The following is a 288,358-nucleotide window of genomic DNA, read 5'->3' on the forward strand; positions in this document are numbered from 1 at the left end:
AGAATAATTGAAGAGAAATCAAATTCTATGATAATATTTGATTGAATTAAAGATTAAGACTGTTAGAAGTAAAAGAAAGGAATATAAAGTTGGTTTATTTGATCCAGGTTAAAATAAGGCATTTTTTGCAATGTTCTGACAACCCTTTATGGAGTTTTTGCTGATGTTCGGACTGAAAAGTTGACTATAGATAAGGGATGGGATATGGGATGAAGAGATGTGTTTGTATCCTTATAGGGGGTGAAGAGTTATTAAATTTGTTTATACTTGTTGTGATGAAGGTTAGAAGTCACTCCTTTATATATTTATTTTATTTTTTATTTTATTTTTATCCCACCTTTATTATTTTTATAAATAACTCAAGGCAGCGAACATACCTAATACTCCTTCCTCCTCCTTTTTTCCCCACAACAACAGCCCTGTGAGGTGAGCTGGGCTGAGAGAGAGGGACTGGCCCAAGGTCTGTCTGTCTTCCTTCCTTCCATCTTTCCTCCCTCCCTTCCTTCCTTTTTCTTTCTTTTCTTTTCCTGCACTTTTTATTCTTTTTTCCCCCATTCTCCTCTCTCTCTAAGTTTAGTTTGTATTCGTTTTTACTACTGTAATTAAAATTCTTAATAAAATATTTTTTTAAAAAGAAAGATGTTGAATTTCCTTCCTTTAGGGAATAGCAGGGCTGTACAGAGCAGACCAAGAAGTCAGTATAACACCCTGGAAGAAGAAAGTGGCCAAACACTTCATACTTTTGCTAAGAAAACAACATGGAGGCATCCATATGGCCACCAGGAGTCATGCTCATCTTGAGGGAGATCTTAAGTGCAACTCTGCTGAAATAGACATTACAGAGCAAAAATGCTTGCCTCCTATTCTCAACCTAGCTACTGCATTTTGCACCTCCTGCAATTTCCGGAAGGCCTTTGATACCGACCCACACAAGTGTGCTCTAAGTAGTCTAATGAGAGCAAAGTCTTCCCTTATTAGGAGCAGTTGGGAGTGGCAAACCAGGCCAAACTAGAAAAAGAGGCTGCTTGCGACTCACACCTGTGACATTTTAAGGACTGATCGGCAGCACAAGTAGTAAACCTGATCTTCCTGAGAGGCTGCAATTGCATTTCAAGTCAGGTAATGTAATCCATCTAGCACAAAACTCTGGTCTTATCAGCATTACTTCTCTTTGTTTTGCCCTTTCTGTCCCTGGACATGTGCCAGGCAAGGCTGGGAGTCAAGGGGACTGAAGTCTGGCACATCTAGAAGACTGCAAAGCGGGGAAGTCTGCTCTGAAACCATCTCCTCTTCTCCTGTAATCCCCACTTAAGGCCAGAAAGATCAGCTGGAAATCCAGTGGCCATGAAACAGGACCCGAATCTGGTTGGTGGAAGGCTTCACTAGCTTCAAACATATCTAATCAAGGCTAGCTTGGGGACATGGTGGGTTGGGACCACACAACTGGAGCATCTGCTGGCCCAGCATCACCCTGTTTCCTTGTCATCCACTTTGTGTCCTTTACAAGTGTTCTGCATTCAAAATGAATGTTCAGTATGGGGTGTGTCTTGGTCCAAAACTTCTAGACCTTTTTGGTCAATTTTTCTGGCAAATAACATCAGTGAGGAAAGATCAATGTGACTAAAAATAAAACATTGAGGTTGAAAAAGATTTGTTAAGTAAGACTTTCAGCATTTTGAAAATGAATTCAAAAATTGTGCCTTGCACATTTTATGCCCTTTGTCCAATGTATCCAGGTATGTATGATCTCTAATTTTTCTGCTCTTTCAAATTCTTATTAAATGTATATCCAGCACTGGAGTTGGGTTAGGTGACTATAATATTACGGTTTATATTTTTGTCAGGTCCTTGAGCATGTTAGTGAAACAGAATAATTTTTAAATAAACCAGCCAGTATTAATAAAGCACCAAAACAATACCTAAGCCTGAATACTCTGCTGTACACGCGTTTGAAACAGATTCTGAACTATGCTACGGTTGAATGAACGCTACAATTAATTTCACTCGGAATGCCGAAGGGAAATCCAGCGTACTTCGTCCTCAACATATTTAAAGTAGGAAAAAAATCATGTTCAGTCGCTGTAAGAAAAAAAAACAATTCCAGATCTCTAACGACTGTTGATTCAGTTTACTTTCCAGACTTGGACCACCATGTTCAACTTACTCGTTAGCTACTTGACAACTGCACTCAATTAGTCTCGCGCTATCTCGGAATCTCTACCTCTCGCCTCTTGCTCGAGGCGTTCAAAGGGGGCGGTCTGTGAAGGCGGGGCCTCCAGAAGCCCCGCCCCAACGCCGTCGTGCGCTTCTGCCTCGTTTAGCCCAGCCCGGCCGGGTTACGGAGCGCGTGATTGACACGGACCAAAGTTATCCCGGAATAAAGGAAGCACGCATGTGCCATCACACCGGATGTGAACATGCTTACTTGCGCACGCTTCCCAGCCTGCGTTACCCGGGAACTCGCTTTGTAAAAAAAAAGAAAAAGCTAGAACCCGTGCCGAGCCGTGCCGTGCCAACTTGTCCGATCCGTTCTGCGGCTTCCAGAGCTGCAGAAAGGGGAAGGGGGAAAGGCCGTCTTTCTCCCCGCTTCCCCTTCCAATGAAGTAAAGCGTTAGGCTTCCCAGCTCCAGTAAATCGAACCAAGCCAAGCCCGTTCCAGTCCCAGAAGGGCTTCTCCGCGAGGGTCGAGCAATAGTTGCCTTGCGCGCCGCTTCATGGCTTTTCGGGTCTCCCCTCGTGCGCCTTTTTTCTTCTGGGCTTTGAGTTTATCCTTCGATCCTTAACGGGGAGGTGGGCGCGGCGGAGAAATTAAGAGCCGAGGAAGCATGGATTTTCGAGGGAAGAAGTACGAGCGGGGCACTAACTGGTCAGATCCTGAGGTGGTGGAGCTTTTGCACCTGTGGGCTGACGAATCGGTGCAGGCGGAGCTGGAGAGCTGCCTGCGGAACCAGCACGTCTTCAACCGGATCGCCGAAGTGCTGCGCGAGAAGGGCATCCACCGCACCGGCGATCAGTGCCGGGAGAAGATCAAGAAAATGAAACTCGAGTACCGTCGCATCAAGGACAACAACAAGGCTCCGCGTGGGGGCAGGACGTGGAAGTTCTACGAGGTGATGGACCGCGTCCTGGCCAGCCGGCCTTCGCTCGCCTACAGCGCCACCGGCAACAGCAACGGCGGTTACGTGTTGGCGCCGCAAGGGCTCCCTGGCGGGGGGGCAGAGAGCTACCATCCTCACTTGGGCCCCTCTTCGGCGCTGACCTTCCCACCCTCTCAGCCTCCGGAGCTGATGGAGATCAAATGCGAGGAGGTGGATTCAGAGGGCCAGTGCTTGACGCCGGAGCCTCTGCCTTCTCTCACTTACCAGCCGGGGGGCTCTGCTGAGGAGCGCGAGATAGACAGGGCCTTCGTGGAGAGGTCCCAGAATGACTCTCCCATCTCCAGGGGGGAGATCCCCATTGAGACCACTGTCTCCCTGTCAGGTAGGAATGCCAGATCAAATCAGGCCAACCAGGAGAGCCTCTCCCCTGCTCCTGAAAGAGACTGAGCAGAGGCCAGATCCTGGGCACTTTATAAGCACATCTGAAGGACCAGAAGGAAGGCGCAGTGGTGGGAACCATACAGCTCCTGGATGGGTTGCACTGCCCACAGAGATGCTTGCCATTATGAAAGGTTTCCCCAAGATTCCCACCTTCTTGCAACCTGAAATGCAGTGAAGAGAATGGCTGCACCTTTTTGCAGGACCTAATGCATGTCCCCTCAAATGGGCGTCTGCCAGAATGGCTTGGGTGATGGGAAGCAGTCAAGCAGCACATCTTAAATTGTAACCCTCTTTTCCAGGGTCCTGCATAGAGCCTGAAAAAAACAAGGGAGGGACACTTCTGTCCCCTCCATTAATCCTTCTTCTCTCCCCAGTACTTCCTCCTTAGAGTTCTGTCCTTTGGGGGGACCGGTTCTCTACTTCCTTTCTTCCCTTCAATTGAACACTGGGGAAAGAGAAATGGGATCACCGTGCAAGAAGTGATGTTGGGTTGCTAACTTGTCCTCACTGAGCAGTGCCATGCAGAGAATTGGTTGTGGAAGCCATTTCACCTTTCCTGTGCTCAGAGAATTTGGGGCCCTGGGGGAATTCTCACTATCCTGCTGTCCAGAGGGTAGTCAAGTGGTGGACTCCTTCTGTTGCCAATCCACTTTGATATTCTGTGGGTAAAGAGTAGAATCTGATCCTTCCTGCACAGCTATCCAGAGTGGGTGAAACAGGAAGAGTCACTACTTTCCCTTGTTAAAGTGGCACTGACAACACTCAGAAGTGGAACCCAGTGGATGGAGAGCGGGTGGAGGCTGGGAGGCCCCCACTCCAGTGCTGTCCAAGCCTTTCCCAAATTAGCCTGTTTTGGGGAGTGAAATGATGAAATAACAAATGTGACCTTCAAAATACTCCATAGTAATGCGTTTTGTGGATGAGTGACTTTTGCTACCAGAAATATTTTTAAGTCTATCCAAATACTTTAGGTCACACAATTGAAACATGCTTGGAAACTGGCCTTTGCTGTGTGTCCCCTTTGATATGCAAACAGTGGTTGTAAACCATGACCAACAGTATTTAAAACTGAGGTTTAAGTGAATTCAGGACAGTAGTAATTTAAGTGAATTCAGGACAGTTTGGATCTCATAAAGACCAATTAATTCTGATTACAAGTCAGAAATACTGTGGAGGTTTAAACTCCACCAAGCAAATGTACTTAGTTACTTAAACCCCTTCACGTCTACATAAGCAGTCACAAGGTGAGTTTCTTGTACTCTTCTCTTCATTCGTTTTTCCCAAGAGAACCTGAACAGAGTGAGCAGAAGAGACTTAAAGTAGTATCATTGACTATGGATTGATGAAGCTCTTTTATTATTTTTAGACCAAGAGGGAACTGTGTTCTTTGGAACTTTCTTTTAGCAGATGATTGGTTGGTGCTGGAACCATTTAGAAAACGAGCTATTTTTGGTTGGGAGCAAAGCCCTGGGATTTATAAAAGAAGACGGTTACTTGGCACATAATTTCTTATGCATCAGGTTTGGTCACTTGGAAATCACTGGGTCTTAGAATCTGTAGAGATGACATGTATGTTGCAGACAGAACTACCCATTTAACAGTGTTTTAGGAAATCATCTTCATCCTTCTGAGGCCTCAAAATGATGTGCTACATTTACCCAGGGCTTAATATGGGCCAGGATCCTCCATGTTTCTATAGTAGCTCATGATTCCAAAGTTTGGAATGGAGAAAGCAGATAAGTCTCAGTATTTTTCCAAGCACCTTTTCCTGTTGTGGTCACTTCTATTCAGTAGGTACTTTTTGAAATACAGATTCAGCCTGTCATATTAGCTTGTTTAAAGGTAAAGGTTTCCCTTGACGTAAAGTCCAGTCGAGTCCGACTCTAGGGGGCGGTGCTCATCTCCGTTTCAAAGCCTTGGAGCCGGCGTTGTCCCTAGGGACACTTCCGGGTCATGTGGCCAGCATGACTCACGGAACGCCGTTACCTTCCCGCCGAAGCGGTACCAATTAATCTACTCACATTTGCATGTTTTCGAACTGCTTGGTGTGCAGGAGCTGGGACGAGCAACGGGAGCTCACCCCGCCGCGCGGTTTCGAACCGCCGACCTTCCGATCGACAGCTCAGCGGTTTAACCCGCAGCGCCACCGCGTCCCTTAATTAGCTTGTTTAGCAGCTAACAAACTGGCAGATTTTTAAAACTGATCAGCTTTATTAAAATGCTTAAAGCCTGAACTACATTGATATAGTATATCACAGGGTGGGATCTCTAACCCAAGAGATTAAGCACAAAATGCAGATGGAGTGCTGTCACTGAGACCCCTCAAACTGGACTGTACCCAATACACTGCAAAATGAATGTTGACAGCAGCTTGGTCCCCCTTGCCTTACGTAATATATTATTCCTAAAATTCAGCCAGGTGTATAGAGAGAATGTTGGTCCCAAATGGTCTTAAATGATGGGCAGTGCATTTCTGTGCAGTATACCCAGGGTAATGCGATCAGGCATAAAATGGATTCTACCCTCCATTTCAGCAGAAAATGTAAATGAAGCTGGAAAAGAAACTTTCTTGAAGTAATCTTCTACAGGATGAGCTTCACACAGTGATGGAAGTACTTTAGCTGAAGCAGATGAATTCACTTAGATGCCTATTTTTAATTATGCCTTGTGAGTATTAGAATCGGTTACAGGGCCCTAATCCTTTACCTGGCACCATTTATAATCATGACTGGAAGCTTGGTAAGACTGGGATATCATTAAACCTTTTGGTACTTTGGAGAGAGAGAGAGAGAGATATCTGTTAGCCTGTATATAGAATTCAAGAGTAGCGAGTCCTCCATTTTGCGTATTGAATTAGTGTAGAGCTCTACAATATTCTTGGTCTGAGTAGAAATGCTGGATGGGATGGCGGCTCGATTTGCATGACCCACTAAGCCAAAATGGCTTTGCTCATTGATAGTGTATTCAGCAAAGCTAGCCACTGTAATTTGTCACTATACTTTATGATATAGTGTGCTGTGGGAATCCAGCTGCATTCTTGTCCCTGTGCAACATATGTTAACTATTATATAAAGAAAAATGCACATTTCTCAATATTCATTAGTGAAGTAACTCATTTACTCTGAAAGTCTGCTAAGGGCTTGGATGATTAAAGGAGGGCAGCAGATAATCATTCAAGCAGGTTTGACCTTTGCCAAAAAGAAATTGGTAGGGCTGATTATCTTTAACCTGTTTATTCTTAGGTTTCAGTGAACCCAACGCAGCTTCCTCCTCTCGGATCCAAAGTCTAGGGCCGTGGCCTGGTTTTTCTACTTTGCACCGCTTGCGGAAGAAAAGGAAAGGCCAGCGGCTGAAGGACCCTGTGGATGCCCTGCTGTTGAAGACTTTAAGTGCACAGCGGGAAATGGAGGAGCGCTTTCTGCAGATGGAGGAACGCCGACTCCAGCGAGACTCGGAGGCGGAGGAGCGCCGAGTCCAACTGGAGCAGCGACGCTTTGAATTGGAACGGGATCATGATTTCCGCATGTTCAACATCTTCGCCCAAATGCTGAACATCTTGAAGCAGGGCAATCAGGGCTCTTCAGCAACTGGAGTGGCTCCGAATGTGGACCTTAACCAAGCCTTTTCCAGTACCACAGAAATAGGAGAACGGCTGTCGGAAGAAGCCAAGGCCCTCCAGTTAGGGCAAACCAGACTGGACAGGATAGACAGTGTGTACACTTCCTGCTACCGTGCTGATTTTCAAAGCAGCCCTTACCTCTCTGTCCGAGGCAATATGGTTAATATTGTTGAGACCTCAGAAGAGGGGTACGAGGTCTACCATGCTGACAAGTATGATGAGGATAAAAACCCCAGCGTGAGTAAAAGTCTTCCGGTTACTTGTTTCTAAATAAGCACACTGATTTTTCAATGGCTTTTTATTATTTTAAAATAATAAATTTCGCATAATAAAGCTTTTCTTAAGAAAGAAAAGCTTTAACGAAGCTGTAACCAAGATGTTGGGTCTTAGTTCCTTAGTGTGGAATTTTAATGACTTAATTAGGCTTATTTGAGATGTTGAGAACATTTTATGGATTCTGTGCCCAAAGTGGAAGGAAACGCTTGTTTGTTCATGGACTATCACAGTGGGTATGTCATGCAGGACAGAAGGGAAGATCACCGCTATTCCCCAACTCTACCAAGGCATTTATTTACTGAGTTAACTAAACTTTTGAAAAACTTAACAGAAAGGTGAGTTTTCCTTAGGCAGTAGACACACTAGGGAGGGAATGGTTTAATAGTTTCCTCAATTTCCATGAACCCACCTTGCCTCACCAGGCAGACATGAGCATTAGAAGAAAAGGTCTTGTTTTATTTATTTTAAATTGGCATGTTTTTAGAGTTTATTCTCCTAAACATGGCATATAAGAATATTTTAAACCATAAGGACTATTATTATTTTTTAATGCCAGGAAAGATTGCCAATTAAACAAAGTCATTGTGACTGAGTCCTATTTTTAAGAGATAGAATGGTCCTGATACATACTTAACTTGACACATGCTTCTAAATTTGTTACGCAGATGACTTAGCTTTGCGACTAAATATGTGGTCTCAAAGCAGGGCAATTATGTCCCATTTTACTTCCATCAGTGGATTCAAGATAGCTTTTCAGATAGTTTCTTATCCAGACACTGGCCAGACCCTGACCTTTTAGCTTAAGCAGGTTGAAAGAAGAGGCACTTATTGGCACCAGAGATTTCTAAACTATAGCTCCCAGCATCTCTCAATATGGCTATGCTTTCTGAGATGCTGAGAATTTTAGTATAGCAACATTTGCAGGACCATAGATGACCCATCTGTAAGCGAAATCTTATGCCACAAACATCTGTTTTTATGATGGTTTAGAATTTTTTGTTCCATTTTACCCTTCATTGCTGATATTACGTTCTTAACACTGATTAAAGTGAACGTTTTCCTCCTGCCATATAAACAATCTAGTATCAGTGAATATTCTATAGTGACTTTCACAGTAGCTCTTAGCTTTTTCTCCAGAGCAACACTTAGTAGCATTTTCTGCAAGTTAACTTTTATTTTACATGTTTAATACTTCACTCTTCTGTCTCTGAAGGACTTCCAGAGCTGCTTACAGTAAAAAGAAACACACTCTGTCCCCATGATAAACAGTAAAACAGCAGGGCATCCAAATTATTATAACAGCATTAACACTACTATCCATCAATAAAACCAGCTATGCTAGCTCTAATCAGTGTAAGCTTTTTATATTACATAACCTCAAATTTTCTTTTAAAAAAATTCAGCCTAATTACATTTTTCTTGCCTAAGAAACCCATTATTACAACACTAATCTTTCAGTTCATTCTTCCCTAGCAATCAGTGTAGGCAGTGTAGTATAGCTGAACTGTTGAACTGATTCGGTTTGGATTCAAATCCTCTCTTAGCCATTAATTTTAGTTGGAGTCTTTTTGTTTATACTTACTGTTGCTCAGTTAGAGTTAGCTTACTGGACTTTTCTGCAAATACAATGGCATAAACGCATGTATCTCTCCATAGCAAAGAGTAGTATTTAAATTTAAAACATACATTTTACCCATTTAAAAATTATCTGGGTAAAATAGTGACTTGGCTAAGGTTTTTTTTTTTTGCATGGGGAATGAATGACTCTCTGTGTGTGTGTGCTGCTAACCTGCAGTTTCTTTGAGTCCTATATGAAAAATGAAGCTTCCAAACGTAAGCAGTAGTATAGAATATACAGTGGCATGGACAGTATAAATATGGGCGAATTGCAATTGAAATCTTTAAAGGTTTCTCACAACAAAAAGTGAAATGAAACATAAATTATGTCCTCTTGACTTACATGTACAGTATCTTCTATCGCAGTCCCCTTTCAGATTCTTTATTGGCTCTAGAAATGCTAAAGTTTTATGGCTAGCTGATAGGACACCAAGTAATATTCTTAATGGAACACTTATCTGTATCCCCAGGGCATTATTAATTTGGGTACCAGTGAGAACAAACTCTGCTTTGATCTAATGTCCAAAAAGGTAAGAATATTGTAAACACATTTCATTCTTAAGTAACAGTGATTGCCGCTGGGGGCTGATGGCATTTCATCATGATTTCACAAAGTAAATAATTTCCCAGATGAGTCACCTAAGGCTTATACTGATTTTCTGTTTTATTATCTGTTTATGTTGATACTAGTTGGCTTTGTTCTCCTCTTCATAAATAACTGTATGCTTCTTCCTTTGGCGTGGACCATGGACCTTTGGTAGGGAGCTTTACAGGGTCACTAATACATGAATGACACTCACCACTCTATTTTTCACCCATTAATCTCGGACAAACGGTTTCATGGTAAATGGATACATTTCCTTTAGTCCAGGGTTTCTCAACCAGCGTTCTGTGGAACCCTTGGGTTCCGTGAAGGTCACTAGGGGTTCCCTGGGAGATCACAATTTATTTAAAAAATGCTTTCAAATTTGGGCAACTTCACATTAAAGAGATAAGTTTCATTCTTGCTTTTTAGTTTAAAACCAAAAATTTAAAACTATTAATGCATATATAGAGGCGTACACATGAAACAAATACAATAATGTTGTAACTTCTGGCCTGTATTTGGGCCTGAATGTGCAGGGGTTCCTCGAGGCCTGAAAAATAATTCAAGGGTTCCTCCAGGGTCAAAGAGATGAGAAAGGCTGCTTTAGTCCCTTACCAGCCCCCACCCAAGTTTTCCATGGAGTAAGACGTGGGGCGGGGGGAAGCCGTAGGCAAAAAAACTGGTATATTATGACAGGAAGTAAAGCTACTGCTCTCTTTAAATGAGTGGCAATGCTCTTTAAGCATTATGTATGTATGTATGTGTGTATGTTAAGCTTGCATTTTATATATATATTGTGCAATTACAAAATAATAGTGATCTAGATCACTAAATAAAATCATAGACCTATTTCATATATTATTCCAAACCATGGTTTGTACAAATGTAGTTTCTTGAACAAACTACTCTTGATTGGGTTCACCCAACATACTAAACCAAAATCAGATGAATCACAATGTGCAAACCCGGCCTCTGGGTGTGTAGTTCATTTGCAAGAATGCCTTCCAAGTGAAGGAGGAAATTATGGAATCTTCATAGCTTTTACTTGCTACTTTCCAGACCAGTTTCTGGCAATGTGCCTAATAATTCTCATTGCTTATAGCTGACACAGAGTTCCATGAACCTCATAGAACCTTGCCTGCTGCAGTATCCTGACTGGAAGGGCCATTTGTTGTAAGTAGCTGTTGCCATGCACCTCCTCCCTCTTTTGTCAGAAAGCCTGAATCTGTGTTTTCTACAATAAAGCCTAGAGAGGAGTGAAGATTTCCCTTGGAAAACTCTGACTGCTTTTGTATCTCCTTCAGTGTGCGAGAGGAAGTGGCTTGGTTTTTGACCTATTACAGCAAAGCACCCGCACCTCTCAGAGCAGAAAATGTAAGTCAACCTACTTTCTGGTTTGTCTGCTTGTTTTCAGCAAGTGACAACCATTCTGTGTCAGACAAATATATCTAGACATTAGAGGGGTGTAGAGGGCAAGTGTGTGGTGTGGGGAAGAAATGCAGCTTTAAGAAGTTGCAGACTGATGCAGACAGCGGAGATGGCACTTCTGCATCACAAGTTGTCTAACCTCTCATCCCTGCCCCCCAGTTTCTCAACACGTGTATCCACTGCCATAGCAAAGCTAAAAGAAAACAAACCTTGCTCCATCAGGCTACTTATCTGAGATCTCATCCATGGTTACAGCAGATAATCTGCTCTTTCAGTCTCTCCAAGGAACATCTGTGGAACACCGTGAGCTGCCGCCCCTACTAGATACTGAAGTCATGATAAGATGGCCAGCAGGTCTGTTCCGGCCTCTTGCATTTCTTTTGTTTGCTTCCTGAAAAATGGAATGGAGTGTTTGCTTCAGTTTTAGAGCCACTACAGCATGGAGAGCTGCTTGTTACAAGTTAGAATACTGATAACTAGTAAAATTCTTCCTGTTGGCAAAGCTGGTCGGAACAAAGGCTTCATAGGCATTCTTATCTCATGAAGTGTTCGGAAGAGGAGTGTTCATCTGATTGGCAGAGCATCAAATGCTGCAGAATCTTGACCCAGTTTTAAATTGTAGAGCAGCAATTCAAACGTTTGCTTTGAAATAATAAGGTATCTGGGAGCCCCTGACCTCTGCTTTGCAGTCTCATCCGAAGTTCTATCCCATAAGGATTCCCCTTCTTCGTTCGCATTCCTAGCTGAACAACCCTCATATCCTGCACTAAAAGTGCTGGCAGCTGTTTGTTTCACAGTAACAGTACAGGACCCAGACCACAAAGTCAACCCGGCAGGACCACTCTTCCGTTTTCTTATTGATAACCTTTCCATAGAGATACCAAGTAGTCCTCATTTAGTGACTGCCTCATTTAGTGACTATTCACAGCTGTGGCAGTGATGAGAAAGTAACTTGGTGACCAGTCCTCATATTTACAACCTTCTCAGGTCTGTAAAGTAAAGGAAAGCTGTAGTAAGATCATAAGCACAGTCGCAGTTTCATTTAGCAACCGCTTTGCTTAACGACTGAGTTTCTGGTCCCAATTGTGGTAGCTAAACAAGGACTACCTGTAGAAAGACTAGTTTCTGCCAAATACAAGTTGACCAGGCCAGGCCAGATTAGATCAGGCTACCATTTGATGAAAAGGGGCAGACAGAGCAGAGCAACAGCAACAGAAAAGCAGGAAAGAGAGGCAGATACCAGCCCTTCTCTCTCTCTATCTCTCTGTTGCTACCTGGGAGTGTGGCTGCTTCTGACTACATCTTGTTTGGGTTAGAAGGGGGCAAGCAGTAGGAGTTCCAGTAGCCGCAGGAATCTGAGCTGCAGGAGGTGTTTTCCTTTCTTGGGGGTCACTGCTTTCTTATGTGTGGGAGCTGGGTGGTACCAGTTCACTTGGTAACTCAGCCCAGAATGAGGGTTCAGCCTGAGGGGAATATGCTCTGTAGTTCCTATCCATGGATATACTCCTAAGTGAATCACAAATTCATGGTAGAAAGCTTTTCAGAAGGTACAGTATCGCCACACAGAAGGACCATCCTTCAGTTTATTTATTTAACATATTTACAGTATATTGCTGCCCATCTACCAAAATAACCTCAAGAGGGCACTCTGTGGTTCTCAGCACACACTGGAAAACCTGCTAAGGTGGTCCTAATGATTAACCCAGTTTGTAATGTTAATCTGTTAACAATCCTGGTCTCAAGTTGTTCAGTATTCCTCTGCCAAGAATGCAGCTGGAACATGGATCCACAGCTAGTGGCAGAGAGTGTGAGCATGACCAGTGCTCACTCAGCAATGTGACCACCTCATTCTGCACCAGCTGCAGCTTCCAGATCAAGTGCAAGGGCAGACCCACATAGAGTCCATTATAGTAATCTAAATGTGAGATTTCGACTACTGTTCCTATCTAGCTGGTTATTTATTTGTTTTTATTTATTTATTTATTTAAATTTATTGGCTGCTCAGCTCCAATTGATTGTCACCACAATGACAGTGATGACTCTGCGATTACTGGTAGACTGTGTACCTGTTCTTTCTGAGGGAGTGTGGCTCCATCCAGAACTGAGAAATCACCTCACTGAAAATCACCCTGTTGTCAGGGTTCTCTCTTTGTTGACTCTCATCCATACCTCATCCATCCTATCACTGCATCGACATACTAGTTCAGATTATGAATCTGTTTTGATTCAGGTAGTATAGACTGAGGGTCATCAGCTTATGAATGACTCCTAGACCCAATACATCTTTGACTGTCCCAAGGAGCTTCATATACATATTTAACAGCACTGGACATAAAATAGTGCCTTTTGTTGATAGCATAGGTGATAGGATCTAAAGGCATAGTCACCCGGTATCATTTTCTGAGGCTTTAGAAGTAAAACCTTGGTAATACAATTTTCCCAATCCCAACTCACAGAAGTGGTCAAGGAAGATATCCTGGTCTGTCTATTAAAAGCCACTGAAAGATCAAGCAAGTCGCACTCTCTCTGCCTTCTGCAGTAGGTCATCTATCAAGATGACCATGGCTGATTCTGTCCCAAAACCAAGGTGAACCTAGTTGGAAAAGGATCAAGATAATTACTCTCCTCTAAGAATGTCTGTCTTCAGCAAAGGATCGTTACCTTGTCGTGGTGCTGGAGCTTGAGCACCTCAATGATGCCATGAGCTAAACCGTGAAGGGCCACCCAAGACGGGAAGGTCATGACAGAGAGGTCAGACTAAATGCGATCCCTGGGGAAGGTAATGGCAACCCACCCCAGTATTCTTGCCGTGAAAACTAAATGGATCAGTACAACCAGAGATATGTCGGTATACCATCGGAAGGTGAGACCCCCAGGTCGGAAGATGGTCAAAATGCTACTGGGGAGGAACAGAGGATGAGCTCAACTAGCCCCAGACGTGATGACGCAGCTAGCTCAAAGCCGAAAGGACGGCTAGCGGCCGACGGTGCTGGTAGTGAACGGCGAATCCGATGTTCTAAGGATCAACACACCATTGGAACCTGGAATGTAAGATCTATGAGCCAGGGCAAATTGGATGTGGTTATTGGTGAGATGTCAAGATTAAAGATAGACATTTTGGGCGTCAGTGAACTGAAATGGACTGGAATGGGCCACTTCACATCAAATGACCACCAGATCTACTACTGTGGACAAGAGGACCACAGAAGAAATGGAGTAGCCTTCATAATTAATAGTAAAGTGGCTAAAGCAGTGCTTGGATACAACCCAAAAAACGACAGAATGATCTCAATTCGAATTCAGGGCAAGCCATCTAACATCACAGTGATCCAAATATACGCCCCAACCACAAATGCTGAAGAAGCTGAAGTAGAGCAGTTCTATGAGGATCTGCAGCACCTACTGGACAACACGCCTAAAAGAGATGTTATTTTCATCACAGGAGACTGGAATGCTAAGGTGGGCAGTCAAATGACACCTCGAATTACAGGTAAGTATGGCCTGGGAGAACAAAATGAAGCAGGACATAGGCTGATAGAATTTTGCCAAGACAATTCACTCTGCATAACAAACACTCTCTTCCAACAACCTAAGAGACGGCTTTATACATGGACTTCACCAGATGGACAACACCGAAATCAGATTGATTACATCCTTTGCAGCCAAAGGTGGCGGACATCTGTACAGTCGGTAAAAACAAGGCCTGGAGCTGACTGTAGTTCAGATCACGAACTTCTTCTTGCACAATTTAGGATCAGACTAAAGAGATTAGGGAAGACCCACAGATCAGCTAGATATGAGCTCACTAATATTCCTAAGGAATATGCAGTGGAGGTGAAGAATAGATTTAAGGGACTGGACTTAGTAGATAGGGTCCCGGAAGAACTCTGGACAGAAGTTGGCAGCATTGTTCAGGAGGCGGCAACAAAATACATCCCAAAGAAAGAGAAAACCAAGAAGGCAAAATGGCTGTCTGCTGAGACACTAGAAGTAGCCCAAGAAAGAAGGAAAGCAAAAGGCAACAGTGATAGGGGGACATATGCCCAATTAAATGCAAAATTCCAGAGGTTAGCCAGAAGAGATAAGGAATTATTTTTAAACAAGAAATGCGCGGAAGTGGAAGAAGACAATAGAATAGGAAGGACAAGAGACCTCTTCCAGAAAATTAGAAACATTGGAGGTAAATTCCAAGCAAAAATGGGTATGATCAAAAACAAAGATGGCAAGGACCTAACAGAAGAAGAAGAGATCAAGAAAAGGTGGCAAGAATATACAGAAGACCTGTATAGGAAGGATAACAATATCGGGGATAGCTTTGACGGTGTGGTCAGTGAGCTAGAGCCAGACATCCTGAAGAGTGAGGTTGAGTGGGCCTTAAGAAGCATTGCTAATAACAAGGCAACAGGAGACGACGGCATCCCAGCTAAACTGTTCAAAATCTTGCAAGATGATGCTGTCAAGGTAATGCATGCTATATGCCAGCAAATTTGGAAAACACAAGAATGGCCATCAGACTGGAAAAAATCAACTTATATCCCCATACCAAAAAAGGGAAACACTAAAGAATGTTCAAACTATCGAACAGTGGCACTCATTTCACATGCCAGTAAGGTAATGCTCAAGATCCTGCAAGGTAGACTTCAGCAGTTCATGGAGCGAGAATTGCCAGACGTACAAGCTGGGTTTAGAAAAGGCAGAGGAACTAGAGACCAAATTGCCAATATCCGCTGGATAATGGAAAAAGCCAGGGAGTTTCAGAAAAACATCTATTTCTGTTTTATTGACTATTCTAAAGCCTTTGACTGTGTGGACCATAACAAATTGTGGCAAGTTCTTAGTGGTATGGGGATACCAAGTCATCTTGTATGCCTCCTGAAGAATCTGTATAACGACCAAGTAGCAACAGTAAGAACAGATCACGGAACAACAGACTGGTTTACGATCGGGAAAGGAGTACGGCAGGGCTGTATCCTCTCACCCTACCTATTCAACTTGTATGCAGAACACATCATGCGACAAGCTGGCCTTGAGGAATCCAAGGCTGGAGTTAAAATCTCTGGAAGAAACATTAACAATCTCAGATATGCAGATGATACCACTTTGATGGCTGAAAGCGAAGAGGAACTGAGGAGCCTTATGATGAAGGTGAAAGAAGAAAGTGCAAAAGCTGGTTTGCAGCTAAACCTCAAAAAAACCAAGATTATGGCAACCAGCTTGATTGATAACTGGCAAATAGAGGGAGAAAATGTAGAAGCAGTGAAAGACTTTGTATTCCTAGGTGCGAAGATTACTGCAGATGCTGACTGCAGTCAGGAAATCAGAAGACCCTTAATCCTTGGAAGAAGAGCAATGACAAATCTCGATAAAATAGTTAAGAGCAGAGACATCACACTGACAACAAAGGCCCGCATAGTTAAAGCAATGGTGTTCCCCGTAGTAACATATGGCTGCGAGAGCTGGACCATAAGGAAGGCTGAGCGAAGGAAGATCGATGCTTTTGAACTGTGGTGTTGGAGGAAAATTCTGAGAGTGCCTTGGACTGCACGAAGATCAAACCAGTCCATCCTCCAGGAAATAAAGCCAGACTGCTCACTTGAGGGAATGATATTAAAGGCCAAACTGAAATACTTTGGCCACATAATGAGAAGACAGGACACCCTGGAGAAGATGCTGATGCTCGGGAGAGTGGAGGGCAAAAGGAAGAGGGGCCAACCAAGGGCAAGGTGGATGGATGATATTCTAGAGGTGATGGACTCGTCCCTGAGGGAGCTGGGGGTGTTGACGACCGACAGGAAGCTCTGGCGTGGGCTGGTCCATGAAGTCACGAAGAGTCGGAAGCGACTAAACGAATAAACAACAAGAATGTCTGTAGATGCATAGATAATATCGTTTCAAGTATCTTGCCCCAGAGGGAGCACTTGTGCAGTTTGGTGATAGTTGGCAAAAACTTCCAGATCCAAGGAGGGCTGTCAGCACTATCACAGAAGGGTGCGGTCATCACTACCTGGGTTCACCTAGTCGGTGCTCCTCAACCAAATCAAATAAGCCAAGGTAAGTAGGGGTCATGAGAGCAGGTTTCCTTCTGCAAAGACTCAGAAATGGAACTATAGTAGTATGTTTATTTACGTGCTAGAGATAGAAGAGAATGGATAATCCTTGGTGCTAGCAATCTTACTGGAAGAATAGTCTCTCCAGAAAGAAAGTAATGTCTGTCTGAATGTCCTTTTTGTAGGTGATTCTGCTGAATGGCTGTGGATCTTTGTTTTCTACTTTGGCTATGGTTCTGTGTGATCCAGGAGGTAAGTGAGCTGGAGCAATTTAACGTACAGGTTTGTTAGAAGGCAGCAAAGTAGGACTTTTGCAGAAAAGGAGTGAAATTGCTTGTGTTTTTCTAAGTATTGTGTCTAATGTAGCACAGGATGCCTGTACTAAATAACTCTCATTAATCAGGGCATATCTGGAGAAGACCTTTGATAATTAGTTGCCATGGTTGGTATATACACGTTTTTTTTTTAATTTGCTTGTTTATGACAGTATACTCCATAGACACTGCCATGTGATGATACCACAAATTACATGGATATTTATTTCTTTACCGTATTTGTATACTGCTAATGATTTATGAGACAAAAGGACACGAACTCTGTGGAAAAAGAGTATCTGTGCAGGAATATATAGAATTATGTAATGGAACTCATTTCTTTTTTTTTCTCAGTAAATTCTGCTTTACTTCATTATTATTATTATTTAATTTATTTAAATTTACATCACTGCCCATCTCCCCCCAACGGTGATAGTGCACAACATTCATACTTTTGACTCAATACGTTCACTCATCCCAAGCATACAGTGGAAGATAGAAAAAATGTTCATGTAGATATTCCCATCTTAAATCTGAGTACAGGGCTTCAGAGAATTTAATTATTTTCATCTTTATAAATTCATTTTTCCTTTCAGTATGAGTTCTGTTCTGCTTTCAATGTCCTCTAGAAGTGACAAGCTAGGAAATCACAAGGTGTTTGTTTGTTTTTAAGTCCAAAAGGAGAAAGGTGTGTATTTTGATGGACTCAACACTGAGTGCTCATCAGCTCCTCAGGAAGAGGTTCTTGGGGATACACCCATCTTTCTCTCTGCTGACACTGCAAGAAATCAGTGATGGGAGATGAATGAATTGTGTTCCCTTTTTCACCAGAATGGATGTTTGAGGCTGTTCTTTCAGTCCTTTTTCTCATGTACTGCTGCTTGAACTACCCTAGCGTAGCTTTTCATAAGCTAATGCCCATGATGATAGAGTGTGATGGGAGTTACAGTCAACACAAGTGTACTCAGCAAGCTGGGTAAGGCTCCATCTCACATGGGTGGGCAAACTATGCATCTTTGCACCATCTCCAAAGCTTCCCCAATAAAACTGCTCTTTTGCAGCAGTGCAATTTTCCAACTTTTCTTCTTGAAAAGAGAGAAAGTAAGTCTATTAAATTTTTGCAAGGGGTAAGACACCTAATTTGTACTTTTCCAGCTGAAGATAAAGTTGCCTGCCTCTGCCTTAGCTCTTTTTTAAAAAATTAACTTCTTGGTTGATAATTTGACTGAATTCTTTAAGTACAGATTTTTTTTAAAAAAATCCTCCTTTCCATTCCACTGAGGAATGTGTATTTTGTCTCTGAAGTGTGGAAATGACATTAAAACCACCAGGACTGCAGACTTCAGTTCTTAACCCTGAAATTAACATATAGACCAAATTAACCCTGAAATTAATGTATAGACTAAAGCTTATAAAAAATTGACCTGATCCTCAGTGAATATAAGGAACACCAACAGCAGCAGTGGGTTACTGGCTTTGTTCTTCTGATTTCAGAGGCATTCCTGATTGCTACTCCTTTCTATGGAGGAATCACCAGAAATGTGTACCTGTGTGGCAATGTCAAGTTGGTTTATGCCTATTTAGATAGCCAGGTAAGGAAGTGTATGGATGACCACCACACTCTGGAATCTCATGGTGCTCCATTCAGCTTTCTGGCTATAGCACTTGATAGTTCATAGGAACAGTAAGTTTTTCAACAGTTGGGTTGGCCCCCCATAGACTAAATGTTTTCTGTTGAGTTGGACCAGCAGAATGTTAATGGTAATGCTGTGTGATGTAGATGTAGCTAGGTTTGAGAGTAACTGTTTGTGGAATTTAAAATGGATCATAGGGACACGGAGATATAAACAATTTGTGATATAGATAAAGGGTATCTGCCTGTGCTTGGATTAACATTCCAAGATTCTTTGTGTTCTGCTGAAATATCCATCCTGAAGTACAGGGTAGACTCCAAGTTCTGTGAATGTCTGTGAATGATACCACCTTGAAGTGGGTTAATTATGTTCCTCATTACTGTTATATGCAGTGGGTCTGAAAGCCACCATTCACTCTCTTGTCTGGTATGTTTCAGGTCACTGGCAGTTGCACTCGTCCATTCCAGCTTACGGTGGATAAGCTAAACAAGGCCTTGCAGGATGCGCAGTCAGAGGTGAACTTTGCTGATTCAATTCTTGCTAGATATACTGGCCCAGGACTGGATAGGGGGATATGGCAGAAGGATATTATGGAGCAAACTACAAATGTTTTAGATGTGGCTTCAAATTATTTCAGCAGCCAAGCTAGTCTTATCAGCCTGAACTATTTTTGTAAACATTGCCTGCCAAGTTCATTATCCCTTCTGCATTTTGTGTCTGGGGGGTTTACCAATTAAACATATTTTCTTTTAATATTCTATTTTTAATAATTATTAAAGGAATTTTTAATATTCTGGAGTGAAATAGAAGCAGTCTGCAGCTCTAAAATACTCATGACTTGATTTTATTAATTCAGATAGGGCAGGCACCAGAGACATTGGAAAGATGTAGTTTCTAGAAGAGTGAAATCTCTGATCTAATCTTATAGAACACTTTCTTGCATTATTTCTCCAAGCATTCCTAAGGGAAGGGTGCAGTTACTTGTCTTTGAGATTAATTCTTTGAGGGGTGAGAGTGGGACTTAAATCCAGCAGGAATGTACATAAAAGGAAATTTGCCACACTGTAGAATGCACTGATTTAAAGAGGGAAATCAAGCTGCATGCTTCAGTCACTTAATAATAAAAAGAGTCAGTTTTTTAAAATCAAATTCCTGCATAATAACCAGGTTTCTTGTTTAGTTCCCATGGGCACATATATGTGCACTTTTAAACACTCTTTGTTTATTTTATAGGGTATCAAAGTAAGGGGTTTAATTCTCCTGAATCCACAAAATCCCTTGGGGGATATCTATTCTCTCTCAGAGTTACAAGACTACTTGGAATTTGCAAAAAGGTATGATAGTCTTAAAAGTTTTAGAGAATCTGATGGTCCAAAAGTTGAAATATGGTATGCTGCCTAGTTAGCATTGAACATTTCTGCATATTACGATCAGTTGTTACATTATGGACTTCGAAAGTATTTAGAGACCTTTCTGTTACTTGCTGGCCAGCACCTGGAATGCAAATATCATAACTCATAACTTTCAAGTGGGAGCAGATTTGTATGAGAGGAGGTGATCCTAAAATAATAGCATCCTAAGCTCTCCAGGATTTTCTGGGTTTGGGTCCTGAAATTCACTGGCCCTTACTGTAGATTTTGGATGCTAATTTAGACTATGACCAGCTTTACCTGAACTTGATGAAAAGGAAGAATAGAATTAATTATTCTAACACTGCATTCCCAGATGATCTCAAGAATTTTATGTGGATTTTGAACAGTGTGGAAAAGGAAACTGGCCTGGCCTATTTAATTATTATACTGCAGTTGCCATGAAATGAGAAATTTGGCACCATCTTGAAATATCCACTTGAGTAGGACTAGAACCACTGAAGAGCAATACCCCCATTTGGAAGAGCCTCTTCAAAAGGAATTTTTATCTGATAGGACTGACTCCTGCTAAGAGGTCCAGGAGTTTTACCAGAGTGGCTTTCTTGGCTGATTTCCCCAAAAACATGTCATCTGTGCCTAAGTTTTTATATGTATAAAACCTAAATTCCACTGGACCCTTAGGCTAAAGATTAAAGCCAAAAAATGTCATGGAAAAGGGGAACAAATAAGAATTTAAGGAAGTAGGAGATACTCAGTTGCCAGACAATGATAAAGCTGAAGGAGCAAAAATCATGGGGACTGGGATTTCTAATTTTCATTCCATTTCATTAATTTCATTATATTACTTCCTCTGTATGCTTTTATTGGGAGAGTTAAGCCAGTCGAACTCTTACCAGTGAGCTGCTTATCCAAGCATTTATAGGGAGACTGTAATATCTGTTGAGGTTTGCTGTAATCCCTAGCAATGAGTGTGGCCTTGAGTTGCTGATGCTTGAACTCCATTCTTATTCTCAAACTTTCTCAGAGCCATTTATGTTCTTTTCTAGTCAGTCATTCTCGTGACTATCCATGATAGCATGAAGAGCAAGTCATTTTCCTTCCAATTGCTGAAGTCCTCTCTGTTTTTATTTTCCTCCATTCTAGACATGAGTTGCATGTGATTGTTGATGAGATCTATATGCTGTCAGTTTTTGATGACTCTGCCACATTTCACAGCGTGCTGGAAATGGACAGGTAAGGTCTGCTTTATAGTTTCGGTCATCTAGTAGCAAAGGTCACCAATGCTAGCAAACCCTTAAAGAGTGGGAAGCCTTATAAATTTAATAAAATAAATAAATAATACAATCTGTGAATAATAATGGTACCCTTCAAGCTCAGAAGTGACAATCGTTATTGGAAGTAAAATATTCTATATTCCCTAAATGAGAACAATTTTTTTTTGTGCTTCTGCACCAGCTTTTCATGTGGCTTCAGAAGGTTTCTTTGTAACCTATTTTTTTCCTCACTTTAGAAAGCACCACTGAGAGAGTGGCTCTTGCTAAGCATGGTCAGCCCTGATTAATACTTTGATGAGGGACACCTGATTGCCTGGGAAGTTGAAAACTATCCCAGAAGAAGGCAATGGCAAACCATTTCCATAATGCTGTTAAGAAAATTGGATGGATGCATCCATACAGGCAAAGGAGTTGAGCTCAACTCAAGGGCATTTTTCCCCTTTACTTTCCTAGAACACATTTGGGGAATATGTAGCCTTCAGGAAGAAAGGAGAGAGCCAGTCTGGTCTAGTGGCTAAGGTGCTGGGCTAGAAACAGGAGTCTGTGAGTTCTAGTCCCACCTTAGGCACGAAAGCCGGCTGGGTGACCTTGGGTCAGTCACTTTCTCTCAGCTCAACTTGGTGCAATGTAGACTAGCCTCCTCGTGGTGCGCCCTGGGGAACGTGACTTGTCACGGCTAAATAGTCTACACATCTGGCTGCTGGACCTCACAAGGACACCAAACTGCTATGCCATACGATTAAAAAAAAAAAGGAAGAAAGGATACCTTAGGCACTTTTTTGTGTGCTTTTGGACTGCTAGGCTAGATGTGACTTAGGAATTGCTGTTGATCAAGGGATCAAGGGATGGGAAAATTTAATCATTTGTATCCTGCCATAGTCCTGACAGAAGCCTCCTCTCTGAAGCTTTTGTTTTTACGTCTAGTGATCACTTCCTGGAAATGCAAAGAGAAGCTTAGGGGGAAGGGAATATTGTTGGCGTTTGAATAGGGAGAATGTTCAGCTTCTCCACTTTTTCCACATTCACAAAATTAACAGGTCATTAATTTGGCCCTATGGAACAAAGTTTCCATTAACAATATTGATAGTTATTAATTATGTTCTTTGTTGTTTTGGAACTCTGGGTTGATGATCAAGAACAACCTTTCCTAACTTAATGCCTTGAGATGTGCTTTACTATAACTCCCATAACTCCAAAGTAACATGCCCTTCTGTCTGGATATTCTGGGAGTTGTAGTCTAATACGTTTAGAAAGCACCAGAGTGGAAAAGGTTGATCAAGAAGCCTCCATTATTTATTGCAAATATTCATGTATGTGTTCTCCTTACATACAGATTACCTGATCCACAACGTACCCATGTGATCTGGGGGGTTAGTAAGGTAAGTACTGTTCTACTAATATTCAGGTGATGCTCCTTCAAATATCTGGACTATGAATGTTGGTTAAATCAAAATATTTATTTATATTATGGAAGCTGGACTGGTAATTCTTCTCTCCCTTTACAGGATTTTGCTGTCTCTGGAATCCGATTTGGTGCCTTGCACACACTAAACCAAGATGTTATCAAGGCTGTGGCTTCGTTTGGTTACCTTCATGGTATCTGTGGGCCTATGCAATATAAAATTGCCCAGCTACTCAGAGACAGAGGTGAGGCAAAGAGTAACCTAGGAGCACCTATGTGCATTGCTCCTCTTGAGGAGAGACTTTTGCTACAGGTGCTCCTATTGTTTTATTTATAAAATGAATATCCGACATATAATTCTATCTTTTGTCCTAGGATTTCAGGAAGTATATTGAAGGTGATTGCCAATTTGACAAATCTGGGAATTAAAAAAAATCTCACATTGCACCAAGATCATGTTCATATTGTCCCCCTTCACTTAAACACATATGTGTTCACACACACAGTTACATCAGATATATAGCCTTGGAAATTCTTGACCACTTTTTTTTCTCTATGGCCTGCTTCACATATACAAGTTCTTTGCTTGGTAAAGTGTCAGTGACAAATAAATTATCACAGGTCAAATGCAGCAGGCAGAATATGAATGTTGCCTTACTTTACCTAAAGGACAGTATTTTTCAGTGGAGTCAATGCATCGGTTGACCTACAAGGCTTTTAGAAATTAAGTAGTAATACATACATATTTGTGTCTTTGCTAAATGTTTTGTACTCTTGGCTAGATTGGATCAACCAAGTATACTTACGGGCCAACCATGAGAGACTGAAAGCTGCGCACACTTTTGTGACAGATGAACTCAAGACCCTTGGAGTTCCCTTCCTCAACCGCAGTGCAGGTTTTTTTATATGGATTGACTTCCGAAAGGTCAGTGGTCTTTAGAGGCCCTATATCTGTTCACCAGTGGAGAAACAGATGGTTCTTTGTACAAGTAGGGTGTGAAGGCAACTGGTCTTCTCTGTTGTTCATATCTAGCATCTGTTTTCAGATTCCACGTAGTTTATCATGACTCAAAAACAGTAATTGCCTTTTATAATCCAGTTTGTTTGGCCTTTGTGGGAAACAGAATGGTGAATTGGATAGGCCAGAAATTCCCTTCCTTGTCTCAGGAAAGGGCTGACAAAAATCAAGTCAATATCTAGAATTACAAAGTTTGGAAAAATGGTTGTGGTTCAAATATACAATTTGCCAGGTCATTTAAAATTGTGGGACTTAGGTTTCTGACACATTTGGAGAGCACCAAGTTTGGGAGGGTTGAAATATACCTATCATTGTGAGTGTGTGTTTGTGTGTACATGCACTGCATACACATTTGCATCCTCACATACACACACATCATAAATGCCAGTCTTTTTCTGTTTGGAGCAGATCTTTCACCTTTTTGCTAGGTTCTCAGTCTACCTGTATCCTCTAGGGCAGAGATGGGGAATCTGTGGTCTCCAAAATTGGCTGGGTTGGCTGGGGCTGAGGTCCTGGGAGTTGTAATTGTACGACATCTGAAAAGCCACAGGTTTTCTACCCATCCTTGGCATGTTAAATTTTCTGCAGTTCAAGAGAGAATGATAGAATTCCTTATGGGTGTAAGAGATTATGTTTCCTTATTCTTTTACTCTCTTGTTAACTGATTCCAGTATTTAAAAAAAGGAACATTTGAAGAGGAAATGCTACTCTGGAGGCGCTTCCTGGAAAAAAAGGTCTTGCTCTCTCCTGGTAACTCATTTGAGTGCAATGAGCCTGGCTGGTTCCGCATCATCTTTGCTGACAAGATACATCGGCTGCGGCTTGGTTAGTGTTGTCCTCTCCTGTATTGTATCCAAGATTAGCCTAATAGGTGATCCAACTAATCCACAGCACATCTGCCACATCAGATAGGATGTTTTATTCTGACTGACAGTAGTTCTGGAGCTTTCCCAGCTCACTCTGAAGATTCAGGGACCTCTTTATTGCTATTGATTGCTGCTCCTCTGTTTTGCAGTCCTGGGCAAATGGCATTGTCAACCAAATGCTAGATAGGATGGATTTACACATGATTGATGGACTGTATTCAACTTGGTTTGCCAAAAGTTATGCATATCATACTTTCTTCCTTCCTTTTACCATCCTAGCTCTTCTTTGGATTCTGGTTTTATTGTCTTTATTTGTTTAAAACACTTGGAAGACAGATGGACATTCTACAATGAGAGAAGGTGGAGTATGTACTATTAATGATCGTGAAGTTTATTAGATCAGCCCTCATGTCATAAACACTTCTTTGAACCCTAAGTCCTATTTTATTCAACTGATCTGAACACTACTTGAAACACAGAAGTGGATTGAAAAGTCCTGGAATGGTTCATTTGTAGGTATGTACTGGAAGAGAAACAGTTGGTGTCACGTGTAGATTATCATGGAAACCAGCTTAGGTTCATTTTCTGGGATATTCATCTAGCTCAAAGGAAAAGTCTAATGGTAGCTGTGCTTTCAACTCTTAGTAAAATATGCTCAAAAATATTTTATGAAGTATGTGAGCAAGAGCAAGTTCAAAAACACTGCCAGAAATTGGAAGAATAACTGATATGCAGGTTTTCATGGGAGTTTATTGTCCTTCATCTGCTTTTTAGACAATGTTCCCTGTCTAAAAGAAAGAATCTCATTCCATTTTTTCTCCCCGATCTTGGTCAGAGCTGCAGTTTGGATTACTTGTGTGACCGTCTCTTCTCTCTAGTCTGCTGTTTGCGGCCATTTACAGAGTAGGGCTATATAGTCCAAATCTCTTGGATTTATATCCCCCATAATATGGCCATGGCGCTGGAGGACTATGGGAGGTTGAAGTCCAACATCTTAAGTGCACCAGTTTGGGGACATTTGTTTTAAGGAAGCTGCTCAGAGGATGCTGTTGTAAGCGTGGAGCAGTCCAAAGGCAATAGTTAAGTGCATCTGGATGCACCACCTTCGCATAGGTTAGGTATGAGAGGGGATTAGGAGACAGACACAGGCAGCAGGAAGTGACAGGCAAACCAGAGCAACAGAGAACAAAGAGAAAGGAGAGACGTGCAGCTCTGCAGCAGTTCGCACCTAGGGAAAGGAATGTGGGTGATCCCTTCAAAGATGAGCTGCCGGCGCCGACCGCTACAAAGCCAGAACGAGGCAGGCACATGATAGAGTAAAGACTCTCAATAGGCGGAAACTAAAGCAGAGGGAGCCGCAAGACTGGTGAAAGCTGAGACGTTTTAAAAATCAAAACCTTTGCTGTGGGAAGCCATTTGTGGCTTAAGTGGAGAACAGTGCTTATCCTAAATAAAGAACTCCATATACAGTATCTTTCGTAGCTTGTATTGAAAGTTACTTAACTAGGATTTAAAAGACCAGAACCTCACAGATGCACTATTGTTCAGTGTATTCAGTGGTCCTATCTCAGAAAAAGCCTAAGCTACCAATCAACTAAAGCCTGAATTCTAAAATATGGAAGGTTTTAAAAGTATTCTAATGCCTTTTATAATGTTATACTGCAGATGTATTTGCAATAGTGCATGGGTTTTGTCACCTCATCTAAAAAGCTGGAGAAAGAACACAAAGATGGAGGAATACAGAAATACCCACAATGGAGGAATGGATTGTGAAGATGGCAGAGTGTGTAGAAATGGCTAGATTGACTTGTTTGATTAAGGAGGGAACAATAATTACTTTTATACAAGATTGGAAACCCTTTATGGACTTTTAGCTGAAAATGGATAAAGATGAACTGGTGATTTCTGGATTTACTGATTAAAAAGGGGTTGTTTATGGGAAGATACGTTATTTGGGACAGTGGAGATGGTAACTGTAATGCCTGTAATTGCTGCCAATTCTCTTTCAATAAAAATTATATTAAAATAAAAAGCTGGAGAGAGAAATAATCCAAATTAATCTGTGAGGAAAAAAGAAAGCATTTGAAGGAATGTTTTCCATCTCAAAATAAATTTGAATTCTTCTTTCAGCGTTTTCATTAAGACCTGACACAATCTTTTTGGGCTACTATACTGCCTTCCTCTTGCCTGATAGTTTCAAGGCAGCTTAATGATATAAAAACAAACTAAAACAAATATGAAATACATGTATTTGAAGCCCCAGTGAAGATCTGTTAAAAAGCAATGGAAAGGTGTCTGATTCTAGTAAGAATGAGGGTCCCTCTCTTGGTGCCTATAAATAATGAAGAAAAAAAGTCACCAGGTAAAATATTCCTTGGGAGACAGTTCCATAACATGGGCAGCAATGCTGAAAAGATCCTCTCATGTTCCTCTAGCTGCCTGTATCTCGTAAGCTAAGGATACCAGGAGAAAGTTCGCTGAAGAACCTATGAATAGCAATTTATGTCTGTGAAAGATTCCCCTTTCATAACCTGATGTCATGTCAAAAAACAGAAATTCAACTGAGCCCTGGAACTAATTAGAAGCCACTAATTTCTTTTTTCTTTTTTAACCAAAGAGCACTATGTTCATATTAGTCAGCTCCAGGATAGCATGGCTAGTCTATTCTGCATATCATTTGAGCTTTCTGGACATATTTTCTTTTCAGCAGCAGCCCTGTGTACAATGTATCACAATAGTCAGAATATGGTACTGTCCCAGAATGGTTTGGATCATGTGATGATCAACTTTTTAATTTGAAGTGAACCAGGAAGTGGTGAGATGCAGGTTCTTTTTTTGACTGTGATGTTAGTAGATTTCTAGCATTGCCACGACTTGGAAGCTTTATCATCATAGTTCTGTATCTGCATCTGACTTTTATTTCATCCTATCTATTCCTTTTACTCTCCACCCCCCACCCTTTCTTCCAGGGATGCAGAGGATCTGTGAAGTACTAGAAGAACAGGAGTGTGAAATCCTGAATGAAGATAAAGATCAGTTGTGTCAGTCTGAATCAGAAGGCACAGTAGACAGCACAGATGAAGTCATCTTTGTGTCTCACCACCAGGAACCAACCTCCTCGGGGAGTTCCACCCTTGGTGATCTGATTGGTCTCCTTCAGCAACAAATGCGCTCATCTGATTGGTTGCAGAAGAATACAGTAGAGCAATTTGCACAAGAGAAACCAGAAGTCTATGATGTTTTCAGCAAGTTAGTGGGAAAACAATAGAGAGCATTGGTGTGTTCCTGCAGGGGCTATCAATCAAGGTTCTGTTTTTTAAATTACTTACTGCTATTTCTTCCTATCTAGTAGGAAACCATTTATTTCTTTTTAGCCTTCTTCTCATTATTATGATGGATAGGGCCCAACTAGCAAGGGTTGGGTTTTCTGCAGTCTGTAACCTCTGTCTTATATTTTTGTTTTTAATGAGTAGCCTTGTGCTCTCTTAAGCAGAAAGCAATGGTGCCCTTCTGGTTTCATCTTTTTCTGAGGGAAAGGGTTTTTCCACTGAATAGATCATTTTAAAAGAATTGCTGTGTCTTCAGCTGAAACCCAAAATACAGCTAACTTGGATCTAAATTCAGCATTTTGTAAACCACTTTAAGAAAAAAAATAGAGGCAGATTTGAATGTATTTTTACACAGGTAAAGGAAGTCATGTATGCATCTCATCTGTTCCATTGTGAGTACATTTATTAATGAAGTTCAGGATTCTCAAGACCAGAAGAGATGTCACATTTCCTATCTCATCACTCTATTGAAGGGATCAGGAGGAGATCCTCTACTCACAAACTCCCCATAGCTGTTGTTCTGCCAAGTGCCCAAGCAGTGATCAGGTGCTCAGACAATTGGTTCTTTTAGATCCAGAGACAATAAGATCAGTGGATAAAGATCCAGATAAAGATTTAGATCCAGAGACACCAGTGGGTAAAGAGAGTTTAAACTTTATTATAAACTTAAGCAAGCAGATTTAAACAGAAACACAGTTTAACCATAAACAGTTTAGGCAGATTAAACAAAAGCATAAAAACATAGCATAAAGGAAGAAATCATAACATACCTAAGCAAATTGACCCTATCCCCTTTTGCTGCCTGGAGCCTCCTGACCAAGGCAGCAAGAATACTCCTTAGGATGGCTTAATTCCACAGCACCCAGTGCGCAGAGTCTGTGCAGAAGCTCCCAAAACTCAAAAGACAATCCTAAGGGTTTTATCAAAGTCTGGCCCAAAACCTGTGACTCTGTTTCCACAGTACCGAGGCTGCATGGCCCGAACTTGACTAGGATACTTCCCAGGGTCTAGAGCACCTGTTTCCAAGAGCTTGGGAAACTATACAGATAAGCTAGTGCTTAACAAAAACTATCTCTCATCTCTACCACCACCACCACTTCCAAACCAAAATATTTTCTGGAGGGCTGTTGGAGGAGTGGACTTATTCTTAAACTAACAATCTGGGGGTTTTCTCTTATCTCCCCCTCCCTCCCAAACAGAAATAAAAACAAGCCAGTTAAACATCAGTATAACTCAAAATAAACTCTAATCTTCATGTGAGAAAATAAAAATATGTCACATAACTCCTTGAAATAACAATGGTCTTCCATGTTGCCACTACAGTTGTTTTCCTCTCAAACATGAATGGTGATTATATCCCAAATGGCTAATTGTTATGTCTAACATTAACTACAGTTATCTGTACTAAATGCTGACTTTTAACTATAAATCCTGAGTTAAGCATATTTTTCAATTAGGGGGTATGCATACTTTGTCTTCATTTTTAAAAGGTCTTTGGGACCACAGAAAACATGGAAGTGATGTAGTAGTATCACCAGAAGGGGTAGGGCAAAAAATGTTTGTTTTAATTTAAAAATAGGCACATTAAGTTCATCATAAGTTTAACATATCTATTTTTGGAGGTCAGTTTGCTTTAAAAAAAAAGCAAAAAAAATCACATCACCAAAAATTTGCTGCTGAACTTGTGGCACAATATTGCCAGACTCTAAAAGCTGCAGAAATGGGTCTCAGGACACACATGTGGGCTACAAGTTGCCACATCTGATTTAAAGCAAGTATGTAGAAGCTGTGCCCTCCCAAGGCCTTGGGTGCACCTTCCAAAGTTGTAATTTTCAATGGTACAATTAAAGCATTCACACACAAAAATGGGACATGAAGTTCTGAAATCAATTCAGGTTTTTTTAGCAGACTGGTACTGTTACATCTGCATTGATCTGGAAACCTTCAGAGTCAACACAAAACCTGAGATTTTGTGATAGTTTGAAGAATTCAACATTGGGATTAATCAAAGATGGCCAGTCCGTTTCTATTTATAGCTTGGATCTGTCTCTAAAATAAAATAATCCATTGGTCTCTCATCAGTCCTGAAACAAAAGAACATCCATTCACAGCACAGAGAGAAATGTGGATCTATAACAAGCTTTGCTGTAAGATGACCTTTTAAAAGTTCTGTGGTAGGATTGTCACATTATGGACAAGGACCTAATTTAACTGGCTGCGTTGTAGATAAGTGGAAAACGCACCATCACGTGAAAAGAAATGGACCTTAAACAAGGGTTTGCTAATTAACACATTCTGAAGAATACTGGTTGTTTCTTAAATTGTTTTTCAGCATAAGTTAAGATGATTTTTATTCAGCAGGAGGAAGAGAAAGAGGAAATAACCTCTCTAAGATTCAGTTGTTTGAGTTAGCCTTTGGTAGTAAATGAAAATGATGGTGGGTCAGTGTGCCTTATCTTGATTGTTCCATAATTTTTTAAAATTTCTTTCCCCAAAATAATAATAAAAAAAGTTACTCTGTTTTGCAAAGTGCAGTTGAGCTCACTTTATGAAAGCTGAAGATTCTGTAAATTGTAGGTTTCACGTGAAGGTCATTTTTAAAGCTGAAGCAGAATATTGCTGTCAGATCTTAACATGGAGGGCTATTAGAAATTCTTATAGAATTATAAATAACTATGTAACTGGATAGCCTTATAAATTATGGTACATGCTGTGGGAAATAAGTGTATTTTGGGTCTGAATGGAGAACTACAGGGCAAACTGATATAACTGCAGATTGATATATGCTTATACCTTGAGGGTTGTGGGAAAAGTCCAGAAGGATTTTCATATATTTGATTGCAAGCAATTAAAGTATCCTAAATGCTGTTTTAGCTGGAACCATGAATCTAAGAGAATCCCCAGATTGCATACTGCTCCTTCAGGGGAGTGCAATCTCATCAAGAGCAGTAAGTGCACGTCCATGGAACCAGGGGACTTCTGTACAAATAACTCTGTCTTGCTTGAATTCAGTCTGAATCTGTCATACTTAATCTAGTTCCTCACAGCTTCCAGACACAGCTGTTATCAGACTCAAAACCCACAGATAATTTTCCCCAGCAGTTTCATGTGGGGGAGAGGGCTAAGTCCAGGATTTAAGAGCCACAAAGGAAAATGCCCAAGGACTCAATTTCTTTTTCCCCCATCAACACCAGTTGGAACGGCCCACTCAGGAAGGAGTGAAATCACTGCAACACAATACCCTTGATCCCCACAGTTAGCCCAAAGGGATATCTTGGTGGATGGTACTGAATGCCAGTGAGAGATCTAACAGCACTAGGAACAATGCACCATCACCATCCAGGTCTTCTGCAGGAGTGACCACTGCAATTTCCACCCCATGCCAAGACCTGAACCTGAGTGAAAGAGATCCAGATAAGCCACTTCATTCAGGGCCCTCTGTAGTTGTAGAAGAGCCATGTTAGAGGCAACCTGCCCCCTGGAACAGTTTCCATCATGCAAGGATTCTGCAAGTCTTTAAAAACACGGCTTTGCTCCCAGGCCTGGGGTTAGGTTGGTTGTTGAGCCTCTAGCAGTTTTTGTGCAATAGTGTCTGGTTTGGGGTGATTTTTTTATCTGGGTATATATGTTCTCTTTTTAAATTGTTTTTTCTTCTCTTTTTATTTATGTAAGCCACCCAGAGTCATTTTGGAGTTGGGCAGTCTTCTAAATCAATCAATCAAACAAACAAACCTTCCCAAAAAGAATCCAGGTTGATAATTGTCTAAGATAATTGAGTTGAGTAAGAGTTTCTCAAGAGGGTGCATCACCCTTCCATTAGGAACATGTTCATCATCTCCTGTCCCCATGCTGCCATTCCTTCTCTGCCCACATGAATTGGCCCGGTGTGGCACAGATCTAATTTACAGGGCAGCTGGACTCATTCCAGAGAGGGTCCTGTCTATTCCTCTAGCGACAGAATCCTCTATGCCCCCTCCCAATGTGGGCTACTCCAACCTTCATTCTTAATACTTTCCAAGGGATGTCTCTGGGAATCACCTATTGTTCAGCTAGGTCTACTCCAAACTGGGTTGGAGCCAGTCTCTAGCCTACCTCCATTCTTCCTGCCTCAGCCAACCAGGCATTCTCAACTCCCTCCTCCATAGCTTTCTAAGGGATTTGGCAACTCACTCGGCTCAGCCTCCTGTACAGTATATCTTGCCTTGGTGAGGATACACCGAAGAGCAGAATTTCACACTTCTCCCTGCCTCTTATCAGGGAGATGAATGCCTACCTGAGCCACAAATTCTTTTCCTTCCTCCAGTTGTGCTCCTCTACTCCCCACACTCAAGCTCCTTCCAACCAGACAGAGTCCTTTCTTCTCAGACATACTCTTATTTGTCAGTGACCATGCCTCTTCTTCTTCAGCAAAGGATCGTTACCTTGTCGTGGTGCTGGAGCTTGAGCACCTCAATGATGCCATGAGCTAAACCGTGAAGGGCCACCCAAGACGGGAAGGTCATGACAGAGAGGTCAGACTAAATGCGATCCCTGGGGAAGGTAATGGCAACCCACCTCAGTATTCTTGCCGTGAAAACTAAATGGATCAATACAACCAGAGATATGTCGGTATACCATCGGAAGATGAGACCCCCAGGTCGGAAGATGGTCAAAATGCTACTGGGGAGGAACAGAGGATGAGCTCAACTAGCCCCAGACGTGATGACGCAGCTAGCTCAAAGCCGAAAGGACGGCTAGCGGCCGACGGTGCTGGTGGTGAACGGCGAATCCGATGTTCTAAGGATCAACACACCATCGGAACCTGGAATGTAAGATCTATGAGCCAGGGCAAATTGGATGTGGTTATTGGTGAGATGTCAAGATTAAAGATAGACATTCTGGGCGTCAGTGAACTGAAATGGACTGGAATGGGCCACTTCACATCAAATGACCACCAGATCTACTACTGCGGACAAGAGGACCACAGAAGAAATGGAGTAGCCTTCATAATTAATAGTCAAGTGGCTAAAGCAGTGCTTGGATACAACCCAAAAAATGATAGAATGATCTCAATTCGAATTCAGGGCAAGCCATCTAACATCACAGTGATCCAAATATACGCCCCAACCACAAATGCTGAAGAAGCTGAAGTAGAGCAGTTCTATGAGGATCTGCAGCACCTACTGGACAACACGCCTAAAAGAGATGTTATTTTCATCACAGGAGACTGGAATGCTAAGGTGGGCAGTCAAATGACACCTCGAATTACAGGTAAGTATGGCCTGGGAGAACAAAACGAAGCAGGACACAGGCTGATAGAATTTTGCCAAGACAATTCACTCTGCATAACAAACACTCTCTTCCAGCAACCTAAGAGACAGCTTTATACATGGACTTCACCAGATGGACAACACCGAAATCAGATTGATTACATCCTTTGCAGCCAAAGGTGGCGGACATCTGTACAGTCGGTAAAAACAAGGCCTGGAGCTGACTGTAGTTCAGATCACGAACTTCTTCTTGCACAATTTAGGATCAGACTAAAGAGATTAGGGAAGACCCACAGATCAGCTAGATATGAGCTCACTAATATTCCTAAGGAATATGCAGTGGAGGTGAAGAATAGATTTAAGGGACTGGACTTAATAAATAGGGTCCCGGAAGAACTCTGGACAGAAGTTGGCAGCATTGTTCAGGAGGCGGCAACAAAATACATCCCAAAGAAAGAGAAAACCAAGAAGGCAAAATGGCTGTCTGCTGAGACACTAGAAGTAGCCCAAGAAAGAAGGAAAGCAAAAGGCAACAGTGATAGGGGGAGATATGCCCAATTAAATGCAAAATTCCAGAGGTTAGCCAGAAGAGATAAGGAATTATTTTTAAACAAGCAATGCGCGGAAGTGGAAGAAGACAATAGAATAGGAAGGACAAGAGACCTCTTCCAGAAAATTAGAAACATTGGAGGTAAATTCCAGGCCAAAATGGGTATGATCAAAAACAAAGATGGCAAGGACCTAACAGAAGAAGAAGAGATCAAGAAAAGGTGGCAAGAATATACAGAAAACCTGTATAGGAAGGATAACAATATCGGGGATAGCTTTGACAGTGTGGTCGGTGAGCTAGAGCCAGACATCCTGAAGAGTGAGGTTGAGTGGGCCTTAAGAAGCATTGCTAATAACAAGGCAACAGGAGACGACGGCATCCCAGCTGAACTGTTCAAAATCTTGCAAGATGATGCTGTCAAGGTAATGCATGCTATATGCCAGCAAATTTGGAAAACACAAGAATGGCCATCAGACTGGAAAAAATCAACTTATATCCCCATACCAAAAAAGGGAAACACTAAAGAATGTTCAAACTATCGAACAGTGGCACTCATTTCACATGCCAGTAAGGTAATGATCAAGATCCTGCAAGGTAGACTTCAGCAGTTCATGGAGCGAGAATTGCCAGACGTACAAGCTGGGTTTAGAAAAGGCAGAGGAACTAGAGACCAAATTGCCAATATCCGCTGGATAATGGAAAAAGCCAGGGAGTTTCAGAAAAACATCTATTTCTGTTTTATTGACTATTCTAAAGCCTTTGACTGTGTGGACCATAACAAATTGTGGCAAGTTCTTAGTGGTATGGGGATACCAAGTCATCTTGTATGCCTCCTGAAGAATCTGTATAACGACCAAGTAGCAACAGTAAGAACAGACCACGGAACAACAGACTGGTTTAAGATTGGGAAAGGAGTACGGCAGGGCTGTATACTCTCACCCTACCTATTCAACTTGTATGCAGAACACATCATGCGACAAGCTGGCCTTGAGGAATCCAAGGCTGGAGTTAAAATCTCTGGGAGAAACATTAACAATCTCAGATATGCAGATGATACCACTTTGATGGCTGAAAGTGAAGAGGAACTGAGGAGCCTTATGATGAAGGTGAAAGAAGAAAGTGCAAAAGCTGGTTTGCAGCTAAACCTCAAAAAAACCAAGATTATGGCAACCAGCTTGATTGATAACTGGCAAATAGAGGGAGAAAATGTAGAAGCAGTGAAAGACTTTGTATTCCTAGGTGCAAAGATTACTGCAGATGCTGACTGCAGTCAGGAAATCAGAAGACGCTTAATCCTTGGAAGAAGAGCAATGACAAATCTCGATAAAATAGTTAAGAGCAGAGACATCACACTGACAACAAAGGCCCGCATAGTTAAAGCAATGGTGTTCCCTGTAGTAACATATGGCTGCGAGAGCTGGACCATAAGGAAGGCTGAGCGAAGGAAGATCGATGCTTTTGAACTGTGGTGTTGGAGGAAAATTCTGAGAGTGCCTTGGACTGCAAGAAGATCCAACCAGTCCATCCTCCAGCAAATAAAGCCAGACTGCTCACTTGAGGGAATGATATTAAAGGCAAAACTGAAATACTTTGGCCACATAATGAGAAGACAGGACACCCTGGAGAAGATGCTGATGCTAGGGAGAGTGGAAGGCAAAAGGAAGAGGGGCCGACCAAGGGCAAGATGGATGGATGATATTCTAGAGGTGACGGACTCGTCCCTGGGGGAGCTGGGGGTGTTGACGAACGACAGGAAGCTCTGGCGTGGGCTGGTCCATGAAGTCACGAAGAGTCGGAAGCGACTAAACGAATAAACAACAAAAACGCCTCTTCTTACATAACATCCATCAATTCCAGCATGATCTCCAGGCTGCTTCCTTCTTTTCTTCCTCCTGTATCACTTCTCACCAACTCAATTCAATCAATCCCAGGGTTCTCCCCAGCCTAAACACTCTATATCTCTTTCTCTCACCACGATACAACTTTCAAGTCACTCACTTTTCATCGCTCTGCATCCTGAGTTCTCCAGAATGTTCTGACCACCATTATCAGTCCATTCTTTTATTCATCTTCATTATTACAACTCTCTTCTCCAGTGCTCTCTGCTTTCTCTTGACATCTCTCACATCCTCTTGCTTCATTCCCTTCCACCTCCCAAACTCCATCTCTTCTCTAAACTTTCCTCTGGCTTTCCAGCTGCTCATTCTCCATATCATCTGTCCACTGCTTTTCCATCCCCGACCACTCTCCATTGTGTCACCTAGGACTCCTGTCCCTCCAGCTCTCCTCACCAATGGCACCCATGCACCACCAACCTTTCTTAAAGCTAGTTCATGATCAGTCATTCTAAAACAGGACTAGGCAACTTGTGACCTATTAATTGAAGTGCAGCCTATAGGCTAAGTACCTGCTGGTTAGCAACCCCCTGTATTTTTCCTTAACAGTGAAACATGCTTTGTAGGCATGTTGAAATTTAACATGATGGGTTGCACATTTGAACAGAGAGTAATCTTTTATGGGTATGACCAAAAAAAGAGCATTGTGGGTGCAGGCTGTTTAGACAAAATAATGAAGACACAATATTCCTCTAGCTCATAACGTCCAGATTTTTCAGTAGGTTTTTTTTTTTTCCCAAAACTTCTTTTTGTCCTAAGCTGCAGGGAACATTTATTCATAGCAAAGGACATGAGCAAAACAAAGCATAACAGTCCCATGCTATATAATCATTGGAGGCAAATACTATTTTTAGTTGCTCTGTGTATTCCCTGCTGTTCTCCCATCAGATTCTGAATGTGCAGAAGGACATGCATGCACGAAGGCTTAGCTATTCTAGCTGAGTCCTCCTTGTGGCCTTTCCTTTCCCGTTCTAAACAAGATGCAGAAAATGTTTGATGGGTTCAAAATGGATACTGTGATTAGCTGTGATAAACATTTTTTCATTGATCAGTACTTAAAATATGTGATAGCATCAAGACTGAACATGTCAATCCAATTTCAAGTCCAGAGAAGTATTTGCAGGAAGAGACCCAAGGCAGACTGTTTAGACTGAAGGTGTTATTTGAGTTAAATGCAGAGAAAACAAAACATTGAGTATTTCACTCCATTAGATATTTGCTGGTACTGGATCAGTGGTACAGAACTGTTACTGTCTGTGACTCAGTGGCCCTTACAAGTAAAATACTTGCATATTATATAAAATTAGCATCTGGCTTCAGGCCAAGTATAATAGAGTTTATGTAATATGACCCCAGTGCTCCATTTTTTTTTTACTTTAATTGCACATATGTTCTGCAGCCAAATTTACAGTGTGCTATTTCTGATCCAGTACTGACGTCTCTTGGGAAATACCATTTCAGAATGTACATTAGAGAATTGTATTTGTAAGCAGTCTACAGTTAAAGGCACCCTGAATTACTCAACAGAAATAAATAACCTTTTAGAGCCAAACTATAATTAGAATGTATGTATGTATAGTTGTCTCCTCTGAGGGGACCATACCATATCAGAAACAGCATTTGCAGGTTAATTTCTCATTGAAGATATTTCTAATAATTTCCATTATTTCTAATAATTAACAATTATTTCTAATAATCATTCTTATTTCTAATAATTTCCAAAGATTTTTTTTTAAAATCGTATGGCATAGCAGTTTGGTGTTCATGCTGCTTTTTCTTGCTGTGAAATCCTTGTGAGGTCCAGCAGCCAGATGTGTAGACTATTTAGCCGTGACAAGTCACGTTGCCCGAGGTGCACCACAAGGAGGCTAGTCTACATTGCACCAAGTTGAGCTGAGACAGAGCGACTGGCCCAAGGTCACCCAGCCGGCTTTCATGCCTAAGGTGGGAGTAGAACTCACAGACTCCTGGTTTCTAGCCCAGCACCTTAACCACTAGGCCAAACTGGCTCTCATTTCCAAAGATGATAAATGATATGTCAGGGTTAGTATCTTATGGGAGATAAGCCTGGAGAGATTGGCTTTAGGATTCTTCTCCATGCTCCTGGAGATGAGCTTTTATCCCATTTTTGCAACATGGGGGAAGATATTCCTTTCCAATGCATCATACCCCACAACATTAGTCTTACTGTGCCTTAGGAACAAGCTTGGTAGAGTCGCTGCCCTTACACGGTTGTTGTTGTTGCTGCTGCTGCTGCTGCTGCTGTGGGGGACCAAGGAATAAAGAAGGGGAGACTTCTCCTTTGCTGCCTGCTTCTCTCCCCACCAGCAAGTTTTGGTCCTCATTTTCCACCAAGAAACACTGTGGGTGGCTCCAATAGCAGCAGCAAGTTACTGCTGTACCCAAGTCAAGTATGGGTCTGGGTCATTCCAAGGGTTGTGGTTGTTGGTGTGGGAAGTAGTGGCAAGCTGGAAGGTGCAATGAAGGGGAGAGCAGCAAGGAGATAAAAAGAATTGGTTTGTGAGTGGAGGTGGTAATATCAGCCTCATGGAGAGTATCCATAAGTTGATATTCCCTGACCCCACCCCCAAAATGAGTGCTGGATGAGTCTTCTGTTCCCTCAATAGCCAAAGAAAAAATGGCCATGGAGGCACAGAGCCTTGGGGCTGGGAGGGAGGGAGGGAATGATCCTGCAGCAGGCTTTAACCTTCATCTTGCTTCAGCCTGCCTTTAGGGCAGGATGGCACCAAGATGGAGACTCTGTTGTGAAGACATATCCTCAATAAACAGTAAGCAGGCCATCTCAGACCCAAGGTGAGAAGGGTGTGAGAATGATCATTAGTCAGCTTTTAAAATTTTATCCCTATTGTATATACCAAATAGTTCAATGGATACTTCAAAGGGGTAATTTGAAAATACTATTTCCCTGAACCATATGTTGTCATTGCCAATTCATCTCCACTGATAACAAGCTAGTTCTAGCTAAGCTCTGTTGTCATTTTGCTGTCCCCTCCAATATCAGCTCTGTATAATAATCATTATACAGCAACAGGAAGTGGGTGAGGTGTTGGCTGCAGAATATGAATGAACAGCAAGAGAAATTGGCTTTGAACTGAAAATTCTTTACTTGTGATCTGAAATTAATTCCCCACCTGCCTTGTACTGCATGAAAGCTCGAAGTGGGGGGAGGAAAGCCCTGCTCTGACGTATTTATACAAATAAATAGCCTGTCACCTGAAGCTGGTGAATAATTTTGGAGGATATAAATGGCAAGTCAGAATCTAAAAATAAACTGGTTTGCTGCAAACATGTCTGCCTTAGGTGTACCATCAGAATACAAACAAGATCTCTTCTGCAAAGAGCCAAGGAAAGGTACATGCTCACATTTTTAAAAGATATCCTCAGAATTCAGAACCACAGAAAGCAGTATTTACTGAATTTACATTCTGTGCTGATTTATTTGGTAGAAAATTCCTATTTTACTTGATAAGAATGCAGCTAAATGAAAAAATCTCCTTCAAACTGAGCTTGACTCCTGTGACTTCATGCAGACATCCATTTGTCATTGCTGTCTTCTCAGATTTTTTTTTTTAAAAATTCTCAGTCTAACCTACAACCCTAAGTTTTCTTGGAGATTGCACATCCCAATACTAATCAGGACCCTACTTAAGTTTTTTTCTGGATCAGTTCAGGTTGGCTAAGTACAATGATTTCTATCAATAGTTGTTGCTTTTGGAATTAACCTGATGCAGTTGATTAATTGGGGAAAAAGCACAGACACACCCTGGATTAGATCTAGTTAATACTTGGATGGGAGACCATATGAAGATGGGTTGTAGGCTGGACTGGAAAGTAAACATTAAAAGAAAAAAATCTACAAAGGTGGCAAACCACTTCTCTATTGCTGCCGAGAAAACTATTTGTATATGTGTCTATGTAGTCACCAGAAATTAAGTTCAACACAAGAGAGTCTTAATCTTCACCTTTTACAGATTCATGTGATTTATTTTTATTTATTTTATTTTATTCATTCAATTTGATGCTGCCTGACTTTGGGTGGCTCACAATACTATACACCAAACAATACAAAAACAGTGTAACAGAAACAAGCCAGCAACAAAATCAAACCAGAACAGGAGAAAAAGAAAGGAAAGCAAGATGGTGACCCTGGCAAAACATCCCATCCACATCCAACATCCAACAAAGAGAGCACCAACCACCCTAGCTCAGGGCCTAGTTGAAGAGCCAGGTCTTCACAGCTTTTCTAAACAACAGCAGAGTGGGGGCCATTGGGATCTCAGGGGTGTGATGGAATGTGTTCCTGAAGGAGGGGGTGGTGTGGTGGATTTCGGCACTGCCGCTGATTCCCAGGAAGCGGGGAGCACATTTCAGGCAGATAAGAGGATTCACAGTCCAGAGACCGTTGCTGGGAAAGTTAAGAGATTCAAGGTAGCTCCGCCCTAGAGTCTCCCAGGTTATTTACCCTTAGGTCAGTTAGAGTAGCTTTAGTCTGGCAAGATTCTGTATGGTGAAAGCAATAAAGAACTGGAGTTTGGAATACACTGACTGGACACTGTTCTTGGGCTGGCCTTGACAGGGGGAACCTCATTCCAGTGGACAGGCGCTGCTACAGAGAAGGCACATTTCCAGGATCCTGATATATGACGTTAATTGAAGGTATTCGGAGTACGCTGACCTTGTCAGCTCAAATTGGCATGGTAAATACCATGGAATACCTCTGGGCACTGAATGGTCAGCATTCAGCCCCTCTTTTTGGCAGCATGTGGAATAATCAATGGTCCAATTATATGGAAGGCTCTGTGATATTTGGTCACCATTCTCATAGATGAATGCTTTCTTTCATAGATGAATGGCTGCTCAGTTTTTAGGCAATCCTTGATTCATAATGAACCATTTTCTCCTTGATGTTAATAAAATAGTAAACTTCAGTTTTATAAATGCCCACAAGCCAATGCCCATATACTTGGCTATCCAGTGGTTGTTACAATAAAGATAAGCACAATTCCTTGTATCTGGACCATTTGTGGGGCCAGTTTAGAGTCACATGACTACAATTGTGCGTGCTTTGGTATCTTTATGAAATTATACCTCAACATTTGAAAGATACCCTTTTTCTGAAAGATGTGGAGCAAGACTTGATTGTCAAAAGTTATTTAGGGCTGACCTAAATTTCCGTAGTAAATTTTATTTCCATTTTCGAGAAGTGGGAGCTTGAGCTGGCTTGGAAGATAAGAATGTTCACACTGCATGGATGGACATAATTTGTGAAAAAATGCTCATCCAGGCACATCTCTAAAATGCAAATGATTTAGAAACCAAACAATTCTTCCAGTTACTGACAAGATTTCCCAAGAGATAGGAAGCAAAGCACCTCCAGGCTAAGAAACAATAGGTTTGCACTACATTAGTTCAATGGGTCTATTCCAAGAATGGATAATTTGCAGTCCCCAAGGACTCTTCTTTGTGGCCCTAGAGCCTGTATTTGTCAAAAGTTAGAAACATTCCTATTATTGATAAAAACCAATTAAAATTTAGAATTAAGCCCTAAAACAGGCTATTTTTTAAAAAAAGAATCTGTACAAAGAGAAAATTGCTCCAGCCATCTGTATAACATTGCTCACCCACTTCATGTTCTTGACACTTCTACTGTGGTCTTGGGCTTTACACAACAGCATCAAGTGTGGGGCTTATCCACCATAAGTTTTCCCACCTCATGTCTACTTGAACCCAGTTACATCTAGATTGAAATCAATGTTTGATTGTTTGAAGATTTGACCGTGAAGTAATTGTGCTGTTTTATTAAGAAGCAAAGGATGAAACTGTGAAACACATTTTATTTCTGATCTGAGTTTTGTCTCTATTCATCCACTATCCCACTTTGCTATGAACATTCTTCAGATAGTTTAAGCACCAGTCACTTGATCGCTGGGATGTAAAGTTATCTGATATTGGGAAGCAAGTACTAGGAAATTCTCTTGTTGCTTGATCATATAGTTTAGGACCCCAGCATCTAGAATAGGTTAATTTACTAATAAAGTGACAGCTTATAGCATTGTGTAAATGTCATAGTGATAAGCACAGTTCTGCTGTCATGACCTATATGCTGTCATGACCTATATCTCTCATAGACACTTAATATAGCTCTCTTAGCATCATTCCAGAAGTGATATGACATTGTACTAAATGCAGAGCCTGCTTCAGCTATGCAATAAGTAATATCATCTTCCACAGTGAGAGGACAGCGAGAGCATGATCCCTTAAATAGCTGGACATAAGGTTAAAATGAGCATTAGTAGGACAGCATGAACATACACGTTCCCAGAGAGGAGCCCAGGTTTCTCTGACCTGTTTGGGAAAGAACACATGGCTAGCTAGGCAAAGCACTTGGGGCATCACAGGCTTCTTTGGAAATATGTCCTATTGTGTTCAATGGAGTAAACCTAATTCAATTAAAAGTCACTACTTTAACCCCATCAACAAAATATTGGGTTAATGGATATTAATGGAGAACCTAAGAAACAGTTCAATGGCTGTGCACAATCACCGTTGTTTACAGAAGGGATAGGCAAATTTTTGAGGGTCGAAAGCCATTAACATTTTGAGGAGACTGAGGCCACAAAGGGACAGGGCTGTTTTGTGTTTGGGGGTTTTCTTTCTTCAATTATTTAAGGCTTGAGCTGAAGGTTTTGTGTGTTCCCACCTCAAAATGGTGGACATCAAAGGAATTTCAAGAGCAATGGAGACTTACATTTGGTTTAGAGCCTTCAGATAATTAAGCCATGCTAACAGTTTGATCCAATGCATACATGGCAGTATTTCCCATTTAGTTCAGTGAGGTTTATTTCAAGCAAAAAGCAAGGAAGACTGTAATCTGATGTTATATTAACTTTTTTTTTTTATCATTCAATTGTGTCTGGACAAGTCCCTGCAGTTTTCTTGGCAAGGTTTCTCAGAAGTGATTTGCCATGGTCTTCTTCCTAGGACTGAAAGAAAGTGACTGGCCCAAGGTCACCCTGCTGGCTTTTGTGCCTCAGACAGGATGGTCTCACGGTTTCTAGCCTGATGCCTTAACACCAAACTGGCTTCTGTGTAAACTTAGGTCTACCTAATTCTTCCCAGTCTGTGTATCCATGAGGAGAGATGTTCTGTGACTTGCCTAAACTGTCCAGGCTAGTCACAGATTTAAAGCAATGTTCCACTGAGATAATGGTATACTGAAAGTTTTAGGATTTCCCCAAATTTGCCATCTGCTATCTGGAATATTTGCCATAGAAAGTGATATCCCCAAAATCTTGTAAGTATGAGTATAAAGGCTATTTTAAACAGGTTTCTAGATTTCACTGATGTATGATTTGAATTTGAAAAAAAACACACATTAAAATGTGAGCAAGGTTAATAAACATACATCTTTAAAATTTATTTTCTAATGCAGCAGTATTGCAACTGAAATTCTCCCCACGACCCGAGTTTGATCCCAGTGGAAGCTGGATTCTCTCTTGGGTAGCCCGCTCAGGTCGACTCAGCCTTCCATCCTTCTGAGGTCGGTGAAATGAGCACCCAGCTTGCTGGGGAAGGCGACGACTGGGGAAGGCAATGGCAAACCACCCCGCTCTATAGTCTTCCAAGAAAACGCCGCAAAAGCGGCGTCCCCCAAAGGGTCAGACACGACTCGGTACTTGCACAGGTGTCCTTTCACCTCACATCCCTTTATTATTTTTATAAATAACTCAAGGCAGGGAACATACCTCATGGGATACATTTATTTATTAAAGTATTTATGTATCATTCATCACCAACAATCCTGAAGGATTTACTGATCAGTTTTCAGTTGATAAAGCTGGGCATAATAATTTCCCTTACTAGTCAAAAACAATAAAGACACAGATAATGTAATGCAGTATAACTAAGAAAGCCTTAGCTGGATCAACATTAAATGTTTCATTATAAACAATCTGTATTGAAGATTGTTTTACCGTGAGATTTCTCCCCTTTTCACCAACCCTCTCCAGCTGATTTGTCCATGAAGATCCTGCAGAAAATGCCCTTAAAAAAACAAAACAAAAAAGGTCCAGAAAGTTCTCCTTTCATTGATGCTGAGTCACAAATCAAATGACAAGATATTGGGATTTGCCTCAGTTCCTTCAATTTGCTTGGCCAGTTCTGCTGGGCTTCCTGATTGCTTGGAGTGCCTCTGTGTAAGTTACGGTAACCATATTTTCTTGGAAAAAATAAAGGACAAGCCTGAAAAAAGGGAAAATCTTAAAGAGGTTCATAAAGATTAAGAAGAATGTTTAACTTTATAACTTTGCTTTACAAAAGAAAATTCAAGAGGAAAACCAAGAAAAACTTTACAAAAACACATGTTCTAATAAAGGACAGCTTTCTGAAAAAAAGGACTGCCCTTTATAATAAAAGACATATGGCCACTGTAGGTACATTCTCCTTCTCTCTCTCATCCTTCCATTCATCTACCACTCACCACAGCAGAACTTAAATGCTTTCTCTTCCATTTTTCATTCTTGGAAGCAATGAGGAAAAAAACACAAAACTATTCTAATCATAAGTTAGACCCTGAGAGCGGAGAGAAATTTATGCTCTTCCTTCTGTCACCCTAGAAGGGGATGCTAATTGTTATGCTTAGCTTTGGATGGCCCACTTCAGTACCTGCAAAGCCTCACTGGTCAGGTTTCTCCTTCAACAAGCATATACTGTACATTTTTGGACTTCAGTGAAACAGCACTGCCCTCTGCTGTTGGAGCTCAGCCTTCAAAAGAGATGTCTGCAAATGTGGACAAATGATAGGCCCAAACCCTCATTTTTACTCTGAGTAGTTTATTACTGCAATGGAAAAGACCTAGAAAATACAGCTGATATGGGAGAAATTGGAAACAGTAATCAATTCTGAAAGATGAAAAGCAGAGAGACACTGTTTCTAACAATAAATGACCAAGCCTATGCCTTTTGCAAAAGTTGTATTTGTTCTTCAGCAAATTTCACTTTTACATGCATCATAATTCTGTTTTTAGTAACATTATCCATCAATTAATTGGGGAAATGATATTTGGGTATCCAAGTCATAGATTCCATCTTGGATTTCTTTTACTTATTTTCCAGTCCTTTTATACCATGCTAATCATAGGATCATAATAAAGATTTTTCTATTATCACCCTTGAGTTCTCTAAGAATTTTCAGATAGATGCTTAGGAATGCATTCATTTCTATGTGCCTATTATATATAAACTTTTATAACCATTATTTATCACATTCCCCTCAAAATCCCAGTTCAGTCCTCAGTGTATCATTTGCAAAGAAGACAAATGCAAGGGTTCCCTGTTCCTATCTTCTTTTACTTAGTTGCAACTTGAACAAAAGTATCATTAAAGAAGGGCTGCAATCTTAAGGTTCCTAACATGAAGGATTTTCTCAGTAAAAAAATAATATACACAGAACCACCTTTGTTCTCCCCTGCTGGCTTGCCAACAGTAATGCTTTAAATGCTCCAAAACTTTAAAGTCAGAACGCTCCAATACTATACTTAGGGCCATTCCTATAAAGGAATATTCAGGTTTCAACCAGGATATGTAGGGATGTTTCTGAGTTTCTTCTTTATCTCTGAGAAAGAGTAATTTTTTAGATGTGGAGCTAAAGGAATGTCTAGAATGTAAAAATAGCATATATGGAGGAAAGAAAGTACTGGAGGTGATACTTTCTGCAATAATTGCAAACAAGTATCTCAGTTTGTAAAACTAAAACATCCTGATTTTTGTCCATCCAGCACAAAAGGTATCAGTGTTAAACATTATATTTTTATCCCACCTTTAAAAAAAATTGGTCAGCTCAAAGCAGCAAGCATACCCAAGACTCCTTCCTCCTATTTTCTCCACAACAATAACCCTGTGAGGTGTTTTGGGCTGAGAGATTATGTATTATCATACCTAATATGGCTGTGCATGCTTCAAAAATTCCTTCAAAAGAATGTAGCTGTTTTAAGATTACTCTAATAAATTAACTCCTTAAATCAGCTTCATTTTTGTGCAAATTTATTTCAAGTAGCACAAAACACACAGCATATGAATCGTTGAGATTTAAGCTACATTTCTCTACAAAGGAGTATGCTTGCAGTGATCTATTGTAAGGTAAAGGTAAAGGTTTCCCTTGACGTAAAGTCCAGTCGAATCCGACTCTAGGGGGCGGTGCTCATCTCCGTTTCTAAGCCTTGGAGCCGGCGTTGTCATAGACACTTCCGGGTCATGTGGCCAGCATGACGACTCGGAACGCCGTTACCTTCCCGCCGAAGCGGTACCTATTGATCTACTCACATTTGCATGTTTTCGAACTGCTAGGTGAGCAGGAGCTGGGACGAGCAACGGGAGCTCACCCCGCCGCGCGGTTTCGAACCGCCCTTCCGATCGACAGCTCAGCAGTTTAACCCGCAGCGCCAGACTGTTATAAAATGGTAGCAACTATGTTTCTAAAATAGTAAATCAAGAGAATAATCTATTAACCTGTAAGAGATCATATGCTAAACAGACTCTTCCACCTCTTATTTTGAGTTGCTGTCCCCTCCTTTCAGGGGGTTAGGCAACTTCAGTCATACAAATGCTCTCACCTGTAATGAATGCCTTTCCCAATAAAGTACTCAGACTCATAAACAAAGTTTAAGTTCTGATTTTATTAAGGATAGAGCGCAAACATAATGAAAGCTGAGAATGAGAAAAGCGCGCCTAAAATCAAACTAAATAGCCCCATTACAAACAGAGTCCCACCCCCCTTCAAACGTCTCAAATTCACATTCCCAGGTGCTCCTAACGAGTTCTGCTGATCAACTGGCAAAAAGACCTTGAACCAAAAAGATAACCCAAACACATTCCTGCCTAACAAACAGAGATAGAGCGCTTGGTACAAGGTTTCTCAGCAGCTCCCTCCCAGCTAGGAACGCGCGTCAGTGCTCTGGCATGCAAACCGTTACGATGTACCATGCACATCGAAACGATGAACATGACATCACCTTACCTATTACAAAAAATAAAATTGTTGCCTCTATAGATGTCAATTCTTATTAGATACTGCATGATAAAAAAGGAAAGTATAATTTTACTTACATACTACAAGTTCTTCCCTGTTTAAGCTTCATATAGAAAATATTTATTCTTCTTTATGATGATGAATATACAGCTCCAATTTAATGCTTTTTTTGTTCATGCAAGTAAACATGATATATATTGCCCAGATTACAAAAACTGTTCAATCCAAATGCCATGTACCAATGTATACGTAATGCACTTTGACAACCACACCTCATAAGAGGCAATATATATAAAGCTTATATGGAAATACTGCCTCTTCTGTGACTTTAATATATGTGCTAATATTTACTGATCATACAGACTTCTTACTACTGGTTTTCACCTATAGAACACTACATGGCACAAATCCCAGGTTAGCTTAGAAACCGTCTCCACTAGGTAAGATTTTGCCTCTCTTGGGTGATTACTGGGGGAGGTGATACTTAGGGTGCCAGTCCACGAGGAGGAAGGGCCCTATAAACTCAAAGCCAGATCTTCATTTTAGTAGTCCCAACATTTGGAACATTTGCCTCCCAAAGTTCCTTTGCTGTACCTTTGCCATTAGTCTTGTACAGGCAAACATTAAGACTTTTAGTGGTGATGTTGGGCTTCCATTTTTATCTTTTGACTCAGGTTTGATAGCACAGGTGTTTCTGTGTTCTATGTTTCATGGAATTTTATCCTGTTCTATTTTGTTTTACATTCAAGAGCCAAGAATCTTGGGAGAGGAACAACATGTAGCAAATAAATGACAGATCCCTAGGGTAACATTATTCCAAGCATTAGATACATACAGTAGGCATTCTATGCTATCCAATGGTTTCAGGCTTTCTTGAAAGGCAGACTGATGAATCAAAGCTGAAATCCTGCAGATTGCACGAATCAAAGCTGAAATAGATAGCTGAGATTTGACTATCTTCGTCTAGGTAATACAATAGCAGCATTAATTTACGAGACAGAAGCCAGTTCCATGATGGATTTAATTTCATCCCTATACCAGTTTGGTGTACCCGTTAAGGTACTGGGTAGGAAGCAGGAGACTGAGTTCTAGGCCTCCCTTAGGCATGAAAGGTGGCTGAGTGACTTTGGGCCAGTCTTCTCTCTCAGGCCAACCCACCTCACAGGGTTGCTGTTGTGGGGAAAATAAGAGGCAGGAGCATTAAGTATGTTCGCTGCCTTGAGTTATATATTTGAAAAGCAGAATAAATAATAATCTGAACATCAGCATTCTGGAAAGGGTCATCCTTTCCAAAACCGATTGCACTCCATCTTCCTGAACAGCTGAGCCTCCTAATAGCTGTACTTCCATTAGGAACTAATCTTAGTGTATACACGAGCAATACTCATGCCATACGTGGTCAGGAAGCGCAAGAATGGGTAAACCAGGTTTGCGCGTTTTCTTAAAGAACAGAAACACTAGAACTCAAGATCCACCAATACACTCTGCAATTTAAAGGACTCCAAATCTAGAGTTTGTTCTTTTTCGGTAGCGACATCTGAGGGATCATGGCTGGGCCGCTGCAGAGACGGAAGAAGTCTCTAGCCAGTGGCTCCGAGAACGAGACACCACCCTCGCCCCCTGAGTCTAGAATTCTGACAAGACCTGCTGAGTTCCAGAACTAGAGATCCCGCGGCTCACGGAGAACTGAATACGCACAGGAAATAACGTCACATTCAACCGGAAGCCGGAAACGTCGGCCGTGGCTGGCGAAGACGGAGGGGCCGAGAGGGGCGTCTGCTGATCGCGGTCCCCTCCGCCGAACCGTCGGGCGGAAGGTCCGCAGGTGAGAGAAGTATCCGTGACAACTCGAGGTTGTTCTGGCGTGGCTCTTGCGGAGGGTGCTTCCAACTCGGTTTTTCAAAGGTTGGGAGAGCGGTCTCGTGTAGGCAGAGCGTGGCTTCAGGTGTTCAGAGAGGTGGGAGGTGAAACGCTCCCACTTCTTCTTTGAGACCCCGAAACCTCCCTGCGTAGCGTCGGTTTCTGCGCGGGTAGAGTGGCTGTCTTGAAATACTCCGTTTCTTCCCTTTGAATGCCTTCACCCATCTCGCAGTTTTCTTCCTCCAGCATAACTTCGTGCTTCACGGTGAAAAAGATAAAATCAGTTCATAAATACACCTCTGTGAGGTTAAGCCTCACAACCTTTAAGGTTACAAAAATTCGGACAACGGTTGATTAGCAAAGAGTATGAGAATTACACTTTTAATCCAAGGAAGTGTATGAAATTGATCAAGAAGTGTTGCTGTTAGGTAGAAAGAGTAATAAAGATGGATAAAGCTAGCCAGCCTTTGTGTGTCTGTTACCTTTTTATTGGTTTTATTTGTGTCACATGGTGATTGATAAACCATGGTTAACAAACTGATGACTGTTTAACATGCTAAGCAAAGCCAAATCACATTATGGTTTAAAGTGATAGCCTAGCTTACACAGCATGCTAAACTTTAAAGTATTTTGCTTGGTTTAGCTTAACCATTGTCATTGAAAAATTATGATTAATGGTTTAGCATGTTGTGTGAATTCAGCTATTAAATTTTAAATGGCCTAATTTTGAGTGTTTGAAGGTGAAGCTTTTGAATCATAAATACATGTTTGTGCATCATGTTTGAATCATAAATACATGTTTATGCAATCATAAATACATGAATCATAAATCCATGTGTTTATTCCAAGGAATCCCAACTGTCCCACTCTCCCCACAGATGGTTCACACCATTTTTGTCCTAAATTTCCAGATTAAGATCTGAAACCCTTAAATGTCTGTGCTTGCATGACACATTTTCCTAGCATGTTGTATGAACCAATTCCGAGTGGCTGGTAATAATGTAATGTAATATAATGTAGTCTGTTATACGAACCAGAACATTGGGTTAATTGGGTAGGCCATGGTTAAATTACTTATAGTAAAGGTAAAGGTTTCCCTTGACGTAAAGTCCAGTCGAGTCCGACTCTAGGGGGCGGTGCTCATCTCCGTTTCTAAGCCTTGGAGCCGGCGTTGTCCATAGGACACTTCCGGGTCATGTGGCGAGCATGACGACACGGAACGCCGTTACCTTCCCGCCGAAGCGGTACCTATTGATCTACTCACATTTGCATGTTTTCGAACTGCTAGGTGAGCAGGAGCTGGGATTAACAACGGGAGCTCACCCCGCCGCGCAGTTTCGAACCGCCGACCTTCCGATCGACAGCTCAGCGGTTTAACCTGCAGCGCCACCGCTGCTAGGTGCTGGAAATTGCAGAAGCAGTCACTAATCCAGATTGCATAAGGACAGTTTCTCCACTAAGTCTTTGCTGATATTAAAATGATTTGTTTAAACAGTTTTTAACATCAGTAAAATTCTTTCACAACTTCTATAACTAATTTGGCTGATGCAGAATTCAGTTTTTCCTTCTGATTTGATACCTGTGCAATCTCCCCCCCCCCACCCTCCATCATTTGTGGAATTAATGGAGAAGATGGCTGAGCATTTGATGTGGGAAAATCCTCAACTCTGCAGTTTACTTGACTTTGAAAATTATATATGGCTTCTTATTGGTTACTTCTAAGTGTTTCTTTTGTAGCAGTGAATTCACAAGTGAGTAATAATCCATATATAGGTGATTAAGTAGTTTCCATAGCAGTATACTTGGAGAAAGAAAATATTTTCCTTAGCAAATTAAGAGTTGTCTCAGATATCTGATCTTAATATGAAACCAAGTTATTCCACTGTATATGTGGATAAGCGAGTGGGGGATTAGTTTCATTACTAAGATCTTTTATTATGTTGACAGTATGTTAACCATTAAAATATCTTTGTGAAGAAAATATTATCAAGATCAAGTAGCTTTCTGGAGAAGTTCTGCACTATATTAACCAATTGATTGTTAACAGTGATTCTGTTATTAACAGTGATTCTGTTTTATGATAATTTATTTAATAGACTGCAAAAAAAAAGGCATAAAGCACATAGAAATTTGATTTGAAGTTATTTATTAACACAAGCAAGGATCCTCAGTAATAAATTCTACTTTGGATATGTTGAAGATCTTGGTGGTTTAGAGATTTCTTTAATGATATGTATTATGGAATTGTTTATTATACATAAAACAAAGTACTAGTTATTTATGGAGCTCCTTATTAATAGGTGTATATTATGTTCATCTGACAGGTTTTTAGAAAAAAAATAGAAAAGCCACTTTTAACAAAAAGTTGGAAACCAGCTTGTCTGGGAAGGTTGAGTAGCAAATTATGTGCTGTCTTTTAGGCTTTTCTTACAGTTTATTTCTCATTTATGTATAAGTTTTACATAAATCTTATGTAAAATTTATTTTGGTTGTCTTTTTGGAATTGCACACAGTTCTGATCTCTGACTGCAATAAAGATTTGATTGATGGTTGCTGTGACAATCTAAGTGGTTCTTTTTTTCTCAGCATGTGGTAAATTGAAAATTCTCTGGAGAAGAGAATAGGGTTCACCACAATTAATTACAGTGTGCTTAATTAAGTATAATTAGAGAGCCTTAATTCAAAGCATGAATGTTTTCTAATTTTAAAAAAATGACAAGACTCTCAATATTAAAAAAAACCCTAAGCTTTTATTTTACTGCAAACCATTATTGAAATCTCAGATAACTTAAATAGAAATATAACTGGGAAAATTTAGTAATGGTTTGTGAGTTAATTTTATTACTTGGATATATTTAGAGAAGACATCTGTTTCAGCCCCTGAACATGTTGTACAAAATCTTTCCCCATATGGTCTGCTTATCCAGTTCTTCTGCCTTGCCATTTTGTATTTCAAGGTCACTTTGTAATCTGGTGCCAGTTTCTAAGTACAAATTTTCAGGTATCATATTGGAAGGATTTGTACAATATAATACTTCTGTTCCCTCCTTTAGAATTCAAATGAGAATCACAAGTCAGGCTTTTGCTTATATTTTCTTCAGGAAAGCATTACATGATGTATGTTGATGTTCAACATACGTGCAGCTTATATTTGGAAAAAGTAGTTTTCAGGTAAGTGAAGCCTGGAAAATATTTGTAGGCTGGGTCTCCGTTTCTTGCCTAAAATTGAAACAATTTGTCTTTCTTACGTTAGGTAGCTAAAATTCAAAACCTTGCCAAATGCCTTTGAGCTTTCCAATTTTTATACCCAGTTCTTTAGCCTTGTACTGCACTGCAGGCAGAATCCTTAAATCTCCCTTTTCCACCTCTATACATTGAGCTTCACCAAGAGGCCAGACCAACTCCAGGACATACAGACTACCTGCATGCTGTTGATTTCAATGCTGGCTGCTACTTCAGATGCAATAATTGTGGACTCCGAGGATGTGAATAGGTACTGTGCAGTATGAGTTCTGTCATCTGTGGTCTAGATCCATATGCCTCTTGGCTGTTCCTTCACACAGTGAGCAGAGGTTGCCTGGATGGATTTCAGAGGTGATTAATACTTCTCTGAATGAAGGAGTAGTTCCTGCCACCTTGAAGAAGGCAATGATGTGCCCTCTTCTAAAAAAAAAATCATAATCTGATTGTATTGGATAGCTTTCACCTAGTGTCCAGTCAAACTGAATAAGGAAGCTAGATGATTCCCAGAGTCTTAGAACTGCTCCTTCAGAGAGAATAACAGATTTATCCTTATATTTAATAGGTTGTTTTGGATTATGAATTAATGAGTTGTGAGCTGTTTAGAGTCTCTGAATAAGAGGGATATGAATTTTGAAATAAATGTAAAGAAATAAATCATCCAGGCCATGTAGGAAGATATCTTTTGTTTTGCTTGCTTTACATTTAACTGAAGTGGCTCATATACATGTGTACATGTGCTGTTGATAATTTAGGTTTCTCTATTTTGGGTAGAAAATGGGCTATTTTGGGGATGTATAGTTGCTTTGGGGATATATTCAATATGGTCCCTGTTGTTGCATATCCTATTTGCTTTGTTGTGTGTTTTCATGAAGCTGATCCTCTATGAGACAGAGTTCGAGAAAAATAGATATATAAAGCAAAAGTCAGAAGTGCTTTTTTAAAAAAGCAGAAATTGGATAGGAGAATCGAAATTTCTATGTAATACTTATTTTTATCAGCAAACATGTTTTACTGGTTTAATAATAAAATATTCCCTTTTAATTTCTCTTCATGTGTATTCTGTTTTACAGAAGCTTGTGGGGAGGTGGCTTGTTTCATTATGTGTGCGTCAGTCAAATACAACACTCGGGGTCCAGCCCTCATCCCAAGAATGAAGACCAAACACCGCATCTACTACATTGCTCTTTTTTCTGTTGTGCTACTGGGGTTAATTGCCACTGGCATGTTCCAGTTCTGGCCTCACTCCATTGAGTCCTCAAATGACTGGACCCTTGAGAAGCGCAGTATTCATGATGTACCTGTAATCAAGATTCCTGCAGACAGTGCCATTCCAGAACGAGGAGATCTTAGCTGCCGGATGCATACATGTTTTGATGTTTATCGCTGTGGCTTCAATCCCAAAAATAAAATCAAAGTCTATATTTATTCCCTGAAGAAGTATGTGGATGAATACAACATGCCAGTCAGTCATACCATTTCCAAGGAATACAATGAACTATTAACTGCTATTTCTGATAGTGACTTCTACACTGATGACATCAATCGTGCTTGTCTATTTGTACCATCCATTGATGTTCTGAACCAGAACACACTGCGCATTAAGGAAACAGCTCAGGCTTTGGCACAATTATCCCGGTACCTACCTACAGCAACCTTGTAGTAAATCCCAGAGCTAAAATAGGAAATCAAGAATAGGGATTATGAGAAACTGTGATAGCCAGGATATGAATATCATTTTAGCTTTTGATGTTGAAGAACAGTGGATATATCAGTCTTAATTACTGAGTGCCCTTTTCTCCCAAAGATTAATAATTAAGGCTATGATCCTGTACCCATACAGTAGAAATAAGTTCAACTGGATTCTTACAATTTCTTTCTTAATAGTTTTGTATAAGATTGCAAACAGGCTAATTGTTAGTTGGTGCAGAAATCAGGAATGAAGGTAGCTGGGATATTTTAATTTTTGTTAGCTGTTTTGTCTTAGAATTGCTTTGAGTTTTTGTTTATGTCCAAAATTCAAGTACCTGTTTTGTGTGGTACTCGATTTTTCTTTCATTTCCTTTATCTTCTTAGTTGGGATCGAGGCACAAATCATCTTTTATTCAATATGCTGCCTGGAGGACCACCTGACTATAACACAGCATTGGATGTTCCAAGGGACAGGTAGGCAGTTTTCACTGTTGTTTATTTCAATCTTTTTTTAAGTGGTCCCTAAACAAGTTAGGTGAAGAAGTGGAAGACCATGTGCATATGCTTGGATTGGGGTATTCGGTAAATGAGAACACTTCTCTGTTTGACCTTTGGTATTCTAGAAGAGAAGACAGACACAGGGCCCACTGATTTATCTCTGCTCCTTTCTAAGAAATATTACTCTACACAGCTTTAAAGTATTTGCCCCAATTTACAGTTGCTCCAAAGTCATATTCTTATTGAAGATGAAAAGTACAACCTTTCAAAACATAAAGCTCCCTAGATAAAAGTCATTGGTTTGTGTCTAGCTACTCTCAATATTTCATTATATTTATGTAGATAATACATGACAACAAGTGCTGTTCTCAGTTAAAAGTGATGGAAGTTTGATGTTGACTTAAGTGATGTACATTGTCTTTAAATTCTAGTATGTATATCCAAATGTACAGGAAAGGAATATAGTATATGCATTGTTGTCTATTAAACTTATATGTGCTTTAGTATGGATAATTAAACAGGCGTTAGAAGAAAAATATTTTTGTGCAAAGAACTGAGTAATGCAGCATGTGTTTCTAGAATTTAACTGTAAATGTAAAAACTGAAGAAAAAACCTTTTAAGGAAAAAGTCAAATCTTGTGTATAGATGGAACATGGCTAGCCTGCAGAGGGCAGTCAAGTATTATTGTTTTGCAGTCTTAAGGTCTTTAAATGTTTCTTCTCAAAACCCCATTCCATTCCTCCTAAAAACAATCAACTGCATTAATAAAGAAAATGTAGGCCAAAAGTCTTTGTAATTTATTTATTCGTCTTCAGATATAGGTAGCCAAACTTTTCTAGCAAGTATGCGATCAGGGGACAATGGACTTAAATGTTCTGTATTTTTTGTCTTCTACATCTGTTAATCAGATGGCACTTACAAAATTTATATAAATAAAAGCACAGCTTTCCTCTACCTCCATCCTGCATATACTCTTTAAATCTGGTTTTTGGTTTCTCCTTGAACAAATGTTGAGGATGCATATGAGTTGGTAGGAATCTGTCTTGGTTCTGTCAGTTGAAGTGTTGCATTTGATTTCACCCATGAAAATTTACAACGAATTGTAAGTTTGCTATCCCAGAATGTGAAATTTTAAACCATCTTTTAAAATGTCATATCTAAAGCTGATGAGGTGGAAACCAGCAGTTATCAGGCTAGATAGAATTATTATATAAACATTGAGCAAATATCTCCACTGTTCAGGGCAGGAAGAAAGCAGTCAAATTACCATTTATCTGTAAAAAGCTAGTATTTCAGCTTTAGAACAGACTTATACAGTATATAAGGCAGGATCTTGGTGTATTGCAGTAGGTTGATTTTCCCCCCCCATATACATGTATTCTATCTTGCCTGCAGTGAAGCAACTTTCTATCCATGTTGTGTTTGTGAAGCTTCTGCTGTAAGGAACTTTTTGAATATGGGATTGAGTGTCTGGAGAATAGCTTGAGTAAAACCTGACATTTATAAATCTCCATGAATTTGTATAAATTTAAGATCTATGCCAAAATCCTACATTATGATAACTAGGTTTATGAATTGTGTAAGTCATTTTCCTAACAGAAAATAATGGATAATAAAAATAATAAAATTAAAAAATCTCTACTTACTAAATTCTCCATTAATCTAGCATGTATTTTGGTTCTAGATGTATCTAGTAGGGGGGATCTGATACTGTAAGAGGTTATATTATTTCTTGCTTGAAAAGGTACAATTAAAATACTTGCACAACAGAACTTTGCTGTCTTTTCATATTACTCATTTATTAAATCACTGATCTACAGCTTTTCATTTAACAACCATTCATAGCAGTTGAAAGCTAGATAGAAACTGTTTAGTTAAACGGATACCTGAATTCCTGGCTTAAGTTTTAAATACATTGACTTTAGTTGTATACTTATTATCTTTCAACCAGTATGTTTCTGTTCTAGTTTTATCTCACCTCTGATTATCTAAGTCCTTTGAATGAATGAACATTTGAAAAAACATATGTAAATCTGGTATTCTTCTGTCATCCTCAGAGCTCTGTTGGCAGGAGGTGGTTTTTCTACATGGACCTATCGACAAGGATATGATGTCAGTATTCCGGTTTACAGTCCACTGTCTGCAGAAGTACAACTACCAAATAAAGGGCAAGGGTAAGCTGAAATGGTACAGTTAATTGTGCTTTTGCTAACAGGGCTAAGAAATTTAACCAGCCAGACCAGAAATGGGCAGAAATTGGGTAAAATTCTGTTAATATCGGTGCTCCTCCAGTCGTTCAAAACAGTAGAACTGAAATATTCAATATACTCTAGACTCTTCTCAAATATTTTGTCTGAATGACTGACTGTGTAAGCTCTGGATCCTCTCCCCCCACCCTTTGGTTTGAAAGTGGGAACATTTGCTCTTCATTCATTTTCCACGATTTCTCCAGAATAATATATAAACATTTGACTGGATCATCAGCAAATTCCTATTGCAATTCATTTGCAATACGTATTTCTTGAACGTGTTTCTATCAATCTAGTGCTTCAGTTTCTGTTCCTTCATAAGAACCCAGTAGAGCACATACCCTATTACTGGAGAAAACTGAGCCAAAGTAGGAGCTGAGTAACTCTGCCTTTTTTCCCATTAACATTTTGCTGACTCCATTGAGCAGGCAGTCTCCAGATACTTTTCACTTCATTTTGTTTTGAACATAACTGAGGAAGCTCTTATTTTTAACATCCTTTGCCAAGCCTTGGGTCATTCGGAGTATTAACGTTTCTGACTATCTTTTCAATTCCAGACTCTCTGTGTTTTCTTCCTTGGAGAACTGTTCCTCTTTCCACTTCCTGCTATGTCCTTTTATGTTTTCAGATCTTCATTACTTTATTACTTAATTTATCAGTGAAGGTATCCTCACTGATTTGTTTTGGTGTTTTCTTTCTCCCCACCACTGGAATTGTTTATAACTATGTTTTAATGTCTTCTTTTTAAGAATTCCTTTCCTCATTAGCTCTTTTTGTAAGATTAAATGTCTAGAAAAAATGTATGATAACCAGACAGGCAAAAAGAAAACATATTAACTTCTGCTTCCATCTAATCCTACTTATCATTCCTTATTAAAATCCATTTTTTTCAAGTTCATATATGTCTTTGACTATACATGTCTTTTCTTTCCTTTAAAATCAAGAACTCCAGTACTACATGATCACTTTCCCGTAATGTTCCTATTACTTTCACTTCATTGACTAAGTCTTTCCTATAAGTTGATATCCTCATTTTCTCATTCATTCTTCTATTCTTTGAAGAATAGATTGTCAGTAAGACAACTCAGGAATTGAAAGGACCATACTTGGGAGCTTGTCTTCCAATGGATTTACGATCCTAAAGTTCCTCTCACTACTATTTCATGTATTTTTGAAACATCTGCCATTTGCTTTTAAAAGAATATCTGCACCTTCCTTGGTTAGTAGATGATAGAAGATACCATCAGTAGTCTTGCTTCTGTTTATTTCTTTACTTATTTTATGACCTGCTTGCATTATTAGGTTTTAGTCATTAAAAGGTATACTTCAAGACAGAAACTTCTTCTTCAAATTCCAGAACTGTTAGGAATGTTTCCTGCTTACTTTTGTATCACTTTCAGTTCCTCTCCCTTACCCCTTACATTTATATCCAAACTCTTCCCCTTGACCAAGATCTCATTGCTCATCCCAAATTCTCTATTCATCTTCTTTGTTTTTACAAATTTAACAAAAGGCTGGTTATATCTTTTAAATAACTTCCATTTTCATTTTATAAAGCAGAATAGAATTCTGTAAAATTAAATGTTATATTCATATTTATATTTTTGAGCTGTATTCATAATATCTTTGATCTTGGAAAACATTTTAAGAAACTTTTTAGAAGAGTTCTGACAATCAAAATATTCAAAAGTCTAGTTTAAGTTTAAAACCTGTTTTTATGTTGATGTTTTAAAAACATTTATTTTATCTACCGTGTAGTTTGTTTGTTTATGCCTTCGAGTCAGTGTTGACTCTTGGCGACTACCTGTACAAGTCCCTGCAGTTTTCTTGGCAAGGTTTTTCAGAAGTGGTTTGCCATTGCTGCCTTCCTAGGGCTGAGAGAGAGTGACTGGCCCAAGGTCACCCAGCTGGCTTTGTGCCTAAGGCAGAACTAGAACTCACCATCTCCCAGTTTCTAACCCGATGCCTTAACCACTACACCAAACTGGCTTTCTCAGTTCGTTTATTTTACCTATTTATTATTTCAATTTATATGGCCACCCATCTCAAATCATGACTCTGGGCAGCTTAAACAGTTAAAAGCGTCATTAAACATAAAACAATAAAAAGAACACACACATAATCAGCAGCCAAGACAAAAACAGAACAAGCAACAACAAATCAACATAACCATCCACTGACTCTGCTACCCATCCAGATCCCCATGCCAGCAGGGTAGGGGCCAATCTAATCTCTGGGAGGATGATATTCCAAATGGCAGGTGCCACCACAGAAGTTTACATCAGACTTGTTAAGATGTAAATTTTAAAATCTTAACATTTTACGTAAGATGTTTTCATTGTCATACTGCCCTGCCCAGTTTACTTATGTTTGTGGCTAGTTCAGTTATTGTTCACATTGGTGTACTAACTTCCTCAGCTATCTACCTTTGATGTAGCCCTACGAATGAGGCATAATAAATAACAAGCAGTGAGCAAGGTATTATAGCTGAAGAGTGTTGTCTGCTGGCTTATATTTCTATTTGTTTTAAGCGTAAAGATTCAGTATAGGTTTCAGTATACTTCAATGGGATTTTTTTTTCCTGAAAACTGGGCTGTGAAAGGAAGAATATCTGACTTTCGTTCTGCTTGCAATTGTATATTCTGAGTGGTTCAGCTTTTTATTGGAAACTGAGCTTCATCTCTTACTAATAGCTGGTTTGATAGATTATTTTTAAAGAGAATCATATGCTTCTTAGTTCACACTATTGGCATTATTAGCATTTCACTCTGGATTTATTGCTTCATGTTTTACCTATTATTTATTTTGGAAATTTATGAGTTTAGTTTTGTTTTTATTACAAATCTGTGACTTTATGCTTAAAAGTATGGAGTCCCAATAGTAGCTGGACTAATTTACTGATATATCTTGTATCAGTCTGAGTAACAAGGCAATGGCATTTAATAGTACAATTAAAAATATTTGCCTGTAGATGACTTATAAAGTTGTAAGTAACAGACAGCTATTAATGAAAGATAATAGAATAGGAAATACTTGATATCTTGCCCTGTTGTCATAAACAATCCACTGTTAGATGGAAAACTGATCTGGCTTAGATTAAACCAGTTTCATATGCCCAGAGGCAAGAATAGCTGTCTTTTCTAGACTGAACTGTCATTTTTTGAGAATATAAAGCAGATATCTACTAATGTGTTGGTTTGTTTATGAAATTTATAAACCACTTCAATCTGAGCTAGTTTCTCCAGATGAATCAAGATGCATACCATCAGAATGGTATGATCCCAAAATTGGCAACAAGTAAACTCCATTATAAAGCAAACATATGACTGCTGATAACACTGTCATATAGCAATGTTCTGTAAATTAAATTACATTGCTTATAAAGCTATGGGTTCCCATCTGAAAGTTGGAACTAATTTTTAACTGTATTTGTAACTTTCTGTTACTGGTGTTGGTTGAATATTAGTAACTCTCTGCATGTCTGAATTGATATGTATCAAGGGATTATAGTTGTGATGGCAAATTTTTAAATAAATTATGTTTATAGGACATGTTTGTCACCTAGATTTTAAAAAAGTTATTTATTGTTACAAAAATAAATTACCTGATTAAAAGTTAGTTCTTAAATTTTGAAATGGAAGGAATGCTAGTATTACTGAACAAAACTGCGATAGTTCAGCTAGAACCAAGAAGACAACTTCTGTCTTCTGTTGCCCATATAATATTTACAAGCTGGTATCTAACCAAATGAAAAAATATGTTAAGAGTTTAAGAGAAAGTGTTTTTCAGTATGATGCTGAGTCATAGTTTAGAATGTGTACAGTGTTTTGTTATTGCTTCAAAACCTATTTTAAATAGAATCTTTACTGTATTTATTGGAGAATGTTCTATTTATTTGAATACAGTTTGCTTTCAAATAATGGTGCAACCTTAGATTGTATTTCAGTGCATCCTTGAAAATAAGTTTAATTGAATTCATTGAGAATGACATCAGTAAATTCAGAGGGTTAGGTGGTTTGCTGGCAGTCCCACCATACTTATTCATGATTCATTGATCTTAGTGGCTCAGATTGTGTTCAGTGCATAGATCAAATGTATGATTTTTTTTTACAGTGCTATCTACTGCTTTTTGCTTATCCAACTTGTTTAATAATGTCTTCACAATGGGTTTATACATTATTTTTTCTAACTATCATACTGTTCTTAGTGCACCAGAAACCAAAGGAGGAGGACAGATATATAAGGCTACGCTTATATAGCCACCATGCTCAAGTCCTGTGGCAGCATAAAGCGAAATATATTTTCAATTGCTTAATGAAAACATTGCTGAACTTGTACAGTTTCCACTGTTGTGTGTTCTTCAGTCTCCGCAGATATTTCCTCCTATCCTCTCAAATTGCTCTTCATCCTGAATACCGTTCAGAACTGGAGGCTCTTCAAGCAGAGAATACAGAATCTATACTAATCTTGGACAAGTGTACCAACCTTTCAGAGGGAATTCCATTTATTCGTAAACGTTGCCATAAGAATCTGATCTTCGATTACCCTCAGGTCCTTCAGGTAATGCTGCGTTTTGCTCCTATCATTTCTTGCTGGTTACAAGAGAGTATGATTTATTTAAAAAATATGGTGGGTTGTGCAGATAAATATCTGAACCATATGATTTCTCATACAGCCTTTCACTGATTAGAGGCGGTGAGTTTGGTGCACTGTTATCCTTCTAGGAATGGAAAAGTTTTATTGGTGAGCAGAAGTTACTGAGATCTATTTAAGGATTTTGGTAGAAAATGGAATTGGCAGAATCCTTCCAACCTAGTTTTTGTGCCACTTCTGAGGGATATTCTTCTGAGGGATTCCAGCAATCTTCCAGAGCAGAATTTTGAGAGAAAAGGAAAAGCTACTGAAATCTTATCTTTTCCCAGCTTTCCCGCTGTGAATGAGTTATGAGAAGAGGGGTTTTTTTTATGGCGGTCCTGGATCTGACTTAAAGTAATTGAGTGTTTGCTTCTGTGCCTTTGAGTCAGTTTTTGACCCCTGGCGACTGCTTGGACAAGTCCCTGCAGTTTTCTTTGCAAATTTTTTGGAAGTGGTTTGCCATTGCCTCCTTCCTAGGGCTGAGGGAGAGTGACTGGCCCAAGGTCACCCAGCTGGCTTCATGCCTAAGGCGGGACTAGAACTCCCAGTCTACCAGTTTCTAACCTGATGCCTTAACCACTACACCAAACTGGCTCAATTGAGTATTATCTTTGCTATTTTCAGGCCAGGATCAATGAGAGGGGAGTAATGAGCACCTGGTTTCATCTCCTCCACATAGTTAAACTCTGGCCAACCCAAACAGTCAGTAAAAATAATTTTTAAAAGTGAAGCATAACCACCAGGAATGTATCGTAATACAAGCTGCGTGTAATCTGCCTAAATTCAGTAATAAACATTGGGATCGACATTCACGCTGTCTTCAGAAGTCTTTGAAACAGCAGGGTGGAGCTTGCAGCTTGATGTTGCTTTCATCATTCTGACAAAAGCGGGGAGTCCCTGTGGGTGCATCTATTCCCATCCCTACCATAGCAGTGAGTCAGATTCTGAATTTCCACAAAGGAGAGTAAAGCTGAATATTTAAAGAGAAATGTACAAGTTCTTAACATTATATACTAACACTTGGAATGCAGACTTTTTTTGAATTCAAAATTCTTTCATTTGGTCAGCTCCCCCCCCCATTTCTTTTAAGGGGTATTTATAATTAATAGGTAGAACACTTCTCTTTACAGAAGCCCATGTCTCTGTTTGGAATAATGGTAAAGGATATCTATTTTAAAATACCTTTTGTCCATACTGAAAAAAAATGACCAGTTGGTAGATAAGCATATAAATCCACATGCCACAAAACTCATTTTTTGTAGGTGAAGACTGGTATGGGAAATGATTTGAAGCTTGTAAGTAGGGAAAAACTTGGGTCAGTTTCAGTACTGAACTTCAGTGTGTCAGACAGAAGGAATTCTTCTCCTATCTCATTGGTGCCTCACTAATGTCCTGATGTCTGGCTCCCATTCATTCCTGTAGGAGAAATTAAAGTTATGGCTTGTGCCATGCTAGAAACCCTTTGTGATCAAACTGCAGAAAACAAGCTCGCTCTATTGTGTAATTTAGGATTATATTTGCTTTGGAGTTTTCTTATGTATTCTCCTTGGGTTAAGCTTTTAAATGAACAGACTATTTAAACCAAATCAAAAGCTTAAACTGGAAGTTTATTGACTGGAAAAAGTTTCAATTTTGATCCACTACAGTAATTAGGAAAAACACTGAAAGGGTGGCAGAGAACGATGTTCTTCCTCATGCTGCTGATGAGGTGTGCCCGGCCTGGCCCTTCGCGAGGCAGCTGCTGATGCGGCCTTTAAAAGGGCAGAGATAGGGAGGTGAGGGGAGTTGAAGCGCCCCTGTAGTTTAAGTGCAAGCAAGCTGCCAAGTGCTCAAATTTTGATCATGTGACCATGGTAGCGCTACAATGCCTGTAACTTCAGGGACCAGACGTAACTACCATTCCTTCAGTGATGCTGTAACTTTGAAATGGTAGTTAAGCGAGGACTACCTGTAAGTAGCTTTCTGGTGCTGAGTCCATATACGCTGCATTATAGTTTGTGCTATAGTGATATACAGTATTTGGATCTGACGCAAACAAGGATGCTTTGGTTCCAGCATGGGTACCCTTTCTCTATCTGTTGACTGCTCCTTAAAGAATCCATGGCTTAGATCTGAAGCATCTTTGCCTGCTTCATATCAGAATGTTGTACAGCACTGTGTATTGCATTAAAAATCATCAGTTTGCTTTTCTATGTAAAATAGTTCTCTTATTACATACTAAATACCTTTATACTGCCATTTCTTGGAGGAAATGTATAAGATACATATGTTACTCAGTGATAAAAATGCAAACATCTGTATGCTTGTTTGTAAAACCTAACTGGGTCACGGGTATTAGATTTTGGGTGAAAAAATATAATTGATTAGTCAGTTAATTGATTAAGCACGTAACCTTCATTTTGATCTAATAAATCTGCATATATTTGCATACTGTCATGAGTAAGGATGGCGAGCAGGGGGCTCCCATCCAGGCTGTCAAGCGCATGCGTAGCACTGAGGAATTGGTCAGCCATTCAAAGAGACACAGATCGGGCCCGCCTTAACCTTTGGGGTTTATATGTCTGGGTTTTCCCACGCTTCTTCAGTTTGTTAGGATTCCTGTTAAGTACTAGCAATAAATATTAGAGACCAGTTCCTTGTCTCAGCGTGTTTCCTGGCTGTTAGGACACATACAGATGAAAACTTTTCCTGAAAAAATGCTTCCTTTTTAGGTGTTGCATGCCTATGTAGCATCAAGACATAGAAGAGAGCACTATATGCAATGAAATGTGGGATATACATTTATTTATTTATTTAATTTATCTCCTCCCATCAGGGGACTCTGGGCGGTTTACAATAATAATAATTGATTAAAACAACAATATATAAATATAAAATTACTCTTAATAAATAATAATAAAATAAATCCTCTGTGCAGGATTGGGTGGGATGGGCTGATGTAACGGGGAAGAGGCGGTCCCTCCGGTAACCTGGCCTCATGCCATGTAGTGCTTTAAAGATGATAACCAACACCTTGAATTGGACCCGGAAGCAAACTGGTACCCAATGCAGCTTGCGCAGCAGCGGTGTTACATGTGTCCTTCTAGGGACACCAAAAACGGGCCGCACAGCTGCATTCTGGACTAGCTGGAGCTTCCGGATACTTTTCAAGGGTAGCCCCATGTAGAGTGCATTGCAATAGTCTATATGAGAGATAACAAGGGCATGAGTGACCGTTCGAAGGGCCTCCCGATCTAGGAAGAGGCATAAGTGGTGCACTGCATGTAGCCGTGCAAAGGCTCTCCTGGCCCCGGCTGCCACCTGCTCTTTGAGCAGGAGCCGTGAGCCCAGGAGGACCCCCAGATTACGCACCGGGTCTGTCTGGGGCAGTGCAACCCCATCCAGAACCAGAGATGACAACATCCCAGATACGGAAGAACCATTAACCCACAGCCACTCTGTCTTACCAGGGTTCAGCTGAAGCCTGTTGTTCCTCATCCAGACCTCCACAGCCCCCAGACACCAAGAGAAGGTAGTCACAGCATCACTTACTTCACCCGGGATGGAGATGTATAATTGGGTATCATCAGCATACTGATGATACCTCATCCCGTGGTGACAGACGATCTCACCCAGCGGTTTCATGTAGATGTTGAAAGGGAGTGGGGAGAGTACTGAACTCTGCGGCAGCCCACAAAGAAGGGGCTGTCAGATATTTTGCTCCCAATCACCACCGATTGGGACCGGCCCTGGAGGAAGGAGGTGAACCAGCGTAAAACAACGCCACCCACCTCCAACTCCCTGAGCCGCCCCAAAAGGATACCATGGTTGATGGTATCGAAAGCCGCTGAGAGATCAAGAAGAGTGAGGATGGATGCACTGCTTCCACCCTGCTCCTGCCATAGGTTATCCATAAGTGCGACCAATGCCATTTCTGTCCCATAACTGGGCCTGAAACCTGACTGAAAGGGGTCTAGATAATCTGTTTCCTTCAGGACCCTCTGGATCTGTGAAGCCACCACTTTCTCAAACACTTTCCCCAAAAAGGGCAGATGGGAGACTGGACAAAAATTGTCCAGAACAGTAGGGTCCAGCGATGGCTTCTTGAGGAGGGGGTGCATCAACACCTCCTTAAAGGCAGCTGGAAACACCCCCACTCCCAGAGATGTATTAACCATCGCCTGGACCCAACCACATGTCACCTCCCGGGCTGCTTTTACCAGCCAGGAGGGGCATGGGTCTAGATGACATGTGGTGGCATTTACTGTCCGTAGGATCCTGTCCACTTCCTCAGGTCCAACAGATCAAACTGTTCCCAGATAACTGGGTGAGCACGTTCCCCTGGTATCTCTCCAGACCACGCCTCACGCCTAGAGTCTAACTTGGAGCGGATCCGAGCGATTTTGTCCTGCAGATGCTCAGCAAATTTAATGAATAAAAATTAAGATAGTGATTCTGCCAGCTATAGGAGTTGCATTTTTTAAAACAGGTTTTAAAAGTAAAGCAACACTGCAGCCCTGACTCAGACACTAGTATTTAGGTGTTTAAAAATGCATGTTTATAGGCATGTTAGGGACGTGGTGGCGCTGCGGGTTAAACCGCTGAGCTGTCGATCAGAAGGTCGGCGGTTCGAAACCGCGCGGCGGGGTGAGCTCCCGTTGCTCGTCCCAGCTCCTGCTCACCTAGCAGTTCGAAAACATGCAAATGTGAGTAGATCAATAGGTACCGCTTCGGCGGGAAGGTAACGGCGTTCCGAGTCGTCATGCTGGCCACATGACCCGGAAGTGTCTATGACAACGCCGGCTCCAAGGCTTAGAAACGGAGATGAGCACCGCCCCCTAGAGTCGGATTCGACTGGACTTTACGTCAAGGGAAACCTTTACCTTTACTATAGGCATGTTATGTACCTCTTTAAATACAATATGTTTAATGCAGGAAACTGATGTACATGTTTGACACATAGGTGTGGGGCTTCCTTTATCTCATGGTCAAATGGGAGCATCTGAGATCCAAATAGTGCCACTTGAAGAGACTGCAGTAATGGTTTGAAAAGGATTGTTGGGCTATTAGTTTAGAATTTTAAAGTTGTAATTAACCTTTATTATAATGTAATATGAAGAAAGAAAACCTTGTTTGTATTTGATGTATGTTGTCATGAAATCCATTTTCCAAAGCATAACATTTTACAAGGCAGTGAATAAGCCATGCATTAGTTTTAATTTAATAAAATAATTGAAAAACAGTTATTACTATTTTATGGCTATTTGCCCACAGGAAGCCACATTCTGTGTTGTTCTGCGGGGAGCACGCTTAGGACAAGCTGTACTGAGTGACGTTCTTCAGGCTGGTTGCATCCCTGTTGTCATAGCTGATTCTTACATTCTTCCTTTCTCTGAAGTTCTGGACTGGAAGAGGTACATTCTGTTATCATCTCTTTGTTGCTTGTTTGGAGACTGCATGACCGTGAGAAAAACATTGAAAAAAGATATTATATAGATTGAATCCATTCTTCTAAGATGTATAAGAATAGTCAGCTGTACATGGATGAGAAAATGAGAAGTGGTCCAAGCAGCCATTTATCTCAGATGAATTTCAATATATTCTTTCTTTTCTTTGGTCTGTCTTAGAGATGTAAAATTTCCCAGAAATTTTGAAGTAATGGGGGGAAAAGTTTGGGGAAGGTGAAAATGAGCATTTGGTTAAAATAATATATACAGTACTTAATTATTTTAGCAACATTTATAGATATAAAAATTACTTTATAAGAAGTGTTATGTATTTTTTAGTTTGCTCATACCAAAAATTGTAATAAAATTGATGGACATTTGTTTTAGTCAGTGACAACTTTATTCTTGAATTTACTTTAAAGTTTTAAAGAATATTAGTTGCAAATCACAAGCCATTAAATTTTGAGGAATACGTCGTATCTTTATTTTTCTGTGGTTAAGAGATGCATGAAAGCAAAATGTAACATTAAACAGAAGGAATTCCTCCATTACATCAACCAGATACTGAAAGCTAATTTTCATCAACATTGTAGTCAAGCAAAGCAAATGTTGTATTCTAGACTTTCTCCTTCATTATATCAAGCAGGTACAAAAAACACTAGGGGTGTGCAGGAAATAGAAAATGTTTTGAACTCAAAACAAATACATTCTGTACCAGAAGTTCTGCCAAACGTCTGGAACAGTTGTGGTTCAGCAGAAACAAAACCCAAACTATGGGGTTTTAGCCAATATGAAACTCAGAAGGATGACATGTGCCAACCTTGCTCTGCTCACTCCATAAAATCAGTTTATGGATGGTCCATGACATCCCTCTCTTACCTGCTTCTCTCAGCAGCTCCCGATGTGGCATATCCCTTTGCATTCCAGCTCTTCTCAGTGATCTCATGTTCCTTTCTTATCTTAACTGCTGTTGCCGCTGATGTCCTTGGCTTTCACCTGCTCCTACCCACTCCCCAAAATACTGCCCAGAATAATCACGTTTTTGCTTGTATCTAGAACAAAACAGTCTAGCTTTGTTCAACATTCAGACTAAACTTGCATGTTTTAGCTCAGACACAAACCACCTGAAATAGCTGTTCCATGCACAAAACTGTTTTGCACATGTGTAGAAAACACTAATGTTGAGAGAAACCTGACAAAAATAGAAGGAACACAAGGCTCAGAATATATGCTTTGCCATTTTAAATATTGTCAAATCAGTCTCGTTTTCTAAATTTGAAGTACTGTCACCACGAGGATTATCATATTTATGCACCTCTGAAAACCAGTTTGTCTCTATTTAGCAATTCCTGCCCCCCCCTGCACTTTTCAGAGTTGAATTTCAAGGCCCCTTTTGTTCTGCCAGCTGTAAATCTCTACTGAATCATGCTATAAATCTCAAGCTTGGCAACTTTAAGATGGGTGGACTTCAACTCCCAGAATTACTAGCCAGCTTGCTGTAAATGGAAGGAACCCTTTCATTCAGGAGTGACAATGTCTGGATCTAGACCATTCTTTATCTGAAATTAATTATGGCCCTGGGGAGGTGGTGTAGTTTTCTAAAGTATTTCCTCTTTTTTCTTTTCCTATTTCTGCATTTAGAGCTTCTGTGGTGATACCTGAGGAGAAGATGCCTGAGCTGTACAACATTCTACAGAGCATACCCCAGCGGCAGATTGAAGAGATGCAGAGACAGGTAGAATTGATGTTCATTAATATGCAGAAATAGGTAGAATGTAAAACATTATTATTTTGCTGTGAGTTAAAACATATGTATACATGTTGGATAACTTTATATGTGATGAGTGTCATAATGATTTGCATGTTTCTAAATGTTAGCGTTTGATTTGTTCAAAAGAGGTGCACAGCATTTCCTGTTGGTAAATTATGCAATATAGATATATTGAGATTACACAGACATAATTATCTATACTGCTCTTGTGAAATGAAATTATCAGTGATGAAATGGTAAAATAGAATTAGAATAAATAAAATCATTTGATTATTTGCTTATGGGGGTTCTGAATGATTCCTGTACTGTCACTAAAGTTACGACTTTCAGTAAATGTATTTATATGGTTATTTCATTCACTCATTAAATGTATGTTCTGGCTTTCATCCAGGCACTGAAGACATTATTCATAACACTTTCATCTCCAACTGTACCCTTAGCACATATATATGCAAGTTGCTTTATTTGTCCAGGTCAGAGAATATTACAAAATTGCAATTATTCTAGGACCATTACTGTTTTTAATTTGACTATTATTTAGCTTGATGATGATGATTTGTAATGGACTTTGTTTCTTTGTTTTTGTATTTATGTGTTTTAAAGTATAGTGGCAGGACCCGACTTACCTGTTTGGACTGTCCAGTTAGTGCTCAGATGAGAGACCTCTAGGAAATATCAGGGCTGTAGGTTAGATGGAGAGTGTGAAACAAACATCCAGAAAGAAAGCAGTAGGAATTATTTTCCACATTGTTGCCAAGGAAACTACAAGGATAGGCTCATAAAGACACTAGGAGTTGAACTTGACTTGGAGACTTTGGTTGTGTAACTCCCCTCCCCTCCTATAAATTATTATTATATTTTTACCCTGCCTTTAAAAAATATATATATAAAACTGAAGGCGATGAACATACTAATACTTCTGCCTCCTATTTTCCCCACAACAACAATCCTGTGAGGTGGGCTGGACTGAGAGAGAGTGACTGGCCCAAAGTTCCCCTGGCTGGCTTTCATGCCAAAGGGAGGCCCAGAACTCCCGGTCTCCTGGTTTCTAGGCCAGTGCCTTCATCACTGCACCAAATTGGCTCTCCATAACTCAGTAACTCTGGGCTCTGGAAAGAAACACAGCACAGAAATTAAAAAAATGTTGGCCTGTATATTACATAATTTGAATTTTATCATGCTGAAGGTTATTTTACATACTTTAGATTATGTAAATCAGACTGTGGCTTTGTTAGCATATGAAATGAATGAATCAATAAAGGATTGGATAAATTGATGACATGCCCTTTGTAACACTTCACAGATGCTTTTAGGAAGGTGGCAGACACCTGATCAATATTCTACATTACAAAATGGAAGCCACACTTTCAAATACAGTATGCATTCCAGATTCTGGGAGCAGTGAGATACCTGCTTCTCTATTTATCTTACATATTTACGCAGTCGTGTTCATAAGACACTTACTATTGTCTATACCAAGTGTTAAATGATACAAGAGGAAGACAACTCTAAAAGTGTAGTTACCTAAATATGTAGATAAAAGGAAACTGACATTCAGAGTTCAGAAATAAAGTCTGTTAGAACTTTAAACACTGGTTTGATTCTTCTTAGAATGATAATCCAGCATCAATTTTAAAATATGAACCTTCTGTTTTGGAGCACAGATCAGTTGAATGTTGAAGATTTCTTTGGAAAAACAAAGCCTGTATCTTGTTTTAAAGAACTTTAATGAGGATTCAATCTATCAGCCTTGTCCATCATAAAAATAAGTGTGTCTAGGGAATGTAATCAAGGTTACAGGGATGATATTGAAGTATATGAAATCAAGCATATCAGGAAAACTCATATGAAGGGCAAATTTATGAGGGAGTAGTAGTTTTCCTATTCAAGTCACTTGACATGAGGCAGTCCTGGAAACTAATGTGGACTTGGATTATTTATGAGGTAATTAGATTACTTAAGTGTGTGAGAGAGATCACACTGAGGTTTTTCTTTTGCTGTGCGGTTTTGCCAATATGAAAATAGCCAGAAGAGGTCTCTGCTCCCTTGATTCATTCTGATTTTCATAGCCTTTTGCTAGACTCTCTATTTGGAGATAGAAGAGGTTAGTTAACGGTACAGTTATGCTAGAAATGGTTAACTTCTGATTACTATTGAGAATAGCAAAGAAGGTTGTCTTTACTGAAAGTGTAGTAATGGGATTAAGTATCCATATTATTTAGCATTCTACTTTTTCTTATTACAGTATTACATATTATACATACTCATTGTTTCTTTCTGTTAAGCAATATTATGCAAAGCGTAGATAATGAGCAAGAAATTGTAAACTGACAATACTAAAGCATGAAGCAAATATAGCTAAATAATAGTGTACACTTACACCATTCTCTACATCTATATTTTTTGTCCTTCCAAACCACCTTTGCTTGTGCCATATCCTTCATGCATTTTCTGCAAATCCCTGTTTGAGCACATCTAGGCATTTTAATTCTGTATTTGTAATAGATGCCACTATGGTCTGAATTATAACATGAAACCAGCTAGAGTAATGCACAGAACTGTAAATACATATCCTTAAATTTGTAATTATGTTTTAGATACTTCCCTTCCCTGTTTCTTTTCTTTTAGTCTATTGAGGATGCAACATCTGGCAAAAATGTAGGAATGAAATTAGAGCCACATCTGTCAGTGTTCTGAAATCACAGAATTGTAGAATTGGAAGGGCTCCAGTGGTTCATCTAATCAAACCCCATCCTGTCAATTCCAACTTAGGCTATTCCAGACCTGTGTGAATCTGTTTTTTGTGTATCCTTTATACCAGTGAGATTCCACACCTTCCACATGTAATTTATTCTTCTGCTGAACTATTCCTTCATTTAGAAACTTTTGTTCAAATCTACTAGGATTTAAAAGCATAATTTCTTCACTTGTATACTCAGAGGGTGTTATTAATGGGTACTAAGAGAAAAAAAATTGCAAATGTTGATCTTTAAATTAGTCTGTGTTGCTTTTATAACATTCTGGGAGTGCAAACATTCTGAATATTGTTCAATTAAATCTTCAGTTTAATTTTATTTTGGAAGACATATTTACTAGTTGGAGCTGCAAATAAGGGCATATTCTTGAAATCTTGTTTTGATTCTATATTATATATGGGCTTAAAAGGAAAGATTAAATATTGTCCTTCTAAAAATAAAAATTAATGCTGGGTTTTGTTAAAGTATCAATGACTTTACATCCTTTTCAGTAATTCAAACATGATATCTCTTTTGGTTGTATTTTGGTATATAATGTTTACAATTTTATTATACAGTATTTTAAAAGCAGATTATTAATCCTCTTAGTTATTTAGTCAATTAAGAACCTTATTTATTTTACTTTCTTTTTCTAAATCAGTTTGCGCGATGATTGCTGCTGCTTCTGAAAAGCCACTTTAATTATTAGGATAAATTGTAGAGTTGTGTACAGTCAGCATCAGTTGACTTGACATACATTTTTTTTAAAAAAACCTAACAAACATGACTAATTTTAGTGTAACAAAAAATCATGTAATTGTTTTAATGTTGTCTGACTTACCTGGAAATTACTATACAGAGATGTTTCCAAGATTTTGTAATAACTATCAGTATTTATATCTATGGATGTCCTCAGATGGTTACTAATACCTTTTTTTAATCCAATTCAAAATCTCCTTGTGGTATTAATTTTAAAAAAAATTAAAATCTCCATATCTTAACTGTGTTAATAATACGAAGTAGCCTGTTTAATGGAACTTGATTTAGCAGACTTGATTTAGCAGATACAACATCACTCCACTCTTACTTAATGAACTACAATTAGTTAAATCAAGTGTTGGTCTATTACTGAGTTTTTATTAAAAATGAAACCATTTGTGTCAGTTACATAATTCTGCAATTGACTAAGATGACACAAATTACTTAAATTCAGATTTAACAGATATTTGGATTTAACAGATATCCCCCTGAAGGATCTGTAAAAATCAAGGTCTTACTCTATTTGAGTCTATACCATATTTTCATTTAGATTCCCTGTAATTTGGATAGATATTTTACTTTTATTAAGATTTAGTTCAGTTAAGTGTTTTTTTTTTAAATGACAGTGCTGGAAGTAAAGAGTTGAACCATCAAAGAACAGTTGATTCTGTTATTGTGGGAAAATATAAAGGTATGAAGAAACCCAAGGTTGGAAGAAGTAGTAGTCTAGCCTGCTGGAAGTGTTGCACATTCTTCTTGAGCAAATTTATATTAGTAAGGCCAAAAGTAGACCTTTGGATGCTTGTCAGATAGAAGGTATTGTATCTTTTCTAGAATAAGTATTATTTTCTAGAATACATAACAATATATTCTATATTTTATATAACAGTAGCATACTTCGGTTTTGCTAAACATGGCTGTTACTTCTGCATGCCATGCACAGAATACACACACTTCATTTATGATCAGTCTTATTTATTAACAGATTTTTATATAAAACATCTGTGGAATCTTTAAAATGACACATGGTTATTTGATATTTGTAGGAAATACATATTCAGAAAAATTGTCTCCAGCATAGATATTGAATGGCAAAATAGTTGATGGGTGCACATTCTTAATTTGTGTGAAGACATGTGAAAACTTCCACCACCTGCTCAGCAGCTGTTCATTTTTTCTTTCTTTTTTTCTCTGTCTCTTTTGCTATGGAACTATTTCACAATGAAATGATTGGTTAAAGATGGCCCTTGACACAGAGGTTAAAAACATACTTGTTTTCTTTCTAATATGAAGGGGATGAGATAAGAAAGAAAGTGTTATGGTTCTCTAGGTTATTGATTTTGCAGAACTTCGTTGGATTCTGCTTTTCTCTTTCATAGTTGTCTTCGTAGAAGAGTTGTACTTCCCTGCTGTTCTGGAAGCATCCCTGATTAAGCAAAAGAATAGGATATAAAATTGTAGGGGCTGAGTTGAGACAATTCAAGCTTTAAGCCTGACTCTTCAGATGGGTAGGAGCAAAGTATTATTATTTGATGGGATGGAGAACCTTTAGAGAAAATTACTCCTTTCCTGTAGTTTCAGATTCTTTTCTTCCATATCGTTTATTCACTGTCTGATTTGACGTATGCTATACTTGTATCCCCGCTTTCTGAGCTACTTTCAAGATTAATATAGGGTGTTTAAAGTCCAGATGTAGCTTCAGAAGAAACATCATATGTGGTTGCAAAGTTTTGGAATTACATCGAAATTTCATTATTTTAGATTATTTCTCTGGCTCACTTGTGTAATATTTAATTTTTTATGTATTACATTATTTTCATGGATACTTGTGATTGGCTGTATCCAGGCAGTTTCTTGTTTAGAACACAAATATGTGCACAAGTTTTGTGAACAAGAGAACCACTCTGGTCTAGTGGTTAAGGCACCAGGCTAGAAATCAAGAGACCATGAGTTCTAGTCCTGCCGGCTGGTGACTCTGGGCCAGTCAGTCTCTCTGAGCCCAACTCACCTCACAGAGTTGTTGTTGTGGGGAAAATAGGAGGAGGAAGGAGTACTAAGTATGTTCGCCGCCTTGAGTTATTTATAAAATAATAATAATAATAATAATAAAAAACAAGTTTTGTGTAGTTATTTTCAGTCCCTTTGCTGCTGCTTTACTCTTCCATTTGTGCAAGAGGCAAAACAAAGCAGGAAACTACAGCTAAGCATAGCCTGTTGTTGCCTCCAGAGGAGGAACTGGTTAACTTCCTGCTTCTTGCTTTGTTTTGCTGCTCAGGTGAAGGGTAGCAAAGGGTTGCATATATGTGTATGAAACTGATGCACATTATAACTTCTTTACATTTCCATGAAACTGATGCACATTATAACTTCTTTATATTTCCATGTTCTTCTTTTTATGACTACTGATTCAACATAGAAAAATTTATACATTTTAGTCCTAACTCAAATATTATTTATATTTTAAGTCGTAGGGCTATAGGTGTGAAAACTGGCTGGCTGACTTTTGGCCAGCCACATTTTCTCAACCCAACCCACTTCACAAGGTTGTTGTTGTGGGAAAAATAGGAGATAGGAGTATTAAGTATGTTTTCCACCTTGAGTTATATATAAAAAAGGTGGGATAAAAATATAATAATATTTTATAGTAATTTTATTAAAAGTTACAATTAAAAAGATAAAAACAAACTAAAAAAAGAAAAAAAGAAAAATAGAAGGTGCAGAAATGAAACAAAATAGACAGAAAAATAGAAAAGAAAAAACAAGAGTGCAGTAAAGAAAAAAAAAGATATGTATAAGGAAATGACTTCCTCCTTCATCAAAACAAGTATAAACAATTTTATTAACTTATAACCTTCTCTTAAAATGCAGCAAATGATCTCTTCTTCCCATATCCCATCTCTTATCTGTGAACAAATCCTTAAAGCCTTGTTGTTCAGTCCTGATCAGCAAAAGTCCATTAAGCACTACCAGAGATAACTACATATCTATTTTAACCTTGACCAAATAAACCAACTTTATATTCCTTCCTTTTACTTTTAACAATCTTGATTTTTAGTTCCTTCAAATAATGTCCTAAAACTTGATTACTTTTCATTTTTATTTTGTCACTTCTTACAAAATTCTTTAAAGCTTTAACAAGTCTTGTTTGTAAATCCAACATAGGAAAATTATCCAGGTCACTGTCTTGGTTTGTTATTTGTATATCCTTTTCAGTTATTAAGACATCAGCCACTTTCTTTTGTATGGCCAGTGTAGCATCTTTTTCCTTTTTTTAATAAGAATTTTATTAAGTTTCAAGCAAAGATAAAAGCTACAGAAAAACAAAAAACTACAGAGAGAAAAAAAAAGAAAAAATTAAAGTGTAGAAACACAAGAGAAAGTTTTTCAAAATTACAAAAAGAGGTGAATTCCGACTTTTAACAAGGCTATACAACAATTTTCCATAATCAGTCCCTTATTAAACCAAAATCACATTATTTCTATAAATCATTCCATTGGCACGTTATAAAAATCACTAAATACAGTTGCTTCTTCTCCTTATATTAAAAGAAAAAATATATATAAACCTCCTAATAGACTTCACCCCAAAAGATAACATTTAATTATTTCCTTCCTACTACTATTCTATACATTCCTGTCTACTATAGTAAAGATCAAACTAAATATATATATAAATTGTCTGCCATTGTACTTGATAATGCAACAATTTTAATAATCAATCATATTAAACCCAAAGCAAAATAATATTTTTATATACTTTAGTAATCTTAATCCAAACCATTAAAGATAAATGAAATCAGCCAAACCCTAAAAACAATCCAGATAAATATTCTTAAACCTTTATCCTACTTCAAAATAAATTAGAACATTTATATATCCCCACAATGCACACAGAGCTTTTTTCTTAAACAAATTGAACAGCCCAACTGCCCCCCTCAAAAACTCCGACTTCTCTTCAGGAGACCTCCCATACACAACAACCCCTTCTTTTCCATCAGAAGATCAATTTCACTTACGGCTTGCAACTCGATCTCTTCCTTTAATTTCTTCAACTCAACTATCCAATCTTCATCCACCATTTCAACAGAAGTTGAAGAGACATTTCTGTTGCTGTTAAATTCCTCAATTTCATCCATGACATCGCCAAACAGATGACACATTTTAGACCTCACATTTTCCACAATGTCCTGACTGCCTTGCATAAAAACTTGGTAGGAATCAGAAAGAATCTGTTTAAAATCTCAGTGGAAGTCAGAGAAAGTCTGTTCAAAATCCTCCATATCTCAAGATTATGGCACCCCCTAGGAGCTTAACCAGCGACAGTCAAAGATATAAATAAACTCCAGAATGTATTTACACAAGTGAAAATGAGATAACAGACAGTTCCCCAAGGAAAGTAGAAGCAGAAAACTGAAAGTTCAAAACAGCCGATTCAACGTGTAGGAAAATGCTAATATCTTCAAATATAGAACAAAAATAGTAACAGGGAAGCAATTATTTACTCTCAATCCTCCTTAATATTTGGATGGAAAACAAAATCCAAAACTTAAAAAGAATTTTTTTAAAAAAAATTAATCTCAAAAATGACGATAAGCACCAAGAGAGCCTGCTTCTCCTTGCTGTAGAAAGCCTCTCTTAGGGTACGCATACTTAAAAGAAATATAAATTGGATGATTTAGAAATGGGGTGTCCAGTCTTAGTGTCCCTTTAAGGCTACAGCATGGCTTGGAAAATGGTGATGTCCCAGCCTCCTGGCTAGCTCTTACCAGTTGAGCAGGAATGATGTTTGCGATCTTCTGGCTGCAAGCAGCCATCCGGAGGACAAATGTGATTCCAGGTGTTTTCCTTTTTTCCAGAAAACACTCCTGGGCTTCAGGAAAAACCTGCCTGAGCCTGAAAAAACTGCCGTGTTGTCAGTTCTGCCAGCTGAGCCTGGGGGCACAGCTGTTCAGTCCACCATGTCCCCACCGAAAGTCTCTCTTTCCTTATCATTCTTGTAGCCTGTCATTTTTAAATCCACTTTCAGATCAGTTTCAATCTTGTCAGGTAAAACTTGATCCTCTTCCATGATATTTTTTAAACACAGTCAGTCTATAGAGGCAGATACTTTTAAAATTAACTTCTGGGTCCATTGTTCAAAAATATCCTTTAATATGTCCAATGTTAAAATGTTTTGCTTCATTCTGTATTAGTAAGTCAAATATAAGTGTTCTTTTCCTTTAAGTGTAATCTTTAGTTCCTTCTGGTTCCCTCTAGTGTCCAACCTTCAAAATCTTATCATGTTTTTTTAGGAGAAGGAAGGATTCTTACAATTAATTCTAAAATCTTAGTTCAAATCTATATGGACCCTTAGTCTGTTTGTAACTTTCCAAAATCAAAGTTCTAATCACCCTTTTGCTGTTGGTTTCTTTGTTTATTCAATTTATATAGCTGCCCATCTCAAACCAGTGACTCTGGGTGGCTAACAATCATAAAAAAAAAAATTCAAACAACTAAAACAATATAAAAAATTAAATATAAATACAGCCATGAGATATTAAAATCCATCATGTCAGCACAACCATGAAATGGGGCCCTTCGCACACTTGGGGCCCCAGGCCCAGGCACATAGCCAGGTCTTCAAGGCCTTCTGAAAAGTGAAAAGGGTTGAGGCCATCCTAACCTCAGGAGGGAGGATGTTCCAGAGGGCAGGCGCCACGGAAGAAAAGGCACATCTCCTGGTCCCTACCAGCCGACATTCCTTTGTTTATTCCAAAAGAAATTTTTTCCAAAGTCCTTAAACTTGTATTTAAAACTTCTTTTGCTAAGGATTCAAGGAAATTCACCCAGTGCTGTAAAACTTGTTGATCCAAGATTCTCACAGCTGAAAATCAGTTAACAAGCAATATCTAAAAGTGATTAGAGAAGGAAATACGTGAATCCAGTGCCCTTTTTTGATTGGGCTGACTGCGGTTTGAGCAAAACAATATCTATTCCCTCATCTCCCAGATCTCTAAACCCACTGGAGCTGCTGTCTTGCAGTCTCCTCGTGTGGACCAACTGTCTGGAGCACTTGCGGGGAATCTGAAGTCCTCTCCTTGTCTGGAAAGGAATTGTGAAGAGCTTGTCTACTCGCTGGCTCCCCGTTCCGCCACGGTTGTCAGCTCTGCTTTTAGTGGAGTTTGCCATTTCTTCCCTGGAAGTTGAATAATAATAACAACAACAACAACAACAACAACAACAACAATAATAATAATAATAATAGATTTGAACAGGCAGTGAGCTTTAGGAGAAAAATTCTAGTGAGTTAACATTCTTAATACTTTGTCAGTTTTGAACACCAAAATGTCCATGTTCTTTCTATACAGCTTCAGTCCCATAGACTGCCACAGGGAAAACCATTGCCTGCGGGATTCTGAGCTTTGTAGGTATAGGGACATCCTAGCATCTAAGTATCTTTTCTAAGGCCTTCATGACTATTCTATGAAGTGCTAGCCTGTGGCATATTTCTTTATTGCTGGGTCCTTTACCATTGATAGTTGGTCCTAAAAGGCAGAAGCCATCCACCATTTCAGTATCTTCATTGTCATTTCTAAGGCTTGTCATTAGTTTGGTCTTCTTTATATTTAATCTTATCCCAATTTTTCATTATGCTCCACTGTGCTTGCAGATAAATAAATAGTACTAAGTTTTGCTTACTTACTATTGCTTGGGAAAGTTGAAACGTAAGATATAATTGTATATCCCTTTGTGTTTGAAGTGTCATAATTAAAAACAATCTGATACTCTGTTTAGAAAATAGCATTTGATAATCCATATATGCGAGCCAATTGGTGTAGTGTATAAAAATTCATATACACTGAATTCAAAATAATATGATAATCCATATACTCTGTATAATCCATATTCAGAGTAGTATTAGAATACATGCCAACATATGTATGTGCATGTTTGTAATATTTGTACTGCAGTCATGTATGGTATCATAGATTTAAAGCAGCTGTTTGTGGCTATAAAATGCTTGAGAAAAGTTTGAAATTAGAAGTGAGTTATTAGTACTGAGATCTATTATAATTTAAACATTTTCTTGACTATTTGATGACTACTATAGTAGATTTCTATAGTTTCCATATTAAAACATATAATTTGTTCTAAAATTGAAGTAATTATTCGACTAATATTTTTGTTACAACCTTTTTGTTTTCTGCATTTTAAATGTTTGTAATTTAAAACTGTTCTGGAATCACTATATCTTGTATCTCATAAACAAAATTCTTTACGAAAAAGCATAAATCCTCAACAAAAACTCCTGGAAAAGTGTTTTTGTGTAGGAATATGAGTTTCTGCTGCTGAGGGAAAAATGTATTCCATACTCTATTGGAATTAATCATTGCTGTTAAGATTGTGCAGTATTTTCTCATGGGTGTACTTGAATATTTTAGAAGCAGACTTTATTCAGTGTGACCTTACTTTTGAGAGCTGCCAAGAAAACTGAGATCTATAAACCAGAGATGAGAAGCTGTGGTATTTTGTGGTTTGATACAGTGTTGGAATTTGGAGGGCGGAAGGTTTTTCCTTTCCTTTATCTCTGACTTGCACTGAGATCTTAAGCAAGTCCTACAATTTCAACTTTTCATAATTAAATAGGCTAAACGTTTTGCTATATGAGGTCCCAAACCTACCTGAAAATTTGACACATACTTGACTACTAATCCTGCAATCTGATTTGTATTCATGCTTAATCCCATGCAGTTATGCCTTTAAAAGAATAAAAATATGGTGGCCATGTGTGCTTGAAGAGTGTAAATGTCCCTCTTCTGCCCCTCACCCCCCCAAACAAAGCTCCTTCTTTTCATTTTACAGAAACCAGAGGCTTCTTCTGGCTTTATCTAACCCCAGCAGACTTGCCGCTTGGAAGAGACATGAGCCAATTGAACTTACGAAAGTTAAAGCAAACTGGCTGAACACATGGGTAGTTCAAGACCACCCCATGTCTGCTAAGAAGCTCCGTTGCCAATCTGATTTCTGAAAAAGCCCCCTAGTAAGCATTCTTCTCCATCCTTATGTTAAACCCACATGGAGCCTGAAAACTATGAGTAGTAATTTCACAAAAAACTACTGTTCATATAGACATTGTTCTCCTGTCACCTACAGAACATTTTTATCTTTGATCTGCTTTTAATTCTGTTAAGGTACTGAAGTTAATGGGAATTTGGAAAGTAGTAGGAACTGTGTAAATAGCAAAAATGATTACTTCTTCCAAGATGATGTTCTTCTAAGAAATTCAGCAGAATGTACATGAATACCCTTCTCTCAATTTGTGCCCACAGCAGTTCTGTGAAGCTATGCTTAGTGGTGATGATTGTCCCACAATCATCCTTTGACCTTTGTAAGAGTAAAAGATCAAGACTGCAGGTATGCAAGGACACAAAATAAAATCTTACACAAAAACCTTACAAATATTTTTTTCTGTTCTGATTTTTTTCTTCTTAAAGTAGCAATCCTAGCATAACTAGGTAGGAAAAGCATGCAGAACAAGGCTTCTGGAATTGTTTCCAACCCCTTTACTAGCAGTGGCCATAAGTGGCATCTGTATTTTCTGTGTAATGAAATAATTAGTGTGTGTATGAAGGTGAGGGTTTAATCAGGATGGGCACATATGTGTTTTCTGTGCAAGAAAGAAAGTCAAAGAGTGGGTGCGTATGTGGTCACTGTTTCTGCTCTTGTGTTTGTGTATACATATGCACTGGGGAGCACAGGGCAAGCTGCACATTCTCCATTTCTGAGTCATGTGACTAGGAGGAAGAAGGGAAAGGAACATATAATGGAGAAATCAACAACAACAACTATGGCTACAGGCAAGTTGTTTATAAGTTACAAATAACATCAGGTCCTCAACCACTGAGTAATTGGGGCCATAGATTTATTCTTCCATGCTGAAGGACAAATCTCTCAGCAATAAGAACTCTAACCCCAATCTTTTTTTTCCTTATTCTGTTCTGTTTAATTAAATAAAGGCAAAAATAAATTATTTTAAGATGTAGACAGATAGAAGTGGTAGTAGCATTCTGAGCTGCTGCCTAATGGCCTCTTTCATGGGGAAGCATTGGGGGATTTTTTTTTCTGGTCCCCAGTTGGATCCAGGCTATTTTTGAATTCAGTCCTGCTTTTGCCTGCTTTTTCCCCTGCACCAAATTTGGTCCCTTTCTGTTTTTGGAGAGTTATCCTGCTGATGGATGGAAAGAGTCCCAATCCCTTTACATATTTTTCTCACATTTATTCCTGAAATAATAAATAAGGATGTTCTGTGGTTTAGTGACATCTTTAGGAACTGTCCATAGTTGTCCATTTTTATTTATACAGAACTATCAGCTTGTATAGTGTTTTATACATCTAAGACAGTAGTCGGTAACCTTTTTAGGTCAGGAGCACATTAGGGATTTTGAGAGCATGAGCTGGATATAATCAGAAAATGTTTCCAATGGGATACCTCTCTGTTCACAAACTGGATGACATAGCGGGCATACTGGTCCCAAAATTGGAACAAAATTGACAGGATGCTCTCTGCATCCCAGTGGGGCCTAAAGACATTTTTGCAAATAATTATAGTGTTGGAGGCTGTGGCTGTGGCTGTGCTTTGTGGCATGTCAGCTCCCTATTATATTTTCTTAATACAAATGTTTTTTTAAAATGTTGGGTAGGAGAGGATCCTAGTAACACCAGCAGGATGTCAGGATGCACAATAGTGTTTCTGAGCACCAGGTTGCCTGTACCTGGTATGACAGAACAAAGGTCTGTTCCAAGTGTAGGCTTTAGTACAGACTGAATTACATCAGGGAATAGGAACTATGAGATTTAGCTGATGTTTTCTTGAAATGGGTGGAACTTGAGAGGGAATTTATAGAAAGTAATGTATTCTAGAGAATATATTTCTAAGAAATAGTTTCTAGCATATAGACCAGTAAAGAAAAAGTTTAGGTCTTTTGAAGGAGTCAGAGAACTTTGAGAAGCTAAAGGTATGGTGATGCAAAAGTCAAAAACATGGATGGAGATCTGCCAAATTAAAAAAAGCAAAGTTGTAAGAACAAAGTCATGGAGGGCTTTGATGGACAAGATATGTACATTGATTCTGAGAGTGGAAAGGAAGCCCAATATAGGCGTTTTAAGAGGAACATCATATCAAAGTGATGAGGGATGAATGATGTTGGGAGCAAAGTGTTTGCAGCAGAGAGGATACCAAGATGTGACAACAGAACATAAGAGGAAAATAAAAAGAATGCCACAAAGTAAGAGGTAGTAAGAAATGAGTTAAAGCTTTGCCAAAGGAATAGAAAAGAAATGCTGTATTGTTTTATCAGCACAAAGGAAGAAGCAACAGAACTGAATTACAGGCTGACTGTAGGGGGAAAAAGGAAAAGAGGAAAAAATAAAACCAAGGGAGCATCACTGAAAGAAAACTAGTGTAATCTCTGTATGGATGGTTCTGGAAATCATGAGACTTGAAGAGTCCATTCATCAGCAGTGAGTAGAGGAAAAGAGTCTGAGAAATCCTGTATGTGGAGGGCAGGGTAACACATGTAGAGTTACCACTTATGAAAATATTGAAAAACAGCTACAGAAAGAAGGAGCTCCTAACAGGCTCATAGGAATATATAGTATGAAGTGAATAAAGGAGAAAGTAATTATAAGTCTCAAAGGTACAAGCAGCGTAAAGAAGGATGTTAGGCTCATAGTCTTTTGTCATGTTTGGTTTTATTATTTTGAATTACAGTAATTTATTAGATAGCCATGCACCAAAAAAACTTGTTTTGGGAAGTGAATCTGTTGATAAGGATAGGCAGAAGCTAGTTCAGGAAATGCCTCTGGACCTCTGGGTGATTTGCAGTAGTTTGACAATGGTTTCTGGTTCCCAAATGCCTAACAACAGGAACAACACAAAGGCTCCCTGAGTATAACATTAGACTTGAAGACAAAATCAGGAGTGCTTTTTGTGTGTGGAAGCTAATTTCTAGGCTGTATCTTTTCTTACCTGAGTCACTGTTTTTCATCAGTATCTAATCTGTGGGCATAGTATATTCTGCAATACTGAAATACAGCCACCCGTGCTGCTTTTGATAGGGCCAGGTCTTAGGTTGATACTTAATCTGGACTAGTCAGAGACAATGAGGAGACTTAAACTGAAATGAATAAAAATGTATTATCTTCAGTTTAAATAGATGATACTTATTATTGTTAACATCTTGGTTTTCATTTGCTAAGTTAGGATAAGGATACATTGGGCAGAAGGACTTTCCCCTTATGTGCATCTTACAAAACTCTTGTCTGTTCAGAGTGCAGACAGATGCAAATGGAGGATGGAGAACAGTTTCTGATGAAGTGAACTGTAGCACACAGAAGCTTGTGCCTTTTAATAAAATTGGTTAGTCAGAAAAGGTACTACCAGACTCCTGATGTTTTGCTACCATAGACTAACACGGCGTTTTCCTACAGTGTGAAGAACTATTCCCATTCCATTCCATTGTAATAACATTTATTTGGGTTTTTTAAAATGGATTTTGACTAGTGGCAGTCAGATCTTGCTTTCTGGTAGCCACCTTAAGATCATACTGTGAAATGAGCAAAACAAGCCCTGGGCTTAATAGGGAAACAGTGCCATCTTCCTCATTCTCCTCTGTCACTGCTGTTATTATTGTTGTCATGCCACTCTCATTTTAATACCAAAAAGGAGAGTGAGGTTCATGCTTTCCTAACCCTTTCATTCAGAAAAAAAACAGATAAAAGGGAGAATTTTTACTTTTCCAAATGCTTCAACTCTGACCTCCAAGTGGGCTTCAGAGACCAGGTCAAATCAGACATTTGCTGGAGTAAATAATATATTTGTTTTTAATGCCACATTAACAGCATGAGTGACTGGTTTCTGTGACCCTTCCCCCTTTTAATTTAATGTTCTGTTTTTGGCTCTTCTTTAAAGAGGACTCTGTGGAGTAATTTTGGCTCTTATCAGTTTGCTGACAGCTATATAAACTATTACTGGCTCCAGGCAATGTGTGCAGAGAGAAATCGCTTGTTTGTAACTAAGGAAAAAATTTTGTACTGGATAGATTGTGAGCAAATCAAACTGTGGTCTGAAGGGAAAACTGTCTAAGGGAGCTGCATACTAGCCTGTTTATTTAGTATGTACATACTGAATTTACCTCTAGTCAAACTACAGTGTATTTAGATGCATGATTCTAAAAGATGATTGATAAAACCATTATGAGCAAATTCTAGGTCTTTAAAAGGCTTTTAATTAATATATTTGATTTTTAACCACCCTCTTTTCCCCTGAGAGAAACCTCTTTCTTTCTGGGGGCTTTGTAGAATCCTTATCACATTGAAAAGAACTTTTATCCATCTGCCATTTGTAGTACAGTATTTTAGACTGTGTCTTAAACACCTAACCCCACTTTAATCCTTTCTAGGGTGCCTTTCTATAATTTTTTCTTTATTAATGTCAGGTCTTGACACTTTTTTTTAGCTTTTCAGATGTATGAAGCAGAAGCCTTTTTTCCCATTCTAAAAGATCCTTGGATCAGGCAGCAAGAAGGGGTGGTAGTGGAAGGTAGCTCTGATAGCTGACTACTTTCCAGGTAGATTAAGTGCAGTTGTGGAATCTTAGGCATTGATTTAGATGCTTTTTTAAAAGCTTTGTAAAACTACTCTCTTCTAGAAAGGAGATAGAACATTCTGCTTTGCACTGTTTAGGCTACATCTGCAATTCTGTGTCCAGTTCTGATATCGTACTATGACATGGACAAAGATAAGTATCTACAGAGAAGGGTAGTGAGGGCAATAATCAGGGATTAAAAACCAACTCCAGTGAGAAGTGGTTGAAAGTGCTGGATATGTTTAACCTGAAGGAGAGAGAATTACTGTTAGTATTAATCTTCCTGCGGTTTCTGTGCAGCAAATTAACATAACTTCCTTGTGAGACAGATTTGGAGGCCTTCAGATCTGAAATCTAGAATTAGCAGGAATTGGACCTAATCCTATTTCATGAAATGTGCAAGAACAAAAAATGTGAGGATGTGAAATGTGCCTATACTACCATGGCCAACACTCAGAATGTGGGTTATGAATCAATGTTACGCTTGTTTTCTTAATTTTTTTTTTAAGAAATTTAGTTTTACAGAATAGAATTTTTGTGATAGATAAGAATGTATGGTAGAACTGTTTTATAGACCATTGAAGCTAAGCAATTTGTGAAATATGAAATATCTGTTGACTGGAATAGAATAAAGAACAGTCCAAACAATTACCAATATAAGACATTGTCAGAAGTAAGAAAGACATGGAGGTCTTCGTGTATTAGAGCTACTGAATTTGCTTTGTCTCCCTACCCATGGGAAATCTTCCGTTTTGTTGGTTTTAGTGGGTCTGTTGTGATAAATCAATTTTGTGACAGTGGATGCTTATTTATTTATTTATTTATTTATTTATGATGTTGGAAACTGATTAAAAGTTTCCAGCCACGTTTAAACTGACTGAGTCTAGAGCCAGGCAGCTTGTGACTAAGGTAGATGCTAGGGACATTGTACCAAATCACAGTGGGAAGCGTCAGTATGCAGCTAAGAAAGCTGGGAAAGGTGTAAGCAGATCCTCAATTTATCTGCCAAGTAGGTTCTCTAAACACTGTTTTATTGGACAGTGGCTCCTGCTTTACTAACCTCTAACCTCTGTGGTGCTTGGAGGTGCTACCCACTGACCAGTCTTGTCTTTGAACCTCCCTTGGTTCCTGCCACCTCAAAGGCTTGCTGCCGGATTCCTGTATTTTTCTTGGGACTTCACCTCCCAGCAGGATGGCTACAGCAGGGAAAACTGATCCACCCTTAGAACATTGATATATTTGAAAGTGATACCCTCGAGACTAGAAACCTATTGCTTTCTATTTCAGGAGCTGTCTATCACTTGTCAAAAAATGTAGCTGAACCCTTTTCACCTTTTTTTCAGTTGGCAATCATATTGTAGTAGGATAGACTACACAGTTGTGGGCAATATGGATTATTGCCTCCTCAGCCATAATTATACTTGGAGTAATTTTAGGGAATGTGCTGTGTGGATTTGGCTTTGTGAGATAACTAACATAATTTGGGGTTGGTAGAACATTTAGTCAAAATAATTAAGTTCTAGAATCCATGGGGATTGGGTTGCTTGTTGGCTCCCTGGTTTCTGAATGATGTAGTCCACATTGTTCTGTTCAGCTGTTCTTGAACGCTGTTGTTCTCAGGCAGGTGCACGGAATTCCATGCAGATAAATGTGTGGAATAAGACAAGAAGGATAGATTATTTGTCTCTTCCCTGGCTACCACAGACTCCTTTAGCTGCCAGTTTCCTGTGTATTAGTAACAGGTTTGGCAGGCAAGTAGAATATGGTATAACCATTACCTTTGGGAAGGGTCAGCCTACAATACATGTTGCACACTACCATGACACCTGAAACCTCTCTAAATTAAGGATTTGTCTGTCTGTGTGTACCCCAAAATTTGTGAGATCTTTCAAATCTTATAAAAGTCGGGGCATTTGTTTATTTGGTTGGTTGGCTGGTTCTGGAGGCCTGAAAATACTTGATCCTTGCTTTATGTACAGTATGTCTGTGTTTGTGTGTGTGTATACATACATACATACATACATACATACATACATTACTGACTGCAGTTGGGACCAGCAACTCCATTGCTAAGCATTGCTGTCATTAAGTGCCACGCCATGTGACTGTACTAACTTATGACATCAGTTCCGGCTGAGTTTGTTAAGTGAATCACCTGCAGCTGCTAAACACAATGTCACGTGACTGTGACTTTCAAGTTCCTACTGGCTTACCCAATGACTTTGGTTGTCAGAAGCAGGCTGTAAAGGTTGCAAATGATGATCATGAAACGCTGTGACTGTCATAAATGCACACCAGTTTCCAAGTGCCCGAATCGTCATCACATGACCATGGGGATGCTGCAATGACTGCAACTTTGAGGACAGGTCATTAGTCTCTATTTTCTGTGCCATCATATGTTTGAATGGTCACTGAATGAGTAGTCGGTAAGCGAGGACTACCTGTGGTTCCAATCTAAGTAATCTGAATAAGGTCTATCTGTGTGGTTGCTGAGAGTCAAAACTGACTTATTTATTTCAATGATTCATATGGCCACCTGACAGTGATTCTGGGTGGCATGCAAGGATTAAAACTACAGCTACAACCAATAACTCATGACTCCTAAGGTAAATCAATACATCCCAATAATGAAAAACCACATCACTAATAGAGCTTGCTTAACCTCCTGGCCCAAATGCCTGGAGAAACAGCCTGGTCTTCAGACTTTGGGCTTGATGGAACAAAATCAAAATCTTAATCTGTAACCCTAAAGAACCAGTGCAAATGCTAGGAGATGGACATAACTGTATGTGAGAACCAGAAGCACAAAGAAAAAATGACTGAATTTATATCATCCTTTACTTTTTGTTGTTCTAATCCATCTAGAAGCTACTTCTGTAGAAGTGACAATGGCAGGTCATTGACTATTCTGGTGGCTGGTAATTTCTGATAGGTTTAATTGTGTCCAGAGCTCAGTATAGTATTTTGTATTTTGCCTGAGCTGGCAACTTCCTACTAGTCCAGCATAGTTGTTTGTTAACAGCTACTGCTACTATAAAGCAACTATAAAAGTATTTTATACCTTTGTTTGGAAAAGGAGAAATGAAAAGGCAGCAACTTTCTTGGTCTTTCTTAGCTAATTTTGCCTTGGCTGCTTGAGACAAATGTGCATAAAGGCATTACAGATTAAATGAGATTAGTCTCTCCCCAACAATATTTTTTACTAATGCTAAAGCATGCAAAGTTTATATGGCTAGGAAAGCACAAGCATGGGGAGAGGAGAAGATGGACCCTTTATATTATCATCAGGAAATCTACCAGAAGAAAGACAGAGATATATTCAGAAGATCTTTCTATTTTTCAAGTGTAAATGCTTATTCTTTTACGTCTTAAATTTGCAAATAACTATATGTGTCCTTACACAGATGTATATCAGCCTTAAAACTACGCATAAACAAACAGTTAGAACTGGTCAATATTTATATAATGCCTACTTATTGTTAAGGGACGCGGTGGCGCTGCGGGTTAAACCGCTGAGCTGCTGAGCTTGCCAATCGGAAGGTCGGCGGTTCGAATCTGCGTGATGGGGTGAGCTCCCGTTGCTAGTCCCAGCTCCTGCCAACCTAGCAGTTCGAAAACATGCAAATGTGAGTAGATTAATAGGTACCGCTTCGGCAGGCAGGTAACGGCGTTCTGTGTAGTCATGCCGGCCACATGACCATGGAATTGTCTACGGACAAACGCCGGCTCTTCGGCTTTGAAACGGAGATGAGCACCGCTCCCTAGAGTCGGACACGATTGGACTTAATGTCAAGGGAAACCTTTACTTTTACTTTACTTATTGTTATGCATTTGAATAAAAATGCAAAAAGTAGAAAGCAGAGTGTGTTAGATCTTAGTGAGATTAATGTAATAATACATTTTATTTTCCCTTCTTAATGTCACCACTGGGAGTCATATCAGTGAGTCAGTTGTTTTTCAGCAATAATATGGAGAAAGCATTAAGTGTACCCAAGTGACAGGTATCATAAGGATCATACAATGATTTTGAACTATGAACCTGGTGATTCTTGTAAATTTGAAGCTGAAAAATAAAGGAAAATAATAGCTTTTGTTTTCTACACCCAATTAATCTTAAGATCAGATAAAATCTAGATTAAATGCATTGCAATAATGAACTCTGTATTAGAGTTAGTTTGGTATCTAAACCTGCAAAATATTGGTAACAGTATTGTTGAATGCAGTTAAAATGTGAAGGCCTTAAGAAAAGTTCTAATGGCTAGTTGTTATTAATCTCTTTTTCCATGTGAAAATGAGATGAGCAACAGCTGACCATTAGAACCATGTGAAAAGGAGACTGGAAGAATTTTTTGAAAACTATTTATTCAGAGGACTGCCATTTCTTCCCATGACCAGACATATCTCTTGGCAAAGAAGAAGGGGAATTTTTTATAAAAATCTCTGAATAAAAAGACTTGGAACTGAGCCCTAATATATCCAATATAGTATATATTTTCCATTTAATTAGACCAGTATTAAGTTTTAAAAGCAAAAAGCCCTAAGGACAATGGATTGAGTGCAAGTAGGTTGAGAAGTATAGTTGTGTTAAGTTCTTTACAGGAAACAGTGCGTGCCATATTTGGTTGGCATGCTATATCCTCTAAGCTGAGAAAGGTAATAGATTTTTTTCTTTTAGATACTTTCATACCTAGGTCATATGGACATTACAGTGCCACATGCTAAAATAATTCCTTTATTTCACATGTTAGTGTAGAACCTCAGCTTGTGATTTTTTTTTGTCAGTCTTGGAGAAGGAACAAGAACAATGATAGGTGTTTTTTCTACACCCAGTAATAATCAGACAAGGCTCTGATATGATAACTGGCATAGCTTAAGATGGCATGTAATTCTGGTTATGTAACTTTCGGACTAGATGGGATTTAGGACATCCTTTCATCGTGACTAGGTGTTAATTCTGGTTGAACTATATGTGAAATAATATATTGTTTATAAACAATCAAAGTATGAATATATCTATCTACTAAATCTATTCTTAAAATACAATTTGGACTCTGTCTTCTTGGAATTGGAAAAGGATAATGAACTTATAAAATGCAATCCCCATATACTGAATGTTAGTGTTTGGCCAGTTCAATACTTAGAGCAGCTAGTAGGAAAATCTATGTAACTTTATTAAGGTGGGAACAAGATCTTCAGTTTGTCTTCTGGTAAACTGGTATTTTATGTATGTATGTATGTATGTATGTATGTATTTATGGGGCCAATCTTACCTCCCAGGGCAGCATGTTCCATAGGGCAGGCGCCACTGCAGAGAAGGCCCGCTTCCTGGACCCCGCCAAACAAAGTTGTCTTAGAGACGGGGTCCTCAGCATGCCCTCTCTGCACGATTGGGTGGGACAGGCTGATGTAATGGGGAAGAGGTGGTCCCTCAGGTAACTTGTCCCATGCCATGTAGGGCTTTTAAGGTAATAACCAACACCTTGAATTGGACCTGGAAGCAAACTGGTACCCAATGCAGCTTGCGCAGCAGCGGTGTTACATGTGCCCTTCTGGGGGCACCAAAGACAGCTCACGCGGCTGCATTCTGGACCAGCTGAAGCTTCCGGATATTTTTCAAGGGTAGCCCCATGTAGAGTGCATTGCAATAGTCTATATGAGAGATAACAAGGGTGTGAGTGACTGTTCGAAGGGCCTCCTGATCCAGGAAAGGGCGTAACTGGTGCATAGCATGTAGCTGCACAAAGGCTCTCCTGGGCATGGCTGCCACCGAGGACCCCCAGATTACGCACCGGGTCTGTCTGGGGCAGTGTAACCCCATCCAGAACAAGAGACGTTAATGTCCCAGATATGGAAGAACCATTAACCCACAGCCACTCTGTCTTACTTACTTACTTACTTCAACTCTGTTCAGTTGAAGCCTGTTGTTCCCCATCCAGAACAAATTCAAATTATATCAAATTATATAACCAAATTTAAGAATTTTAACAAAATTTATTTAACTTCTTTAATTCAGGTCCATGTCAAGTGCATCTGTGTAAAATTCAGTATTGCTGAGGATAGGGAGAAAAAGGGGAGGGGAGGAGAGGTGTCCCCAAACTAAGGTAAATATTTTTGAATTGTAGTATCTACAAATTTGGAAAAAAAAATACTTTGCAGAGCTTGTTATGTTTCAAAAACCAATTATGGCTTATTAGATCAATGGTTTGTAGATAAATGTAGAACAATTTGAATGATGTCACTTTAGCATGTGTGCCTAATTTGAAATTATGGTAGTTTGAGAATTACATATATAACCTACAGAAACAGAAAACTCTTCATGTTTGTAGAAGTAAGTGTTTTTCAGGTTAGGCTCTTCTTTGTATTTATGTTTACAGACAATAATAGAGAGGTTTATCTTTCATTGGGTATCTGGTATAATAATTTGAAAGCAGGAGCATCTCTGGTAATCAATTTAAATGTTTGATTCCTACATCCCGCATAGAGAAAAATTCATCCCAAAATGTTAATCTTTGGTACATGCTTCAGAATGTATTTTATAGCATTGAGCTTTAGGCTGTTTAAACACTGGGTGGCATGCTGTTAATGGCAGAGGGGAAGTTGATTATTTCATGGCTAGAAAAATATGAAGCAAGGAGTTTAAATGCAGCAAGTTCTTTGCAAGACCTGAAACTTAAATAGGAACAAAAACTAATAAACATTTGGATGAAGTGCAGTTGTGTTAGAACTAACTGAGCTTATAGTAAAAAAATATATATGAGTTCTCTGTAACTTATTTTCAAAAGGAAAGCTTTCAAAATAATGTCTGTCAACATGAAAACAGCAATACTTCAAGGCCTCATAAACTGTGTGAAGTGTGTCACTCTGGGAACACTTGACTCTTGCAATGGGGCAAAATGTTACAACACCATGGCGCCTGACATTTTAGGTTAGACAATTAACTTTTACTGCCTTTTCACAAGGCTATCATCTCCTTTTCTCTTAACTTAAATTTCTTCTTTCCAGCTAGAAGTTCTAAGTGATTGAATGAAAGTCAAAGATTTTCCACATTAAAAATAGCTTCCATGTGTTTAATGTTTCTGTTAATTTTGCTATTTTTTGCAACTTATTCATTGTTGATTTTTGCATGCTAACTGGAACATTTTTCACTGGTGCAATATGGAGTCTTTATGTATTATGGGGATATACTGTGATATAACCTGATGCTGTTCATTCTGAGAAGAAATGCTTATAATACAATTTGTTTATATCTAAAGAATCTAACAGTTTGCCTCAAAAAGTGTCATATTAAAATGAAGGATGCTTCTTTCAGTTTTGAGGAGCAACTGTCTCTAAGTGATGCCATCTGAAATCTAGCTGATAGATAGGAACAGAACTACTGCCAGACCCCATGCTTCCTGTTCCCAGATCTCTCAGGAGATCCATAAAGATGCTATACAGTAGCTGATGGTATCAAAGTCAAGCACCGAAACAGAGTCACACTCCCTTTTTGATCCCTGAACAAAGATCATCAGCTCAACCAAGGCAGTCTTAGTCCTATAGACTGCCTGGAGTTAGTTCAGAATGGGTTCAACATAATCTGCTTTCTTCAGGACTGCCTGCAGTTCAGAAGCCACTGCTCTCTCCATCACTTTATGTAATCATAGGAGGTTACAGATTGATCTATAATTGCCCATATCTGGAAGGATCCAGGAGAAGCTTCTTAAGAGCCTCTTTAAACAAGGTCTCCTGTCCACCCACATAGTTTTATTTAAGGTGTCACTAGAAGTTACAAGCCAGATTGGGCACAGTTCCAGAGGACAGTGTACCATTCCATGCAGTTTGTCCATATCCATGGATATCATAAAACTAAAATTGATCCTAGCCGTATAAGAGGAATTACTAGATACCTTCATAGTTGAATCAAAGATGGCATCCAGACTGTCCTGAACATGAAATTTTATCTGCAAAAAATCATTTGAAAGCATTATACACACATCTGAGAGTTCTGTAATACAGGTAGTCCTCGCTTACCGACCACTTGTTCAGTGACTGTTTGAAGTTACAGTATGATGGCACTGAAGGAGAAGGTTTATGACCAGCCCTTGAAGTTGCATGTGTCACAGCGTCTCCATAGTCACGTGATTGTGATTCAGGCACTTGGCAACTGGTGCACATTTATGATGGTCGCAGTGCCCAGTGGTCATGTGATCGCCATTTGTGACCTTTACAGTTGGCTTCTGACAAGCAAAGTCAATGGGGAAGCGAGTAGGAAGTCACAAGTTGCAGACATGTTCCATCATACTTAATGGCCACAGGTAAATTCACTTGACCACAACTGGAATGGACAAACTGATGTCATAAGTCAGGCACAGTCATGGACATTTCACTTTACGACCATGTTGCTTAGCGATGGAGTTGCCAGTCCCAATTGTGGTCAGTAAGTGAGGACTACCCATATGCACAAAGGAAGAGATGAAGAATAAGCCAGTCCCCTTACAACCCAAGACAAGATGGAAGAGATGAATCCAAAAGAAACTTTGCAGTGGTGTTTCTCGAACGTATTGCAATTGTGGATCAGTAAATAATCTGCTTATGGTGCCTGAAACATTACACCTGAAAGCAAAAAGTGCTGAACCTACAAGTTACATTTCTGAACTATCTTATTCTGATGTACTTTTGGAATGGACAGCAGACCTGGACTGCCTCTGTAATGTGTTAACATAATGATTTTAAGTTATTGTTACCTAAACCATCTTGAGTCATGAGGAGTTAGGGCAGTATAGACATGTTGAAATAAACTAATTGATTAATTGAATGATAATCCAGATTTTAGATTGTTTCCTTTTTTATCTTTAATGTGGCAGAGTGAATGAGGCCAAATCTACTTTGATTTCAAACAGATTTAGCTTCTTAATGATAGTAGCTTAGGCTGAAACTTGGAAATATAAATAGGTTATATGTATGACATCCATATACAGATGTTTAAAATCTGCTATCTGGGAAACACACAGTGTGAAAATAATATTAATTATTCTTTGCAGGCAAGGTGGTTCTGGGAAGCTTACTTTCAATCAATGAAAGCTATTGCTTTGGCAACTCTTAAGATAATCAATGACCGGATCTACCCGTATGCTGCCACATCATACGAAGAATGGAATGATCCCCCAGAAATTGTAAGTGAGGTTTTTTATTTATTAAACTTTATATGCTGAATCTCTTTAAAAACAAAACCTTCAAGAATAAATAACTTGTGTATTATATTATAAGGTTCAACATGAAAAACTTGAATTCATCTTGAATTGAGCTTCAGATTCCTAAGGGATAGTGAATTACCTTGTTATGTTCTTTTTTTCCCTCCCTTAAAATTGAACTTTCAATTGTGTTTTTGTCTTCCATTTTTTGTTGTTTAGAGGCATGACAAAAGAGTAGATCCTGAGAGAGAGCTCAGTTTGCCTAGAAAAACATGCATAATTTATGTATTGTCATTTGTAGAAAATCAACTTTCCTCCTTTACAAATAGGTTTTCAGACAAGCAAACTGTAGTAGTCTGAAAAATCTGAACCCTGCATTTGGAGACAGGCTTCTAAAATGGAGGTCAGGAAATCTTTTTGAGTTCAAGCCTTTTAAACAAGTAATGTTGAGAATGGGATGACAAAGCAGGGTTTATGTAATCTGCTCTGGTATTCTGTTGATCTGACAAATTCAAGTCCATTGCCATTTCTCAGCAATTGATAATTCCACTGCTGTTCCACAGTTAGCCTGCAAAAGTAAATACGGTGTCACATTTTCAGTATGAAGTTAGAACAGCTAATTTAGGTTATCAGTCATTCTCTAGATTCTAGGTGATATCCAAACGACTCTTTTTTTTCCTTCAAAAACTGCTCTTCCAAGCCCTCATATGAAAAATCCTTCAATAGACCAAGCAGTTTGGTAGAATCTTCTTCATCCTGGTGTTTTCCTACAGGTGCAGAGTCTGTTTTTCAAATCAACAAACACCATTTCATGCAATTGAACACAGCAACCAGGTCCAACTGGATGATTTTCATGTCTGCGTTGATTGTGTCCTGCCACCTTTGCTTTGGTCTTCCATGTGGTCAGTTGCCATCAGTATTAAAGTGGTAGGCAGTGCAGGCAATGGTGTGGGGTGAGGCTCGTAGAATGTGGCCATACCACTGTAAGCATTTTCCCCACATTTTCTGTTATTGGTACAATGCCCATCTGCTGCTGGATTCTATCATTGCTGACATGGTTGAGAGGGGAGACGGCTAATGACCAATGCAGCATGCGCATCTCCATGGCATATAAGGGTGCTCAGCAGTTTTTGTGGTTGGCCAGCACTCAGTGCCATATAGTGCTACCGGGCAGACCATCATTCTGTTCACTTTTGATTTTAGGTGAATTGGCATGTGCCTATCGCAGAGCACTCCAGTGATCTCCTTCCACTGCAACCTTATTGCAGTCACCTTCATGTGCACTTCCTCATTAATGCCGCGATCACTTTGCAGATGGGATCCTAAATAACAGAAGCAGTTTGTTTTTACTAGATCTTTGCTGCTGACCTGCATACTGGAGGTGCTCAGGCTAGTCTATAGATATTCAGTCTTCTTGATATTGAGGTGCAAACCGAATTGGCTAAGACAGTTATTCCATGTCTGAACACAGTGCTGCAGTTCTTCCCTGGTGGTAGCTATGAGCAGGACATCATTGGTATAGAGCAAGGCCCTGAGGGCACTGCGATGTAGGTCTCGCGTGATGGTATCCATGATGAGAATGAACAACAATGCTGAGCCTTGGTGCATGCCAACTTTCACAGGAAAGCTGTTGGAAAGGCTGGCAGCGCATCTCACTCAGCTTCTGGTATTAATGTAAAGCATCTAGACCCATTTTATGAATAGCTCAGGCACACCATGGTCATGTAACATGTACTTTATCAGCTGATATGGAACATGGTCAAAAGCTTTTTCTGGGTTGAAGAAAGCCAGGTGTAATGACTTCTTCTTTTCCCTATGCTTCTCCATGAGCATGCGAGCCGTGAAAATAGAGTCAGTGGTACTCAAGCCTTTAACAAAGCTGCACTGGTTGATACTGATTTCAATGATGTCATGGCAGCACTGGTTAAGGACCCGCTCAAAAATTTACATTCTGTGCCACAGGCGGCAGATTGGTCAGTAGTTGGAGCAGTCTGCTGGGTCGCCTTTATTCTTATAGAGGGAAACTGCGATACTCGTGGTCCATTCAGCAGGCACATGGCCAGAGTCCACAATGGCATTGAAGAAGTTTGTCAGCTGGTCAGCTGCTGTGCCACAAAGTTCTTTCAGCTTCGAGACATCTGCTGGTAGATTGTCTGGGCTAGATGCTTTTGAATTCATGCCACTGATAGCTTTGGTAACCTCTTCAGGTGTAATATGCAGGACTGGGCCAGCGTTATCTGAGCCCTCAGGAATTGATGGGTGTGGAAATTCGACATTAGAGATTTCATCAAAGTGCTGCTTCCAGCATTTCAGGATTTTGAGCTTATTCTGAAGTTGCTGTCCATTTTTATCCTTAACACACATATAGTGTTCAATGTCTTTTGCAGCCTTTTGCGCATTTTTGCTAGTCAACAGATGTTTTTCTCGCCTTCCTTTGTGGCCAGTTGTTCATATAAGTCCTGGTAGTGATTGGCTTTGGTCTCTGCGACAGCTTTTTTTTTTACTGTTCTTGCAGTGATGTACTTTTGCCAGTTTTCACTGGTCTTCTGCAAATACCAGTTCTTGTAAGCCACCTTCTTTTCCCATACTTTCTCCTGCACTTGCTCCATCCAGAGCCACACCTGCTTGTCAATTTGATCTCATAGTGCCTAAGCTTATTCTTGCAGCACTGGTAATGGACTTGCAGAGAGCAGTCCATGTGGCGTCAATTGAACCTGTAGTGATTGAAGGAAATGTGATGCGGTTAATAATGACCGTCTTATGGTCTTGTAGCTTCCACCACTTTTCTCTGGACCCATTGTGCTGCCACCACTCTTTGCGTACTTGCTGATATTCTTATTGGCAATGAGCATCTTGGGTTGTGGGGTGAGGCAATTGGATGGAATGACCTTCACATCCATAATAGTGGGGAAGTCACATTGCATGAGGACAAAATCAACCTGGCTGTTATGGTTGCTGCTGGCCTAGATGACCAAGTGGCTGACGTACTTTTTGAAAAACATATTGGTGATGACAAGGTCATTTGCCTTGGAAAAGTCCAGGACTCACTGTCTATCATCACTTCTGCCACCATGACAATTGTAGCCTTTCTGAACATGTCCAACATGTCCGTTTAGGTCGCTGCAGAGAAGCAGCAAGTCTTCTTGTGGGTATGTAGATACACAATCTTGTAGTTCCATCTAGAACTGTTCTTTTTCTTTTTCATCACATTTAGTTTGTGGGGCATAGGCCAAGAAAATGTGTAATCAATGGGCAGCAGCATCAGTGACAGTTAACTTGAGGCAGTCGGAGTGTCAGCGGACCTCAGCAACATCTCTGCTCAGATCATTGCTTACTATGGTAGCCACGCCTTTGTTGTTGGACACACCATGGCAGATTTGTTTGTATCCTTTGATGCCACAAGACTTTTGGCCTTTCCAATGTGTCTCTTGTATGCACACAATATCCACCTTGCATCGCTTTAGCTTTTCTGCAAGCTCATGGCTGTGTCCAGTCAAGGTGCTGATGTTCAGTGTGGCAGTGCATAATTGTGAAGTTTGAGCTAGCTTCTGTATCTGGTTCCGCCCTTGAATCAGTAGCCTTTGCTCATTTGTTGCGGAGGTCAGGTGAGGCTGATGAGTGTTGCCTCCAAGGGACGCCCTAGCATTGTTCATCATTGTATATGGCTGTTGATCCATTAGTTGCATCTTCCAACTGGCTTTCGCCTGAGCCTGCTGTTGGTTGGTCCATGTTCAGCTCAGCACCACCCTTGTCAGAGGGCAGTTTCCAGCGGCACCAAGAGGGAGGAGTGGACTTCGCCGCCACCAAGCAGTTAGGTAGAATGAGAAACAATCTATCTTGCAGTGAGATAATTAGACCATGAAATACAGCACATATTTTAAATAAAAACATGTCATCCCGTTGTTCCTTTGCAAGTGATAGGGTTGTATCCAGTACTGAAATGGTAGGATTGATGTTGGTGTATTCTCATTCTCCATGACTCTATCTCTCAAGATATATATGTATGTTGAGAGAGAGATCAAGTGAGCGCATAATTTATTAAATCAAAACAGTGTAATCATTTGACATTCCACAGATACATAAAGTAACCAGTTTTTATTTAACTGTAATTTATCCAGAACAATAGAAATAATATTACCCATTTAATTGTTCTTTGGCTGATAATCAGTATCCTGGTGGATTTCATCACTGATGAAAAAACTAAAGATTAGTCTATGTTTCTGAAAATGATTTCACAATTCAACTAATTTTACATAAATTGTGGAATTGGTATTACCACTGTTTAATAAATCAGAACTTTTCGAAGATAAAACTTGCCTGGATAAGAGGGCCTAGAAGATCTTCCTTCACAGAAAGGTCATCATGTTATTAAAAAAGAGACATCTCATAGTAGTTGTAGCTGGTCAGACCAATGAGATAGTTAAGCATTGTTTCTTTTCAACATTGGCAAAAGAATCCTAAAGCAATGCTGGTGAGAGTGATATAAAAATATTCATATGTGATGGGTTATACTTCTACACTTTGATTTATGTTAAAACAGTATAGTAAGTAATTAAACAATGTTTAGTGACTGCTCTATGTTAAAATCAAGGGAGTACTTACACTTGTCAGTTTATTTCATGCTTAGGAAATTTTCTATTATGAGCTAATGTACAGAATGTTCAACTCAGTCGTGTCATGGATAATTTTGAGTTTTAACAGATAGCGTAAATTTTAGTTTATGCACCACTATTTAATAATCATCTGGGGAATGACTGCATTTAATGGACTTCCATTTGTAGATCATTATCATAAAGCAAACTGCTGGAAGACAGAAAAATGAATCCCTGCTAAATGAAAATACACATAAGTTGTATAAAATTGAATCATGTGTAAAGTATCGGAGAATAGCGGAGACTGATCAAAGTACATATTAACATGGTTTTGCTACTGGAGCTAGACTGGTCTGTGTTTGTGAGCCTCCTTAGAGAGACTGAACCCACATGTAAATACTTCTTAAGAAGGAGAAACAGATTATAAATGGATGAATAAATAAATAAATATAAAAGTCAATCAGTCTTGGGGTGGGCCCATATTAACCTTCTGTCTTCTGCTGAAGCCTGAGTTGTCCACTTGGTTTTTCCCCTCTAGGTTTCATTCCACCTGGCAGTGCACCTTCTGTTGCTTGCAATGATATTTAAGGCCAAATGTAATGTCTTTAATATGCTGACTTAGTCTTACGAAGTAGTTTTTGCTTGTCTTGCAAAACTGTCTGAACTCTTTTCCAGCCTTGAGGAGGCATGTGTGGGTGTGTGCATGTCTGTATTTCTGTGTATCTGTGTGTTCTTGTAGATTTAGCATTCCGAAGTTTGGATAATATGCCATATTAAGCCAGCATGATTAGATCAACCTATTATGTTAACTATAACTTTAAGAAAGCATTTTGGAGAAAAACCGTAGCATTTTGGGTGTTACCATGAAGAAACCTAATTTACTAGAAATTTGGAAAAGATTTTTCAGTTCATCAAAAATATTGGGCTTTTCAAAGATGCTTTCAGGGAGAATTTTATGTCATGCATTGCTATGAGCTTGTCCCATATGTTGTAGAATGGTCCGTGGAGACATATTTATTGCCTTATTGCTTCCCCTCCACTTTTGGCTAAGATGTAGCCTAATTATATTGTATCAGTTAATCTGATATACTGAACTGGTTTTAGCTCTCTTGATACTTCAGTATATAAGTTCAAACATTTGAAATTTTCAATTATTCTTATAACTCACCCACTTAAGTGGGTTGGATAATATTCTTTTCATGTTTATAGGTCAGACCTGAAAATTCAGGGTTTGAGTAGCTCAAATACTTGCTTTTTGAAGTTCCATTGCATTGATTTTAAATAAGCCCTGTATAAAGTTGAGACTAATATCAGTTAAATTAAAAATGTGAATTATTTCTGTCAGTCTCATCACAACCTAATAAAGTATATGTTTAGGCAACTGAATATAGAAACCAAAAATTTAATCAAGTTACTTGCAGCAAAATTGCATAACTAGCTAGAAAGGGTGGTGGTGGTGGTGATGATGATGATGATAGTGGTCTTGGAAATAGTAGTAATAATTTATTTAATTCTGCTTTCAATACAAAGCATCTAAAAACAGTTTATAAATTTAAAAAATACACAATAATATATTACATGCACACATACACAGAGACTGAAAAGGAAGTGGCAGGGAAAATAAAAGCAGAAACAAAAACCATACCTCCAAAATTCATATAAAAGGTACAGAAGAGATAGGTCTTCCATAGGCAGGTGTAATGTAATATAAGTGACTCAGAAATTTTAGGGGAGAGAGCACTATAGGGTATAGGTCTACCTCCAAGACAGTCTGCCCATAAGTACCTAGAAGATCATACTCTGCAATTCTAGTCATATGCAGTAGGACCTCCCCAGACAATCTCAAATGGGTCTGAAATAATGAAGGCAGTCCATCAGGTGTTCTCATCCCAAGCTGTTTAGGACCTTCTATGTCATAAGCAAATCCTTGACCCTGCCTTGGCTACTAATTGGCAGCCACTGCAGTTGTTTTAATTGCACTTAGCTGGGATCTTCACTCAACAGCTTATCCACTATATACTGCACCACCAAGGGTAAGCCCATATAGAACATATTATCCTTCTCAAAATGTAACCATAACCGTACACGCGTAGCCCGCCCGCTAAACTTACAGTGTGGGAAGCACCCCAACTGTTACCTAAGCTTTTAATCATGTATAGGAATAGAAAACATGCTTTGGGATTGTTATTTTTGTCTGACATGTGACACCATTTATGAAAATGACATACTGTATAAAGAAATAATTGCTATTGTTTGGTTTATATGTTTTAAAAACAACATTAAGTATAAGTTCTTTTTTAAAAAAAAAATCTTATGTCTACTAATTTGATAAGGAAAGAAAGTGAATGAGAAGAAAACACGACTTAACCCTAAACACCTCATAAGCAGGATATTAACTTTAGCAGAGAAATTAATTATATGCCACAGCTAGATATGAACTTAATTTCTCATCAGATTAGCAGGACAAATATGGATTCACTCCAACATTATGAAATGCTGGTGAAAATAAGAAATACACATCAAGGCAGAAAGGTTTAAATATTTTTGTGGCATAGTGAGTTCCATTACTGGTTGCATCTTACTCTGTATATAAAGTAAAAACGTATGTAGGTAGTCCTCGACTTGCGATGGCAATTGGGACTGGAATTTCCATTGTTAAGTGATGCGGTCGTAAATCTCTGCAGTCCCAAATGCTGTCATTAACTGAATCCCATGGTCATTAGGCAAGACAACTTCCTACCGGCTTCCCACAACCAAAGTCAGTGGGGAAGCCGGCAGGAAGTTGCAAGTGACAGGCCTGCAGGCAGGTAAGTGGCTGCTGCAGGGTGGGAGAGGGAGCGAGAAGGTGTGGAGAGGTTCAGGGGAGGATGTGCAAGGGTATGAGGAGGGTTTGGGAGGGTGCCAGGGGGTGTGCAAGAGGTGCTGCAAGGAAATGAAGGGGTGTGTGAGAGGTGCTGGACAGATCAGGTGGGTGCGAGAGGGTACATAAGAGGTGCCATGTGGGTGCGTGAGAGGCATGGGTTGGGGAGAGTGCAAGGGGGTGCTAAGCCCAGACCAGGGAGGGTACACAAGGGTGCAAGGGAGTATGCGAGAGGCGCCGTGCAGGTCAGGGAGGAGGTGCATGAGAGGTGCTGTGCGGGTCAGGGAGGGGGTGCAAGAAAGGCTCTGTGAGGGTCAGGGAGGGTGCAAGGGGGTGCGGCAAGGGTGCAGCACAGGTTGGGGAGGGTATGTGGTGGTGCACAAGTGGCCAGCACAGTGCGAGCAGAGGGGCTGGAGAGGGTGTGTAGGTGGGGGAGACTTACCCCCAGAGACTTGTGACCTTCTCTGCTGGTTTTCCCATTGACTTTCTGAGGAAGCCGGCAGGGAAGGTTGCAAATGGCAATGACATGATCACGGGGTGCTTGGCAACTGTAAGTGCAAACAGGTTGCCAAGCACCCAGGTCGCAATCACGTGACCATGGGAGTGCTTGGATGGCCGGAACTCTGAGGACCGGTCATAACCACCATTCGTTCAGGATTGACGTCACACTTTACGACTCCATCACTTAGTGACGGAAGTTCCGGTCCCAATTGCCATTGTAACCCAAGGACTACCTGTAAGTTGATAGTTATTAAGCAGAATATGGCCAGTAATAATCTCTTCTGGGTCTTTTTACTTGTATAAGAGTTTATTCCACCTGTGATCTTTCTGTTAGGTATCAAGCTATTTCCACATTACTAATTGTTACTTAAGAATTACTTGTTATTCATCATTGTCATAAACTTAATTACTTCAACTATTATGGCTGAGCTATTTATATCAGAAAGATTACATTGAAATTTTCAGAAGAAATGAGCTGATTATATGCCACATTATAGTCCCACGTGATTCTTGTATTCTTTTTTCTTGCTGATATGCTTTTCACTTTCTCTTTCCCTCTGGAGTTAGGTCCAGTCTTTTACTTTTGAGAAACGAAATAGTACTAATTCCTTTATTGGTTTTTAAATAGATTTATTTTGCCTGCAGTTGAAAGAGAAAAAACATTTTTTTTCACCAGGTCTTAAAATAAATTGTTAATAAATAGAAAATTTATGGAAATGTGACCCAAATGAGTTGTTTCTTGTGGAGCTGTGTCTTTTTCTTTTAATCTCACCAAAGATAGGCAGGTTTCCCAACCTGGCACTCAGGTTCAGATTCTAGTGCTTTGGCTTTTTTGCTCTCTGCAGAAAGGAGATACTATCAAACAGCCAGGAATGGCAGACCATGCAATATGAGATCATTATTGCAAAGTTGACACTTGCAACTTGTTATGGCTCGTGCATAAAACTGATTCATAATAAGAGGTCTATCAGTCTTGAGTTACTGTGGTTCATGTAATGAATATCAGCTAGTTGATGGTGGCAAAGAGGGAGTGGGATAGGATTGCCTTAGCCATAGCTGAATGTCAGCACTTTGTCAAAGAAAGTGATGGATGATTACATCATGAATGCCAGTTGCTTTAGTGGGAGTTAGATGAACATTCAGTTGGGTCTGTTGAAGGACTGGATATCCCTGAAACAAATGGTAGCTGTCACATTTCCATTTTTGTGAAGAACTATCGTTAGGTCACCATCAATTTCATGCCCTGTTTCTATAATAGTGATTTAATTAGGCTTCTGTTGAGATAATTACCTGCATTGTTTGCCTTTCTTCAACAGAAGTTTAAAAGACCCAAGTAAATCATGGAAGTTTGAATTTGCTCAATTTCCTGCAGAAGGAGAGGTCAAGAGGTCCCAGACTGTAGACACACTTTTCAGGCAGGCAGCAGGGGGTTGGCTCTTAATGGTGCTTCTGCCATGCCTAAATGCTCTTTTGAAATGTTACTCTCAAATGAAGAAACTTGATTTTTGAAGAGTTCACTGTTGGGTGTCACAAAGTTGAATGTATTCTTTCATTTTTTCCCAAGTTCTGAAGAGTTTTTACACTTTTTTTCTGACTAGAAGATATTACAACCCAGCTAGGCCTGTGCAAAATATATTTTCAATGAGCATTAATGTGAATAAAGCACCTCTCTTCAAATAGTTAAAGCAGCTGTATCTTTTGCAAGGCTTGCATAGTTGCCTCAAAAACTGGCTCCCATTGTTTCCTCATGTTTCCTTATGAAAATGCTCCATCCAAGCAACTGCTAACATGGGTGGGGCAGTGTATTTTCAGTTCATTCTACTGCCAAATTAACAGTGAGTCTATTTAAGGGAGGCTTTTGAGGTGATGAGTATTGCTGCATTATTTCTTTACTAATGAAGTGCTAGATCAGAGTTCTATTATGTTGCTTTTTTGGTATTTGCTTGTATTATAGCAACTTGAGATAGGCAACTGGTTCACTCCAGATGTTTTGGATTACAGTTCTCATAAGCTGCAGCCATGAAGGCCAGTGGTCAAGTATGATGTAGTTCATAATCCAGAGCATCTGGAGGCTAGGTTTCTACTGTAGCATTAGCTTTTGCTGTTTTCTTTTAATTGATCTTGGTATTTTTAATTAATAGTTGACTTTTATGAGGTGAAGAAGAATATAGAATTATAGAGCCTGAAGGAGCTTCAAAGGTCAACAGTTCAAGCTTGGTTATGCAAGAAATTGATTACTCTTCAGCTAATGAGTGGCTACGTTCTATTTAAAATTATTAATCAAGAATTCAACAACAATTAACAAAGAATTCATAGACAGCTGTTCACCATCAAACAAGCCTTACTTTCAAGATGTTCTTCCTAATCTTTAATCAAATGTCTGGAACATCACAAACCACTTCCTGTTCAGGAAAATACACTTCTGGAAATTGATAATCCAGTCCTGGAATGCTCAGATCATCCTGTTCTAGGGATAAGCCATGGAGTTCTGCACATAGCTGCAGCTGTAATCATGCGGACCATATACCAGCATTGAAAATGAGGATCTAGTCATTTATCTTCTAAAGCAAATTATTTTACATATTCTATGCATCTTTTAAGGGCCAATATGCACATTTAAGCCTTTGGAGATTAGGAGCATCTGTCTATCCTTGGCTGATCTCAGAAGCAAAGTAGTGTCTGCTCTGGTCAGTTTTTGGATGAAGGACCACTGGGTAGTTACAGAACTTTTGGTTAGACTGGGAAATTGAAAACTCTCTTTCTATAATACTGCTGAAAAACAAAAGTAGCATAGATGCAATTACCAGGAGTAGAGATCTACTGGAAGGCATCTTCTCCTTGACCATTTTATGCACAGTCACCAAAATACATTGCATATCTGTCCCTTTTCAGACTCTACTGAATTTAAAAAAGGAGGGATTGCGTAATTGCCCTTCCATTTTTTTAAAAAAAAACAAGCCTTCCTATATATTACAGAGAGAAAGAAAGTGGGTTAGCAGAAGAAATATGAAGATTTTTAAAGCATGTTGTATCACCTTTCCATCGGTCTGAAGACAGATAGCACTATTCAACTCAACTGAGAGCCAGTTTGGTCTAGTCGTTAAGGTTCTGAGCTAGAAAACAGTCTGTGAGTTCTAGTCCTGCCTTAGGCATGACAGCCGGCTGGGTAGCCTTGGGCCAGTCACTCTCTCTCAGCCCAACTCGGTGCAATGTAGACTAGCCTCCTCGTGGTGCACCCCGGGCAACATGACTTGTCATGGCTAAATAGTCTACACATCTGGCTGCTGGACCTCAGAAGGATTTCCCAGCAAGAAAAAAAGCAGCATGAACACCAAACTACTATGCCATACAATTAAAACAACAACAATAAAAAACTATTCAACTATTCAAGTTACTGCAATTTTCTTATAATACAATTTGTATGTCTTCTTTGTCTTCTCTACATGTGAACACTGTCATGCACTTTGGAGCAGAACCCAATGTAATTTGAGGGATTTAATATGGAACTGAAATTCAGGGAGATCTCATATATTAAGCAAAGTGATTGAGTTGCCCAGATCTTTTAGATCTGTGTTTTACAGTATTCTGTATAACTGTGACTTTAAACAAGAAGTGAAAAACCTTTTTGGCCAACTACAATTTTTGTAGGGTTTTTATAGAGTCCAGATTCAAGGAACCTCATTGCTATATCTGCTTTTTCAGTGCTTATGTTGTTGTTTATTCGTTTAGTCGCTTCCGACTCTTCGTGACTTCATGGACCAGCCCACGCCAGAGCTTCCTGTCGGTCGTCAACACCCCCAGCTCCCCCAGGGACGAGTCCGTCACCTCTAGAATATCATCCATCCATCTTGCCCTTGGTCGGCCCCTCTTCCTTTTGCCTTCCACTCTCCCCAGCATCAGCATCTTCTCCAGGGTGTCCTGTCTTCTCATGATGTGGCCAAAGTATTTCAGTTTTGCCTTTAATATCATTCCCTCAAGTGAGCAGTCTGGCTTTATTTCCTGGAGGATGGACTGGTTGGATCTTCTTGCAGTCCAAGGCACTCTCAGAATTTTCCTCCAACACCACAGTTCAAAAGCATCGATCTTCCTTCGCTCAGCCTTCCTTATGGTCCAGCTCTCGCAGCCATATGTTACTACAGGGAACACCATTGCTTTAACTATGCGGGCCTTTGTTGTCAGTGTGATGTCTCTGCTCTTAACTGTTTTATCGAGATTTGTCATTGCTCTTCTTCCAAGGATTAAGCGTCTTCTGATTTCCTGACTGCAGTCAGCATCTGCAGTAATCTTTGCACCTAGGAATACAAAGTCTTTCACTGCTTCTACATTTTCTCCCTCTATTTGCCAGTTATCAATCAAGCTGGTTGCCATAATCTTGGTTTTTTTGAGGTTTAGCTGCAAACCAGCTTTTGCACTTTCTTCTTTCACCTTCATCATAAGGCTCCTCAGTTCCTCTTCACTTTCAGCCATCAAAGTGGTATCATCTGCATATCTGAGATTGTTAATGTTTCTTCCAGAGATTTTAACTCCAGCCTTGGATTCCTCAAGGCCAGCTTGTCGCATGATGTGTTCTGCATACAAGTTGAATAGGTAGGGTGAGAGTATACAGCCCTGCCGTACTCCTTTCCCAATCTTAAACCAGTCTGTTGTTCCGTGGTCTGTTCTTACTGTTGCTACTTGGTCGTTATACAGATTCTTCAGGAGGCAGACAAGATGACTTGGTATCCCCATACCACTAAGAACTTGCCACAATTTGTTATGGTCCACACAGTCAAAGGCTTTAGAATAGTCAATAAAACAGAAATAGATGTTTTTCTGAAACTCCCTGGCTTTTTCCATTATCCAGCGGATATTGGCAATTTGGTCTCTAGTTCCTCTGCCTTTTCTAAACCCAGCTTGTACATCTGGCAATTCTCGCTCCATGAACTGCTGAAGTCTACCTTGCAGGATCTTGAGCATTACCTTACTGGCATGTGAAATGAGTGCCACTGTTCGATAGTTTGAACATTCTTTAGTGTTTCCCTTTTTTGGTATGGGGATATAAGTTGATTTTTTCCAGTCTGATGGCCATTCTTGTGTTTTCCAAATTTGCTGGCATATAGCATGCATTACCTTGACAGCATCATCTTGCAAGATTTTGAACAGTTCAGCTGGGATGCCGTCGTCTCCTGTTGCCTTGTTATTAGCAATGCTTCTTAAGGCCCACTCAACCTCACTCTTTAGGATGTCTGGCTCTAGCTCACCGACCACACCGTCAAAGCTATCCCCGATATTGTTATCCTTCCTATACAGGTTTTCTGTATATTCTTGCCACCTTTTCTTGATCTCTTCTTCTTCTGTTAGGTCCTTGCCATCTTTGTTTTTGATCATACCCATTTTGGCCTGGAATTTACCTCCAATGTTTCTAATTTTCTGGAAGAGGTCTCTTGTCCTTCCTATTCTATTGTCTTCTTCCACTTCCGCGCATTGCTTGTTTAAAAATAATTCCTTATCTCTTCTGGCTAACCTCTGGAATTTTGCATTTAATTGGGCATATCTCCCCCTATCACTGTTGCCTTTTGCTTTCCTTCTTTCTTGGGCTACTTCTAGTGTCTCAGCAGACAGCCATTTTGCCTTCTTGGTTTTCTCTTTCTTTGGGATGTATTTTGTTGCCGCCTCCTGAACAATGCTGCCAACTTCTGTCCAGAGTTCTTCCGGGACCCTATCTACTAAGTCCAGTCCCTTAAATCTATTCTTCACCTCCACTGCATATTCCTTAGGAATATTAGTGAGCTCATATCTAGCTGATCTGTGGGTCTTCCCTAATCTCTTTAGTCTGATCCTAAATTGTGCAAGAAGAAGTTCGTGATCTGAACTACAGTCAGCTCCAGGCCTTGTTTTTACCGACTGTACAGATGTCCGCCACCTTTGGCTGCAAAGGATGTAATCAATCTGATTTCGGTGTTGTCCATCTGGTGAAGTCCATGTATAAAGCCGTCTCTTAGGTTGTTGGAAGAGAGTGTTTGTTATGCAGAGTGAATTGTCTTGGCAAAATTCTATCAGCCTGTGTCCTGCTTCGTTTTGTTCTCCCAGGCCATACTTACCTGTAATTCGAGGTGTCATTTGACTGCCCACCTTAGCATTCCAGTCTCCTGTGATGAAAATAACATCTCTTTTAGGCGTGTTGTCCAGTAGGTGCTGCAGATCCTCATAGAACTGCTCTACTTCAGCTTCTTCAGCATTTGTGGTTGGGGCGTATATTTGGATCACTGTGATGTTAGATGGCTTGCCCTGAATTCGAATTGAGATCATTCTGTCGTTTTTTGGGTTGTATCCAAGCACTGCTTTAGCCACTTTACTATTAATTATGAAGGCTACTCCATTTCTTCTGTGGTCCTCTTGTCCGCAGTAGTAGATCTGGTGGTCATTTGATGTGAAGTGGCCCATTCCAGTCCATTTCAGTTCACTGACGCCCAGAATGTCTATCTTTAATCTTGACATCTCACCAATAACCACATCCAATTTGCCCTGGCTCATAGATCTTACATTCCAGGTTCCGATGGTGTGTTGATCCTTAGAACATCGGATTCGCCGTTCACCACCAGCACCGTCGGCCGCTAGCCGTCCTTTCGGCTTTGAGCTAGCTGCGTCATCACGTCTGGGGCTAGTTGAGCTCATCCTCTGTTCCTCCCCAGTAGCATTTTGACCATCTTCCGACCTGGGGGTCTCATCTTCCAATGGTATACCGACATATCTCTGGTTGTACTGATCCATTTAGTTTTCACGGCAAGAATACTGAGGTGGGTTGCCATTACCTTCCCCAGGGATCGCATTTAGTCTGACCTCTCTGTCATGACCTTCCCGTCTTGGGTGGCCCTTCACGGTTTAGCTCATGGCATCATTGAGGTGCTCAAGCTCCAGCACCACGACAAGGTAACGATCCTTTGCTGAAGTTCAGTGCTTATATAATTCTATTATTTTTGTCTTTCATCATGCCTGTACATTAACTAGGAATGGAAAAAGATATTCATAAATGTCTTCTGCAATTCCATCTTACTGTGCTAATTGCTCCTGTATCCTGTGTTTGGTTATATTGGCAGCATAGAAAAATTAACCTTTAAAGCATTTAGAGGATATTCTTGGTAAAGCCAAAGGACACTAAATAAGTTTGAAACTTTGCTTATTTTCTTTTGTTGTTTTACTGCTTATGTGGTTAATATTTAGAACCATGGAACAACTCTATTTTTGTTGAAGTTAATGTTTTTTCTTTCTCTATAGGACAAAGAGGGACTTTCCCTTTTATTTGTGCCTACTTTCTGCCAGGTTTATGAAATTGCCTCACTTTATTTCATATTCCTCCAAAATTGTGGCACACTGCTGCTTATTGGCCTAGTTTTAATTAATATACAATCTAAGCAGCCATTTTAGAAGAGAGATGTCAGCCAGAAGCCACCCAAAGTAGCTAATTTTTTTAAAACCCTCTAGTGTGTCTTCTACTAATCTTTCTTTCAACTTTTTTTCCAGCTTATTTAAATATACTTGATGGTTTGCTCATGAACTAAAAATATATAAAAAGTAATGTTTAATGGTCTCCTGTTTGTCATAGCAAAAGCTCTTGAAAGAATTGTTTCTTTGGTTTGTTGTTTGGATCAATTAAGATATTCATTAAAATGATCTCCTCTGTGTCCCTGTTTTGGAAATTTTCTCCAGTTACAATTAATCTGACCTTAGTTTGATTCTCTGTGTTTCATTTTTCAGAAATGGAGCAGTGTAAGCAATCCACTGTTTCTCCCATTGATCCCACCCCAGTCGCAAGGCTTCACTGCTATTGTCTTGACGTATGATCGTGTTGAAAGTCTCTTTCGAGTGATCACTGAAGTCTCAAAGGTACCAAGCCTTTCCAAGTTATTAGTTGTTTGGAACAACCAGAATAAAGTTCCACCAGAAGGTAAGTCAGATAAAGACCTTAAAAGTGTTGGAGATCGCTTTTAACTCTAGTACCAGTGGACTAAATTCTGAATGAGGAGAAGATACACTTTTGAACTGAAAACGAGAATGCTTCTAGAAATAGAAATAGATTACACAGTGGTGTGTGTGACAATTCCTGGCAGGAAAAAATGGCTGCCCTCATTTTATGACAGGAATTGGAACTATATTTGTTAAATGCTTGAAACAGCCCATTGGATTGGCTCACTCCTTACCTTCATTTGTAGTAGGAGTGCTTATTTTTAAAGCTTCTAAAGAACAAATGATTCTGACTGTCCCAGTTTTGCCTGATAATTGAGATCATCAAAAGGTTTTCTTGTGAATTCTTGTAAACTGAATACTTACCAGACAGTGTTCTCTGTCATGGGAACATTTTTCCCAGTCATGCTCACTTGACAGTTACACATCCAGGTAAAGACCTGCCTATTTTCTGAGAATTTTAAACCTTTCTAAACCACTGAAGGGGGAAAGTGGGGCAGAACCTGCTGTCTTCTTGTGTTTACCACATTTTTATACTGCTGTTTTGTAGGCTGGAATGTTTTCTTGAGGAATATTTGTCAGACACCAACACTGATTTATTTTAGGCATCAGGCTAAAATGTCTTTATTTCTCTGCCTTCTAGCAGGTTTTTTTTAAGCATTGTAGAATAGCTTCAACTTGGTGATGATTTGCTGTTTGTATTCTGTCATTTTAACAGTTATTTGCTGTATTGTTGATTTCCTCTTTATATCTTCTTTGTATACTGCATGTAGGCTATATAGACCTTTTTAAAAATAAATAAATAATATATAAATACTCAGGTTTCCTCAACTAGGCAGCTTCCATGTCACTGATAGATGAAAATGATAAAAATTCTAGTCTACCACATCTGCACATAGCTTGGGAAATCTGAAGTATTTTAGTGGCTTCTTGCTATTACTTCTGTACTGCTGTGTGTTCAGTTTTTACTAGCTGAACTTTCAATGCACCCACGTTAATTAATAGCAAAATTGTTATTTTCATGTAAGATTTTGCTATTTGCTGTGTTGAAAATATTGCCCATTACAGTAATTCTTAGAATAGCCATTTGTTGGCTGCTGCTGCTGAAAACATCTGAACTTGTTGGTGTGAAAATAATTGGCCTTGAAGGTCATAGGTTTGTTTCTTATTGAGATTTAGTTACCTATAGGTACATATTTTAATAATTTTCTTATGTGACCGCCAGCTACCCCCTTCATCTGTGTATTTTTAACACTTGGATAGCTTGTGGAATCTTTTGGTCTGCTGTCGAAGGATTTAATTTAATTTGTTTTAATTCAAATGCATACAGTTCATTCCACCTAGCTCTTTGGTTGAACAGCAGAAGTTGGCTTCACTAAGTCTTTCATTCAGTCTGTCTCTTATAGCTCCTAATCCTTGGACTTCAAAGCTTCTACCATTTATAGCCTATTAAACCCAGGAAGTTTCTGATGGATTAGGACAAGGAATGAGTTTGAAGTTAGTAATGCACACCGCTGTCAACGATAAGGTCTTGTTTATTACCCTATGGTAGTATCTGCACTTTTATGGCTATTTTCTTTTAATTGGTAATAGTAAAGCTGGGACTGTTAACCTGGTTGAGTATCAAAGCAGGGTATCCTGGCTGTTGCTGTATAAGGAACATATTTCTGACCTTGAGCAAATCATATCTGGATTCTGTTGTTCCCTGTAGTTGTATTTTTGCTGTGCATAGATAGGACCTATAAGCAGATATCAAAGGTAATTTCACTCATCATGGCCTACAATAAATTGCATTTGGCTACTGCAGTAGTAGCGATAATGCCTCTTAGCTTATCCACACACTATCATACTGCTGCTCTATTATGGCCACGTAACTTTATAAATAAAATTTCTGTGTTTTTAGTGCTTAATTATAATCAAGCTGTATAGTAAAAATATGTGTGCAAGCTGTAGGCAAAATTATAAAAAAACAAAAAATTAACTAATGCTAGTGTTCATTGGAATAGGTAGAGGACAGTTTAAAGTCACGTTGGTATCTTCATGGCCACTAGATAGTTTCTGTGTCTCCTCTGTTTCTGTAAAGCAAATGTGATCATGTTATATATGATATCAAGACATAACAACCTAATCGTACAAAAATTTGGTTTCCATAGGTCACAACTATTTTGTGCAAACTCTAGATTTCTTGCTTTGTCATTATTAGTCATTAACACTCTTGAGGAAATTGCAGGTCTTTCCCATCAAGAAAGATAGCAATGACAAATTTATTACTTGTTCTTAGAAATTTATTTTCCATTCTTTAAATCATTTGCTGCATAAAAATTAAAGTTAGAATAATTTATATTTATCATTTCTAGAGAAAGGGGAAAGATAAAAGAACCCATCATTTTCAGATGGTTTGTTGATTACAAGCTAGTTTCCAAAGCAGGGTAGAAATAGCTTCGTTTCTTTTTGCAGTCCATCCCATGGCAAAATCCTACCTCTCAGAGCATTCATTTTTTCCATGTGGAAAAAGGCAGAATTTGAGATAGGAGGATAGCAGCTTTTGTGAATGATACAGTAGATTCTGGCTGTGATATTGCCTAAGTTCAAATCATAGCCTAAGTTGTTATTAGGGACTTGGCATGCTTGCTCTGTGGTCCAAAGCTCAAAGCAAACACTCATGTTGCATTGTTGATGTTCTCTGAGCTTTGTTTTGGGGTTATAGACATTTAATAAACTTAGTAGTCAGCATCCTCAGTTTGTGAGTTTTGAGGAAGTCAGATTTGTTGATTGCTTAACACAACTGTTAGTAATTTATGATGATGATGTAGGAGAATCCCTGGTCCTGTAAACTGTCTGTGTTAGAGGCACTCCATCTCATATTCTGCATTTTCAAATGCCTTCTAACTGAGTGAGCTGCTGCATTCTGTACATCACAGTTTGTTCTGGCTTCCTCTCTATTATGAAATTGTGCAGCCAGGTATTCTGCCTAGGCGCCAAACTCTAGCTTCTTTCCTCCTTGAGAAGTTCTCTGCAGATGCATGCCAGCCTCTGCAATGTTGTGGCTATAGTGTTGGACCAGGACCAGAGAGACCCAGTTTCAAATCCTCCTTCAGTCATGGAAATTAACTGAGTGGCTTTGGGCAATTATCCTCAGATCAGCCTGCCTGGCAGGTTTGTTGTTGTACATTTGAAATAAAGGGACATTCCTAAGTAATCTGGTTTGAGCTCCCATAGAAAGATGGAATATAAATCTAATAAATAAATAACAGGAGCCCGGAACCACAACAGTTTGGCTAAAGATACATCATTTAATGTTATTAGGTGACTTCACTGAGTTTGAGATCCTCGATAATTGGGGAAGCAGTAGGTTATTTTCTTTTTTAATAAAAATGATTTATTCTTTCTAAGTTTGCTAATTTATTTAATAATTTATTGGCTGCCTCAGTCACCAAAGCAACTCTAGGATTGCTTTATTAAGAAAGCAAATCCCTCTAGGGCAGGAGGGTCTTAACATGGGTTCTGTGGATAGATTTCAGGGGGTCTATGAACTTGGATGGGAAAAAAAATACAGTGTTATTTTCATTTGCTTCTGACTGAAATTTAGCTTGTCTTCTTACTGATTTTTATTTATTTATTTTCTATCCCGCCTTTATTATTTTTATAAATAACTCAAGGTGGGGGACATATCAAATACTCCTTCCTCCTCCTATTTTACCCACAACAACAACCCTGTGAGGTGGGTTGGGCTGAGAGAGAGTGGCCCAAGGTCACCCAGCCGGCTTTCAGGCCTAAGGCGGGACTAGAACTCTCAGTCTCTTGGTTTCTAGCCCATTGCTGTATTAATAAAGAAGTATGTAGGTGTGTGTGTTGTGTGTGTGTGTGTGTGTGTGTGTAAATATATAAATAAATACATTTTGGTAACTTTATTTGAGCATAATTTCTTTCCTTTGTAATACAGTCTATATCTAAGTATATTATTTTATGCAATTAAATACATTTTTTGTGAGGAAGGGTCTGTAGGTTTCACTAGACTCTCAAAAGGGTCTATGGCACAAAAGAGGTTAAGAACCCCTGCTCTAGGGCAGGCATGGAAACAGATACTAGAGGATATCTGCTAGATACCAGAGGGTTGAGGATTTCTAATAAAAATCTTGTGACTGATTAGATAGTCTAGATCAGTTTCCCATTTTTGCAGCTTCCAGGTATGTAGACTCTCAGAATTCTCAGAAATGGCCATACTGGTTAGGGAATTATGGGAGTTGGTCCTCATTTTTCAAAGTTACCAAAGTTAGGAAACAGTCTAAATAATATAAGGAATAGGTAGCATAAAGCAAGGAAACTCAGAAGGTACCCAGATTCAATTCTAATTACAGAATATTGAGGTTCTATCCCAGTGCCTGGAGGTTGTGTGGGCCTGGAGGGAGAGGAACTGTCTTCAACCCAGTCTTATGAAAACTATGTAGCTGTGGTAATAGCTGTGGATATTGGGGACACCTGGTTCTAGGGATATTCCATCTTTGATCTTGGATGGGGTTTGCAGTTCCACATTCAAAAGTGATGCACAATCTGGGAGCCTTCATGGACTCACAGCTCCTGCTTGATGGGCAAGTGGCATCTGTGGCCAGGAAGGCCTTTGCACAGCTTCATCTTGTGTGCCAGGTGTGCCCTTTCCTGGATTGGGAGACCCTTCAGACAGTCACTTATGCCCTAGTTACCTTGTTCCTTGACTATTGCAACATGCTGTACGTAGGGCTGCCCTTGAAGACTACTCAGAAGCTTCATCTGATCCAGGGTGCGGCAGTAGAGGCAATTATGGACATGCCTTGGTATGCCCGTGCAATAGCTCTATTCTGCAAGCTTCACTGGTTGCCCATTTGCTTCCAGGTGCATTTAAAGCTGTAGACTTCAGCAATTCATGGAGCGAGAATTGCCAGATGTACAAGCTGGGTTTAGAAAAGCAGAGGAACTAGGGACCAAATTGCCAATATCCACTGGATAATGGAAAAAGCCAGGGAGTTTCAGAAAAACATCTATTTCTGTTTTATTGACTATTCTAAAGCCTTTGACTGTGTGGACCATAACAAATCGTGGCAAGTTCTTAGTGGTATGGGGATACCAAGTTATCTTGTCTGCCTCCTGAAGAATCTGTATAAGGACCAAGCAGCAACAGTAAGAACAGACCACGGAACAACGGACTGGTTTAAGATTGGGAAAGGAGTATGGCAGGGCTGTATACTCTCACCCTACCTATTCAACTTGTATGCAGAACACATCATGCGACAAGCTGGGCTTGAGGAATCCAAGGCTGGAGTTAAAATCGCTGGAAGAAACATTAACAATCTCAGATATGCAGATGATACCACTTTGATGGCTGAAAGCGAAGAGGAACTGAGGAGCCTTATGATGAAGGTGAAAGAAGAAAGTGCAAAAGCTGGCTTGCAGCTCAACCTCAAAAAAACCAAGATTATGGCAACCAGCTTGATTGATAACTGGCAAATAGAGGGAGAAAATGTAGAAGCAGTGACAGACTTTGTATTTCTAGGTGCAAAGATTACTGCAGACTCTGACTGCAGCCATGAAATCAGAAGACGCTTAATCCTTGGGAGAAGAGCAATGACAAATCTTGGTAAAATAGTTAAGAGCAGACACATCACACTGACAACAAAGGTCTGCGTAGTTAAAGCAATGATGTTCCCTGTAGTAACTTATGGCTGCAAGAGCTGGACCATAAGGAAGGCTGAGCAAAGGAAGATAGATGCTTTTGAACTTTGGTGCTGGAAGAAAATTCTGAGAGTGCCTTGGACTGCAAGAAGATCAAACCAGTCCATACTCCAGGAAATAAAGCCAGACTGCTCACTTGAGGGAATGATATTAAAGGCAAAACTGAAATACTTTGGCCACATAATGAGAAGACAGGACAGCCTGGAGAAGATACTGATGCTAGGGAGAGTGGAAGGCAAAAGGAAGAGGGGCCAACCAAGGGCAAGATGGATAGATGATATTCTAGAGGTGACGGACTCGTCCCTGGGGGAGCTGGATGTGGCAACGACTGACAGGAAGCTCTGGTGTGGACTGATCCATGAAGTCACAAACAGTTGGAAGCGACTAAACAAATAAACATGTTATGACCTATAAAGCCCTACATGACATAGTATGGCCTATCTGCTGCGGTTTCTGCCCAGCCATTAAGGGCAGACATAGTGGTTTCTTTGATTCCTTTTGTTAAACAATGGCATCTATCAGAACCCACCTGTCCTCTAGAAAGAAGTTTCCCCTAAAATCCAGATGGCTCCTACTCTGTTGGTGTTCCAAAGGGCCATAAAGACTGGCTGTCCTCCCAGCCCTTAAGCTAGGGTGGCTGAATCCTCTGCTGGATGTTAGATGTTGGTGGATGTCTTGGGTGTCTGTCAGGTTTACCATATTGTTTTTCTTGTTTCTTTTCTAGTTTGGTTTTATTATATGCTGCTTAAGGTAAAGGTAAAGGTTTCCCTTGACGTAAAGTCCAGTCATGTCCGACTCTAGGGGGCGGTGCTCATCTCCGTTTCTAAGCCTTAGAGCCGGCGTTGTCCGTAGACACTTCCGGGTCATGTGGCCAGCATGACGACACGGAATGCCGTTACCTTCCCGCCGAAGCGGTACCTATTGATCTACTCACATTTGCATGTTTTCGAACTGCTAGGTGAGCAGGAGCTGGGACTAGCAACGGGAGCTCACCCCGCCGCGCGGTTTCAAACCGCCAACCTTCCGATCGGCAGCTCAGCGGTTTAACCCGCAGCGCCACCGCGTCCCTATATGCTGCTTATTATGTTGTTTTTATATTTTCTGGTGTATTGTGAGGCATCCAGAGTCATTTGGGCAGCATCAAATTGAATAAAATAAAATAATACCATAGTAGATATGATATAAACAGTTAAAAGAGCCTTAGAGGTTTGGAGTTATTCATAAGTTATGTGTGGGCAGACTTCAAGCTACATGTGGCCTTCCAGCCACCATTTTGCAGCCCCAAAAGCACTCCCATATTTCACTGTCAAAAATTGGTGGCAAATTTTATTTTTAATAAAAAGGTGCAGCATGCATATGCTCAGCCTCTACTTCATTTAACACATTTCTTTGCATGGGATACATCGCTGCAAACCTTTGAGGAAAGAAGGAAATAACACAACAACAACAACAACAACAACAATAATAGAAATGAAATTTGGCCTCCAGATCAAAACAAGGTCATCCCACCCCCACCCATCCAAGGAAAAGCTGTTGCAAACTTCTTGTCTTAAAACAATTGCAGCAGTACTTCAGATATAATAAAAAATTAAGTCATTGCCTTTCCTATAAACTTGTGAAATTGATCAGTTAGGAAATGCTGAGTTTAGTCATTTCATTATTGCCTCTTTTGTTTCTAGTAGATCCATTTTTTTTCTAGCTAGTCTACTTTTCTAAAATAATCTAGAAAATTTGTGCCAAGATTTCCAAGGAAAACAAAGGTATCAACTTGTATGAACAGAAAGCTGAGACATCTAAGGTCCTCTGAAGCAACGAATTGAGAAGAAACAATCACAAGGCACACACTCTGCTTTCTCCATCCTACTTCATTCAAGTTCCCCTGTTAATTTACTTTTGATAAGGGGAAGCAGGATGAAAAAAGCTTTGGGGACATTTTTCTTAGAGAGGACAGTCTGTGCACAGTCATTTCCACAGCAGTTTTGGGGCATAATGATATGCTAGTGAAAGGAGACCTCATAGCCACCTTTTTTTGTCTCCTTGCCCAAGAGTAGTCTAGAGTAAAAGTAGTCTAGTCTAAAAGTAATCTGGTCTTCCTGCCCTAATTGTAGCCTAGATGTAGATTGTATCACATAGCTTACAAGAATGTTACGTTTACTAGATATATTTACTAGATACATGCTTTCCAATGTTCATTCCAGAGTATTTGTGAAATGTTTGAAACATACTCTCACATTCAGTATGTATGTAAGGAAGAATTGTTGGCTGTTTTCCATACGAATACCTCTAACTTTCTATGTAAGTCTTTTTTTAAAAAAATGTGGTCCAAATGTCTGCTTTAGAAATATTGGAGCAGCTATAAATATCATTAGAATTCTTTCAACTTATCCTGTAGTTTCCATCATCATTTAAAGTTCATGAAAGTTAGGCAGTGTGGATATAAATGTCTTCATAATGCTCCCCTACTCTTTAATAGAATGTGCACGAAATAAAAAAATATATTCTGGACTGAGAACAAAACAATCTCATTTGAAACATTTGGTTGGAATAGTTTAAAGGGGTTATGTTCTGACAAAAACAAAATTCAAAAAGTTTTGAGTGTTCTGCATAGGGAACAGAGACCAGCTCCTTGATCTTTCCTTTTTCTTCTTAGGACCACAAAAATAGATGGAGTGGTAATCCATGATGATTGCTACCACCCAAACTACAGAAAGTAAGAGAAGAGGGTGGTTAAAATAATACTTTAAAAGGTTTTAAAACAATAAAAACAGTTACGCATGTTTTTGCATTCTGCCTACACAAATAGCTATACAACAGCCGAGCAAAGGGGCAGTGACAATAGATTCATTCATCCCAGCCTGTGAAAAACAAAACAAAAGGCAAAAAGATTCTTCTTGAAATAGTGGCTCAAGGCTTTTTAATAATACTTTTCAGTAATTATAAAACAGTGGTAAGTTTCCTAGGAAGGCAGCAATATATTCATATTTCCTCACTCTATCCCTCCCTCTGTTCTCAACTAGTTCCAGCCAATGGAAGGAGGGATGCAACCCACTTGTGCTGTTTTATTGGTGAATACACTCCCTAAGGCTCTTTGCCTTGAAGAAATTTTTTTTTATTGACTGTTCTAAAGCCTTTGACTGTGTGGACCATAACAAATTGTTGCAAGTTCTTAGCAGTATGGGGATACCAAGTCATCTTGTCTGCCTCCTGAAGAATCTGTATAATGACCAAGTAGCAACAGTAAGAACAGACCACGGAACAACGGACTGGTTTAAGATTGGGAAAGGAGTACGGCAGGGCTGTATACTCTCACCCTACCTATTCAACTTGTATGCAGAACACATCATGCGACAAGCTGGGCTTGAGGAATTCAAGGCTGGAGTTAAAATCGCTGGAAGAAACATTAACAATCTCAGATATGCAGATGATACCACTTTGATGGCTGAAAGCGAAGAGGAACTGAGGAGCCTTATGATGAAGGTGAAAGAAGAAAGTGCAAGAGCTGGCTTGCAGCTAAACCTCAAAAAAACCAAGATTATGGCAACCAGCCTGATTGATAACTGGCAAATAGAGGGAGAAAATGTAGAAGCAGTGAAAGACTTTGTATTTCTAGGTGCAAAGATTACTGCAGATGCTGACTGCAGTCAGGAAATCAGAAGACGCTTAATCCTTGGGAGAAGAGCAATGACAAATCTCGATAAAATAGTTAAGAGCAGACACTGCTCACACTGACAACAAAGGTCCGCATAGTTAAAGCCATGGTATTCCCAGCAGTAACATATGGCTGCGAGAGCTGGACCATAAGGAAGGCTGAGCAAAGGAAGATAGATGCTTTTGAACTATGGTGTTGGAGGAAAATTCTGAGAGTGCCTTGGACTGCAAGAAGATCTAACCAGTCCATCCTCCAGGAAATAAAGCCAGACTGCTCACTTGAGAGAATGATATTAAAGGCAAAACTGAAATACTTTGGCCAGAGAATGAGAAGACATGACACCCTGGAGAAGATGCTGATCCTAGGGAAAGTGGAAGGCAAAAGGAAGAGGGGCCAACCAAGGGCAAGATGGATAGATGATATTCTAGAGGTGACGGACTCGTCCCTGGGGGAGCTGGGGGTGGTGATGACCAACAGGAAGCTGTGGCGTGGGCTGGTCCATGAAGTCACGAAGAGTCGGAAGCGACTAAACGAATAAACAACAACAAAATATATAAGGCAATCACAGTACCTCAGAATGCTCAAAACTCTGTATTTTGCCCTAAATTCAGAACCAGATTCTGGAACATATAGCTTACTGCTCCAAGCTCAGACCACACAAAGTTGCTATTAAAAAGTTGGAACATTTTATGTGGCCTACTGTTTATGTTTAACCTTTTATGTGCCTTACTTAACCATTGCTTAATTCTGACATCTTTTACATCTCATAATTGCTGTTGCCTCAATAACATTATCCCTTCATTTTATATCTCTGAAGTTATAAGTAACATTTTGAATAACTGTTAATATAATAGATACTGTTCTTGGTTGACCCCACAGAATTAACATTGATAAGTTATTTCAGACAATTTTCTGTATTAGATGCAGTGCATAACATACAGGAATACACAGTGGTGCTTAAAAGTTTGTGAACCCTTTTGAATTTTTAACATTTCTGCATAAATATGACCTAAAATGTGATCTGTTCTCCACAAAAATCCTAAAACTAGATAAAGAGAACCCAATTAAACAAATGAGTCAAAATATTATAATTGTTAATTTATCATTGAGGAAAATAATCCAAAGCTACATATTTCAAAAGGGTTCACAAACTTTTAAGTGCCACTGTACTTGTGTGAAACCAGAATAGATACCATTCATAATCTTTTTCTGACCTTCTTACAGGGAATCACTTATTTAATGCTATATTCCACTTGTCCAAATTAACAAGCAGAATTGTTGAGCTTCCTCCTTGGTTAGTTTTAATCACACATATTGGAAGAAAGAGTTCCATAAGGATCAAACTACTTGCATCACACACATGCCCACTTAATAGATAGCAACATTGTAAGAAGGCATAATCCTGGGCTTCTCATAGCTCAGGCAAGTTCATATAAGTGTAAGTAGTTTTTCAAATAACCTGATCCTAAATTGAGTCTTTAAAGATAACCACCAGAATTCTTAAGTGAACCCAGAAAATGTACTACCATCTCACATAGCCAGTTCAGAATAGATGTTAGGTGCTACTTGGATACTTAAGCAATAAGCAGCTGAATCTGGTACCAGGCAGAGCTTCTGAGTCTTAACAAGACTTCTTCTCTTACAAGAAGTAGCATCACTGTAGTCTAAACTCGGTGTAACAAGTATATTAATAACTATGGTTAGTTTTGCCTTTCCCACATATAGCCAAAGCTGATAAAAATCCATATGAAAGCCCAGAAAATGGCCAAATTGTGCATTAAATCTGGTCTTTCCAGGGAATATAATTCCGTCCAGTGGGGTATTTGCATCTAGATTTGGGCATATTGCAGGGGGTGGACTTGATTGCCTCTGTGCTTGCTTCCTAATCTGTAATTCTGTGATCCAGTGCTGGCAATACTCCCCATCCTGATTGTTACTCCTTTGGATAGCAAATGGGGGAGTAGCTATCAGTGGGAGTACACTATATTCCATATACAAAACATTGTATATTCCTCTCATTGGAATAAGACCTCACTAAAAAGATTTTAAAAGCATTTTTGTAGTTTTGTAAGGGCCACCTTGGAGTAAGAAGCTGAAATGTTATTTCCAAACCCTCTCACTCTGTACTTTTTACTTTTTTTGGTCACCAAGCCAAAACCCCCTCCAAATTCTTCCAAGGTAAACTTTCTTTACATAGTTTTTAGTGTGGTTTGGAAAATGATACAGTTTTCCTAAGGAAGCTGTCTCCAGTATTATGTTTGGATGCTAACATCAGAAGCGTACAGAACGTTATATGCTCATTAAGGGTACTCTATGTAACTTATAGAATCATAATTTTCCTAGCAGCAAACATGGATATCCACCCATGCTGTCTTGGCCAACATTTCTTTCATGATGAAACATAGATTGTTCTACATATCTCTGTTGTAGATTTGTATAATGGTAAGTTGTGAGCCCTGCCAGGTTCACATAAAGTTGCAGACTTTACTTACAGTAGTGCTCACATTTTCATCCGAAAGTGAAATCATATAGGGAAAACCTTATTTGGGGCAAGGGCTCCGTGCTCCATAAATTAGTCTTTAAGCTCAGTGTAGGATGCACCTTGTATTGACTTTTGTTGAATATTTAGTCTATAATCAGTGTTATGCAAGTAGATACCAATTTGTGTAGCACATCTTTCTGCTCCCCATCCCCCTCATACCCACTGATACAACTGAGACAGTAAAGAACTCAGATATAGTTGGGTAGGGAAATGCCCTTCATTGTTGAAGAATGCTGTTAATATTTTGGATGGAGAGAGGTTTCTAGAATAGCTTCATTTGTCCTCTGTTGATACTCTGCTATATTAACAAAGGACTTGTGTAGTCATATGCACACTAAGGGCTAAGCCATTTTGAAATCAGAACAACTTCCTTTCATATGTTAAAATTTCATTTTTAATTAATTGTATCTTACTCTGTGTAGGACTCTCTTTATGACTGTCTAGAAACTTCAGTTCAAATGCTGCTGAGATATTTTGATGGGGATACCCTGATTAGAATTCATGACATCTATTATCCAACTATTGCATTAGCTTCCTTTATGTTTCTGGAATCAGTTCAGGGTTCTGCTTTTGACCTATGAATCCCCTCAGTGGTCTAGATATCAGAGAATTTGTGTTGCATGCATGTTAATAATGCATAGTCTGAGAGTTTTTTAGTTAGGCTGTACTTAGAATTCTGTTGTTATTCCTGATTTGCTTCCACTAAAAGCCAGGGCCACCTCCATACATGTCCCAGCTGGAATAACATCTTATTGGAGTTAAACCATTATAGTAACTGGATAATAGCAATACAATATCCAGCACCTGGGCATCTGTTTCTATAAACTTTGAATTCATTTCATTTCCTCAGATCTAGAAACTTTTGGGAAGAAAAATTATAAGTTACATTTGTAGGATTCTTTACAGTTTCCTATTAAGTATGCTACTTTGCTATAATTATACAAAGTATACTGTAAGCAGAGCAGATAAAAATCTGTGTTTTTCAGATTAACTTTAAAATTAGAAGTCCCTCGTGGGAGGAGTTGGGTGGTGACAGATTTGTTAAATAAAATTAGAGGTTTTGTTTCACTTGTTTTTCTTTACAATTTTCATTACAAACATTGAGCTATGTTCATTTTTAATCACAAGCATAACTTCTAATTGTATTGTATTCTACTTGCTGATACAGTGTTGAGAGATAAATTAGCAAATGTGGTACTTATATGTCTCTAAATCTATAAAAACAAAGAAGATAAATGAACAGAGGTTTTGAGGTAATATCATAAAAGCTGGCTGCCTTCCTAGCACATCAGGCAAAAGTAATGACCAAATGTCCACAACAGTTAATCAGTCATATGCGCACACACACACACACATGCATACATATGCACAAATGCTTATTTGGTATCAAGAATCACTCTATTTTTAAGGGAAAATAATCTGAAAAAAATCTAAATATTATATGAATCTTCTAAAAAGTAGGTAGATATATTCTCTATAGTGTCCAAGGGTAAGCGAAGAATCAGTGGGTGGAAGCTACACGGAGAATAATCCAAACTCAAAATAACGGGGAATTTCCTGACCATGAGAGCTATGAAGCAGTGGAACAGTCTGCTTCCTGGAGTCACAAGTACTCCACCACTGGAGGTTTTCAAACAAAGGTTGGAGAATCATTTGGATGGGCTGGTCTGAGGATTCCTCCCTTGGGCAAAAGGTTGGACTAGAAGACCTCAAGGTTACTTTCAACCTTATGATTCTCTGCATCTGTAAAAATGAAATCTACATCTTTGAGCACTACAGAGAGTACATGTGGGTTATAACAAGCAATAAGAATGCAGTTTTATGAGAAACAATTATTACAGAATCTGACTAGTGAATAAATTTTGATTTAAATAATTAAATCTTCTTGACCAGCATGGATTTGATTCTAGTCAAATCCACCCTGATTTATACACATTTTTGTCTAAAATAAATTCCAACCTAGAACTTGTTTTCAGTCTCCCTAAATTCATGAAGCAAAACCAATTACATACAGAATTTTCACTTTTTTTGTATCTTCAATAATGCTTTGAGCTCTTATGGATCACATAAAAAATATGAAATTTCACTTACATTTTACAGCTTACTTTGAATTCATTGGTGTATCCAATGTATTTTGCCCTTATTGGCCTACCATATCCAGGTGCAAAAATCTCTTTGCTGCTGTCTAGTGATTGTCCAGATTTTTTGCAACCCAGATATGGTAGCCCTAGTTCTGGTCCCTGCCCAGTACCAGCACTGAATAAAAGGACTTGATTTGGAGAAGGTTATGATGATAATTTCAGCTAGACACAGGAATGCAAATAAACTCTTTCTGATTTTGTATTTTGCAGAAACGGTTTGGCCTAAAGTTCGAGTTCCATTAACAGTTGTACGAACCACAGAGAACAAACTGAGTAATCGATTCTTCCCCTATGCTGAGATTGAAACAGAGGCTGTGTTAGCCATTGATGATGATATCATCATGTTGACCTCAGATGAGCTGCAGTTTGGTTATGAGGTAAGAAGACCGCTACTTTTTATGTGGTATAAATTCATGGAACTAAATTCTTCAGAGGAGAAATGTTAAAACGTTCTTATTTCTCAGACAGAATGAGTCCAAATCCTTATATGTTCAGTCTCCTGCATATTTATTTATTATGTATGAAACATACAAATAAAAATTTCAATAGTACGAATAAACCATGAAACATGTTACAGTGCAGTTCAAGAACAGTGAATAAAAAATATAGGCTAAGCAGATGTTAACATCTAGAAAGACTGAAATACTTTTATGTATGACGAAACAACTAGAGTAGGTGGCAGGTTACTTTCCCTAGGGAATGCATTCCATAGTTGAGGTGCCACTACTAATAAAGAATATGTTCACTTGCTGTGAGCTTTCAGAGATTCTGTTTATGTATTATTATGAACATAAGAAGCCCCTACTAGATTAAGAAAGTGAGCCTTGGAAGCTTTCACAACCAGCTTATAACTTATCTGTCCACCTACACTTTTGTTTAAATGTATACTGTTGCTTTCTGTTCTGTTCTGTTAATTTACTATGGTGTTTTAGCTGCTTTATAGTTTTAAGTATGCATTTTAGATAGTTGTTATTTTGTGTTAAACATACTGTAAATTCCTTTTTTAACTATTTTATGCTGTGGAATGGTTTAAGCTATAAACATGAGTCAAACATTTTATAAATAAATAAAATCAAAGAGTGTAGAGAAGTTCCAACTGGTAAGGTTGCCTATGACAACTAAACATTTTAATGATAATATGTCAGTGCTTCATCTTCCTGAAATGTGCAATAAGTGCTGTGGCTTACCCTTGAAATCTTATATGGGTTGAGATTGATCCTGTGTCATGAATTATTTAGGAAATTTTTGGAGGCTTTTTTTTAAAAGATAAGATAATGCCAGGAGCAGCCAGAGAGGATCTTCTTATTTATGGTTCTCTACTTATGGAATACCCCTCCTCTTCAGTGAGACAACTTTTACTATTCCTTGGATCAGATAGAAATGTTTTTATTTTTCCTATACTTTTTAATGTATTGCTGTTTCAACACATTATATTCTTATATAATGCTGAAGGTTAGATACATAAATCCCTTACTAAATTTATAATATAATTAAGTAGCTTCAAATCTGTTTGCTGGTTTACACATAGACATTAATAACATTAAGGACCCCTAAATAGTTGTTTTTTTTTTTCTGTACCACTCATATTATGCTTAGATGTTCTCTGCAAAAAAGAACAAGAGCTCATATCAGAGTTCTTGTATCTTCAAAAGACAAATAGCTTTTGCTTGTGAATCAAGGAAACCTGGATGTAAGACTTGGTTCTCAGACCCAAAGATTTGAGTAATCATTATGTAAACACCTGCCTTCCCCTGGTAAGGTTATGTGAAAAAGACTCAGAAAATCTTCAGTATACTGTACACTAGATATGTTAGTTCTAAACTGAAAATTAAGTTCACTTGCTTGAATTCTTGCATTAGCATTCCTTTTCATTTTAATTTTTCTTGCTAAAGAAAACAATGTGCTTAGAAAAACCACTTTTTGTTCAGGCAGCTGTCCAAAAGGCCTGTCATGGAAAACAAACGGTCTCTCCTGGAGATTTTTTTCAAGAAAGCGATGGTAAAACAGCATGCACAAAAGAGCATACAAATACACACATGCACACACCTATGCTTGTCCTTTTATTGATTTCAGTGTTATGTATTGATGAAAATTATTATTCAAACTCAATTCACTGGAAAAATTGTCCAGGTGTACTATTCTGTTCCTCCTCATCAGGAGCAGTATAGTGATTAATACACACTGTTAAGGACTTGACTGGAGAAATTATTCATTTAGTAATAAGTAGTTTTTCTCTGCATTTCTCATACTCATATCCTTATCATATGGGCAGTGTATATTATGGTTAGGATATCCATGAGGGAAGTTGGTATGTCTAGATTTAAAATGAAGAAAAGTTAAATGACACAGGAAGTTATATATTTGTTTTCATCAAGATAACAATTGTACGTATGTGTGTGTGTACGTATGTATACATACATACATACAAACATACTTCATTTTAAAAGGGAAAAATTCATTTTATTGTAAACCGCCCATAGTCCCCCGATGGGAGGAGATGGGCGGGGACAAAATAAACAAACAAACAAATAAATAAATAGTGATTCAGATGGCATGGATATTTTCAACATACATTATTGCCCATATGAACAAGCCACTCATACATTAACAGAGTATATTAATAGCTATCAGTCTGGCTTATACTGAGAATGCTGAATTACTTTCCCAAGGTATTATACTAATTCATCAACTGAATCAGTGAACTGCAGCTCCAAGCCCTGCACTTGAACTTCTGGGACCTTTTCACCTATTTTGTCCTAAGTGTGTTGTCCAGATGCTTGGACTGTGGAAATGCCTAACAACCTGGATAGTTTTTGTGTGAACTTGGTGCCCCTTGGATACAGCTTCTTCTGTCTGAGTGTTGCACCTTACAGAAGCTGCTTTTGAAAATAATGAATTCCAATTCATAAAATAATTTTGCTCTCTAAGGCAGTAATATACAGAAGGCAGTTTAAATAACGTCATGAAACAGATTTGGATAGATGCAAAACTCCAGTAATGTGAATACTATGGAAGTATTTTGTTTCTCCAAATTAAAAATATCAAATGCCAATATAGCAGAGGGTTTTTTTTTCCAATCATAGTGGGGATAGAGTTTCCTCTCTACAAAAGTATAAAGGGAAACATGTATAAATGTATTTCCTACCTTCATCCTACAGATCAGTGACTGCAGATCAATCTTTCCCAGACCAGAATGTCTTTGACCTGCTTGACAGGCCTGAGCTGGCTACCAGATGTTTAACTTGTCCTCAGCCTATAGTAATTTATTTATCTGTTTATATATTTCACCAGGAAAGTATCTATTGCATTTCTTAGTACTTTGCAAGGGAAATCTGTAAGAACAGTAGCAGCATATAATGTTACAAGGAGGATTTCTTTTTTTTAGGGTTTTTTGCTTCAGTCAGGAGAAATATTTAGAATTGGATATTGGCAAAGTTCTTCCCCTCCTTATTCTCCAGGCCCTATTTTTAAACATGTGGTTGAACTTTGTATCAGCACAGACTTGTCTGGCTCTATCGATCAAACTTTCTTATAAAAAAGAAGAAAAGAAGGGGTACTTTGATCTCTGTACACTTTCAGCCATAAAAATTAAAGTAACACTCAAAGTGTCAGACATTTTTTTACTTGTTAAAAGTGAACTATTAGGGTCCCTAATGATTTATTGCATAGTGCAAAACTACTGAAACAAGAGCAACACCGGCTTTATATGCTGTTTTGTTTAAAGAGGCATAACCATATTTATAGTTCTGTGATTTTAAGTGTAAGTTTTCTGTGAAGGAAAAGGAGTTGCATTGATAGAAGTACTGACAGATAATGTATTGGGCTCTTAAGCAGTTAGGACTATACAACATTTCTACCAATCATCAGCAATTTATGTTCACTTTGCAAGAAAGATAAAAGCAAACATGCAAAATTTGGAGCATATATCCAGCCACTTATACTTTTTAAAGTAAAGAGAGTGAGTGTAGTCTTGCTCTCAGCCAGGTTTTGCAGTTTGAAGCTTCAAGAGTCTGAGACTTACTCTTTTTAAAAAAAATCTTGACAATGCCCTGTTTAAACTTGGGAGTTGAAATGGCTTCTTCCCTGAAAGCAATATTTCCATTTATTGTACTTCTTTGTGTCCCAAAATATAACTTTGATAATTGGTGTTATGTTGATGAATCTATGTCCATTTATCTTTCACAGTGTTGGAAATACTAGATTAATGCTTTGAGAAGCAAGTTACCTGCCTCCGTATACTACTGAGAAACAGAGGCAGGCAAGCAATCCTAACCCCCAGACTGCCAGCTAGAAAGAGGATAGGGAGCAGATGCCTCCTACCAGTTAGCAAAAGGCAAGATGGCCACCTAAAGGCCCCAGTTTCATCCTGGAGAAAATCATCTATGTGGTTGCTAAGAGCTGACACTGATTTGTTGGCACATAATCATGATCATCAAAGGCCCCAATTATGCCTAGAGTAGGTCAGTTGCTCCTCATCAGGACTATTACAAGACAGTCGGAGGTGAGTCAGAGACGCCTTTGGATACTGGATGAAAAGCATCTCCATTCCCTTAAGGGATACTCCCTTCTCTGCTTTTCCATAGCTACTGCTGATGTACTTGGCTTTTTCTTACCTCTCTCCTCCCTACCCTGCCTAGAGCCTCTTCTGCCAAACCAGTTGTATTTTGTTCTGTTTGGGAATTAAGTTTTATGGTTTTAATGGTTTTACTGCTTTTAATGTTTTTATTGCTTTTTGTTATGCTTTTTGTTATTTGTTGTATTGTTCTTTTTAAACTTTGTTTGCCGCCCAGAGTTACATATGTGAGATGGGTGGCCATATAACTTTACTGAATGAATGAAGGAAGACATTGCCACAATAGTGAAGACAAATTTCCCTTTTGTACAAGAGCAGAAGATTCAAAAAGCAAGGGGAGCACAGTTTGTATCTATTGCTCCAAAAGCAAAAAGTCATTCCTAAGGTGCCTTCACCAAGAACAACTAGTATAAGTCTGATAGGCGGGTGTATGAGAAAGAAAGAGATGCTATCTCTGTTAATTACAGTAGGCAATACATTCATTTCTTTCTTGCTTCCCCAACACCCTCTAAGAATACATTTAATCTTAACTGTTCTTTGTGATGTTTTTGTCCTACTGAAATAAATTGATTCACTTACTGTATTCTGCAGGTGTGGAGAGAGTTCCCTGATAGATTAGTTGGATATCCTGGCCGCCTGCATTTGTGGGACCATGAAACAAACAAATGGAAGTATGAATCAGAATGGACCAATGAAGTTTCAATGGTGCTAACAGGGGCAGCATTTTACCACAAGGTAAGAGCTGGTTTCAAAAACAGATGGGAAGCTGAAATTATGAACTTGCTTAGCATTGTCTAGGGCAGCATTTCTCAACCTCAACAACTTTAAAATATATGGACTTCAACCCACAGAATTCTGGCTGGGGAATTCTGGGAGTTGAAGTCCACACATCTTAAAGTTGCTAAGGTTGAGAAACAGTGGTCTAGGGAAAAGGATCCTCGTATCCCAAAAGTAAGAAATCAGGGGTTTATAGCAAAATGTGGCATTGATCTTTATATATTCTTGGATATCTGATATATAAAAGATAGTATTTTGTCAATAATTCTGTTTTGATAAAATACTTGAAACATCTTCCTACATCTCAAATAGTATACCTTTTCTAGGTTCCCACTTGTACAGGTAGTCCTCATTTAGTGACCACAATGGGACCAGCATCTTGGTCATTCAGCGAAGCGGCCGCTAAGTGAAACCGTGACAGTGCTTATGATCTTATTCAGCTTTCCTTTGCTTTACAGGCCTGCGGAGGTCGTAAATGCGAGGATTGGTCATAAAGTTACTTTTTCATCACTGTCTTAACTGTGAACGGTTGCTAAACAAGGACTGCCTGTACTTTCTTAATGATTACTAGCTGATCTGGATGCAGAAGCAGAGGTGTATTTTTAATGTCACATTAATGCTTAGAATTTACATGGTGGTTTTGATTTTTGAAGGAATTATCACAGTATAAAATTAAATTCAGGAGTTACATTGTTATGGGTATTGAAGCAAAGGCAAAGGTTGTTATATCTCCACATGATGGCATTTCTTACCTTTGAATGACAGAAGGCTGCCTTATATACTATGTCATTTAAAATGCTTCTAAAAATTTTAGAATCAGTTTGGGAGGTAGCATATGGGAGGTTACATTTAAGGTTGTTCAAATCCAGACCGTCATATGGAGCTAATGTTGTGTCTTTGGGGATCTCTTCCCCCAGCACAATTACAATTCTAAGAAAGAGGGTTTGTTTTTTTTTAAATGTAGTTTATACATTTGCAAAGCTGATTTGCTGAGAGGAAGATTTATTATTCTTTTTTTTTAATTGATATATCTAATGATACCTTCTCTAAACTACTGAATGGGAATAAATCCCAGGCAGCATGATATATTGGGTATATTTGAAAAACAAATTATATTTAAAAATGAAAATTACGTAAAATGCTTAGTTTTAGTAGCTTGCTTTGCTAAAGATGGTCTGTTTCCCCTATCTGCCCCATGTAGTACTTATTCACATTGGCTGTTCTCCTGGAGGTCTCTGTTGCTGTTAGCCAATTGTCAACCAGACAGGGGCTTTTCAGTAAAAGGGCTCTGTGTCTTTGGAATACTTGTCTGGCCATTCTCTTGCCATCTGAAACATCAGCCTCATTTGGTTTGAGTTTTTTGGTATCATTTAACTCAGTGATGTTACATCCCTCTCAGTGGGACTACAGAACTCTACCTGAGAGAAGATGCTGATAGAGTATGGTATAAGCATTAAAAATACGTTTTGGATAAACATTAGGTACTCATTCCCCATAAAGTTTTATTAGTGCCTCAACTCTGGCATATGTTCATAAAAACTAACATTTTCCTTTCTATGCTATTTTCTCATTCTTCAGTACTTTAATTACTTGTACACATACAAAATGCCTGGGGACATCAAGAACTGGGTGGATGCTCATATGAATTGTGAAGATATTGCCATGAATTTTCTAGTGGCCAATGTAACTGGGAAAGCAGTTATTAAGGTGCGATTTTATTCAGTTGTTCCTCAGGGTCAAAATGTAGCAGTGTCATAGATTGCGTAGATTATATAGATAGTTTCAACATAGCTTAACACTGTGCCTCTTTTCTCATTTCCTTTGAAGATGATCCCATCTATTTGTAAAAGACTCAACTCCCCAAATCCATACATCTCTTTGTTAATGAAAATGTGCCATTGGTTGTGGTCATTATGACCAGATAGCTGCAGGGAAGTAAAACCATTTTTTAAAAATAAACAAGTTTTTATTGGGGGTGGGGGTCAGGAGGAACAATCCATTCCCGTCTGTCTCTGCTGCAGGAGCTGATTTATTAGACTGTTCATTGCAAAAACATTAATTGCAAGATCAGTTTTTAAATGAACTTTTATCCCTGAATGAATTTCCTGACATGCTTCAATACCTTTTTGGCCTAGATCCTCCCTTTCAGTTCGTTTTGAAATGTGTCAACTTGGAATGAGATTTAGGGGCCTCAAGGCATTACTTCAGTTAGCAAGGTCTATTTTCCTGCCTGTCCATCAACATTTACCCAGACCCATGGTTGTGTTTCTAAGAAAAGCCTTAAAAGATAAAGCATGTGTGTTTGCTGCAAGAGTTCCAAACTCTGCTAGGGCCCTGCTAAGTCATACAGTTGGGAGAGCCGCACAGAGTTTGCCAATCAGCTATTAAATGAGCAAAGTGTGTCTGTTGGATTAAGGTTACGGTGAAGTATGGGAAGCTATATTTCATCACTTTTATGGCCGCAAGAGCAAATGGTGTTTATACAGGAACCTTGGCAGTGAGAAAACAGTCATTAAACAGGAATTAAGAAGCTTGTCATCACTGCTACTTTCCACTTACAGCAGGCAAAACCCCTCCAATGCTATTTTTTTTATTGGGCCACTGTGAGCTTTGCAGTCAGTTAAGCCAGTTGGAAGTAAATGGCATGGATATTTTTTCCCTTCGTATTCAAGAATTTGATTTCCATTTGCCAAACAGGTTGCATTTCAAATGTTGCATTTTTGAGTAGCGAGATTAATGTCTGCACTGTTAAATCTGTGCTTATACTGTCTTTATATAGGTGACACCCAGAAAAAAATTCAAATGTCCAGAATGCACAGCCATTGATGGGTTATCCTTAGATCAGACACACATGGTGGAAAGGTGAGTGTCTCATCCTGTTCTTTTCTCCTTTCTTATGCTTAATCTATTATCATACCATCCTCTAAGAAGTTAGCTAATTGTGTCCAAAGTTCAGCTAAATCTATTGGTCCATGTGTAAAAACCTTACTGGAGTGAGAGAACCCATAAAATGTATCGGTATATATGGATGTATACGCACACATTATAATACTATTATCTAAATAATATTTCAGGTAAAATATATGCATTCCTGTATTCCTAGAATAATAACTGCACATGATTTATGGTTGCTCAGTTTGGGTATTGCTGCTCTCTGAAACAGGATTGAATTGTTCTTAAACCAAACTTTTTGGGCAGTTTCAACAAGCCTTAATTAGCAAGCCTTTGTCACGATAAACAAGGATAAATACGAAGATTAATTTTCAGTTCATATATACAAGGAAAACAGTGCAATGGTACAAAAAGGGTATTGCTGTATGTCACTAAAAAAATTAAAGTGACAAGGAATGTTAATGCAAGAATTCAAGCAAGTGAAGTTAATTTATATTTCAGAATATATTTCAGATTAAAAGTTTGATCAACAGTTTGAAGGCTATGTGTCCTAATATGTTTTCTCTGTAACATTACAAAGATATTTGTAATTTGCTTTGCACGTTTATCATCTCTATCTTTTATCAAAATGTTAGAGATCACTGTTGAAAAAAACACTGTCATAGCATTTAGGAAGAATTGATTTATGAGATGGGATTAAAAGATAGACAGACAAGACAGAAAGGCAGATAGGATATAAAATAAGTAAATAGCTTCAAGTTTTGAGATATTTAAGCATGTGAACACCAAGAATGGTGATAAGTTATTTCAGATGGCATGAGGGTATATAATATGAAATAAGCAGATTAAATTCTGGGAAAGCTGTCTGGAAATTACTGCTCAGTCATGATGTATTATCCTATAGGGCAGTTTCCAAACGGAAGTGATGGATTCCTTGCAAACTTTGAATGTGAAATTACTCTTATCTACTTTTTTCAACAAGAGCCTCAAAGAATATCATTGTGAACTTACCAAAAGAATAAAACACCTACACTACTGTAGCAGTATACTACATTTTTGATACAGTTGGACATGGCAGAAATATCTATTGCCTGACAGTCATAGATGAAACCACATTAAATTTAGGGGATTTGAAGTTTTGGACTATTAGCTAAATACTTTGCTTTTTCAATTTAATATAATAATGCAGTGATCAAAATGCTACTGTTTTGAATCACCTTCATTGTCCATCATTTAGAATGGGTACTTAATGTTTCAAACTGTCAGACATAATTATAGTCTTCAGGTAGGAAATTTCTTGCCAGCTCCTCTTCCACAGCACATCTGCAATGGGAATCATCAGTGGGATAGATGGAGTATTTGTGAATGCACCCATTTTATCTTTGGTGGTACTGGTAATATTTCTACTAGTCTATGCTAACATTTTCCTGGTGCATCATTTCTTAAAAGTAGGGAACATTTATGGCTTAAATGGTACTATGTATAGCAAATAGAAAATGAAATCATAATTTAGATTAGGAGATTTTATTATGCAAACCCATGCCCTCTCCAAGGAGGAGATCAAATTGAAGTTCATTTCAGACAGCTGCTGTTCATTTCAAAAAGCTGCTGTGTTGACATTAGAGTTGTGCTCATACTATCTATTTGTGTCTTCATTTTGCAAAAGTACATTAAATATTTCCAATGCTAGTTCTTACTGGAGAAATAGAAAAAGTTCCTATAGCTCTAGATAATTGGAAACTAACATTTTAACAAACTTCCATAGTAGTTCCTCATTGCCTCACCTTTTGGTCATTGTATTGCAATAACTAGGTGCTTCATCTTAAAACTGCCTTTGCTTCAGGCATTGATTATTCAAGTGTGCTGAGAGAGTCTGGAATGCATGGGTCACAAGGCTGGGACATACTCCTTTTTGGGCACTTGACCTCTAAGTGCTGAGCCAAGGATCCTGTTTCAACTATTGGGAGGCTAAGGCAAAATTTAAATTTGTTTTCCACTAATGAGATACAGTGAATATAGTTTATTTAGCTATACATCTCATAAATAAATTAACTAACATCTTACTTGCCTTGTCTGTGTGATAAAAAGTATAATTCTGTAATAATTCTGAGAGACATTCTTGAAGGTCTCACTGGGCTTCATGTGGTATTGGGGCCTCAAGTTTCCTCTTGGATTTCAACTTTAAGTTTGAAAGCATCAACTAGTTAAAGATATCTGCATGCTTCTGGGACAGATTTTGCAGTAAAAGAAGTGTATTAAAGTGGCCAATTTTTAGGAAAGAATAACCTATCTGTTCCTTAGCAGTTATGTACCTTTCGGCCAATTGTTTCATATTCATTGAAATTTATTTTGCTAAATATTCAGCAAGATCTATCTAAATATTCTCCAAACATCACAGCTGAAATAACTATATCCTCTAACATCAATGTTTTCTCTTATTTCAAGTACCCACTGGCCTTATGGAGAGATGTGGGGTGATGGGTGGGGCAAAGAAGAATTCAAAACGCTTTTTAAAAATGTGGACTCTTCATTTCACTGAGTTTGGACAATGAAAATAAACTAGTCAGTTTCAGGTTTTAGTTCTTAAAAAAAATGTTGTAATTTAAATTTTCAAGCAGTCATTAGTGCAAGATATAAAATAACAATCAAAGAAGTATTTTTGTATGTCTTTTGTTTCCTGCAGGCTTATTTTTGCAAGTCCTGTATAGAACCAAATTTGACCTGGCAGTGGCTGATTAAGGGATATATTGGCAGTTAATCCACTGTAGTTTACGGCATGTTCACTGCTTTAAGAATGTCTGGAATTTTGGTGGAGAGGAGCTAATGAAACTTTGGCCACTCTGCACACTGTGCAATTGACAGCATCTCTTTTCTCTTTGCCTTGATTATATACTTCAGTCATAGAGGTTCACATCTTTCCAGCGTGAGAGGCTTCTTGTCCTGTTTCCTACTTCTGACAGAGTAGGCACCATAATAACATTAATCTTTTAGGTGCTGCCTTTATTGCATTTGCAATACCTTAACATCTCTGGAAAGCATATCCTATTTGTTTTAGATTTGCTTTGCTCCTATTTAAGTGAATAATAAATATTTGGGGTGAACATGAAAGGGGGAGCTGTAATAGGTTGGTAAGTAAACATAGTTAAACATGCTGTGGGGCACTTTTGTTTATAAGCATTGCATTTATTTCTTTCCCTAGGTCTGAATGCATTAACAAGTTTGCATCTGTCTTTGGGACCATGCCCCTGAAAGTGGTGGAGCACCGGGCAGATCCAGTCTTGTACAAAGATGACTTTCCTGAAAAGCTGAAGAGCTTTCCTAACATTGGAAGCTTGTGAAGAACAGCCTCAAGTCAAGATGGATATTGGAATCCAGTACCCCAGACAGCTATTGATGCTAGGAAAAATCTTGGGGCCCGAGAGAATCATACCAGGGAGCATTACAGAGAGAGGTCACAAAGATTAATGCTTGCTCCTGGAAAGCTTTTCCATAGACCATTAAACTCTTAATGCAAGATAAAGCAGTGGTGGTGTATTGCTCATAGGTCTACTGAAATGTTTATTTGCTCTATGAAGATTGCATGCATATGAGCATACACAATACAACATTTTTGATCACACAACAGAAAATACTTCTTCTCTAAGGGCTGCTAGTTATTTACATCTGTTGTTAGTCCATTTGCAAACTGCTTTTATGTTTGCTGCAAAGATACCCTCTTTCGCTGGTGTGCAAGGCCTGCTTTAGCATCTTTTCAGATTCATCATAAGCATTAATTTTGCCATAAGATTGGCAGCCTTTTTTAGTTGGTTAAAAAAGAAAATGTGCATTGATGTTGGGTTCATTTTTTACATTACAAGATAATTGAAGTGAAATAAAGCAGCAGCTTTTCTTTTTCTTTCCATTAAGGTAACTAATTGTTAGTAAATGAACACATTTCATCTTTCATGAACATAAGATTCATAACATTTGATGAACATAAAAATGCATTTTGTACTTTGGAGCTCTTGATAAAAAATACTGGATTCAGTTCTCACATTTATTTTTTAAGGGAACGGTGCATGACAATTTGGATTATGTAATTATGCAATATATTGATGATTCATAGAAAGCAATTTATCATCTTCTGAAAGAATTTACGTCTTGATGTGTAGAACTCATTATCACAAGATAATGAAAATTCATCATGTAAGCAGCTGATGCTGAAGTAAACATAAAGAACGTGCCCCAGGGAATGGGAGAGAGTGACACCTTTGCATTTCAAAAGTTTGTGTCTCTGGTATCACAAAGTAGAAACAACTTTACTGTCAGTTTGAAATCATAAGAGCCCTGTGTGAAGGAATTTTAAATCTCTCTCTTCCCTGGGCCAGGATAGCATCAGGTGTTTAACTGAAAAGCTACTGATAGGGAGGGTTAAGAATAACTCATTCTTTGCTGTTTAAACCTTACTAAAGTATTCCCTACCTAAGGTAGCTGATGTATATCTAGAGTAGGAATCAGTTCTCCTTGCATCAGCATTGTGATGTTTCAATTGGGTGCCTTATGGGAGATTAATGTATTTCTGCAAGGCCTATTTGAGTTCTGTTTTCAGTGGCTACTCAGTCTGTAATTTCTGCTTATGCGGCTTCCTCAGCTGAAGATTCCACTGACTAGCTAGGAAATAATCTTCACCCTCCCACTTAAGTCTGAAAGAGAAAAATATATAGATTTGTAAAAATAAATTATAGAAAAAAATATAGAATGCAAGAAGTACTGCATTGTTTAGAGCATCCTGGTAAAAATATTCTTACTACCATGATAATACTAATAGAATACAAAATTGGGGGGTGGCAGCAAGGGCATTTCTGATTCAAAGGCTCAGGGAATGTATAAAGCAAACTGTCTCATCTGTTAAATCCTGGAGTTTCAAATCACCTTTTTCCCCCCCTAAACTTGACATTACATCTGTTGTACTATTGACTAGAATGTCAGGCCATTTCTTTTACGTGTTGGAGCGTTCTTCTGAGGAGGTCTAATTTTGCCTCCCTGCTGAGCTGAAGAAGTCACTGTCTTTTATTCCTCCACTGCCTGAATCCTCACGGGAATTCTTCAATTAAGTTGCTTCTGCCATGGGAGCAGCCTTCTTTGGGGCAGGCAATGCAAAGTTGGTTTGCTTAGCTTGTCTGCATTCTTCAATAACTAACCCTATGTGGTGAAGGAGGGTTTTTACCCTGCTGTGAAATGTTATTAATCAATTAAGAATTAAGCCCAACTATCTCAACATTTAATATAATGTATATTTCAGGTGATCTTGATGGTTTTAAAAATCTTTACGTTTCCTTCCTAAGAATGCATATATGAATTTCTTTAAAATCTCTCCTGTTCTCCAGCCTTGAAGGTGCAGTATGGATGCCTCTTAGTTTACATCTGATTCTATTAATTGCTTCCAGTGTTTGAACCCTTGCTGAAGCTCAGAATGCACTTGATTCTTGTCCCCTGTTGATTCTTTGTGCTCAGGACTGCTCAGCTGATTCTGTTTTACCTATTCCTCGCCAAACTTTTTTTCTTCAATGTATTTTTTTCAATGTCAGCAGGAACAATTTTCTGTGCACTTAGTTGTGCTGATCAGTTCTAAAGATTTTGTACAGTTGCATCATGGTTAATTATTTGGTTTCCAATTAGCCATGATTAATCCCTCTAATATTTTACCCAACGTTTGGATTAGCAGGGAACAGCATATTACTGGCACAGTTTTATACAACTTGGAAGTGTTTGGTATGCAGGATTGGTGTGCCTTTTTCATGTTGATTGCTCTTTGTTTTCAGTAGGATAATTATGCCAGTATAGTATTACCCCAAACTTTCCTTTCAGCTGACCTTTACCATGGTAGTGTATATATTTCCTTGAGGATGCTAATTGAGTGTTCATTTGTACCTGCAGTTTCTACTTTCGGGAATTTAAGTCGAACAGCAACATTTGGAGCAAATGCCAATTGGCAAATAATTCTTAGTCACCAATTTCCATTTTGCATAAGACACTTTTAAAGGTATATGCCAAGGGAAAGAAAGGATCCTGGTGAAGTCTTAAGTGTTTGGAATTCTAACTTCTGTCTGCCTTAGCCACACGGCAAATGGCAAGGGTTTATGACAATTGTAGATCATAACATCTGAACAGCACTACATTGCTCTTCTATGATGTATACCTGTGACATTTTAAATGTGTGTAAAATGTGAATGCAATGCAAATGTTTGTACACTTGTCTAGGAGCTGTGGCTGGTTACAGCTCTTCGTTGAACATATACTCGGCTGCAAATCCAATCTTGCAACTGGGTCATGAGCAAATAATGAGTGGTCTGAAATATCTACCTCTGTCCACCTGGATTCCAGAAATATTAACTGAACACACATTTGTATATTTGCAGATATAAAGAAAGTTAAGTGAATGTTCCACTTTGAAATGAACTGTACTAAAGCATTTCATATTGGTTTCTATACTAGAGCTTTCCCCCTCCCACTGTTATTCTGTAATACAGAGGTTATCCAGGGACCATATTTCTCAATGTTTGTGTGAACTTGTTTTGTTTTGAAAATAACATTTGTAAAAACATGCCTCAGTCAATTTTATTTACTTATTTACTTACTACATTTGGTAACTGCCCAATCGTGCAATTCTGGGCATTGTATAAAGCAAAATTCTTGGTGTTATAAAGTAAAAAAAAAAAAACTGATATAAAACTGCAACATACTCTGTTGGGCTGTCATTGAAGGTGACTCAAACTACAAGTATAAAACACAGAGGGTAGAGCACTATCCAGTCAACCCAGCTAGTGTAGAAGAACACCTATTTTGAAATTGCTGTACCAGTGGACTTCTGGAACCAATTCAAAGTGATGATGGTCACTTTTAAACCTACACTGCATAGTGTCAAGTTACATTAGGAAATGCCTCAGCAGAACAGAATCTGCCTGCCTGGTTCAGTCATCTCAACAGGGCCTGCTGAGGGTCCCCACACAAACTCCTTTGACGTACATGGGCTATGAACAAGCCTACCAAGTAGTAGCCCCCGCATGGCTTTTCATAAACAAGTTAACATGGATATAGTTCTTTGTCCTTTGGTCTAAGCTGAATGGAGGCATATGATGGTGGGTTTTTATAGGAATTTTACTATATTTGTTTTTCTAAGTGTATTGCAATTTTGTTGGTCACTGCCCAGAGTCCATTGGAAGTAGAATGGCTCCAAAATGCCACAAGATGAATTAAAAAGGGAAGATTGGGCAGAATCTCAAAAAATGGTTGGGTCCAGGGTAGGCTTCTTTAAAAGAGGGTGTATTGCCACCTCCTTCAAGGCAGGCAGCATCAGCTCCTCCCTTAAAGCATTGACAGTCTCCTGGATCCAGCAGCCTGAAGGAGTGTGAATGAAGAACACAGGTGGTGATGTTCATATCACAGAGAATCCTATCCACCCTCAGGTGATAATTTTACAAGACTCTGTCTTGCTCACCATTGTGGACTCTGCCCAAATGATGTGGGAGTGGATAGGAACAATTTAATGTATAAAGAAATCCACAGATCCAGCATGCCGGCAGACACTTTGTCTTGCCCATCTTTCTCCAAAATGGTCCAGATAACTCTGAACAGGGCTGCTGGGTAGGAATCTGCAGACACAATAAGCACAAATAATTGACACTTTGCTGCTCCTACCACCACCACCAGGTAGACTCAAACGTAATATTCCCTGGTTTAATATCATTTACTAAAGATGGTCAAAATTTTTCACCACTATAGGCTTTTTTCCTAATTACTTCATCTTTAGCACATTGGTAAACTAGGGAGCTGTTTGGGATTGGCAATTGGACAAAGGCCTTACAAAAGCACTCTCATCCAGTGCTCTGATTATTCCCTACTATGGGAATCAAGACACAACTGAGCTGCGTGCCAGTTTACTAGAGAATATCCCTGTCCAAGTGCTCTCTGGCTCCCATAGGATCCACATGCAGAGGACTAGCAAGACCACAGCAAAGAATAAATGTTAATGTCTTCCATATGGGAATCATCTCCAATGTAAAGACCAGATCAAATGTGTGTGTTGGGGCTAATATTACTTAAAAGCCCATACATGCCATGGGAGCCATGAACTCTCAGCTCTGTGACATGGAGATTCCCCTGGGATGTGGATGTTGACATCTCCTAAATCTAGAAATCTCAGGAACTTCAACATCAGTCTTGAGGTTCCATCCAGGAGCTCAGGAAGAGTTGTTGAATGGATGGTACATGAGCAGCTGCTTCAGTTTACTCTTGTGGTCCAAGTCCATATAAAGGCATTTATAACTGGTCACCTGTGGGCAGCATTCCTTGCAATTGTCACAATCTCACAAATCATCACACTATCTCATCTCTTCAACTTTGGTGTTGCAGCTGATGCATGACTTGAAACTGGGAGGGCAAATCAATTGGGCTACATCCCTAACTGCAGTCACAGGTCAACCACCAGTCATATCATGAATAGATGTGGTTTGGCATTTACTGGCAACAAAATATATATTCTCAGTTGCTACCATATTATGATAAATTGTGTTCTAAGAAGAAAAAATGGTCTTAAAAGGGGAGGCTTACTCTGTTTCAGTTACAGATAAATTATTTATGGGCGCTCTTTGATCTCTTACAACACGTGCATGCATGCTCAGTTCTTTCCCAACTCTGCACCCATCAGATAGGCTGGCCTTATCAATCCCACTGGCTGTCATTTTAGGAAAGGATTAAAAAAAGAAGTATGCCAGGCCATCTCATCTACCTACTGAATAATTTGTATGGTGACCAGGAAAACCACATTTAGAATGAAATATGGAGCAACCAAATGGTTCAAAATTGGGAAAGGGATGTATTAAAGTTGTATATTGTCACTTATTTAATTTATATGCAGAATATATTGTGGGAAATGTTGCACTAGAAAAAATAGAAATTGGAATTACAATTGCTAGGAGAAACGTAACAATTACATATATGCTGATGATAACCACCTTGAAGGCTGGAAGTGAGGAAGATTTAAGGAATCTCTTGAAGGTGCATGATCTGCTGCTTGGCATTAAAAGAACAACATATAGGTGCTAACCGAATGCAGATAGGCAGAGAAGGTGATGTACATGTTTATAAATTATTATTTTATCTTTCTAGGCTCAAAAATGCACAGGGATGTTGACTGTAACCATGAAATAAAAAGACATTTGTTACTGTTGTTGAATTGGCAGATAAAAAAAGCTCTAGCCTGTTCATTTTGAAGCCAATATTTTCATTCCATCCCTTCTTTGTTATCCCTGTGTTCGTGCAACAGCCAGACTTACACCACCTCATTTTCACAGGTTGGTACAGAAGCTGTTAATACTCGTGTGCCTTTATCACTTGGTTTCAGTTATACAAGCATAATACTGATGCATATTTTATTATGCAGAGTTGGATCATAACATTAGAGACAAGACATGAAGTATTGTAAGACTCCTCAGCCTTTTTATATCCTGCTAACCAGATATAAAATATGACAGTGTCCTGTCCTGGGGCAGGACTAGCAAGTGAAGTAGCAGAAGTATAATTGTACAGTCCAAGGTCAAATTCCCCAGTTGTCACCTTCCTCAGCAAGCTGGGTCCTCATTTTACCAACCTCAGAAGGATGGAAGGCCGAGTCGACCTGAGCCGGCTACCCGAGAATCCAGCTTCTGCTGGGATCAACCTCGGGTTGCAGGGAAAGTTTTCGGTTACAATAGTGCCGCCTACCACTCTGCACCACACGAGGCTCGCTCACAACTGGGGAAGGCAATGGCAAACCACCCTGCTATCGTCTGCCAAGAAAACGTCACGAAAGCGGCATCCCCCCAAGGGGTCAGACACGACTCAGTGCTTTCACAGGGGACCTTTCACCATATTCAGCTAGTGGTCATTAAAACCTGGCCTGATTGCAAAGTCATTCATGCATGCTGGGCTACTTACATGTAGACTTTCATTCCCAAGGAGCTGTTCTTGGACCTCAATGGAGCGCCAGCCTTGTTCGTGAGCTAGGTGGCTGGATGCTAACCTTGAGTAGAAACCTGAGCCCAGAGTTTCAAGCCAATGGGGCTGATTGATTCTGACTTTGGTCCTGTGCTAGAGTCTGGCTGAATTGCTGTGGAGAGCTTAGTTAGATTGCCCTTACCTGATGTTATTAATCACTACACTGTACTCACAACAGACAAATAACTTTGGCCTTTTCAAAATGGAAAAGATGGGCAAAACATGGCCTAAAGTAATCAGTATCCGGTAATGTACTACTCAAGTATTTATTTTCCCTGATTGGAAACGTTAGAAGATCACAAATCTCACAGTAAAATGCTTGTATTTAACTTACTTAGCTTCTTTTGAAGTTCTCAAAATCCAGGAACTATGGCTACTGAAATTAGTGGGACATAATCAGTTTGTTATTCGATGGTTTCTGATTCTTCATAACCCAATGGACACCATTTCAGGAGAACTGTTTGTGAGTAGCTGCTTTTTTGAGTTCTTTTAAGTGCATGCATTTGTCTTCAATTCTGGTATCTAGTCACCTTGTCTTCTTTTTTATTGCCTTCAATTTTTCCAAGCATCAGGTTCTTTTCCAGTCCATTTAATTAACCTACCTGAACTTGGCTCAAAGATCCACATTTTCTAGAGTGAAAATTCACGGCAGTCCAATGAAGTAAGGGTGGAAAAATAGACACGTATGTGCAAGAGAGAGACATTTCTTAAGCATGTATTTTCTTACTCACAGAGCATATCATTTCTCAGACAGTTCCCATGTTCCCTTGGCCACATCTTATTAAAAGAAAATACAGCTGAGCACTGGGAAAATATATTAGTTTGGAACTGGTTAAATTGTGAGAGTCGAATGATTTTCCAAGGCACCAAGGAAAGGAAAACATTTAAATAACAACAAAAACTCACTCAAAATGGATGAGGAAAAGAGAGAGACTGGAGTTGTTCCCTCCCCTAAAGAAAAACACTGCAGTGATGATAACTACTAGTATTAAATTCACTGCAGCATTGTGATTCTCCTCACTACAGAATGATAAGCAGGGCACAAGCTATGCATTTATTTCGCAGTACATACTTCATAATAATTTTTTGCTTTCAGTGCAGTGCATACTGATTGGGGGCTTCAGTGCTAAGCAGAAATGGTGAACGCTATAAATGTATGCATGAAGCCATAAATCATGGGCTATGGGAATAATCAATACCCACTTGAATCCTGTAGATAAATTGGCTTAACACTTGAGGAAAAGAATTGCCCTAAGCGCAAACAGTTGGTGGTTTCAAGTGGATTTAGTTATTCCCCAAAGCTGTGATTTATAACTTTATGTATTCTGCTTATTGATGGTTGAAGCTTTGAATCAGGCCAGTAATGTTCTTCCCAAGAATGGAATGAAAACATCTGAGACTACATAAGTGCCGCCCAACACCACAGGAAACATCTGAAGCAAGATGGCGGTCCTTCATGGCAACCAATATTTGCCTTAAGCGCTAGATAACAGTGCTAAGTCCTCAGCCTGTCTCTTATTTTTTTTTTATTAGGGGGAGTATGGTTGCTTTCAAACTAGTTTGAAAAGTTTCAAACTAATGGTTGAGTTTGATGCTGTTTGGAATCACATGCCTCCTCTGTGTAATTTCAGTCCAGAACAAACTGCTGTTTTACAGACCTGCATCTGCTGATCTTCAGGATTCCATGGCTGCCAGGTCCTTGCGTTGGTTGTGCAGGAAAGTTGTGTTTCTCATTAAGAGGATAACGAATGACAACATCTGAGACAATTAGCTGAAATGGAGCAGTGATGGCGAGTGGCTGAGGCATAATCCACTGGAGAAAACGCAGCACAGCTCTGATAGGTATTCCCAGCAGAAATTCCCACAGGATTTCTGAGAAAGGATAGTGAATGGAGAGAGGCCCCTGTTTGCCAGCTTCATTTTCCAGAGTTGTTTCCAATAATTCCTCTCTGAATGTCCTTGACTTTATCCTCATTTGCCTTGATTGTCAGTTTGCTTGGAGTAAGAAGGGAAGTTTAACTCCTTTGTTGCCTGTGAAACACTTCTACAGTTTTTATTGGTTATGTGGGAATGGAGACATGAGTGACATCTGTGGGCTGATGCTTTTACTTGATCTTAAGAGCTCTTTGGGGAATGGAGAACAAGGGGGTGAGCTACTAAATGTGATTAATTTCATTAATGACATAGAAAATAATTTTCATTGACAGGCCTTTCTGTTCACACAAATGGGCAAAGATGACTTTGGTGAAACCCAGCCCGCTGAGTCATCCCTTATGGGGTGGGGGTGGAGGGTCCCTACAATACAAATATAGCAGATGTGGTATTCTTAGAACTGAACTGTGAATACTTTCAGTCGGCATTTCCAGTGCAGGTCAATGTAACATCAACAAGGTGGGCTGATTGTTGTTATTATTCCAAATTGCATCTGATGTTGGATCTTCTACAGTGAATGATCAGACTGGCTGCAAATATGAATGACCTGTAAGCAATGTGAAAAAAGAAAGGATTAAGAAGCTTTTCTTGGAGTCTACAGAAAAGAGACAGTTGGGCAGCAAAGACTACTGTAAATTCTAAAGGCCTAAAATCGGTGAAGTTTACTAGCATCTATATGGTGTTCTGAAATATTACAAAGGAAATAACTAGATTAATTTCCATGCTATTATATTGTGTACATTTGTTCTGTACACAGCAAAATAGCTAGAGGTGTCCACAGGATTGAAGCCCAGCTGTAAATGGAAGGTGAGGGTATGAGCCCCTTACTTGTCTTAGATTAAATGCAACACTAATCCACAGTCTCTTTAAAGAGAGCTTTATCACAGTTAGGCTTGCCCTTTGTTTCTAAAAGATTGGTCCAGTCTTTTTTTTTTTTAATGCAAAATGACCGCCTCCCTGGATGTACATATTAAACACTGCTTTTCTGTAATGAAATTTCACACCATGCCTAAATGGGGTTCAGGCTACAAAATAGCTCACTAAAGTACATCTGTTGGATTTTGAGTCAGTATCCCTGCTCTATTTGCCCGTATTGGTTTTTGCTTCTAACTTCCCATATAAGTATATACAGTAGGAAATTCAGATGACATTCTCATATCCTTTTTGGCTGTAAGAAAGTAGCCATAAAGGTAGCCCCACATTCATGGCCAATGCAGCCTACATCGATTCTCTTCCCTGCCCTCTTATGTTTATCATGCTTAAACTTTGCAAGACTTTGAGGAATCAGAGGTCTTGACCAAGCATTAAATAAAGTGGGGGTTAATTCCTGCCAAAGTGGCACCCTTGGATCTGGTTCTTAGTGAGTACAGTGGGCTATTATACCACTGTTAAAGCTGAGACAGTTTGAGAAATCTCAGCCAGCTATTGTATGGGGGTAGGGGGTGATGAAAATGTGTTTTTACAAACTGTTACATGATCCTGAATAAGTGCAGGGGCTACCCTCTCTCAGTGCCAGATGTTTGCTTCCTTTGAAACTGTGTTTCTATATAAAACTCTCAATCAGTTTGGCCCCCAAATACCTTATCCTAGAATCATATTGTGAGCTCCGAGACAAAGCTTCCCTTAATACCACCATTCTTGGTCCTACATTAGAATTAACTAGTAAAATTCCCCATGATTGTCCTATGTCTGAGAATATTCCTTCTTTGGAGGAGTGTACTTTCTAGGCATATCTGTGCTTACTGTTTAGGCTGCTCCTGTCCTGTACTCATACTGGCTTGACTCTAAGACGGTTTAAGAAAATCCTGTCCAGATGGAGGCACTTTGGGAACAGCTTGCAAGGAATTCTGTCTGGACCTCCGGCTACCACTGGACAATTCCTCCTCCCCCCTTCCTTTGTTTCCAGGAAAGTGACTGCCAAGGGTTTTCCTCTACATGTGTGTGCATGTCTGCATCTCTATATCTACAGAGATATAAACTTTTCTCTCTCTCTTTCTCTATGAAAAAATATATGTGTGTGTGTGTGTATGTACATCTATCTATCTATCTATCTATCTATCTATCTATCTATCTATCTATATCTAAATAAAATAGCGGCTGGATAGCGTAGTGGTTAGAATGCCGCCTTTGGAGCAGGAGACTGGGATTCAAATCCTGGCTGTACCTACCTTACCAGTAGGGGTCCTTGGGCAAAGAACCCCTAACGCTTCACCTGCCTACTTCAAAAACATGAGAGTGACACGAACTAAGAGAGTCATGCTGGCTCGGATGTTGCCCTGTTTAACAACATCTGCATCAGATGTTGGGGAACCAGGACAATCTGATGATAAGTGGGCTATTGGACAAACCATATATGGATGAGACAAGAGAACCTGGAATTGATGGAATGCTACTACAACAGCAGATCTAATGAGAGGGGATATATGAAACACATGAGGGAACTATGGATGGACAGAAGACCTGCATCCACACTGACTGAGAAACAATGTCATGTTCACCGTTTCAATGTGCATTGTACATCGTAACGTTTCACATGCCAAGGCGCTGACGCGCGTTTCTGGTTGGGAGGGAGCTGCTGTGGGACCTTGTACCAAGCTCTCTATCTGTGTTCATTTCTCTATCTCTATCTGTGTTCACACTGACTGAGAAACAGCTAGTTACCCAACGCTTCAACATAGTGAAGAGGAAGCTGCTCTCACAACTTGAGATAGACCAGCTACACATTATATCCCAGACTCAAGAAGACCCGGAAGAACAACTGGAGGTGCAGCCAACACCTGAAGCTGGAACATCACAGGCTGGAACATCACTGCCACCCCCTCCATTACAGAGCACAGCAGCTGATATGAGGCAAAAGATCATGGATAAACTAGCTGCAGTCAACTCTCGAGACCGATTACCAAGGCACAGTGGAGAAGTAACATCAGATAATATGCTAGAAGATGCCAACAGAGCCCTCGCAACAACTCCTGCTACCAGTATAACAAACCAATGAACTAGTATATGGTACAGCCACTGTAATCCTGGAGATGCTTGGCTACATGATCAAGAAGAACAGCAGTGCATACCCCCCCTCCCCTGGAAAATGAGATTGGAGGCTAAGATCAAGGCAACTCGGAGAGAAGTTAGTCAGCTGGTGGAACTACAGAAGGGTGTGGAGAGTAAGGATAAGACTTGGCTACTGAAAAAATACAGGGGCCTCACTCCATCTGAAGCCCTAGAGACTGCTAAACAAAGGCTCACAACACTGGCTACCAGACTAAGGAGATACACTAGAGAAGCAGAGGCCAAGAAGATAAATGCCCTGTTCGCCAAAGAACCATCCGAGATGTACTCCCAACTGCAGTGCAACAACACAGTAACAGCAGAGCCACCAATAGCAGAAACTGAACAGTACTGGAAGAACATATGGGAGAAAGAGAAGACACATAACACCAGTGCAAAGTGGCTGCAGGACCCAAGAGCAGACCACAGAAATCTCCCAGAGCAGGAACCAGTCACCATCACAGTAGCAGACATCCAACAGCAGGCCAAGAACGTGAAGAGCTGGACAGCACCTGGCCCAGACATGATCCACATCTACTGGCTAAAGAAACTAACAGCAGTGCATGAACGCCTAGCAACACAGATGAGTCAGGTGCTAGCAGCAGGCTCCCACCCAGACTGGCTAACACAAGGTAGGACAGTGCTCATCATGAAAGACCCCAACAAGGGAACAGCACCATCCAACTACTGGCCAATAACCTGCCTCCCCACAACATGGAAAGTCCCATCAGGCATCATAGCCACCAAGCTGCAGGACCATATAGGTCAGTACATGAGCACAGCTCAGAATGGCATTGGGAACAACACCAGAGGCTCCAAACACCAGTTGCTCATAGACAGAGCAGTCACCCGAAACTCAAGGTCTAGAAAGACCAATCTGAGCACAGCCTGGATTGACTACAGGAAAGCCTACAACTCAATGCCACACACATGGATCTGTGAATGCCTGGCACTATACAGTCAACAGGACACTCAGGACCTTCCTCAAGAACTCAGTGGGACTGTGGAAGACAACACTGGAAGTCAACTCAAGGCAGCTTGCACAAGTGGCCATCAAGTGTGGCATATACCAAGGTGGTGCACTGTCCCCATTGCTATTCTGCATGGGCTTGAACCTCCTCAGCCAGATTATCATAAGAACTGGATATGGATACAAGTTCAAGAGTGGAACTACCATCAGCCACCTCCTCTACATGGATGACATCAAGCTGTATGCTAAGAGTGAACAAGAGATCGACTCACTGATCCACCCGACACGGATCTACAGTGAGGACATTGGGATGTCATTTGGACTGGAGAAGTGTGGCCGGATGGTAGTAAAGAGAGGAAAGGTAGTTAAGACTGATGGGGTGGAACTACCAGCAGGTCACATAGCAGACATACAGACCAGCTACAAGTACCTTGGTATCCCACAGACATATGGGAACCACGATGAGGAGGCAAGGAAGACAGCAACAACCAAGTACCACCAAAGGATAAGACAGATCCTGAAGAGCCAGCTCAATGGGAAGAACAAGATCCACGCCATCAACATGTATGCCCTGCCAGTCATCAGCTACCCTGCCAGTATAGCTGGCCAAAGGAGGACATGGAGATTGCCGATGTGAAGACCCGGAAGCTCTGGAGGCTTCCATCCCAAGTCCAACACCCAGAAACTGTTTACTAGGCGGAAAGAAGGAGGGCGGGGTCTGATGAGCATCCAAGCCACTGCCCTGGATAAAATCCAGAGCATCCAGGAGTACATCAGTAAGATGGTCCCTAAAGATGAGCTGTTGAGAGAATGCCTGAGGCAGCAGCAGACATGGAAGGAAGATCAAGCAGAGGAAGTGCCAATGCAAGACAAGACCCTGCATGGAATGTACTATTGACAGATAGCTGAGGTGGCTGACATTGGGAAATCCCACCAGTGGCTGGAAAGGGCTGGACTAAAAGACAGCATGAAGGCAATGATCATAGCAGCACAAGAACAGGCACTAAGCACCAGATCCATAGAAGCAGGTGTCTACCGCACTAGACAGGACCCAAGGTGCAGACTGTGCAGAGAGGCCTCAGAGACAATCCAACATATAGTGGCAGGACGTAAGATGCAGGCAGGAACAGCATACACTGAACGGCACAACCAAGTAGCTGGCATTGTGTAAAGGAACATCTGCACAGTGTATGGGCTAGACCCTCCCAAGTCCAGATGGGAGATTCCACAGAAGGTTGTGGAGAATGACAGGGCTAAAATCCTGTGGGACTTCCAGATCCAGAGGGACAGGCAGGTAGTGGCCAATCAAATGGACATCGTGGTAATAGACAAGGACCAGAAGACAGCTGTGGTTATAGATGTAGTGGTGCCAAGTGACAGCAACATCAGGAAGAAGGAGTATGAGAAGCTGGAGAACAAATATGCCTGAAAGAGGAATTAGAGATGATGTGGAAAGTGAAGGCCAAAGTGGTCCCAGTGGTGGTAGGGGCACTCAGGGCTGTGATCCCCAAGCTGGGAGAATAGGTCCAACAGATCCCAGGAACAACACCAGAGCTCTCTGTCCAGAAGAGTGCAGTGCAAGGAACAGCTAAGATACTGCACAGAACCCTCAAACTCCCAGGCCTCTAGTAGAGGACCCGAGGTTGAGGAAGACACATACCACCCATAGGGGTGAGAAGGGAATTACACACACACACACACACACACACACAGAGATCTTAAAAGATTTAAGATCAAAATGCAGGTACATGCATTCTTTTTTTTTCTTGCAAAAAAGTCCCTTCTTTCCAGCATGCACTCTAATTGTTTCTATGAATCCTTTTACTAGCACTCTGAAGTAGCACAGTGATTATGATTTTTTGGGGTAGGAAAACTACCCAAGAAAAGAAACAAACAGGTTGTTGGTTGGTTGGTTGGTTGGTTTTAAAGTTTCTGCCAGATTTCAGGTTGGTAATTTTCTCTATGTTAAATGAAGATCTTAACTATTACGGTATGCTATTTCAGCAATGCTTCAGTCACTTGCTGAGATAGGCGGCTATAGGAATCAAATAAATAAATCAAATAAATAAATGGGAGGTATGGAAATGCACAATAAGCGTTGGCTCAGTTAACCTGCAACCAATTGCTCTAGCCCAGATAGGTAGTACCATTCGAGGTGACAAAGCGGAGAAAAGTATATTTCAGTAGTGGAGAATCATGCCCTAAGGTCACGTTGAGGGTGACTGGTGGACTCACAAAGACAGTGTTGTCCATTTCTGACCTCCAGAAACAGTGTCTTCTGGCAATAGGGCAACTGGGCTGTGTGTGAGAGTTCTATATCCCAGAGACTGGGGTGGAAGGAGGGCTTGGACTAGGCCATTTGAACTGGCCATGGGGGAGTGAATGCCTGTTCGTGCTGTGCTATGAATTTACTGTTCTGCTAATAGGAGATATTGATGAGCGATGGTCATGGGCACTGGTACAGAGAGTTACAGAAAGACCCATTAGTGGCTCAATGGAGTGTCCAAATTTATCCAGGTAGGTCAGAATGAGCGAGAAAGAGGCAGCCTTCCAGCCGGTCAGCTTTGTGTATTGATTAAGGGATGATTGGTAGGTAGGGAAAGGAATAACTCTCCCAGCCACATTAAACAGGCAGGCCAACCCAAGCCAGTTTTATCACACCGATGTAACCCATATGTGAACAACCTTTCACACAACTGGCCAAGGTAGAAAGATAGGTTTCCACATTGCATTCTTTATCTAAGGTGGTCAGATGTTTTTAGTCATTTTTATCCAAGGCCAGGCCAGTCGACTCAACAGCATGGGCAGGTATGGCCGGAAGGAGACCGTTTGGACAACAATTGTCAAAAGTGGTTAGTTGCATAATGTTTCAAAGGTGAGTCCTGAGAATAGACACCTATCTTATTTTTAGTTTCCAGATTTGTCTCTTAAAAATGAATAAGCCAACCCACCCTGACATGTTTCCAAGGACACATGTATTTTGGAATACTGACTTGTGAATACTGCTGCCACCTCCATATCCTTTGCCACATCTTGGAAAAATCGTTTTGAGATCAGATCTTCCCTTAGTTTACCAGCAGTCTAATTTCAGCCACATATTGGCTGCTCAGACTTTGCCTCTAGGATGTTCTCATCATTGCTTCTTGGTTGCTAAGACTCTCTAGAGGCAGTGGGTCTGTGAGCTGCCACCTGTTGTTAATCTAGCCTTGTTTAATCCATTCTGCTCTGTGTCAGCAGTTCAAAAGGGCACTGTTAGTATTTTTTGCCAACTTCAATTAACATGAGATTTTGGAGGGCCCCTTCTGATCGCATTTCATTTGCCATGAGTTAGGCACAAAATAGAGAGATTTCAGTTCAGAGCAGAGAAGAGGCAGTTTATTGCAACTAAGAATGACAACAATATTTATGTGGTTCTCTTCTGTGCTCTGGATGTTTGTTCATTCTTTTCCAGCAATTTTTTGTCTGTTTAATTTTTATTTGCAGCACTAAAAAAATTCAGCACACTACCACCCTCAACTCTAGGACAGGAAGAGATGATACATGCAATAATTTATTTCCCCCAAAAATTAAGGGGGAAAAAAGAGCAAGAAAGAAAGACAAGGTACAAAGCAATTTGTTCTTCTTCTTTTTTTAATATTACAATGTTATGAATTTGCAGTACATATCTGTATAGGCAGTAAAATTGTATGGCACAACCTCACACTGCAATTTTGTAGGCTTTCCTCCCAATCCATTGCTTTATTCATAAACATTTTTTGAATGTATATTTTAATATATTCTGCCTCAGGCCATAAAGCTAAAGGAAAAAAAAGTTGCATTTATACAAGGTTACAATATTTTACAACGATGAAATTGAGGTTTGTTTTCTTACAATTTTTCCCCTCCCATTCTCCTTTTCAGTCACCACATACCCCAAAACAGATATATTATTACACATTGAAAACTGCCCTTCAAGATCAGTAGTACAAAAGTCGTAGCACTGTCTATTTATGTGGAAGGAGGACCGGAAAGCGGATTACCCCCAATTTGCTGTTAAAAGTTGGGGCAGGATGAAGTGGGTCACACCTTGCCTTCCCTGCAATGCCAGCCATGAAGCTGAAAGCAGTGAAAAAGCTTTCATCTAGGTTCCATTTGGGCTGATTTCTTTTTTTTAAAAGAAATTCCAAATGTTTGCTTTTTTCCTGTGTCAGTCAAAGCAGCAAAATAAACAAAGTTCTCAGCAGCTGGGTCTTGTTGATTATTTTTTCAAACCATTTTCCAGGAAACTACCTTTTTTCACTGTTGTTTGTTTTCAAAATGCTTTGCAATAAAACCTTGGTGTATGATGAGACGAGGCAAAATCATTAAAGGAGTGAAGTAAAAAAAAAGATACAGGAATAGCGTGTAAAAGAAAAAAAGGGAAAGAACTAACCCCCTTCATTTAGCCCATGCTGTATTGCCTTGACCAACGACTCAGTTGCCAATGGAATGAAAGATAAGGTAGGTCCACCCTTCCTCATCCCCCAAGGAAATTTCTTACTGACTGCTCCTCCACACAACTGTCTGGGCTGCAGCTAGACAGCTGAAGACCAACTGCTACTCTTCAAGCGTGCAGAAAACTTCTGGTGCTCACTATGAGGATTCAGCACAGATCACCTCTTGTGCTGTTGCCATTGATGGAATTCTCTTGTTCAGGATGCATTTCAACAAAAGGTTTCCACTGAAGTTACAGTACAGGTAAATGCTATGTTTGATATCACGTGCACCCCCCTCTTGTTTTGCATATGTAAACATACCATTTCTTTGGCCATCCTCCACTGTTGGCCCGTGGTGTGGAGAGATGGGCAAAAGTAGCCCTAGGTAAATCTGCCTACGAATGAGAGGAAGGAGGCGACTTAACATAATGGCCTATTCCATCACTGGTTTTTCAAGGAATCGATGCATACAGTACTATATTGGGCTGAGCCTGGTACAGATCCTGAAAGACCTTCTGAAGTGTATGCTGTTGGTGCATGCTTGAACATTCAAGGCCACTTAGGAACTGACGTTGACATAAGATGAACAGATAGTAAAAGAACTTAGCCAAAAATATTGTCTGCTTTAGGCCTTTGAAAAGACTGCTGCAACCACATGGCAGTTTTAGGGGATGCTGACTTGGCATGAACAGCTAAAGGAGCAGCATGATTCTACTTCCAGTCCTCTTCTACCAACTGAAAACAAGGAACAATGGGCAGAGCTAGTATCTACCTGTTATGAGCAATTCTCTCCTTCACCCAAAAGGTGGCAAACTTAGCTGTTATACAATAATCATACCTGGAGTCAGCATGCACACAAATGTATTTTCCTAGGCATTCACACTCAGGAACACACAAACATGATTAGGCATGGCTCATGTCGATTATACAATCATGTCACCACTTGCATGAGAGTTCAGGGTCTAATTCTCAAGGTAGCCTTAACATCATTTGGTGGATCAATGATTTCCAGTCATGGGAGGTAGTGATATCATTGCCTGGGATTATTCAACCTTGATTTCATAGATTAAAAGGGGTGCAAAACAATCAATGAAGAATTCTTTTTTTTTTTGACACTCTTTATACACAGCATGTGTAACGTGTGTAAAACTGTTGCACTCTTATGCTAGGAGCATCTTAAATGCCTTTCTGAAGGTAGCACTTCTATTGATAGCTTACTTTTCTTCATACTTACTCCACAGGGCAACAAGTCTAATGATGTTTTACATTCCCACTGAATCCAATGGAATTTAAAAGTATTTACTTAATTGATTCTTTCAATGGTCTTCAAGTGTTATTAGGAAAATGCAACCATCAAAGGGTGGGTTTATTTATTTATTTATTTATTTGTCATATTTTTATTGCCACCCATCTCCCCCACTTGGGGGACCCTGGGCAGTCAGGTTTAGTCATATTTGCTCCTCAAAGCCTACTTGCAGCACTCTAGGGAGCATTTTCAGGATATATGAGAATAAATGGATCTTTATTACACGTGAATGGAAGTGTGTTATGTGCAAAAATTGTGTGCAGATGTCTCGTCTGAGAATGTATACCGGGTTCTGTATGAAAGAAAGACTGTGAGGTGGTGGGCTTCTTCATCTTCATCATCACCATCATCACCATCATCACAGCAAATCTGCTCATGTTTGCCATGCAGTCTTCATAAAGTTTCCTGTAAGTCAATGTGGCTCTTGACTTGAAAAATGCTTCCTGTCTCTCTTCCCTAAAGGAAAAAAGTTTAGGCCTTTTTACTCTGCATGCTACAGGCAGACTTCTTGTAACCACAGCTAGTCAGAAGCACTGGGGTTCCTAAGAAATGTTCCAAGGTGCTGGAATTAACACGGGAAGTGGGGAGGACACACGACTCCCTGACCCTTAAGCACGTCGCTGCTTTTTCTACCTTATTCTTATAAACTTCTCTCTCTTGCCCCCTCTTCAGTTTTGGCATGGATTTTTTTCCTTCTGGGGTTCCGTGGGCTTGCTGTGGCACACGTGGTTCTTGATAAACATCCCCAGCTGTAGGCCTCCCATTCCTGGATGGATGGCACGTGCCCATTCATGATTCCATGGCCATCTGAAGGTCAGAACGCTGGTGCGTGGGTGCCTGTGCCCTAAGGATGATAAAAGGCTGGCTTTTGCACTGAAGCCCATTGAAATCTATCTGAATTATAAAGCCTGCAAGCAACTGCTCCCCAGAAAAGGAAAGACCAGTAGTTGCTAACCCAGTAAACACCTCTTAAAGGCCAGTTAGACCATTCCGGGCATTAAGTTTCTCTCCTCTAGTGGATGTGAATTCTTGTCTGAGAAACCACAAACCCGAGCACCATTTCAGCTTTCTGAGCAGAATTTCATCTGGCTGGACCCAAATCCTCTTTGATCCTTTTTTAAAGAGGGCAAACATATGGAAATTGGGAAGCTGCCATTATCCTGATGAATGGGAACAACATGAGGCAGGCCTGTGTCTGCTACTTGGCTTTGGGCTGAAAGCAAAAGAACTTCCAACTAAGGAAAAAAAACCTCTTGCTTTATTTCTTCCAGGTAGGCCTTTGAATTATCTCCATTGATTTGGGAGGAACTGGTACTGAAGAAGGAACAGTGTGATGGGGAAACCAGAAGGGCAGTATTTGAAGTGGGTTATTGCTCATGGCGTGAGAGCCAGTTTGGTGTAGTGGTTAAGGCGCCAGGCTAGAAACTGGGAGACCGTGAGTTCTAGTCCCACCTTAGGCACAAAGCCAGCTGGGTGACCTTGGGCCAGTTCTGCACTCTCAGCCCTAGGAAGGAGGCAATGGCAAGCCACTTCAGAAATCCTGCCAAGAAAACTGCAAGGACTTGTCTAGGCAGTCTCTGAGAATCGGACACCATTGAACAGATTTTTAAAAAAAATGCTCATGGCAGGGTACATACAATTCCTTTGGAACCACGGAGTTTTGTAGTTATTATCCAGAAGCTTGTATATGAAATATCAGTCTAAGAAGAAAAAATCCTATATATTGGTCTTCTTTCAGAACTGAGTGTACTGCAAGAGCAGACCAGTGCAGGAAATTAGGGAGACATTTTCCTTTATTGCCCACAGATTTCTCCCAGTTTTGTTCTTCATTGAAACCAATCATCAGGCTATGGTTAGGCAGCACTTAATTTATGGATAACATCTCCCACAACTGATTTGTTGATGTTGCAATAAATGCATTTGTGTGATGGGGAAGTGGTACCAAAGTGTTCCAAATACTAGGTACCATATAAAAATGTTGATTTGGATTACACTAGCCCAGGAGTCCTTGGCTTTCTGTTTGAATCAGCTCATGGGGTTATGATTGCAAAGTGGCACCGTGGAGATGTACCATTCTCTTTGTGATTTCTGTTTAGTATATTCTTAGCTTGCCTTTCATTGAACCCATGTTTGACTCATGCTTTCATTATTGTACCCCTTGGATAGAACAGGAGATTGAAGGGGTGGCCGGGAGGGAAATGACAGGATAAAAGAAAAATTACAAAAAGCAACTCAGCAACTCACACAATTCATGTGGAAGATAAGCAGTGAACAAACTCCCCATTGTGGTATGGCAACTTTGCTATAGGGTACCTGAATTGGGACATTTTCTACTCAAAATGCACCCATTTTCCCCAAGCTTTGGCAAAAACCCTCTACAGTGATAGCAACCACATGCTTTTGGTGCTAGGGATCATAAACCTGTCTGTTACATTAAAATATGAGGAATTAAAAAGAGCTCACATGGGAGCAATTAGCCAGAAATGGTGGGTTGGTCTTTGTTTGTTTTCTTGTTTGTTTGACAGAGACAGAGAGAGAGAGAAAGAAATCAGATGAACTTCCAGATGGACGGCTCCTAATGCTACCAATCAAGAAACCCCGTGCAGCTACAGTATTTCTTCTCCCCCTCTTTAACAGACTTTCTGTAGTCAAAAACGAGAGTGGGGGGAGGGAGGGAGAGAGGGAGGATGTCATGGGAAAATACAGGAGGATTTCAAAAGAAAGACAGCACTCATTGGAATCCTACCCCTTCCCCCCCCTCCATAATTCTGTGAAAAAGGCAAACTATTGCATGATGGAAGCCTTGGTGGGAGGCAGCTCTCGTGTTAGATAGAGCAGGAACGTCAAACTGGCAATCAGGAGAACGACAGCACAAGGGGAATGGAGAACTCAAGTTTGTCTGATGCAGGAGAAACCATCCCCTCTTGCCTTCCACGTCCCTGTTCCTGGGGAAAAAAAGGCCTACATGCTCAAAACACTCCAAATATGGCAATATGCACAATGCCGTTATCCCTAAAGAAGCGAAAAGTGCTGCATTCAGACCTCTGAGGGGGGCACACACTGCCCCGAGTCCAGGAGCGGAGCGGAGGGTTTGGGTCGGCTGTCCGGCTTGAGCTGTCAGTGTCTTGGGGGCAAAAGCAGCAGCCCTGTCATGTTGCCCACGATATGGCAGCACTGTGCTCCTTGGCTTTCATCCGCAGGGCTGCAATGCTGGAAGACTTGCGGTCGGGCTCGCCGTTAAGCTCGTAACCATTGAGGCTGGGGCTGATGCCGGCACTGCCAAAGAGGCTGCCCATGTGTGTCTGCCCCACGTGGCTGCCAGGACCCGAGACACTCAGGAATTCAGCGACTCCCCCAGTGGTGTGGGGATGAGCATGGGGAGACATGCAGGAAGGCACCGAGTCACAGGGCACTACGCAGGCAGGCACAGGGGAGGCAGCACCGTTGTTGCCGATCCAGGAAGGATTCTGTATCTGAGATGCGGTGGGGTAGAGGGAGGGAAGGAGGAAGGAAGGAAGGAAAGAAGGAAAAAAAGGAAAGGAAAGACACCAGTTAGTTCACACTGGCTCATCCCATGCTCCAGAGCCGAAGAGTGGGGCCTTCCTACAGGTGTGGACAGATCGTGCACTTACCCTGATAATTTCTTCTTTTTCAGTCAAGCCCACCCCATTCCAGTGGAATAAGAGAAGCATGTAAGTGTCCCCTTCAGGGTTGAGGGTGTGAGAGATGGATGAACCCAGAGGAATTTGGGGGTTCAGGGGAAATTTAGTCCTAATAAAGAGGTTTAGCCTTAGCCAAATAAACTTCATTATAGTATTAGGATGCAACAGCACAGAACAGATAAGCAAACACTGCTACACTTACCCAGATGCACGGGTGCAGCTTGGGTGCAGCGGAACTGTGCACTGCTCCATGAAACAGCTGCCATAGATAACCGGACAAGTGCTAAACAGGTTGCTATGGAAATGCCACTATTATACACACAGGCAAAGGTAAACTTGGGGAGGAATTTCCACTTGCTCGGAAATATGTAAATAACCAAATGTGGATTAGCCAATGCAACTGCACAGTTTGAAAGGCCTTGTGTGAAACTGATTATATAGGTAGTCCTCACTTACTGACTGCCTCATTTAGTAACTATTCAAAGTTATGATGGTGTAAAAAAAACAGCATTGTAACCAATCCTCACATTTATGACCGTCGCAGCTTCCCATAGTCACGTGATCTCCATTTGCATGCTTCCCAACTGGCTTGTGACAAGCAGAGTTAACAGAGAACACGGAACTAAAATCACAAGTCACAATCATATTCTGCTTAATGACCCAGAAGGGCAGTGACATTGTAAGTCTGTTGTGGTCATGTGATTTTCCACTTAGTGACCACATTACTTGGTGATAGAATTGTGGGTCTCAATTATGGTCACTAAGCGAGGACTACCTTGCTTGTATATGTATTTTTTTAGATATGAAAGGGAAATATTCTTACAATAACTAAGAACTGGGGAACTGCAATTCAACATGCACAAAAGGAGGGGAGAAGAAGAGTGGGAGGTGTGAAGATGAGAAGAGCATAAGATGAAAGAATGCAAGCAGAGAGGATCCAGATGGAGAGTAGGAAAAAACAGTTTTCTAACCGGCCTGCATTTATCAGCCTTTCATCATCATTTGCTCTGGCTCTGCTGACCTTTACTTCTGGCAGTCTACAAATAAGTGACAAGTATTGCAAGAGGCAGTAGGATAAAAGGATGATCAAAATAGGCTCCATTAAACGGCAAGAATCCAGATGCCATTACATATATTGATGATTCTACCTCTTTTACAATATAAAGTAGATCTACTGTGACCATATGTCCTTTATTTCAGAAAGCTGTCCTTTAGATTTATTTTTCAAAAACTCACTTTTGTCCTTTATTTTGGTCATTTAACTTTTACTGTACAAATGGTACCACTTAATGCACAGTCTGATTGCAGAAATCCTTTCTAATACTTGCTTCTTATAACTTCATAGCTTTTAATGCTTTTTAGATATTTTTTATTAGAATATGCATTCTGTATAGTGTTTCTTGGTTTTGCTCTTGAATTTTCCTTTGTAAAGCAAAATTATAAACATGAACTATTTTTTTATCCTTATGAACCTCTTTCAGATTTGCCCCCTTTTCAAGTTTGTCCTTTATTTTTCCAAGAAAATACGGTCACTGCAAATATAATTTTAGTTGCTCTCATTTCAGACAGGATGATATTATGCAGCTGGCAAAGGTTCAAAAAAGGACAACTAAAATGATCAGAATATTATGTTTCCCTTATTGGGGAAAAGTTTAAAAAGTTAAGGGACTTTTGGCTTGGAGGTGAGGAGGGAGATTTTGAGGGCCATTAGCAACTACGTATTTGTGAGTTTAAACTCCAGGAATTGAAAGAAAGCATCTGTGAAATTTCAAGATGCAGGGAAGCCAGATATTTCCTTTCAAGGAACAGTGATTATAATTTAGGTGCAGTCAATCTCAGTTAGAATCACAGTGAAGAAAAAAAATACTGAAACTCCACCTCAGCCTGCCGTTGTCTTCATAAAAATATGCTGTTTTAAAAAACAGAACAGAAAACTATCTAATTATATGTTCATTTTTAACAGTAAAGTTGGAGATAAGAATGAGGTACAAGATTATAAATGCAAAAAATATTCCTGCCTAAGAGGTATATGTAGTTGAACTCATCGTAGATAGAGTTTGAAAAACAATTTCATATATTTTTTGGCATCATTCATTTGTGAAACTCACTTCTGCAACATGTCCGGTGCAGATGGTGACTAGCTGAAACATTAGGTAAAATAAAGATATGACAGAGATACAGGAGGGAGAAGCAGACCAAAATGTTACCTAAAGTATCCTTTGGCTGAGAACTAAAGGTCTTTCTTATGTAATGACCTTCCTCAAATAACTCTTTTGAAGTCAAAGATCGCTAAACTGACAGGTCTGTACTACTTTTAAAAAGTTCAGAATTTCTATTCAGGGAGTATTAAGGTTAACTTATCTGCCAAAGAACTTCTGGCTTCCTAAACATTCCAGTTCATGTTCCAGGCAGCACATTGCAGAAGGATTACTAGCAGAGGATTTATGCCATATTATGGATCTTGTCATTAAAGGCTCCTTGGTAAGCTTCTAAGGAAGACTCGTCATCCCACCTTCCATAAAATTGGGATACAATACGGGCAGCTGGCAAATAGAGAGCGTATGGAGTTTGAAGATATGCTGTGACATATTTTCATGTCACCACTATTTAGTACAGTCTGTCTTTCTTTCTTTGATTAAGTAATTCATCAAGATGGGCTAGTGGTAACATGGCAAGATAAATGGTATAATCAGATCATATGACTGAATTCCATGGACTTCTTCCCAAATAATGGGGCTTAGGCAGACAAGAAAACAAACAAATGGATCATCAAACCAATCAACCCAGAGTGTTCACTTGAGGCTCAAATTATCATACTTTGGACGTATTATGAGAAGATCTAGCTCTCTGGAGAAGGCTCTCCTGATGGGAAAGGTAGAAGGAAACAGAAGAAGAGGATGACCAGTAGCAAGGTGGATGGACTCAGTTGCAGAGGCAATGGATGCACTGTTGGAAGATCTGAAGGACCAGGTTAGGGACAGATTGTTATGGACAAAATCTATCTATATGTTGTCTAAGAGTTGACACCAACTTGATGGCACATCAATCGCCTTAGGACTGCAAATGGGTAGCATATTCTCCAAAACACCTCTGCACTTCTCTATATTATGCTAAATTTCATAACTGTTACCAATAAAAAAGGTTAAAACATTTGTTTCTTGAAATTTAAACTCTAATTTCACCTAACAATATCTCGTTTGATTTATGACAGAACTTCTGATAAAATTGTCAGAAGTTCATGACAGGTACGTTGATGAAAATCACTTACCTGGGCATAGTTCTCTGCTCGAGTTAGCAAAGGCAGCTCATAGGCAGTTGAGAAATGCGTGCGAACTTGTTGCATCTGACCGAATCGCTCTCGTTTTCTCCATTTTGCTCTTCTGTTCTGAAACCAAACCTGAGGAGATCAGCACCAAGAAATCCACATTAAAGAAAAATCAATCAGTACCACTTTGCAATAGACAGACAGTTGTTCTCTCAGGAGATTTAAACAGTACAGTTGTGTAGAACATTTGAAAGTGGTGCTTTGCAATATCCATGGCATTCCCCCGATCCATTAAGCTAATAACTCTGTCAAAAAAGAAGATAATGTTAATCTGGCATGGCTTGTTTGTGACAAACCCATGCTAGCTCTTGTGAACTGTTGCATTCCTATCCAAGTGCTGACAAATATGTTATGTAATCTATTTGAGGACCTTGCCCAGTACAGACATCAAGCTAATGGGCCTGCAATCTACACGGTCCCCTTTTCTGAAGATAGCAACAACCTTCTCTTTTAGTCTTCTGAGATCTAGCAAGTTCTCCAGAATTTCTTAAAGTTTACAGTTGGCAGTTCTAAAATAATCTCTGCTCCTTTCTTCAGTACTCTAGATACAATTCATCTTGTCTTGGAGACTTGAATTCATTACATTAGCTAAAATGTTCTTTTGCTATCTCCTTGCCTATCCTGAGCTGCAGTTCCTGCCTTCCACCAGCTGATGCCATCATATATCATCCTTCCTTTCACATGATGTCATTATTTGTAATGTATTTTTATGATTAACTGCAGTATGTTACAGCATTGTTTTTTTTATTGCACAGTTCTCTTAAATTAATATTTATTTATTCGATTTCTATAGCTGTCCATCTCAACAAGTGACTCTATACACTTTTTTTTTGTTTTTTTTTGCATAAAATAGTATCACTACTACTATGTTATGCAAAAAAAAAAGACCCAAACAGGAGCCAGGATGCAAGTTGCCAACCCCAGATTAAAGCAAATCATATTCACTCTCCAACAGAACAATGGTGCATCCCCAAAAGTTGAATAGCTGCAGGCTATGGCTAAATTTTTAAGTATCTTATATGTAATTTACTGTTGAGAGTGGTACAGCTAGCTAAACCTATTTTTATTTTATAGGAATATAAGAGGAGCTATTCTGGATAAGGCCAAGGACCTACCTAAGCTAGAATTCTGTACCACACCAAGATACATTTAAGACATTTATCATACAGACAGGAAGGTAATATTCCTCTCTTACTTTTGCTCTCCAGAAACTGATATTTAAGATATGCTGCCTATGATTTAGGCAGTAGTAAATAGCTTTTTCAAACTGTATCTGTTAGTGGCCATCACCAATGTCATAGTCGTGAAATCCACAGTTAATTCTGCCATATCCAGCTCTCTGGCTGCTCCCCATAAAGGGTTCTTGAGTTTCAAGATTGTAGGTCAAAAAACACTGATATTGTCATAATACTTTATGGATATCATAAAGCTAAATACAATCAAAAGTAAAAGTTGAATCAGAATTCCAATCAGCTGTCATAATTCTAATCCTTTGCTGTAGTTCAGCCATTAAGAATGATTAATTTCAGTTTGGATGATGCAGTGCTTAAAATACTATTATAATTCATATTTTTAAAAGTATAATTTAATGATAATAATATTAAAAGACAACAATTATTATAATAAATCATTTTGGTCTAGTGGCGAAGGCACCTGGCTAGAATCCAGGAGTCTGTGAGTTCTAGTCCCACCTGAGGCATGAAGGCCGGCTGGGTGACCTTGGGCCAGTTGCTCTCTCTCAGCCCAACTCACCTCACGGGGTGGTTGTTGTGGGGAAAATAGGAGGAGGAAGGAGTATTTGGTATGCTCCCCACCTTGAGTTATTTATAAAAATAATAAAGGTGGAAGTAAGTAAGCAAGCAAGCAAGCAAATAAAGACCCTGGCATTTCATTGCACAAATGAAATTTCAATGTTCCAGTATGCTTTTCATGTGTTTGTTCATCACCTGGGTCAGTCATCTAGTCCCATTAATAGAACTCCAGAGATGAATACACATCACCATGACAACTAATACAATTATTTATTACAGGCGTGCAATGGTATGTGAAACTATCTGGTTTTATTTCAATGAATATTTTCCCATGTTAACATGTCTTATTTCTCTATTATTCCTATTTTATTTGTCATTTTGTATATTCTTCTTGTCCTCTATGCCTTTTCAGAGCCAGGATTATGAGAGAGAATAGCAATTCTCTTCTCTTTCATCCATTCTCACAACCCCTTCTCCTATTTTTAGAGCCTGACTTCCCTTTTAAACTGCTGGAATCATTCTTGCCGGTGTCTCACTTTGATCTCTGAGATTTCCTTCTGCTTGCTTGAAGTTGGCAAGGAGCATCTCAGTGACCTCCCCATGCGGCCATGAGATGGTTTGTTGCTTATCCAAGGAGCAGCAGCAGCTGCTGCAGCAGCCACAACAGCAACAGCAACAGCAACAGCAATGGAGTAAGGCCATCACTCATTTGTGTATAATAGCTAGAATTGTATTTGTCGGACTGTCTGCCAGCTGTAGCATTTTGAGTTATGGCAATTATTTTGGCCTTGGCTAGCCTGCACTTTATACGAGAAATGATGATCCCTACCAGTTAGACAGGAACTCTGAGAGACTACAAGATCAAACAGAGAGCATGCTGTGGGGGTGGGGTGTAGGGTAGAGGAGAGGAGGGGAGAGGCAGAATGGGTTACATCAATGATGATGATGCAGGAACACACACTTATGCAGGAAAAAAACAGCCTAAGCAATGGGGCTGAAAGTATCTGTCACCCTAGTTAGACTGCCTTGCCTTCACTATACATTGACCCCTCCTGTAAGCAGTCCAGCTGGCAGCCACTTGCAGGCTTGGCCAAGCCTGTGTATCTTTGATCTGCAGATGCAGAGTCCAGGATGATGACCCTGCTGTGTGAAAAGGAGTGGGTAACAGGTAGAGAGGGTGCTCTCAGTTGGAAGCAGAACATATGCTATGCACATGTGCCCATCTCCATAGATGGCAAACACATTTCTCTCTGTCAGTGTAAAACATTCCCTATGGTCCTCCTGAATATGCATGATGTGTGCTGCAGAATCGTTCTAGACTATCCAGGCATGCCCAAAGGCAAGGAGAAACCTTAACAGCAACTTTTGATGGGAAGGCTGTGCTGGCAATATGTGTAAAAGCCCAAATATCAAAGCAGCTTTCATATTCACAGGTTAAATCCTTCAGAGGAATGAAGCTGACCCTGGACCTCTAAGTAGGTTGATCTGAGAGGGAACCAAGATCTTATTTTCCATTTCAGAATGATCAGGCATTTGAGGAAATACAGTGCTGTGTTCAGAGCAAGCCTGTGGGGCAGATGCTCAGGATTGTGTTCTGCAGAATGAATAGGAGAGCCTCTGACACAGCATGGCTGATTTACCCATTTTAATGTAAGCAAGTAATCTAAACTAACCTCTAAAGAAGAGGAGCCCAGTAAAGCAATTGAATCAAGAATATACAATTATGCAACTGCTCCACAAACTAGAAAAATAATTTGGTTTTCTGCCTGTTTGCAAGACAGATCCTCCCACCCTCCTAAATGTTTACAATTAGGATGCAATTGATTTTTAAGGATTGCCCCTGCTTTTAACTGAATGTACAGGAATTCTGTCCTGTGGTTGATCTTGAACTACATTAAAGGAGGTGGGGGCCTCCCCAGGCTGAATTTGGGTGCCCTCGAGTTTTCACATAAAGTTGTTGAAGTTCGGTCCAGAGATCTAAAAAAAAGGTTAGGGTTAGGTTTAATGCTAGTGTCAGCATGATGTTAATTCCTCTTGTCTCTTCCTATGTTTCTTTTCAATAAACATATTTCTCGATTAAGCAGTGATGCGTTTTCAGGCTGAGTAGCCACTGTCTATGGGAAGCAGTGGCACTGTGGGTTAAACGGCTGAGCTTGCAGATCGGAAGGTTGGCGGTTCGAATCCGCGTGACGGGGTGAGCTCCCGTTGCTAGTCCCAGCTCCTGCCAACCTAGCAGTTCGAAAACATGCAAATGTGAGTAGATTAATAGGTACTGCTTCGGCGGGCAGGTAACGGCGTTCTGTGTAGTCATGCCGGCCACATGACCATGGAAGTGTCTATGGACAAATGCCGGCTCTTCGGCTTTGAAACGGAGATGAGCACCGTCCCCTAGAGTCGGACACGACTGGACTTAATGTCAAGGGAAACCTTTACCTTTACCTTTAGCCACTGTCTAGAAAACTAGACCATGGCCATGAGCATATTGCTTCATCATCTTTCCAAAGTGATCAAAACCAAAGGGGAATCATCACAACATTTTATCTATGATTCAGTGCTTTGAAACACCACAGAAACGCAGTCGCTGTGTCTGTTGAACAAGACCAAGCAAACAAACAAAGCCAATCTCAAATGATGCTTCTTTTAACTTTGGTTTCTATATACTGTAAACTGCTAGAGTATGGAAAGCTGAAAGAGACCAGAATGGAACTGTATGATTGACAGTTCTATTTTCTAATCCCAGAAGTTGTGTTCAGGTGACATTGCTGACTAAACCAGCCACTGCATGGGACAATTAACTCAACCCCGTCTACTGGCAGCACATAAATGTAGGTGACTCAATTAGTCATGTAATGGCCATTTTTGAAGTCCCCCTCCCCTCCTAGCTGGAAGGCTATAGTGAACTGGCTTTATTTTCTTGTAACAACAACAGGAAAAGTGTAACACCTTCTCCCCAACACTGTTATGTTCCCTTTCCTTCAGTGTAACTGAATGGGGTGAGACATGTAAAGAAGTGACTTTAGAGAAGTGTTTGTCAACCTCAGCAACTTTAAGATGTGTGGACTTCAACTCCCAGAATTCCCCAGCCAGCATGCTAGCTGGGGAATTCTGGGAGTTGAAATCCACACATCTTAAAGTTGCTAGGGTTGAGAAACACTGCTTTAGAGAAACCCTGTTTTTCTGAGGTTCTGAAAGCATGACATAGTTAATTGGAAGGAGTTGCTTTAGCTCCAGGTCAGTTTGGGGCTAAAGTTAACTCCCCCAGGTTAGTTTTGGAGGTTGACTATGTAACAGCATTTGCATCATACCCAAACCCCTCCTTGACCCAGTTAAGAATGTGTGTGAACAGAGCCAGAAAATAGTTCATCAGGGCTTATTAATCACAGTACTATGGGAGAGGGGAGGTTGAGTTTTATATTATTCTTTGCCTGAACATGTCATCTGTTTTTCTCAGGGAATAAGTTAAGGCACATTCTTTTTAAAATGAAAGGCAGAATTTAAAGGAGACTAACTCCAACTTCCCTTCATCAAAACTTCTGTAATCTGGGTGTTTCCTGTGAGAACTCATGGTGAACTAGACATCTCCAAGGGAGTTGAGATGGCATTGTGGTGAGATTGGTGGCCAGACAGCATTTTCTGGTCGGCCAAATCTCTCTGGATAAAGGAGAGATTGTGAGATTGCCCACTTGTACTCCGGACAGCTGCTCCTTGTGAGTAAACCGCAGGAACTGAGGATTCTGCAGCTGGTTCATGAGTTGAGTAGTTGGAAGTCAAGGGATATCCACCAAGCTCACAGCCGCCTTATGGACACAAAGTTCTGCGGAGCTTCATTACTTAATCACTTTTGGAAATTGCTTATTAATTGCTCTTCAGCTATGTAGAACCTTTTGATTGACAACTTTTATAAGATATACTGGGTGAGTTTCCTTTAATCCTTAATGAAAGAAGTTTTAAAAACAAGTTTAAGGACATAAAAAATATTTTTTTGGAATAAACAGCAAAAGGGTGATTAGAACATTGATTCTGGAAAGTTATAAATGGACTAGGGGTCCAGATGGTTTTCAAATAAGATTTTGAAATTGACTGTGGGAATCCTTCTGTGAGGAAGTGTTGTTGTTTTGAATTCTTGAAAGAAAACATGATAGGATGGGAAGTTGAACATTGGACACTAGAGGGAACCAGAGGGAACTAAAGATTACAATTAAAGGAGAAGAACACTTAAATTTGACTTATTTACACAGAATGGAACAAAACTAGTTTAACACTGGACATGTTCAAGGATATATGTAAGCAATGGATCCAGAAGTTAATCTTAAAAGTATCTGCCATTATAGACAGACAGCTTTTAAGAGATGTTAGAGAAGAGAAACAGGTTTTACCAGATGGGACTGGGACTGATCTGAAAGTGGATTTGAAAATGACAGGCTGCAAGAGTGATATGGAAAAAGATGTTACACTGGATATACAGATGAAACCGTCTGGTATCTTAATAACTGAAAGGGATGTGCAAGTGTCAAACCAAAAGAATGACTTGGATAACTTCCTTATATTGGATCTACAAAAGAGATTAACAGTTCTGAAGGATTTTGTGAGAAGAGACAACAAAAAAATGAAAAGAAAAGCTCTAGTCTAGGACATTATTTGAAGGGATTAAAGATCAAGACTGTTAAAAGTAAAAGGAAGGAAGTGGGTTTATCTGATCAAGGTTAAAATAGATATGTTGCTATTTCTGGTAACCCTTAATGGACTTTTGCTGACCAGGACTAAATGATGAGGTTGTAAGGATCTCTTTATAGATATGAGATGGGATATGGGATGAAGAGATTTCTTGTTGTATTTTAGGAGAAGGTAATAAGCTGTTAAAATTGTTTATACCTGTTGTGATGAAGGGGGAAGTTACTTCTTTATATATTTCTTTCCTTTTTACTTTTTCTTTCCTTTTTATTTTTCTATCAATATTTTTCTGCACTTTCTATTTTTAAAATTTTTAAAATTCTTTTTTCTTTTTTGAAGTTTGTGTTAGTTTTTATCTGTTTAATTATAATGTTTAGTAAAATTATTATTAAAAATACTTCTGTAATCTGCAAATTGCTTGCAAGGCATCACTTCACTGTATCTGCAACTTCTGAAGACCACGCCTAATGGCAGGGGGGATTAGCTAATCTCTCACCTCCCAAAACTCGAAAGATTCCACTTGAAGGGAAAAAAAAACCCCGAAACCACCACCAACAAAATCACAGGCAACCCTTTCTTAAGCAACTCTCTATTTCCCTCCTAATTGGTGGGAGTCAGAAAGCTCACCAAATCTCACATAGTGGAACCTAACTTGAATAAGTTATTTTCTGAATGTCAGAACTGGTCTCAAGCCAAATCCTCAATTTAGTCCCACCACATACAAGATTCAGTATTTGGCAAATCCTGAAAACAATGTTAGTAAATCCTTTCAAAATGATAATTCACTACTGTTGACAAGAGCCACCTTCTGGGTTATTTCAACAAAGGCTACTGTTAGTTCATAACAGAGCCTTAGCCGATATGTGCAAACGTACCTATTGTAACCCAAATCTTTGTTGATTTCATTTTCATACCATTCACATTCATATAGTAGGCATATTTGTCTTTGCTAAAATAATTCAGATTCTGCATCAAGTAAGGATGAATCTTTAATTTATATAAATTATACAAGCCAAGCCACTATATACACACTCTCACACATGCATTGAGGAAGACACAGAGAGACAGAGACTGAGTGTTTAGTAGTTTCATTTGGGGTCTTCATATTATAGTCCACAGTTATTAAGTGATTATGCTGGTTTCCAGGCTATTCCCAGGCATAGTTTAAAATGTCAGTCCACATGGCCATATAAACTGTATGTAGTTTAAGGAGGGAAAAGGGAGCAAACTTCCAAGGAATGGCTTCATACAGCACCTGAACTGCATTCCTGTGATTGCTAGAAGTCCTGACTGGACTTTTGGAATTCAGCACTTGAATGAGTTCAGCACAAAACCACTTTAAGCCCTAAAAGAGGCTTTAACACAGGTTTTAAAAGCAAGGGAAATTCCATTCCCAAAAGAGAAAAAATGGGGATGAGGGGGGAATCCCAGCCCATTCCCACTTTGTGCCATTGTCCTATCTGTTGTGACTTTTGTTTTCCCCAGCATTGATTTCCTCAGGCATCAAAGGCTGCCTACTCTGATTTAAGACACTGTTTTTCTAAACTCTTCCCTTTTGGCAGGGTCATATGAGAAAGGAAGGAAGGAAGGAAGGAAGGAAGGAAGGAAGGAAGGAAGGAAGGAAGGAAGGAGCCATTTGCCATATGAATTAACAGTCTTATAATCTTAGTAAAGATATCTAAAATAGCAAGAAGACAGACATCATCTTTGAGTATATCTGTATTTGTTATGTTAGGGACAGATCTATATATTATGGCCAACTACATTTGCTACTTGGAACAGCATCACCAATTCTGAGTTCCCCCCTAACATGGACATTATATGACATCATGACTTCCTCTCATCAGCAGCCATAGAGGGAGTGGGGCTAATCTGCACTGGCACCCTAACAGTGGGGCAAGAAACCTTAATATTTTCCACATGCCATTTCCCAAATTTGTGGAGGGAAATTGTTCTGGCAGGAAATCTTTCATTGGGTGTCACCAAAACATGTATTTTCCTCTTTAATAATAATGTCTCTTTCAAGTTGAACTTGATTCTTGACTTCATATTATCCTCTCCCTTTTGAGATCAGTTCAAGTTGGCTAAGTTGCTGCCATCCACTGTAATTGGACACTTTCTCCCTTTGATTTAGAAAAATAGGAGAACTATTTACAAAAAAGTTGACAATACTTCATGTGGTAGAGACCACCATTTAGTTAGATTGCTATAGAGTTCCCATAACTGCAGATTATATATTGGAAGATATGCTATTTCTACTATTCCTACTGCTACTATAATTGTAAACAATTTACGTTTAAGAAGGAAAACCATGAAACATTCAGGGCAAGGAAATATTCCAGTGTTTCTCAACCTTGGCAACTTTAAGATTGGCTGGGGAATTTTGGGAGTTGAAGTCCAGACATCTTAAATTTGTTAAGGTTGAGAAAAACTGGAATAAGCTGTTTCTGTCACCTCCAGCAGAGGAAGAAAATGGAAGCAGTCCAAGAAGATTAATTTCATGAACAACTCACTTGACAGGCCAGATACTTTTGGTTCCCTTCTTCCCACTTTTTAGTTCTAGTATAAGGAGTTTTTTTACCTCAGCATGTGGTGGCCCTGACAAACGTTGCCTGGGCTATAAAAGGAACAGACATCTGTTCCTATAGGTTTCATTTAAAAACAAATGTATTTCAAACTTGTCAGAACTTCCTATTTGTATGTTGAGGGCATCATTTTGGTAAAGAAAGAACCATACTTAATGCAGGAATATCAAATATATAACTCTGTGTTATTTTCTGACCCTTGCTCATGGTTCATCCCTAATATACTCCAAGCAAGTTGTCACTCACACAGACCACATTCCCACACCCACACATCAGTCTCTTTTCTCATGATCACTGTTTCTTGCCTCAACTGATTCCCTCAAACACTTCCACAACCCTGCTTTTCATCCTGCTTGTCCTTCCCCTTATTTTTGAGGGCAAGAGTCTTGTTCTCTTGTTTTAATACAGGAAAAGAGCCAAAATTTGTGTTTAATCACTGAAACTAGACACCATTTTATCAGTGGCTTGGAATGGGAAATTGGAGCTTGGGATAAGAGAGCCGAATCGCTTTAGCTTATTTTCATTTCATGTTTAATTTCCTGCAGGCTTAGCTCAGCCTTTCCGCTTCTTCCACTAGCCTCCCAAGGTTTTATGGGAAAAAGGGGATCAAGATATATTACTTTTTGCTTTACGTTTATTTTCCCCTCCTCCTCCTGCTCTTTCTTCTTCAGCAAGGATTTTACTCCAGCAAAGTCTGACATTTCACCTTGCTTTCAAAAGCCTTCCACAGTGCAGGGTCATCACTAAAAAAGATTTTCATTAACAAGAGAGAACTCTGGGATGAACAAAGGTTTCTCAGCACTCCACACAATGGAAAGAAGCAATACAGAAAGAAACAGCTCCCAAACAGGACCAGTTGTTAAAAAGCAACTGTAAGCAACTGTATATCCAGCTGATCTTGGCTAAGGTAGCTCACGCCTTCACCACCGCCCAATTAGACTATTGCAGCATGCCGTTCAATGCTGCTTTTGAAGACCACTCAGAAACTGCAGTTGGTGCAAACAGTAACAACCCATTTATTGACTGAGCACCACCACAGCCATGTAATACCTTTGCTACAGGCCTGCCCGTTATGGTTTGGCTCCTAGATATCAAGTTACTCTTGGTTCCCCATTTTTATGATGTATGAGGTCCAAGAGCCCGGAAAAGGAGATTTTAGGTGATGGCTTTAATTTATGAAATAGCTTCCAGCATTGGGTTGATATCCAACCTGATGACATTCTGGAAATTGGTAAAATGGAGCTTTTCTGGAAATGTTAAGAGAATTATTGGGTTGGCACTATTTTTGATTGATTTCGCACAATTTATTATTGTGTCTTATATGTTGCTATATTGTTATACATGTTATATTTTTAGGCTAATTGCAAGCAGACAAATATGTACATATTGCAAGCAGACAAGCAGACAAATATGTACATATATTGCCAAGAGTAAACAATTTTTTTAAAAAAACTAGGCGCTGCTATATAACTTATCCTCCCAGCCAGTTAGAAGAGCCGTTCTTGTGGCATAACAAAAAAAGTGTCCATGATATCAGGATGTTTCAGGAGTTGCAGATAGAGTGTGGGTCACCTATTGCTCATCCTTGTATCATGTAGAGAAGATGGATATGGAATATCCATATATATTCTTTTGCATCTTATATATATTCTTTGTGCATCTTCAGGTATACCTGAAGAGCTGTACACAGGAAGCTAACTTATGTTCAATTTCAGACAGTTGGCCCATCAAGTTCAATACTGTTCATACTGACTGCCACTAGCTGGCTTTCCAATTAAACTAGAGATGCTGAGAATTGCCCATTGAACATCTATAGGTAGTCCTCAGTTAACAACGGTAATTGGGACCTGGAGCTCTGTCACTAAGTGACGTAGTCATAAAGTACAATATCACATGACCACACTGACTTATGATGGCAGTTCCAGTTGCTGTCATTAGGCGAATTCCACATGGTTGTTAGGTGCAATGTCACATGATTGCCATTTCTGTCCTCCTGCCAGCTTCCTCATTGACTTTGCTTGTCAGAAGCTGGCAGTGAAGGTTGCAAATAGCAATCATGTGACCTTGGGACACTGCAACTGTTGTAATTGTGAGCTGGTTGCCAAGTGCCTGAATCATGATCATGTGACAGGATGCTGCAACGGCCATAAGTTCGAGGACCGGCCATAAGTGTCCTCATTCAGTGCTGTTGTAACTTCAAATAGTCACTGAATGAATGGTCGTGAACCAAAGACTACCTGTACCTTCAAAACATCGGCTGTAGCACTGAGCTTCTCTGAAGAAGTTTTAGTAATGAGTGTACCAAGAATTGTATATAATGGCTGCCATTGTTGAATACCAGAAGTAGAGCACAGAAACCTGTCATCTTGAATTAAGCATTCAATTTGTAACAGGACTATTGTACACAATGTAAGGAAGCAACCCTGGGCTTGCCCTTGATAGCTGTTTCTCTTGCTTGCTTGCTGGTAAGTGTAGCCATGTAATATTATAAACATGTTTCTCTGATTCACCCACTTTTAGGTACTATATATCTATCTTAGATGCATATAAAAATATAATGATGATGGTGATGATGATGATGGGCCTTCGAGTCAGTGTTGACTCCTGGTGACTTCCTGGACACGTCCCTGCAGTTTTCTTGCAAGGTTTTTCAGAAGTGGTTTGCCATTGCCTCCTTCCTAGGGCTGATAGAGAGTTACTGGCCCAAGGTCACCCAGCTGGCTTTGTGCCTAAGCCAGGGCTGGAACTCACAGTGTCCTGGTTTCTAGCCTGATGACACCAAGCTGGCTCATATAAAAATATAATAAAGCAAATTGATATAGAGCCTATGGCTCATGCCTAAGGCATCTATACACAAGCACTAGAAGGATCCTAGATCTGGCTGTCAGCAATTGCAGTTGTATAGTGGACAAAGGAACACTACAGTACTTGGGAAAGGTGCTTAAAAGTGTATTTTATTTCTCTGAAGATGAGAAAGAAGGATATATTTCAGCATAAATGGGGAAGGGCAGAGCAAGACAGGCTGGCAGCTGTGGGCAGGTTGGCTGAGAGTTCCATGCATAAAAACAGCCCTGTCCTTGTTGCATTCCAATTTTGCATTCTAATTCCAATTTTGGAGAAGATTGCAAATGATTGGAACAGTCCAGAGCAAGGTTACCTGGATTTTGAATTGGAACTGGGAGGCTTTGATAGATGAAAGACTCGCTGTCTGGAAGTATTTCTCTAGGACTCTGGTTTCCACTCAGATATCTTATGGCTTGACTGTGAATTCAGAGATTTAGAAAAAGCTAGAAAATTGGTTGGTGTCATATATTTGCTTGATTCTTATCAGATTTGCATCTGGATATAGAATAACTTTCATTACTTCTTTGCACCAGGAAAGGAGATTTAAGCTTTTCATTTTGAAAGACTTCTTAGAGGTTTTCAACACAATGGACCACCTATCTTTATTGTCTCACTTGGTGCTGAGTGCAGATGACCATGAAGCCATTTTGGCAGTTTCTTAACTAAATACAGGAATTGTTCTATAATGTGTACCTGCGATTTGCCCCATTGTTTGCTTTCTGATTTATTATTCCTTTTGGTTATTAATCTACATGAAAATTCTAGAAGAGATCATCCAGACGTTTTATGTAATTAACAGACATCCTCACAGTTTCTCTTCTTCCACCCACTCGAGAAGAAACACTGCTTGATAAATTGGTTGTAGGGATGATGTCAGGGGAAGTAAAACTAAAACCATGCAAGGGAGCATTGCTAGATGATTTAGTAGTTGCATGATAGCAGATCAATGAGGGCTCTCTTGGATATTATACTGTATGCTATTGTAGTTGTAGACATGGAGCTTTGTGGACTTACCAGTTCCCTTGATTCCATATCCTACAGTTTCTGCCCTTACCTGTACTCGGGCTTCAGTGAGATCTGTCCTCATGGCTAACTGCTCTCTGGCATAGACATCTGGGTAATGGGTCTTCTGAAAGACCTTTTCCAGCTCTTCCAACTGGTAGCTGGTGAAGGTGGTGCGGTTACGCCTCTTCTTGCCCTTGTTGCTCTCTGAATCAGTCTTGTCCATTGGACTGGGAAGATCATTACTTGCCCTCTCCTGGGATGCCTTCACATTGGTCTCTTTCACGCTGAGGTAACTACCATCCATTCCAGCAGAATCAGATCCTGGCTGTAGTTCGGTCTCTCCCAGTGAACTTTCTTTAGCTATGTATGAGATGGGGATAGGGAAAAGGGAAGGAGAGAGAGAAAGAAAAACAAAAACAAAAAAAACAACACATAAAGCTGTGGATAAACAAATTGCTCTGAGTTGGATGCATGTTCCTGAAGAAAGAATGCAGAGGGAAAAGAGATGGAATTAAGGAGAAGGAGGTGTGCCAGGAGGATGAAACATTAAGAAATAAGAAATATAAGGCCATTTGGCTTACACTTCATGTAAAAGATGAAGGAACCAGCTGGGAGCCTGTAAAATGAATGGAACCTTTTAGTTTACCTTTAAGTTTACTGACTTAAAGGAGATCAGCTAACTCTGGCAAAGATTTGAATCTCTTGTGCTAATTCTGCTGCAATTTCCTATACTGAAGTGGGCTACTTCAAAATGCACAAATATGACCAGGGTCCATATAATTTGTAGGCTATTAGATTATTCCCTTGTTTACAGAATGTGCACTGGACATTTGGACAACTGTTGCTACTTCTCCCTGCGTTCCCCCAATCTAGTATCCTCCAGATGTGGGGAGACTGCACTTCTCACAATTCCTAGCCAAGACTGCATGGCCTTTGGTGATGCTGGCTGAGAATTCTGAGAGTTGCCGTCCTAAGACTCCTGGAGCACTTCAGACTTGGGATGGCTGACTAGCCAACAGACACCTGGATTATGGTGGGGAGGGGGGGGGACGAGTTTCCAAAACACGCTGGAAAGGAAAGCGCACATCGACATACAGAGTCAAATAAGAAAGAGTCTTGGAGCACTTTTGCTGACTAACCAATTTTATTAAAAGGCATAAGCCAGTGTTTTTCAAACTTGGCAATTTTAAGATGTGTGGACCATGGCTGGCTGGGGAATTCTGGGAGTTGAAGTCCACACATCTTAAAGTTGCTAAGTTGAAAAACACTGCCATAAGCTTTCGTGAGATGTGGCTCACTTCATCAGATGCAACTTCATCAGATGCTGAAGCTCATGAAAACTAAACCTTTTTAGTAAAATTAGTTAGTCAGAAAAGGTACTCCAAGACTCCTTCAGACTTGTATATTTCGTAGTAATGTTCTATTTCAAACACACTTTATCTAATGTCCTGCTGATTTGGGTGAAAATAAATTTGAAGTACACATACTTACAGCCTTATTTTAATTTTAACTTATCAGTCACTTTTAACTTGGTTTCTTTTCTTGAAGAATGACAGGGATCTGCAGGGGGGACAGATGGGAAATCTACTTGCTGTATTGAGAACTTGTCTCCCTGTGCCCTCTGATTCCTTGGATTGTTAGCCATCAATCATGATGACTTCTTGCTTGTTTATTTTGCTTTTGTTATCAGTTCCAGAACATATTACATTCAACTTGCAAGAATTTGTCATTTTCTATTTGACAAACTGTGGACTGTTCAGTAGGCAGTGGATCCTGGATGTTTTGGCAAATCATGAGCAAGTGAAGTTTTAAATCTTGGTCCTCCCAATTAAAATCTGACACACAGTGCATACCATTGAAGGGTTTTGTGAAGGAATAACAATGCAATGTGCTTGTGATACTGATTGTGCTTGTGATACTGATTGTGCTTGTACCTGATAACACATTGGCTTCCTAATATGTTATTCCTGGAACCAGAATTACACACATCATGCAATTTCTGATGCAGTGATAAAATAAGAATGGGAAATGAATTATTTACTTAATTTGAAGTTTGGGGACAAAACATCACCTGCACTTTAAAATCTGCACGTTTCTCCATTTTCTGATTCAATTGCTCAACCAAAAACGTAACTACTACTGAAAAAAGCATCCAAACCTTTAAAAATTAAGTACAAAAGTGTTCATTAAAAGGCATACAAAAAGGCAATTGTTAGGAACAATGTGTAGAAGATAATACAATTATAATACTTTTTAAAAATTGCAAGGTAATCCAAAATGAAAGGGAGTGAGTTTAAGGGTGAAGAAATGAGGAACTGAACAAAATCAAAACTGTCGAGTTGTCCATCCCTAGTTTAAGGATGCCTATGACTGTAAGCAATCGGCTAGGCAATCCTTGATTCAAATGTCACCAATTACCAGTTTGGCATTAAGCAAATGACTTAATGATAATTCACAGTCACTTAGATCCTCACACTTATGCCAACTTCAGGGTCTTTTTTATTTTAGAAAATGAATGCCACTTTCCCCTCTGTTCACAATCCAGATACTTGGAAGTATGGTATATAGTCCTACAATGTTCCGATCTGGGGCTTACCTGGAATGTGGGACCTTCTGGGTGGGGGGAGAGAAAGAGAGTGTAGATGAGTGTGATATCACAAGCTCACTTGTTCATGGTGATGGGGAAATACACACATTCCAAGTAAGGTAAATATATGTAACTACTTATGCAGTGGAATCAGCAGCTCTGTTTTTCCAGGATTCCAGATCACACAGAGAACATTTTCAGGATATATACATTGCGGTAGATCTGATGTAAGCACATAGTTTGCTTATTTACTGATCAAAACATTGGTACACTGACTTTTTTCTGTCACCAAAAGGTGGAGTTACTGTAGTGATCCCACTGCTACCACCAATGCATTTAGTGCACATGAAAATCATATGAGCGTTCTCTCCTTTTAAAAAAAAGGAAATTAAAAAGTAAGAGGTGATCACTGGGTTTTGAGTGACTTGAAGACACTGATGCTCCACAGATTGAAGGCTACTTCTGTATACAATGGGATATTAAATGGCCACGTGACACTGCCTATAAAGCATACTTGTGTACTTAAGCTTCAGCTGAGGGGTGGGGGGGGGAGATTCATCTCCCCGTGACTCTGTAAAGTCCCCAATCTGGCAACCATTACATTGACATTTTCCAAATTCATCCCCCTATTCATGGCCCTTCTTAGTTTTTCATGCCTTCTAAGCCATTATTGTACAAGAGCATTTACAGAAGACTCCATCTGAATGTGAAGCGACATGCCTTTTCTCCTCGAGCTGGCAGCAGAGGCTGAAAAGAACAATGGCTGGAGAGTAGTTGCCTGCCATCTGCCAACTTTTTTCCACAGAGCTTTTTGTCTTCTTTGCTCACTTGCTGTTGCCAGTAGAGGAGAAAGCGCATCATGGAACTATATGAAAGAATTATCACAGAGGGGGAATAATGCCTGTGTGCAGAGCCCAAGGGGGAGGGGAATAATTCTTGGACCATTCTATCTTTACTGGATGCAGAACAAACTCTGGAGAGAACATGAGCAAAATGCTCTCAGCAAGTACATCTCTCCATTGTCTGCAGACAATAGGCTCACATGCACTGAGCCCCCTACCTCCATCAGTGCCTACAGATAAGATTTTTCTTACATGATATAGCATATTTCAGGACTACTTGCATTTAATTGTGTGTATGTGTGTTTGTGTGTGTGTGTGTTTAAAAAAAAACTATTGTTGAATTAAGGCAAACAGATTGGCAAGGTGCTTAATAAATAAAGCAAGTAGGCAGTGTATTTTTGTAAGTCACATATAAAGTGTGGATAATTTACTTGTGTTTATTTGCATTTATTTCACCATGTGTACTTACTATATACAGGAAGTCTGTTAAGCCCAGATTCTCCAAAGAAGCAATCACAGATACTAAAAATGTCCAGATGCATGTCTGTGTCGTTTGTACTTTACATGGTTGCTTGCAAATACTATCCAAACCTATCACTCTCGGGCACGGGGAGATGTTGAAAACATGCTTCCAGCCAGGATGGCTTCTAGTGCTGTTCTCAGCCTACATCTGTACTGGTATGTGAGAATAACCTTCAGGGACAAGGGGAAGAGATGCTGCCTAGGAAATGATCAGATAAGAGAGGGAGGAGCCCACAGCAGCTTAATGGTCAGAGAAAGAAACTTAGGAAGGATCCGCCCTGATTCATCAGGCTGTAAAAAGAGACAGCGGGAGATTTGTACTTTCAGACTTGCAAGATTCTGTTAATGTAGCCTTACAATGAAGTAGAATGAGCTCATCTAGTTGTGTTTCCTGTCTGGTTACCTGGGAGGGCTGACATCTGTCAGTTCTGCCAGCCACAAAGTAGAGGCTTCTTGGTGGCCACTTTGCTCAATGTTTCTCAAATCTGGCCATGGTCCTCATGGTAATGGTCAGCATAATTGGGCACCTCCTGATCACCCATCGTCTGGCAGAGGGCCTCATACAGACCAAACTCTGTCAGCCAGTTTTCCATTACTCCATGCCAAAAACTCAGCAGCAGCAAAAGAAAAGGAACACCAAGAAACTTGTATGCAGCTCGCACTCCCCAGCAGATTCCCATGGAGATTCCCATGGAGATTCCCATGGAAAAATGAGATTGCCCTGAAGCCCCTACAACAGTGCAACAGGCCTCAAGGGTGAAGATTTGTTTCCAGTTGGACAGATGTTCGGGGAAAGGGTTCTTTTAGGCTGGAGGGCTTCTTTGAACATGAAGGCCTATCGCTTGTTCTTGGTTGGCACCAACAGGATTAATAGGAGTAGGAAAACATTGGACCCAGTGGTGTCTGTCCTGTGAGTAATGATTTGGAACTGCTGCAATTACATTGGTAGCAGGCAGCTCATGATGACTTTTGGGAGGGATGCGTGAAATCACACACATTGCTCCATCGTTGGCTGCTTCCTCCCTCCCCGCCCTTATTCTTTCAATTTGTGGAAGAGGGACAGAGAAAATATGGGCAACAGGCTTGAAATAGGAGTTTCAATTTCCTGTAGACTGGAGACCTACTCCTAGGGAGGGGAGGGGAGAGAAGAGAGTGCAGAGAAACCACATATAGGATCAGGAACACAGCAATGTTGTTATTGTTCTGAAGAATAGACTAGCAAAGGGCATCCCACACATAATGTCAATTTATGTAAAATTCAAGGCTAGCAAAAGTTTTTTGGTGCCAGAGACAAAATATCCTGCCAGAACCTCTTTCTTTGGATAATAACGTAATAGTGTGACATAACCATTTCACTGTTCCTTCATTGCAGCCAATTTTGGTTTTCTGAGCCCTGTCCCTACTTGCAGTGTACCACCGTACAACTATATTCTGAGGACACTCACATGCTTGGTCCCACAGTATTGCTCCCTTCTTGTTCCCAGTCCCTAAGTGAAACAACCAGAAGTAAACCACAGAAAGAGCAATTTTAAAGTAATATTCATCCCCTTCAGCCCAGAAGTGTCTGCAGATGTGATTTTAAAAAATCAGGATGGTGGCCACAACCATGTGATCAAAGCTCTACCTGTCTTTTATGTGCATTGACACCCCCACAAAACAGGTGGAGTTTCAATCCCACCATCATAGCTACCATCTTCCCTATTTTTACCATAACCTGAGGACATCCCTGCTTCAGCTGGTGCTCTTTGAGAACTAATCCAAGTGACTGATCACAGGCATGGAGCACTTTGGCCCTGGACCTGTTAGGTGGACATCTTGACAAACATGTCTTTCCAAACACTCTATAACCACCTAACCCTGCTGCATCCATGCTAGGGAGAGTGACAGTGGTAGTTTTCCTGATAATCACCAGTGCTTGGTAGAAAGGGAAATGAAGGTAGGGGAATCCACTCATTATTTTGCAGACATTAAAGCAATAAGCAATAAAATAAAGCAATACAGCCAGTTTGGTGTAGTGGTTAAGGCATCAGGCTAGAACCTGGGAGACTGTGAGTTCTAGTCCTGCCTTGGGTGACTTTGGGCCAGTCACTCTCTCTCAGCCCTAGGAAGGAGGCAATGGCAAGCCACTTTGGAAAAACCTTGCCAAGAAAACTGCAGGGACTAGTCCAGGCAGTTGCCAGGAGTCAACACTCAAAGGCACCACCCCCCAAAAAACCCAATAAGGACAGTACAAGTCAACAACATGACTACAGTGGTAGTGTGTAGCAATTAGGGCAGGAAATTTTACGTTGGCATACATCTCTACTGGCTAAAAGTCTGGTGGATATCACTTTAATGTGGCCATCTGCCAGTGCCTTAAATCTAGTTACCACACTAGAAGCTAAGAAAATGTGACTTAATTTAGCTTGACATATCATTTTGAAAAAAAAAGAAGAAAAGTAAAAATCCAACAGACCCTTTTAAAGCCTGAGCTAGATGTCAGATTAAGGGATGATTTCCAAATTATTGTGTTTGTGTTTTGAAAAAAAGATTTTAAGAGAAAAAAAAACAAAGATGGAAGAAGCAATAGGAAATCAACAAAATCTAGACTGCCCACTGCCAAATTCTGAGGTAGAGCAATTGCACAATATAAACTTCAGCTAGAAGAACACCAAGTATAACTCAGAGCTATTAGATTAATCTAAATACCTCAGTGGCCATCCAATATTTGCCCTCTGATAATCTTCATCTGCCAAGAGAGAGAAAGAGAGAGAGAAAGCATATTCCCTTGATATAAACGGAGCCTTTTCTGTGTATGAAAACTATGAGGAGGCAAATTTCCCAACTCACCATATTAAGTTCTGAAAAACTGCATGTTATATGATACAGATATATGACCATTAGTTTATTTAATTTTTTAGAAACTTAGCTTCAGGCTAACCCATAAAATATACGAATGTATTTAAGATAGTTGAACACAATCCCATATTACAATATTCACATGGGGTATGCGCCATAAATATAATGAAAAGCAATTTAAGATATAAAACAAGCACAACATCAAAACTTTTAAAAACAATAAATAAAATTTATAGGAACTCTCCAATGAGAGCACCATTTTCAATCCTGACATTTTCAAACTACATGAGTTATTTAAAAGAAGAGAAAAAACCAAAAGAAAGGAAGATCCCAGAGACAATGCACCATTCAAGACCTTCAGAGACAAATGTTCTATTACAGCATTATTACTGTGGAAAATGTTCTCCCCTAACAATAATTTTATGCCTCACTTTATTTGGTGGGTGCAGTGGGAGAGTACCTCCAAGATTACGGTGTGAGCAGACATATGTATGGCAGAAAATGATCTTTTGGATCCCTTGCTCCAAAGTAATTTAGAACTTGGAAAGTTAAATTTGTACTTACATTACCCTTGGGAACTAGGAGCTGGTGGATTTGTCAAGCCACAGACATAATTAGGTGAAAACATTCAGTCCCAATTAGTAATCTTGTGGCCATATTTTGGATCAACTGCAGTTTCTAAACCGTTTCAGATGATTTTTTTTTAAGGGGAAAAATGCAAGTCAATTCTGAAAATTGGGCCAAAAGAAAGATGCTGATTTTGAATGTGTTGAATTTTATTTGCTTTTGGGCAAGGGTGGCAGTGATTATTATTTTCAACAATTGAAAGAAACCAAGTTTTTTTTTTTCAAAAACTGATTCTTTCTGATATAGGAGAAGGGAAGATTAAAATGCTTTGTGGAATTCAAAGAAGGCACAACTGTGTATGTTCTTCTGAAATTAAGGAAATCACCAGGAGCAGGCCATTATGAAGACATGTCATAGCATGTGTGAGCATCTGGAAAGTGTACTACTAGATTTTCTTAGTAGGCTAATAAAACTTTCATCCTATGTGCAAAGTTACTGTTAATACTAGTTGTTCATTGTTACAAAATGGCTGCATGGCAGCTCTTAGTGATAAGGGTACTTTATCTTTAATAGTTTTCTATTCATATCTATCTGTCTATCACTTTACGGGTAGAATTAGCACATTCTGGACTCAGTTGAACCAGAGCTGGGCTGAAGTCCTGTGGATATCAGTAAGGCATAACAACTTTTCCACAGATTGCAGTGCACTTTGGACAAGATGAATTCTTCTGAAAATATACCTGTTCTGAGCCAGTATTACATATTGAGCTGTTAACAAAAGAAAATCACTTCATATTCTCCCTTACAAGGCTAATGCATCTGAAGAGAGATGGGTAACTTGGGATTTGTCTTGTTATTTTCAGAATAAATTTGGCATTTAAAATGGAAGAAAAGGAGTGGCATAAATCACAAAAGAGGATGCAAGGTAGAAATGGACAATGGAAGTGAACTGTTGCTGTTCTTTTAACATTTAGCCTTGCCAAGTTGATTCCTAGTACATTGATAGATAGATATACACACATATACAGGGCCGCAACTGGGGGAGGGGGCAAGCGGGGCATGTGCCCCGGGCGCTGTACTGGGGGGGGGCACCAAAATGAGCACTGGGGGGGAGCCAAAATGGGTGTGGAATCCATGTTTGCCCCAGGTGACACAGACCCTAGTCGCAGCCCTGCACGTATATACATATATACTGTACTTTGGGCTAAGAAATTATATATAGTTAGCTGCCAGGAGTGTTCACTGGGTTGCTGATGGTGGAATGGCCATTAGAAATAGTTGTTGTAATATAAATCAATGTAATATCAGCTGTCCAATAAGCAGGCATGGATAATTAGCAGCAACACCAGCAGTAACATGTAGGAGATATTATTGACAAAAAATATGTCAGTCTGTCTGTCTGTGATGGAGCTCAGAGCTGAGGGAGTAGAGAGTGCATTCCAGGCAGATAAGCGTTCTCACAGCTTGCACAGCTTGGAGAGTGTGGGGGAGCTGAGGAAGAAAGTTAGACTGGCACCACCCTAGATTCCCAAGGGTATTTTTTCCTTTAGCTCAGTTAAGGAACCTTTAGTCTGGCAAGATTCTGTGTATAATACAAACAATAAAGAAACTAGAGTTGCAACTCTGGCTCAGCATTGTTTCTTCGCCAATTACCCTGACACTATCTCAGTGCTGTGACCTGGTGAATAATGCTGCCAGCAAATAAACATACCCTTGACAGAAGGCAGGTTCTCTACCAGTAGTAGATTTTAAAAATACAAAATAAAATAAAATTATAAAAGGGATCCTAACTCTACCCACTTTGAAACATGGCCTCCAATTCACTTTGCAAAGCTCAGCGTGGCTCCTGAATTGACAGAAGTTACCTCCTCCCCAGTAAAAAAAAAAAAAGATGTGTACAAGCAGATCCTGCATACAATTCCTCTATACAGCTAGCTGGATGCATTGTCTTTGATTGACAATAAAGTGCAATAATGTTCAGCCTGTGGTCTTGTAATGACAGTTTTGGAAGGTGAAATAAAAGTTCTTGTTATTACAGAGATAATAGTGTAAGCCTGTTTTGGACAACTATTAATAGAATATGGTGTCAGAACCTGAAAATATGACAAGAGAAAGTACAGATTATTTACATTACAAAGTACAGATTATTTACATTACAAATGTATCTTCTATAGGCTCTGAAACAAAGATTACTGCTGAGAATTGAGTCTAATGGAGGGTGTTCATGGAATATTCCACAGGTCAATAACATGATGCCTTTGTAGAACCAGCATATTAGCTATTCCCCAAAATGGTACTCATGACTCATCAAAATTGAATATTTTTTCAATAGAAAATTAAAAATGGCTGAATTTTTTTTACATTTGTCAGATCTTGTACAAGATTGAAGAAATCTTCATAAGATTTCATCAGGCTCTGACATTAATCAATGTGATCTCATGAGGACAGAGGATGAGATAGTCGAAATCTCAGGAGTTTGGGGGAAATTTGGGAGGTCAAGGTGGTTGCATCTGTGGAAGAATTTAAGCCATTTGAATATTAATAAATATTTTAAGCAACTATTTAGCAAGCATTAGAAGAAAGTAATAGTTTCTACATTGTATTTGTGGTTGGGCTTCAAGAGGAAGTTGGCCAGGGCACTAGAGCTAGCTGAACCTATAGTTTGATGATTAGCAGGTACATTCAGCAGGTACAATGTGGCAACTAGGGTCTATTTTTAACTATGGGGTTTTTTATAATTAATTTGTAACCAGTCACACTTATAATCTTGCATTTCCGTGCTGCTTGATTGTAAATACATACATATTTCCTATGTAGTGGGGTTTTGCCCATGGAATATTACTGAACATGTTCATGTGTGCTTGACCTGGCTTTGCCAACCCATAATAAATTTTGGAGGTTGAAGCACTCTAGTGTCCTGGTTGAGTAGACAAAATGAACCTCATCTTGAGAAGGGAAAGAATACTCATCAGACACAGATGAGATGGAAATTCAGGGGTTCCCTCTTACAGATTTTTCTTCACCATGTCCAAAGCCTGAAAAAGTTTCCACTCTCTGGAATAACCTTTTGCAGGTTCAGAAGCAGAAAACTGATCTGAAGAACAAAATGCTGTACAAGAATTAAGAGCGTAATGGAAAATTATCTGCAGAAGACAGAAATAAATAACAGTACTGTTTGCAATATTGGAAGACTTCTGCACACCCTGGGGAAAAATGCTGCTATAGAACACAAATCATTTTATGAAAGGTAGCAAAGATCAGGAGAAGGAGAAGAGTACAGGCCCACAGTACTTCCTAATGGGAAAAAAACTTGTGTTGTTTTATGGACTGAATATACAATGGACTGAATATTCATGGGATTCATCTCAAAAGAACCTGAAGATAATTATTGCTGGAGGAATGCCTGACTCTAGAAAGATGTTGGAAAAGAACGAGAGCCTGCAGTATTGAGATGCCCTACACAGGCATGACATTTCTGTAAAACTCGAAGAAGTGAACGAATTTGATACTTAAGTGACAAGTCTCAGACAGGGGAGAAGATTGCCTGCTACATCTCTGACCAAAAATTTACTTTTGGCAAAAACAGAGGCAGCAAAAGAAGGCATAGAAAGGAACACAGCAAAGTGGAGGAATACCTAGCATAGGAAAATATTTGTCTCAACCACAAGCGGGGAAACCATTTTAATCAACTTACATTCCAAATAATATGGACCTAAGAAAAATGGACAAGATTCAGAGAAAGACAAGGAGATAGATGAGAGAGAGAGAGAGAGAGAGACCCATTCCTAAATGACAGGCAGTAAAAATTCATTGTTTCTGGCATCAGTAATAAGAGCAGGCAAGGTTGTTCTATGGACATCAGAAAATCATTCAGTTCTCATTATATGCGGCGTACACTACCAACACAGATGAACCATAGAATGCTAAGAGAAAGGAGGAGGGTTTAGAAGCTACAAATATTACACTATTAACAGGATATGAAGAGCATCCATTAAATGTGGCTGGCCTTATAAAAGAGTACCTCCTCTAGAATTTGCATAATAAATACTGCAAAAGCTGTGCAGATAGTGCAGACCAAAGATAGTCAAAACCTGTAGCCCCAGGGCCTTATGTACCCGCCAAATTCCATTTTTTTCTGCCTCCCCCCCTCCAGGCTTTCTAACAGTATGGCTCAAAAGCAACAGCACAATTGCTGAAAACATCAGCATGGGTTCTGACCTTTGTAACTGAAAAATAAATGAAAATAGTGTAAGTTCTAATGTATTTTTTTAAAGAAAGATCTTAACCTCTTCCTGCTAGGAAAATAAAAATGGAAAAAAATTATTCTTCGTCATTTATTTATTTAAATTATTGGCCACCCAACTCCAATGGACTCCAAATTCATGATTTAGGCCTGCCCAGTTTGCATTGTTTCCCGCTTCCTACCCCTTCCCCATCCCCAAAATTAAGTATGTCGCCTGGTCAGCAAAATGTTCTCCCTTCCTGGTTTACGTTATACATCCAGCCAATGTCAATGAAAGTTGAAATCACAAGCTAAGCCAGTTAGCTATACTCAAACGATGATTCCTATTTAGTGATAAGGGGCACATGTAGGGTGTATAAACCTGTAGAATGAATTGTTATAATAAACAAAATGAAGAAAAATTCAGGATATACCACATTTTAGAGAAAAATTCACTGAAACTTTAAGAGATGCGGAGAAGGGCAACAAGGATGATCAGGAGGTTGGAAACTAAGATTTATGAAATAAAAATGTGGTGTAAGATACCATAGACTCATACAATTGGATTGGGACATTTAGGCCATGTTTTAATTTGGATTCCTGCATGGTACAGAGGATTGGGGTGGGTGGGGGGGAATCCTCTGCACCATACAGAAATACAAATTAAAACCTCTATGTAGTTGGCTGTCCAGACTCTTATTGAAACCATCCTTGAAGAGTTGCTAGCAGTCCTCTGGGTAATTGGTTCTACTGTTGAACTGCTTCTACTGTTAGGATAATTTCCTAACATTCAACCAAAATCTGCCTTCCTGTAGTTTAAATTTATAATTCTTTGCCTTGCCCTCTGGGATAATAGAAAAAAAGTCTTGGCTTTCTTCTCTGTGGCACCCTTTCACATACTTTCAGTATGCTATCATAATCTCCCTGAGTTCTCTTCTCAAAACTAAACTTTCCCAATCAGTTCAGTTTTTAGGCTTAGTTTTTTTTATATAACTTTATTAAAGTTTTAAAAAAGAAAGATAAAAACTAACAGGAACTAATATTTAGAATAAAGAAGACAAAAGAAAAGAAAAAGACAAAGACAAAAGTGCAGGAAAGAAAAAAGGGAAGGAAGGAAGGAAATAAAATATAAAGAAGTACCTTCCAATTTTCTTTACAGTAGTTATAAGTATAAATGTAAATTAACCTCTTTCTCTATGATTACAACATGACTTACATTTTTTTCTATAATCTATTTTTTTCCTAATCATCAAAACCATATACTATCATAATTTCATTTTTTTCTCTTTCATGCAAAAAATCTATAAGGGGTTCCCAGTCAGCATTAAACTTGTTTTGTAGTTTATTCGTTTAGTCGCTTCCGACTCTTCGTGACCTCATGGACCAGCCCATGCCAGAGCTTCCTGTCGGTCGTCAACACCCCCAGCTCCCCCAGGGACGGGTCCGTCACCTCTAGAATATCATCCATCCATCTTGCCCTTGGTCGGCCCCTCTTCCTTTTGCTCTCCACTCTCCCTAGCATCAGCATCTTCTCCAGGGTGTCCTGTCTTCCCATTATGTGGCCAAAGTATTTCAGTTTTGCCTTTAATATCATTCCCTCAAGTGAGCAGTCTGGCTTTATTTCCTGGAGGATGGACTGGTTGGATCTTCTTGCAGTCCAAGGCGCTCTCAGAATTTTCCTCCAACACCACAGTTCAAAAGCATCTATCTTCCTTCTCTCAGCCTTCCTTATGGTCCAGCTCTCGCAGCCATATGTTACTACGGGGAACACCATTGCTTTAACTATGCGGACCTTTGTTGTCAGTGTGATGTCTCTGCTCTTAACTATTTTATTGAGATTTGTCATTGCTCTTCTCCCAAGGATTAAACCTCTTCTGATTTCCTGACTGCAGTCAGCATCTGCAGTAATCTTCGCACCTAGAAATACAAAGTCTATCACTGCCTCTACATTTTCTCCCTCTATTTGCCAGTTATCAATCAAGCTGGTTGCCATAATCTTGGTTTTTTTGAGGTTGAGCTGCAAGCCAGCTCTTGCACTTTCTTCTTTCACCTTCATCATAAGGCTCCTCAGTTCCTCTTTGCTTTCAGCCATCAAAGTGGTATCATCTGCATATCTGAGATTGTTAATGTTTCTTCCAGCAATTTTAACTCCAGCCTTGGATTCCTCAAGCCCAGCATGTCACATGATGTGTTCTGCGTACAAGTTGAATAGGTAGGGTGAGAGTATACAGCCCTGCCGTACTCCTTTCCCAATCTTAAACCAGTCCGTTGTTCCGTGATCTGTTCTTACTGTTGCTACTTGGTCGTTATACAGATTCTTCAGGAGGCATACAAGATGACTTGGTATCCCCATACCACTAAGAACTTGCCACAATTTGTTATGGTCCACACAGTCAAAGGCTTTAGAATAGTCAATAAAACAGAAATAGATGTTTTTCTGAAACTCCCTGGCTTTTTCCATTATCCAGTGGATATTGGCAATTTGGTCCCTAGTTCCTCTGCCTTTTCTAAACCCAGCTTGTACGTCTGGCAATTCTCGCTCCATGAATTGCTGAAGTCTACCTTGCAGGATCTTGAGCATTACCTTACTGGCATGTGCAATGAGTGCCACTGTTCGATAGTTTGAACATTCTTTAGTGTTTCCCTTTTTTGGTATGGGGATATAAGTTGATTTTTTCCAATCGGATGGCCATTCTTGTGTTTTCCAAATTTGCTGGCATATAGCATGCATTACCTTGACAGCATCATCTCGAAAGATTTTGAACAGTTCAGCTGGGATGCCATCATCTCCTGCTGCCTTGTTATTAGCAATGCTTCTTAAGGCCCATTTAACCTCACTCTTCAGGATGTCTGGCTCTAGCTCACTGACCACATCGTCAAAGCTATCCTCGATATTGTTATCCTTCCTATACAGGTCTTCCGTATATTCTTGCCACCTTTTCTTGATCTCTTCTTCTTCTGTTAGGTCCTTACCATCTTTGTTTTTGATCATACCCATTTTTGCCTGGAATTTACCTCCAATGTTTCTAATTTTCTGGAAGAGGTCTCTTGTCCTTCCTATTCTATTGTCTTCTTCCACTTCCATGCATTGCTTGTTTAAAAATAATTCCTTATCTCTTCTGGCTAACCTCTGGAATTTTGCATTTAATTGGGTATATCTCCCCCTATCACTGTTGCCTTTTGCTTTCCTTCTTTCTTGGGCTACTTCTAGTGTCTCAGCAGACAGCCATTTTGCCTTCTTGGTTTTCTCTTTCTTTGGGATGTATTTTGTTGCCACCTCTTGGACAATGTTGTGGACTTCTGTCCATAATTCTTCTGCGACCCTATCTACTAAGTCCAGTCCCTTAAATCGATTCTTCACTTCCACTGCATATTCCTTAGGAATATTAGTGAGCTCATATCTAGCTGATCTGTGGGTCTTCCCTAATCTCTTTACACTGATCCTAAATTGTGCAATAAGACGTTCGTGATCTGAATTACAGTCAGCTCCAGGTCTTGTTTTTACCGACTGTATAGATGTCCGCCACCTTTGGCTGCAAAGGATGTAGTCAATCTGGTTTCGGTGTTGTCCATCTGGGGAAGTCCACGTATAAAGCTGCGGAAGAGAGTGTTTGTTATGCAGAGTGAATTGTCTTGGCAAAATTCTATCAGCCTATGTCCTGCTTCGTTTTGTTCACCCAGCCCATGCTTACCTGTAATTCCAGGTGTCATTTGACTGCCCCCCTTAGCATTCCAGTCTCCCATGATGAAAATAACATCTCTTTTAGGCGTGTTGTCCAGTAGGTGCTGCAGATCCTCATAGAACTGCTCTACTTCAGCTTCTTCAGCATCTGTGGTTGGGGTGTATATTTGGATCACTGTGATGTTAGATGGCTTGCCCTGAATTCAAATTGAGATCATTCTGTCATTTTTTGGATTGTATGCAAGCACTGCTTTAGCCACTTTACTATTAATTATGAAGGCTACTTCATTTCTTCTGTGGTCCTCTTGTCCACAGTAGTAGATCTGGTGGTCATTTGATGTGAAGTGGCCCATTCCAGTCCATTTCAGTTCACTGGCACCCAAAATGCCTATCTTTAATCTTGACATCTCACCAATAACCACATCCAATTTGCCCTGGCTCATAGATCTTACATTCCAGGTTCCAATGGTGTGTTGATCCTTAGAACATCGGATTCAACGTTCACCACCAGCACCGTCGGCCGCTAGCCGTCCTTTCGGCTTTGAGCTAGCTGTGTCATCACGTCTGGGGCTAGCTGAACTCATCCTCTGTTCCTCCCCGGTAGCATTTTGACCATCTTCCGACCTGGGGGTCTCATCTTCCGATGGTATACCGACATATCTCTGGTTGTACTCATCCATTTAGTTTTCACGGCAAGAATACTGGGGTGGGTTGCCATTACCTTCCCCAGGGATCGCATTTAGTCTGACCTCTCTGTTATGACCTTCCCGTCTTGGGTGACCCTTCACAGTTTAGCTCATGGCATCATTGAGGTGCTCAAGCTCCAGCACCATGACAAGGTAACGATCCTTTGCTGAAGAACATTAAGCTTAGATAATGTCTTTCTATAATCAGATGTCAATCTGACCATCTCTGCAAGTTCTATCATCTTCACCATCCATTCCTCCATTATGGGTAATGTCAAATCTTTCCACCTTTACGCATATAATAGTCTCACTGTTGTCATGTATAAAAACAAAGTTCCATGACTTTTTTCCCAATATTTATCAATCAGACCGAAGAAAAGCATCTGGTTTCAGTTGTATATCAATCTTTAAAATCTTTTGAATTAGTATATGTAATTGAGTCCAAAATTTTCTGGCTTTTTTGCATGTCCACGAAGCATGATAAAATGTCCCCTTTCGTTGTTTACATTTCCAATATAAATCTGAAGTACCTTTATACATTCTAGACAATTTTTCCAGTGACATATACCATCATACATTTTATGAAAATTCTGTTTAAGATTATCACATAGTGTAAATGTCAGCCCATTATTGTTCCATCTGTATATTATACTCATAATTTCCAGCCCACTTTATCATACATTCTTTCACTTGTTCTTCTGTTTCAAATTTCAATAAAAGTTTATACATTTTAGCAATAACATGTTCATCATTTGTACACAATTCTGTTTCAAACTCAGTCTTACAATGCTCAGAACCAAAAGTTCTTTTATCGACTTTAAATCTTTCTAGTAACTGTACATAAGAAAACCATTGACAAGTGTATCCTCCTGTCACCAAATCTTCTCTTGATTTTATTTTGCATTCTCCTTGAGAAAAATCTAATATGTCACATTAGGTTAAGCATTTATGTTTACTTATCATCTCTCTTCTATAAAATGCTTCTTGTGCTGAGAGCCGCAAAGCTATTTTTGGACACAACCTGGGTTTACATCTATTCCATATTCTCAGTAGGACACGTCTAACAAATTGATTTATAAATATCCATGCCACCCAAATCTCAAGTCATGTCCTTCTAGCTCCAAAAGCTTTCTGTTTCTCAGTAACTTCCACTCTTTTATCAAAACTAAACAACAAGCTGCAAAATATAATTTCAAATCAGGTAATCCCAAGCCTCCCCTTTCTTTTACATCTTGTAACACCTTATATTTAACTCATGTTTTTTCCTTTGCCACATGAATTTAGATATATCTTTCTATCATTGTTTAATTGGTACATCAGTTGTCAAAACGGGTATTGTCTGAAACAAAAACAACATTCTAGGTTAAACATTCATCTTAATCACAGAAATTGTCCCCAGCAATGACAGTTGTGTTTTCTCCATCTTAACATATCTTTTTGAACTTCATTCCATGTCTTAACATAATTATTTTGAAATGACATACAATTCACATTTGTCATATTAATACCCAAATATTTTACCTTCTTCTTGATCTTAAAACCTGCTTTATTCATCAGTTCTGTTTGATCTTGTAACCTCATATTTTTGTTAACATCTTCGTCTTCTGTTTGTTAATCTTAAAAACTGCTAATGCACCAAATTCTTTGTTTTCCTATTAATACTTCAATTCCCTTTAAAGGATCATCCAAAACCAGCACCAAGTCATCTGCAAAAGCTCTTAACTTGTCTCTTTTTAAAATTTTACTTCCATAATCCTCTCATCCTGTCTTATGTCTCGATTCAAAATTTCAAGAACCAAACTAAACAGAAGAGGAGACAGTGTGCAGCCTTGTCTTGTTCCTTTTTGTAACTCACGTGGTTATGTTAAATCTCCATTAACAATAATTTGTGCTTTCTGTGATGTATACATTGACTTTACCCGTTGTATAAAATTCTTTTCAAAATTCATATATTCCAAAACTTTAAATAGAAAAGTCCAATTCAAATTTTCAAAGGCTTTCTCTGCATCTAAAAAAATTAATGCAGCTTGTTTTTCATTATGTTGTTCTAAATATTCTAGAATATCCAGCACAGTTCTAACATTGTCTTTTAACTGACTTTTAATTAAAAAACCCCGTTGATCTTCATGAATACATTCTTGAAAATTTATTTTCAATCCATCAGCTAAGATTGCGGTAAACAACTGAGAATATAAACAACAGGCCCCCTTGCTCCTGGACTTTTGAAAAAGATTAAACATCTGGTTTTGTCAGCAGGCTTGGGATGGGATACCCGGGGATGGCTAGCACCCTAAAGTGATTTTTGATGAACCTATCACACTCACGGACTGATTAAAATCTTTTAGCCATTTAGATTCTATTCCTATTCCTATTTTATTATTGTACTTGTAATTGCTCTGAATTTTAACTGTTTTATTGTAAACCGCCCAGAGTCCCCCCGTGTAGGGGAGATGGGTTGTGATAAAGTTTGATAGATAGATAAATAAATAAATAAATAAATAACCATTCTTCAATAATGATATTGGTCTATAATATCTTATTAAAGACAAATCTTGTCCTTCTTTAGGTATTGGTGCTATATTAGCCTCTTTCCAAGTCTCAGTTTTTAGGCTTAGTTTCAAATAACCTGATTATCTTCATTGTCTGAATCTTTCCCACAGTGTGGCACCCAGAACTGGACACAGTAATTGAAATATGGTCTGACCAATGCAAAATAATGTAGTATAATTATTTGCCACAATTTAGAAACAATGCTTCTATAGATGCATCCCAGCGTTGTATTTGCGTTTTTTGTGGCCAGACCGTATTGCTGGTTCATACTGACTTTGTAATTGCTACTATTCTAAGATCATTTTCACAAGCAGTATTGCCAAGCCAGGGATCTCCCATTTGATACCTGTGCATTTGATTTCTGTTTTCTGAGGGCATAACTTTGCATTTCTCTGTTAAATCTAATTATGTCATTTTTAGCCTGTTTCTCTTATCTGCCAGGTTAATTCAATCTTCCTGGGTATAAGCTATTCCATCCAATTTTGCGTCACTGGAAAATTGAAAAACATTTATCTCTTCATCCAACTCATTAATACAACTGTGGAAGAAAACACAGTCTAAGACTGAACCTTGTGGCTGTCCATTTGAAATCTCCCACCCAGACTGATGAGGAATTGTTGATTTGCACTCTTGGAAGACATTTCTTGAGCCAGCTAAGTATTCAAATACCTGGTAGAATGTCACACAGAAGAAGGTCTCCTGCTTTTCATAATACCAGGAAGCAGTTCAGGGAGTAACAGCCTTAGTTAAAGAAGAAAAATTCTAGTTAAATACTACAAAAAGCTTCCTAATAGTAAGAGCAGTTCAACAGAGGAATGAATTCCAAGGAAATGGTGAGCTCTCTGGATTCCTGAACTTAGCAGTGCCTAAATTTCCCCTTTCTATGCTTTTATGATTCCATCCTTAAAATATGAGTATTTCTTCTTAAATCACATATGTTTGTGTTTGTGCACTTGCATGTTTTCTCTTCCTTCCTTCCTTCCTTCCTTCCTTCCTTCCTTCCTTCCTTTTGGAAAAAAGGATCCCTGGTTTGTTTTAAAGTTTTAGGGTGTTTCTTCAAACACACATACATAAATACACACACTCCCAGGTGCTCCATCTGAGGATAACATATCAACAATGTGAAAACAACTGGATGGGACAGATGAAAATGAAAAAGTAATTTAAAGAAGATGCTGATTAGAGTCAAGAGAATCACCTCTGTTGACTTAGACTATCTGCTACAGGAATAAAACCAGATGCAGATAAGCTTGTAACAATAAAGTAATTGGAAACCCAGAGTCTGGCTCAGAGTGGGAAACTGTAACCGGAATGTTTAACCTGTGATAGGTTTTCACCCCTGAATTGGGACAAATAAGTGATTCAGAAAGGCTACAAGATGTATTCAGAATTAAGATAATGAAAAAAACTTTCCAGGAGGTAAAGAAACTCAACAAAGGCCCTGAAATAATCCTTCCCTGAGACAAGTGCCTCTATGTTTTAATGCAGAAAATGAAGGAAAGATAATGCAGTTGGGGAGACCCAGGCTCTAGCCCCCAATTAGCCAGAGAATTTCACTGGGTAGTTTTAGGCCAGTCAAACTCTCTTGCAGCCCAGATTAGCTTACAAGGTTGTTATGAGGAAAAATAGAAGAAAGGAATGATATGTACAATGCCTTGAACTTCTGAATGAAAGGCAGGTTATATGTAAATGTAATAGATAGATAGGTAGATAGGCAGACAGACAGATAAGCAGTACTGTTGTAAGAAGGGAAATGTTCCTAGGAAATATTCACAAGGACACTTTGGCAAAATGTTTTGGAAAAGGTAAGTATGTAATACACTATATGGATGAGGGGATAAGGTAAGGTAAGGTATCTATATATTTCATCATAATAAAAAGGAATACTAGGGATTTACTGGCTTTTAAAACCACATAAGTCAGAGATGCAAATTAGGATTGATTTGGAAGTAACTAATTATTTGTTCATTATGGACTATTCAATCTTAATTTCAGGTATTGTATTCTACTTCTTATTCTAATGAAGCATGCAATGAAACAAGCTGCTGTATTTATCAGCTGAACATCTAACTTTGGCTGAAGAGTAGAATTTTTGGCATTCACAAGTATATACATGGATACAGTGAACTGACAAGGAAATATGTATGGATTATGATCAGAGGAAGAAGGCAATATGGACTAAAAAGACACATATAAACTTGTTGAGCCATAGAATAGTTATCTTTGTCAATTCATCCAAACTAAAGTATACAAATGTTTAAAAAAACCCTCCCAAAGAGTAAATGAGATAAGAAACAATATTTTAAATTCAAGGTAAAAAGAAAGTATGCCAGCAACAACAACAACAAAAAATGCAGGCAGATTTAGAGAAATTCCTAGGAAAATTCCAAAAGCCACAATCTACAGATTCCCCATAGAATGAATACTGTTCTCAAATGAATCCAGAGGAAAAGGACAGAACACAATGGCAAGAAAATTACTAATCAGAAAGAGTCTTGAGGAATAACAAAATCAATCTTAAACGATCAGCAAGCAGATCAAAGACAGCATTCTAACTGAGATCAGCCAACGGTCTGGATACATTATGTACCAAAATAAGAATGGGTGTTAAACAGTACTTTCAGATAGTAAAGAAGGGAATGTTTTGCTTTTAAAAAAGGGAATTATGGTGGCTTGAACTGCATAAGAATGCATTATCTCAGATTACCTGGGAGAAGGGCTAGGATGACCGAATTCACATACTGTGGTGTTCTAAAGGAAATACCATCAGACTTTTTATCAGAAACTAGAAATAGCACACTTTCTAACAGCCAGGCACTTTTGAAACCAGTCAGTTCTGAACTTGAATGCACCTGAATGGCTAAGTGGCCACAGATGGATTCTAGTCTGCTGAAGCTATGAACCGGCTTTGGTCTGTTTGTTTGCTTTAATCTGAATCAGTTTAGATGACACATATTTTTAGGAATCATCTTCATCAGACAAAATGAGAAGATAATAGATGCTGAATGAAATTTGCATTCAGGATCTCTAAATCAGAATCAGAAGTGACTAAGATGGTTTCAAAATCTGAATTAGCTACTGTGCAATGAGGATAAGTTTTAAACCCCTTTGGAAATATGTTTTAAGAAGAGGAGAGGGAGAGGAGAAAGGAAGTTATTTTTCCGGAAGATATGTTTGCCAGTTTCCCTTTTACTGACAGCAAAAGAAGCAGCTTTTTATTTTATGCCTTTAAACTCAAACCTTAGAAACGATGAGGTTTTATAAACAAGCAAACATCTTTATTATGGTCTCTGGCTTAAATCATATACAGTTTATTAACAGGTTTTAGAAAATTTAGGTAAAAATATGTAAAGATTTATATATAAGCGAAGAAAAAAATATAAGTAAAATTACTAGAATACTAATAATACATAGAATTAAAATGCTAAATTATAAAACTGTTTTGTGAATAAATATTAAAATACTAAATAGGTAAACTAAGTGAATAAAATATTTTATTTGTGTACTGACCTCCAGCAAATATTTGTCAGTACACAAATAAAAAATAAAGTATTTTATTTGTATACTGACGTACCTAAAATACTGTCTTGATAAGCTACTAAAATATAAAAACACTTTCAGATATGACCCTGTTAGTCCTTTAATCAATTAGTCATAATTACAATTTGGAATTACTGTGACCGGATTTGTTTCTATGTGGAAACAGCTTCTGGATTATTTGCATGTATCTGAAAGAAATGAAGTTTTGATTTTCAGTTTTGATGATTAAATTCTTATTTTTCTATAGAAATAAAGTTTGTTAAGTTTTAGTTAAGAGTAAGAGATTTAGTTATCACAATAAGCATTTATATCTGTGTTGAAGAAGGTCGGAAGTTACTTTCTTTGTGTTTTTCCTAGCTATTCTTGCACTTTTTAGTTTCTCTTTTTCCTTTTAGTTCTTTCCTCAAGCTATTCTATATTTTGTATTTTAACTGTATTTTGAAGCTTCAATAAAGTTCTTATAAAAAAATAATTACAATTTGGAATTGGGGCCAATATTTACATTTCATACCATCAGTGTAGTATACTCATTCATCTTAAATTCTTAATTCTTCCTTCCTTCCTTATTCAGCACACTGCTAGAGAAAATTCTGCTTCTCGCTATGAGATTTTAGGATCTTACCTGCAGGTAGATGAACACAAGCATTTACATAAGTATCATCCACAGCTATCTGAATATTTTGTATTGGCTGCTAACAGACTACTAAGAGCATTCCTAAACGGACATCATTTCAGAAGAAAATGGGCCAATATTTCTAGTGTACGTCTGCACACGGGCAGAGTCTTTCATTGGTATATATTAAGGACCTCTGAAAGGAAAATATTAAAGGAGGCTAAAGAGCATACTCTGAGATGCTTTGGAAAAGTCAATTGTTTAGGTATTGGGCTGCATACTTGCAGAGATCTTGCCCTGATCGTCCTGGACACTTAGTCACGCACATCTCTCTTTCAGTGTGTTTCATGCTCAGTCATTCCTCAAAACATTTGAGGGGGCTTATAGTCCTATTACTGTTTGACTTCATGGATGCCTTTCATGAAGGCTATGGTGTGAACTTTGTAAGTAACTAAAAATATGAGTGTGATTTTGAAATTGCTTCTAACCACTACCTTATCTTGCCACCAGGGGGCATTTAGTGTGAAAATGTATCCTATACACACCCAGAGAGAGAACGTGTGTGTCCATCTGACACAGATACACCAAACTATGATAGCAGAATTTACTTAGGTAATTACTTAAGAGGGCACCTCTTCGGGAAGACTTACTTTTGAGTAAAGACATTTAGCCCTATGTTCAACATTTCATAGACAGAATAGGAAAATATCTGAACATCTCAGTACAAACTTTTATACTAGATTCTGTCTCCTCACTTTAATGGATTGCTAATAATTTTAATTTACCTGCTAAACATGTTAGTTTGAAATACAACTAATGTGCATAGAACAAAAGATAAGTGATTCACCTAACCAATATTTCTATTACACTTCTGCTTCACTTCACTTGAATGCCATAAAGTGTATTCAAACAATGTGGCTAAAAACATATGTTATAGAGCAGTGTTTCTCAACCTTGGCAACTTGAAGATGTGTGGACTTCAGCTCCCAGAATTCCCCAGCCAGCCATGTTGAAGTCCACACATCTTCAAGTTGCCAAGTGTCCTAACAGTCAGGCAACCATGCTGAGACAAGGAATAGGTCTCTAGTGTTTATTACTGCTACATAAGACAGAAAATCCTAACAAACTGGAGAAGTGTGGGAAGAACCCAGACAGATAAACCCCAAAAGTCAAAGCGGGTCTGTTCTGTGTCCCTTTGAATGGCTGTTTAACTCCTCAGTACTACACATGCGTTTTCCCCCCTGGATAGGGGCCCCCTCCTGCTCACCATCAGTGCTCATGACACCAAGGTTGAGAAACACTGTTATAGAGTCTATTGGTGGTGCGTAGGCACAACATCTTGGGCTCTGAGGTTCTGTTAGACATTCCTCCCCTGGCCAGTTCTGCACAATTACTTTCAAGGACCAGATCCTTTTGCCTGAGACAGGACCTACATTTCAGGTTAGACTCCAAGACATGTCTAATTTGTTGTGCTAAATGAAGAGATGAAAGATTTAATCATTTTTTTAAAGATGTCTGAAAGACCAGCTGCAAATCTTAGGATACTTCCTCAATATTAGTTTAAAGCATGGATGAACCCATTCTTGTTTCTGCAAAGCCCCCAGGCATTGCTGTCATAAATGCAGTTGTCCAGATCATCAGCACCACCCTGGTTCTGGAATGTCTAGAATGGGTCATTGCCAGATTGGGCTGTCTTTACTGGCAGATTTTTTAATACAGCCCCTCCTTGGCTTCTCTCCCTTCCCTTCTGGCATTATTATTTTCCCCCTGCCATGTTATCTGCTGGTAGGTCATTCTAACAAGGAAGGGAAAGGCCTATTTCTGAGAGGTCTAATGGCAGAAGAGAAATGGCAACAGTGTATGCCAGTCAGCAATCAGAGGGAAAGGGATACAACCATACCACCAGATAGACTAATATCTATTGTCCCTCACAAAAAGGCTGCAAAAAACACAGATTTTACAAAGCACTTTACTGTGATGGAACTCTATCCTTTTAAACAGGAAAACCTACTTTTAATAGGTAATGGGAAGACAAACCAAAAGCCTATTTAAATTCTGGTCTGGGAACTAGATAAGGGTTAGGGTTAGAGTCAGGGTCATATGATTAAGTGGTAACATACTACTAGTGCCAATTGAAGCTGGGGAAAGTGCCTAAAAGCATAAGGCTGTGGGTTGGAGTTACCACATACTATTAGGGAATCTTGGCATTCTTCTTATATATTCCACAATTGTTTGAATCCAGTCTCCATAGTTCTTTTCCAAACAACTTCCAAGTAGGAAACTAGGGTATTGGAGGCACCGCTGCTGAGATAATTTTTGGTGCTTCCGTGAGATATGAATGTTATTTGTAGTCCCAGTTTTGCAATCTGTAGATGTGGAAAACCATTTTTTCTACTGTTCTTTCTTTGAATTTGGCTCTCCTCAGATGATATCTGGTTGATGAAGAACACAGCAGAACCTGAGTCATATGCAAGTCCTTACAGCATATGGCGAACCAGACAGAACAGTTTTCAGTTTTCCCTTGAATCATATCTTTTGATAAGAACTTACAAAAGTCAAGAGTTCTTTAAAAATCCAATCAATTTCAACAAATACTATAATAGTAGGATGTGAAGTGCTTTTCCAATATCATAGACAAGGTGCAGAGAAGAATCTGCATTTGCTTTTCCTGCTTTCCAAGCATCAAACCAAAACCCCCACAAAAAAACAGACAGGATTTAAATAAAATCAGATAGAAGGTAAAAACTTCCTAGTCTAGCCTACAGCTATGGTCTTTGCTGGTGGTTTCTCATTTATGTACCACCAGGTCTAACCATGCTTAGCTTTTCAAGACTAACAAAGATCAGCTATATGCTTTCACTTTGCTGGGCACATCAAATAAAAAGCATAGCAAATACACAAGACATATGGTGAAAATTCCAAGACAGAAATAAGGATTCATGTTACTGCTTTAATACCATGTCTTTTTTTTTTTTTAAGTATCTCTCAAACAGTTAATACAGTATATTTTGGAACAGACTCTGATTTCCATATACAGTCTGCTAAATCCAATTTAACCAGTTAAGTTTCTGGTTGCTGTTTCTACTACAGTGTTACATCAGCCTGACAAGGATATAGAAGGCCCTCTACTTCTCCTCCCACAAGCTACTCATTAAAGGTATGGCCTCTTTGGCACTCAAAGCTGCAGTAACAGGAGAGATCTACAAGCTCTTTCCATTGATACAGTGATAGCATCAGATACAACTCAATGCTTTCTAAGAAAATTGAAGGTGGCACACCATTCCAGTGACTTCCCTCCACTCTTGTTTCTAGGCAAGCAAGGTTCCCCCCCCCGCCATTTTAGAAGCAATATGGCACAGCACAGCTATATGTAGAGACAACAGTATGACTAAGATGAGAAAGCATTCAACGGGTATTGATGCTTCAATCATATCAGTATCATATTCATAGTGGCGCAGAGCCAAAATCTGTACAACTGCTAATATTCCAGCAAGTTCATGCTTTCCACAACTCTTGAGCTGACTTGCATTTTCAACAATATTATTACTTCTTCCCACCACAAATGCCCTGATTTCTTGCCTTATGATTATCAGCTGATCAAAACTTTTGTTTACAATCCTCCATTGTAAATTACATGGTTCTTCACTGAAACCATGCATTATAGAGTCAGCAGGGTATAGTGGTTAGAATGCTGGTCTAAAACCAGAGACACTGGAGTTCAGTCTATGCTAGAGCTTGACTCTGACCAGATCATTTTTTCTCAGCCTAATCTATCCCACAGGGTTAAGTCACTGATCATAAAACAGGGAGTGGGAAAGGAAATAAGAATGTGTGCTGTCCCCTTAGCTAATTGAAAACAAAGTGAGATATAAACAAACAAACAAACAACCCTCTATTATTATGTATGTTATGTAGTATTCTACTGGTTTGCTTCCCTAAATATGGAATCAGTGTGGTACCCTAGACTGTTATTAATACGGAATGTCATATTCTATTTCCTACATTATATCAGATTAGCTATAGGAACATTCTGATTTACAAAAGTCATTGCTAGCTAAGGAGATTGCAGCCAGGAAACAAAAGGAGTTAAAACCAGATATTTTTGGAAATTGCTATGCAAAATACTTATGTTGGAAATGTGAACAACATGAAGGGTCATTTTATCATGCCTGGTAGACTTGTAAAAAATCCAGAAATTTCTGGGTTCAAATACGTATAATGATACAAAGGATTTTAAAGATCAATATTCAACTGCAACCAGAACTTTTCTTGCTGGGATTAAAGGACAGTCAATTAGCCTTGGAAGATTATTCTTATATATGATTACTGCTGCAAGACAACTATATGAGCAAAACTGGAAAAACTCTGAAATACCCACAGTGTTGTAAAGAATGGTGAAGTTACAGGATTAGTACAGAAGGCAAAATTAACTTGTTTGATTAGAGAAAGATCAACAGCTACATTTATCAGTGACTAGAAACCCCTTACGGACTTTTTGCTGAAAAAAGAATGTGTGAATTATGGGTTTGCAGATTAGAAAGGGTAGCTTATGAAAAAAAGGAAATTATGATGTAACCTCGGAGAGAGAGGGTAAAATATAAATGCATTTATAAAAGCTGTCAAAAAGATTGAAAGTTTCTTTTTCTATTTTCCTTCTTACTTATTCACTATTATTTCTTATTTTCTTGTTTCTTTTCTAATTTTTGTATTGTTTTTATCTTGTTAAAAATTTCTTCAATAAAAATTATATTAAAAAAAAAGAAATTGCTATGCAAAGTAGAGTGACACTTTCAAATTGACCCTGTCCCTTTCCCTGATTTCCAAAAAGAAGGCAACTCATTATAACCATTCAAACTGTGCCCCATTCGCGGGTTCAGGAAAAGAACAACCCTAACTATACTCAGGAATAAACTCAGGAATCTTTTCCAATGGGCATATTCATACAACACCTTAAGTGTTTCTTCCAACCTTGACGGAGGAGCATCAACTGGCCACTAGCCAGACTTGTCCTGTGAATATACCAATAAGACAAATGTGATATTTTCTCAGGGAACTATACCTTGTAATCATTTAGCCTCATTCAGCATCATTGTCTTTTCCAACTATTGCCCTTTTTTTTATATACCATAAAATATCAATTAGCGAGAAAAAGAAAGCATCACTGCATGAGGCTTTTTGAATGACAGAGCAAGGAGTTGTCTGTCTGCAAGCACCCTTTTTCAAACAGTCCTAAAAGCTATCCATCCCTCTGCTCTTGTTCTATATGAAGTTTGAGAGTTATGCTAGATCAGATCAAAGGCCTATTGAGTCTGATTAACTAAAGGTGAAAAGGTGAAAGGTCCCCTGTGCAAGCACTGAGTCATGTCTGACTCTTTGGGGGGACACCGCGAAAGAGTTTTCTTGGCAGACTATATTGGGGTGGCTTGCCATTGCCTTCCCCAGTTGTCACCTTCCCCAGCAAGCTGGGTGCTCATTTTACCGACCTTTGAAGGATTAACTAAATAAGTACTAAAAGACTTTTTACACTAAAAATGCACTGGGGCTCAGTTTTCTATGGAGGCATAACAAGGTACCTGTGTGTGTGTGTGTTTGTGTGTATTTCCAAAAGTTCCTTGCTATTAAGGATCTTTCAAAAAGTGGTGACTAGAAAGGATCTCCCATTTAAGAAGTCCTTTAAAAATGTATAATGCTATAATAGCTTATGGCATGATAAGAGTATATAGCAATATAACACTCAATTCATATTATGCTATTTTAATTTTTCAGCTGCTACAGCAGGAAAAGTATTTCAGTGCTTCCTGTAAGATTGATTAAAAATCTAAAGAAGTCAAAAGCACACCTTGATAAAAAAAAGAAAAAGCAGAGCTGAACCATCTATGCCTGGAGTTAGTGTTATTTTTTTCCATCCACCTCAAAACAACTGACTTTTTTAAAGCAAGAAGGAAAGGAAAGCTCTTGAAAAACATAGGCAGCTTGCAAATGGATGATGATGATGATGATGATGATGACGACCATGCCATATAGACACATATACGAGTATATACACTTTTGTGTATCCAGAAATACTCATATAACTCCTGTAACAAATGAGTGAATGAGCCTTGGCAATTCCAAAATAAATCTGCATCTTGGTACACCCCAAGTATCCTAAATTCACTATTTCAGTGGACTTGAGCATCCTTAATTCCACCTTGGAGTTACCTAAATACACAGAAATCCATAAAGGTAACCAATTGTGATGTGGTAGCTCCATTAACATTTGATTTTTACATTATTTTTAAAAATTGCATAATTAAATGCATCACTTAAATGGACTTACTTAAAATAAAAATACCGGATGACTTCTAGTGTCCAAATAAGATCTCAATAAGTGTTTGTTTAAATCATTTAAAATATTCCTGCCTTTTACCTGTATCCCAGAAGACTGCCATAAAAGATCTGTGGACAAGATGCCATTATCCTTTGCTGCCCCAAGTAAAGCATATTTCAATGGCAAAGCCATATTTCAGTTTCAAAGCTTCTGTGAGCTTCTTCCTCCTTCCTTGCCCATCTCCTTCATCTGTCTTTCCAGCATGACTTGTAGCATTGGCATTCTGTCTCTGCAACAGCTGCCAATGTGAGGCTCATTAGTGTTACTTTGGCTTCTGATCTGAAGGTAAAGCACCTTAAAGTGTTCCATCAATCACAACTCTAAATAAAAACTCCAATGACACACCTTTTATTCCTTCAGTTGTGAAAGAAGCAATTGCTTTGAAGAACATTCCCATTTTCTGGCTATTATTTTCCATTCCCTCCAGCCTCAAATTTAGAGACATTTGAGATGTTTGCAGGCAATGAAGTGAGCTGAAGCTGGGAGTAACTCAAACGTTCTCAGGATCAAGTCCCCAAGCTTTTAAAACTGCATGTCAGGCACAAGGTAAGGAAAAATAGAGAGAGAGAACAGAACAAGCGCACTTGGTTTTCTCTACCAGAATTAGATCAACCATACAAGAAGCCCCAAAACAATTTAAGTGACAGCCTCCTCACTTAAGTGGCACAAAAGCTCAGACTGTCACCTTGCTTCTTCCCCAGTGTAACATAACCTAACCATGCCAGCTCAGACTAAAAATCTATCTCATTCAGCATCATGTTTCCTGCAGTGGCAACCAAACTGATTAAAGGAATTCCAAAGAATATGGAAGCAATTGCATTTCCCCACTCACGTTTCCTAGCAACCGGTCTTCATATTCAAGGTGGAGACCTGGATCCTGAAACAAATATGTACCCAGCTTCCTAAATGAATGAAACTAAATGGCAATAGATGACCCCTCCCCTCTATGTTCAGTAACAGACATCCAGACTGTTTTCATACTATGAGAGATGACTATTTCATATGGATAATGAGAAACATGTAAAACTCAAAGTCATGGTTTCATTTTCTGAGCATCTCATGGTTTTAGAGTGAAAAAATTCAAGATCTGCAACCAAATGTGTCAGTGTTAGATTATACTCCTGATCACTGTTGTAGGGTTCATCCAGACAGCCATTTTTGCTGTGCTTCCTCCCATCCTGTAGCTAGGAGAGAATCCCATTCCATCCATCTGAAAAGGGACTATGGGGAGCTGTAGTCCACACAGCTGTACCACACAATGCCATAAAATCAGTCCCCTGACTGAAATTTAGATATCATCACCTGTACAGAATGTGTGCTGGGACACTGCTCCTATGGTCTGGGTTCCAACACATTTTTCTAGCTTTTTTCCCAGAGGATTGTTGACTTATTGACCTAATAATTACTAGATGGCAGCAAAGATTTTTTCTCTCTCTCTTTCTCTTGACTGCAGGATTCCTTGATTTCTCCTGCCGAGAATCAGCCATTGCATAAAAGTTTTTGGAATGTTGGTGTGTGGCAGAGATGTGTTAAGCTATGGGGTGCGCTCAGATACATTAACGTAATTATCCCAAATTGATTATTGACCTGTTGACAGGTCAACCAATCATCCACTAGGAGGCAGCAGACAGTTTATTTGTATCTCTTGGCTGCCAGCTAGTGGTTATCTGGGTCTCTGATAAGAATTGTGGAAGAACTGGAGTTTGAAAAGTGGGGAGGGGGTGTTGCTATGTATATATAGGGATGATTAGCTGCAGAAGCTGGATTATGATCTCCCTCACAACCAAATCAATGGTCAGTGCAGCAGAAGGCCTTTGAGCCACCCCTCACATGTACAGAATGCCCCCCCCCCAAGACTGGCTCTAGAGCACAATAGGAATAGAACTGCTATTCAAGAGCAGGAATAATGTGTATGCAGTGTCCACCTCTTGGGTGCTTTGAGTTGCAAGGTTCTCAGTCAAGGTAGTAGCCACTTTTATGTCAGCTGGTCAAACTACCTGTTGGGGGAAAAAGAATCCACAAAGAAAGAGGCTGTGGAAGCTGCAGTTCCCGTCTGCCTCACAGCTAAAACAACACTGTAGTATAGGAGCAAATCCCAGCAACAGGATAGAAGGGAATGGTCCCACAGCCTACCTTCTGGACCAGTTGAAGCTAAGCAGTTTGCCATCTCTGACCTGCCACCTCAAGCTGTTTCCTCAATGCACCCTAGATTGTCTGCATGGAAGGTCTTGTGCTGGCATAACACTGAAAACACCTGAACAGTTAAAGCTATCTTCAGGTGATTTTAGCAGTGAACTGATAATGAGACAGAAGTGACGCTGTAGGACCATGTCCTCAGCAAACAGGAAATTGGCCACCTTTACCGCTGGGGCAAGAAAGCCATATGGATGGGCTCCTATTCAGTCAACCATGCTCTGTTTCAGATGCCACATTCTGTTCCCTCTTTGATTTGTTTCTTGTTTTGGTCCTCAGCAGTCAATCATTCAGCATTCTGTGGCCTCTGAGTACATTCGGTCCTTGTTCTGTAACTTTGATACCTCCTTTAGGCTTTTATTTCCACTAAAGACTGAGGGGTGGGGTATCTTTCTGTAAATCTAAGGGTTGTCCTGAGCCAACTGATACATGTACACAGGTAGTGTTGTTTGGCTTCAAAGATAACTGCACACACTTTTGAAAACTGGAAATACAGAGAGAGCAGCATTCTGTGCTCATGGCTGATGGGGACTTCTGGGAATTGAAGTCCACACATTTTAAAGTTGCCAAGGTTGAGAAACATTGCTCTAGAGTTATATTTGCTGTCAGGCAGAAGAGTGTGTTATAAAATCAATGCAGAAGAAATAGCAGGCATCTATAAAGCCTAATGACATTAGGGTTACACCACCTGCTGAGTTAACCTCTGTGAAGATGAAATGGCCACATTCCAGTGCACTTAAGTCTGATTCACACATTTCATATGACCATAAACAGACAGAGGGATCATTGAGTTGCTTGTATACAGAAAAAAATAGATTGTGTGAAGCTTCCCTTATTTCCTGGGGAATGTGTTGAAGACTGGGGTGCCAAAAAATAATAAACATGTGCACATGTGAGTGGAAGATTTGAGATGCAGGGAAATAGATGGAATGGCTTTGAAGATTTTTTAAAGGCACATGTCAAACCCCCTCCCTGCCCATTTCCGTTTTCCCAACTGTTTTGAGATATGCCTATCTCCAGGGGTCTGGAAAGAATGAAATTAAGGAAGAAGAAGAAGAGATAAACATTTTAGATTCCAATAGATGAAAGATACTGGAATTCACAGCAGGAAATAGGAGAAGGGGGAGCTTGCCAGCATTGGTAAAGGCATATTCTCAAGCTGTCCCCAGAATCTAAAGCCGGAGGAATGTTTGAAAGGGGAAGCTGTCCATTTTGTTTCTGTCTTCATTTGCTAAACCAACAAAAATTCTCTCTCTCTCTCTTGCCTGCTTCTCAGCATCTCTAGTAATTAGGTCAAACTCATATAAGAGCTTTAGAAGGACAATACGGGAAAGTCTGCATAATTTCTGGGGTGTAGTTTTTTCTGACCTTACTTTCTCACAAGTTTGTTTTCAGAGTTGGTCTGAAAGAAGCCACTGCATACCCTGAGCCATTCAGAAAGATGTTGTTTTCTTTGGGGAATCAGGCCTTCAGAAGTAGAAATCACTGAGTTCTCCTTGATTGGATTGTTAAATGGAAAGCTTTTCTTCCACCTATTTTAACATTATTCCAGCAAAGGAGCTATGATGTAGTGGTTATCTGGAATAACTGTTCCATTATAAAAGAAGAGTTTACTGCAAACCAAGTGCTTCTTCCCACTTTATTACTGTGTATGAGATACTGCAATATAAATGGAGGGGCTTGCACTGCAATGCTGTGATGCTCTATATGACACTCTATTACCCTTTGTTTTGCTCTCCCTCCACCCCCCACAGGTGCTGTGGTCTGTCTGTACTGTCTGATTTCCAAAACCCTTCAGGAAGTAATGTTTGTCTCAGTTCTGGAGTATGAAGGTTGCTCCTATTTAAAAGCACAATCAGTCATGAAATACTTGTGCTAAATCAAATCTGGTCCACATGCATGATTTCAAATGGTATTTAACTGCATGCATGAAAAGTGATATTTGAAAATGGCCTTGTTTCACATATTTTTTAAAAAACTAAAACTAAAACTAAACATTGATGAAATGTCAAAAAGTCAGAAATGCTGGCTTCCTGATTTTCTCCCATCTAAGAATACAGTGAAGGGATGCGGTGGCACTGCGGGTTAAACCGCTGAGCTGCCGATCGGAAGGTCGGCGGTTCGAAACCGCGCGGCGGGGTGAGCTCCCGTTGCTAGTCCCAGCTCCTGCTCACCTAGCAGTTCGAAAACATGCAAATGTGAGTAGATCAATAGGTACCGCTTCGGCGGGAAGGTAACGGCGTTCCGTGTCATCATGCTGGCCACATGACCCGGAAGTGTCCTATGGACAACGCCGGCTCTAACGGCTTAGAAACGGAGATGAGCACCGCCCCCTAGAGTCGGACACGACTGGACTTTACGTCAAGGGAAACAAGAATACAGTATATGTTCTGACCCAGCTCAATTCTAATTTTATCTAAAAGTCTGCAAAATAACTGCAAGCAAGTCCCATCCTGCAGTCATGGGAAGATAATGATGTCACATTACTTTGCAGGGTACTTGTAGAATACAGTAAGGAATACATGCAAAGTGCCTGATATTTTGGATACTGTGCTCCTTCAAAGTGCTCACAATCATTTGTTGGTTGGCTCTTTCAAAACTGGTGCTTGATGTAATTCTGTAGCTGCTTTTGTCATCTAGATGTGAAAAGTACACAGGGATGGACCCCTACAGTCTTTTTGGAAGGCTATCCAAACCCTAATTCAAAAGAAAAAATGTATTATCAAAGGAGTATCTCCATTAAATTAAAAGTAGCTTAATTTAATCTAAATTGAAAGTGTATCTATATGAAATAAGAGAGCCAGTTTGGTGTAGTAGTTAAGGCATCAGGCTAGAAACGGGGAGGCTGTGAGTTCTAGTCCCGCCTTAGGCACAAAGCCAGCTGGGTGACCTTGGGCCAGTCACTCTCCCTCAGCCCTAGAAAGGAAGCAGTGGCAAACCACTTCTGAAAAACCTTGCAAGAAAACTGCAGGGACTTGTCCAGACAGTCTCTGAGAATCAGACACAATTGAACAGAATTTTAAAAAAATTAAATTAAAAACTGATAGGCTACATGACAAGAGCACCACATAGATATGAAGCAAAGATACAGGAGGCCAAATTTTCATAGAATTGTATCACATGGCTATTTGCAGGATGCCCTGAGACATTCTGAGATCAGCTATACTGGAGAAACCTATGGATGAATGCAGAAATGTGCTTGACAGACATTGTTCTGAATGTCAGTGAATGGTGGCATAACTACATTAGCTTTCTTGATGCCTCTTATGGAGACCGTGAGTTCTAGTCCCACCTTTGACATGAAGCCAGCTGGGTGACCTTGAGCCAGTCACTCTTTCTCAACCCTAGGATGGAGGCAATGGCAAACCACTTCAGTAAGCTTGCTAAGAAAACTGCAGGGACTTGTCCAGGCAGTTGCCAGGAGTCAACACTGACTGGAAGACACACACATGCACACTTGTAAATGAATGTGTTAAATAGGTGAAAACTTCAGCTTAAAGAAATGTTTGAAGAAACCTGGTATAAAGCTTCTTTCTGCTCAACTACCTGGGAAGTTAGAAGCTTTATTTGATGTCATATAGACTTCCCTTTCCAGAGATAATATAATCTGTAATCTAAATTTGTTATCCAGGCTATTACTGTTTAGCTGCCAGTGCTTCTGTATCTGCAGTCTATATTGGCAGGACTTGTAAATGAATGGCTCTTGCAGACAGATAATCAGCTGATGGAATAACCAGCCGTTCAACATTACAGGAATTAATTTTAACAGCTCCTCCTTCTTTGCAGGAGCTGGGTTGACATATCACACAAAATATGAGCTGTTTGTTTTTGGTTTAGGGTGCTGAGTAAACACAGCCACTGTGTTTTACAAATTATGGTGTACAGTACGGCATATTACTATTTGTGGGCCTAGTCAATTGTGCTTATTCAACAAGCCATAATTTAAAATTGTGGCTTACTGTGATGTGTGAACCCAGCCAGCCATACAATTCAGGCAATTTGAGTAAAATCTCGTGTCAGCCGCTTGTTTCTCATTATGTCTTATATCCTGTAAATTGGTTGTACTTAGAGCAGCGGTTGGTTACATATCAATAGATTTATTTTAGGGACATTTTTTTCTCTGTTCCAGACTGATAAATGGATCAAAGAGTTAGCCACGTTATATATGCAAATCTTCTTCAAAATATACACGATCTGTAGAGTTAGGTTGTTAGCTGTATCTATAATATGATCCTTCTATGCTGTGGTTTATTATTTTTTTAACTAAAATGTTCCAAGGGGTATAAAAAGCCTGCTCGCTCACTTTCTGGTGTGGGATGCATTACTATCCACGGATCAAGGGCTGTATTAGGCTTTGTGTGACGCATCCAGGGCAGCGTTCCAAAAGTGGGCAGGGCCAAGAAGGTTCCACTTCTGATTTACAAGGAGGGGGGAAATGTTGGAAGAATTGCTAACTCAGATCAGGTGAGTTGTGACCACTGAAAAGACTTCCACTGTCTTCCCTTGGCTGCATTTGGAGGGGCACGATTTGCTGTTTGGCACAGAAGCTATGGAAAAAGGGAAACGAAGCCACTAGGGCTAACTGTCCAATTGCACAGTATTAGCTTTTTGCTTAGGGCTTATATCAGTGTTTCTCAACCTTGGCAACTTCAAGATGTGTGGACTTCAATTCCCAGAAGCTGGGGAATTTATTTATTTATTTATCTATCTATTTATTTAATTTTTATCACCGCCCATGTCCCACATGCGGGGGACTCTGGGTGGTTCACAATAAAACAGTTTAAAATTCAATAAAATCATAAATAATATCCTTAATCCATAAATATCAATAAATAAATATAAAATGTAATGAGATCTAAGTAATGGCAGATCTAATACCACCCTCATCTCATCTGGGAATTGAAGTCCACACATCTTAAAGTTGCCAGGATTGAGAAACACTGGCTTGTATTATACATTGAATCACAGCATGTATGAGAACCAAGGTGGCACAGCAGTTAAGGTTTTGGACTAGGAGGAGAGAAGTGCAGGTTCTAGGATCTTGGCCTTGGACATTTACTGGACAGTTTCTCTCCCTCTTATTCAGCCCATCCAATCTCACAAGATTGTTATTGTGGGGAAAAATTGGAGGAGAATGCTCCCAGAGGAATATAAATGAATAAATATGTTTGCTGTTGCAGGAAAATGTTCCCCAGTTGGTCGCCCTCCAGATGAATTGGATTACAGCTTCCATCACTCCTGGAGGTGGAAGAGGCATTTTCAAGCAGTTAAGCAATAAACCAAACCAAAACTATTTCTTTTATGGAGGCCCAGACAGGTTTTCACAAGATGACAGATGCTCAGCATCTTGAAGTCTCCAGGATTTGTAATTGAGCATCCAAAGTTCATAGCTACTTTGTCCATGTTACCTACCATCTGATTAGTCTGAACTTAGTATAATTGCCATTTTACCACTAAGGGTAGGCATATAGAATGTCCTGAATGATAAACCTTTGCTCCAAATTCAAGCCACCATAAAATACTGGTCAGTTCCTTCATTTTCCTTCCTTTAAAATATATTTAAACTAATTTAGGGTTCCTTTCCTTTCCCTAGAGAACTCAGGAAATGTTATGTTTGTAAAACAGTTTAAATGCATGAACTTCTGATGCACTGGATTATGATTCTCATCATCTTTTCCCGGTGTGTGCTCTGGTTGTGGATGATGGGAGCTATAGATTCCAGGCTGGGTAAATCTAATGACAAATCCTTGGGAAAGGCTGATCAGCCTTCAAAAAAGTTTGGCATGGAGATACAGGGCTACATTTCCATCTTCCCATCTTCATGGTTTCCTGGTAAGCCCATGAAAGCCACTGAATCATAAACATTAGGATGTTGAAGAGGAAACAGGGCTGGCTCTGCAATACAGCACCGTGAACAATCTGCAATGTGAGACAGGATGATGAAGGTAGGAATTTTGGATCTGAACGCCAAGAGGGAAAAGACCTGACATTTCAAAAAGGCTAACCAGAGCTGGGTGGGAGGAAGAGGCTGACTCCATTTGGATCTCCTTTCAGCCTTTAGGTTGCAGAATGGCTCAGTTGGCTGGCACCAACGATGTGACTGGAAAGGCCTTTTCACATCATGTTTTGGCAGGCAACGCTTACCCCTACCCTGCAAGGGAAATGCATCATAGCCCTGGGTGGAAAAAGGAATAAATCTGCTGGCTTGGAGAGCCTGGAGCCTGCAAATTAACTCTCCTTAAGCCCTGCGTGCATTAACTTGGGAGGTTAGAAGGTTGTGCCAAAACATTTCTATTGATGCGCAACTTGTTTTGTAGAGTCACCCAGAAAGGCAGCCAGTGAATCACTCCAGCCGCCTTTAGTCATGAAACCACACCAGTGCACACTCCAAGGAGGCACAAAATAAACAGCCTGCATAAGCCCAGATAACACGCGCGCACACAGACAGACACAATATGCACACACTTTTCAGCCGCGCTGCTTGGCCTCAATATATCTTTTTGAGGATGGGGCATCCCTTCGCAGGACACACATTTGGGAAGCATCCTCAGGCTGTTCGCTCAGGCGACGCCTCCCACCCCTCCATCTGCTTTGTAGTGGGTGGTTTGCTATGACAAACAGAAAACTGTCTGCAGCTCCTTCTCCTCCCGTTTTTTTCCCCCTCTCCCGTGCTTTGGCTTTGGCGACAGCATTTCAGACAGATTCCAGCGCGAAGCGCAGAGTTAGCATCAGAGCAGTTCCGTTGGAAAAGAAACAGCCCCGGTGCGGGGAGGAGCCTTTTTCTTCTTCTTCCTCTTTTGTTTAGAAAGGGAAAAAAGTACGTAGCGGCAAGTTTGGGTCTTTGACATTTTACTGCCTCAGGTAGGATTCCGAGGAAAGAGGAAGGAGGGGGGAGGAGGAGGAGGAAAGCAGCCGCCACCACCGCCTCTCAGTGCAAGAGACCCCCATGCATCTGGTCCGAGAAAGTCCTACCTTTCAGCCCCCGATTTGCGGGCGCAAAAACCCCGCCGACTGGCTGCCTGGGGAGACGGAAAGAACTCCTCCGCTGCTGCCTCCAGGCGAGCAAAGACTTACTCCGAGCTCGGGACGCCTTTCGCCAATTTCTAAAAGCAGCTCCTTTCCTTCCCTCCTCTCTCTCTGGGAGGGCGCTGGAGCCGTTTGAATGACCGCTCTGGCGACCTCGGTTGCGCAACGTGAGGGCGGAGGCGAGGCCGCTTCCGAAGCCTTCCCCGGCGGGCATCAGCCCCGGGGCCAAAGGGAGCTCTTCCAGCAAAGCGCGGAGAGGGGAAGCGGGCCAGGCAGCGCCGGAGGGGGCGAGCTAGCGCCTGGGCAGCGCGCTCTTTTCTCCGCTGCAGCCACATGGGTGCGAGAGTCACGCGTGCAGGACGTCTGAGTGCTGGTGTGAAATGGCCGCAGGTGGGGGAGGGGGCGGTGTGTTGTATACACCGAGCTCCGTAGCATCATCATCATCATCATCATCATCTCTTGCACCGGGCAGGGAGTAGGCGTAAAGGATTCCAAGGTCCCTTCCAATCCTCCCATTCTATGACTGGGCCATTTCTCAGTCGCAAATTGTCGAATTCTCCAAAACTCTTCTTCAGGACAGACAGTAAGGAACGAAAAAGAGAGAGGCAGAGAAGTGGTTGATAGTCAAGATAATGGGAATTATTTCATTACAGGTCTAAAAATGGAAGGTGGGAGTAAATACTTATGTTATAGAGATGGAAATGATTTTTGATTGTATTTTGGCACAGTTTTGAAACTGTCTTCATCCTTAGGTCTTCATATGTGGTAACTTAGATGGTATATTAGAGTAAAAACTATTTTATTTCAGTGGAAGATAGTGAAATGGGTCCTTCAGTTCTATTTTGAAACCAAAGTTGTTTTTCCAAACACTTTTCCTTGGCGACAACAGATAGCGGCCTTCTTCTTCCATCTTGGGTTGGGTATGCTTGTATGTGGCTGTATGGCTTCCCATTCCTCCCACTTCATGATGATCTCCAGGCTTGGTGAATTTGTGTCCTCTCTTCATTGTTCCCACCCAATTATATATCTGCACTTTTCTTGTATTCCCTCCCCATTTCTGAAAATGTGGAAAGATTTAATACCTGATGGATCCCCCTCCTTAGAAAGTCATAGTTACTAGACAAACCAAACCTAGCTGATTTACAGGGGTCCTTTTCTGCCCTTTGATTGCTGGAAGTGGTAATCTCTTTCTATCCCTAGCCTGGTACTCAGCTGCCTTTTCCTCACGTCTGCACCTGTTTCTATTTGAGAAGTCTAAAATGCTGGGAAAGGTGGAAGGGAAGGGAAGGGGATGGCCAGCAGCAAGGTGGATGGACTCAGTTACAGTGGCAATGAGTGCACCATTGGAAGACTTGAAGGACCAGGCTGGGGACAGATCATCATGGAGAAAATCTATGTATTCACTAAGACTTCAGCAAAGGATCATTACCTTGTCGTGGTGCTGGAGCTTGAGCACCTCAATGATGCCATGAGCTAAACCGTGAAGGGCCACCCAAGACGGGAAGGTCATGACAGAGAGGTCAGACTAAATGCGATCCCTGGGGAAGGTAATGGCAACCCACCCCAGTATTCTTGCCGTGAAAACTAAATGGATGAGTACAACCAGAGATATGTCGGTATACCATCAGAAGATGAGACCCCCAGGTCAGAAGATGGTCAAAATGCTACTGGGGAGGAAAAGAGGATGAGTTCAACTAGCCCCAGACATGATGACGCAGCTAGCTCAAAGCCGAAAGGACGGCTAGCGGCTGACGGTGCTGGTGGTGAATGGCGAATTCGATGTTCTAAGGATCAACACACCATTGGAACCTGGAATGTAAGATCTATGAGCCAGGGCAAATTGGATGTGGTTATTGGTGATATGTCAAGATTAAAGATAGACATTTTGAGTGCCAGTGAACTGAAATGGACTGGAATGGGCCACTTCACATCAAATGACCACCAGATCTACTACTGTGGACAAGAGGACCACAGAAGAAATGGAGTAGCCTTCATAATTAATAGTAAAGTGGCTAAAGCAGTGCTTGGATACAATCCAAAAAATGACAGAATGATCTCAGTTCGAATTCAGGCCAAGCCATCTAACATCACAGTGATCCAAATATACGCCCCAACCACAGATGCTGAAGAAGCTGAAGTAGAGCAGTTCTATGAGGATCTGCAGCACCTACTGGACAACATGCCTAAAAGAGATGTTATTTTCATCATGGGAGACTGGAATGCTAAGGTGGGCAGTCAAATGACACCTGGAATTACAGGTAAGCATGGCCTGGGAGAACAAAACGAAGCAGGACATAGGCTGATAGAATTTTGCCAAGACAACTCACTCTGCATAACAAACACTCTCTTCCAACAACCTAAGAGACGGCTTTATACATGGACTTCACCAGATGGACAACACCGAAATCAGATTGACTACATCCTTTGCAGCCAAAGGTGGCAGACATCTATACAGTCGGTAAAAACAAGACCTGGAGCTGACTGTAGTTCAGATCACGAACTTCTTATTGCACAATTTAGGATCAGACTAAAGAGATTAGGGAAGACCCACAGAGCAGCTAGATATGAGCTCACTAATATTCCTAAGGAATATGCAGTGGAGGTGAAGAATAGATTTAAGGGACTGGACTTAATAGATAGGGTCCTGGAAGAACTCTGGACAGAAGTTCGCAACATTGTTCAGGAGGTGGCAACAAAATACATCCCAAAGAAAGAGAAAACCAAGAAGGCAAAATGGCTGTCTGCTGAGACAGTAGAAGTAGCCCAAGAAAGAAGGAAAGCAAAAGGCAACAGTGATAGGGGGAGATATGCCCAATTAAATGCAAAATTCCAGAGGTTAGCCAGAAGAGATAAGGAATTATTTTTAAACAAGCAATGCGTGGAAGTGGAAGAAGACAATAGAATAGGAAGGACAAGAGACCTCTTCCAGAAAATTAGAAACATTGGAGGTAAATTCCAGGCAAAAATGGGTATGATCAAAAACAAAGATGGTAAGGACCTAACAGAAGAAGAAGAGATCAAGAAAAGGTGGCAAGAATATACAGAAGATCTGTATAGGAAGGATAACAATATCGAGGATAGCTTTGACGGTGTGGTCAGTGAGCTAGAGCCAGACATCCTAAAGAGTGAGGTTGAATGGGCCTTAAGAAGCATTGCTAATAACAAGGCAGCAGGACATGACGGCATTCCAGCTGTACCGTTCAAAATCTTGCAAGATGATGCTGTCAAGGTAATGCATGCTATATGCCAGCAAATTTGGAAAACACAAGAATGGCCATCCGATTGGAAAAAATCAACTTATATCCCCATACCAAAAAAGGGAAACACTAAAGAATGTTCAAACTATCGAACAGTGGCACTCATTTCACATGCCAGTAAGGTAATGCTCAAGATCCTGCAAGGTAGACTTCAGCAATTCATGGAGCGAGAATTGACAGATGTACAAGCTGGGTTTAGAAAAGGCAGAGGAACTAGGGACCAAATTGCCAATATCCGCTGGGTAATGGAAAAAGCCAGGGAGTTTCAGAAAAACATCTACTTCTGTTTTATTGACTATTCTAAAGCCTTTGACTGTGTGGACCATAACAAATTGTGGCAAGTTCTTAGCGGTATGGGGATACCAAGTCATCTTGTATGCCTCCTGAAGAATCTGTATAAGGACCAAGTAGCAACAGTAAGAACAGACCACGGAACAACGGACTGGTTTAAGATTGGGAAAGGAGTACGGCAGGGCTGTATACTCTCACCCTACCTATTCAACTTGTACACAGAACACATCATGCGACATGCTGGGCTTGAGGAATCCAAGGCTGGAGTTAAAATCGCTGGAGGAAACATTAACAATCTCAGTTATGCAGATGAGACCACTTTGATGGCTGAAAGCGAAGAGGAACTGAGGAGCCTTATGATGAAGGTGAAAGAAGAAAGTGCAAGAGCTGGCTTGCAGCTAAACCTCAAAAAACCAAGATTATGGCAACCAGCTTGATTGATAACTGGCAAATAGAGGGAGAAAATGTAGAAGCAGTGAAAGACTTTGTATTCCTAGGTGCGAAGATTACTGCAGATGCTGACTGCAGTCAGGAAATCAGAAGACGCTTAATCCTTGGGAGAAGAGCAATGACAAATCTCGATAAAATAGTTAAGAGCAGAGACATCACACTGACAACAAAGGTCCGCATAGTTAAAGCAATGGTGTTCCCCGTAGTAACATATGGCTGCGAGAGCTGGACCATAAGGAAGGCTGAGAGAAGGAAGATAGATGCTTTGGAACTGTGGTGTTGGAGGAAAATTCTGAGAGTGCCTTGGACTGCAAGAAGATCAAACCAGTCCATCCTCCAGGAAATAAAGCCAGACTGCTCACTTGAGGAAATGATATTAAAGGCAAAACTGAAATACTTTGGCCACATAATGAGAAGACAGGACACCCTGGAGAAGATGCTGATGCTAGGGAGAGTGGAGGGCAAAAGGAAGAGGGGCCGACCAAGGGCAAGATGGATGGATGATATTCTAGAGGTGACGGACTCATCCCTGGGGGAGCTGGGGGTGTTGACAACCGACAGGAAGCTCTGGCGTGGGCTGGTCCATTAAGTCACGAAGAGTCGGAAGTGACTAAACGAATAAACAACAAAATTCACTAAGAGTTGACACTGATTTGATGGCACATAATCCTAATAACTAAGAACCTCATACCATTCTCACTTTAAGCAGAGTGACTTTAATAGGTAAGAGTGGTCAAGTTTGATTAGGTCTTCATGTGCCAGCTGATTACCCAATATTCTAAAATGTTCTCCCATTGATTAGATTTGAGATTAGAAACAAAAAACATGATATTGCTATTTGGCTGTTAGCATTCACATTTTGGGAAAATCCCTCTAAAAAGGTAGAAAACATTGCAGCTTGAAATGAATTGCACTTTGCCTTGGTGGGTGGGTAAGAGGCTTTTTCTCCTCAACCCTCCAGGTGATACATTGAGCTGATAATTTTACATGTGCATTCCAAAGGAGTTTGTTGTGACTTAATCTCACACAAGTTTATGGGAGGCTAATTCAGCCTTCCTTAGCCTGGTCACTTCTTTTTTTTTTTTTTGGAAAATTGGGACAGACATTCATGTGACAACGAGGTACTATCACAAATGGTGTCACTTCAGTGGATCAACAGCAGTCATATTTCAGAATATGGCAACAAACAAGCAAGTAGTCCCCAAATCCTAGCGCACAAGCCACCAAAACTTCTCTGTTGTTTAAACAATTCTTTAAGCTCACATCAGATGTTTTTTCCCTTACGTTTATTTTTTTACTTGTAAAATATTAAATAAAACAAAACATGGAAAAGCATTAAAATCTGATTTAGTAGCACAGTCTCCCCAATATTTCATTTCCTCTGTAGTGATTTATACAGTCATCTAGCCATAATTGTGGCAGTAGGGTTTCTTCGTTACCGATGATGGTTAGGCGATGTCATAAATCACCACAGAGGAAATAGCCTTTGATTATATTACCTCTTTAACTTGCCTGTGTACATCCAGTCTCAGTTCCAAGCAGGTGTGAACCATTTGGTAAGCATACATTGGCATGATCTGGAAGGTAAAAGTTATTTTAAAGATGCAAAGCCAGCCTGTTCTAACGTAATTGGTGTCAGGGAAGCAGGAGAATTATTTGGGAGGTTGGGAAGCAGATTATGTGCACAATTCTTTAAATTTTCTAAAATAGATATTTGGCAATCACTTTCTTTTTTTGAGACCAAAAAAGAGCACAAAAACAAATCTCAGAAATGAAACAAAATATAGGGACTCCATTTTTCATTTTACTCAAAGTAGTTTTCTTGGTCAAGGAGACAGAAGTACCATTTTTAACCAGCAGCAAACCCAACGGGAAAGCAATGTCTGTGGCCATGAACAGCCCTATTTCTTTTCCCTTTCCCTTTCCCTTGTGTGGTACATGTTTTATTAACTGAATTCCAGAGTAGATTATAACGTTTACTGCAGCAAATGCCCGGTCTACAATCTTACCTAACATTTATATTGAAGAGAATCCCATTGGACTAAGCCTCTGGGTTTAGCTCAGTCTGGTGTTATACAGTGACAAAGAAGTAAATCACAGAGATTCAAGATTAGTCATATCCAGCATTTTTTAAAGGTGTAGGGAACAGCACAGCACAAGGCCCATACAGGTGGAAGTTAATTCTATGAAATTCAAATGTTATTGAGTATATTACAATGAATTCCCAAGTAAATATATAGAGCAGCCTCCTCTTCCCCTCCCCCAGCCTGGTGGCCTTCAAATCAGCGGGACCATAATTTTATAGTGGTCAGTCACTATGTTCCCTAGGAATTCTGGGAATTGCAGTTCAAATTTCTGGAGGGCACCAGATTGGGGAAACAAAAGCAAAGGGTCCTGTGAATGTTTAAAAGTTCTCATATTTATTGAGGAATTTTCCTGAATTAGACTCTGCTTCATTAGATGTAAAAAGGAAAAAAAATGCAAGAAGTGAAATCATAACACAAGGAACAAAGGGCAGTGTAATTTAGCTATTTTAGAATGTAAAGCTGCAAAATCCTGCACGGATTTACCTGGAGTAAATCTCAAGGAGCCTAACAGATTTTACTTTTGAGTAGACACGCTTAGAGTCTCACTGTAAATGTATTTAAAATAATTTACAGTACTGTAGTCTGTTTTTGTTCAAACCAAGCCTGAGCGCGTTTCTGATCACTTGTGCAGGACCTGGCTGAGGGACGCAGCTCATCCTATTTGCAAGGATTCCGACCAGAAGCTGCTGCCGCCGCCCGGTCGCAGCACCTTGACTTGCCAGCCTCGGAGCCTGGCCGTCCAGCTGGCTCGGAAAGGGGGACCCGCCCCTGTGCTCAGTCCCGTTGTGAGGGCAGATGCAGATCCCCCAAGGGCGGCAGCGGGGCGGGCCAGCTCGCAGCTGCTTCTCGCGCCGCGGGGAGAACCGAAAGGGCTTGGAAATCGGGCAGAACAGAGAGCGAAGCCCGCGGTAGTACTCTTCCACCCCAATCGCCTCTTTTTCAATGGGCTGAGTCCGCCCAGCTGCCTAATTGGACTCCGCAGAGGGAGGTTTAGCACGTTGTGGGAACATTACTATTGGACCGGGTACTTCAGTCTTTGCTAATCCGGGATATCGCTCTTCCCCGAAATGATGCTAACGCCTGACGTTTTTGTCGTTGCCTGATTCTTTCAGAGGAGTCACAGCCTTCAAAGTCCAGACAGAATCAGGGAAGTTTCGACCTCTGGACACCGCAGATGCCCATAGGGCATTTCTGCTCTAGTAATTTATAGCATCATTCAGCCAAACTGCTGTCGACCCAGAGCCTATCTTCATTACCATCGCATGGCTGGGAAAAGTCTCAGGCCGTTTTCTCACTAGAGATTTGTAGCGTTTTATAGGGTCCTGCTACTGTCACTATGATGACGCAAAGCCTGGGGCAAATTCTAGTCACTTATGGTAACTCTAGCTTCGTGGAGTCCTTGGTGCTCTCTGAGCCTTGTTGTTTTCTTGCAGACGTTTCATTGCCAGACCAGGCAACATCTTCAGTGCAAAGAGCGAGTGAAGATGTTGCCTAGTCTGGCAATGAAACATCTGCAAGAAAACAACAAGGCTCAGAGAGCACCAAGGACTCCGCAGTTCAACCCTGAGCTACAAATATTTGCTTCGATTGGAACTCTAGCATCATCTAGCCATGGGTATAGCGATATAAGGCCAGTTTTCACTACCGCTGTATCAGTGCAGGCTGACACCACGAAACTCTTAACTCACTAATGAGGAAGTGGCCTGTCTTCATTATTAAGGTATTATCACAGCAATGGCTCAGTGTATATGATGCTATCATTTACTAGTAAGAAAGCAACCTGAGAATTAATGAAACTAAAGGGAAAATTGAATCTATTATAGCATTTGTGTGTGTGGGGGGGGGGGTTCAAATTTCAGCAAATCCTGATCACTGATTTTGCTCCTCTAAACCCTACAAGGCTTTAAGGTCTTCAGGGAAAAGTCTTCCCTCAGTCCCACCAAAAGGTGAGTCTGGGATTCTCAGGTAAGGCAATTCAGAGCAGTTCTCTGTGAGTTGCAAGTAAATTCTTATTTACTTAGATGGACCTCTGGATTATGAAATAGGGGAAATGTTGGACTTTGATGTTGCAGTTTCATAGAGTGCTTTAAACTTCAGTGAAAATACACTAAGTTGTGTTGTTTAAACTTTCTTCTTGCTGGTTAGTGCAACGCAGCTTGGTGTGACTTGTGCAAAGGTGAGGGTAGAATAAGAGAGGCCCAGATTTGAAGCTTCAGACCATCTGGTTCCACACAGATGATTGTAATTCCCAAATAGGTAACATCATTTGAAAAGTAGTCTAAAGGATAATCCAAGATTGCAGCCCTAACTCATTATCCCTGAAGCATTTCAGATAAGTTTTATTTCAAGTTCTATTTCATCCTGATAGTCTGTCTGGATACAGCAGACATTTTACTCCAACTCATTTACCAGGTTGCATAAAGTTGCTCTAAAAACTCAACCCAGAGTTCTGAGACTTTATTTATGTGACGTATATACCACCTTCCTGCCACACTGTGCTTCGTTATTCTAACCATCAAGCAGCAAAAATTGGTCCAAATCCAGAGCTACATTTTCTAGTGTGTATGTATGTGGGGGAGGGGGCTATTGCTAAAAACAGTTCTGTCATAGCAAATTAAATCCTTTGTTAAGTAGGAAAGTAGCTAGTTGCCCCAATTTAGCACCTTCCAGTGGTATTGGGATTCTCATAATTCCTATCCAACATACCCTTTGTTGTTATGTTCTGTCTTGGAATTATGGGATTGGCCAAACCCATCTGAAGGACATCATGTTGGGAAAGCATGGTATAGGCTCAGGAAGTAACTGATTCTGTCAACCACTGAGGTTTTGGTAACTTCTTTGGGGAGTGATGGCCATGGACTCATGTCTTTTATAATAAGCTCCTGGACTTGAAACTGTTCCACTGCTTCTATTGTTTTCAGTAGGTAAGGAGCAGCCAAGTTAAAAGAGGCAGAGACATCTTCTCTATCCCATCTGCTGGAAGTGATATTTCTCCATTAAGGGTAGGCCCAGAAGGCTATCTTTCAGTGTTATGTAAAGTATGATTGATTGCTAGGTAATGGAGGGGCTGAGGTGTGTTGGTGGGCCTGCTAGAGCTGTAAATCAGACTGCATAAATTAGTGGTTTCATCCATCTATGTCTGATTTTCTGACCTTATAATGTCACCTGATGCCACAGGGATGCAAGACCAATTCTGTTTCAGGACTCTCACGCCAGCAAGGAATTAGCTGATTTTTATACGTGGGCCAATGGAAGAAGGCTGCCCAAGAAACAAATAAGCAACCAGAGCAGGAAAGCCACAACAATGGTTATTTATGTCAATAGTCTGTGGACAAGTTTTATTATTTTTTTAATGCATGGGAGGTAACTGGGTTTACACCTCAGGCCAGCCACACTTAGTCAAACTGTGATTTACCGAACTGGCTGAGTTCACACAACATACTGAACCAGAAACTACCTATACTGGCTGCATTCTTACAATATACTACTGGGCCAAGTAGCTTTTTCACTTAATGTGTTATGTGAACTCAGCCTAGCTGTGTGCAGTCAGTATAGTAGAGAACTGTATTCCATCACTCTAACAACAACGCAAAGCAAAGATGTTGGGCACAAGTGTTGACCTTCAAACTGATTTAGTCCAGCAGTAAAGCTCCCCTGGCTTTTTGGACAGCGTGTCCCATCCAAGAAAGAGAAACCGTAATGGGGGGGGGGGGGGCAAAAAGTGCCCTTTGGTGGAAAGGAAGCTCAGCAGATACTCCCATCAGCAGAAACTAAATGGAGGTAGGGATTCTTGTCCTGCAAGATCTTTCCCCGGATGGAAGCCTTCAGTTGTGAGCTGTTTTCAAACTCTCTGAAAGGTCACTTGGAAAAACTGCCACCCTCCTCAGGTTTCTATGCAGACAGTCTCTTCCCACTCCCAACAATGCTGCTTTATAGACTGCCTGGTTATTCCCTCTCTAAGAAAACAGGTCATTAGGAGTTGCCAGGCCTGGAACTTTTAGATCTTCGAATGCCAGGAAAAGCAGTTTTTCTTCTATTACTCCAGTGAGCAAACAACCCGGGGCACATTCTCTCTCTCTCTCTATCCCCCACCCTGCTTTGAAAGAGCATCCCCACCCAAGCATGCATGCATTCCTGCCTGCCCAGATGTCCTCTTCCCTTCCAGAACCATTTTTAAGAGGGCAATGTATTTAAATACAGAAAAATACAATTTATCTCAGCTCCAAGTTGGAGAAATACTAATTCAGACTTCACCACAAGTCACATGAGGGAGCTTTCCCTCCCTTCTACCCTCTTCTAACCAAATATCCAGCTAAGTTTTCCCCTTAATTACAATTTCAGTTTGCAGATGCACAATCCACAGTCGTTTTGATACAAGGGAATTCAGAGAGCCATATTCAGAAAAGAGGCATATTCAGAGATGCTTAGGCAGGCACATTTCATTCACAAACAGAAACCTAATAGAGGTGGAGAAATCAGACACTATTTGCACTGGATGTTAGAACTCACTGCATTTGGTAGAGCATCCACACATGTGCACCTACTTGTATCAATCAGTCCTCTTGGAAGAGGTGCTATTTCCTTGCTTGTGATTTATAGCCTCATCTGACCATTGCTGGGCTGATCTATCAGATGAAAATTGGTTTTCCATTTACGCAACAGTGGAATTACTTTGTAAAAAGTACTAAATAACTAGTGAGGAAATGGTCTAATTATGAAGGGGTAATTAAAGGCCTGTCTTTCAGTGCTTATTATGCACATTTCTTATTATCAGGTACAATTTTACAAACGTGGAAACTTCTGAATAAGCCTATATATTACATGTTTCAATTCACCAGTTCCATTTGAAACTTTATTTGTATCTGTAGGAAGTATGTGGTTGTTTCTGTCAGACAGGGACTTCAGACACTTTCCTCCTCCTCTCATCTGATCTCAGGATTCACTCCTTTTCCAATCAAGCTGAGCTTCAGCTAAAATTAATCTCCTTTTAAACAGATGTGACTCCCTTGGTTCTGAAAAGGTAAGGGGAAAGCATGAAGGAATCCATTTGGTTGTCGAAGGAGGCACTTCAGTCATCTTTTAACTCTAGAAATAAAGCAGACACTCTGAAGGGGATCCTCTAGGCCAGCCTCTAGTTTGCAGGGATCTTTCAGCCTCTGCTTTGCAGGGATCTTTTGTCTTTTGGAACCCATGAGGGTAAAGCTGGCCTGGAGGGCAGCCAAAACACCCTCCTTCTCTAGCCGCACATTGAGAAGACAGACTCAAGATCCACCCACCCTTCGCCAGTGCTGGAGAGGCTGAACGTGGACGTGAAGAGGTGAAACAGAGGGCGGACAATAGTGTGGGGCTTTGGGCCAGCGAAGAGGGACAATTCTTAAGCAGACTCAAGGGACCTTAACTGCCTGCCGCGCGTTTATTCCCGGGGCACAGCCTTATCATTCCTCACTGGGGGGATAGAATTACTAATGCCTACCAAGAACTGATTCCACACTGACGCCTTTCTACCTAAGTCGATCTGCAGAGTTCAGCCGCTGTTGAAGTCCTCCCAAATGGCGCTGAGGCCATCAGCGAGGCTTTGACCTCCTGCAGGTTCGCAGGAGGTCTGGGGGATCCGAGCTTGTATAAAACTACATGACAATAACGGGCCTTATAAACCACGACGGGGGGGGGGGGGTGTTGGAAAAGCTTCCCTTGAGGATGCCGCCTCGATTCCCCATGGCTGAAGGCGGGGCCGCAACTGGGGGGGGGGGGCAACCGGGGCATGTGCCCCGGGCGCCACACTGCTGGGGCGCCAAAATGAGCCCTGGGGGGGGGGCGCCAAAGTGGGCGCGGAATCCATGTTTGCCCCGGGTGACATAGACCCTAGTTGCGGCCCTGGCTGAAGGAGCCAAGACACAGGCTGGGTCTCACCGCCGCGCTTGACGAAAAAGGCGGGGAACAAATTCCTGGAGGACTCCAAGCGTTCTGGAAGGAGGTCCCCTTGACGCCAATGGCTTGAGCTGGAATGTTAAGGAGGGGTTGGCCGGTGGGCCCCGGCCAGATGAAGATCCGTACCGAATATCAAGCAACCCCATGGGAAACCACGGGCCTCTCTTCCGCACCGAGTGCCGCAGGCCGCAAAGGTTGACTTCCCTCATGTTCCCGAAGTCCAGTTAAAAAGTGCGTGTCTAGGACTCTGGGAGCGATTCTTGCTCCATGCTTGGACCGCCGAAATCTCTCCGCGGCCTCCCAGCGCAGCAGTCGCCAGAGATAAAGAGACTGACCGAGAAGCCCCGCTGCTTTCCAGGCGCTTCTTTCCTTGTAAGGGTTTCGCGTGGGAGCCGTGGTTCTCCATCCTGTTCCCCCTCCCAGATATTGCCGCCTTCTCTAAAGGAAGACGGCCTCCCGGGGGAGTTCCTCTTCGGAGGAAGCCCGAAGCCGGGCGAGGCAAACGGGAGTTGGCAAACCTGTTGCGTGCTGGTGAACCGGAACGACAGTTCGCGCCACAGTTCGTGTTTCTTGCCGTTTACGGTCCTTGCCAGGGCCCACGCATGGCAAACGGCTTCGGTGGCAGACTTGGAGCCGTGGTTGCAGACGCTCGGTCCAGGGAAAAATGTTGTTCGCGTTCCCTAGAGAAAGCTGCCTTTGACGCCAGCGCTTTTAACAGTGGGCATGTTCGCTTTCCAGCTGCCACAGCAAAGCCGATGAAACGGCCCGTGTGCGGGTGTATTTAGCTTTTGAACGTGCGAAAACCGCATTCGGCTCTTTCTCCCCCCCCCCCCCCCCCCCGGCCACGATATGGGCCCTTCCAAACGAACGCTTTGCTCCGATTTACGTTCAGGGCTGCGTTTCCAACGCTGGAGACTCATCGAGGCCGGTTTATCTCTGATGGGAAGTACAATCTACTTCATGAGTCCATAATTGGCAGCCCTCGCTCCCTAACCTCTTCTTCATGCTAATCAGCAACTATTCTTTCATCAATATTCCTTATTGTGATTCATTATCCCCACAAATCCAGGTGGTTCCCATTAAGTTGCCTCGTCCCTCAAGCCACATCACACACAACGCCACGGAGCTCTGCTTTGAAAATACGCCTCTGACTGAAAGGTGGTTGGAAATTCTGCTAGCATTTAATCAATAGCCATCCTTACCGCTGTGGCCACCCTCGTTTAACGGATCCTTTCCCCAGAGACAAGAATCACGGAGAAGGTGACGGGGACTTTGAAAGGGATGATGATCGGTTATGATGCCAACCTGGTTTCTTTATTTTTAGTGAAAGTAGCACGAATACTACCCCTTATAAGAATAATACCGAACATTAACACTAATTAATTTGGAAATTAAATTCGTGTGACTTCGCTAGATATGGTTAGGGATTGCGCATTCCTCGATGTTAACACAATCGGGTCGAGCAAGAAACGTCTGATTTTCAATGGTCATTCTCGTCTTCATCAAAGAGTGGCAATCGCAGCCTCGGATCCCAAGCATCTGGTTTAAAGATTCAGACACAAGGGCTAGAATCAGCTGATTCCGCGGCGCAGAGCTATTAGAGGCGTCCAACCGCGCAAATGATTATTCAGAACAGATCCAGGCCAGGTGTCGGGAATATTTCCGTATGAGAGGCCCTCCTTCCCCCGCCCTGTTTTCCCAATTTATCATCTCGAAAGCCAAAGGGAAAAGTGGCGAGTAATAGACATCTTCCGGTGCAGGTGAATATTTAGCTATTGGCGCCGGTTGACCGAGGCCATACAGGGCTCTGCCCGCCTGTGCCTAGCCTCCCTCTCCGCCTTTTACGGAGTTCCGCGCTGGAGAATGGGCGCGCGTAGAGTTCACTACGCCTGTCCCGTCGCTCTCAGTTTGAAGGGGTCCCTTTGGGGCTCACCTTGCAGCGCTCCATTGTTTAGGGGGACATTTTTTAAAAGGCAGACCAGAATCGGGGCCGATTGTTTCTCCTCCCTTTCTCGAGTGACAAAAGCGGGTCGTAATGTGGGTCCTGGGACTTCCCTCTTCGAGCTGATCTGCCCCAAGAGATTTCAGCTTCAGCTCCCCTTTTCAATTTTCAGGGGAGTTAAATACCCGCTTGCGGAAGAAACCTGCTTACCGCTACATTTGCCCTGCATAAGAAAGTGAAGAGGACATCCTGCAATCAAACCAGTTATTGAAACCTCCTTCTTGGAAGGAGAATGATTGAAGGCTCCATGGCCTGCGTTTTCCGACTCCCTAGCTTGACTTTAATGGACCCATTCCCCTGGAGATCGGCCGGCTGAACTGGACTGCAAAGAGGTCAATAAGCAGGCGTAGCTCCGTTCCCAATGTGATTGGGTGAGCAAGCGTGGGTGGAAGGGACGGAGACGTCTTGTCAAGGTCTTAGTCAAGGTGGAGGTGGACAGAAAGAAAATATATGCACGTCAATTTTTCAACGCATTTCTGGAAAAGGCACTGCGGAGAAAAAGTCTTCTCTTACATAACATGGACTACCCTGATAAATTTTATTTCGCTGTATGGTTGGTCAGCTTAGCTGAGTCCCAGAGCCTAACCCACACTCGATCCTGGGCGCCTGGTCGGCCGCGCAATTGAGCAACCGGCTTTGTAGTGCTTTCCGACGTTCCTCCTCGAACAGCGAACAGGAGGAGGGAAATTCGGTAGAATTTTGTTGGACTCTGGGACCTGGCTGGTTAGCCGAGGGGACTGAGTGAAGCCAGAAAACTAGGTAGACAGGCGGATCTCTTTGCTCTTCCAGGGATGGATGGCTGATTAACATAACCTCAGCCCCCATCGCTTCTCCTCTAGATCCAAACACTCCCAGACTCCCAAACTTCTTAGAAGGATCGAAACGGCTGTTTGTGGAAGCAAGGAAGTGAGGTAGGGAAAGACAGCGAGAGAAATTTTTTCCCGAAAGTATCAAGCTAGGAAACGCAGCAAGGAAAAGCAAAACCGGGTGCAGGGACAAAGATGTTGAAAGGCGGGCTGCGGTGCCGTGGTTAGATCGATTCCCCGTGAAAGTCAGGAGCTGCTAAAGGAGCTGGGTGGTGGCGGAGTGTTAAAGGTGAGTACAGGATCAAAGCTCAGCAGCCAAGGACTCCAGCAAGCAAGAACTTGCAGGTTGCTGAAATGAGTATAACTCCAGTTAATCCTTTCTGGTATTGATCGCGGCCCAGGCAGATCGGACCGACTTAAGCCATTGGGACCTTAAAGCGATTGGTAAAATTTAAGATGGTACTGATTAGAAGAAGGAGGAGGCACATGAGATCACATCTCCTGCCAATCAAGAGATCTTCCCAAATTCTAAACCATTTTCTTGAAAATAGGATGTAGCTTCGAAATGTATATTTAGGATTACATGTTTGTGTGTGTGTGTCTATCTATCTATCTGTCTATCTACCTCCATCCTAAATTTATATTTAGGATCGCTAATCACAAACTTTAAAAAGCTGATTTATTTCCCCTGTCTCCAAGCACAGACTTTTTTCAGAATTGAAAGGAAAAGACGGTTGAGGTGACATTTAAGGATGTTTTTGTAAGGGGGGGGGGGAGCTGGCGGAGGAAAGTTTCAGAAAGATAATCCCATTTTCACTTTCCTTATCGCTAATGTATCCTCCCAGAAGAGCCGCCTAAGCAAACACCTTCCATTTTAACCACTTTAACATATAACGAGAACGAATCCGGAATAAGCGATTCGTGAATTCCATGCGCCTAATTAATTGCCACTTAACAAAACGTTGCGGGTGGCGCTCAGAAGTTCAGGGCCGAAGACTTGCGCTGTCTAACAGGAAACAGGGAGAATTTTGTTCGGGGATGCTAAATATGTGATCACTGTGCTCTTCTGAGGCACTTGGGCAGAACAGGAGAAATGGAACAAAACAGAATTAGGAGTCAACCTTTGCCACGTGATTAGAAATGAACCACGCAAATAAAATGTCTTTTCTGTGCCTGCCTCCAACATCCCTCCAGACTTTCACAGTCTTTTTTTCTTTCTGAAAGAGAATACGTAATTTTGAAATAAATTCCATCCCAGCCTCAGGAAATTACTTCCAAGCTACGCTTCTCCAGTCAGAAAATAAGAAACAACTAAGTTATATAAAGTAATATATTAATCAATATTCACGTTCTTTTGTTTTAAATTACACGCAAAACTATCAAATTTACAGTAGTGGACTGTTAATCCCAGAAAGGGATGTGCAGCTCAACAGAGTGTGAATCCACTAAATTAGGCCATGTGCAGGTCTCCTTCTCCCCCGCGCAATCAGACAGGGGGCGGCCTTTCGGAGGCTTCCTCCCTGAGATTTGGCGATGCCCCTTCCTTCCCAAGCGGTCGTCTGCCTCGGTTGCTTCCCGTCGGGGAGCCGAGCGACTTCCACTCCAGCAAACGAATCCGGAAGGAAGCCCCGAATTGCCACCGCTCTGCTTTGCAAAGAGGGAGGGGGAGAAAGGAGATATCCTCGCCCCAATTTTAAGACCCCGTGAAAAGAGGCACATCAGGATTCCCAGCCCAGAAAGCCGTGCCCGGTCCGGATGGAGGAGCGGCTAAACCTCTTGCCCCATCAGCCCCGGCCCCGACCGATCGGGCGACTCACCGTAGCAAGAAAGCTGCAGGGCTCCGTTGTGGCCGCTGGTGTCCTGAAGCTTGAGGTTGCTACTCGGGGGGCTTTTACAAGAGCCCCGCTGCCCGTAGAGCGGCGGCGGTTGCTGCAAGTGGTACTTGTTAAAGGCGGCGGCGGTGGTGGCGGCGGCGGCGGCGGCGGTGGCGGTCGAGAGCGCCGGTTGCTGCTGAGCGCCGCTGCCGTCCAGAGACGGACATTCCGGCTGGCTGTAGCGGCTCCGGCGCTTGGGGCTATTGCTGCTGCTGCTGCCGCCGCCGTCTCCAAAGCTTTGTCCTTTGCTGGCCAGGAAAGCGGAGCTGAACTTGTCGCTGCTGCCGGGAAATGCCCTAAAAGGCGAGGAGCCGTCGACGCTGCCTTGCGAGGCGGCGTTGTAGAAGGAATCCATGGCAGCAGCCGCCGGGTCGCAGAACGACACGCAACTCTCAGCATTCATGCCTAAAATTAAAAGGCCCCGGCAGCAGTGTCCTCATGCAACGCCAGCGAGCCTTTCTCTGGCTTCCCCCCCTCCCCCCCCGCACGCTCATGCACACACACTCACCGACACACGCAGGCACACACCCGCACACAGACGGCTGGGCTAGTCAGCACTAAGCAGAGTCAGATGTTCTCCGGAGCTAAGCAGATCCGTCCCACCCACCCATCCCCGCCCCCGCAAGAGGGAAAGGGGCTCTTCCCTCTCGCCTCCCCTTGGGCTCGCCAAGAGCGGAGGGAGGGGCGAGAGAAGGAGGGATTCCTCTGGAGGAACTCTTCCTTCAGCCCTTTTTTCGTCCTTCCCTAGGTTCTCCTCCTCCTCCTCCTCACCAGCCGCGGGCCAAGAAGTCGGCTCTCTCGCCCGGCGCTGCCCAATCCACCGTGCAAAGAAAGTCAGGCGGGATGGGGAAGCGGGGGAAAAAGGGGGGGGGCAGGCTTTCTTGTTTGTTGTTTTTGCATTATTTATTTGTTTTTAAATAACCATTAGAAAACAATACAAATCTAGAAGCCCGGGAGCCACATGGCGATGATACAGTTGGGGCTGCTGGCTCAGATCTGCGCCGGGAGGAAGAGCCGGCCGACTCCGAGGCGTCCCTCCGGGCATTCCTGGGCCGATTCCTCCGGCCGCCTTTTCCCCCCTGCTTCGGGGCTGTAGCCCGGCAGCTCTTCTCTTGCCCCAGCGGAACTTTCGCTTGGGGAGTGTCTTTCTCTCCCTCCCGCTCCTTGCTTCCGAACCGTTGGATTCCGACCGATCATTTTGGGTTTGCTGCCCGGGAGAATGATCGCTGACGCCTGGGTAACTTGGCCGGTTTTGCTCGGCAGCCTACCTGTTTGCTGGCTTTGATTGCTCTCTTTTCCAACTTTTGTGTTGGAAAACAGCCGAGGAACAGGTACACATTCAACAGGAGGAGCTTTCAAGGGAAAGAAAAAAGCTTCAGCAGTTGAATGCCCGCCTTGATTGAATTTTAGTTGCGCAATTTCCTAGAATTTAAAGGGGGGGTGTCTTCCCTGCTATCCTCCCCCACGAATCCAAGCAGGCAAATCTTTCCTGCTCGTGGTTTTCTTTTAGCAAATGCTTGTCCTGGATGTCGGAATGGGATTCTCCCTGGCGCTTCCCAAGGTGTTTTGGAGGTTTACGTTCTGGAGACCCACTTCTCCAGGCCTCCGAAATGGAACCAGGAAAAAAAAAAATCCCGACTCCTCCTTCCCCACATTAACTCCTGCTGCCCCTTTACGCTCCATTTTCTCCATCTTCCTTTGTAATACCTCATTTTCCATCCCGACATCTGGTTTCCATTGCGTCTCTCTCTCTCTACCTTGAAGTTTTCAGTAATAAAGATATTACGCAAACGGGATCCGCGGCTTCTCGGTCAAAAGCACCCTTAACCCTTTCTTCGCGTGGCCTTTGCTACACGCATTTCACCTCGCCAGGGAGGGATAATAATCAGCACCATTCACTCCAAGATCGCTTTAAAAAGGAAGCAGGGTCACTTAAAAACGGGGGTGGCGGGAGAGCTCGAGATGATCCCCCGGGAAAAAGATGAGGTGGGAAACAAAATCATTATCTAGATGGCAAAAGTGTGGCGAGCCCTGCTCTGGGGGAAAATCGCTGCTTTTTGAGAAGCAGGAGACAGATAGGTGAATTCACGTCCGTCGCTCGAGGCTGACCGAAGGGAGCCCACATTTCGGAAGCTTCGGGAATTTAACTCGATTTGGGGTCTTAACAGAGCCGAACAAAAGCGCCTGCGCTCGAAAAGGAACTGTACCAATGGCGGAACGGGTCTCAGTGCACCTGAACCCACGGAGAGCCTGATGGATCCCAGGCGACAGAGCTCAGTGTGGTCCCGCTGACTTGTTTCGCCTCCAAGCCAGGCACCTGTTTGTACATCTAGGCCTGCCTGGGAAACACCAGGCTCGCGGAACCTTTGACTAGGTTCTTCTCAAGGCTTTCTGACTTATCAGATGGTGGATCGCCAAGCCCGGGGCCTGGGCAGCTTGATGATTCGGACTGGGGCGCGGGGAAGGTCTCTTACAATCGGCCTTAGTAAGCAGGGGCGGCTGGACAAGGACCTCTCGGAAGGGATGCACCTGTACACCATCCTATCGCCCCCTTCCTTCCCCTCTCAGGGACGCGTTTTCTTTCTGGGAGCTCAGCAACTGGAGTCGCTGATCCTTGGTTTCTGTTAGGACCCGCCGGATTGTCTTGCGAGAAGCAGCCGCAAATGTTTAAGGGAAGAGGTTCCAAACAGTCCAAAGTCCTTCTTGGGCAGAGTTTTGGCCCCGTTTCTGATCCAAGAAAGCTTTCAGCAGCTTTTCTTGCCTTCCTCTCTTTATTACCTGCTTAATTCTTTCCTCGTTTTTGGGGCCTCCCCCTCTCCCCCCTCTCGCTCACCCTCTCTCGTATGACTTAATAAAAACCAAATCAGCTCCATGGTGCGTTCGAGCCTTTCTAAAACCACTTCTGGACAAGCCATGGGAAATCCTCAGAGAAAAGGCAAGTTGGGCGATCTTGAGTTGGGGGGGGCGGTCTGGCTGGGGGGGGGGTCTCTTTTTTTCGTGCAGCGGGACTTCCGCAGCTGCGGTAGACTTGGAAGACGGCAGACTTGGGGCGGCTGGCTTTTCCAGCAAATTTCAAAATCTCTTGGCTTCTGATACACTTTTTAGGCGGGGGTAACTTAAACTCCCTTAGCTACAGCCCAACTAAAATGAGCAGCTCGTGAGCTCCGCTGAAAACTGCGAAGCATTAGACAGCCCGGACCATTGGTTTTCCTTTGTTTAAATTGGACTTTGGTCTCCAAGATTTTTTGCTGGACCTGGAAGAAAAAAACTCCAAGGAAGAACAGTAAGAAAGTGAGAGAATCCTTCATAACACCAACCTTTTCCTTATCTCAGATACCAAAAGCAGGCCTGAACTTATTTAATGGGAGAGGCATCTACAGGCGGTGAAGTTTCTAAATTGGAGAAATCGAGCTCTTAAAAGTGCATTGATAAACACATTTATTTTGTCTTAAGAATGCACCACATTTATTTGGGGCTGGTATTTTTTGCCGATAAACATTACATTCGGGTACTGGGGAGGGCAGGAATTCGCGCCCTTGAACAGCACTAGCAAATTAACTGGCACTGCACGCATAGCGATGCGTTCAGCGGTCCGGGAAAGGCCTGTTCTCCTGGTGTGGCTTTTTGCCCGAGCAGCGGGGCTTGCCTGAGAAATCCAGCCGAGCTAGGAATCCCTGTCGAACGAACCCCCTCTTCGGGGAGAACTGACATTCTAGTGAATGTCGCTGCTGTTACACTGAAGTTACTGGTTTTGGTCTAAAGTATGAAGGGGCCTCGCCTGCCTTCCCCTGAACTGGTTTACCTGAAACGAATAAGAGCCTGGGAAATGAATGCAGAATTCGGTTTGAGACTAAAGAGAATGAAGGAAAAGGAGAGATAGATTGGGCTGGAGGATAACATTCAGGGAGACCAAAATTAGCTAACATCCTGGGCAGGATATTGGCTATAAGAATGACCCATTTCCAATTTTCTGTCTTTCCCAGAACATGCAACAATTGTTTTATTCCCCCCCCCTCCGACCCCCCAAAACACGTATAGCTTCCTCCCTATTTGTAATGCCTTTTCTTTATTTTTTTTAAAAAGTTGGTTGGCCTCTACTGCTTCCTTTTGCTTGCTTTGACTCTAATGGGCAAGTCCTTTATGGTGGCACAGTGAGATTTCAGGGAATGGCGCTGGAATGAAGTTTCTTTCATCACTTAACTGGAAGTGCAGACTTCTCTTTTAGATGGTTTAGATTTTATTATTGCAGGGTCAAGTTACTCTTCAAAAACTAACTTGTAAAAAATAATTTTAAGAAATCTACTTGCACGGGCGACCCTTGTCCAAATATCCCAGCAACAAGAGTTCTCTAGCAGGCACCTTGCAGGAGGGGTCCTGGGCTTATGGGGAGCAGCTGTGTCGGATTCGTGCATTTTAACTGGGGCTCCTCGGTCTGCACTTCTGGCAGAGGACAGAAATTCCGCGCAACAGATCTTCGGGATGCATCGCCTGAGCAGAATGGAAACCAGCCCGACTTCTTTAAAAAAAAAACAACCGCAGTGATTAGCGCATCCAGGTTCATACCCAGATTCAGAATAGTTCGGTCCTCTGTGCGAAAAACATTCAGAGCTTCAAAGAAATTGGAGAGAAAATCTACCCCCTCCACAGACACAGTTCTCACCTCTGCGATCATTACCAAAAATGGCTGGATGTTTGTGCGAGAAGGCGAGGTCGTTAGAGCGCTTGTTAGATCTCATTAAGCCGGAGTGAGACCGCAGGAATTAGGACGCCCCTGCGCAGTTCCCGTTTCCTTCAGACGGGACTTGCTGTCAGCGGTAGAGTGAGTTTATGTTTCTGGCATTGCTATCTAGCCCACGTTCATTCAGAATTAAACGCTCCCGATTTTACGGGAAGTACAGTTCCCTTAAATCTCTCCCTCTCTCTCTTTTTTTCATCGAGATTTTTGTGGAAAGCGATCGAAGAATCAAGCAAGCAAACTCCCTAAAAACCCCAAAATTCCTAAAATCCAGTATCAGTAACCCAATGGCCAATAGGACTAACAGAATAATGGAAAACTAGTGCTATTGCGGCGAATGAATCTTAAAGCAGCAGTAAGAATTTTAAACGTTATTAGTTGGAAACAATCATCTTGGTCCAAACCATCGATCTTCTTTTCTACTGGGTTGGGTGGAGTGTTCCTAAGCGTGCCCTCAGTCCTGCTGTTGGAATGTCAAACTTTTAAGCACACACCCGCTTAAGAGAACGTCTTGCTTCTAGTTTATCCAACTAATTTCTCAGCGGTGATCATCAAAGCAAAGGTGGCTGTCACCGGCTTATCTTTTGCAGCCCAGACCCAACAGACACGAGTGCAGCCGATCGGCCAAATCCGGAATATCAATCCCCCAGAAGCAGAACGGAGACGTTTTCTTCTCCTAAAGTCCGCCCTGTGGCACCCGGACGCTCTTTCGCGGAGCGCCTCTGCGTGAATCGCCTGCAGCCCACTTTAAGGCTGGGGTTTAAAGCACACTTGCTTTAGTCTCATGGAGACTTCGCTGTCGCGGAAACGTATTGAATCACCTTGAGACCGAATGTCTTGTTTTGAATCCGACACTATTTCCCCTGCCCAAAGTAATAGGAACCAAAATAGATCCCTGTCATCAAAGTGCTTCCTCTTTCCACATAAAACTATTGGTTTCGTTCCACGGGGTTAAAATAAATGGAAGAGCGATCTGGTCAATGTCCGTGGGCCTGGAAGCCCATTCTTCGGCTCCAGAAACTTTGGCTCGGAAGTTGTTGGAAAACGGCTAGAAAACCTCGTTTTGCCCAGTCCTTCCAAGCGCCTCGTTTACCAAATCGCACCAGGGGCAAAGTCAATGCAAAGGCTGTGTGCTTGTGGGACCCGCAGCTCTACAGCTCACTGCATGTCTACTCAGAATTAAATCCCTCTGATTTCCATTGAACTTATTCCCTGGTATTCGAACCAAGAAGTCCACCCTTAATTTGGGCAGGTGGTGATAAGAATTTCGGACACTGCGCTGAATGAGACCTAAAACCGTCCGGACTCTGAGTCCTGAGCCCGGCGGAGGTAAAGTTGCTACCGGCGCTGCTGTTTACAGAACCGCAGCCCTTCCTCGCCTTCATGGGACTGAATTGAGAAACGGTGGTTTCTTGCACCCTTACTTGGAGTAAATGATTTTGCCTTGTCTTTTTTTCCTCGCACCTTATTCCATTAAGGTGGATGGGATCTGGACTTTAGAACATAAGGTACCTCATCCACCCAAATTCCTAAACTACTCCAATCCTTTATTACCGAGTCTTTCAGACTAGAGCGGGAGCCGTGGATCCTGCTCCACAGGGACCTCTCTGCAAAAACGGCCTGTGGAATGGCGTGCTGCGGCTTGCAAGAATGAGCGAATAGTGTTCGTGCGCGTGCAGGCTGCCAGATCCATCTGAGTGGATGTGTCTGAGGACCGCTGCACTTTGTGTGCGTTCTGCTGAATTAATCCACGTTAAATTATCCTCACTTCAATTGTAGGCAACGGTCTGACGAGGGGAAAAAAAAAATACGATGAAGGACTGATGTGCATTGAAAGGGGAGGGGATCAGAAAAAGTCGGCTAAGTCAGTATAGAGATATAAGTAAGAAAGATCATCTTGGACGACTACTACAACCACGTGCAAATTATAACGAAGAAAAAAAAATCTATGGCCAGGCTATCTCTAGTCCCAGGACATTTATTTCTAAATTAACCCTGACAAAAGCCCTTCAAGACACAATCCGAAGGAACTGAAATGGGCAGGATTCGGTGAATGGAATGGCATATAAGTGAATGTACGACTTTACTTGGAGGTGAACATAAAGTCCGGATGTGACTTTGCTTCGAAGGAAAGACAGGAATGGGCTGTAGATTTACTTGATAAAGTTCACCCCGGCGACGGAGAGCTGTTACTACAAAGTAAGATAAGGTTGGGTGTTCAGGTACATTCTGCATGGAAAGTCAAAACTAACAGTCCTTTGAAGCTCATATCGCGCCCCCCACCCGCTTCTCCCTGGGGAGGCTCTTGGTCACCTTTCCAGCCTGCCTGGCCAGCTTGCCCTGGCTTCAGTCCCAGCCACTCCTCTTGAGGGGAGTTAATCCCTTGCACACCTTCCTTCAGTTTTTTAAAAAATCGGGGTTGGGGGCGACTCATATCCCAAAGAGTTGCCTGGGGATGGGGTAGGGGGGTGGGTGGGTGAGGACGTGTATGAAATCCCCTTGGGAAGAACGGTTCCTTGTTTTCTTTCGAAGGAAGTGTCTCTACTCCTTAGCGCTTCTCTGAAAGATTATCAACACCTTGCTTTCTTTCCCTCCCTCCCAGACACTGCTGCTTTTCCTAAGTTGGGTGCTGGGCAAGGGATGGAGCAGGCCAGGGAGCCAAACTGCGAAGCGCAAAGGCTTCCTTTAGCGACCCAGCTTCTTCCATGATGGGCAGAAATGTTTCGCTCTCCAGGGAGGGGGCGGGGAGAGAACCTTCCTTATGTCTCCGTTGACTTGACGGTGGCACTGACATCCTTGTCTTTCAATAGGACTAAAGCAATTTCTTCGCTAGTGATTTGTGGCATCATCGAACCACCGTCAGGCCGATATATCTGTAATGAAGACAGACTTTATATAGCTACAGCGAGGAAATGGCAATCCCCAACTGAAAGAGTTAACTTTCCAAATTTCAAATCCCGAAGCGACAAAGCGGGTCAGAATTTGCACTCTCATCTATCTCAGCCTTCTCCCACCGTCAGCTACGCTGGGTTATAGCTTTCTTTCCCTTATCAACCCACCCACCCCAGGCTGACAATGGGGTTCTAAAGGATTGTAATCCAACCCTTTTGAAAGGCGCCAAAGGAAACTGATCTATAGAATTAATCTGCGCGCGCTTCCCAGCCGTGGCTTGAAAGCCTGCTTCATAAATCCTCAATCTAAGTTTGGGGTTGAGAGAGGAAGCTCTCCTTGTCTCATGATATATACGGAGAGAAATTCCACTGGTTCAGCTACTCGGCCGTAGATGTTTAGCTGTGGGGTAGGATGGGGGAGGACCTGTGTTGATTGTCGTGCTAATTGCTCCGCCTTTCCTAATGTGGAGCTCTCCAGAATACGAGGATTAGGTGGGGATAAAAATCCAACATGATTTTTGGCTGGCTGAGGATGATGGGACTTGGAAGGCACACAGAGCAGGAAGGCCTGGGAAGGCTGGCGAATCGTTGCTGAACCGGGCAGACCTTTTTTGGCCTTTTGCTGCCTCTCCTATCCGAACACGTCTACAAAGCCAGCGCAGTGGGTAGTAGCGACAACTACGTGGTTACGGTGGATTCTCGCTGTCCTCTTCTGCGGCGCCAAGGTTTTTGGGAGCTTCCTTTTAACGTCATCTTAATCATGGTCCCAGTGGTAGGCGGGCGGCCGTCCCTCACGCCTGAGTCCCCGTTTGTAAACGCTGTTGGTGGCTTCAAACAGCATCTAAGGTTCGACGGCCATTGATTTATGTACGTTCTAGCCATGGACGCAAAGGCAGCAGGCATTTTCAAAACTTTTGTTTTTGAGAAGGCGAGAGGAGGGACGGGGCAGAAGAACCTTCTCTACCGCGGGCTTTTCAAGTAAAGCGCTACCGTTTGGTTTCCTCCGCGGACAGAGCTGCCCATCCCCTTTTCCCAAAGCGGTCTTCAGGAAACCGAGGGCTGATCCTTCGCTGCTAAAGAGGAGGCCTCCCGACTTCCCCTGCCGCCGAGTGTGCAGCTGCTTCCCTCCGTTTTTGTGAGGTAGTGACTGTAGTAGGCCTGTGCGCAAGGGTGATTGCGGGTATTTGGGTAGATCTAGGCCTAGTCAGCGGCGCGTTCCTGAAACGATTTTACGATTCTCCTGACCCCAACATGCCCTATTTTTTACCCCATTTTTTACCCGGAGGTAAAAAAAATACTAGTGTCACTTAAACCTTTAATTCTGTACACATTTCAAGGCAGTCTCCTTCACTCCTGGTACTTCATGGGCACATCCATGCTGCCTTCTTGGAAGTGGCTTGCCATTGGCTTCTTCCAGAATATTTTTTTCAATCTCTCCATCTAGCCTACAACCCTGCGGCTGATTTCCAAATAACTCTCCACAGGAGATATTACTTGATTGTGCCATTCTGAACACTTCTATGGAGAAGTAACATTCCCATGGAAGCATGTATAGGATCACAATTTTAGTTTTCAAAGAGATGTTGACTGTGTTTTTCTACTACAGTTTACAGTTGCACAAGGAACTAGGCTAAAATGTAGCTAGCTAATTCGGAGCAATATGCCAACGCAGCCCTAAGGCTCATTTCCTCATCACAACATCTTCTAGCATGCTCCAAGCACGGCTAGCCTGATATTACAGTAATGAAGGCTGAAGTCAGGCTTTATATCCTCACAATATCTCCTCCCGCAACAAGGAACTGAAGGGACCAGCTTGAGGAACAGACCCTTTTTCTTAAACATCTAACATACAGTAAACAAAAACAGAAGATCCACACTCTTTGGCATCGTGCATAAATGCATTATGTAGCCAAGAATCACCAAGTCGATGTTATCAGAATCTCTTATTCCAAAATAACTATATGGAAATCAAGACTTTGCCACACAGGCGGAAGATTTTGGTGATGTAGTGCTATGTTGTCCTGAATCTTCTTGCTATTCAAGGCTGGTCTGGTTATATAGGGCTCTAATGTTTATGTCCCATGGCTCTGTGTCATATTAAATAGGAAGAAGTGGCTCTTTTTTCAGAAGGAGAAGCATCGGTATAAGTCTGCTTAAACATGGGCTGAGATTAGATAAAGCCAGTGTCATGTGATCAAGGGGGGACATTGTGGCTGCTCAGTGGTTCTACAAGTGAGGAAAGGATCAAGTTTTGTGCTTTATGAAACAGCAACATAGAAATCTATTCAGTTGAAAAATAACTGGCTGTTATTACCCCAAACAATTAACAGTCATATAACTCTGCTTAAAGATCTTGATTAAATTATGTGTATCTCCTGTTGTCCCTTTATATCTTCTCAGGTTATATACTCATTTTATTCATACAGCTCTGTCAGGTAGGTTGGACAGAGGGATGGTGACTGTCCCAAAGTCACCCATCTGAGTTCTGTGGCTAAGTAGGGAATTAAATGTGGATGCCCTAGTCCCAGTACAACATCTTCAACTGTCCAGATTCCAAGCCAGCTTGTCCATGGTCCATGCAGACTTGGTACAGAAAATTTAAGTCCAATACTTTTAGACTGATCAGGTGGGGAAGGTTGCTTTAACATGTTGCCTTAGTAATCTGTATACCAGTCCTGTAAGGTGGGCTGTCATTAACAATAACCACAACAATGTCACATCTTTATTGTAGTTTATATCTGAACATTCAATTTTCCAGATCTCAGCTCAGGTTTCTAGTCACTTACTGCAGCTGAACTTTTATTACTGAAAAAGCTTCTTAGGATAGTGTGCCCCTCACCCCCAGAATAATAACAAAATACATTTTTCTGGCCAGTTGATACCACTATTGTTAGTGGGAGGGAAGCACATCTATTCACACTTGATAGTGCACACAATCTCAGCCAACAGGCTGAGAAGAAATATCCGAAACTGCTAGTTGCAGTCACCAGAATCCAAGTCGAGATGGATGAATATCAAGCTTGAAAAGCCTGATTCTAAGTGATCCATGAAGTTCTATCAGAATCATATGTACTAATTTCCAAGTCATGATTCAAGATGTAAACTGGTGACTGATGGCACAATCCACTGAAAAGCTGTCCCACTGATTGTATGGAATGAACAGGCACTATATAGAAGCACAGTGGAACTGTAAAATAGCATTCTTGAGCAGCTTCCATTAATATCAATGGGGCCAGTTTCCCTGGAATTATGCTCTTATTCATTTCTATTTCCTGAAGGAAGCTTACTTACCATGTTGTAATTGTTGTTAGAGAACAGTAAGGCTAACTGGAATAAGACTTTAAAGTTTCCTCAAAATACCATAAGTCATTTCTTATTTAGAAAAATAAGTAGTATTTGTACAACACTGCAGTCAACGTCTTAAAGGATCAGTCTTTTTGTTGTTTATTCATTCAGTCGCTTCCGACTCTTTGTGACTTCACAAACAAGCCCATGCCAGAGCTTCCTGTCAGTCAAAGCCACCCCCAGCTCCCCCAAGGTCGAGTCTGTCACCTCTAGAATATCATCCATCCATCTTGCCCTTGGTCGGCCCCTCTTCCTTTTGCCTTCCACTTTCCCTAGCATCAGCATCTTCTCCAGGGTGTCCGGTCTTCTCATTTTGTGGCCAAAGTATTTCAGTTTTGCCTTTAGTATCACTCCCGCAAGTGAGCAGTCTGGCTTTATTTCCTGGAGTATGGACTGGTTTGATCTTCTTGCAGTCCAAGGCACTCTCAGAATTTTCCTCCAACACCACAGTTCCAAAGCATCGATCTTCCTTCTCTCAGTCTTCCTTATGGTCCAGCTCTCGCAGCCATATGTTACTACTGGGAATACCATTGCTTTAACTATGCGGACCTTTGTTGTCAGTGTGATGTGTCTGCTCTTAACTATTTTGCCAAGATTTGTCATTGCTCTCCTCCAAAGCATTAAATGTCTTCTGATTTCGTGGCTGCAGTCAGCATCTGCAGTAATCTTTGCACCTAGAAATACAAAGTCTGTCACTGCCTCTATGTTTTCTCTTTCTATTTGCCAGTTATCAATCAATCTGGTATCCTGCCTCATTTCTTAAGTTTTTAATTCTGAAATGGGCACAAGTTCTTGTGAGCTCATCTCTAACCATTGTGCATAAACAGTATGGGAAAAGCATCCTGTCACTATGCCTTGACCCCAGTGAAACATCTCTGTCCTAATACATTTATACAGGTAGTGCCAATGGAACCCACTTCTAGGTAAATGTGTTTGGTCAGAACAGGTGGAAATAGCTGGGTGACCTTGTCTGAACTGGGAAGCTAAGCAGGTCAAGTGTGGTTAGTGTTTGGATGGAAGACCAGCCAGAAGTCTCCATGCTATAAGTTAGACTGGAGAGCTGAATACCATCTTAACAGAAGACATTGGCAAATCACTTCTTCCTCATGGCCGAGGAACAAGATGAAATTCAGGAGTCAAGCTTGACTTGAGGGAGACTTTACTTACTTATTAAAGTTAGCCTAATAAAGCAATGCCAATTTGCTTTATTCTAGCATAATAATTTTAGTTTGATTGGGAATGACATATAATCTGGGTTACAGTGGAAGAAAAAGCCAAAGCTTTATTTATTTATACTTTTCTTTTGCTTGGTTTTAGTTCTATGTATACCATGTATACTGTTAATTTCTGGTGTAAAAACGTAAAGAGGTTGTGGATGAATACTCCTTAAAAAGGAAATGAAAGATTCTGTCATTGAATAGCACATCTCCATTGAAAACAATACTTTAGCTGAATATAAAAACAGACATGAACAATGTGTTTCTAATAGGTAGACTAGGCAACATCATCTGGTAAAACTTTACTGAGGACAGTTTCCTTTATCTTTGGTTTCTGCAGTGGGTTTCATGCAACTGTTCATGAGAAAGACAAATTTGAAAAAGCAATAATACTAAATATGAGGATACAAATAATAGAGTGGTTATGGATTTTGCTTTTTATTATAAGGCAATTTGTTGGAAAACCAATAAGCACCTTGAAGAAGCTTGAGTTACTGTTCACAAACTGGCTAGGTCTACCAGTCCCCAGAAAACAAAAGCTGCTTATACTTAAAGCCTGCAACACTGATTTCAGGCTCCAGCATCAGAAATGCTCCTGGCATTTACTAACCACTTGTGTTCCTAAACTGTACTTGAAGGCTGTAATCCTACACCCTTTTATCTGGGAATAAGACCCACTAAATGCAATGTGACTTACTTTTGAATCAATGCATACTTGATTGGGTTGCTAAGGTCCTTTAACTTTTCCTGTTGGAATCGGGATTTGGCCAACAGTACAGAAGAGAACTGTTTAGATGAAAACACTGCTTCCATGTGCTACTTCCACATTTGGACTGCATGCACTACTACACATTGCAGCAACTGTTGCCTTACAGTAGGAGATCAACATTTCTTGTTGCTCCTGAGAGGGAGGACTGGTTTGGTTCCAGAAGTCTGCATCCTCTGAACTGGGCAGGGCAGAATGAATCAGATTTTTTAAAATCTACATCTATAATTCATCTCACTGCCACTGAGCAGAATCTAAACTCAGTCCCGAACTAAGGAATACCTGGAGGAACATGAAAGCTGAATAAGGGAAGACTCCTCATTGGCTGGCTAAGGAGACAAGGCATGGAGACAGTAGAAGTCCATTCTGAGGATGGCCAAAATTAAGTTTAAATCTTCTTGAAGTTTGCTGCCAGTGCCCAAACACTCCAGCAGATTCCACTTGTGACATTTGCCATCCTCTGAAGGCATGTATCAGCCCTAGGAATGTCTCCTTTGACCTTTGCAGGGAACCCAGTGCAAAAACAGCATGGGGAGGCTGCTTGGCCTTGGAAGGGAGGAGTGCATCTCCAACTATACAGATGATTTCTGGGCATATCAGTCAGTAGCCAGTGGAGGATCAAAAGAGAAAAGAGCCAAAGAAAAGTTAGGAGGGAGCTATTTTACTCCTTGTCCATGATCACCATATTGATCCTGCTGAATAATTTTTCTTGATTTAAGTTTTCCTCATATGGTAGAAATATTACCTTATGGCTGCGATCCTGGGCAGTGGGCATGTTACCTTGAGTATTTTGTCTAGTTGAAATGAGCAGGGCATACCTCCACGTAAATGTGATAGGCAGCACTTGTTTTTTGTATGGACCTTGTCAGAACAGTTGAACACTGATGCAATTTAGTAATAAAGGCATTTATTGGGGAGTGAGCCCTGTTCAGCTCAGTGCAAATCATGGTGGAGTAATACATTCTGCTAGGGTTTGTGTTGGTAATGTGTATAAATGCTTTATATAACCATAATAGATGTTGAATTTGCACTACAGCATGGATTTGCACTACTTCATGGATGAGTCCATGAAGTCACCAGGAATTGAGCTTAGCTCAAATGAGATGATGTGTGTGTGTGTTTTGGTGTTTGTTTATATGCTGAATGGAGAAAGCACTGCCCCTATAAGAATTGGATGCAACCCTTAGGACACTTCTCAGTACATGTCTACTTGATCTACACTGTTCTGGGGTGGGGGATGGGTAGCTTTCTTCAGTCCTTGAAGCTGTCATTGATCAGCAATCAAAACTGCCCAGAAGAGCAATATTTACTCTTTGCTTGCAATAGAACAAAAGTAAATGCATAAAAGGGGGAACTCCCACAGAGAGCGGTTCTTTCCGGATCATTCCAGCATCTAAAAAGAATGAATGATTTGTTTATGATCCAACTAGATAAGTATTTCCTTAACATTCTTGGTGTACTTTTTAAAAATACATTTTATAGTGAAATGAAGAAGGAACAATGGAACAGGCAAATAAAGCAAGTAAAACAAAGCAGATGTCTGTTATTTTAGGAGCAAATGGCAAACATCATAGTAGGAGATGGAGCTGACAAGATTTCAAGTATTTTTGTTAGTATTTTAACAATATAGATTCTAATTGTATGGATTGTGTTTTGAGGCATAATAATTTTCCTTAACAGAATTGCCCTTCCTTCCTTCCTTCCTTCCTTCCTTCCTTCCTTCCTTCCTTCCTTCCTTCCTTCCTTCCTTCCTTCCTTCCTTCCTTCCTTCCTTCCTTCCTTCCTCTAAGAAAAATAATTTAGGCTTTTATTCTGCACATGTTGCTTGATTCAGTCTATTAGCTACAGCAGGGTTTAAGCAAACTAACTGTATGTCAGATTGCAGCCCTACACAATATTCTACACAGCAATGTTATGGTAACAAAGAATGATATTAAATTTATCCATGGCTTTATCACAAGGATTATGATTGCTCCAAGATAATCTTACTGTTATAAGGTTAATTTACTAGCCTCTACCTGTACTATTTGTACTATTCTTACTACTTATTTTACCAACATAATACTTCATCATTGACTAAGTTACTTAATTAGAGTAAATCCAGAAATAAGGAAGGCAAAATCCCTCCCTCGGATTATGAAGTTCTCTCACCCAATGGCAAGATCAAGTTTCTTCCCATTTGTTGCACTCATAATTACAACCAAGTAAGCAATAAATGGGCATGCCAAAGATGTCTTGAGTCTCCATGGTTGGGAAACATAATGTGGAGCAGATGCCCCATCCCTGGGCTGGCAAGCAAAGTCATCCAGCAGGCCTGGCTACCTGGGAGAAACCTGCCACCACTCTTCACAAAGAAGATCATGGTCAGGTTGTGACCTGCAAACCAGCCAGGAATCTCCCCCACCATTTTTTCTTTCTGTTAAGCAGCAGAATGAAGCAAGGAAAAGGAATGGACAAGAGAGTCTGGCCAGGGAAGAAGCAATGCAGAATCAGTTTACTGGCAAAACAAAAGGAGTTTCAAGGGGTCTCTCACTTGTTATTTGTTGCATCATCCAATCACCACTGGGCTGACAGAACAGTAATGAAGACAGGATTTACATTGCCACAGCAATGTGTGGTGACATCGTGCCATGCTGGATTCCTGATGATTGCATGGACAGATAGGGTAGTTTTCTTGTAACAGAATTGCTTTCTTCTGGGATTCTTTTTTTTGGGGGGGGGGTCTACACTCTACCTACAACCCTGGATTCTTTGGTAGTCTTACATCTAGAAAGTTCCAACCATTGTACTACTAAAACAGTAACAAGGACTGCCTTTATATTGTTTCAGTAATAGCTGGGTGACCCTAGAAAGTGATGTAAGTCACTAATGGGGAATAGGTCAAGTCTACTGGGAAAGAAAGTCCTTTAAACAGCAGTGGTCTTTAATAATATTTGCCTGAAATGCTTTATAGGAGCCTTTGCCAACCTGGTATCTTCTAGACAGCATGGATTTAAGCTCCCATAATCCCCAGCCAGTAACATTGTGCTGGTTGAGGTTATGGTGGTTGAAAAAGCAGCATAGCGGGAGATTTGGGGAATCTTTGCTACAGTTCTAATAAAGAGCTATGCCTGTCAGTCCCAAATTGTTATTGCATAGAATGAAGGCACTCTTTCCCCCTTTGGCTTAAGAAAAGTTTATTTAAAGAAATAATAGGATTTCAAGACTTTCCATCTGTTCCTGAATGCACCAGCTTTGTGGAAGAAAATGAATCTTAAGCCGTTTCATAGCTGTAAATTCTCCTGCATATGGAAATGTTTGCTTAAGACACTAGAAACAGTGTTCCAACAGGTTGAATGTTTTGATTTAAAAAGTTTCCTAGCTGTCCCATAAAATCAGTCTGATAGATGCTGGATAGATATCATTTAATTAAAGCTATCTTTGGTCCACTGGCAGTTTACAATGGCACATAATACTCTGATAATACAAATTTCTCCATTAATCACCCAGCCTTGGCCTCATCTCATTCCTAGCCTATGATTTATACCAGAATAAAAGTAGCTTCCTTGCTTAATCTGATGCTATCCCACCATATCTATAATGCTTTGCCACGCATTATCTTGGAGGCAGGTTAGATTATTTGTTGTAGTGTCACCACAGGAGTGTGTTGAGAAGTGCAGGTGCATCTTCTCCCCTCTGTCATGAGTCAGCTTCTGCCTCAGCCATTTCTCTCCTAGCATTTGCCCTCTCAATTGTCATTAAATTTCCTGAGTTCCTTTCATACTTGCCACCTCTTTCCATAGTTTTGAAATCAGCTTCTCTCCAGGCTTTTAACCAAGGACAGGAAAGGGGATCCACATTTTTTTAAAGAAAGAAGAGTTTGAGTACTTTGCACAACTTCACATTTGCACAACTCTGAAATGGTGACAAGACATATAGTACCCCACTATACCTCATTGCCCATCATGAAAACAAGGAGAGGTACTGAACTGGGCTTTTGCTGATTATTTATCAGCTTCTCTGTATTTGTCAGTTTCAACAACTTTCCTCTGTGGAGTAAGATAGGTAATTGCCCAGTAGCTAGCCAGATTCAGTTATTAAGCTTTATTTATTTATTTATTAAATTTATCGCCGCCCATCTCCCAAAAGGGACTCTGGGTGGTTTACAATAAAACATATATAAAAATATAAAACTGTAAAACACTATAATACATAATAAAATAAATATAATATAATAAAAACCTTGATGGCTGGAAGTTCTTTATGATTTGCAGGCAGAGCAGGGTCCTTCTAAGAAACTAACCATCCCCAGGAATGGCTACTCTCTCTCCCGCCCCAGGCATAATTACAGAACCAGGTCTTTAGCTGTTTCCTAAAGTCCAGGAGGGAGGGAGCCAATCTCACTTCCTGGGGAAGGATATTCCAAAGGGCAGGGGCTGTTGCAGAGAAGGCCTTCTTCCTTTCCTCTTTGCTCTGGGCATTATCCCCAGTTTATAGAAAGAGTGAAAAAGACAGCATGTTTGGGGGAAAGTGACTTGCTTTGCCTGGTCAAGGACACTCTTTCTATGATGGAGGGTAAATCTACCTTCCTCATGACCATTGGTGGGATTATAAAGGGACTGCCTGTTGTTGTTTTAACTAGTTATGACTTTATATAAATGGGATTATATGGGAGAGACTTTTTGAGGAAAGAAAAGTTGAATATCAGCCACTTTATCGTTTAGTTTAAACTCTTGTATTGGCACCATGCAACAGTGGTGATTTATTGATTTTTAGTATGTCAGCAAAGATTAAAATCAGTTTCTTGTACATGCTTCATTCTCTTGCTATTATTATTTCTATCAATACTTCATAATTCCTCAAAATGACATATTCAATGAAGACAGAAAGCATTAATTCAGCTTTTCTATAGGCTCCAGGCAAGAAACCAGAGTTCTAGTCCCACCTGAGGCATGAAAGCCAGCTGGGTGACCTTGGGCTCTCTCTCAGCCCAACTCACCTCTCAGGATTGTTGTTGTGGGGAAAACAGGAGAGAAAGGAGTAATAGGCATGTTCCCCGCCTTGAGTTATTTATAAAAATAATAAAGGGATAGAAAATAAATAACAACTCTTGTTCTTCAGTAATCTAACCTCCTGTTTCTGATTAATTTAAGCAAATTTTATTGTTGATCTTGATGTTTTTAATAATGCCTTTATATTGATTTTACCTGTTATTGTAATTTTGTATTTCTTTTCCTAAAATCTATGTTTTATTAATTTCTGTGAACATAGTTTCTGAACAAACCTCCTTGCCTCTATCAGCTTCTTTAATTATGTTTTCCTTATTATCCTATTGGACCTAGTGGCAACTTTCCTGATTTCCTCTATATGCTTTATGAAAGCCATGTAGCTTTTACATTTCTTTAATATTTTCAAACACAGAAACACACAGGCAATCATTCAGAAAGAGGCTAATACGAAGTATCCAGAATGGCTGATAGAAACAAGCCACATATTCTTCTATTACACAGTCATTTACAGTAACCTGAATTTTCAGGAGTGCAAATAGTATATTTATTCCATGAAAATAAGTGTTGAATACCTAATAATAGGTAATAATATCTCTACAAACCAGACCAGTTCACATGGATTATAGAACCTAGAGAACTAAACAGGAACTTTTTGATTCCAGTAATAATGAGAACTCAGTTATATTATAATTAATAAAATATTGAGCTATGCTTCAATCATGGAGAGGAGGAAAATTATCAAATCCACAAATCCCATTTGGAATGCTTCCAATGTTTAGTCAAGTTATGGCCTTGTCTAGTCTTCTAAGAAGCATAGCAAAGATGACCATTGAAATAGTGCTGTCTCTACTGATCTTTACCCGTAAATTTGAGTACTGTGAACTCTTATGTGTACAGCATATATGTTTATTAAAATATGTATAACCTGCTCCATATCAAAGGCTTTCAAAGTGGGATGTAATCAATAAAAACAACTGAAAAATCCTGAAAAACAAACCCAGAAAAGCAATCAGCATTATCTGTCATGATTAACTTGATCCCAAGAGTGCCTTGGACTGCAAGAAGATCCAACCAGTCCATCCTCCAGGATATAAAGCCAGACTGCTCACTTGAGGGAATGATATTAAAGGCAAAACTGAAATACTTTGGCCACATAATGAGAGGACACCCTGGAGAAGATGCTGATGCTAGGGAGAGTGGAGGGCAAAAGGAAGAGGGGCTGACCAAGGGCAAGGTGGATGGATGATATTCTAGAGGTGACGGACTCGTCCCTGGGGGAGCTGGGGGTGGCTTTGACTGACAGGAAGCTCTGGCGTGGGCTGGTCCATGAAGTCACGAAGAGTCGGAAGCGACTGAACGAATAAACAACTCCATTCTAGATCATTAGAATCCCCAGTCAGCTGTTTTATTGTTTGTTTATTTATTCATTCAATTTAGGTGCCACCCAACTCCAGATCTACTCTGGGTAACTCACAATATAAAAAGCAAAATTAAAAAGAAACAGTCTAAATAGAGAATATTAAACAAGGTGGCGAATCTGGACAACACCTAAAAGCATGTATCACACACCTGGCAAAGAGTTCCAACCACCTTAGCACAAATTCTGGGCGAAGACCAGATCTGATGTTGCTCCATTTTATCTTGTTTATGTTTCAAGTTGTTTATTCCTATTCCATTCATTACCAATGCCGCATAACAGTTCAAGACTTCTGGAACCTTACTGGGAATAATAAATTGATAGGAAAGCAAATTTATCATAAGCAAATTTACAATGTCCAAAGCTAAATTTTCAATGAGGTCATCTAGCTCTGGAACTTATACGTGGGCTATATCGCTATTTCTGTCATGGAAGGGCAGCCCAAAATATTTTGCTATTTTTAGCAACTACAGCTCTGATGAAATTGGTGCGGTACAAAATTTGCATAATGCATGCTTTAGAAATGGTGGTTCCAGTAACATCTCCAGATTATGGATTGTTTCATTGGTACCACTATTAATACTGCTATCTAAAACGATTGCTGGCTTGAACTAACCTTGTTTCTTGTGCAGACTTTTAAAGACAACTTTAATACTGAGATGTCTAAAGCATTTGGAAACAATCCTTAGAAATCCTCAGAGAGTAGAAGTTTAACTGTGTGCTTAAATCCCGTTAGTGAATTATAAAAGGGATTTAGGTATAAAATGTCTAACTTTCCCAGTCTGTGAGTACAGACTGGGCAAAGTACTTATTAATTAGCAGCTCTGAGGCATCACTGCATTTCTTTGGGATATATTATTTGAGATCTGCAAACAAATAAGTCCATTAACAAAGAAAAGCACATTATATTACTAGGAATCACAGCTATATATTCATATTTCCTCTTTAAATAGTACATAAAACTCTCTTAAATAGTACACAAAACTGTTTACTTTAAAATTCAGATGAAGTAACATAGTTTAAAGTTTATCAGATAAAATATAGTGATAATAAATAAAAATGCCCACCAGACACAATTTAATTCAGCATCAAAACAGCTTAGAAAAAACTTGTTTCAATAAACAAGTTTTTGTTTGTCATCAGAGGAACATCAGAAATTAATAAATGGTGCGGAGGTCAGAGACTGTAGGTAGCTACCACAGAGAGCCCTCTCCCCAGTCTTTGCCAAAAATGCTCTGATACTCATAGGAGAGAGAGTCTCTCAGAAATCCTCACATCTTGGGTTTCCCATTTTTCAGGATTTGAGCCCTTATTAATCTAAAAATGGTGTTCCAGCCCAGATGGATTCAAATGAATTGAAGAAAAAACAAAACAATCCATCAGTAGTAGGGTTGTGGAGATGTCTGGGATTTGTGGTAGATGATGGATTAAATTTATTAGGTAGTGGAATGAAGATCCAGACAAAACTCTCTGATATGTGAAATGACAGGTGAAAGCATTTGGCTACAAGGCCACCTGTGTCCTTGCTACCACTCAGATTTATAGAGTGCCATATTTTAATAAAACACACACACACACACACACACAGATTTTCCCACTTGGGTGCATTAGGAGATTTCTAGCAAGACACAGTAATGTTGCTATAAATTTTCTTCCCAGCAACCTTGCAAGTAATAATTCAAAACCCAGTATTTTGGATTAATGCTTATTTTGATGGCTACATTCCAAAAGAAAAGAAAAGAAAAAAGAAAAGAAAACCCTTTCCAATTGCTATTAGCCTGATGTTTTTAATAAAAGCCAGAACAAACTACTGTACGTAGCCATCAAAATAAGCATTAATCCAAACACTTGCGGAAAAAGCATTTTAGGTTTCCGTCCTTGTTGCATCTGATATTATCTTGCATCTGATATTATAAATAATATAATATCATTGCATCTGATATTATAGGTAATATTAACAGCAACAACACAAAAGAAGTGCCACATGAGAAAGCAAGGGTGATAAAATGGCCCTACATAGCAGACAATAGTCACAAATAGCACCAAAGAATCCTCTGCCCCACGGGTGCATTGGGTACCAGTATGCTTCTGGGTACAATTCAAGGTGCTGGTGGTTACCTTTAAAGCCCTTCATGCCTTGGGGCTTGGCTTATTTGCGGGACTGTCTCTGCTGGTGGAATCCATGGCAGGAGAGGCATGCTGTGGGTCCTGTCCATGATGGAGTGCTCTCTGGCAGGGCCAGGAAGAGACCCTTCTCTGTTGTAGTGTCTGTCCTCTGGAACTGCATCCCCTTCAAGATCAGATTTGCCCCAACCCTGCTGGCTTTTTCACAAGGCCTTAAAGACCTGGTTTTTCGATCAAGCCTGGGGCCCTGATGATGTGGATGAGTCTGTTTCTTGGTTGCGTTAACTGGAATGATTGTTAAAGGTGTTGTAGGTTGGTTGCTCGGCTGCTATTTATATTATTTATAGTGTTCATTGTTTTCTGTTTTTTGATTGTTAGCCACCCAGAGTCAGGTACTTGAGCTGGGCATCCATATATATTAAACAAACAAACAAACAAACAAACAATAGAGCCTTAATACAACAGCCCTATAGCAACTCCTAAGAACCCTGAAACAAAACTCTCAAATAATCTAAAGAAGAATTTATTCTTGAACCATTTTATTATTTTTTCGTTGTTTTAATTTTTAACCCACTTTTCCATCCTCATAACGCTTTACTCATATTTTTCCAGCAGCATTCAAAGTGTTGGTTATAGCCTCAAAAATCTTACAGAGCTAGCTTGTTGAAAAGGCTGTGTTCTTCCAGAGGAGACAGCCTAGATGTTAAGGACTTTTGGAGAGGTCCTTCTGACTATCCCTGCAATGATTAAAGCTGTTTCTTAGGAATCTGAGAAACAGCCTTCTTTGGGGATGCTTCCAGACTCTGGAGCATCTATATACTACTAAAACTCTCCTGTCTGTTTGTCTGTTTATAACCTTCAGTTGGCTGAAATGGTGCCTCACAGGGCAACAATTTTTGAAGCAAGGTACCCCAAATGGGCTAACTTAAAGAGTGTGTCCAAAATCCAGGACCCATGACTCCCATGGAATTGAAACTTCAAGGATCTTCACACCAATTCTATTTGCAAAGTTGTGGTTGCTGCAGTGTCACCATGGTTAGCCTTAGTCACATGATCGTGATTTCAGACTACATTTCCCAGAAGCCCATAGGTTTTATGGTACAAGGGAAGGCGGGAGGGGCATATCTTTTCCCTCTTTCCTGCCTCCCTCTGGCCCCTGTGCCCAATCAGTTGGCAGCAAGGCCCAATGAGCAAGCAGTGATTGGCTGCTTTGGAACCAAGACTGAAAACTGAAATTTCTTAACAGTGGTGGGTGATGAGGGAATGATGGAGTGATTTGGATGCCTGCTGGTGAGGTAGGGCTGGCTGGGGGGCGCTGGTGGTCGACAGATGAGCCTTCTTCCTCCTTGGAGGGAGGGACCCTTGTGGACATGTCAGGATGGGGAGCAGAGGTGTAGTCTTCCTCACGGTCTGTGGCTCCCTTTGTTTTCCCTACCCCTGCAAAGTGTCAGGCAGTTCTGTAGGTAAGCCAAGGAGGATGAGGAGGTAGCTTCACTGGGGCTCTGCTGAGGGTTGTGAGGGGAGGGGAAATGGCGCCAGTTTATGTGTGGAAAGAAGGATGACCCAATGCATCATGGGTTGTCTAGTTACTATAAATACAGGTTTGAATTAAAATGTAGACTTTGTCACAGGAGGTGAGACCAGCCCCTGGTCTATTAAGATCTTCTGCCAGCATAATAGTTTCAGAAGAAAAATGTAGCTTTGCTGTTTTATCAAGTATGCCGTAACTCAAGTAAATCTGCCCCATTTTTAAACAAAGTTAATACAATGGGATCATGGAGGTTCAGAGCTGGTTCTGAACCGATGTACAGAGTCTTCTTGTGGAGGTACCCATAGTTTCAAACAATAGATTAACCAATGAGGGGACTAGCAGCACAATTGGGTGCTTTTAAACCCAGAAGTAAATTCTAATAAGTTCAGTGGACCTCACATTTTAGGTCAGTGTTAACAGCACCCTTCCTCTACCTAGTACCTCAGATACCTGTATATTGAGTTGTTGGACTGCAGCCCAAGATAGGGAAATATAGAGATAGTGCAGACTGCAAAAAATTCCACAAAGATAAACTGAATATTGTTAACAAGCAAATAGTTTCATGCTTTATTTTAGCATTCAGTATAAATTTCCTAACATTATGCTGTACCTTGAAAAGTTCAGCTTTGTTTTTAACAGACAGCCATGCTGCACTTTGAGTAAAACCAGTTTAATCTGAAGACTGCCTTTAGTTTAATCAATCCAAGTGAAGCACAACACAATATGTATCCAGGTTGAAATAAGCAGCAGCAACCACAGCAATGAGCTATGTGTATATATACAGATATTAGAATTCCTCCAGACGATGTCTACTGTAATTCACTAAAAATAAATAAAAAACACAGATCCCCGGTCCCATGGCAGAGATGCAAACAATATATTACCTTTCTGCTCTGTGATTAGGGGACTCAAGTTTCAAATGAGGTTAAAAGCTTTATGATTTGTTTAACCAATCCGTGTAAACCTCAGGGCTATTTTTGACCCACAGAGTATTCTTGGCTCACAATGAGAAGTCGTCTGTAAACAGACAGTTATATGATTTCATCTATTACTTTTCTTAGTACAAGCTTCCCTAACCAGGGCCCCTCCAGCTGTGTTGGACTATAAGCCCCATAATTCCTAGCCAGTTTCACTGTGCTCTGGGAAATGTAAGGGTTGGAGCCCAACCATCTGGAGGAACCTACGATTCTGAGAAAGGCTGGAGAGCAACTGTTCTTGAATTAATGAGAGCATGTTTTCTAATGGATGTCATATGAAGAGAGTTAGCAGCAACACTGGACGTGGCCAAAGAGCAGCACTGAGATGGGTTTGAGATAAAGATATCCAGCACCACATAATCACACATTCTCCATGGTACTAATTTAATACATCAATAACAAGTAACTTACTCTGCACCCCTCTTCATGCTGTATCGCAATGCTGCCATTCTTTTGAACAACCAGCAAAATATTGCTAACAGTGGAAAAGTAGAAGGAGCAGTTATGAGAATAATTGCTCCCTTTGATATGCCCAGAGATCAGTAGCAGAACATACCATTTATATAAATATGGTCTCAAGTTCAGTTCTGGACATCTCTACTTAGAAATATCATCATTAGCACAGATGGAAAGGCCTCTGCTGCCAGTTGAGTAAAGAAAACTAGCCTATTTGAATCAGCCATGTAAGACTATATCAGATAGTCATACACACCCAGTCATCTCATAACTGGACTATTGCAATGCACTCTATTGGGCTGACTTTGAAGACTATCAAAGTCAGCCCAGTAGAAAGTCAGCTACAGCTTGTTCAAAATGCAGTGGTGTGAGCAGTAATGGGCACTTCTTGTTGTGCCCATGTGTTAACACTGCTATGTGAGCTGCGCTGGCTGCCAGCCAGCTTCCAGGTATAATTCAAGGTTGTCACCTATCAATCCCTTCATGACATAGGGCCTGGTTATCTGCAGGACCACCTGTCTCCAATTGTTTCTGCCCAATTGGTACATTCAGGCAGTGGGTGCACTCCAGGTCCCCTCAATTAAACATTGTCATCTTGTGGGCCTGAAGAAGCATGCCTTCTCTGTCACTGCCCCTGGCTTCTGGAATAGCATCCCCCCAGAGTTATGGATGGTGCTGTCCTAACAGTCAGGAACCACGCTGAGACAAGGAATAGGTCTTTAGTGTTTTATTACTGCTACATTAGACAGAAAATCCTAACAAACTGAAGAAGCATGGGAAAAACCCAGACAGATAAACCCCAAAAGTTAAGGTGGGTCTGATCTGTGTCTCTTTGAATGGCTGCTTAACTCCTCAGTGCTACGCATGCATTTCCCCCCCTGGATAGGGGCCCCCTCCTGCTCACCATCAGTACTCATGACAGGTGCCATTCTCCTGGGGTTCTGAAAAGCTCATAAATCCTGCCTCTTTCCCAGGTCTGGGGGTTAGTGTCTGCTATGGTTTTTTTTTTTAATTGTTATGGTTGCTTTTTAGTGTAGGCTGTATGTTTAGTTATCATGTTTTTAACTGTTTTAATTGTATATTTTGATGTGTAAGCTTCCCAGAGTCTTTTGGAGTGAGCAGTCCTCAAATGCTGGTCATTTCAGCATACAGGTTGAATAAGAAAGGTGAAAGAATGCAACCTTGCTGCACTCCTTTCCCTGTCTTGAACCAATCAGTGTCTCCATATGGTGTTTGCACAGTGGCTTCCTGAATTGTGTACAGCAACAAACCTGACCAATGTGTTGGCATCTGCAGGTCTTCTAGGGCTCTCTACAGCTTGTCATGATCGTCACAATCAAAGGCTTTCTTGCAGTCAATAAAGCAGATGTAGATGTTCTTTTGAGATTCTTGAGATTTTTCCATGATCCACCATAGATTTGCAATATGGTCACAAGTGTCACAACCCCTTCTGAAGCCAGCTTGAACATCTGGTAATTCCTTTCTATGGTCAGCGCCAGACATTGTTGTATGATCTTAAGGAGAATCTTGCTAGAGTGAGGGATGAGGGCAATTGTGCAGTAATTGGAGCAATCCTTGGAATCGCCCTGATCTGGGAGCATGACAAAGGAATGAACACCAATCATTTCCAATCTTATGGCCATGTGATTGTTTCCCAAATTTTATGTCACAAGGCTCTGATAGTTGTGGGTGGTACAGGCCTCAGCTATTCTGTGGGGATTGTACCATCACCTGGGGCCTTGTTGTTTGGCAGTTGGCTCATTGCCCACATAACTTCCTGAAGGATGGCTGGTTCTATTTCTGCTTCCCTTTCCTCAACATCCTGAAGACGCTGGGCCTCTTTGTTGCTGGCATACAGCTCTTCTGTATATTCTTGTCATCTGTTCTTGACACCTTGTTGGTCAGTCACCTGACCAACTAGAAGGCAGTTTATGACATTACCATCTTTTTTGGGTGGGATCGTTTTTTGTCTGTTTTTCCATAGATGGTAGGTTGATAGGGAGATACTTTTTAAGGGTGGAAATGAAAGCAGAAAGCCTCTGGGAGGCAAACTGAGCCCAATTTACCCCTCAAAGTTTCATAAATGTCCCCAAATAGCTCAAAATTGCATTTAGAAGCAAAATACCCAAATTTCAGTGATTTCAGGGCTCTTGGTTAGAATTTTTCCCTCTTAGGGACCTCCTTTTTTATCCTTATTTTGAAAAGAAAGAAAACAACAAATGTGCTGATGAAAATCAGCCACTGATTTGGCAACTGAATATTACAACTGAACTATGCAATATAATTTTAGGGTACTAGGGAGCCATAAATGTGCTACTGGGGATCACATGCAACCCACACCTGATAGATTGTCCACCATTCTCTAGGGCAGTGTTTCTTAAACTTTTTGCTCTTAGGACCCCTTCCCTCTTTTAAAAATTATGGAGGACTCCAAAAAAGCTTTCGTTTATATGGGTTATATTTATTGATATTTACCATATTAAAAATTAAAATTGATGCATTCATAGAATATTTATTTATTGAATCATGTAAAAATAACAATATTAAACCTATTAGATACTAACATAAATATTTTTCTTGGAAAAAAACCCTATTTTTTTAACAAATAAAAATAATAATGACATTATTTTAAATTTTCGCAAATATCTTCAATATTTGGCAAATAACTTTGAATCTGCAGACCCCACCTCCTCAGACCACACTTTAAGAAATACTACTCTAGGGCATATGGAAAATACAAACATAAACATAAAAATATGATTATATTGGAATAATACTTTGGATTCCAAGCCTTCCCTACCATAAGCTGTGTGATGCATAATCAGCTTCTTACCAACAAACAGAAATCTCCTTCCCAGAAAAAAACAACTTCCAAAAATTGGATTTCGGACAGTGTTACAAAAGTATAGTCCTAGATTCACTCTTTAGAAACAACAAAAAGTGTAAAATGCTGTTCAGCCTCTTGAAAAATATATAGAAAAACCAATTGAAACCTATAATTAGATAATCCTAACCTAGGTTTTACGCTGATTATAATCACTTATCTAAATCCAGAAGATCTAATAGAAAAGACTTCACCATGCTGCTAGGTCATTTGTCATTTTGGGGTTTTAATTTTACATGTAAGAATAACGTCTCTGAATATTCATTTTTCTCTTCTATCATTTCTGGCTGCATTTGCAAAGTTGTGGTTAGGATAAAGTGAACTGGGAGACCATAAATCAGCCAGATTCCAATCCCTTAACCTTTCATATTAACCTCTTGCATCATATGAGATGCTTTGTAACCATAACTCATTTTGCCAGAAATTTTCCAGCTTCCTAATAAAATGTGCACTCTATGGCCACCCTTTCACTTAGCGATTTAGAAAAACTAGGCAGGAGAAGCTTTAATGAGAGGAACCCATGACAATTAACCAGTTCAGCCTCTCCCCAAAGGGACCTGTCAGGGTAGCTTCATCCCTCTGTGGGGGAAGGATACACTTTGTGCCATTCTCTTCTACTCTTTACAATTATGTCTGTCCAGAGGAAAAATGGGACTAGAACTTAAATAAATTTGGGAGTTTAAGTAACAATGATAGTACACTAATATTATTAGTCACCAGTACTTTGAGAATAACCTGTTGCTTGCATTAGTACTTTTGAAAAGGAGCTTGGTTCATTTAATGGGCACAATGATTATGACTGTGGTTGACTATCCACCACATGAATACAGGCTTCTTCCCACAATGGGCATTCAGATTCCACTACGAAGGCCAAGTCATTTATCAGTTGTTGACCACGTCCAACTGGCACTCTGCAGCATAATTCCTCTGCCCCTACTGTTTTTTCCTCTGCTTAACCAGATGGCATGACTGATTCTCTGATCTCTCTAACTCAACAGGAATGATATCAGCAATGAAAGTTAAGGCCATATCAAAAGAATATGGCTCCGTCTGATCTTCAGGTCTGAGAGTCAATTGAATGGCTAGTTCCTTCTCACTTACTAAGCAACTAGAGTTAATTTGCCCTTAAGTGCTTAGAGACATTGTTGTGTTGTCTTGTTTTCCACTCTGGGAATTGCCAAGTGAATATTTAAATAGACGTGCAGGTCAAGACAAGGTCATTCACACCCACCATTACTGTTTAACTTGGCATTTGAAGAAAGCCATCAGAACCAGATTAGAACTTTTGATGTGTTAGTCCATGAATGGTAACCACAAGCCTCTTTCAAAGGCTGGTATCAATTTAACAGCTGACCATTTGAACACATATGAGGAACTTCTTTAAAGATGAACAGGCACAGTACAAAAATAGGTTTGAAAAACGTAAGGATTGCATCTTATTTTTCACTACAGCTGTGTAGTTTTCTCCAACAGGTTCCCTTCAGGTGTTGATGTCAATTCCATAATTCTGGGATTATGACTGTGCCATCTAAAGATTATGGAAGTTGACGTGTACCATCTTTAGAAGGAAGTGGTTGGGGAAATTTAAATAGGTCTGGGACTAGGATTCAGCAGACCCAGGTTCTTATCCACCTTCAGCCATGGAAGCTCACAGGATTACTTTGAACCACTCTCTCTCAGCCCAATTTACCTTACAAGGCTGCTATTATTACAGGAAATCCCCCTGTAAATTGCCTTGGACAAGCAAGGCAAAAAACAAGGAAAGGCAGGGGATATAAATTTAACAATATAATATATACTATAAACTAAGTGGGAACAACTATGACAATTTTGACCCACCACTGTTGAATGATATCTAAAGATATTCAGTTGAGATGAACAGCAGTAAAGCAAAGGATAACAAAGGCTAACAGATTTTATAGACCATGAGGCTGTTCTTGGACTATGTGAAATAAGAAAGAAATGTTACTTTAACATCAGTACAGCTAAAACCAGCTTAAGGCTGTCTCACTCATGGGCTGAGAATGAGGTGAAGGTAATAACATGAGGACATGGGGAAAAATGGCAGGATTTGGTTGTCCATGGTTAGGTGCAACTGGAGAAAGGTCCAGTAAGCTATGTTACTGAGCAAGCATTTGAGCCTGGGTTTCCCTGTCTTCATCTGACTATCTATTGCATCACCCTGGCCCTCAGCCCTTTTCATATGTACCTTGGTTGTTGTTTAAACATTGGAAATTTCTTCTAGACATTGCTTGATAGGCTATTAGGGATCAGTTTGGGTCTTCACATTCCGAAGCTGAGACTTTGACCAGTCTGAGCCTCAGTCTCCATCATAGGAGCCAGGTGAAAAGGGTGTACCTGAGGAGGTACAGGTGTAGGCTGAGTCAGATGACCCAGAGCCTGAGTTAGGCAAGGTCCTGAGCCCAGCAGTCCATTACAAATTACAAAGATAAGAGCAAAGGAAGTCAAACTGTCTACCTGAAAGAAAGACACACAATTCAGCCAGTTAATCAAGTTGGTAGTAGTTCTATTGGTAGAACAACATATTGGTAGTTCTATTGGTAGAACAATATAAAGGAACTGTGGCTTGATTGGCTCTCTGAGGTTATCAGTGTTCTACTTTCCTCCTGCTTGTAACCCTATCTGTATGTTGTTTTGGTTTTCTTGGATTGCGTGGCTGAACCTTGAACAGGAAACTGAGCACACTTGGATAATTTCTGAACTGACATTTTGTCTCTCTGGATTATGTGGAAAGTAAGCTTTTGTGTTTTTGTCCTCAAAGTAGAAAGTTTGTCATTTACAATGTGTTTATGTTATTATGGTTAAGGATTTACAACTGCAAGAATACCTTGAGTTTTCATCAGACTGTGTATGTAATTGGCAGCACAGAACATTGGCATATTAATCATGTGATTATGGAGAAACATATGAGTAGAAGTCTTTCCAAAGACCCAGCTAGCAGGGATGAAAACATGGAAAGTGTACATCACCCAGGAATAGGGTAGGATTGTAGTTTATATTTGATTCCATTAACAATAGTGGTACTTTGTTTGGTCAGAAACATGTGTATAACTTAATCTAATTAAGATTTGAATAAAGATGTTAAGATTGCCACTTACATGGTGGAAGAATGTTGGTGGAAAATGCTGAAAGACCAAAAGAATTTCACTGGCAGAAACCAAGTAAAAGGTGAATGATGGAGATGTTCAGAGAAAAACTATACTCAAGTATCCTTCCATAAAGCACAAGACCTTAAAAAACCTGAGCTTTTCATGAATCCAATTGTTTTAATATATTCAAATAACTATATAGGCACATCATCCTCTGATTTTGAGGATAAGGGATAACAACAATACTAACAGATACTCAATAAATATACTATACAAAGAAACAATGAAAAAAATGGTCTTTTGTGCATTAAAGTCCAATTTACATGACACAGATCTATTAATTATGGATAGGAAACTAATTCATTCTTAAAAATAGGCAACACCTGATGGTTACCAGAGTAGAGAAACATGTATGATGCAATTAACTTCTGTCAGTATTTGAAATTGTTCTGGTCCTCCAAGGTTCCAGATGACTCACCTTATGTGAAAGAATAATGCTTTTTCAGCAGATTCAATTCCTCTGATGTGAATAACATAGTTTGTGAAGGGCACTGGAAGATTTCCTGGTGCAAATGCTCCCTATACTGCTACAGTGAAGAGGTATATGAGGCTCTGAGAGCACCAAGTCATAAATATGGCAGTGATTCTCTGAGATGCTGAATCTTTCAGTTCCCACTGAAGTCAGTGAATTTTGGCATTGGGTACTTTGTTAAGCTGGGCCAGTAGCAACTTCAGAAAGCTCATTACAACATTTCATATGTCATGCTTGTAAAAAGGACTGAACTAGATGGGAGTAAGTTTTCTTTCAGAATTATCAGCCTCATTTGATTTAGCCTAAAATCTAAAATAACTCAGTGGTACTATCTATGTGGTCACTAAGAGTTGACAACTTGATGGCACATAATCAGTCACAAATCAAACAGTGAGGAAAACAAAGATCCATGTCTATTTTGAATTCTCACAAATTGCTCAGTCGGATCTTGGCTACCTGAGCTGGAGACCCTTGGGGACAACACAAAAGGGCTGGCTGTTCTCCTGTGTCTGGCATGCTACAGTATGTGTTGCCAATTTCTGCTTTAGAAGACAAATTGTTTCTTTTTTGGTACTATTCACCTAATCACATTTGCTAAAAAGTTAAGTTACTCTTTTTGAGGCATGAAAGCCTTCCATTTATATGGAGTTATATCAAGAACAAATCTTAAAACATTAGATTGGCTATTTTAATCTTGGATATCATGGAGAAAGGACACTGTCACAGCAATTTAAATTGCTGATTATGTGGAAAGCACTAGAATGTTGAGTTTCTTCTAGATTACTAGATTATGATCTACTGAAAGCAATCCAGAGAAATAAAAAGACATCTGTATTTCACAGATTTGGGAAGAAGGTGATATTGCCTTCTATTGTTTTGTACTACAGAAATATTAATAACAATTATGGGCGATAAAAAGAGAGTTTGGCACAGTACCTGGTACAATTTATTGGGCAACTGTGCTATGTGCACAAATCCAGGCTTTATAATTTGCATTGTGGAACTTGTTTATTACACAATATAGTGATGAAGATTCAAATAGCTTTGAAAGGGGATTGGTCAAATTGATGGAAGATAGGCTGCCAACTACTTCCAGAATTAGAAAGTCCTTCTCATGTTTTCCTAGTGAGCTTCCCAGAAATATCTGGCTGCCCATTGCAGGACACAGAACACTAGATTAGATTAGCCTTTTGTCTAATACCAGTGGATTTTCATCATAAATGCAGAGGCTCATTACCCCAAATGCATATACTTGATATTTATACTCTGGAAGGGCCTGAACCGTTCTTCAGAAGTGCACATTCTTGGATTCCATGGTCATAGGCAGCCCTCAAAGCCTGAGGCACAGCTCTCCAACTCCATCCTCAAGTTGTTGTGGAACTGCAGTCTTTAATGTGGCAACTTACTGCATTCTGAGCTCATTGGATTGATTAGTTATAGTTGTGTTGTATTTTGTTGTGTGACTTGAGAAAGCATGTAGAGAATAATTATTCTTAGGAGGGAAAATTATTTTAATACATGGGGCAATCATAGGAATTTAGCTAATTAAAAATGGTCCTTGCCCCCACCTGTTTCTTTAATTTTTCTTTTAAACTCTGTTCTAACCGCATTTTTGCCAAATGCAACCTTCCACCTGAAAAAGTTACACAACAACCTTGTTTTATTCATTACATTGTGGAACTAATTTTCTTGATATTGTTTAACTTGTTTAGGTAAGAATACATACTCAAACCCATTCTATAAGCATTTTTTTCATTGCTTTTGTGCAGAAGTGCAAGATATGAACCGTTATATGAATTCTAAAGCAGGTTACATGACTTCAAATGCTTCCAAAACTGCTACTGGAAAAGAGGGCAGGAAATGATTGGCATAGAATAAGCATGTTTGTGTGGGTTATATGTGCATAAATTGTGTACATATACAATATATATGGGATATGGCTCACACAGGATGGAAGTTAAAATATCTTCAGAACTGCCCAATATCTTCCTCTAGTTAGAACTTTTCATTCACAGCATATGCCAAAGCCTGAGGTTTACAGCCAAATAAAACAATGAACTCAAATACATATTTAAACTCTTACCCTTTAATGCCACCTATGCTTGGTTCTCAAAAAATAAATAGAAGAAGAAATTAACCTCTTTTCATTAAGTTAGACTGTTCTTTCAGTCAGCTTATACAATCACTCCTTCCTCTCCAGGTACAGAATGAGTGATGTCTTTGTTTACTAAAATACTTGTCTTTAGCACTAGCACAAATAAACAGAAAACCCTAAACAAACAATTTCATAGTTAAAAACCACATTTTTTTCTGCACTTTACTTGCTTATTAACTGCAGCCTTCTGGGATCCAGAACAAATGTGACTGCTGTTCTTCAATACTTCCTCCCAGCTTTTTTTGTTTTGCATACACATAGACTACCTTAATTCTCAACCTGGCAAAGATTGGCAGCATCTTTGTTAACAAATACATAGTTAAGCAGAAGGTAATGAGTTGCAATGAAGAAATGATTTTGATTTATTGTGTGCCATCAAGTCATTGTTGTGTCTTAGCGATCACGTACATATATTTTCTCCAAGATGATCTGTCCCTAACTTGGTCTTTCAGAACTTCCAACGGTGCACCTGTTGCCACTGTAATTAAATCCCTTCACCTTGCTGCTGGTTGTCCTCTTCTTCTCCTTCCTTCTACCTTTCCCTGCATGAGAGCCTTTTTCAGAGAGCTAGGCCTTCACATAATGTGTCCAAAGTAGGATAAATCTGAAGAAAATATAGTAGCTTTATATCCTATCTAAAATGATTAGTATAGTATTTGCAAAGTTGAAATAATAATTTTGATTAAGTCACTATTCAGCCCCTCAAACCTTATTTTTTCACCTTTACCTATTCAGTAAATTTGAAGCAATGGTTTTATTTTTAAAGAGAAAACAGCAGAACACGGAATTAGGTCCATTCATTGAAGCCAGTGGAACAAATAAACGTTTTCTTCCCAAGATCCTTCTATGCATCATGAAAATGACTCCCTGACTCAGTGATTTTCATGATGTGGAGCAAAGCTGTGCTAAGAGAGTGGCATGGAACCTTAGTTTTTTTTTTTTAATCAAGACTTCTGTGCTACTGCTTTATGCATGATATGGCAAAGGATATCAAAAAAACATTTGAAAGTAGATACTTAGCCAACCCTCCCCCCTGCCCCCCTAAAAAGATATGAGGTTTGCAAAGGAAAGGAAACTGGGATTTAGTAATACTGTTCTCCAAGTATCCCCTTGCTAAAGGAAAGAGACCAGCTGATGAAGACAAACATAATAATACACAATATAAATTTTGTGAGCGGCACTTGAATTTCTCTTGTCTGTTATTCATCCATGCTGTGTGCGGTGCAGTTGTCCCTGAAAGAATCTGGGGAATGGCAGCCTTATAGAATACATATTGTCCATATTGTAGTTCACAGGATTGCAGGGAAGAAATACTTATAGGAGCCACTAGAATATAGTTTGGTCTTGTAGTTATTTAATCTCAAGCCCAGTTTGGAAGTTACAACAAGTCAAACAGTTCTTGATGAACAGGGCTATGAAATCTGGGCTGCAAATAGCCTTTTATATATCTTTGCTGCTTAGGTATGATAGCCGTAATTTGAAAAATTCAGTTCTACCAGAAATCACATTATTCAATCTAGTACCTTCCAGATGTGCTAGACTTATAATTCTCAGATTTCCCAGCCAGGCACTGGCCACATCGGATGAGAATTTTGGAACTTAAGTCCCAACACAGCTGGAGAAGTGTTGGAGAAGGATATTTTATATCCATAGTTGTGAAGCAATTTCACTTTACTTTAGGGTGCTTCTGGAATGAGGATTTGAATGGGGACATATGCACACTCATTGTGCACATCATCCTTTATATGAGTGCCTTCAGTCAAATTAATTTTTGGTCTGTTCTACCCATCCTGTGAGATACATAGTGAGCATATAATAAATGGTGTCCAGCTAGTTAACATGCTTGCAGTCGGAAAGAAAGATTGTTTCCCCATGTATCTATTTTACTGAATTTTTATCCTTGTGGTTTAGTGCACAAATGTCAAATTGAGAGCATGGGAACCTGTCATCTGGAAATACCACACTTCTAACCACATTTACTTGGAAGCAAATACCATTTATTTCAATAGAATTTACTTGCTTTCATATACAAGTGACAGGATCTCAGCCATACAATATAACTAAAATTGAACTTACCAAGTGATTTCTGTGCTCCTGTTTTGGCTCTAAATTGCTGAAAATAGAAGCTCAAGAACCAGTATTTTCTAAAACAAAGATTACAGTCAGGGAAAGTCCTGATTTGATAACACTCATGTTATGATGAAGATCGTTAGCGTGGGATTGCTCTAGCACTAACAGAGATTAAAATTGAAAATAGTGCAGTCACAGAAGTTGAATATAGAATAGATCACTTTTGGTGCAAGTATGATTAATCTGTAGCTTAATAATGGCAACACTAAATACGCCGTCATTTTTATGTCTAAATTTATGTGTAAACAGAGATTTCTTGAATCTTTTGCTCTTTCAAGTATCCTAGGCCACATTTTCAGCTATAGGTGGCAACATGTAAAATCAGCCTGAAATGTTTTGTAAGGATCAGTAGAATAGTCTGTAGACTTTTCTCCAGTGAGAAACTACACATAGCAAGAGGGTCTGCCTTATGAAATCAGAGCAGCCCAAATGTGGATTTTGGCTGAGGAATAAACATACTCTGGCGATGAGACTCGGCATTCTCATAAATACGAAAACACTTTCTGGACTGTAAAACATTTTAATTAAATAAACGTAAGCTGCCCACACCCAGGCTATTTTAATGGTCTGCAAGAAAGCTATGTCCCACCCCAATTAAACAGGTCTCTACAGCTGTCTTCTAGCGTGTAAATGAGATTGGGACCTCTAACTGAAAAGCAATCTAAAAGTGAAGAGGGAACTGCTTTCCATCAGAAAGCAGATGACATTTTAAAAGATTTGATGTGTACTTTTAGGCAAAATACTCACCAGGAACCATGCTTTGGGATAGCCTTTAGCCTATTTCATTCTATTATAATTCTTCAGTATTTTTATTTGCAGCCTGAATGAAATACTGCATAAATTCAGTTGTATTTTTCCAAATAGTGTACTAAGGGTATGAGAAGGATTCCTGCAAAACTCAGATTCCATCCATGAAAATTCTTCAAGGCATTAGGAAGCTGAAGATTGCAGTCATAAAGTTAAAGCAGGTCTTAGGGGTCACAATTTATCCATGGTGCTTAACTAATGTAAAGCTTAACTAATTTGCAGTTCTTGGAGCCCTAAGTAAAGTATGAAATAATTTTTTGTATCTAGCTATTAAATTTTAACTTTGGAATTCTGGAGAATGCTATTTATAAAATGAACGCATCATTCGCAACTGAATCTACTACCATTTGTTAAGTGCAATTATTTATACTTAGGAAATGAAATCAATAAATCCTGCTGGGAATTAGGAATTCTATTTCTCTGTTTGAATCCTTAACCTGGCCAGTTGGTGATTGGATAAGGGTTGGCATCTATTTCCTTGGATGACTGCATGGTAGGCATAGTTGAAACAAGTAATATATCAGGGCAGAAACAAAAGTTGGTGATAACACCCACTCAGATGCTAACTTTTTTTCTCTTTCTGACACCCTGCTCTTTTTCTCCTGAACAATAGACTGTAAGGAAGAAATAGATCACTTTTACAAGGCTACTGAACTGATCTCCTGCACAGAGGTTTTGAAATTGTCCTAAGGGACACTGGTTGCCCATCTTTTCTGAAAAGTCTTTTCATTTTCCAAAGCTGATTGCACTTTGATGTGATTCTTGCTGTTTTAACATCACAAACCCAAAGGATCCTTTGTTCAGTTCTCTGAATGCTGGCCCTAATACTATACTGGTTAGCATCACATCATAGCCAGGCCTACCGTGAAGTAGTCCACCACCATACTGAAAACTCCTGCAACATAGAAAGTGGCCTTATATCAAGTCAACTCATTCCTCCATCTAGCTTGATTTTGTTTATAGTGACTGGTAGTTGCTCATTAGAATTTCAGCTGGAGTCTTCCAGCCCTTCCTAGAAAAACCAGATGGTTTGCCTGGGATTTCTATATGCATGTGCTCTTTCAGTAAGCTATGAACTTTCATCAAAAAGATGCAAAGCAAATCCAAGATCTTAAGTAAAGAAAGAGTGATAGAAAGAAGATACATAACTGATTTCCCAGCCATCTCATTCTGAATAACCTTTTGAAGCTATTCTACCTATTCACTGACTCATGGCCAGACTTCTAAATGCATGGTTGCCTTTCCAAAAATGCATCTGAAATTCTAGTAGGAGAAAATGGCTGGCAAGGGCATATAAAGTATGAAGTATAGTACATAGGGTAGAATAATATTACTGGTGCATATATGTGTTTTCATCATTCTGCAATTCCCTTCTGAAGCTGTAAATAAGGTGTTTGATATATGCACAGACAAGCAACATGCATTTCTGCTTTTAGAATTGGATGAAGATATGGAAGATCTTTCACACACCAATGTCTTCCACTCAGTTCATGTACATAGGCCTCCCTCTCATTCTTATAAATGGCTCAATTGTAAATGGTCTGAATTTCCAGTGTGGAAGTCTTAAACAAAAACTTCTTCAAAAGTCTCAAAATCATCCTTCAAATTCTATGGTGGCCTACCAAATCTGAATACATATTGAATTCTTCATAAAGCCAGGGAATAATTAAGATGACATTAAATGACTGGAAAGAAGGTAAAATGGTGATGGGAGTAATTCTATTTAAATCCAGTCCATATACACAGAGACTGAATTCTTCAAATCACTCTAGGTTGGTAGTGTTAATAAAACTCTTTATAAAATTATAAAAGAGTTTATAAAGTTCTATTGGAGTTTATAAAACTGATCAGTTCCCCCCTTTTCATTTAAAAAATCCAGGCTGTTTAGCACCTGGGGTTCATTGAAAAGTCCCTTATCTCATTCCCCTTCCCTACCCTCTGCAACTGAATACCCAGCTTTCCCACACTCCCTATTGCAAGTTTCTCTCTTAAAGAAACTCCACTTTAAGTGGATTTAAGGAAACGAAACCATCTTAATATAACAATATACTATTAATCTTTCAAATGATTTCAGCTTGGCAGTTTTGCAACAATTTTATTTAAATATTTTGTTGGCTATAAAATAGCTACAACTCTGAATACAGACCTCCTCTTATGCTGAAAAATACTATTTTCCCCCTCACAGTATGGAAAATGTCTGCAATATAAAGAAAGGAAAAGACATAACACACAGAGGCCCGACTCTGCTTCCCAGAAAATTCAGGAGGATATTTCAAGTTTCAAGTTTGTTTACCTTACAGAAAAGTTAATTAGATTCTTTTGATCTCACAGGAAAAAACCACAAAGTAAATTTTCTTAGAGTCACTGAAAAGCTGGAACCAATGTTGCTCTCCTAATTTTGGATATTCATTAAAACAAATATGTTTAATTTTTAATTAAAAAAACTTTTTTAAAAAATCCCTTTGTTTATTATTAAAAATCCCACTCTCCTTAGGCTACAATATAATATCTCCCTCCCATTAGAAGCCAACATTAAGCAGTTTAATAACCTGTTTTATAATGCAATTCTATAATTTCTATTCAAAATTAAGTTCCATTGTATGTGGTGGGATTTGCTCCAAAGTAAGTATATCTAAGATTGCAACCTAATGAGTATATGTTTATGCATAAAGGAAACAAAAAGCTTTGTGTAAAGAAAATAATTTTTTACTCCTAAAGTATTATGAAGAATTTGAAGTGATACATTCTCTGATCTACTGAAGCCTGAATTAATCTTTTATATGTAACTTCAATATACATATTACAATTAAAAATAAAACCTACAGTTTCAAATTTGCAGTTATTCAAGTAATTTAAAGTATTATCATTTATGACTTGAAAATAGTTAATGGTTAATTGAACATACATCATTCAGTCAAGGGATTTTAAAGTCACAAATGCACAGCATTTCCAGTTTTGCTCATTTTCTTTACAGTTTTTTTTGTGTTGTATGTTTCTTAAGAGATGTACAGACAGTAAACAGTAAACATGAAAACATGGAAGAAAGCCAGAAGAAAAGCAGAAAAAATTAGGATAACAGAAAAAGATTACTTTTAATATAAGGAGAGGAGAAAAAAGATTAAACTCAAAAGGGGGGGAAGTATGAATGACAAATGTAAAAATAGTATGAGTTTAGATCCAATATGACAATTCAATTGCTCCCATATTGAACTGAAGAACATGTAAATGTTTGAGAAATGATAAAATACAAGTTATTTCTGTGTTTATGTGTATATTGTTCACTCAGACACAATATTTGTCTATCTGAAAAATTCCATAGAATGTTATCAAATGTTTTGTTTGTATATACACAGTGCAATCCTGTCTGCCTATCTATCTATCTCCTGTGTTTAATACAACTTACTTCGAAGTAAATGTATATGGAATTTCAGGTTTTAGTATGGATTTATCCACAAATCTTTTTATTGCCAATTCTAAACCTGATAAATATTGAAAGCAAGTAAGCGAAACAAAATACTGGATATTCTTAAATCACTTGAATGTTATACCATTGCTTACTTTCAAAATGTTCTGAGATAGTCTTTTCCTGGTTTGCAATTTTTTCTGGTTACTTTCTCTCTCTGTATATAGTAATTTTAATTTCGAACGTGTCATTTTAAAATCCATTGCTTTTAATACATCTATACTAAAGCATTTCAAATAAAACATCAAACAATGTGAAAAACAGCAATGGTTTTTCAATATTTTTAGGAGGTTTTTATACTACCTGAATTTAAAATTCAGAATATCACAAGAGTGTTTTGAACTGTATTTTAATATAATTCCTATGGCAGGATTTCTGAAGCAGTTTGAACCAAAAGGGCAGCCAAACAGATGTAGTATATGACTCTCTCTTTGCTACAAATTATTTTGAACAGGAATTTTTTTAAAACATTGATCACACAACCAGGGGGGAAAAAGGATGTTGACTTTCTAAGTTACCTTTAGAGAAAAGAAATGGCAGGAAAAAATAAACAAATGAAAGAGAACCATGGCTACTTTTTTAAAAAAATAAAAGAAATCAGAGAATAGGAAAGGAGAAAATTACTTACAGTTTACAGTACTGAAAAGTTGACTGACTGAACAATATACCAAGTGCTAAATTCAGTTCCATTTTAAAAGGCAATGCACTTACCCAGTGAAGAATAACTTTGGACCCTACCATTGGAATAAGAAAAGTAAGGGAGTACCGTGTTCCAAAAGTGTATGTGACTTTAGACTGTCTATATGGTATGCTTTACCTTAAAATCTATACAATTCTAACTAAAACAGCTTGGAGCAATTCACATAAAACAGACCCAAATGTTGCCTATTGCATGTAAGATCAGGTTTCTGTCTCAACCCAGCCTGTGATATCAGGGTGGCTGTTTTACTTTTTCTTTTTTTAAAAAATGTATTCTTATGTTTCCAATCCTTCCAACATGCTTTTTTCATCTTAGGGGAAGCACTCCTTTCTGGAGATGAATGTGTATGGAAAAGGTCTCTGACTTTTCAGGACCCTGGTCTTTTCAGGATAACCAAGTATTCACTTGATTGTTGCAAGACTCGAACCATGTGCTGTGGTCCCTGGCTCTTAATTATTAATGTTGTTGCAGATGCATAAAGTTTACTGCAAGTAGTACAAATGTCAGGTTTTGCATGGGGTTTACTAATAAGGAACTGTTGAGGTTATTAATGGCAAAGATAATCTTCTCAATAAAAATTCTTGCTTGCCTTTTCTATTTTTCCTTTCAAGATAGGCTTAGTTCAGGGCATTCCTTAACAAGGAAAATGCAAGTGTTTGACTCTTAGAAAATATAGCTGCAGGCTAGGTTAGGCATAGCACTTCTGTTCTTGGCTTCCTCTTGACAATGTGAGTCCCTCTTTCAGAGGTATTTAAAATGCCTTTTTAATTTTAATAATATGTTGGGTTTAATATATATTTTTCCATACTTAAGAGCCTTTGCCTGTATAAAATTGATGGATTGACATTGGATGTTTCCAACTTATTTGCTTAGGTGTTGTATGGATAATGTGGATGATGTTAACTGGCATACTATGCTTTTTATCAGATGGACTTTTTGCATACAAACAATAGAGTATAATCCATGCAAAGTTATGTATTTCTTAAGTCTTTCATATTTATTTAAGTGGGATGTATTAAAATGCAATGCAATCAATGGAGCATTGTGTTCTTGATTAGGAAATGCATCATATATTTTCCTGCTCCATTCTTGTTATGATAAGTCTCTTTTTCCAAGAGTTGTACATGACAATTCAATTTTTTTTACTTACTTTAATATTTATTACAATGGAAAAGCATGTTGGCTTCACCTAGTGTTAGAGGGATTTTCATATGTTTTATTGGCTAGAGGAGTTCTGTGGGCATTTAACATTAATTAAATCCACAATAAACTGGATTTGTATTGAAGGGGAGAAAATAATGATTTGTATCCTTCAGAGGGTTCCTTTGCTTAAATTTAATTCTACAGAAATGGCAAGGGAGTTATAAAGGACAGATTGTTGCTTGGGCCTTTTCTTTGAAACCAGCATTGACAGCAGTTTATTCTAAACAGTATGGTTGAGAAATGTATGCAAAAATTCAAAATGAGGTATAAAGCATAAATGGATTAAGTCATGTCATGTTGGTGAATTTATTCACTGGAGATTTAATATGCTAGCCTTATTCAGATTGGATGAGACCTTTTCCTGTGCATTTATGTGTATGGGTGTGAGCGGGGTGGTAGTGCTCACTTTTCTTTACACAAAGCTCACTTGCCTATACACATGCACATACATTTACAACAAAAGGCACGTTTGTTCCTAAAAATTGCTTAACTGTAGCAACTAGCCAAGCATTGTTCAAAGCTTCAGCATCACCTTGAATGCCACACCCTTATAGTCGCAAAAGGCCAGTTTATTAGAATCAGTTGACAGTGAGAGAATAGTGCATTCATTTAGTGTCTTAAAACCTTCCCAAAAATCAGCTCCAATTTTTTTTTGTCTCTTCCTATGTCAGAGGTGCTCTGGGTAGACTCAAAAGGAATTCTGAGAGATCATGTATTGCTTGCAATCATGTGAGTTGCCCAGCAGGTTCTACAGAATGACTGAATCTGGAAAAACTACTGAATGTCATGTATATACAAATTATTAGCAAATTGAAATAGACCTGGATCTGGAAATAGGGAACAAAACCAGCTTCTTGACAGTTGGAGACATAATTTTTCCCTTACAAATCTATCAGAGAAATTCAGAGTCAAAGCATGATTTGCATTTCATGGAAAAATTTGCAAACACAATTGTTATATCCTAACCCCCATCTCAACATGTTTTCACTGATTCTCTCCAGAACAAATGCATTGCACAGAATATGTTTTTCTTTGGGAAGACTCCCACCCTACTTTCCCAACCTGGGATTCTTTTTCTATTTTTATAAACCAACCATAGACACAAGACTCTGTTTTTCAGTTTGACCTGAAGTTAAGCGGGGCAACATTCAGTAGCTCAAGTCTCTGTGTGCAATTTAGTTGTAGCAGTAGAAATAATCAGAAAGAAGTATTATAAGATCTGCGATGTGGTCACTAGCGAGGAGTCTGAGATGAGAAGTTGTACCAAAGAGTGTAGCCAATGAACAAGCATGTGTCAGAACCAAACAGCAAGTCAGAAGTCAGAGCCTTGGACCAAAGTTAGGACGAAGAAGCAGAGCCAAGGGCAAGAAAATACAGGAATGTACCAGAGCCAGGAAAGATTTCTTGCTCAAATAAACTCTGGAAGAGTTAAGTTTTTGGCCTGATGGGAATATCAGGCATTTCAAGTGAATACTGTAAGTATTCTTGTAAAACGGGGAACAGTACCTATCCCAAAAGTGACCACTACTGTGGACATGGCCATTCTTAAAACAGCATGACAAACTGTGAAATTTATGCTTGCCATCTTCTCTAGTTCCCCAGCCTGCACTGTTTACCTTTTTCTTTTCTCCAGGCATGTGGCCATGTTTCCAAAGAAAGAACTGGCCCATCATTTGGATTCTCTACAGTACTTCTGTGGTATGCAGAGGCATTCTTAGAAATGAAAATGATGCCACAGACAGCTTCTTTCCAGCACATCATCATCCCATTAAAACAAATAAACAAACAAACAAACAAATAAAATCTGGTGAAGGAAGAGGTTTAACAAGCAGTAGTTTATCTATCTTGCGTGTTCTGCTCTAACTCAAACATAATGATCTAATATAGTCTTTTCTATACAGGAAAGTCCAGTGGTTAGTTTGATGGATGGGGATAGCTCCAGGCTTGAAGGTATTTTTCTCTCTAGTCAGGTGTTCCAGCCCACAGTCTGGTGGCTGAACAAATAGGACAACTGCACAGTAATCAGATGACTCACAGTTTGAGCCCTAGCGGGACCTGAATTTGACTTTCAAGGGAGGCAGTGCCAGTTCCATCCCATGTGCTAATGACAGTCTATTCTGATGGAGAGGAAGAAGACAGTTCTGGCCCAAAGTTTCTTAAAAGTGTGAAACACATTGATTGTCTTGATAATTTACTAGGAATGGAACAGTAATATATAGCATATTGGGGTTTTAAGGAGCAAGCAGAAATTGTGACACTGACTCTCTAGCAATATAAAAATAGCACCTTCAAATAATTGAAGTTTAGTACTGTCACCCCTTTGAGGTAGGCCAGGTCAGGAAATAGACTGCACAAGAAATACTGGAACAGTAAACATTATTGACTTAGGCTATAGTAAAGAATCCTGAAATGTGGAAAATGTTTTCCCTTACCTCCCTCTTATACCGAAGAAAATCAAAGTGCAGTCATTTCAAGTTTCTCTTCCAGTTTCTCCTTCTTCCTTTCCTGGGCTTAATTCATGTTTGGTTAACTGCTACATTCCTTCTCCAAGGTCATCTCTGTGGTTCCCTACAAGTGCTAAGATAATCCTTGTTCTTGAAGTACTTCAGATGACTGGTGCCACAGGTTCCACACATGTTAGCTTAGCTAGTGATCCTGACGTACTCACAGGATGATGTGCCATCACAGGAACTCTTATTTTCATATTGACATCCCCAATATGTGTCAGATTAATGAAGAGGGTTTGATTTTCACCTTTTTGGACATAGCAGATGTGGAACATTCATGGCCCTGATTCTTTTAGTCTTGCTGGGGGGGGATGGGGGAGAAAGGTGGTACAGTGAAAGTAATCACTGCTGCACTCAACCCAAACTACCCTGGTTGGATGGGGCAGTGGTGTAAAAGTAAACCCCACCCTCTGTTTGGTAGTGGTAGGATCTTTGAACACTCAGAATCAACCCTGGTAAATTCACAGTGCGTGTAAACAACTTTTTCCTTCTCTTTCTTCATTTTTTAAAAACTTTTTTCTAGATTAAACAAAAGGAAGGGCATTTAGGTGGATGCATGTTATTTTATTTAATTTTATTAGCCCTAAGGAACACCTGTCAGGTAGAATACAGCTAGGTCCAGTGCATGCTCTCAAAGGAATCAAAGCAACTCAGAACCAACCTGCAGAAGGAGAACAAATGGTGTGAGCCTGCAGCCCAGAGAAAGGAGGTGGGCAGCCCTCTGGAATAAATGACCATGTCAAGTTCCAATTTGACATGGTATGGGAGACAGAGAGGGTCCAGTTGGAATGAGAATGAGAAAACCTATAGCTGGAGGAAAAAGAGAATTCAACTTGTATATGAAGCTGAGACGGCTAAGATACATGCATAGAACTTGAAGATGCTATTCATCCCCATAGAAAGACTTGTTTCCTGACTACAGAGATGGAGATTTTTTCTTTTTAGTCCATTCAATTGTGTCCAGTTCTTAGAGATTGCCTAGACAAGTCCCTGCAGTTTTCTTGGCAAGGTTTTTCAGAAGTGGTTTGCCATTGCCTTCTTCCTAGGGCTGAGAGAGAGGGACTGGCCCAAGGTCACTGGCTTTATGCCTAAGTTGGGACTAGAACATCTGGTCTCCCAGTTTCTAGCCTGGTGCCTTAACCTCTACACCAAACTGGCATAGAACTTGAAGATGCTATTCATCCCCATAGAAAGACTTGTTTCCTGACCACAGAAATGGAGATAAGACCTCCTTCATCAATTTTGAGAGAACGTGCATCAGCAAAGTTCCCATATGTGCTGCCTCCAACCATATTTCAACGGCAACAGTTTGGCAGAAATCAAGATATAAGATGGAAGACTACAAACTCTTGGAGGATAGGGTGAAATCCAATTGGATTTTCTCAAGAACATTCCAGATAGTGGTTCAGGAATCTGCAGAAAAAGGCCTTGGAGGAAGTTCCAGATCATTGTTCACCAGGTGCATCAGGTTTGGGAGAAAAACCAAAGTAAGCCTAGGGGAGCACACATTGCTCAGCCAAAGCAAACACTCTGAAACCCTACCTTCAGAGGGGCTGGCCAGCAGATAGGCCTGTTGCTGTACATTATTTTAAATATAATGGAATGGGGCATATGGAAAAAAGGAATGATGCCAGAATGATGCCCAGAGTAGCTCACTTGAGGCCTGTAGCCATCCACCTGACTTCAGTATAACCATCATCCCAGAAGATTAGTGGGTTCTAGTTCAGATCAAGGGTATGGTCGGGCAGCTACCTCACTAGTGCAAAAGGCTCTTATCACAGGCAGCCCTTTGAACAGTATACTTTGACTGGGGGCCCTCAGCAAAAGTCTTCCTTGTACAGATTGGGAGCTGGATGGAAGAATAGGATTTTGCTGTTGGGGATAGTCCACCCATTGCCATGCTGCTTGTTCAAGCTTTTTGTTTTCTTGATGTCTGTGTGCATATGTTAAAGGTATGGGGGAAGCAGAAGGAATGTTAATAATACTGTAAGTTATTTCTATTTTTTAAACTCTACCAATTTTACTAGTAAATACGTACAATATGATCAAATTTGCATTGGAAAGATGACCTTCATGCAGAGATAGTATTACTGGAATCAACTTTGCAAAGGAGTATTGTGCCTTGACTGTTTCCTGCTATAATGCTTTGGTTCTAAACTTTTAATTTACTCTGTGATATGATTTTCCTATTTTAATTATTTCAGTGAATATTTCATCTGTTTCATCATCTAAAAACTAGATGTGCTTTCGTCTTAGAATATTATTTTCTCATACCTAAAGTATTTAATGAGGCAATTGATTGACACTGACATTTTTTTAAAAAGGGGTAGTAACTTTACATTTGATACTTTAGTCATGACACCAAGTGTTAACTACTTCAGTTTTCAAATTACAGATCTGCTGGTAGCATTCTTAGTCTTTTAAAATATATTTTGTAGAATATATTGTGACTTCACAAACAATATTATGTTCTTGTTGGAATTTCATTGTTCAGAATGAGAATTATCAGAAAAATAGTAAACCGATGCAATTTTTTTTTAAAAAAGAAGGAAGGTTTTTTTTTTTTTTCAAAATTAAGGAAAAATTTGGTTGAATTTCTCAACTACTGAACCTTATTTAATTTGACCATTTTTGTCAGCAAACTTAAAATCTGTCTTGTATTTTCTGTAATAATAATGAATTATTATTAAGATTTTAAAAATACAGCAAAAATACAGTGTTACTGTAAGCAGTGATGACCACACCTAGATTGATGTACTATATGCAACAGGACTCATTGATTAAATAGTCAAGACTACTCTGAAAACAGCTTTATAGGTATGCTAGTGTGGATCGGTTATGAAAACTAACTTAAATTTATAAACTAAGTGCTCGATGATACGCATGATCATTCTATTTTGGATGCTGAAATATGTCAGTCATATCTACATATAGAAATATTTAATATTCAGTCCTGGGGGCGGTTAGTGCCTTGAAGATCCCCCCACCCCAAAGTGCATGATTAAGAACTTTTAACATCCCCATCTTGGATTTTATATTTATTTATGTTTATATTGTTATTTAAGAATACTGTTTTTATTGTATTCTAACCTGTATTTATTTTAGTTTTATTGTAAATTGCCCAGAGTCACTCTTTGAGTGAGATGGGCAGTGACAAACTTTGAACTATAAATAAATAAATAAATAAATAAATAAATATTTCTTGACCTTTAAGTATAATTGATTGAAGTCAGTATTGTTATCAATCTTTTGAGGTGGAACACAAGACGCAGTGTTATTTGTTGGATTTATATCCTGCCTTTCTTGAAGGCAGCACGCAGTACATAGTGTTCCCTCTTCCCATTTTTCCCACACTGTGAAGAAGGTTAGGCTGGTCAGAGAGAGAATGATAGGCCTCATTCAAAGACTTCCCGGATTGAACCTGGGTATTCCTAATCCTAGGCCAGCCTCTTGATGACTATACCATACAAGTTCCTTATCCATTTTTTTTTTCTTTCAAACTCACAAAGACTTTATATTCTATTGTTATATTCCATTGTTGCTGGAGATACTTCACCTTTCTATGTAGGCAAATTCTCATGTTGGTGGCCAGGGACCCAGACTGACTGTATTGATATTCCACCTTTCTCCTGCAAGTTAAAAGCAGCATTGATAGAGATGTTATGGCGACATCTGTCAGGCAAGTTGGTCAAGTATCCATGGTCAAGTGGTTTCCACAATCTTCACTATTTGTCCAAACACAGTCTGTATCAGCAAGAGCAATTGTTGTGAACTTTTTATAACTTTTTATAATTCTTACGCTACTACAGTATGAACATGATACTTCTTTATTAGGTTTTTTTCCCCCCAGTTTGGCTTTGGGCTGGTGCTTCTTACATGCATTTGTCCACATTTGATGAGTGTCAGTTATATATCTGATATAAAATTCTGCAGTTTATCATCTAAAGTCTCTTCAATTTAGTCAGTAAAGAAAGGCATGCATTTCTTCTTAATGTAATCATGCATAAATGTATTCACATGAATAATCAAATAGCAATCTACTTGTTCTAGAAGATTGATCATTCATTGGTTTACCTTGGTCAAATGTGAATGCACAGAACTCTGAATTAAGGTTTTCTAATTAATAAGGATTAATGTATGAACTTTTCCATGTTCTCTTAGAATTAATGATTGGAACTTATCCTGAAGTAATCCTTCTAATGCTAAAATATATATCCATGGAAGTTTCTTGTTTATAAAAATGTATAGATAGCTAAAGCCAAATTTGGACACATGGTCATATGAGTTCCATTTCACAGGAACCAATTAGATACGTTATTTCCAGAAAACATACACACACACACACAGACACACAGACACACAGCCCATTCAGGGGATTTTAGCATATTGTCTTTTACAGACAGTTTTTTAATTTCATTAAATATTCAAAATCATAAGAAAAGTAGGAAAAACAAAAATTAATAGGGAAGAGATTTATAAGCATTCAATTGAATAAAAAATGTCAAAGTAACATTAGTTTGGTCTAGTGGTTAGGACAACAGTCTAGAAACCAGGAGGCTGTGAGTTCTTGTCCCTCCTTAGGCCTGAAAGCCGGCTGGGTGACCTTGGGCCAGTCACTCTCTCTCAGCCCAACTCACCTCACAGGGTTGTTGGGGGGGGGGGAATAGGAGGAGTATTAGGTATGTTTACCGCCTTGAGTTATTTATAAAAATAATAAAGGGGGGATATAAAATAAAAAATAAAATAAAAATAAAAAATAAATTAGTTTTTTTGTTGTTGTTTATTCGTTTAGTCGCTTCCGACTCTTCGTGACTTCATGGACCAGCCCACGCCAGAGCTTCCTGTCGGTCGTCAACACCCCCAGCTCCCCCAGGGACGAGTCCATCACCTCTAGAATATCATCCATCCATCTTGCCCTTGGTCGGCCCCTCTTCCTTTTGCCTTCCACTCTCCCTAGCATCAGCATCTTCTCCAGGGTGTCCTGTCTTCTCATGATGTGGCCAAAGTATTTCAGTTTTGCCTTTAATATCATTCCCTCAAGTGAGCAGTCTGGCTTTATTTCCTGGAGGATGGACTGGTTGGATCTTCTTGCAGTCCAAGGCACTCTCAGAATTTTCCTCCAACACCACAGTTCAAAATATTTGTAAATTTCAAACCAGATCATTATTAAAATCAAGATAACATGCAATAATTAATAACTGTAACCAGTAAAATACAAATTATAAATCAAGATGAGAGTTTATAGTAATTTCTGCCTAGTATAAAGATTATATCCTTATTTAGAAAGTCATAGAAAAACTTAAATGCCAGATCCTTATATTAGAAGAAACAGCACAAGCCCATGTGTGGAATTATAAGCCAAAAATGGGTTCCATATTGTATTGCATTCTATATCCTATTTTTACACATCTTTTTTTTAATGTGTTTTTGATATCGATGCATCCTCTCACAACATGATTTGCCATTTTTCTACAAAGGGTATTAATTACCAATGAGTAGTATAGAATATCCTCACAGCTGTAATCATATATAAAACCAGTTCAGCATTCGTTGTGGTATATGAGAGTTGGTAATATTTAATGGAAAAAATAGGTTGGAAAGAGAATCCAACCTTTAGAATTTGCTTTGTTCTATTATAAATCATTTCCCATAATTGTTGGGCTTTGCAGTATTGCCACTAAAATAATAATAATAATAATAATAATAATAATAATAATAATAATAATAATAATAAAGATCTAACTTGGATATTGCATTTCCAAAAAAATTAGCAATCAATACTGGAGAAATAATACCACTAGTATTATCTTTTATCTATTTTCTCTAAGTGGAATATTCACTGTAAATTTAATATTTTTCTTCCACTGATATTCCCATTGTTGCATATCAATTGTTCTGTTTACATCTGGCATCCATTTAATCATTCAGTCCTTGATTGATTTCTGAATCATTTTTCAACCAGAATTTGTAGATAAGCCCAGTAAATGTTCTGAATTTTGTATTATCAGTTTTTCCAAATTCAGTCAGGTATCTAAGCATTCCACCTTGTTTTTGTAATTCCTTCAGAATTATAATGTTTATTTGGAGGTAGTAAAACCAGTGAAGCAATTCTGACCATTCCAGAGGAAAAATTTTGAAAGGTTTCCTTTTTGTCTTATTAATATTTAGATCTTGCTGTCTATATGAGTTATACCACCTCCATTGTTCAAATTTCTTTGTACATTTACTTTCATGGGAATAAGTCTGGACTAATTCTTTTTCTGTGTTTATCCCATACTTTTAATATCCTGCTGTAATTCAGTGTGCTATCCAAGTTAAATAGTTAGCTTGGTAGTACAGTTTGAAATTAGGTACTGCCAATCTACCCTGTAATTTTGAGTCTTGTAAAATCTTAAGTTCGATCCTTGGTCTTTCATTAGATCATATAAAATTAGGTATTTGTATCTGCCATTTGTTTAGTACCTTGTCTTCAGTTCTTAATTGGAATAATTTGAAATAGAAAATTAAGCCTTGGAAAAATGTTCGTTTTTATCACTGCAGTTCACCCATGACATCTACATCAGGAGAAAAGATCCCTTAGTGTCGATTGATTTTTACCATCTAACATCATTATGAATGAAGAAATAAAATAACATTTTAAATTTTTAATTGGGTAAGTCCATGTATTGTGATTGTTTGAACATTAGAATGCCTCCATTTATTCTTAAACTTGCCTTGATCAATGACTGTTGATGATGTTCTGAGAACATAGAGATTATATAGTTTCATGAGCCAATAGGCTGACAAGAAGTGTGCATAGGAAAAGGACTAGAATCCAGTGGGTCAGAAGCCAAGAAAATGAGAAATCATGTGTCAGATGAAAAAGGAGTTTAGCAATGTGGATAGATCAAACTGACCAAAGACCAGAGATCCATATAAAAACATAAACAATAGGCGAATCTTCAGATAGTGCTTACAAATAGAAGGGTCAATTATAGAAACAGGCACCAACAACAATGGAATTTAGAAGATGCAGCAACCAACCTGGGGAAGGATGTGGCTATGACACCTTTAATTCTCTATCTCCTAGCATGTTCCACATTAGAACTTCCAGATCAAGAAATGTAGTTTTTGCAGCTTTCCATCTTTGAATAAACAAGGTTATGCAAGAAGCTAGGAAAACACAGTGTATTACAAATATAAGATCTTACTATGCACCTTCTGGAACATTTTAAGAGTGAGGCAGAAGGACCATTGTACAACAAAAGCCTTGTTTGGAATCATCCTATGATGGTTTTCTTAAAAACTACCCTTGGGAGTTATAGTTTTCTGAATTAAAACTCCCAGCGTTCACAGGGGAAAGTAAAACTGTTTATTGCAGTTTTATATGAATAAACTAATAAAAAAATGAACTATGGGGCCATAGTTCATTTCTAGCATAATTACTGTGGAAAGTTATTTTTGGAAAAAATAATTTTTTAAACAGTGAGGATCTCAGATATACTACCATCTTCCACCCCACTATTTATCTTTAATTAAAAGCCATTTAGTGAGTCAATGGTGTTTAACATCTAAACTGCATAAATTGATAAAATTCCCAACTCAGCTGCCATTAGCTTAGCAAGATAAAGAGTAACTATGTGACATATGTATGCATGTTTGTGTTTATACATGTGTATAGATATGTAATGCATTTTTACATATACATATGTACAGAATGTAGTATATATGTTTATTATGTTCCATGTGCCATTATACTCATGGAAAGCTTTGAAATGAAGTAAGCCTCCTTGACTTGGACTCACTACAACCTCAAGTAATAATATCAAGTAAGCCAAGCTTTAGGGGAAGCAACTCATTATCCAAACTGGAGATGAAACATTGCCTGATGTTGCTTAGCATTGGGATCCCTTCATGGCACCTTCCAAGCTGCCTGGAGACAGAGTTTTTAAAAAGCCATCATTATAAGGCTTCTGTCCTCAAGGTGAATGATTTTTTCCTCTCCTTTAATTGGCTCTGGTGTGGAAAATCAGCTTTCCCCCAAACAGGGACTTTTTCAGGATTGATCCCGTTCCAAAATATAAAGCTGTTTCTGAACAGAACTGCACTGCAGCATCAGGGCCCTGCTTTTTTCCCCAGTCTTCCAGTAAGGCATTGGTTCTCCTATTCAGTAAACAAATGGCACTATAGTGACACCCTTGCTGTAACGGCATCTTATTGCCTGCCTCGGTGTCACTGGCAACACAACTGAGCTACAACAGCCTCAACCACTGATACCTCTTGGTTTATGTTTGTTTTGTTTATTGATACTTTTCAATCCTTAAAAAAAGTTTCTGAGTGGAAATGTTCACAAACGTTGCCCAGCCTAATTAGAACCTAATATAATTAGTGCCATGAATTATCCATGGCATATGAATCAGTTGGGAACAAGCTAGAGTGAACGGGCTGCTGTTTAAGCACATGTACTTGACCACGTTCTCTTAAAATTATAGGGATAGAGTCCAATTATACTGTGTAGATTCTGTATACATTATATAATACAGTGTGTGAGTCTCATTTTGTGCCTATACTTACAGTGATCATATTTTTTTGTAAAAATAAAGGACACACCTGAGAAAGGGGCAAATCTGAAAGAGATTCATAAGGATAACAATTTTTAATTGTTTATAACTTTGCTTTATGAAGAAAAATTCAAAAACAAAACCAAGAAAAAACTTTACAGAAAGGCATATTTTAATAAAAATATCTAAAATCAAACAGTATATGTAAATTTATTTTAAAAAGACAATTCAATTTCCATATTTTTCATATGAATCTGAAAGACTGTGCATTAAGCAGTACCATTTGTATGGTAAAAGTTAAATGACCAAAATAAAGGACAAAATTGAGTTTTTGAAAAATAAATCTAAAGGACAGCTTTCTGAAATAAAGGACTGTCCTTTATGATAAAGGATGTATGGTCACTGTACCTATACTAGAAGCACTTCACACTGAAAAGCCAGTTTTCAACAAGCTGCACCATATGGAATAATTTTATTTGGGATTGGAAAGAGATTCCCCATTTTTTGACAGATGTTTTGTCTCCCCAGGTTTTGTACTTTCTGGGTGTAAATGTTTTGGGGGTTTGGAAGAGAGTTTTACTTGACCTACAGTTAGATGAAGCAGACAATCATTCCTTCCCTTTTCTCATAGTCACTTAAGCTGCCCAGTAACTTAGTTCCATGTCCGCTCAAGCGCCATGTATTTTGAAAGTTGCTTGATAATTATGGGAATAGTGCTATATATTGATTTTATGTCACAGTTATGGCACTGTATCATGCTTAGGAACTGTACAGCCATGGTTTTGAGAGGTTGCTCCACCAAGAAAAAGTAAAAGCCCAGGCTGACATATTGATTCCAGCTGGTGGGGATGGTTTTGATGTCAGCAGCAGCAGGATGGGGTGGGTGTGTGGTCCCCTGACATGAATCCCGCTTCCTCAGCTCAGTGCAGTGATGTGATACCCCCCCTGCCTGAGATTTGCCTCTGCCACTTCTCACTCTGTGCCATCACCAAGGCATGAAAACCGCAAGGTGGTTAGGTGGAGCCTCAGAGGGAAGTGAAGAAAAAGATTTGGAGTGACAAGCAGGTATATTTTAAAGCGAGGTTGACTGCATGGTGCCAGAGGACAAAGATGATCTCAAGGAGGCTTAAAGAGGTATATGGCTGAAATCAAGAGATCTTTTCTACATGGCAGTTTATGTTCCAAAGTTGACTGTTCCTCCATTGTAGGGGTGGTTGTGTATGTATGTTTTGATATACAACAGTTGTTTTCAAAAACTGTGTCTTGCTTTGGTCTTGGGCATTTCTGATGCTAGACAAAGTTTCTGCTTTTCAAAATCTTAGTGTTGCACTAGGACTAAAAAAAAATCACACACACACAAGCAAAACCATCATAAATTTTTTCCTTTTTTCCCCCCAAAATAGTTCTATCCATGTATGCTGTTTGCGAAGTAGAAGCCAAAACCTTAAAGTGATTTTTGAAGTTTCCCCTGAACCTTTTGGAAATAAGTGATCAATACCACCTCGTGAATCTTTACAGTTGTTAATGATGACTGCTAGAGAGGATTTAAGTGAAGACCTTTTAAGGAGAAAGAGCAGCCTCAGGTTACATATGCCTATGAGTTTGCCCCTGAGCCTCTCTTTCAATAATTATGTGAATTTCAGATCATGGTTAATGCTGAACAGCAGTATTTGCAGTTTTAGAAAAATGAGCATTCTGACTACTGGAAGCTTTATGTTGTATTACACAATGACTAAGCAAGAACTGTTCCAAGCCTCATGGATAAAAATGCCCTACATATGTTACACAGAAGCAGGGAAGTAAGGAGCATGAGAAATTTATGAGCAGCAGGACTTGTAGGAAGCATGACAGGAGAGAATTACAAGTTCCATCCGCTTCCCACATTCTTGTGAAAACAAGGAAGCAGGTAAGATAAGCAAGACACCCCTCTTCTTTTGATTTTATTGTTATTCTCTCTGAAGAGGCACTAGATTAAAATACCAGAAAAAAAATCCTTAAGAGGGCCTAGGATACTGCTTGAATGTATTAGCCAAATACCATAATTAAAAAAACTGTCCTTTGATGTTAGCCAATGCTAACACGAAAACAATGTCTCACAAAACATTCTGTTGGAGTCATCTGCAGGGTAGTTAAGGGGGAACAAATGATGAAAGCTGTGTCTCACGGATGCAACACAAGCTTTCCCCTTTTGTATGCACATCATGACATCACACACACACACACACACACACACACAAAGGGCAGAGTTGCATCACTACTTTCAGATGCTAGTAAAGATGTAAGTATGATAGGAATGGTTTAGTCCAAATCTGTCAATGGAAGCTGGTGAACTTTCACAAAACTGAACAGTCCCAAAGATGCATAGAATGTTGTTTGGTTTATATTGATTCTTGAAGTTTTATCTGGCTGGGGTTTAATGGTTTGTTTGTTTGAATATTGTGTATGAATTTTGTAACTAAGCCACTTAAAGCCACATGGTTGCAGCAGGCAACTTACAAATGCTTAAATGCAAAGAGATAGTTCCATTGTTTCTCCCATTCCTACTGTCGCTACATCAAATGTGCCATAAAAATACATATTTAAAACTACTGTCAGAGTACCCTTTCAACACAATTATTTTCTAAGCTATCTTCCTCCCCACCCTAGTTTTTTTTCCAATAAGGAAGGGCAAGAGATTCTACATAAAACCACTGACTTCTTGCTTTTAAGAACCACTGTGTATTTTTTGTAAGGCCAAACGTGTCTTGATGAACAATGTGGTTCTAATATCTATACCAATGAAATCAAAGAGGGACTTTCCTTTCCTTTCCTTTCCTTTCTTTTTCTTTTCTTCATCTTCATCTTCTTTTCTCTTTTAAAAAAAATGTAAAAAAAGGAGTTAACTTAATTTCAACAGCCGGTGTGTTTTTCATTAGCAACGGAGCCTTTTGAAATCTGTCTGAAGAATGCCCAGCAGAAACAGAAATGGATAAAAAAGGGTTTTCTGAAGTCACCCCCTGCACCAAGCTACCTTGTTTCAGCGTGGTTGCTTGGAGGGGAATGGGATGAAAGGGAGAGCCAAGTCACTTTGCATCCCTGCAGTCTTCATTCTTTCTCAGTAGGGCAAGCGAGGCATAATTAGGCCTTTGTACAGGAAAACTTGGATTACTTCTTACTCCTTATGGATGAAGAGTATTTCAGGTCCTCCCTCCCCAGGTTAAGAGTGGTCCTACAAATATTGTTTGGGGTTACTTAGCTCCAAGGGAAAAAAGTATATGAGGGTATTTTAGAAATATTCTGGAAGCCTTTACTTTCAACAAACCCTTGGTTTTTCATAGGGTTTGGGGTGGGTGGGATTAAGAGGAAAAGGGAAGGGATGTCATAACTCTGTGGCAGAACAGCTGCCTTGCCTGTAGAAAGTCTCTGATTCAATTCCTAACATTAATTAACGAAAAGGATCAGGTGGCAGGTGATGGAAGGAACTTGAATGAATCTGATAACCAACAAGGAGGAGCAGAGCCAACCCTATAATAATGCCAGTTAGTAGGTATTGGCTACTTCAGGTAGTAAGTACTGGGAGCATGAGTGGAAGCAAGGTATTGAAGAACAAAATTGTAGGTGTCATGTGACTTGGACAATGCTGCTTTGAAAAACAGAGTACAGAGGTTGGCCTTTCATCATCAAATATTAGGTTATGTACATGGAATAGGGATACCATATTATCTTTTGACAAAGGCAGCAGAAGAACTCAAGACAATATGGGCAAAGTATCTGACCTGGTATTTTCTCTGTCTTCAGTCAACATGTGATTTCCTACAATATATGTGATTCTCCCAGGTTGTAGCATGAAGGAAGCTTCTCCAGCTGTGTCTAATATAACTTGCTTTGTGACTCTAAGAAATGCTGATGATTCAGTAACTCTGACAGTAAGAGAATCGATGTGAATGGAGAGAAATGGATTCTTCCTTTCCTACTTTTCTCTTTTATCTGGTGGAGCATAATAAGGCTTCAATAAATGCTTGAAAACACAGTTGTGCAGTTGGAGGAGTGGGGAGTAAGGGTTACATTCCAAAAAGCTGGAAGGGTAGGACAAAAGAGGAGGAGGAGTCATTGTAAAAGCAAAATGATTGAATCTCCTGAATGTAGTTAATAAAATAAAGTTCATAGGATTACTTCCCAAGTATTCAACCTTGTCTTCCTTTGATCATATTATAATTGGATAGCAACTTTTAGAAGGACTGGAGATGAGACTGCTTCAGTGTGGCATCAAATTATGCTCCTGTGTTTCAGAATAACATTGTTTCAGTTGGAAACCTATCATCCTACAGAAGGACTGACAGCTAGTAAGAATTTCCACTAAATGATTTTACAGTGGGGTTGACATTATCTGAGATTAATAAGTGACAAGAGGCTGTGATGAAATCCACATTTCAGAAAGCCAGAGCTGTAATTAAAAATGTTCTACACTGAAGTACACATCTTAATCTCTAGGCTTATTCCTACAAACCACACTCACTAAGGACAGGGTGTGCATGCCTGAAATTCCATGGAGAGAATATGATAATACAGATGATGGCTTTCTGATGTTTTTGTCATCAGGTCTCCAACAATATCTAAGCTTAGGACAGCTTCCTTTGAGAGTCACAAGTAGACAACTAATGACCCCAATAATTCAATATGGGAATGCTGCCATGGAGTTAAGAGGATGCCAATGGTTTTGATTATTATTGTACTTCCTCTCACATAATTGATAATTACACAGAGTGGAAATGGCCCTTCCTTGTCATGAATTGCAGAGAGAGAGAGAACAACCAATGAATTATTTTTTTCAAGTCTGCTTGAATTCTGTGGGTATCTTGAGCCTAGAAAGAGGAAAGAAGAATGGGAAAAGAACAGTTGTCATGGAAGGGCTGACCTTTTAAGCCCTCTGATTCTCTACTAACCTAGCTAGTGCCAAGCCAGCTGTGGAACTAGAAACTACTTTGACGTCACGGCTGTAAGTTCCTAATTAGTTAATTTCCCAAGTAATGTGGGTCCTAAGTGGCTATGCTTCACCTTTTGCCCTGGGCCAGCTCACCCAATTTAGTGGTTCAAGGTTCAATCTTATGTCAGGGCAAAGACACTTTTCCTTAGAAAGCCTTGTATTCCACTTTGTTGCATCCTGATGGATTGCTCCTGTAGCACAGTTTCTTCATTTTCTCTTTAAACTGGTGTGACACCTGGAGTCAACCAAAGCTCAGTTTCCCTAATTAATGCAGGTTTACAAGTAGCACACATTTAGAAGCCCAGCCTAATCCCCTGGTGCAAATTCTAGCAATTGAAATTCTTGGTCCAGGCAATAGACATACCCAAGGCCCTATAAAAAAAATATGATGTTTAGTCAATGAAGAAATGATGTCGGTAGGCATCTGTAGAAGAATGGATCATGCAGAGGCTGTCCAATTCAGAACAGTATTTAATGTTATCAGATTCTGAAAATCCTCAATGTTGGATATTTTCAAATTCTATCTGTATATCATTTCAGTTCCTCACATTGGAGCATGCTACTGACTCAGGAACTGAAGACATTGTTTGTAAATCCTACTGTTTATGAAATTTGAAATCTTGAATACCCACATAATATTTTATTCATCTTGTCTTTTTTATTGCAGGTATTTTTTTACATTATAGGACGATACAGAACTTTTTACTGACTATGTCACTCCTTTTAACATATTGCACTTATTTCATTTTCAGTACACTTGCACTATGGTATAGTTACTCTCTTGGATGAAAAAGGCAGGGTTAAAAATATTTAAGCAATAAACTAATTTAAAAAGGAAGATAATCTTCCTTATATCTTTTCTGAAATGATTTCAGTTTACAAATCAATGGCACCAGCTAGCACTTATTATTTTTGAATTGTAATTAAATGTCAAGAAATTCTTGGTAGAGAAAGGTAATAATTTATGTTCTAGCTAGCATATCAGCATTGTTTTGGTGAGAGAACAAGCAGATCAGTATACAACTGTAGTGATTGGCTAATGTATTGATGATATTTCTATGAACCTGCAAAATACAGATATAAACATAAGGCATTATTTCCTCTTCAGTGCACAGAAAACACAAGACAAAAGATATTTAGAATATGGCACTGGAAGCTAAGAGCCTGTGGTTCAGAATAAATCCAATCCATTTTAATGTCTACATCAGTAGGGAAATATTCCAGTCAACCAGATTATTACTTTACAGATTTATTTTAAAAAGATATAGTAAATAGTCCATAGCCAATTTTGTTTGCAACTTTCCCTAATATGAAGTATTTTTGTATATTGTATGGCACAAATTCCCAACAAAGTGTTTAAAAATACCATTTCTCTTTTGTCATTAAAAAAAAAAATACTTTTCTTTGTTGCAAACTCTTTTATTTTATCTCTATCATCTATCATCCATCCATCCATCCATCCATCCATCCATCATCCATCATCTATCACTTTTTGTATCCAACTTTTAGAAAATATTCTTTTGCAGAGATATTTCTCACAAATGATTTTTAATATAAATCTTATTAAAAGTTTTAAAGAGAACATAAACACTTACACAAACTAATACAGACTAAAAAGAACAAAGAAAAAGAGAAGAAAGAAGAAAGAAGAAAGAAGAAAGAAAAAACAAAAGTGCAGAAAAAAGGATGAAAAGAAATAGAAAGAAGCTTCTGATTTCCTTTGCAGCAAATACAAGTATGATTAAAAAGTTATCTCTTACTCTATGATTACAAAAAAAGCTCACTTTTTTCTATTATCCATTTTTTCCCCTAATCATTGAAACCACAAGTCATAAGTTCATTTTTTTCTGTTTTATGCAAAAAGTCCATAAGGGGTTTCCAGTCAGATATAAACGTAGATATTGTCTTCTCTCTAATCAAAGAAGTTAATGTGGCCACCTCTGCAAGTTCCATCATCTTCACCAACCGTTCCTCCATTGTGGGTAGTGTTGAACCTTTCCACTTTTGAATATATAATAATCTCACTGCAGCTGTATAAAAACGAAAAGTTTGTATAAAAACAAAATTCCATGACTTTTTTCTAGATGCCTGTCCATTAATCCCAAAAGAAAAGCCTCTCGCTTCAATTGTACTTTAATCTTTAAAATCTTCTGAATTAATGTATGTATTTGTATCCAACATTTTTTGGCTTTTTTACACGTCCACCAAACATGATAAAATGTCCCTTGATGTCCCTTCAAGCAAAGGTTCGAAGTACCTAAAAGATTTGAAGTACCCACAAATGATTTTTTGGTATGTAGTTTTGATTATTTAACTTTCATGTTAATGCTGCAGCTGTAAATTTTGGCAGATCTTGCAAATACATTCTTTTACAGATCTATTTTTTTAAAAAAATAAATAAATGATACCATGATACCCCATTGTTGTTGGACCTCTGTCGAGAGGCAGAAAGCTTCTGCATATGTAGTTCCATTTCATATTTGGATAACAATTAGCAACTGATTGGCATAATGTTCTCTGTTCCT

At 39.9% G+C, this 288,358-nt stretch overlaps 3 protein-coding genes across 5 annotated transcripts; 2 read left to right on the forward strand and 1 right to left on the reverse strand.

Annotated features, from left to right (window-relative positions):
• Window positions 1–1,052: 1,052 nt before the first annotated feature.
• Window positions 1,053–28,560, forward strand: ACCS (1-aminocyclopropane-1-carboxylate synthase homolog (inactive)). 3 transcript variants are annotated; one of them, XM_063289637.1, is made up of 15 exons: window positions 1,059–1,119; window positions 6,782–7,395; window positions 9,522–9,581; window positions 10,740–10,810; window positions 10,942–11,011; window positions 17,298–17,364; window positions 18,921–19,018; window positions 19,498–19,575; window positions 20,294–20,394; window positions 21,574–21,663; window positions 23,038–23,083; window positions 23,210–23,351; window positions 23,889–24,031; window positions 24,796–24,949; window positions 27,960–28,560. In XM_063289637.1, exons 2-15 carry the CDS (start codon window positions 6,943–6,945, stop codon window positions 28,256–28,258), a joined length of 1,872 nt encoding a protein of 623 aa, XP_063145707.1. In that variant the 5' UTR covers window positions 1,059–1,119; window positions 6,782–6,942; the 3' UTR covers window positions 28,259–28,560. The 3 variants fall into 3 exon arrangements, with proteins under 3 accessions (XP_063145708.1, XP_063145707.1, XP_063145706.1); XM_063289636.1 differs by lacking the exon at window positions 1,059–1,119 and adding an exon at window positions 2,139–3,480; XM_063289638.1 differs by lacking the exon at window positions 6,782–7,395 and having other exon boundaries at window positions 1,053–1,119.
• A 20,233-nt stretch (window positions 28,561–48,793) lies between these two features.
• Window positions 48,794–138,620, forward strand: EXT2 (exostosin glycosyltransferase 2). Its single transcript, XM_063289650.1, has 14 exons — window positions 48,794–48,885; window positions 53,234–53,798; window positions 54,237–54,326; window positions 56,409–56,525; window positions 60,965–61,160; window positions 66,489–66,628; window positions 68,303–68,396; window positions 93,572–93,703; window positions 109,409–109,598; window positions 123,864–124,030; window positions 128,818–128,961; window positions 130,582–130,710; window positions 131,783–131,865; window positions 135,095–138,620. The coding sequence occupies exons 2-14, from the start codon at window positions 53,263–53,265 to the stop codon at window positions 135,231–135,233; spliced, it is 2,157 nt and encodes a 718-aa protein (XP_063145720.1). The 5' UTR covers window positions 48,794–48,885; window positions 53,234–53,262; the 3' UTR covers window positions 135,234–138,620.
• Window positions 138,621–156,765: 18,145 nt separating this feature from the next.
• Window positions 156,766–228,795, reverse strand: ALX4 (ALX homeobox 4). The gene is made up of 4 exons (XM_063293278.1): window positions 228,336–228,795; window positions 173,509–173,819; window positions 160,547–160,675; window positions 156,766–157,089 (listed from the first exon to the last, which is right to left on the reverse strand). Exons 1-4 carry the CDS (start codon window positions 228,793–228,795, stop codon window positions 156,766–156,768), a joined length of 1,224 nt encoding a protein of 407 aa, XP_063149348.1.
• Between the last annotated feature and the right edge of the window lie 59,563 nt (window positions 228,796–288,358).

Source organism: Candoia aspera, chromosome 1, assembly GCF_035149785.1.
Source record: "Candoia aspera isolate rCanAsp1 chromosome 1, rCanAsp1.hap2, whole genome shotgun sequence".
Classification (NCBI taxonomy): domain Eukaryota; kingdom Metazoa; phylum Chordata; class Lepidosauria; order Squamata; family Boidae; genus Candoia; species Candoia aspera.

What these genes read in the sequence shown, in the direction of transcription:
- ACCS (XM_063289636.1), top strand. Translation starts at nt 2,826, where the DNA reads ATGGATTTTCGAGGGAAGAAGTACGAGCGGGGCACTAACTGGTCAGAT. An exon ending in AGCGTGCTGGAAATGGACAG is followed by an intron (nt 21,664 to 23,037) that starts GTAAGGTCTGCT and finishes CCTTACATACAG; the next exon opens with ATTACCTGATCCACAACGTA. An exon ending in GATACATCGGCTGCGGCTTG is followed by an intron (nt 24,950 to 27,959) that starts GTTAGTGTTGTC and finishes CCTTTCTTCCAG; the next exon opens with GGATGCAGAGGATCTGTGAA.
- EXT2 (XM_063289650.1), top strand. Translation starts at nt 53,263, where the DNA reads ATGTGTGCGTCAGTCAAATACAACACTCGGGGTCCAGCCCTCATCCCA. An exon ending in GCTTTGGCACAATTATCCCG is followed by an intron (nt 53,799 to 54,236) that starts GTACCTACCTAC and finishes TTATCTTCTTAG; the next exon opens with TTGGGATCGAGGCACAAATC. An exon ending in GAAGTTCTGGACTGGAAGAG is followed by an intron (nt 66,629 to 68,302) that starts GTACATTCTGTT and finishes TTCTGCATTTAG; the next exon opens with AGCTTCTGTGGTGATACCTG.
- ALX4 (XM_063293278.1), bottom strand. Translation starts at nt 228,795, where the DNA reads ATGAATGCTGAGAGTTGCGTGTCGTTCTGCGACCCGGCGGCTGCTGCC. An exon ending in CCTGCAGCTTTCTTGCTACG is followed by an intron (nt 173,820 to 228,335) that starts GTGAGTCGCCCG and finishes TCTCATACATAG; the next exon opens with CTAAAGAAAGTTCACTGGGA. An exon ending in TCACTGAAGCCCGAGTACAG is followed by an intron (nt 160,676 to 173,508) that starts GTAAGGGCAGAA and finishes TGATCTCCTCAG; the next exon opens with GTTTGGTTTCAGAACAGAAG.